This window comes from Eublepharis macularius, chromosome 7 (genome assembly GCF_028583425.1).
Source record: "Eublepharis macularius isolate TG4126 chromosome 7, MPM_Emac_v1.0, whole genome shotgun sequence".
NCBI lineage: Eukaryota > Metazoa > Chordata > Lepidosauria > Squamata > Eublepharidae > Eublepharis > Eublepharis macularius.
In genome coordinates, this window is record NC_072796.1 from 117,352,029 (window position 1) to 117,640,386 (window position 288,358).

A 288,358-nucleotide genomic window follows, 5' to 3' on the forward strand; every position below is an offset into this window, starting at 1 on the left:
TTGAATGACTATAAGATCTGCCTCTTCCCCTTTTCTTTTGCTTTTCTTTTTCTGGATGCTGCTCCTCGTCTTGAGCTGAGGAATGCTCTGAAGGAGCATTTTCTGGTTCTGAACAGCTTTCTGTTGGTGCCACATACTTTTCATTTTCAAATCCAGTGTGGTCACTTTCAGAGTCGCTTCTCAAGACCATTCTGAGAGATTCATTGAGACTCAAAGGTGCATGTTTATTGGCATCTCCACCTTGCGATGCAAATATATAATACAGCTATGGACTGGGATATCGTATGTTACTCAATCACCACTCGAACCAGTGCCACCATCTCAAAACAATTCCCTATTTTGAAAGTATGCCATCCAGCACAAAAACTGTGCACATACATACAATGCAAACACAAAAGCAAAATGTATGTGTGGAAGAAGGGGTTTCCATGGAAAAAACTGGCTGGGCAACCTCCCAAAAGTACCTTGTAGATTTCTAAAAGCAGCCAAACAGCAGGGAGAATATTTAGCAATCAGAAATAAAAACATACACAAACATATGCTTTCTTGATGAAGCCATCACTGTCTTCACTTGCAAGAGTTCTGTGTTTCCAGGAGAACTCAAACAGTTAAATGCAAGACTGGAAACCAAACACACTATGCACTTGGCCTCTCCCTAACAAATTTTCATTTAAATAGACCTTATTTGTGGTAATCTGCAGGAACATTAGTTTTCAAGGCACCATAAAATGCTTTCCTGGACTTTAGCTCTGAAATTATCAGGTCAGGCAATCAAGAATCAAGATAAACCTTAGCTCTCCAAAGACACCTTAAAATGACTTTCCCGGAACAGTGTGTTAGGATAAAACTCATGGGGTGTTTTCTTTTTAAAAAAAAAAACATTGGTTGGGGTGAAAAAGCTAACCCAATGGCAAATTGCATAGATTTCTGGGGTTGTTCTCCCCTCCCCAGGTAACTAGCTGGGCTTTGGAGACCTTGTTTACTACAGTACAGGTGACAATGCCCTAAAATGAAAAGATTCAAGAGCCACTTTTCTCTGCATTCTGCCAAAAAATGGACAACTGGAGTGTGAAAATACCCCAAAACATAAACAATGCAACGGAACAGGATTACATAGTTAGAGGACACAATATAATACATCCAATAAATGGGATTATACAATTAAAGAACAATGAAGCAGGGCTTTTTTCTGGGAAAAGAGGTGGTGGAACTCAGTGGGTTGCCCTCGGAGAAAATGGTCACATGGCTGGTGGCCCCACCCCCTGCTCTCCAGACAGAGGGGAGTTTAGATTGCCCTCCGCGCCACTCCAGCGGCGCAGAGGGCAATCTCAACTCCCCTCTGTCTGGAGATCAGGGGGTGGGGCCACCAGCCATGTGACCATTTTCAAGAGGTTCCTGAACTCCATTCCCCGTGTTCCCCCTGCAATGAAGGATGTGTGTGTGTGTGTGTGTGTGTGTGTGAGAGAAAGAGAGAGAGAGAGAGAGAGAGGATTTCATTTCTGGCTGTTTCCCTACATGTTCATACTACCTGGTGCCAGCTATTCATTGCCTTTCCAGCAATATATATATATCCCCCATGAAGAATGCTGTATGAAGGAGGAAAACTTCAGTCGTGTTATCAATATAGAAATTTTTTCTTTTGCAAAATTCAATTTTTACCACGTTGCAATTCCCTTTGTAGGAATTATCCTCCCTGAGCTTCTTTTGAAGCAAGTTAAATACACTGAGAGATCCAATGTCAGTTACATCTCAGAGCTATTTTTAAATGCTTAATAAAAACTCAGAAGCTATTGAAGTTGATTAGAAAAAGGGGAAATGAAAGAATTCATCAGCTTTTTTTCTGCCTTAATCAACAGCATGACACAGAAAATAAAGCCAGCATATAGAGGTTTCTCTTCAATAAATTGCCAAGCAACAGGCTGTTGTCCCATGTCTTCAGGAAGAGATTTTGTGAATGAGTTACAGGATTTCATTTCTGGCTGTTTCCCTACATGCTCATACTACCTGGTGCCAGCTATTCATTGGCCTTTCCAGCAATTTCCATTTCTCTCTTTGTTTGAAAACAACTTTTTATTTAACCAACTCTCTATAAGAAAGGAAAGAAAAAGGAATTGATAGAGTGTATGTGAATTCATATACATGTTAATGTGCTGGAAAAGCAATATTTATTATTTAGTCATATATTATTAGGCCTGTCTGCCAGAAAAAAGAACAAAGAAGAAAAACAAAAAAAGATATAACTTGAAAGGAGTGTGAATAATGAACTTCTGGATGAATCAAGGGGAAGTCACAGAAGGCACATCCTTCTCCTGTCAGATACTGTATAGAGATAACACATTTACTTACTTACTTTTAAACCATCACACCCCACCTCTTCTCTTAGAAAACCTCAAACTGTCTTACAAACATTAAATACGAATAGAATTTAGTTATATCTCATTCTTCTCCCCAATAGGGTAGGTTCAAAGGTAGTTTGCAACATGGTCTCACCCCCTTCATTTTATTCTCACAACAACAACCCTGTGAGGTAGGTTAGGCTGAGAGGGCATGTGAGTGGGAAGTGGCCAGAGATCAGCCAGCAAGTTACCTGGCAAACTGAGGATTCGGACTTGGACCTCCCAGATTCCAGTCTAATCACTACACAATGCTGGTTCCCAATAAATAAGAGCTAAATGACTATACAATTTTAGGAGCAGCAGAACATCATAAAAAGTTAATTGTTATTCAAAATTCAGATAAAAAAGGATGAATTTAGCCTAGAGAGGAACTTCTGTGGCCAGATGGACCAGTGCCTGGAAGAGACTTGGCCATTGTTTCTGGAATGTCTAGAGCCCACGGGGACGGTAGCTTGGCAAGACATGAGGGTTTTAAAGGTGGCCAGAGATGAGGAGTACGTGACAAGAGACAGGCAGGCTACGGGGGCTTTGTTTATGCTTACAAAACTGCTTTCTGGGTCAGGGGCTCTTGCGCAGCTGAGAAATACAGCAGTTGCAGTGTTACGTACAAAATTTTGCAGTGTTACGTACAAAATATATCCATCAGCAGTCAGATCCTTTTAACTTTGCTGTGCTCTAATTCCATCTTTTCTGTTGACAAAGCTAGTTCAGAGTCATCGGAACAGGAAGGAAAGGTTAGAAATTTCACTGTCATGAAGGCCTCACATTTATCCATCCAGGGTGGAAAATTACCTACCCACAGCCCAATTTCCAGTCTCTGAGGAATTGAGAAGGAGAACAAATGGCCTCTACCTACTAACCCTCTTGGAATTTCTGTAGTCTCTTAAGCCATAAAGACTAGTGGAAGTAGCCTAGAGCTTCACCCAGAAGTGACATCACATCCTCCCCAAATTCGACTCTCCCCAAAATCTACCAACATTTGCCAAGGCAGTGTTGGGAACTCTTCAGTCAAGAAGGAAGGCTAGTATGTGATTATCAGTTGCTGGGAAGAAGGTGGACACATCTCCTTTGACTGCAGCAGGGATTGCATGAAAGAAAATTTCAAGATCTCGAGGGACATTTTAAGATACAAACCTCCCTCCGTGAAGATTCTGACAAAGGTACAAGATGGGAAACTAATATAACTACCTCAGTATAGCTGTGATGTGCTGGTCCTTGGTCTCTATGCCCCTGAAGAATCTTGAGGAACCACTGAGGAATTCTAGGCTGAGTTACATGTCCATTGAAATCAAATGGCTTAGAAGGGAGTAACTCTGCTTAGGAATTCAAGTTGACCATCACCCTCACTGTATATCTGTGCATGACAATAATTTGTCTTTGTTAAACCCCTTTACTTTGGTTCATGCTAGCAACAAACCAAGAAATTGTAAATCTACTTTGAGAAAAAATCCTTGCAGTTGTAGCTACTCACTCATTCTGTGAAAACAGTGGCATCCAGAGTAGGGTTGCAGAAGAAGTTGTTAACTTCCAAACAGGGGCAAATCCACACTCACTCATCTTCCGCTTATCTTGCACTGTCATGGCAATCGCCTTTATTCCGCTACCAGGCTGTGCATCCTCACATCCACCCTTCCGGTGCGTCTTCATGGCACAATCAGTTCTCCACACACCACTGAGTAAAGCATTACCGTGGGCGGTTCCATCCTCTGCTCTCAGAATTGACAGCGCACATCACTTCCCTTTTTTTTAAAAAAAGGGGTCAATTATCTGGTATACCAATATCTTGAATTTTGAGAAGTGGCATTGTACCCTCCCCCTTATCTTTGATTGGCTCTGGTGACCGTTCTTTTCCCGCGCAAACTGCTGCTCACTACGGTTGGTTTACTGGTATACCGACCATTATACACTTTAAAAAAAAGGGAAGAAAACGGATTTCCATGAATATCACATGGTTTGGAGGGAAGGCGCAACAGTGGTGCGGTGATGGCGGGGAACACGCGGAATGGGAAAGCGTGTGCGTATCTGCATGAATAGCGCGCCAATTGCGAAAAAGCCACGGAAACAAATAGGTAGTGTGGATTCGGCCCAGGTTTTAAAGAAAAAGACAGTCTTGTGGGCATTCTGGTCCCAGACTGCCAAGGTGTTTATGGTTCAAAACCAGCACCTTGTATTGCACGCAGAAACAAGCTAGAAGCTAATGCTGTTCATTCAGTCTTAGGACAATTCAATCACTGTTGTCATCCCTGATCAAAAACCTGGCCACTATAATTGAACCAGTGGACCTTTTCAAAGACTTTGCAGGATTGTGTGGCTGGGTCCCCTTTGGAAGGGAGTGGTTTTGCACTTACGGGTAAGATTTTCCTTGTGCATGCATTTTGAGCACAAGCGCTCCTGTCAGCAAAGTGATGACATCACTTCCAGGAGTGACATCATTGTGCTGGCCTAAGCAAAATGCAGGAGCATTTCTGTGGCCAACATGATGAGGTCACGCCTGGAAGTGACATCATCACACCCTGCCAGAAGCATGCCTGCTGTGGGTTTACCCTGGAGGTATTTTGCCTCCCGGGCCCATTCCCCGTACCAGCCCCCCGCCAGCCAGGTGAGCAGTGGCAGGGGGCGGAGGCAGGGAGTAAGGGATCCGTTGCCCTCACCGGAGGACTGGCAGCCCTCCTGCAAGGGCACCCCTCCCAAATAATATATTGCTAACAATCAAACCTGGATTTTACCAAAGCATGGATAATTAAGGCCAGCTTATCTTTCCTTAGAAAGAAACTTGGGCCAGACAAATGAGTGTACTACACAGGCTGTAAGAATAAGAGTCCTTGTGCCTCATCATAAGGCATGGACCATGCACATTAAGAACAAGCACATCTTCTCCACTCAAGGATATCCATCATCAGGACTGGAAACTTGAGCCCGCAGTCCTGCCAGTCTCTGTTTCCTTGACCTATCCTATCTCACAGGGTTGCTGTGAGAACAAAATGAAGGAAGGAAGGACTATGGGTTGAATCCAACCAGCTGTTCTGCCGGTGAAAAAAGGAAGGAAGGGGTTCCCTCTGTCCACCCAAACAGGCTGTGCTGGGGATCAAGGGATGAACATGGACAAAAAGGGATGACATCTAAATGAGATGGTGGGAAAGCTGGTTAGATCCATCCCATATGTACACTGCCTTGATCTCCCTGGAGGAATGGTGAGATAAATGTGTGATAGATGGATAATGTGTTAGGGCATGAGGCACCCCTTTCTGGATGAAAACAGATTGCAGCATACCAGTCTTTCTGTACAAATGAAAAGCGATGATTTCCTCCATAAGTTCTGCTTCTCGTCTCTCTTCAGCACCTCCATCTTCAAAGTATTCATACTCTGTATAGGAGCAACTTGAGCTGGGGGGAGGGGGGTCAGCTTCTTACCAGACAACTGGATGGTTCCTTTGTCGGAGGCGGGGGGATGTGTCCTGCTGGGAAATGATACATCATTATCAAATTATTTTCCAAGTCCTAGGGCGATCCTATTAAGAAATGCAGAATTCGAGCTTTGGCTGCTGCTGGTGAATAGAAATGGTATTTGCTCCTGTTTTTCCATCTGTTTCTCAGTCAATATAATTACAAAATTTTTCTTGCTTTCTACTTCCCAGGTTTCTTCAGGGATTACAAAATGTGCTCAGAAGCAAGTGCAAAAATAGATGAGCAGGGAGGGTTTTCTTGGAAATTTCTCACAGTGCTGCTCCTTAAGTGAGCTGCCGGTTGGATTGGCATGTTTTTCCCACTTGCTCCCCAGGCCAACTAAACTCCTCTAAGTGCTCTTAAGAGTCATAGCCCATGTAGAGATGATGGCATCAAGAGACTAGTCTCTACTGGCTCAAAAAAAATCAAAACATAAATATAAATGAGGAGATAATCTGAAGCTCTTTCTGAAATCATCTATAGTTTCATGAGCCATATTATAAGAGTGCTTTTAGCATAATTTGGTTATTTATGTTCATTAATTTATGAATCACAGCTGGTGGTAATGTATCAAGTAAGAGCATGACTGGAAATATAAACATTTTCTTCTTCAAACCTCAAGAGCCAGGATAAACCTAGGTGGCCTTTATTGCTGCCGTCTGTAATAGGGGGATGAGAACATTCATCTACCAGTTGCTTGGCTTCAACAGTGTTACGTCATTCATTTATTCAGACCATTTGCCATTTCTGTTTGGAGGGGGGGGGGGCTCCATATGAATCACCCTGAATGCTTATGATAATCACTGCCAATATTATAAAAGATGGAATACATACATTTATTTACTTCATTTATAACCCACTTCTCTCCCTGGTGGGTATCCAAAGCGGCTGCCTTCTCTCCTCTCCTCCGTCTTCTCTTCAGTGTAGATATCTAGGTATACGTAACCTAAGCTAAGCAACTGGTAGATCAATGCCTGCTTGGTCACTGAACATCTTTAAAGGATGTATTGTTGAAGGCTTTCATGGCTGGAGAACAATGGTTGTTGTGGATTTTTCGGGCTGTATCCTCAGGATATAGTGAAGCCTCCCTCCATTAGCATTCCACACCCTAGGAAACTCTTACAGGATGACTCAGCCCAACCCCACCTTCCTGAGTAGATATAAATTACCTGCCAACATCTTTTCCACACTGTGACACTGAGAGATCTCTGTCTTTTGGTGCTACACCTCTGAAGATGCCAGTCACAGCTGCTGGTGAAACATCAGGAACTACAATGCCAAGACCACGGCTATACAGCCTGAAAAATCCACAACAACCATCTTTAAAAGATCTTCAAACTGCAGTTTTAGACACCCTCCGGGGGAAGTGAGTTCGAGAGCCTGGGAGCAATAGCCAAAAATCCTTCTTCAAAGGTGCAGCGAAGACTACTGGTCTATCCAAGTTAGACTTGTCTGCTTGGGTTGGCAGCAGACCTCCAGGGTCTCAAGCAAAGACGTTTATTCCGATCCTTTTAAATAGAGGTGCTGGAGATTGAACCTTGGACCTTCTGCATGCAAAGCTGATATTCTGCCACTGAGGGCCAAGTTAGAAGTGATGCAAAGCATATGTTCTTTAACGTAACGGGTGATGTAATTTTACATGGGAACTGTAGTTTTAAAAAACAGAGCTGCCTGGGATCACTGGGGAGAAGAACGATTCTCTCACTGCCTCTACTGGCTACTCAACCCCATCCCCTGCTGTTCTCTGGCTGTTATCACTGAGACAATGAAGAAAATTTGCAATTATTTTCTTTACCCATCTCTATGGGGAGAGGAACGGCCAGCTCTCTCCTCCCTTCCCCCATCTGGGTGGAATCTACCAGGTCTTAAAATAAAAGTTTTCAAAGACAGAGCTGTACTGGATCGCTGGGAGAGAGAGAGAAACTTTGCAATTGTTTGCTTTAACAATCTCAACTGAAAGAGGACCGACCATCTCCTCCTGGCCTCTGCCTCCCCACGCCAAGGACAGTGCTGAAAATTTGCTTGGAGCTCAAACAGGACAATAATGCAGGGGATCTGAGAGATCTTCATTTTAAAAAACTGATTTGATTGCAGAGGTGGTGCTAGAGATGCTTTAAACCTTTCCTGTGCTTGAAAACTTTTTAAGACCTGAGAGATTGTACCATTGTACCCACGCTTTGTCCCCCACCCCCCAAACTCCAGGAATTTCCCTACTTGGAGCTGGAAACCCCAGCAGGGAACACCTGTACATTTAAGCAAAATTATACCCTTCCAAGTCCTCTGAAGGGTGTAACTCTGCTTAGGATAGCACTAAAAATCTACCAAAGGCCTGCAAAGTAGACATTCAAGAAGAGCAGGAAAAGTTCCAGTCAAATTTGATGTAGTTATATCACAAAGTAATGCAGTTGCTTCACAGCCTAAATAATTTTAAGGCTTATGATAACATGTCTGTCTGACAGCCTTCTCAGCAGGCTGCCTGCCTCTGATGCAAATGATAAAGATACAATTCCAGCACACCCATTTATATCAGAGATCAATTTATTTAATGAGGGCAATATTAAGCGGAAAGAAATTAATATATCATGAAGAAGAAAGCAAGCTTATTTAATTGGGTTGCATATTTTTAAAGAGCAAAATAGGTTATCTTTCATACAGTGCTTTACCCTGAGTGTTTTTAAATGAAGACAGAGAGAACTGTGGAGGACCAATCTGTAAAAATGTATTGGTTGTCTCCTTATTCTTCCAAAACGGTTAACGAGCTGTCATTTTTGAAAGTCTGTTAACCACCTATTGTTTCAAACTGGGTTTGAAACTGCTTCAGAAGCAGAACTTTTGAAAAATGAGGTTTTTCTTTCCTTTTTGATAAAATCCAAGCAATTTTGATATGGACTTCTCACAATCCAAAACCCATTAAATTGATTTATACCCATTGGAAGTATTATCAGTAAATGTGCTGACATCAAAATACTGTGGCTCAAGTCATTTGTAAATCAATATGGTTCTATTTCCTGAACTAAAGTGGCGTCACACATTACATTTTCACGGGGAAAAATGCTCTGACATCTCTTCCAGATATTTCGATATCGGGGTGTACATGTGTAAGACACACACCTCCCAGTTTCCAAAATCCACACACAGTTGGGGGGGGGAATTACATGTTCACACATATTTTCATGCACATCTAGACAGTGAGAGATAACCCAGGAGATACAGAGAATAGGCTCCAACCATCTTTTTTTTGAAGGTGAAAAAGGGTTTTCCAGAGGTGGATGATGAGTTGAGAGAGGCTTGATAGGTCCACCTGAGGTAGACTATAGGTATAAATCATGCTTGATTAACCAGATGGGAAAAGCTACCAGTTTGGGTGAATAACTTAATTAGGGTGAACGGGTGAGGGGAAGTAAGGCCAGGCATTGATGAAATTAGTCAAGAGTTTCTTGGGAGGCCCATTGTCCTACATTATGCATCTCTCTGGGGCATGGAGGAGGCCATTAGTCAGTCAGCCACTCGGACTCTCCTTCTAAAATATTTTCCCAGGCTATTACCTGGCTGGCATCCATTTTGTTTCATCTTAGGCCAGGCAGAGCCTTACACTTAAACTGCCCCTCAGCAAGCGGAGGGGTCTGACTGCTATCACTGCAGCCTCATAATGTGCATGGTTATTAATTCATGTGGGTCCCACAACCCTGGGAATAAACCTTCCTGGGGTCAGAAAAGACTGCTGGAGTGACAAGAGCGCCAGGAAGGTTAGTGACCATCAGCACTTTTCACTGATAGATTGCAGGATCCAACCCAGGGCTCCAGTCCAGAGCACTCAGATGTTTACATGTGGCTCCTGAGCTCATAGATTTTATCAGGGCTTTTTTTCTGGGAAAAGAGGTGGTGGAACTCAGTGGGTTGCCCTCAGAGAAAATGGTCACATGGCTGGTGGCACGGCCCCTTGATCTCCAGACGGAGGGGAGTTTAGATTGCCCTCCGTGCCACTCAGCGGTGCGGAGGGCAATCTAAACTCCCCTCTGTCTGGAGATCAGGGGGTGGGGCCACCGGCCATGTGACCATTTTCAAGAGGTTCCGGAACTCCGTTCCCCCACATTCCCCCTGAAAAAAAGCCCTGGATTTTATCATTTGCATGAGTTACTTAAATGAAAAAGGCAGCTCTCCTGCTTGGCTGTTGAACTCCCTCCTTCTCCCACCACCCAAATTGAGCAGCCTTCACTTTGGGGGTGAATTTGGTTATTATAACAGATTCTTGAATCAAAATATTATTTGTTTATACCCCACTTTCCCTCTTGGCTCAAGACAACTAAAAGAAATAGGTTCTTTTTAGGCTTGAAAAGAGGAAAGGGTAAAATGAGGTCACAGACATGTCACCTGATTGGTCAAAGGGGTGGGGGGAAAGGGCAGTGCAGGTACTAGCAGGTAAAATGTAGCTCGGCAGGGAGGAGCTGTGTAGAGGTAGTCTCAGTTACTTCACTCATCTGAAGTTTAGACAGGAGATTCAACAGTCCAAATTAAATCAGTCTGAACTGAGAACATTTTGGTGGGAAATAAAAAACTTTGGTAGACATAGTTTTTTTCTATATCAGAGAGTAGCATGACAGAATTCATTTGTGGTTGTGTTTGGTGTGATTAATTGCTGAGAGACCTTGATCAACAATTTGATGGCTACGTATTGGGAGGAATCTGATGTCTCTCTGGAACTGCTATTATTCTCAGGAAATAGGGTTACCAGCTACAGGGGAGGGGATGTCCTTCCCATTTTACAGAGGTGTAATGGGATCTTATTTACCTCAGTGCCATGAAAAGCTTCAGCTGCCCATTTCCACACATTAAGCCACTATTAAACAGACAGGACCAATTTCTCCAGGTTGTTGGCAACCCTGTCAGTAAATGTAATGAGATTTAGGTGTGGTCCTAATCCTTCTGTTAGTTTCTGATCTTTTAAAGTGCTAATAGCCAGAAACTGTCTGTTGGCCTCATGTGATTAGCAAACAGAAGCTAATCAAGAGGCAAAAGGTGACAAATTGGGAAAACTATCCCCACCTCACACTCACAGTCCCTCACACCAACAGAAGCCCTGCAGCTGTAAAAAGGAGGTGGGGGGCATTTTCACCCAATTCCCCCTCCTCGCTCAGTCCCCAGCCCCAGATAGCTTTTTGCTTGTGTGGTTTCTTGACATTGGCATCACCTTTTAGAATCTAAGGGAGGAAGTCTAAGCGGGTTTCTTTAGAAGCAGATGCCCTCGGCCATCTGCTGTGCCCGTATACGGACTCCCAATATTTGTTTAAATAGCCTGCTCCTGGACTATTTTAATTACTTTTAAAAAATTATTATTGATTTTATGGTTTTGTGACTTTTAATGTATTTTTTTAATGTTGTTAGCCGCCCTGAGCCCATCTGTGGGGAGGGTGGGGTATAAATCAAATAAATAAATAAATATTTTATTCAATGGGCTTACTCCCAGGAAAGCCATTTTAGGATTGTAAACAAAAGGAGCTGCTTCAATGAATACATAGGATCCAACCTCTTTAAAAAATACTTGTAGGACCCTAAAGAAATACTATTTGTTAATAAGACCTTAAGCCCCCAAGAAAAACAATTATAATTCTATTTGTCATGCTTACTAACATTTATTTCAAAGCAAATGAGCTTCTTCTAATATTCCTTTATCTAATATTCCAGAAGTCGTTAAACCATTTTCATTTTTCTTCTAATGTGTTGAAGCTTTTCAAACTTCACTCTTTAACCCATATATATCAAGATGTTTTATTTATTTTGCTAAATTGCATGTTTTGTTGTTATTTTCTTTTTATTAGCATATGAATATCGTTTTATGGCTTGTGAGTTGCCTTGAAGAGCAGGTTAAATTGTATAAGAAATAAATATAAAACCACTGGTGAAATGCACTAATTGGTATCATTTAGTCCCTAATAGTATCTATCCACTATTGAAGTCACATGGACATTACACACACGCCCTGAGCCTTTGCAGTTATATAGACAGCATTAACTGTTTCTCTGTTATTTGAATACTGAAATGTACAATGCTATTATCTACATTTAAGGAATTTGAAGAGAGCTAAGACTACAATAGCTCCAAGATTGTACATCTCATTAATCCCAGCAGATGGTAACTTTGATGTACGCTGGCAACATATTATGTTTCAAGCCAATATTGTTAACTGTTCAGCTAATTATGTTGTTTAGGAGGGGAAAACTCTCTGTTCTGTATTATTTCCTTTGACAGCTAGTTGACCCACTGATTCCCCAATCTAGCAAGAGTGATTGCAAATATAGGCATTCCTCCACACTGCATTGTGAAACTGATAGCAGGTGGCAGATACACTCCAGGCATCCCCTTCCTTTTAAGAGGTAGTCAACTATTACATCCAGGGCTTTTTTTCAGCTGGAACACGGTGGAACAGAGTTCCGGAACCTCTTGAAAATGATCACATGGCTGGTGGCCCTGCCCCCTGATTTCCAGACAGAGGGGAGTTTAGATTGCCCTGCACGCCGCTCGGCGGCATGGAGGGCAATCTAAACTCTCCTCTGTCTGGAGATCAAGGGACAGGGCCACCAGCCATGTGAATGTTTTCTCCGAAGGCAACCCACTGAGTTCCACCACCTCTTTTCCCAGAAAAAAAGCCCTGATTACATCTGACAGTGCTGCTTCAGCTAGGAAATTCCTAATAAGCTCATCCCTTTGCTGTTGTCAACTGGCTGGATCCTATGGAAGAACCTCTTGTGGAAGGCATTTTGCACCGGAGGAAAGTGCTACCATTAGTGGAACGAATTCATAAGATCCAACTCAAAGATCTCGTGACTGGGACCAATATAAATAAATGCCAGAGAGAAAACCAACATCTATGCTAGGCATGGATGCTAGGCACTCTTCAAATGACTCCTGAGAGTCTTCAGACAGAGGCTTCAGGCTTCTGAGACTTCACATTGCCTGCACAGTTTCAAGCTTATGTCATACCCAATACCAAATTCTGTATGCATGACTTGATCATGAAGCTGAAGCACATACACAACCTTCTTATGCTGTTTTGGGTACCAAGTGGAAGGATAGCTGTTCTTCTGCAAGATCATTATCTAGCCCAGTGATAGAGATCTTTCTAAAAATGATCTATGTGTTTAGACTTGTCTCTGGCATCTCTCTAACCTAGGGCTAGCAAGGAAAAAGTGACTATTCTTTTAGCTCGATAAAATATGTTAAGATAACTAACTCATGCTCTTTTAGAATGTAAACAATAAATAGCTCACAAAGGTCTTTGGTGAATGATGATCTACAGTTGTTGAAATCTGCCTTCCTTCTCGCCAAACAAGTCAGCATGCCAAAAAAAAAAAAGCAGCTCCACATAAGGGCAGACCTTTGATTAAAGTATACAATACTGCAAAGGTCAGAGAGGAGTCTTGAAAGGGGGTTCTTTTTGAAAGAATGACTAAAAAGATTCAAAACCTAATCTCAATAACAAGGCAGATAAGAAGCAAAAATGTCACATGAATCATTCCTTGTGACAGTAACTGAAATGGTACAAACCTTAGAGTTGAAACAGAAGTGACGAGATACCTAGGTTCAACTCGTGTTCTCTTACCTCAAGGTTTGTCGGGAAGTGTAGGCATCCTTGCAGCTTACAGTTTATGCAGCTCTGAGCCATGTGGCTTCAGGTGGTGGCCGGGCAAGCAAGGGGGAAGATGCAGCAATGCCCTCGCCCAGCCCCCGCAGAGCAACACCAGGCTGCACGGGGAGAGCAGGAGGAAAGGCACCCAGAGCATTGCTGCATCTCCCACCCCCTGCTTGCCTGGGCCCCACCTGAAGCTGCGTGGTTTGGAGCTGCATAGCTCACCGTCACTCTGCAGGGGCTGGGCAAGGGGTGGGTGGAGTGACGGTCCGTGTGATCGGGGAAGGGAAAATGCCGCGATGCACCTCAAGAGTGGGAGGAAAGGCACCCCACGCCTGCACTTCCCTCCCTGCTGCTCTGTAAATGCTAAACTTTAAGCTGCATGGATACCTACACTTCCCGACAAACCTTGAGGTCAGAGAACACGAGTTGAACCTAGGTATCTCCTCACGTCTGTTTCGGCTCTTATTCTTCAATGTCACAAAACATGAATTATAGTTTTGCAAAGCCTAATTTTTAAGGATAAGCAAGAACCCTCTTGCTTAACTGACCTAGAACATCTGTAAGTGTTCCATGATGGAGGCAGGGGGAGTCACTGCTTATATACTGGCTTTCTTCACTGCAGAAGTAATGCTGACTTAGAGTTTTCAGACACAGGTAAAGAGATGTGCACATCATCCTAGACAAAACACCAATGTGAACACAGTAATCATTGATTGCCATGTAAGTAGTATTGATGTCCACATAAGCGGAGGAAACGAGCTTCTTGTTTTCAATTATTGGTATGTCCAGTTAATGTTATGAAAGACTTGAACTGGACATTCTTTCGAACAGTAGCAAAAAATACCATTTAGAAAGTAAAGCAGGATGTGGGGTAGGGGATCTTTGGCTCTTTCAAGACCAATTAGTAACAAGGTAAAAAATGGAGAGGGGGGAATACTTAGGTTCATTGATTTGATTTTAAACATTCCCCCCCCCCAAAGGGGTTATTTTTCAGGTGTAGGACGGATCCTCAACCATCAAACATCTTTGATTCTCAAAGTCTGAGAAAACAAAGGTCTGTTTTTTTCTCTTGGATTTCCCCCCTACCATCTGAGGGTTTTTTTAAAAAAACCCTTCACTGCCTTTTCTTTCTTTTGTGATCCGTGTGGTAGTTCCCTGCTTGTTATTGTGGTGGTAATGGCCAACATTTTTTGCCTTCCCTGAAGGCTGAGAGTCAACTAAATACCCGGGAAATCTAGTTGGTCTTTAAGGTGCTACTGAACCCAACTCTTGCTCTTCTGCTACAGACCAGCATGTCTACCCACCTGAAACTTAGACATTAATTTAATGTTTTTATTAAGGCTTACAGTGACACCTAAGCAAGTAATTTCAAAAGGAAATTACTTGCTTGAGTAGAATGTATTGCTTGAGTAGAATGAAGGCTCCTGAGGCCTACAAGGCTATTGGTGTTTAGGTGCCAGCACAGCCAATCGGAACTGTTGCTTTGTAGTCCAATTGCTGTGCTCAAAAGTAGACACTTGTATATAGTTCATGCAAACGAAGGATTCTAGCTGCTTACATTTAGGGTTGCCAGCCTCCAGGTAGTGGCTGGAGATCCCCCGGAATTACAACTGGTCTCCAAGCCACAAAGATGTTCACCTGGAGAAAATGGCTGCTTTGGGGAGTGGACTTTATGGAATTATGCCATGCCAAGGTCCTTTCCCTCCCCTAACCCCACTTTCTCCAGGTTTCTCCAGGTTTCACCCCCCAGATCTCCAGGAATTTCCCGAGTTGGAGCTGGCAACCCTACTTACATTGTATTAGTTGTTGTAAAAGTGGGTGTGGTTGCTACAAGTATAAATTGGTTACTGTTGAGCCTGAGTCTTCAGTCTGTCTGCTTCCAGTCTCCAATAAAGATGTTTATTATAATAAAGAGTTGTTAATCTCAATACACAATAGAGACTTAATAGTTTCTCGTCAACACAATACTTTAATGATAATGATGACCAATGTCATTTATTTACCTAAGCATCATTGTAATGCTTCCTCTTTTGAACGGCAGAGCCATGCTTTGATCGTAGAGCTTCATTCTACAGTGTACATTTGTTGGTGAAAGAGGTATACTGCATCCGGACAATTAATCACACTCTCTAAATAGTGATGCAAATCCAAAAGCAGCTGCAAACTAAACTAGATTTATTTCTGAAAAGAAATAGATTGATTTCTTTAGGAAGGAAGAAAGGGAGGTGTTAAACCTCTACTGGGATACCGGTGAGTCCCACCCTAGGAGGAATAGAGGGGTGCCATACGTTCTAGATGGAGACTGACACCAGATGCCCCAAATAAACTACTGTGTACACATGCAGGACTGCAAGGTGCAATATTTAAGCCTAGACTTTCCTCTTACATGGTAATATTTTTAGGTGAACACAGGATTTAATATGGGGAACTATTCAATTCTTTGATTCCCCCCACCCCAAATGGTACAGTACAGCCATCAGAATAATCCCTTAGAGCTTCCATTCCTCTTGTTCCAGCTCTCAGCTCCACTGAGAGGCTATGCAGGAACCTGTTACATAGCAACGGTATTTGGATACACACTTCTTATGAATTTTTGACTGAATTTCTTCAGCGAGTCTATGGCTCGGATTCAATCTCTCTTCCACTAAATAAGAGAAAAAATAAGATTCCTTACTCAGGCGAGGCAGGCTACTGGATTCAACCCTATGGGATTTAATGCTGTTTTTACTGTACATGTTGTTGTGTAAGGGTCTTGGACTCTCTGAAATGGGTCTGTCTTATAGGTGTGGTCTCAAGTAGCACGCCTTGGGGAAATCAGAGCCCATGTCAAAAGAATGGAAATGTTTCATAACACTGAGCCTGACTTGCTTTGATAAGGCAGCCTATTAGGGCTTGAGGGAGGTGACCCTCCTCTTGGCTGAAGCGAAGGGGTCGGTACTTGTATATTTGAAAAGGAAGTGCAGGTTTAGATTGGAGAAGAGACACAGAAAGGCTTAGAGAACAATTCCCGGGTTGACTGAAGCACCCTGAGCATGCTGCGTCTCTCCCCTCACAGGATCAGGAGTGCCTTTGTTCCTTCACAAAATCTGAAGGAGTGCCTTTGTTCCTCCACAAAGTCTCTACTTATATATTGGTAAACAAAGCTACAAAAATGGTGCAAGTCTGGATAAGCGCTAGGCCTTAGAACTTCTTACTTCTTGGTATATTGTATAATGGTATATTGGATTTGGTATTGTTCTTAAAGTTTGTAAGATGTTTTGAGGGAAAACAAGGCAGAAAGTTTCTGTGTAAGTAAACAGATGAATAAACAGTGCTTTGGACATTTTCTTGCATAGGGAGAATATTCAAACAGGCGGGGGAAAATGGAATTGAAATAATGGCCATGGTGTGAAGTCACAGAATGCCTTGTGAATATGTGAACTTTGCAGATTTATGTCTTCCGCCAACTTCTGTGGTTCTGATTTTCCTTCAGCAAATGAACAAAATGGAAGCTTTCCAAAATTACAACTAATGCAAGTCTCCTTGCTTGCTATCTTTCCCTCACCTCAGAAGAGCCAGTGCTCACCATTGTTATATTAAAACATGTTTTCTTTACTCACCAGAAAACAATACTGTCTTTTCATTAAAGCTCGGAACTTGGTTTCCTGACTGGATGAATAATCAAATTGAACAAACCCTTCTGCCTTGGTAGCTAATCAACACAGCCGACTGTCTGATTGCTCGGAGCCAAGCACGCTTTCATCTTGGGTGTAATAATTAGAATTGAATGTTTTCCTTGTGAAACACGAGCTATTCAGGGCCTAATTTACAAAACATTTAAACACTGGAGGCTCAAAGGCTCCATCGAGCACAAAAGGAAGCAGAACTAAAGCGCCCCATCAGTATTGCATCTATGAACATATTTTTTCCTCCTGTAACTGAAGTTTAACCTTTTAAATTAATCAAAGTTGGGGAGAAGAAGCGAGGGATGTCTCTCAAACATTTGCTGCGCTCCGCAGAGAGCCCATCTGTTAAAGCCAGGCAAGATTAAAAACAAATCCAGGAGATCAGGTGCACCTGCTTATATCATCATAGATTGCTGAAGAACGGAAAGCTTTGGGTACTCCACAAAAGCAGGTCTGATCATTAATACACACAGCACTTTTTAAATCTTGCAATGCACTTGTCAAGTATCAACTAATTGGCCTCATGCCACCTGGGTGAGGTGGGTGCGATCACCATCAGTCTTCAAAATGATTCGCCTTTATCATGTTTCTAACCCCACAGTTTCACTTCTAATGGTTGAGCCTGTATGAGTGTGTGCAGATGGATTTATTTATTTATTTACTAGGCACAGTTCTCTCTCTTCGTTCTGGCCTCAAGAGCACTCCAAGAGGAATGCAATCCAATGAAAACCCTTACAACGTAAACATCAGGCAAGTAATAAGAACAACAAGGACACGCACACACCCAACCCTCAAAGCAGATGGCAATGCTCTAGCAATTTCCCCTAGTCTCTATGGTCTCTACCATAGAAATTAGAGAAAATATCTAGAGAGAGTCACCTGGAAGTAATGTTAGTTCCTTCTGAAACTTCACCATCCCCAGGCATTCCTCCCATCACAAGTCTCTCAACATTTGTCGACACAGGGCTGAAAACACTAACCAAGCCTAGAAATTGGCTTAAATCCTTGGGTTACATAATACAATAATAAATGCGAAATGTGAAAGTACTTCTGAACATGTGCAGAGTACCTCTGCTTCAGCAGTAAACAAACCAGAGGCAGTCCAGCTGGAATTAGGGACAGAACCTTCAAATCTCAGTGCATGGAAGGCTTAAGACCTTTCTTAGGGAGGGGATGGGGGGGGGTAGAGTTCAAGCTGAAAGAAAGCAGAGGAAGCCTCCAAGCGCTGACCGGCCCAAGCATTGCAGGGTGGAACATATAAAGGCTGCAAGAGCCTATTTAAACCCTTTCAGCCTCAGGCCAAAGAAAAGGTGGTTGGGGCTGCTTCTGTCAGGCCAGAAGGGACAAACAAGAAGCACACCAACAGGAAGAGAAGGACCTGGGTGAGCACAACACCCTCCACATCCGAGGCCTGAAGGACCTGGAGGCCCAGACCCCATCTCCAGCTGGGAACCAGGAAGAGGCTCCAGCCACCAGGCTTGCTCACCCTTTCAATGTGCCAGTACTCAGTTTGGCTGTTCCAAGCCACATTTCTACAGCTGTCCTTCCTTGCAGCAGTATAGCGCGGCCTGAGCTTCTCAAATAATGATTATAGTTAAATGGAACCTTCATGTTTAGAGGCAATATACCTTCATATACTGGGTGCTAGGGATCAGCATCTGCGGAGGGCCCCTCTTGTACTGCTTGTGGGCTTCTAGGGGAGGTGTGGCCCGAGCATTCATGCCGATCAATGCTGAAATGGCTTGGGGTCCCATCATTCTGCACTGCATGACCTTGAGCCCATTTGGTGTCTGCTGATGTGTTGAGATGTGTCTGTTTGGAGCCTCATTTTGTGGGGGCTGAAGGGGATGTCATTTCTAAAAAATTTTTTGCATGCGTTATAATGTTGCAGTGTTGGAACTCATCCCCCTCTCCCTGTATTTACTCTTTGGGCTGTCCTGTGTTCACTGGAGAGGCAATTAGTGGTGGCGTTCTGGAGGGAAATATGTACTTTTCCTGCTTGTTCCATTCTTATTTATTTTCAAAGTCAAGCCAGGAAAGAGTTAAAATGTTGTTGCATCATTCCCTCAGCTTCCCTGCTGCTTTGTTTTGCAAATGGCATTAGGAGAAGATGTCATGAGGGAGGGGAAAGAAACCGTTTAACTCTTTCCTGGCTTTTAAAACCAGCAGGAATAAGCGGTAATGTTACAAATGTTTCCTAGCTTTGAAAAAAAATTAGAGTGTGTGCATACCGGAGAGGAAGGAAGCCAACAGAGAAGCAGCCTTATGACCCTTATTTCGCTTTACTGACAAAAATGGCAGAAAAGGAGTTCAGAGAGCTGACGAGGGTGGGAGTGGTTGTTGGCGGACAGACCAATCAGCTCCTGGGGAAAAGGAGAGGGGGGAGAAGAGAAACAGAAGGGGAGTATAGATTTCACACTGACATTAATCGTGCTAGTTGCCACTTGACAGCAGCTTAAAGATAAAATCACAGTATGTTCACAGGGGGAAAAATCAGAGATACCGTGGACAAAAATGGGTTCAGCATCCTATCACTACCTTGCACGTGTGGAAATCCTGCAAACATGGGAAGCAGAACAGATACTGAAACGCTTTAAAGTGACAGTGCGGAAAGCACCAGAATGGTGGACTAGGCAGATCTTTGGTCCAATTGAGTAGAGTTCTTCATAGGATCTATGTTGTGATGTTAATAAGCATTAAACTCCATTAGTCACATAATTACACCAAGATCCTAAGCATATTCACTGAATATATCAGTAATTCTATGTAAAGTTATTCCAGTTTAAGTGTATTCATTTCAGCCCTGTGATGAAGAGTGGTAAGCAGCAGTACTGCTGTAAGTGGTCGGCCTGGCCTCCGCTAGTTTAATAAGCAGTTCTGGATATGGTTGCTTGTGATATTAAAGATGTTCAGGCCTCTGGAGTTAAAATGGCTGCGGTATTGCCACTAGAGACCCTCTAACAGTTGCTGAGTCCTGCCCGGGAGAACCTGGCATGCATAGAATGCCACACAGGAATGCGGAGTGATTAAGAAGTGATTGGATTTACTATCCTTCCAGCCCCAAAGGTGCCCATTGCAACAAAGTTCTTGCAGAGTCATCCCCTTTAGGACATTCCCTTCTTCCGTGATGAGATCTCCTGTCCATGACTGAGGAGCTAATCAAATGACATTCATAAGTATATGCAGTTGTTCCTGGGAAAGTACAGTCCCCACCTAAAAACCATCAACTCAGCTCCGGTGGAATTCACTAACAAACTATCCCTTTTGTACAGCGCTAGAACATTTTTTGCATTTGCTTTCACACACCCCGGCAGCTACCAATCAAGGTACTCAACCCTTTTGTCAAACCTAGGAACTGACCATTGGAGTCTTCGTTCTAACGGCTAGGTGGGCTCTTCCACCTCAGGGCCCATTTTACCTATAAAGGTAGAGCCCTGGCCTCATTCAAATTGTACACGCTTCTGGATCCACAAGCACTGTTCCCTTGAGGTTTGCCCAAGCCTCTTGCTCTCCTAGCCAAGGATGCTGGTGTTCGAAGCTACTCTCTTCTCCCGTGGACTGGACCCCTCTTCAGGATAGCTAGATATAATTGGTGTAATATTTGAGAGCCAGTTTGGTGTAGTGCGGGACTCTAATCTGGAGAGCCAGGTTTGATTCCCCATTCCACTTGAAACCAGCTGGGTGACCTTGGGCTAGTCACAGTTCTCTGGAACTCTCTCAGCCCCACCCACCTCACAGGGTGTTTTGTTGTGGGGATGATAGTAACATACTTTGTAAACCACTCTGAGTGGGCATTAAGTTATCCTGAAGGACGGTATATAAATTGAATGTTGTTGTTGTTGTTGTTGTTGTTGTTATTTGCTCCCTCTTCCTCTAGTCCCAATTTCTGACTAAGCTTCCTAGGACTCTGTGTGTGTGTGTGAGAGAGTATTTTTACCCCATAATCGTGCGTGTATGTGCATGTCATTTTGTTCTTAATAAAAGTTATTGTTGGACCTTAAGAACCATTCTCATTTGCTATCTTGGGAAGGGACCTGGTAGAAACTGGTGACAGATCCCTGCGGTTACCATCTTCTTGCATAGTCATTCTCCTTGCTGGCTAATTCCCCCACAAATCATTTTATTGCAAGGAGACCAGTTCCGGTAACACTGCAGCCCAAGCTCTGCTCACGACCTGAGTTCGATCCTGGCGGAAGCTGGGTCCAGATAGCCAGCTCAAGGTTGACTCAGCCTTCCATCCTTCCGAGGTCGGTAAAATGAGTACCCAGTTTCCTGGGAGTAAAGTGTAGATGACTGGGGAAGGCAATGGCAAACCACCCCATAAAAAGTCTGCCAAAAAACGTTGTGATGCAATGCCCCCCATGGGTCAGTAATGACTTGGTGCTTGCCCAGGGGACTACCTTTACCTTACCTAGTCTAGGGGTAATGCTGCATGGGATTACCCTGTGAACACATAAGAAATTATAGCAAGTGTAGTTAGACTGATCTAGTGATCTTTTGGTGCTGTATCTGTAAGCATGTCTCTATGTGTGTAACTCTGTACAGTGGCCAGCGAATACAATGTATGAGGCTTATGTTTGAGATACCAGCCAAGGATTTGTTTTATTTCTGTGTTCATGAAAATAGACTGGAAGTCTCCATGTGGCATTTGTTTCAGCAGAAGTGAGATCAGCAGTGGGCGCAACCTCTTTCAATTAAATATTTGGGCATATCCCCACTTGGAAACTGAATAGGAAGAAAACTGAGGGTTGGATGAGCATGCATGTCCATCACTTTGTGATTGTACCACCAAAGAGTGGTGACTTGCATGTATGAATGGGCCATTTCAGACAGAGCAACTCATACAGAGCTTTGAGTTCATCTCATAGCACTTCAGTGTTTTTCAAGAGTCAGCTCAATGGCAAACTATCAAGTACACAATAACCAAAGAAGGAAGTTTGAAATGATCTACTACCCTATGTGAAATAGGTCAGTATGTTCTCGTCTGCAGCCATTTGCTACTCATGATGCATGCTTCAATTTGAAACAAAAGTCCTTCACTGAAGCATTAGGGAATGAAGGAATGAACAGGACTTCAGGAATACATTTCAATGCAAACTTTTTTAATGCAGCACTTTAGAATGTACTGTATTAACAATTTTTCATTTACTTCACTGATTGTTTAATTCCTATCTTTGTTCAGTAAGCCCTGCCATCTAATGCAAATCCACTTGCTCTGTTGCTGGCACACAGTCCTTCACATACTGTCTCCTAATGAAGTGCTAAACAATATAAGAGATTCCAATCAGATATGGGCAATACCAGAATGTTCCACTTACTGTCAGGCAGCAGGACTCCAACTGAACTTACCATGTGGAAGGCGGAACTTGGTGCCAGTCATGCAAGCTCCCCCTTGCTCCTCCATGATGTTGACACAGCCACACACCCATCCCGCACTGCCAGTTAGTCAGTGCTCCATAAAGATAGCACAGGGGGCTGGCATGGCAACGCTGCCCGTCCCCCAGCCATAGCATAGCCAGGTCAGGACTGCAGGGGATGGGGCAACTGGAGAGCTGCAAGCTGGCTCCTGAAAAAAACAAGCAACCTGGGTATCTGGTGGGGTCTCTGAAGTAAGACCCAGCCCTGCAGGCAAGCCACCCCTTCGGGGAATGGCATCTGGCCTAACAGCAGATGGATGGAGGCGGGAGGAACCAGCCCAGGCCAATAAGAGCAGTCCTCCAAACTTTGGTGTGGCGTCCCATTGAGGGCCGAGAAGCAGGCCAGAGATGTAGCTGATCCTAATCAGAGCACTGGGGAGCAAAGACCAGTGGAGAGGAGGAGGAAGATCCTGTGTGGCAACCCCCTTGCCTCTGCTTCTGCAGCCTAGAGGGTCCTCTAGTGGTTGGAGCAGTTGTGATGGAGAGGCAAGCCATGGGACAGAGAGAGGAGGAGCTCCCGCTTTCCCTATCTTTGGTGTGCTCAGGGCCGCTAGAAGGCTCCCAGATGCAGGCTCCTTCCAGCCACTCTCCAAGGTGCTGAAGATTTTACCCCTTCCATATTCAGTAGCAATGATGAGAGCTTTGCAGCTCTCCCAGCAGCACCAAAGGTCAAGCTAAGTTACTCTTAACCAAGGTAAACTACAATCCTGTAAAGAATCCTGCTTCACCATGAAGAATGGCTTCTATATTGGAATATAAGTTTTCATGAGATGTGGCTCATGTTGTCAGGTATAGGCAAAGATCTTTTAAATTGGTAGGTATACGTACACACAGGCACAGAGGGAAAATAAGCTTTACAAAGTGGTGTCACGAGGTTAGAAAAACACAAGTGATAATATTAGGTGCCCAGCATTTCTATGAAGAGCACAAATTAATACGCGATCTGATCAGAGTGAGCGTGACCTGCTGCTGCCTCTCTACACATGATAATTATCAGCAAACCGAGAATGAAGGGCAATTACATTCTGTGCTGAAAGAGCACTCCCCAGTGTTTGTTAAGCCCAAGTTTTAGAGGAGGAAATTAGTTGTCGGATTCTTGTTCAATAATAGCAAAAATAATATACAATAGTTTTTGCAGCAAGGAGAAAACAGGAGCAAAGTGCACTTGCGTCAAGAGGTTTGCAAAAAGATCACTCCAGACATATCGAGTTGCTTGCTACAGGAAAATAGGTGGGAAATTGGATCATTTCCCCATCTAATGTGTATATATGTGTGTGTCTATATTCCATCCTAAAGGACTACAGGTCTGCACAAGCAGCAAGGTTTTTTAACTGGTCCCCCCTTACAAAGATGCTAAAAGGAAATGCACGTGAGTGGCATTAAGAACATAAGCTCTGTTGGATCAGACCATGGTCCATCTAACCCAACAGTCTTTTTCACACAGCAGCCAAAGAGTTCCCATAGAGGGCCAACAAACAGGGCCAGGCTCCAATGCTACCTCCTAGCACCGGTATTCAGAGATTCACAGCCTCTGAAAGTGGAGGACTCTTTCGTCACCGTGGCTAGCAGCTTCATTCTTTTATAAAGCCATCTGTGTGGATGGCCATCTCTATATCCATTACTGTGTCCATTGCTTTTCCAGCATAGTTTTTAGAAGGCTAGCTAAAGAGTTATTATAAAGCTTCTGTACCTGTGCAAATATTTTACAATCCAGATAATGCATGGACAAATAGTATACCTTGCCTATTACTTCCCCTGAGAACATACCAGTCTTAAATTATGTGCATCTATCTATTCAAATATGAATGCCAGCTTGCCTAAGAGTAAATTCTGCCACCCCAAAATTTAATCACTTTGATTCCAAGCCCCATATACTGTGATGACCTCTGAGAGCTCTTCTACAGTCCCGCTTCCCCATTCACTTTCATAGATAAATCTCCATCCTTCCATTCCTTTGTCTGAATGGAACTGGCTCCTCCACAGATGTGAACAGAAAAGGCCTTGTGGGAATGTGTGTGCATCATAATATGGGGAGGGGGGTTGTTGTTATTATGTAATAATAGCATTTGGAGAGAGAGGAAAGTATATGGAACTAAACAAGAAAGGAGAAACCAACTCCTGTAACATGTTTTAAATCTACTATTACAGTTTGGTCTTTGTGCAGAGATAAAGTGAAAGTTATAAATTTTTTGCATCATTTCCCTTGCGAAGGTAATTGTAAAGCACCACCCCGAATACAATGGGCTCTGTCAGGCATCCAGGTAATATCCAGCTCATTTCTCCCACTCCTTGATTCCCGTGTGATTACATCTTACTTGACTGATCATTCCCTACTCGAGGATGTTCATTGAAATGCCTGGTGCCGTTTGAGGCACTGAGCAAAAAGGTACATCTGTTTATCTGCTACGTGAACAGATGTAGAGCAGATAAAAGCTACTGTGAAGTGCACCTTGGGGATTTTAATTCAAGGCATGAAGCTGCATTGTAGGGACAGGGACTCAGATAGCCTGCCAGTTTGCTGAGGCAGGACAATACAGTATCTGAACATAATTTTTGGAACGGCCCTGAAAATCAGCCCGGAGTTTACACAATCCTGTACATTTGCAATGGGAAGCCAATCTGCAAATAATTTAGAAAGTTTTTTTCCTCACCTGTTGTTGTTAAACTGTTGCTGGAAAGAATGTGTACAGAGAGAACAGCATTTAAGCCCCCATAAAACATTTGCAACAGACTGAGGGATGGACTCAACCTTTGTGGCGTATGAAACAGTCGGGTTTATAAGAAAATAGCTGCTATAGCTTTAAGAGGCCAATGTAGAGTTATATAAAGTGCCAACTTCAGAGGGGAAGCAGCATTTGTCCATTGCACTCCAAATAACAAATTCTTTGGACACCTTAAAAACAAACTATCATAAGTCATATACTGCTGTGGACAAGGGTCCAATGAACCATGTGTTATCTTCAGTTGATAGAAATATGGGTACCATCTGAAGGAGTTTGGGGGAGGAGGTGGGACAGGATATTTATATAGTGAGACCCAGCACTTCCACTGCTTCTGTTGGTACCCATGTACACTATTACCAGCTTGCTTGGAAGCAAGCAAAAGCGAGACTAAAGTGAGATTTATTTATTTTTTAGTAGACCTGCTTTAACTCCCTTTGAGTCGCAGCAGCTCTCTTCTTAGAACTGATATACAGGTTATAGCAGCCAGTTAAATCTCTCCTGCCCCTGTTGCCAGAAGTCTGGGAGTTAAGTTTGTTGGATTAATGTCTATACCTATTATTTCTCCAGAGATCTCTCTTACGATCACTGACTCAGACCAACCAAAACTGACATTATTGCAGCTTCTGCCAACAGGGCTGTGCCTCTTCTTGATATTATCGATGCTCCCACTTCTGAATGAATGTGAGCTGGTTGTCTTTGCCACCAACGCAGTGCTGCCTAATGAAAAGTAGCCCTGAGAGTAACACTTGAGAAAGAAAAAACCCTCTTTCTTCTTGCATGGAAACCTAGACTCCACCCCCTTCCCCATCCCAGTAGTGAGAAGTTCTGTGGATGATACTTCAGGCTTTGGCTTCCTTTGGATGAAAAAGCTCTGGAGTCTTAAAATGGCTTTGTAACTGCTTTATTTACAAATACAGAAAGAGCACAGGGAGAAAGATCCTGTTGAGGCATTTGGAGGCAGTAGTCATCAGGAGTTGTGCCTTGGAATGCTTTAAATCATTCCGCATGGAAAAGACTCAAAGCGTTGTTGTGGGTGACCAAGTTTCTTCAGTGTGGGAATTATCTTCCAGGGTTACACAAGGCGCAATTTTATCTCCCATGCTATTTAACTTCTACGTAAAGCCATTAGGAGAAATCATTCATAGCTACAGAATTAGATGCCATCAATATGCAGATGAGACCTAGCTCTGTTTCTCAATATTCACATCCCCTCTGATGCAGTAGAGGTCATCATGAGTATGCTGCCTGACAGCTGTGGTCGAGCGGCTGAAAGTGAACAAATTGAAACTGAACCCAGACAAGCCAAAAGTAATGTTGGTCAGGAAAGTGGAGATTTTGATGGACATTGCACTTCTCACTTTCGATGGGGTTCAGCTGGCCCTTGCAGACTCTGAGCCAAGCTAGAAGTGATGAATTGCACTCACCTGGCAAGTGAACAGACTCACGTGTATTCCTCCCTGTTCACTTGCCATTCACTTGTGCTCCACTTGATCAAGTGTAATTTGTCACTTGTAGCTTGGCTCTCTGTTAAGAGCCTAGGGGTTATACTGGATTCAGCACTGCTGCTAGAGAAGCAAGTAAATGCAGCTGGAAAAAAAGCCTTTTCCCCAGCTCAGATTCGCCTGGAAGATGACCTCCTACTTTGACACAGCTAATCTGGCCACCTGGATTCACACTACAGTAACATTGAGAGTAGGCCACTGTAATGCTCTCTACATAGGTCTCCTTTTAAAGTTAATTTGGAGACTCTAGTTGATGCAGAACACTGCAGCTTGATTATTATCAAGAGCTAGGCGGAGCATGCATATATATCACTTCCGTTCTGCAGTGTCTCAGTTGGCTGCCCATCAGTTACCGGGCTCAGTTCAAGGTTTTGACTATCACACACAAAGCCCTTCATGGCCTTGGCCCCTCATATCTGCATGAGTGCTTCTCTCCCTATGTTCTGCCAAAACAGCTCCGTTCATCTGAAAAGGGCCTTCTGCAGATCCCACTGCGCAAATGGGCAACATCAACAGCTGCCCACACATTTGCGTTCTCTATAGTGGTTCCCACCTTATGGAATGGCCCACTCCCTCTTCTAGATTTCTACAAACTGTGCAAAACTGAATTATTCAGGACGGCTTTTTAATTTGGACAATAGAGCTATGCTGTAAAGATATAGTTCAGAGAGGCGCTTGGTAAAGGACAGGGACTAAACCTATAGTACAGGGAAGCATCTGTGGATATAGAAATGATCTTACTGAGTAGTTTCTGCATTGTTTAATAGGTCACATCAAGTTGCTTATGTTTTGTTTCAACAATGTTTCATCTCAGCATTCCTGTATTTGAATTGAATTCTTCTTTTCAAATTTCTATTGCATGGTTTATTGAATGTCCCAACTATTGATCAAATGGACTTACACTGTGTAATCCACCTTGGGTCTCAGTGAGAAAGGTCGACTATAAATAAATAGAAATAAATATATCTCATCTATTTGAGCCCATTGGTGAATGATGCACACTATTCCTATTGTCTTTGTGCAATAGCAAGATATACAGGAGAAACTGAAATAATAAAGTATTCGTGCAAATGCAGTTGACACTGGAAAATTATCACCCCACATGCTTACCTGAACCCCAGAAGCATAATAATTTATTTTCTTATTTATTTATTTAAAACATTTGAATGCTGCCTTTCCATCCAGAATGGAGTCCCCAAGACACTAAACATTAAAACAATTTAAAACAAATGTTTTAAAACAATTTAAATCTTTAAAAAGGATTTAAAATAGTATTTTAAAAAAAACAACTCACAACAAATACACAACACAAAGAACGAGGAGGAGGGCTGGTAACAGTTATTCAGGGCACGCCACATGAAACAAAAAAGTCTTTACCTGCTGGTGGAAGACAGCAATAGAAGGGGACAGACGAATCTCCCTGGGGAGGGAGTCCCAAAGTTTTGGTGCCACCACTGAGAAGACACATTCTTGGGTTGCAACCCGTCTAGCCTCAGACAGTAGGAGCACCCAAAGCAAGGCCTCCGAAGATGACTGGAGTACATGGGTAGTTTTATATGGGAGGAGGTAATCTGTAAGATATGCTGTTCCCATGCCGTATAGGGTTTTAATAGTCAAGAGCAGCACCTTGAATTGGGCCTGGAAACAAATTGGGAGCCAGTGCAGATGGAACAAGACTGGAATGATACGGTTCCTATGACTCACTCCAGTAAGCATTCTTGTTGTAGCATTCTGAACCAACTGAAGCTTTCAGACAGTCTTCAAGGGCAGCCCACTGTAGAGCTCGTTGCATATTGTAAAAATAATTTATTGCTAAAAAGAGTTCACGTATCACAAAATAAACAAGCGTTACAAATCTGGATTTTCTGCAAGTTTGCCCCTCTGTGGTAAAAGCTTCCAATATAATTCACACATGCATTTTCATGTCTGGCAGTGCAATCCTAAGCAGAGTTGTATCCTTCGAAAACTATTGATTTATAAGGGTGTCACTCAGCTTGAAGAGCCCAGCTTAGCTTGAGCTCACCAGAACGTGGAAGCTGAGCTGAGTTGGCTACTCAGATGGAAGACCATCAAGGAAAACAGTGGTTGCTCCAGGGAGGACATCAATGGCAAATCACCATCTCTTGCCTGGAATGCCCCATGGATGGGGTCACCATGAGTCAGTTGTGACTCAAAGGCAGGTTTTTCTTCTTCTTCTCTCTGCTCAGGAAGTCAGGATGGAACTGTTAATGACAATGAGAAAGAATTTGATCCATTTTTATAAATAATAGAGAAGGTTTGTTGGTGCCTGAAAACATGAATTGATATTCTCACTACAGAGCTACTTGCCTTTAAAGCAGGGAGGAGTGGGGAGGGCTCGTATTTTGAATGAATAGGGCTGTTCCGCATGTTGCATGGGAACAAGCCAACCTGGGTTTGTAAGAGTGGTAAGCGGCAGTACTGCAGTTGAAGTTCTGCTCACAACCTGAGTTCGATCCCGGCAGAAGCTGGGTTTAGGTATCCAGCTCAAGGTTGACTCAGGCTTCCATCCTTCCGAGGTCAGTAAAATGAGTACCCAGTTTCCTGGGGGTAAAACGTAGATGACTGGGGAAGGCAATGCCAAACCACCCCATTAAAAGTCTGTCAAGAAAACGTTGTGATGCGACATTCCCCCATGGGTCAGTAATGACTCGGTGCTTGCACAGGCGCTTTACCTTTAACTAAGAAAGAAGTACAGTCAGTCCTGAATTTTTGAGAAATGTACCTGTACTTTCAACCCTATTTCCAAACATTGAATATTTTGGTTCACACTGGAAAAATCATATATGAGTGTAATGAGGGAATCATCCTTAACAGAATCATTCTATAGCAGCACCCAAATCTAGTCTTCTTTTTTCTTGCTGCTCAGACACTTTTTCTCATTGATTACAGTTTACATGGTTGGTACTTTTTTCCGACCCTTGAAACTCACTAAGTATCGTTCTATTTACACTTCAAGGGCCTTTCATGTATTTCATCTGCATTTTCCTTCAGTCATAACCCATCTTTATCCACATTAGTTTAGGTAAACGTACTGATGATTATTTTAAAAACAATAATAACAATAAAATGTATTTCATAAGCTTTGAGAGAAAAACAAAAGCTAATCGATTTTAGCATGTGGGAATCAAAGATGTCTGTATTGAATGGATAGAAGCCTGACTTGTATAGCTTCTATCTCCACAAGCACAATATATAAATCAATTGTCTCCATGTCTCCAAGGCAGCAAAGGCAACTACAGTTTCCTTTTAACAAAAGGAAAACCAAGCTAAAAAACTTTCACTAGAAACATAAAAGTGTTTCCAGCAGTTGTTTTTGTCTCTATAAAGCTTCTCCCTTCTTGGACACAAAAAAATTGGCTGTCGCAAAGCTTTGCATTAGCACTGAACACCAGGGGGGCATGCTTCACAATTATTTTATCTCTTGCAAAACATGCCCCCCCTCTGAGCAGTTTTTGCAACCTTTTGCAAAAGGCGTGAAATGATTCACAGTTTGGGTGGCAGAAGGAACATGTTCCTGCTGTTGAAGCAGCAGGGCTGATATTCCTGCACCCAGATCCATTTAGTTGGGGCAGAATGTGGATGAGGAATGCACATTCAGACATGCGTTCTACTGCTCATCCCATTGAAATTAACATAGCACTGGCAGGGAACATCCACATCTAGATGCATAACCCAATGCAGAGCTTGTCCATCTAGATTTACACTGATGTCACTGGTATGTCTATTTAGATGTGCATCCATATATACACAGCCACACTGAGTCTCGCAACTAGTTGGGTGTATTTGAATGTCAAAGTTGGAGTGAGTCTTATTAAAGCAATGAAACCACCAGTGCAGCAACACATGATCTGGAGCATCAGTTCAGTACTAGCCTGCACAACAGTAAGGATAATGAACTGACTACTTGACCCTATGATAAAACCTGTGATCCCTGATTGGCAGGGAGCTCATAGTGCAAAAGGTTACAGAAATGGCACTAAAGCAGCAACTGGTTGGGAAAGATACATGTAAAAACTGCAAAATAGAGTGAAAGTGTTCCCCACCCCGAGCACTGCCACCTCACCCCCCCTTCCTGAAAACAATAATCGTACTTCGGAAATATTTGGCACAGCATTACTTTTTAATATTGCTGGTATTTTCAGTGTTTACAGGACAATAACTTTCAATTCCTCCCTGATCAAGATCACCCTTAAAATACACTCCTTTCACCTCCTACCTTGAATCTCCCTCGCTTTGCCTCTGTTATGTTTTCTTCCTTTCCACACCTTTAGGGTTGTCAAACTCCAGGTGCGGCCACCTGGAGATCTCCAAGAATTACAACTGATCTTCAAATTACAAAGAACAGTTCCATTGGAGAAAATGGCTGCTTTGGTGGATGGCCCTATGGCATTAAAGCCTGTTGAGGTCCCTCTCCAATCCCCACCATCTCCCGACTTCAGCCCCAAATCTCCAGGAGTTTCCCAAATTGGGAGTTCGCAACCCTACCAGCCTTTCTTGACTGAGCCTGGCTTCCCCCATCCCAACTTTGTCAACTCCTCCTTTGAGCCCTGCTCAGCAGAACCTCAAATCCCCAAAACACGTCTCTTTCCTTCACCTTCAGTATCCTTTCATTTCTTCCACTTTTCTCTCTCCTTCCTACCCAGCTTTGTTCTTGGGGATACAGTACACATGCTCTTGGCAACTGGGCTGTGCCTGGACTAGCCCTAGCTGAATAAATCTATCTTAAGTGGGATGGCTTTTATTGTTTCCTCATGTATAACCTCTGGGCATAACAATAAACCACATTTATGAATACTTAAAACATTAGGCCATAGAAGTTTCTGTCCTAGCCATCTACATGAGGTACTAGTTTCCCAGGTAATTTTTAGTACAGGGAAAGTTTGGAAAATGTAACCTTGCACCTGCACTCTGAAATGGTACAATCCATTCTTCCATCTCAACAGTCTGCCATATCATTAACACTTCATTCTGCTCCATATCTAGACCAGACCTAATACTAGCTTGGGGGAGAGATTCCTCTCAGAGCAATGCCATGGAAGAGAAGGAGCAGAATCCTTTTCTCCCAACACCAGGGCCCCCAACAAAACTGGAACACCTATATACATACATCTTTTTACATTTTAAATAAAATATTTTCTTTCACCTCCAGAAGTCAGAGCCAAAATACATATAGCATGGGAAAGTCTTTGGATGGAACTCTCAGAGTAGCAGTTAGACCATTCCATATATTCACTGCTCAAGCCCCTGTGTCATAAACTATACACATATTCCCTAAGGGTTAGTGATCATGAACTGTCAACCAAATGAACGTGTTGATCTTGCATACGTGTGTAAAGAAGAAGCACTTAACTGCACCAGTAGCCTGGGTTGAAATGATCTGCTAAGCCCTGGCAACCCTAAGCTTTATGTCAGTGAGGCCACAGGAGCAATCATAGTCTGATTTTTTTTAACTACTAAAAGCTTTTAACCACTACCTGGAATAACCTACTAGTGTAGAATGCAGATCACCACTTTGGAGTCAAGAAGGAATTTTCCTCCAGGATCCACCCCCCCTTCCTCTTGGTATAGAGCGGGGGTGTCACAGGGGGGGAGGTGAGGAGGGAAGATAGCTGTGAATTTCCTGCATTGTACAGGGGGTTGGACTAGATGACCCTTTAGTCCCCTTCCAGATCTATGTTTCTCTATGCCAAAAGAATAATTTGCTTGTCCAAAATGGGGATAATTCTAAAAATGTCCCTCAGTTAGTTTCCTTTGTAAGTTTCGTGATTTCTTTTTACCTAACAACAAGAAATTCAGGTCAATGCAACCTTGGAAATAAAGATAACCATCCGTGTATGTATGTTTTATAGCTTCTACAACAATAGAGATTTTCATCCACTTCCACCTATTATATCTCTTTATTCTTCCACCATTGTTATATATCCTCACGGAACATAATTTGTTCTTCTAGGTTATTTCCCCCCATTTCAGTTTTATCTTAAAGGCTTAAAAGCACTCCAATGAGAAGTGACAAAGATTTTTGTGATATTAATAATTATATTTCAATACCTAGGGTTGCTCTTGGAGAATCAATCTGATAATAAAGAAACTAATTCCATTTCTCAGTTGAGAAATATATGGAACAAGTGGGGGCCTGCAAGGATTTGCAGGGGGAGGGTTAATCCCATCCCCCCTCCTCTTTCCTTTTCCTGCCCCCCCCATAGACTCGCCTCCTTGTCTTGCTTCCTTCTCTCCTTCCTACCCACCTTTGTCTGCCCCACCCTTTTCCATTCTCTTCCTCAGCAGCCTCTCCCCTAGGGCCCAGTTGTGTAGTGGTGGCTGAACTGGGCCCAGTTGCATGGTGGGGAACCTGCAAGGACTTCACTTTTCCCTGTACCCCCTGCCCCACACTATTTTCTCTTTTCTCCTTCTGGCAGTTTCCATATGCTCACCTTTCCCTATGTCCTTCTCTCCTTCAAACCCACTAAACAACTTACCTTTTATCTGCCCCCCTATTTTCATCTATATTTATTAATTTACTTAGTTTACATATTGCCTTTCTCTCCTTGCCTCTATTTTATCCTCACAGCAGCCCTGAGGGTAGGTTATGCTGTAGAGTTTCCAAGCCCCTATACCCTCAGGATGTGACATCGTTGCGCAGTGCTGGGAGCAAGTGCACACAAGAAGATTGAAACAGGTAAGTCCCGAGTTCCTCCCCACCCCCGCTGTGGGGGAACAGATTGACATGCAATCCTTCACCCCCTTTATTCTCGTCAGCATATTCAACCCCTGGAACATGCCCAGGATGATATTTGCTGAAACAATCTCCTGTAAATAAAGAAATATTACTGTAGAAGAAGCTGGGGGGGTCTTCTTCCCTCCCCCTTTGGTTTACTTAGCAAAACTGACTTCATTGCACAATGAACTGTTCTTCACCGTGCAGAACAGCATAGGAGTCTGAGATGAGTTAACACCCTGCTCCGAGTTTTACAACTTTATTAGATGATTGCATTCAAAACAGAAAAGCAAAATGTGTGAAAGTAGCTGTAAGATACATATTGGGGATACAGAACAAAAGTGATGGAAAATTGCATGAGCAATCAAGGCAAAAACAACTGGAGGCCGGCCCCAAAGTGAGTGCAAAGTGATGGGTTGCACTGTGCAGAAGCAGAGAAGGGAGGGGTGGCTTGGCTTGCACAGTTGCAGCTGTGCCGTGGCAGCTGGGGGAATGAAATACAAACTGTGGATACATTCTCAGCAAACATTTAAAAAGTGATGAGGTTTGACCAGAAGTAAAATGCTGGACGAATAGTTGAAAGGAAGCTAGACAAGGAAAACAACATGAATTCCCCAACACAAGTAACTGCAAATATTTCCTCAACATATTTACATCCAGGGCTTTTTTTCTGGGAAAAGAGGTGGTGGAACTCAGAGCGGAACTACAAGTGACAAAAGGCACAGATTGGACACTTGTCAGCTTCCCTCAAGTTTTGATGGGAAATGTAGGCAGCTTGGCGGAATGTTGGACAAGTGACAGTCGAAAAGCCCATTGGACAGCAGTCGGAGAGCGAAGCTGCAAGACTAGGATGCCTACATTTCCCATCAAAACTTGAGGGAAGCTGACTAGTGTCCAATCTGTGCCTTTTGTCACTTGTAGTTCCGCTCTCAGTGGGTTGCCAGCACAGGGGGCAACTCTTGGCGGGAGGTGGTGCCCCTGGTACCATATGTGTGCGCGCAAAGTGCACGCATGCTCCCAGGGCCAATGACATCACTTTGGGTCAGCTGGAACAAGGGGGTAGTTTTTAAAAGTTTAAATCATCCTCGGCGAAAATGGTCACATGGTTGGTGGCCCTGCCCCTTGATCTCCAGCTGGAGCGACGCAGAGGGCAATCTAAACTCCCCTCTGTCTGGAGATCAGGGGGCGGGGCCACCAACCATGTGACCATTTTCAAGAGGTTCCGGAACTCCATTCCTCCACGTTCCAGCTGAAAAAAAGCCCTGCTTACATCCTCCCTAATCCATCCCTCAAATGCAGTGGGCGTGGCTCAGAAAACCCTGTACAAGGACACATACCCTGTCATCAGAAGTTATTTACCACTGCCCAAATGAGATGCTGTATCAGGCCTGTCATGTGAAGAGCGTCCCCTACATGAGAAAAACCAGAATACAAGTTCCGGGGCAAAAAGGCATCTTTTTGGGTTGTTGCATACCTGGCTCTGAGTCTAGCACAATATTTCTCCCTGGGAAGAAAAGATGAAAGGGGACAAATACATAACCAGAAGAACAACTTCATTGACCTAACCAGGATACAGAATAAAAAGAGGGACAGCAAGACAGTAGTATAAGAGAGCGACATTGAACTATTTAATGGCAAGAATACAGCAGGAATTTACATGTGGCAGTCCAATAAAAACCATTCACTTGGCATAGATCCAGAGGAGTTAGCCGTGTTAGTCTGTAGTTGCAAAATAGTAAAAAGTCCAATAGCACCTTTAAGACTAACCAGCTTTATTGAGGCACAAGCTTTCAAGAACCACAACTCTCTTCATCTGACGAAGCTCAGCTCAACCACAGCTCTCTTCAGTCACACTGAAGAAATGTATTGGTCTTCCTTTTAAAATTGCCAATACATGTGTGTTTTGAGCTATGCACTTCTTTGGGGAAACAAACATCTTCTCGGGGAATCAATTATATTTATGCTTTTGAATATAAATGGATGTTTAAGAAGCTATTTTTGGTTGATGGAAAACAAGTTTTTTTCCTTCTGGTTTCAAGTGACAGGCTGCTAAATTGATGATGTAAAAAAGAGAATAATATGAGTCTTTTATAAGTGTTTGAATGTTTCCTCAAAGAAGCAATTTGTATACAACTACGATGTCTAAAATAGTGTGGTAATCAAATACATTAGAGTTTCAAAAACTTGGAAGTGATAAGATATAGCCAATTGTTATTATGCATAGTTGTGTTTTTTTAAAGGCTCAACTAACCATTTGCCTTTTTTGAAATAACAGGTTATGATGATACATGTGCACTCAGGACTTTTTAAAAATGCATTTAATTCATATTTGTTGTCCTGCCTTAATAGATCTTTCATCCTTGTACTTGTGGGATACTACCATTTCTCCCACCTCCTTTCTTATCAACAATAATGGTGTGATGTTGTTCAGAAGAACTCAGCTGAAATCATCTTAAAGCTGTTGTTTAGTTGTGTTACCTGGACATCTGGCTACGCAGAGATTTGTGTTCCGTGCTGCTACTATATTCAGTGAAACTTTGTCCCTTGAAATTAATAGGTGGCAAGAAAAGAGCTTTCAGGTAGCCTAAGAAAAAACAGCAGTGAATGTTGCTTCCTTTGGTGACCATTAGCTGAAACTGTTGGTTATCATTTCAGTTCATTTCCTTCATCAAAGCTATTCCCTTAATGACCCACTTTTCAGTCTTCTTTTCAGAGTACACTTAACAATAAGCTTGAAACCAATGCCATGCTATCCAGCTGCAGCATAAGACACAGCCTTCCAAGGAGTTTAACTTTATGCTAATCATCTTCCTTGCCTTACACTTCTTCCTTGCTAATTTCTGGACTGCGTAATGGCTTCCTTGTAACTCCATTATACTGCAATTGGCAATGGGGAGGTAGCTAATGGCACAGCAGTATCAACCCACACTTGGGCTCTGAGTCAACATTCGGACAGGCTGGTGATGTCAAAGAAATGAAGAGATTAGCCCACTTGCAGTGGATAAAAGATCAAGACATTTTGCAAAAATGGCACACTGTTGGTTTCTAGCGCAAAAACCCAACGATATCCTGTAACATGATAGGGTTTAATCCTAGGGAGGCCAGATGGCCTGGTTATCTCTGTTTTATTCAAATTCTAAGTGTATTACATTGTTCTTTTCTCGGTCATTAACTGGCTCAGATTCCTGGCTTGAGTCCCCAAGGAGTGGGCTTTCTCACTTTCCCCTTCCCACTGCAGCCCAAAATAGCCACTGAAATGCTGTTCCTGGGAGACAAGGAACAGCGTTTTATGGGGAATTTTGATCTGCAGCACAAGGGATGAGGGGAGGGAATTGTGCTCCACTTACACAAATCCTTCCATCAGCAGAAACACTCCATGGGATCCAACCAATTCTGTCCAAGACTTTAAATGAGAAGCAAGTGTGCCCCTACCATCAATTGTTCTAGCCCATGACGGAAGTCACAGCTATGACTGACATATTTGCTGCACCTCTGGCAGGCCTTACTGTTGTCTGAGAAGAAAGCATGAATGAATGCTCAGGGGTAGAGATGATTCTTTTGAGCCTTGGCCTACTTTTTACAGCAGGTATCAGGAGTCCAGAGGAGTTAGCCATGTTAGTCTGTAGTAGCAAAATAGAAAAGAGTCCAGTAGCACCTTTAAGACTAACCAACTTTACTGTAGCATAAGCTTTCGAGAATCACAGTTCTCTTCATCCATGCATCTGACGAAGAGAACTGTGATTCTCGAAAGCTTATGCTACAGTAAAGTTGGTTAGTCTTAAAGGTGCTACTGGACTCTTTTCTATTTTGGTATCAGGAATGATACCCAAAGCAAAAAGTAGACAATGCTTCAATGAATTTGCTTGATTTGTATAATTAACCATTTGCATATTATGTAAATTAAGGACTTGAGGAAATGGCTTCTAGCAACCTTAACTGGTCCTTTCAAAACCATCAAAAAACCAAAAAGAGGAGAATAGTCTCCAATATACGACAATTACCTAAGGGACTTAGTAGAAGGAGACTATACGGCCAAATCACTCATAATCAATAATAACATTTATCAAATATCAGGGTTGCAAGTGTAGTCATACATACATAGAATGCCTTTATGATTGAAGTAATAAACCACCGAACTGTTCGGTGTGACGAATGCTTCACAATATGGGTGCGCTAGCATTTAAAACATCCTGTTTCGCACTGCTTCTTCACCAGCCTCTTTTATATGTAAAACAATAAATATCAATCAATTTCAATGCATTGGTAACAATTCCATACAGTGCAAAACGGGATGTTTTAAATGCTAGCGCACCCATTGCCAACCCTCCAGGAACACCACTTCCCGTCGGCTGGGAATACTTTGTCCACAACGGCTTGTTGCCTGTAAAGAACAGAGAAGGATAAAAATAATTGGTGGACTATAATGGACTATTATATGTAAAACTTACCTTGTATTGTGAAGCATTTGTCACACTTAAAAGTTTGGTGGTTTGTTACTTCAATTATAAAGGCATTACTATGTATGTATGACTACATTTGCAACCCTGATATTTGATAAATGTTATTATTGATTATGAGTGATTTAGCCATATAGTCTCCTTGGACTAAGTCGCCTAGGTAATTGTCGCCTTTCAAAACCGTATCAGGTTGTTAGTAGACAGGGGCACGAACGGAAAAAAAACACCCCAAACACCCTGTTCGTCGTTCAGTGCCATCCACAAACAATGGACATGAACTGTTCCCAGACATGTTTGTTGTTCATTGTTCATGGGGGCCAGAACCACCCCCACCCGACTACCCCCACTTAGCCCCCCCTCCCCTCAAACCCACTTACCCGGCCCTTTAAAGATCCCTTTAAACTATCAGCTGGCCGGCGGCAGGGGGGGACTCCCTCGTGCCGCCAGCCAGCTGGTAGTTTAAAGGGCCCTGTCCTGGCAAAAACAGCAGTGTCTGCTGGCAGCTAGTTTGAGGGGTTACAAAAGTGACCTTTCCAATGTCCAATACCCACCAAATTTGCAGGAGACATAATCCTCACTGTCCTCTGAAGACCCCCCAAGTTTCAGAGAGATTGCACCCTGGGAAAGGCATGATCCATGGGTCTTCCCCTTTGCTGCCATTTTCTCTTCACAGTGGCAAAAACGGGACTCTCTGCTGGAAGTACTTTGAAGGGTTAAAGCCAGAAGGAAAGCCAGAAGGAGTTCAGACAGAGTTCAGTCCCTCCCAGCCTCCGGTTGCCAAGGGGATTGATTGCAGCAGGTACCAGACTGTCTGGCTTGACGAAGGGCTGCTGAAGGCAACGAATGAGGCTTGCAATGACTACCTGTTCGTTTAGGATAGGGCCTCACAAACAGCTTGTTCGAGAACAGCAGATTAGGCTGTTCGTTGGTTTTTTTCTGTTTGTAATGCTGTTCGTGCCCATGTCTAGTTATTAGTACAGTTAACTGGGAATCTGCATCCTTTACTTTGCTCTTCATCAGAGAATGTCAATCTCTCATTTTAGCATATGCATTACTCATAACATCCAAGTGGTGACCCTGATGAACTCCTGCTTTTTACACTGACTGCTTCTCACAGAAGAAAAGTTCCTTTTCGCTTTTGATCATTATTACTCTTTAGGCACTTTGTACTGTTCAAGGTTTTAGAAAAGACAGGAAGGCACTGAAAAAGAGCCCCCCCCCCAGACATAGACCTTAGGATTGCGAGAAAGAGGGAGGGAGAAATGCCTACTCAGCCATCCACACACTATGTGCATCTTGGCATCTCTTTCACCATGCAGAACTTGGCCCAGGCGCCTCCTTCCCTGCACCATGTAGGGCTCAGCCAGTCCACATGCCACCTGCCATGTGGATCTAGGTCACACTGTGTGGCTCCTTCTCTGGCCTGCGTGGGGCTCTGCCAGTCCCTGTATCTACTTCCTTCCTGCTCTTCAAGGGACTTGATGGGGCTGCTCATCTCCTTCTCCATCCCAAGAGTGGCGGTTATGCCTGCCCTGCATGGGACAAGGGCTGACCCTCACATGGGACTGGGGTGGTCCTGGCAGGAGGCAGTTCTGGCAGCAAGAGGCCTTGATTGTTAATTTACCCTGTTTGTGATTTAGTGTCTGCCTACAAAGTAAAAACAAATAGGTGCCTTCTATATGTCAATGCTTCTCCATGGAATGCTTACAGTTGCTGTTACATTTTGTAATTGATCTATCGCTATGGCTTCAAATGGGTTACTGTCATATAGCTGTAGTCTAATGCATAGCAACAGGTCAATTACTGATTTTCTTTTTTAATAAAGAATTATGGGGGCTGGATTGGGTGGGGGATTGGTGGCTGCAAAAGGCTGGGGGGGGGGAAGTGCCAGTGAGGGTGGAACCTGCCAAAGTGTGCAGCTTCCTGTATATAACATGTGCAAAAACATTGTAACGGTGGAAAAACAGTTTAACTGTTATCTTTCCCAAAATATCATATCAAACCAGGTATGAGAAAGAATGGAGCAAAGCAGGGGAAGTCCTAGATAGCGGACTACTAGGGAGCAATATAACATGGATGCTCAAAAATACTTGCTCCAACAAAATCCCCATGCGTAATCAACCACGGACAATTTTTTTAAAAATCACCTGAAATAAAAGAAAAAAACTTGATCTCAACTCTTCCATTCTCTCCCATTGAGTTTAAAAACTATATAGTCCAACAGTGATTATTCTCAGTTCCTAAATCATTTTTTTTCAACCTGTCTAAATAAAATACAAAACCATGGGGGAGTTCTGCTTTTATGAAAATGCGTCACTACTAATAAATAGAAATTTAGGTACTTGCAGAAAAGTGTATAGATTGGGGAAGAAGGTGAGTGACAGAAGAGATTATCAAAATACTGGTACATTTTTTCTCTAACTCAACATGACCCTTTCAGAATGTTTTTTCCTCCAAGCTGGAGATTCTCTGGTTTCCATGCAGGGCCAATGGATGTACCTCGTTGTCCTTTATATTCAGCAAGAGGCCCAAGGCACCAACCAATGAGCCTGAAAGGAGCTTAAGAGTGACTCCACAGTGGGGATCTCATAAAGTCTTCTCACTGCTTGCAATGATGTGCTTTTGTTCCCCCTTCTCCTTGTCAAGTAACAAGCATCCTCCATCTCACTCTGTTTGCAATAAATTGACGGGCTATAAAACTTTCTCCAAAGCTCAGCGACACATTTTGTGAAAAACTTAAAATGTGCTGGGGCTCAAGACCTGCCACCTGACCCAGCTGTGACCCAATGTCTGCACTTTGGGTGGCTCACATCCAGCTATGGATTCTTGCCACCCCATTGCTATTTGTTACATCGTTCCTATATCTGATGCTTCAGAAGTCAAACCATACGCTGCATTCAGACTAAACTTTCCAGTGTTAGAATGGAACTTTCCTGCTTCTCCCCTCTTGCTGCAGCCCACTGATCTCTACCAATTGCTGCTCCTAGGGGACCCCGAGAAATGACATGAGGGAGGTCTGCAGCGGGGAATGGAGGAAATTGTCAGTTTAGTCTGGATTCAGCTCATTGTGTGAATTAGCTCAGGGGGAGAGTTTGAGTTGTCACAGTGCTTTGCAGCCTTGGGGAGTCATTCTAGGGAGCCAGTTTGGTGTAGTGGTTAAGAGCACGGGACCCTAATCTGGAGAGCAGGGTTTGATTCCCCACTCCTCTACTTGAAGCCAGCTGGGTGACCTTGGGTGAGTCACAGTTCTCTGGAGCTCTCTCAGCCCCACCCACCTCACAGGGTGTTTTGTTGTGAGGATAATGATAAAATACTTTGTAAACCACTCTGAGTGGGCATTAAATTGTCCTGAAGGGCAGTATATAAATCAAATGTTGTTGTTGTTGTTATTAAGCTATGAGGAGAACAGGGAAAGCCCATTTTGACACCCCCAACAAGATTACTTATATATTCTTTTTGTATGATGACCTTAGCTAAGGTACAGACAAAAGGTTCACTGCCCCACCTGGAATATTGAGCTTCTAAACAATTCTGAGAAACAGGCTTTTAGATCTGTGATATGACAGCTTCTGTTTAAAGAGGGAACCCTTTTTTAAAGAATAGAGCATACTGGTAAAAAAATAATAATCAGTGGTAACTACAAACCCTACTTATTGAACCCATTCAGCTTTGTCAATCCAAGATTCCCTTGGTGGTATGCGAGAAAGGAAATAGCCTTTGTAAGACTGGTTCTGTTGAAGACTGCTGGGCCATTGGATTGTTAAATAAAAAGAAAAGATCCCCCTGGGGGATTTGGTGACTAAAAGCAACCTCCAAATTCAGAGTCAATGAAGTTCTGAATACCGGTGGGCAAGAGGCAACATCAGGGGAAGGCCTCAGCCTCTGTGCCATGTTGCCGGCCCTCCTGAATAACTGGTTGGCCACTGTGTGAGACAGGACGCAGAAGTAGAAGGGCCATGGCAGGGCTCTTCAGCCATTTTTATGTTTTTTTCCCCATTATCCTCATCAACCAATTCACTGAGGAGAAAATCTCTTCTAAACATTACAGGTCATTACAAATCCTACCAACACCGCTTTGGGGAGCTGTTCAACAAACACAAAGAAACCCCCTAAGAGAAGTCAACCAAAAAAATGGGCTTCCAAGTACGTGCGGTTGAGAATAACCTTCAGAACATTTTTTTAAAAAAAAATACTTTATATATTCAAGGGTCTTTTGGGGTCAGTTCTGAATCAATATATATTGTAATAAGATAAGAACCTACAGGCCAAAATCATTATTTCTAGCCTGTTCAACATTCTCACTCTTTTGCCATTTATCTTTAAGCAATACTCTTTAAAACCTGCTGACATTGAGATCCCCACAGATTTCGCTGTTGCAAAGCATTCTTTTTTTATATGTTATAAATGCGTGTTCATAATACTCATCACTAATCCTTACCTAACAAATTCCAGTAAATTTGTGTGTTCCGCTTTTTGCAAGACTGAGAGCTGCACTGGATTCTTCTATACACTTGGAACAGCAACATCTGTTGTAAACTTTAATCCCAGAGGGACTCTTGTTATAGTGAAGCAACAGTTACATCATGAAGTCTCCATTAAGGCCAGTTTAGGGAATTCTTAAGAATCTACCTGCAGCAACTTTATTTGGGGGGATTGTCAGTATACATTGTGGTATGTACATTCCCACCTGTATTAACCTCAGGATGTTTCATTCATAGATAAAGAATAGAGGTCCTGAGCGGGTGATCAGGACAGGGAGACGAGGAGGAAGATTAAAGACAGGGATCCAGACAGTGGCTGTTTCCACACATCCTTAAAGGGACAGCTCACTCACTGAATGCTGCTGGCTTTCCCCCTTTACTCCACACCTCTCCGATTTCAAAATGGTAGCAAGCTGTTTGGTTTCCATTTTTTCAGCACCTTTTCTGAGAATGCACTTTCCCGCAGTCCCAAAAAGGCACCGACAAAACAGAAGCCAAACAGTCTGCTACCGTATTGAAAATGGAGAAGTGTGGCATGAAAGAGAAGAGCCGGCAGCATTCAGTGAGTGGGCCATCCCTTTAAGGACGTGTGGAAATGGCCAATATGTCCTTCGGAAATACTGATTTCTGGGTATCATTATAGGATCTGGTATTCCATCTGCTTCCTCATTACTGATAGCCATCATGTTGCATGATGTGGCTCAGATAGGATCCTTCCTCTGATTTCATTTCTACAAACAGCCTCCTCCCAAATCTCCATTCATTTTATTGCCTTTTTGTGGCCAGAATGCATTCACCTCTCTGTGTTATTTAACAAGATGGAGTGGGCATCAGAGTGCACACTGGCTTCGTTGATTTGACAAGTCTGTAGAGAATAAAAAATTAGTCCATTAGAACAGCTGTCTTGCTTTCAGTTTTAAGTTGAATTAAAACAAAGTTACAAAATAAATGTGTGCCTGCTAGCCAATAACATAAATAACATGCATACAGTTAGTGTGTCTAAATATATTTCCTACAGCAAGTTCTTATTCCCTGCCTTGTACTTTCTTCTGCTTTCCAACATGAACCTGTGTTGACACATGGATAGCATCAGACAAAAGATATGGGTGTTAAATCTCTCCTGATCAAACTTGAAGCTCTCTAGGTGACTTTGGGCTTCCTCTCAGCCTCTCTCACAAGATGACCAGGAGAATAAAAGTATGTAAGCCCACAGATGCTGCCCTAGGCTCCTCGAGGAAGGGGTGAGGGAAAGGATAGAAATGTAACAAATAAATAGCCAGCAACTTGAGAGTTTTAGATCCTGAAATAGCTTCTTCCAGTTTTAGGGTATAATTCTAAGATGCTCTTTTGCTGGTATAATGGCATTTCCCCTAGCTGAATGACATTTCCATTGGCAGAGGAGGAGGGGAATTCTGAAAACGTAGCCCTCCAACAGCAAATCCCTACGTGCGCCCCCCCCCATTTGTGAAGGTCCTCTGGCCCCCAGGAGCAGAAATTCAAGGCTCTTGGTGGCGCTGCAGCTGGATGGGGGAAGGAGAAAAGCCTCACTCCACAAGCTTTGCTCTGCTCACGTTATTTTGGATCCAGCCCTCTTACTTGAAGTTGTATATGTGGATCTAATCATTAATGCTCTTCGACTAATGGATACTGTTAAGGGGGAAGGAAGAAAGAATTCTTGTACTGGTTTACAGATGAAACAATAAACAAATATCTGTCCGTTCTGACCCCCTCAAGCATGGAGGTCAGTTTTACCATGGGATGTGTGTAAAAGCAGAAGGAAGCTAAGAGGTGATTTGCCGAAGTCCATACAGTACCTCTTCATGTTTATGCTGTGTCTTCTACAATGTATGATACACAATCCTTGCAATAAAATATGGAATAGAGAACAGGCTGCCACAGCCACGTGGAATGAATTCCTTGAAGGTTGCATGCTCATGCACAGTGTCCCCAAAGAGCCTGTGGAAAGTTAGGGAGCAAGCCACAGAGACAACCAAAACTACCGCAGGGGTGACAGAGTTCATCTCGGGTAGCTTGGAGATCTGCAAGATCCTGCCAAATTTTGCAGAAATCAGGTGCCGACATGCGGCAGCATTTTGTCTGTATGGTTTCAGTCTTCTGAAAGATAGCCAGGTAGCCAGCATGGCTGTTTATATTATCTCTTAAAGACTGTAGCAGGTCTACAGAGAGGTGGCATAGAAATTCTCCCAATAAATAAAATAATAAGGGGGGAGAGAGAGCGAGAGATGTAAAGACTGTCCAACTTCCAAAGCTTATAGTCTAAGACCAAAGCATTAAAAACAACAATCAAACAGGAATTAACACTGAAAGAAAAACTGATTTCTATTTTATTCTGATTTATCAGTTTTCCCTTAGTAACAATCCAAGTTTTCTAGCAGGTACCATAACAACTTTCTCTTTTGGCTTTTTAAACTACATCGTCTGGTGGTGACCCTTTGCTATTTATAGGAGCTGTAAAGAACTGCAGAATCTCAATAGGAAGCTGTTAACAAATGAGTCCCTTGACCTTGATGGTCCAGGTATCCTGATCTCATCAGATCTCAGAAGGTAAGCAGGGTCAGCTCTGGTCAGTATTTGGAAGGGGGGCCACCAAGAAAGGCCTGGGTTGCTGTGCGGAAGCAGGCAATGACAAACCATCTCTGAAAATCTCTTGCCTTGAAAAAATAACCTATCAGTTCACCATAAGTCGGCTGCAACTTAATGGCACTTTACACACACACACACACACACACACACACAGACAGACACATACACCAACAAATGAGTCAGATATCATCCCTGAAAAAGTTACATTGCGATGGCCAAAGGCCTTAATTTCTAAGCCCCCTGCCGCCTCTGCATCGTGACTCATGACTAACATTGCAATGCATTTCTTCGAGGGTCACTGCAGGTACACGTAGCCGACTGCAAACAGAGTTGCAGGTTTTATAACATACCCAATGCCTGAAACAATAAGGAATCTGATGAAATGTTTGGAACAAAGCCAATACAAAGAAAATTCAAGGAAACAGGTTCTTGTACTATATGGAATTGTGCACCTTTCTGAGGTTTGGGTTTATGTTATTGTACAGATGAGAGAGCCTTTAGTCAAAACAGGTCAGATCTACTGCTATCCAATAGTTTAATAGCTTCAGGGGGAAAAATGAGCTTCAAAGTCTGTTGAGAAATGTTCAGTTTCTGAGAAAGATCCTTTGCCTTGCTATCAGCAAAGTTAAACGAATATATTTATGTATAAATCTACTATGACACCCTTCACAATTAATAAAAAGCCTAACCAACTTCAGGGTAAGATTTCTGTCTTCACCAAACCTGTATAGTGCCTGCATGCATGACTCCTAAATATTTTGCCAAGTGAAGATACAGCCAGAATGCATGTAAAACTAGCCGCTGGAATCGCTGGTGGCACTGGCAACTTGCCGCCTAGTGCTCGGTGAAAGCAGAGTGTTTCTCCTGCTCCCTGAGCACTTGCAGGCCTTTCAGGCCTTCAGAGCCGTTTGCAGCAACAGCTGAGAGGCGGCAAGCATAGGAGTGGCGTGGCGTGGACAGAGCAAGCCTCTGAGTGTTTGTGTTGCGCTTGGAGACCAGCTGGACGTTGGGAAGGTTGAGCGGTGCGGAGCAAAGTGGTGAAAGGCTTCTGTGACTCGACGAGAAGTGGCTGCTTTCTCAGCGTCAAATTCGTGCTAAGCTTTGCATTCTTGTATCACATTCCCTTCAGAGCTGTACCTCAGCGGGGTTATTGAGGGAGGAGTTTTGGTGGGGCCTGCTTAGCAGGCGTGCCTGGTTTGGGGCAGCTCTCCCTCCTCCCACTAGGTAGCATATATTGGGAGCCAGTTATTTGGCTTTCTTTTCTGAGGCCTACATACTGTTGATTGAACGTAGTATAGTTTGCCCTGTAGGGGCTGTAGGTTTGACTGCAAAAGGGGCCTGGAAGAAAGGGGCAGACATTTCTAGCTCTGTTGCCTCATTATAAGCATAAGGGGTGGCCATTTTAGTGGGACTCTGTGTCCAGGCATAGGTTGGCAGCCATTTTAAATTCATTTAGGAAGCTTTGTGAGCGGTTTTACGGCTACCTTGACAGTTTGTCAAGTTATATTCTTCTAAGTCCATTGAAGTTAATGGATTGAGAGCCAGTTTGGTATAGTGGTTCAGAGTGGCAGGACTCTAATCTGGAGAACTGGATTTAATTCCCTACACCTCCACTTAAAGCCAGCTGGATGACTGTGGGTCAGTCACAGTTTCTTGGAGCTTTTTTAGTTCCACCCACTTCCCAGGGTGCTTGTTGCAAGGATAATAACACACTTTGTAAATCACGCTGAGTGGGCGTTAAGTTTTCTTGAAGGGCAGTTTATAAATCAAATGTTATTATCATCATTTAGAAGAATGTAACTCTGCTTATGGTGGTGCTGTAAATCATTCAAAATTATAGATCACTGTTTATATCCTACGTGCTCCTAATACCACTTATTTATAGTTTAAAGTTATTTGTTGGCTGCTTCTCCATATATTATGTTTGAAATGGCTTACGTACATACTATGTGTTATCAAGTTACAACCAATTTACAGCAATCCCAGCAAGGCAAGTTAGAAGCCGAGGTGGTTTGCCACTGCCTTCCTCTGCAAAACCTTCCTTGGTGATCACCCATCTAAATAACTGTCCTGCTTAGCTTTCGAAAGCTGATGAGATAGGGCTATACCATGCTGTCTTGCCTCTTTGAAATGTTTTACGATCAATATATCTAATTCTCAGTGTGGCCCCATGTGCGAGTACTTAAATCCAGAGATTGGAGACGCGAAGATACAAGACATATCTTCCTACAAACCTGAAAAATGCCCCAGGTTTGCAGAAAAAAATTTATTAAGGAATTACCCACCTGCCGCCACCCATAATAGAAGCAGAATCTATAGCTTTAAGAAACAAATGCCCTCGTTGGTCATTGGTAGGCAACCACAACACTATCCCCAATCTTTTTTCAGTAAAGGCAAGGGGAGGAGCAGAGCCCTTTCTAGGACTTTTTTGGCCTAACTTCAATTACCCACTCAGGACTGACTGCTTGCTACTGTTTTACAGCAGCCATTTCACAAAAGCCTGTGTAGCGAGACTTTCAGATTGGGATCTAGGAGACCCAGATTTGAATCATCACTCTGCCATGGAAGCTAACTGGGAGACCTTGGGCCAGTTACACATTTTCAGCCTAATGGGTATGTCATAAAATCTACAACTCTGCTTGAAGTTGACTGTATGTACCTGTGGTGACCCTGGAGGAAATACATTGGTTTACCGCTTTTCTGAACAGATTAGAGCCAACTTAGAGTGGGAGACAGAGAGCGGGACCACAAGTGACGCCTGACACAGGTTGGACACTAGTCAGCTTCCCTCAAGTTTTGATGGGAAATGTAGGCATCCTGGTCTTGCAGCTTGACTCTCTGACTGCTGTCTAATGGACTTTTCAACTGTCACTTGTCCAACATTCCACCAAGCTGCCTACATTTCCCATCAAAACTTGAGGGAAGCTGGCAAGTGTCCAACCTGTGTCAGGCGTCACTTGTGGTCCCGCTCAAAGTCAGTGTTATTATCCCTAAAAAGCAGCTAGGGCTAAGAGGAGTGACTTATACAAGGCCACCTGGTGAGTTTGTGGTAGTAGTGAGATTCAAACCAGGAAAGTACTGTATTGCAGTCCAGCTACTTAACCCCTATGCTACACCAGCTCCCTGGAGTAACATAAAATGGAGAAGAAAAGAATGATGTCAGCTGCTTTGGGTCTAGACTTGCTAACCTCCAGATGGGATCTGGAAATCTCCCAGAATTGCAACTTATCTCCAGACTACAGAAATCATTTCCCCTGTTGAAAATGGCTGCTTTGGAGGCTTGGCTATATGTCATGATAACCCTCACAAGGCTCCACCCCCAAATCTCCAGGAATTTCCCAATCCAGAGTTGGCACCCTATTTGGGTCCCCATTGTGGAAAAAGGTAGAGTACAAATAAACTAAATAAATAACAATATAGCTGAGAGGGTGCGGTGCGGATGAAAGGCAGATTGAGTGAACTGGGGAGAGAAGAAAAAAAACAGAAGGGAGGATGCGGAGGCTGCCAAGAATGAAAAATAGCATGGGGAAGATGTTGTGCCTCCTGTTAAGTCCTTGAAATTGCTCAACGCAACTGAGCCTGGCCCTGTTGTCACTACAGTGCAACTGGGCCATAGTTTTCCCATGGAGAGGATGCCAAAGGGGAAGGGAATGAAAAAAAAATCTGAAGATAATGGGGCTAATACAGGCAGGCTGGCTAGGATGGAGAGAAGGAATTTCAAAAAGGGGAAAGGAAATGGGGGTTCAGGGAAGGGGGAGAGGAAATAATAGGGGAGGGAAAATGAGATGCCCCCTGCAAGTCTTTGCCGGTTCCCAACTTGTAAAATCCAGTGCTAGAACTTGGGGTGTGTGTGTGTGTGTGTCAGCTAATAAAGATAATGAGCAGTACATTAAAAATAGACAAAATAAAGGATCTCTTCAAGCAATGTAAGGGTACCTTACAGAACTCACTGCAACAGTTCAGACACATCACAAAGGAATGAGAAAAATTAGAAATGAGTGAAATTTTACAATTTCAAATTAATAAGAACCCAGAACTCCTGCTACTGAACTTGGGAATGGAGGGAATTCCAGCCCAACACAGGACGTTGATATTTTATATGACAGCAGCAGCTAGACTTTTGTATGCGCAAAAATGGAAAGTACAAGAAGTACCAACTATTGAAGATTGGACTTACAAATTGCTGTATATGGCTGAAATGGACAAGATGACAAGAAAATTGAGAGATCTGGACTCAGGGCAGTTCAACACAGACTGGGAGAAGCTGAAACAATACCTGGAGAAGAAATGGGAGGTGGGAGGAAAACTGTGGCAGTTTGAGAACTACTGAAGTATTGAAGTAGAGGGGGGAGACTTTACCGGGGGGAGAAGAGATAAATGTGAATTAATAAGCAGTCAGATTAATAGATTGACATATATACAGATATATATAGGTTAACAAACAGAACATAGAGAAAATAATTAATTATAAGGACTAAATATAAGGAGCGATTAACTAACAATATTTTCTTTTTTTTCTGACAAGTTTTGTACCAAACTGAATGTCTGAAGATATAGATGGGTCAAATTGATTGACTACGTGAGGAGAGATATATAGAACTATTATAAAAAGATAGAATGAGTAATATATATAGAGAATAAGTCAAATTGTTTGATATAAACGAATGTATGATCTATATGGTTTATGATATATAGAAATACCTGAAATTGAAAAATTGGGATAAATTGTTTATCTAAGATGGAAACAAAGGCTTACAGTTTGGGCATATAATGTTAAAAATAGTTAAGGATGTACTGCTTAGAATAATGGAGAATATATATTTGTTTTAGATAGAGGAAGCTAATAAAAGTAAGGGAAAGGGGACAAAGGGTTGGAAAGCTGTTGGAAGTCAACAAAAAGGGGGGGGAAAGGGAGGGGGTTAGAGATGAAAAAATTGGGGAAAATTGAATGTAAATGTGGAAATAATGGAGTCTAACCCAATAAAAATTTTTCAAAAAAAAAAAAAAACAAAGGAATGAGAAAAATTAATGGAGGATCCTCTAGCAATGTTTGCTAGCCATGATGGTTAAACATGATTCCCACATTCAGGAGCAATATTTCTCTGAATGCCAGTTGTTGCAGGCAACAATAAGGGCAGGCTTTGGTCTCAATTACCACTTCTGGTAGACTAGGGCCAGGGGATCCACTGCTGCCAGCCTCTGTCCCTTGCTGCCACTCACCTGGCCAGCAGAGGAAAAAGGTGCCAGGGAACAGGCTGGTAAGCAAGAAATCTACCAGGCAAGCATGTAGCGGTCACACCCCCACTGGGTGCAATGACATCACTTCTGGAAGGACGTCATAAAGGAGCATCAACTCAGAGGGGAAAACTACTTGGGCCACATACAATTTATGAAACAAGGATATTTTTCAGAAAAAAATTTCAACCCAGCGGAGAAGGCACTTTCCCTTTAAAAATATTCATCTTGATGCTTTATCAATAATGAAAAGATTTGTGAGGAAGGCTGAAGAAAAACTATACTGTTTGTCCCCAAACACCATCCCTAGCTCTCCAACATTTGCCAGCTCCTGTGGGTTCCCTTCATCTCAAGGGTTTGGATGAAGGAACCAGCCAACAATAAAATCAACTGATTTGCATTTAATATGAAAGCATTTGGGACATTCATGGGGTGGGGGTGGGGATAGCATTTTAAAAATACCTTTTATGTCAGTTTCTTTAGGTGCCTCTTTAGTTGCTTCAATAATAACTTGCGTGATCAGGCCTTTTTTGGCATTATCGTAACTTGCAGACTTAACTTCAGAACTGTAACGTTTGGAAAATATCAGACTTTGTTTGGGCAGGCAAAAAGCCTCGAGTGAAAATGAAAGTGTTACAAGATGCAAAAGAAAGAGGCGGAATGCAACTGCCCAACCTAAGACTTTATTATGACGCAATTTGTTTAGTGTGGTTGAAAGATTGGATGATGCTGAAAAACCGGAAATTACTGGCCTTAGAAGGATATAAAAAAATATTCGGATGGCATGCATACTTATGGTATGATAAAGTAAAAGCGGACTCTATGTTCTTACATCATTATATTCGGAGAAGCCTATTCACAACTTGGAAGAAGTACAGAAATTACCTACAAGATGGAATCCCCTCATGGGTGGTTCCATATGAAGTAATAGATCCGAGAACTGTCGATAATGAACAACAGTGTTTAACATACAAGGAGATAACCCGAATGGAATTTTCTAAACCCAAAATAAAGACGCAGGACGAGTTGTCTCCAAGTTACGATTGGTTTCAGTACAGACAGATCAGAGATCTTTATAATTCGGACTGTGTGAAGGGAGGGATAAGAATGGAGAATTCGGAATTAGAACAGGCACTTTTACAAGAGGATAAAAAGGAAATCTCTAAGGTATACAAAGTGCTGCTGAAATGGTATACTGAAGATGAAACAGTTAAAGTGCAAATGGTGAAGTGGGCTATAAACTTTAATAAGGAAATAACAATGGAGGCGTGGGAATACTTGTGGAAAAATACTTTGAAGATTACGACATGCACTAACATTAAAGAGAATGTCTATAAAATGATCTATCGTTGGTACCTGACACCAAAGAAAATTGCGCTAGGGAATGTGAACACGTCTAATAAATGCTGGAAATGTAAAAAGCATGAAGGATCTTTGTACCATATGCGGTGGACTTGTGAGGTAGCTAGGCAGTACTGGGGGGAAATAATAAGAGTAATAAGCGAGATTTTACAATTTCAAATCAATAAGAACCCAGAACTCCTGCTACTGAACTTGGGAATGGAGGATATTCCAGCACAATATAGGACATTGCTATTTTACATGACAGCAGCGGCTAGACTTTTGTACGCGCAAAAGTGGAAAGTGCAAGAAGTGCCAACTATTGAGGACTGGATTTATAAATTGCTGTACATGGCGGAAATGGACAAAATGACAAGGAAACTGAGAGACCTTGATCCAGGACAGTTTAACACGGATTGGGAGAAGCTGAAACAATATCTAGTGAAGAAATGGGAGGTGGGAGGAGAACTGTGGCAGTTTGAAAATTACTGAAATACAATAAAAGTAGAGGGAGGTGACTTTACCGGGGGGCGGAGAGTTAAATGAGAATTTCTAAGCAACTATTTTATTAGACTATTATATATAGCATTAAGTATTATAGGTGTTATTACAAGAATTATAATGATAGAAATTAACTAACTATAAGGATAGAAACTAATTAATTTCATTTCTGGCAATAATCGTATAATGGAGATAATTTTATAATTGCAATGAAGAAATTTAAGCAAGGTGGGAAAATATATATTAATGTATAGATCATGTATTAAATTGATTGACTTAGTTTGGAGGTATATATGGGTCAAATTGGTTGACTATTTTTGGTGGATAGTTGCATAATGGAAGAATTATATAATTATATAATTAAAACAGTACGAAGATAAGATATGTAGAAAAAGTAATATATAGAGTATAAGTTAAATTGGTTGACTCATATTGAATGTACTGTTTATAGAAGTATCTAAAATTATGCTAAATGAGGGATAAATTGTTTGTCCCATATTGAAGATGAGATTATAAAATAGAGTATAGGGTACCAAAATTAGCTAAATGATTATTATTAAAGAAAATATGCCAAGAATGTATTATTTAGTTATGCATTATTTAGTTGTTAAAGTAAGTTGGAAGACAGAAGGAGCACTGTGTTATATAGATAAGCTTAGAAGAAAGTGAAAGTTTACGTTTGATAGATAGAATAAATCTGAAATGAGTAAGGGAAAAGGGACAAGGGGTTGGAAAACTGTTGGAAGTCAACAAAAGGGGGGGAAAGGGAGGGGGTTAGAATTGGAAAAATTAAAGGAAACTGATTGTAATGTACAATTTAATGACATCTAATCCAATAAAATTTTTTATAAAAAAAAAAAAAGAATTGTAACGTTTGAATGGAGGGATTTTCACCTCAGGTTTTTGCTCAGAGTTGCTGCTCTACAGCGTTACCATTATACCTATAATATCTTCAGTTGGGTATATGAAGAAGGGAGCTTTGACTCTTAAAAGCTTATACCCTGAAAATCTTTTTGGTCTCTAAGGTGCTGCTGGACTCAAATCCTGCTGTTCTTCTGTTGAGAATCATTGAGAATTTTTCTGAGTGGTTATATACCCAAGAGGAGGCATTTTTACCCCAGATGTTTGCCTCATCGTTCCCTGCGCAATGTTCCAAAGTGACCATCGAGGTCTGAAAGGCTTGGTTCAGACATATTGTGGAACCAGAGTTTATTTTAACTATTGTTATTTTGTGAAAAAAGGATTCATCTCACTATAGCTCAAGTCCTGGTTTCATTTCCTTCTCTCTGTAGCCTTGGAGGGCATAGTCTGCATTCTGACATCACCTGACACCACAGTTAAAACTAGCTATGGTTAATAAATCAGAACTTGGTTTGATAAACCCTAACCAATCATAGTGAAGGGGCTTGGCTTGAGTTCAGACAAGCATTCTATCGATAGCTAAATTAAACAACGGTTTGCATGGTCTGTACAGAGCTATTTTGTTAAATAATCCCCCATAGTTATGGATAAAAGAGTCTTCTGAGGCAGATTATTGGCTACATCTTTAATTATAAAATACAACTTGTCAAAGCCAATGATTTTAACAATTATAATTAAATGAAAAGCTATGGCCTAGTGGGATAGAAGGAAAAGGAGGTTTATGAAATTATGCGTGGGATGAGAATGTTTTCTTTTTTTTTTCTTTTTCATAAACTCAGTCAGGATCAACTAAATTAGAACAGACAAAAGAAAGTATTTCTTCATACAATGTGTATAATTAACTTCTGGAATTAGTTGCCACAGGCAATAAACACTGTGTTAGATCAATTTCAAGTCATATTAGGCAAATTGATGGATGAGAGGCCTATCAAAACCCATTAGCCGTGACAGCTGAAGAGAGCTTCCATTCAGAGGCAGTATGCCAGCTGGCAGGGAAGTGATGGCAAGGGAGAGCGAGTGCCTTCATGCTTCTTCTTGTATGTTTCTTAGATACACATAGCTGGCCACTGCAGGAAACAAAAGGTTGAACTAGATGGTTTGACACACTTGGACTGTTTTTAGTGAAGTATTCCTCAAACAGTTCTTCCAAGAGACAATGTGATGACTTTTATTCTCTGCTAGTGACACATTATCACAGTGTGGGCATGATGGTAAATCTAGAGATATTTGCAGACTTGTGATTAACTGAAAACACCATTCTGTTCTCAATAGTGTGCAGAAGTCTCAAGAAGAGCAAAGCCTTTTTCTGGTTAGATTTGCTGCGTCCATAACCTCTTTTTCAAGTCAAGGTACGTTTGCTGCTCATCTATTCCCTTTATTGTCTATTATAATAAGAACTCGGGAAAAAATGACAAGGGTGCTATTTCAATTGCTTAATCTGTCAACAGAATGAAAATTAGTTTTCAGTAGTTCTGGGCTTCATAAGTATGGTTCTGTGCGGAATAGATGAACCATTGCATAATAGATGAATTGCTCTTTTATCTTGGGGCTTTTTATCAGATGGTAAAATTTTGTTTCACAGCTGGGCTTACTGACACAGGTAGGTGTTAGGTTTTTCCTGTAGGAGTTGATCGCTTATTTGTTATGTCTGCAAACTCGTTAAGCTTTTAGTAGACCTGAACTCAGATATAATTACCCACATAGTTGTGCTTAGTTTTATGCATGCCAAAAGATACTCTCTTGGGTGTTTGGTGTCCCGGGTGCTAAAGACCTGAATTGTTTCTGATCTTTTGTTAACAGAAATTTGTAGCAGAAGTGATAATGTGTAAGAATATGCTGAAAAGAATACGCTATATGGACTACATAGATTGTGAGTTCATTGTTTAAACAAGAGTAAGCAACCTTTTACAATTAAAGAGACAAGCAATGGGTCAAATCCAGCTGTTAAACCCAATCCTTCCCAATTTTCTTCCTTACCACAGTTGCCATCCCACCTGACTTTTGTCCAGGTCATAGAATTGGGTGGTCAAAGGGGACCCCTCACTTTTTTTCAGCGGCAAAAAAGCTGGGCAAGAGATCAACAAAGAGCCAGTACAGAGAAGTCCATGTGCCTGATTGAAAATAGACAATTTAATATTACTGATAACTTGACAATATTGATAATCCATATTTTTCTGTAGCCCAAACATTGGTTGCTGTAAGTTCTTTAAGAGTCCACATTTGGCTCTAGTGCCACAGGTTACAGGACTGATATAATAGCAATTTTTGAAACTAAGTATTTTATTAAATAAAATTCACATCCCTAATTGGGGCATGAAAAAATGGAATAAAGTTTCTGTATCAGCTTGGATCATGTATTGCACCTTCCACTGCTGAAGAGCAGACATCCTTTGGCCTCTGCAATCCTGCTGAATATCCACCTCCCATACTATTAGTAAAAGCACATACTACTCCATTCTCTTATTCCTTTAGCTGATGTACAACTTGCAAGTTCAAATCCAGACATATTCACACTTGAGCTACAGCCTCTCCCCCAGGAAGATTCATCCATCCTCTCCTTCCTCCTGCCCTGTGGTTTAACAATTGCTTTCTGTGTTCTTTTATATATATATATAAAACAGCTAGCCATCTTGGTGGCATTGACTAGAAAGAAAGGCAGCATGGAAATCTTGTAAACAAACAAAACTCACGAACCTGCCTTTTAATGAGCCAGACCATTTGTCTACTGAGGTCAGTGTCATCTACGCTGATTGGCAGCAGCTTTCCAGCGCTGAAGTCTCAGGTTGCAACTGGCTACAGGAGCCATTTAACCAGAGATGCCTGGAAGTGAACCGGGGATAATCTGCATGCAAAGCAGATGCTCACTACTGAGCCACAACCACCCCCTGCCCACCCCCTGGTCAGTGGAAAAAACAAAGACTTTAAAAAAAACCTTATTTTATTTCTAAAATGCCTGTAGATCTTCATCTGAAACTTGTATACAATCCAATCTGATCGCCACATTTATACATAATTAGATTGGCTTAGCTTCAATTAAAAAGATGTCTGAGAAAAGCTGATGTTCATACTCCCCATCATTTGTCCAATGAACCATTTAAGAAGAAATGGAACATAAAATAAAAAAGTAGTTCTGCAAGCTGCAAGTTATAATTTAATCAGTTGGGTCATTTTCTAGGTTTTTTTTAAAAAACTGGGATTGATTTTACTTAGTAGGATAGAGTTTGGAGCGGAAAGACTGACTACTTCTAGCCTGCTATTATTAAAGAGTTTTAGTGTGTATATATCGGAAAAAATAGCAAATGAACCATTCTGTACATGAAGATTCTGCCTGTTGGAAAAGGTTGAGATATAAAAGAAGAAGAAACATTTCTCGCAACACCATTAGAAGGCTTCCCACAAATATAGCACATATCGAAAATTAAAGCAGAAAACTTTTATCCTTCTTAAGTACAGGCAAATTCAAACATACAATTGGTCATGCTTTTAAAAAAGGAACATGCAGTATGTTGCTTTTGCACCAATATGTCATTGTACTTTCTTACTCCTTTATACAGTCATTATTTTGAGCTGATGTTGATTGCAGAGAGATCAACAGGATAGATTTGGCATTTAAGTCTCAGTGTTTACTTTTATTATAAACAGGATTTTTGTTGTGAGAACAAACAATCTCTCATTTGTTGCTTGAAACCCCAAAACTGGATCATGGGCTTCCAGAGTTGCTACCAACTGCTTAGCAACCTGCCCTACTTGTCTTCCTTCCTTTCTGTTGTAGAGGACAGTGGAAAGAGGAGTCGGTTGCCGATAGATAAACACTCGCCTCAGGCACTCACAGAGGGCAGAATAGGAATGGTTTGGGGCACAGGCCATGAATTTCTTGTCTTGCTTGGATGCTTGCACATAACCTACAAAAGCACGGAGGCAATAATAATAGGTATAGTTATCTTAAACATGCTGTAAGCTTGAAATTGGGAAATAAAACGACTGCTATAACGAGTGGCTGCAGAAGTCTATCTTTTCAGTTCAGGTTTTGCATGCCTCTTCCATGCCTTTGCATCCTCAGGACTAAACTATGGTAATGCAATCCACTTGGGATCGCTCTTTGAGACTGTTCATAAACTGCAGGGAGATAACAGTATGTGATAGCCACATTTCTGACTAGGGAGATAATTGGGAGAATATTACACCAGTGCTCCAAGGTATCCATTGGCTCTCTGTAGTGCTTTCTTATTTACCATGGCTGTAATCAAAGGCAAGAGAGGAACAACATGCTTACAACTACAGTAAAAAAAAAAGAGAGACCAAGCAGCTAAGTCAAAGAAATATACAGTAAAGTGATACACAAACATAACACTATTGACTAAACGTATCTAGAAAATACAAGCTGTTGAATTATAGCTAAAGAATAGACCAAACTTTCTGTAATTATCTGAGCACACTCAAATGCTGAGTTCTATCTTCCCAACTCTCTCTGTAAGTGGTACTTTGGGGACTGCCTTGTTCTTCAAGTTCCTACATGAGCTTTGAGATCAATCAAGAACACATTTTTGTGATCTCTTCATTTGAGCTGTTCAGAGATCAAATCAACACATCACTCTACATTATTGATTGCTAATTATGGCACACTTCAAAATAGTCCATGAAATTATTAAAAACAAAGCTATTTTATCTGTCACTTAAAAATCAAGAAGGATCAGCCAACTAACTGCCAGCAACTTTTCAATTAGATGATGCATGGTAGTTTGACCTGCCTAATATTTTGACAACAATGAAACTTGCACAGTATATAATGTGCTGGAAGAGTTTATGAATTACTTCTGATTTAATTTGGAGCTCATGCTCAACAGTGGTCTAAAATACTTTGCACTGAGGGTATAACTGAGTAGAATAATTTATTCAGTGTTCTCCTAAAGCATTCCTGCATAAAACTAATCTCTGGTTGATCTGGAAGAAAACTGGGCTTGATGAAAGAATGAAATAGCTAATATACTGATCTTCTCTATTGTCACATAAAGTTATTTATTATTCCCCCAAATTAAATTCATTTTCATTCAGAACTGCTGTAATAGTCAATCAAGTTTCAATCAGGATATACTGATATGAATGAACGATCTGAAATGAGAAAGATTTAAAGAGAAATGTTGCAAAGCCCTGCTCCCGTACCTATGGCATGGAACGTAGAAATGTGCTCCCACATGTCCTGCCGATCTGGGTATGGCTGCCAGAGAAGAGCGTCAACATCATGGCGCAAGCAGAAACAAGGCATTTCCTTAGGATCTACCACTGCTGAGAAGAGATACTGGTTGCTCCCAAGATTTACCTATACAACAAACATCATTAAAAAAGAACATTTAAAATGTTTTACTATCAATTCTGATTGCTGCTACAGATTTAAACGTACAAGTGGCAACCGAGAGATAATGCAAATACAAATATCTAATCTCTTAAGGATAATGCCTCATTCTATGCTGAAGTGACCAAATTTCAGGTCTAAATATCCATGAGCGTTAGAGAACCTATCAGTAATTTGATTTTTTGCAATGGTACATTCAAGACTGTATCTTCATAGGTATGATGATATTCAAATGCTCTATGTATGAATTTAAGATCAATGCACCTTCCTGATATGCCTTCCCAAGACTAGAACTCCATATATTAAATGATTGGTGGGTTTTCTCTATTTTCCTCATACATATAAATGCCGTTAGCACCTTACAAAGGCCTACTGCATAATGCTAATATGTGCAATAATAACAGAAAGTAAATGTACCAAAATATTAGTATTACTGGCTTGCATCCTACTGATCTGCTCAATACAGCAAAGTCTGAACGTTTCCTCCAGCCTAATATCTGCTTGGTTCACACCAAATGACCCAATTGCCTATCAAAGCAGACTGGGACCCAACAGAAGCACATAGGAAAATAGTCACAAAACAAAAGACTGATAGTCTCCTGTGTGCTACAATAAGTCACTTAGTATTCAAATGATCCACGTTTTATAAACCTTAAAGTGCCATGTGCTCCAACAGTAAACACTATATTCAGTAATACCATTTCAATGTAATATCCAAACCTCTCTTGTAAGCATCACACACCACACCACATCCAAATCCTAAAATCTATATAAATACCTCCAGTACATGGTTAACTATATATAGACAATTAATAAATATCACAGTAATCAATACATGTTCATCATTCATGAAATGATTATGCTAGAATAAATATGCAAGTATATCCAATAGCCAATCTATGGGGGAGTCCAATGATGGAATTCCTATGTCAAATAAATGTTGTTCCTCACGTAGACTCCAAATGCTCTGGATCGGTCGTATAGGTGACTCCCATGCATCTACTCGTAAGTAAAAGTACTTCAGTCCTGGCTGGTTATTCAAGTGTGAATAAATGCTTGTAATGCCTTTGCCAATGTATTCTCCTTTCACAGGGATACGTTAAAGCGCTGGAAGAATCACCATCCTCTGGGCAGCACTCCACCATCTACACCCCCCCTCCACAGGTGGAATGAAATCGGAGTACCGTCCCCCCGACAGGTTGCTAGCTTGACTCCTGTTTCATCAATCTACTTCATCATGGAAGTCGCATATTGTGATCATTCAGCACAGTATTGTGATCATTCACGTAACATTCTAATGACCTATTGCCACAATTTCTTTTTTTAAAAAATGTCCCCTGCTCTTCTATTAGCAATACAAAGGGCTAGAGTCTTGCTGTTTTTAAAAATGGAGGTTGGGGGAATTCAGAGATTGCAGCACTAGATTACTAGAACAGGTGCAATAGGAATTACCAATTTTTCTGAGGATGGCTCTCCAGTAGTGCATGAGGGAAATGACAGCCACAGCTACATGGAAAGCTGATTGCACTGTACTGCACTGTTCGGAAGGAATACACCGAAACAACCTGCCAACAGCAGTGAATACATTGACCAAACAGACAACAAGTTCAGCAACAGGCAGCTTCCTGTTCACCAGTCACATAGAGGACATGAGCCAAACCAGCAGGTATCTGTGCATTGCTGTTGGGGACCAATGTTACAGCGGGCAATAAAAGTCAAAAAATTATGCAAGGCAATCTCAGTTTCTTGATCCTGGCCTTTCAAGAGATTTCAAGAATACTAGTATCGTTTAAAAAGATTAACTGCTTTAGAACACTTTCTGGTTTTATATTTTAGATTTATGCGTCCCGTTCTTAGTATACTCCTATTACTTAGCTTTAGCTTACTGTTTTTGGCATGAAAGCAGTCAGTGTGAGATTATAAAAGTTTCAGTGGAACAGCCAATAAAACTAAAGGCTGTCTTTTCCAAAGAAATGATTCATTAGGGAAACTTCAGTTTCTATCATATCACTGAACAGCACACTGGATTTACTGACTATATTTCATGCACTATCTGCAATAATTATGTTGCTGCCAGCTTATTAAATCATATTCTGACTTTTAAATCAATAATGCCTGAATCAATACGCCCCCCTTAATTTATAATCTAACAGTGTTACAGGAATCCCAGGATTGTAGGCGAAAGTAAAGTTTCTGTGATCACCAAAACCATTTGATGCAGATTCTATGTTCTCTTCCATCTATCACCGAAGCCCAGACACATGGAAACTATACACTTCCTACAGAAGAGTTAAAAACCAAGGAAGGGTATTTATTAGTGGTGTTCCTGTGACAGAACGGGCTTTTAAATGAAAGGTTTACTACGTGCAGCACCCAGAGAGTGGAAGGGAAAGGGTTAAATCACTGCCTGAAGGGAGAATGATTGACAGGCTGCTCCCCTCTCAGAAGAATAATTCCTGCCCAGTGTCTAAAAAGGAGGTTTTGTAGTTGTCTAGCATTCAGTAGTGAATGCTAGACAACTACAACAGTATCACCAAACTTCAAGCCTTACTTTTTGCCAAGAAAAGGCAGGAGTAGGGGAGGGGACAGGCCACTTTGCAGGGCTGTTTCGGCCTTTGAAGGAGGATTCATCGGGCCAGGCCCAGCAGCATCCACTAGGCAACTTGAAACCATCAATCTGCATGACTAACCCAGCTGCTGGCTATTGTTCAACAGCAGCCACCTGACAAAAGCTACTGTGGTATAGTGGTTACAGTTTCAGACCAGGATCTAGGAGACCCAAGTTTGAATCCCTGTGCTGCCATGGAAGCTCACTGGGTAACTTTGGGCCAGTTACACATTTGCAGCCTAACCTACCTCATAGGGTTGTTGTGAGGACAAAGTGGAGAATGATGTAAGCTGCTTGTGGAGAAAGGTGGGGTATCAATGAATTAAGTGAATAATAACTATAGCTGTAGATGACAGGACAGGTACAGGGTTGGTTAGTTGGTGGGCAGGAAGGAGAAAATGAAGCAGGGAAAGATGAGGATATGGGGGTTGCCAGGAGAAAGAAAAAAGGAAATAGTGTGGGAGTGGGTTACAGGACCAAGTGAAGTCTCCCCAGTTCTCGAAGGTTCTCCACCAAGCAACTTGGCCTGGAAGCCAGCACCACACAGAGTTTTCCCAGGAAAAGGGAAGGAGGGGAAGTTGAAGGTAGGGGCTAGATAAACATAGATTGGCTGCTGGGTGGGAAGGAGATAAGGAAGCAGGAAAAGAAAAGAGGTTATGAGGACTTTCAGAAGAGAAAGAGGAAATAGTGGGAGAGGGGAAAATGAGATACCCCCAAGTCTTTGTGGGGCCACTACTTGTAATTATAATATTTGTATTTGCCTCGTTATAAACATTAGAAACTTGCACTGTGTTCTGGTTTCTTATTCCCTCTGGTGCATTTTTTTACCTTTGTTCTTTCCAACTGGAAGAAAGTGCCTCTTAATGTGATTATCAGGGATGTCGCTACAATTTATCTTGTGGAAAATCTGGCAATGAGCATGTATACGACTTTAAGAGATTATTAGAACTTTCATTCAAACTTGCACTTTGGAAACACAAATGCCCTGCAACTATGATTTTTTTATTTTAAAAATGAAAATGTCTGAAGTCAGATATAAAACAAAAACAAGAGCTAGTCTGGTGCACAAGGCGCTTGAATCTTCCATCAAATGACGAGTGTATCAGGACAACAGCTATCATTCCAGAATGCCGACTGAGTGGAGGGGTCACTTGCTGCTGATCATTTTTAGAATTCCCCACTATTCTTTGGGCGGAGGCAAGACATCAAGCTCCCCCTCTGTGAGAAAGCCTTTAAACACTGTGTTCTTCTAAGTATTTATTTGACTTAAGATTCATTTCTCAGTCTCCACATGGCTTCACTGAACCCTCCAGGCAGCTCAAAACTGTGTGTGAAAAACCGATACATTAAAGACATTAAAATCTGAAACCTTAATCAGAATAGAACACCACAAATAACCAGCAGTAGACACTGCAAAATAAAACTGTGCATTCTTCCCAAATAATATTTGAATAGGAAAATTCTTTTGTTGGGGTGAGGGGAGTGGGGGGGAGACTGCTCTGCCAAGGAAATGCGGCAGGGGCAAACCCCAACACCCAGTCGCTGTTGTTTCCAAGCATCTTAAACGACTAGCTAATTTTTTTTTTTGTCATGCCAGTAGTAGCTTATTTATTTTACTTATTTTATTCAACGTATACCCCGTCCTTCCTGCAAGCAGGCTCAGGGCGGCTTCCAACAAAATATACTACTAAAATACAATAAAAACATTATTAACACATGAATCCAGCTAGCGTAAAATTCAGGTGCCACCAGACAAATCAGGCTACTACAGGATCACCATTAACCATGGGCACCACCATGATGTTCATCATAAGGATTATTTATACCATACTTATATCCCCAATGTAGATTCGAAGTGGCTTCCACCAATCCCCCTTCTCCATTTTATCTTCACAACAACCCTGCTGATGCAGGTTAGACTGAGAGGGCACGACTGGCCAGCAAGCCTCCATGGCAGAGTGAGGATTCAGACCTGCGTCTCCCAGATCCCAGCATTAGAATTCTTTTGACTAGTTTTAATCAAATGCTGTAAACTCCACGAAGTATATATTTATGTAGGATTGCCAGGCAGTGCCTGGCAACTGGTGGGAGGGCTGAGGGAGGGGATACAGGGGGGCTGCAATGCCACCACCTGCAGCATCATGTCACTTCTGGTTAAAAAAAATAATCATTGGACACTCTATAGTTTCAACATAGTTTAACACTGACAGTCCTATGCTGTCTTTCTAAACTTTGTTTTTACTCATTTTATTATTGTTATCTGATTTATATTATAAGCCACCTTGAGTTCGTGCAAGGTAGAAAGACAGCTAATAAATGTTATAAATAAATACTTTCCAGAAATTGCTAGAGATCCACATGTCACGTCCAGTCTTTTACCGGAAGTAATGCTGCATGCAACACTGTTTTTTTTAAAAAAAAAACAAAAACAAAATCTCCCGCCTCCTCTCTGAGTGGCAGCAGGTAAGAGCAGGGAATCCCCCGCCCCTATTGGGGGAATAGGACCTGTTTTTAATTGTAAATTAGAAACAAGACAGGAAGCTACAGTAGACAAACAGCACTTTCCGACCAGATGCTGGCTAGCCATTGCTAAACAGCAGAACCTGGACTAGGAATTAGGTAATGGTACATGCTGATGATAGTTTTCTACGGCCTGATTCAACAATACAATACAGGTAAGCAAGAACACCACAGCCAATGCAACGCTGTACCTGTCTAGTGTCTCCTGAAAATACATGAGGGTTGTATTTCTTACTTCACTTGCACTTTCTTTTTTTGGGGGGGGGGATAGAATGCAGGGGGAAGTGGCTCTCGAAGGGTTCCTCTTACGGCGCTGTCACCAGTACAGTAGTCAACAATATTGCCAAAGTACAGCCAGTTACCAATAGAGTTTGCTTTCTGTAATCAAAAAGAAGCACCCAGGATAAAAAAACCCAAAGCTCAGACATCTTTACATTTGACCAAACCCATTTAACATATTGGGATCAAAGAATACCCTCAGGAGTTCAGTGAGAGAACTCTGATGCAGGGGACCAGTCTGGAGAGATGCATGAAGACCCCCTGCTGACAACCTGGAGAACCACATGGAAGTTTTACCATGGGTTATAAAAAAAATAGCCCAAACATCGAAACGTTGGAAATTATTAACTTCAGATTTGTTTTTTGACACTTGGTGGCAGTTTGCTAGTTGTCTAATAAATAAATACATTTTGCTTCTGCCATAAAAAACAGAAGCAGTAGTCTTGCTTCTCATGGTGATTTTCAATGTTCCCTACCCAGAACACGCAAACCAGGCCCTTCCAAGACTGCACAGGTAGTTTCTTTCCCAAGAAACAGAGGAAAAGAGGAGAAATGGCTCAGGAAAGGCCACTGCATAATGAGACACTGTCACGGAGCACTCAGCAGACAAGAAGCTATAGACTGGCAAGGAAGGCGGAAAATGGGAGGGAGACGTCTATCCTTCCTACAACTTCAGTGGCTCTTCCTCTAACAGAACTGCCTCCAAGTCTAAAGTTGGATACATGCCAGTAGGAATAGGAAAGGGTTTTCGCCCCAGTTTACTGGGCCTGTGCATGTTTGCATTAGAATTTACCAACCCAAACACTGGCTGCATACTTCTGGTAACCAATTAATTTTAACGCACATAAAAGTCCCTTGAGATAGAATTCATGAGCTTTGCATTTATAGTCTGAAAAAAAGGCGAAACAATTACATTTTTCCCTGGTTGGAGTGCTTTGAAAAACAAAAAGAATATGAAAGCTGGATTACTAATGCATCTATCATTATTATTCAAACGACAGAGAATGAAATATAAAAGACTACTAATTAAAGCTATTTTCCTTACTCACCAACTAAACTGACATACAGCATGGACATTTTCTGAACTATTCAAGAAATATTCCCTTTACACTGGCTGGCTGTTTCAAAACGATACATCGGTATATGGTACAAGTTAAATACAGAAAGACACAACAGTACAAACTGGGACAAGAATCAACCCACAAACGGAACAGATTCACTCATGTAGGCTCCATAACAGAAAATAATGTGCACTTCCATGTAAAGGACCATTACTCAATCAACAGGCACGGGCCATCTTTAATCTCTACCTGGTGTCAACAGGAGCAGATCATGTGTTGTAACAATTTGCTATCTGCACAGCAGTATATACAGAATTCCAGCATGAAGGACTTGTGCTGGGGTTACATGTTAATTTCAAAGTAAAAAGCAGGTTGTTTTGAGTAGGGGCTGCCTATTTGTAACACCTCTCTCTAGTGCCTTGCATTAGGCTGCTTTTGAACATAAGGAGAGATCAAAGCACAAGGGAGGAACTCTAAAAAGATCTAAACTTCAGTAACTCTTGAGATGGCAACGGTTCAGCCGTAAAGCCCATCCCCATTGAAGTGCTGTATCAGTTTGTCTTCATCTGATCTTCATTCTTCACTGGCAAAGGGCATGCGATTAAGCACTGGGGGACATACTAAGGCAAGTGGCGCAAGCTTTAAAGAGATGAAGTCTACTTGGGAGTAGAGGTGGGCACGAACTGGGAAAAAAACGAACCATGTGATTCATGGTTTGTCTGGTTTCACGAACCACAAACTTTCACGAATTTGCCTCAGTTCACGAACTGGTTTGTGGTTCGTGGGGTTTAAATGCCCCTTTCCGTATTGTTGCAAAGTGGCACAGAAAGGGGCATTTCACCCCTCTGGCTTGGATTAGCTGCTTATCGGGGAGATCCCCGACAAGCAGCTGATCAAGTGTTGAAATGCCCCTTTCCTTGCTGCTTTACAGCAGCACAGAAAGGGGCATTTTACCCCGGCAGGCATGGATGAGCTGCTTGTCGGAGATCCCTGACAAGCAGCTGATTCAGGTTTTAAATGCCCCTTTCCCTGCTGCTGCTGCTGCTGCTGCGTGCTGGCTGTTCTGTTTCCCATGTTTGCAGGAGTTTGCTTATTCCCTGCTGGTTTTAAAAGCCAAGAAAGGGCTAAATGACTGGCTTTCCCTTCCTCCTTTGGGGCATGCACAAACTCTCTTTTTCTTTTTTCAAAGGCAAGAAAATGTTGCAATGTTGTAACATGGCAACATTGCAACATTATAACATTACTGCACTTTCCTCCTGGCTTTAAAAGCCAGGAAAGGATTAAATAGCTGATTTTCCCTCGCTCCCAGGCATATTTCAGGCTTTGCCAAAGGGAATAAAAACCAAGTGTTTTGCACAGCCCTTTGGAAACACAGTGGCAGGGAACTACTGCTAGCTTCCCTGCCACTTTGTTTCCAAAGGGCTGTACAAAATGCTTGGTCTTTATTCCCTTTGGAAAAGCCTGAAATATGCTTGGGAGGGAGGGAAAAGCAGCTATTTAATTCTTTCTTGGCTTTTAAAACCAGGAGAAAAGTGCAGTAATGTTACAATGTTGCAACATTGCAACACTTCCTTGCCTTAAAAAAAAAGGAGTGTGTGCATACCCCAAAAGAGGAAGGGAAAAAACAGCCATTTAGCCCTTTCCTGGCTTTTAAAGCCAGCCGGGAATAAGCAAATTCCTGCAAACATGGGAAGCAGAACAGCCGGCATGCAGCAGCAGGGAAAGGGGCATTTAAACCCCAAATCAGCTGCTTGTCGGGGACCTCCTGGACAAGCAGCTGATCCAAGCCCATCTCCGGTTGCCTAGGAAACCGATTTATTGGTGCCAGGCTGTCTGCAGTGACGAGCCAAAAACAGGTTCATCAGAAATGGGCTCTGACGAACTGCTGGTTTGCGAACCACGAACCAGCCCAGTTCATGACAAACTTTGGTTCGTATTTCAGTTCATGCCCATCTCTACTTGGGAGCCCACTGCTAATGCTTTAAACAAAACAAAAAGGTTGCAGAGTTGCCTTCAAACTGAGAGTGCACACTAGGATCCACCAAGCTGAATCCTGCCACATGTGCCTTCAATGGCCCTGACAAAACCAAAAACTCTGATGTGGCTGTGATTGGCTAGGTTATAAGTAGGCTAGTTTTAAACTAACATCTGGAGGAAGGTCATACATGCATGCTGAAGTGTACTTGATGTGGGAAAAGTTGGTTCTTTGGGGGGGGGGGTCACAGACCAAATAGCTTACATTCTCCAAGTGGAGATAGAAGTGACATTCAGAGTGAGCACACAGCAGCTAACTAGAGCAAATAAAAATACTAAGACACAACAGGAAAACATTACGTGACAAAAAGATATTTAGAATGAGATCATCTATAATACTGATAAACTAAGATGGATGTACTAGAGCACCTGTTTCTGAATACAAATATGGTAGATATAGCAGAAATCTGAAAGAACATAAAGAGGATACTGTTATCCCTGCTATGAAAAATAAATTGTAACGGAAGCTATTGCAGTATGTCAAAATGAGAGATGACAAAAACACAGAAATCTTCAAGGAAATCACCATGGTGTATCCAATCACTCTGGTCCTCTGATGATGGAGCTTTCCATTTGGAACAGGCTTCTTATGCTGGTGGAAAGTTCCACTGTGTTAAGACTACGAGAGTTGTTGAAGGCAACCCTACGTTTATATGGGATACAAACCCTGCATATTGAGACTTGGAACAAACTTTTATGTTATCTTGCATTGCTATTAGTTGGAAGTTGTATATATACAGTGGCTTGTTTTTAATTATAGAATTATAGAGTTGGAAGGGTCATCTGTTTAACTGATGTACTGAGATTTAAGATTTATATTGTAGATTTCTTGTCTTGTGTACTTAAGTAGAAAGGTAGAGTATTAATGTCCTACATAAGTGAATGATAGGAAGCAAAGAGATTGTCTGGAAGGAATAATGAGGTAGATATGTGTTGGCATGCCCACACATGCACACCCTGCCCCAAGTCTTAAGGAACGTTGAACCTGTGTATTTACTGGCTAGCTTTCACATACCCCTTTCCCCAGTGCAGATGGAAAGAAAGACAACACTAATAAGCACTTTTAATAATAAAGTAGTGCGTGAAGAGACAAAGCAGTAAAGTAGAGGCGTATGTAAGTACATGTCAGTCAATAAATGCCGTCGGTGACAACTGCAATCCTAGTGAAAGCATTCCCTTGATTTAGTCATAGTATGCCATCCTCTTTGAGCTCTGTTGGGGGCCCAACTAAGGGATGAGAGTGTGTTCAAAGTTCTGATGGAGACGGAATGGAAAGCAAGGGCCAGAAGAGATGAGGAGAGTGGAAGCGAACAGAAAAAAGAGCCCATGACAACTCCAGGGACTAGTGCTACAGGCTAAGCTTACGGAGATTACAGGAGGAATATAGGACAGAGAGAATGCCTATCTTCCTGGGAGCCAGAGTTGGTACATGGAAGTCTGGCTACAGAGCACTGAGAGGTTACAAGTGCAAGAGAGAAAGAGCGTCTAAGCGGCTTGCACTTTTTGGACAGGGCTAGAGCAGAGCAAGGGGAAGAGGGCTAGTGTTTTATGTAGGGCAGAGTGGGGGGCACATGGAGGACCTGAAAAGAACCTCCAAGGAGGCCAGGTTGGGCAAAGGCAAGATGTTTAAGGCAGGGAAATAGTTTAGTGAGTATTCTGCCTGATCCTGAAAGCCATGCATTGGTGGCAAAAGAGAGGTCTGAATTTTACTCCATTTTTTTGGGCTTTTTTTTGGAAGGGGGGGGGGTCCCATTATGATTTTGGGAGTCTAGCTTTACCTTATCTAAGGGATGTGCTGGTACTCAGCTAGTTAGGGCAGAAAATGTGTCTGCTTTTATGATTAAATCATACCATTCTATCAGATGTCCAAGGAACTGGGTTGTAAAATCCTTAAGAGTTTGCTAATGTTTGCACTCTTTGTCAGTATAGAAGTACTGGCTGTTCTTCTGTAGCTGATTTTCTAAATAATCTTGATTAGTGAGGAATTCTGCGCCCAAGTTAAAGCTTTTAGCAAGGGGACCCTAGTTGTCTTACTTTGAGGAAACCAGGTTTTAATTGACATTTTAGATCTTTGTCATACTTTGAGTTTCATTAAAGACGGATTCTCCCTCCCCTGGGTTTGGCTCTAAAGGATCTGTGGTCGAAGAGGAGGGTGTCCTTGCATTGCTCTTCCCCAAATAAGGCACCAGAGTCTCCTGAGTTTTTAGGGTAACAAAGGTATACAGCCTAACCCCAACTCCTAACTATACAGAAGGTAGAATTCCAGGCAGCCCAAAGTGTATGAAAAGTTATTAGGGGAAAACCCCCAAGAACCTTTGGTCATCCATTGAAAGTGAATGTCAGAAGTTCAAGAGAACATACTGCTAAACAGCATGAAATTTATTAGCTCCATGATGTCATGAAAGCAATAGGTAGTTTTTTAAAAAAAGAACAGACAAATTTGAAAAAGGTTGACATGTCAAGATGACTCATAAAGGATACTTAGAGGCAGATTACTTATGCCACTAAATGTTGAAAATAAGTGATAGGAGTCACCTGACAAGTAGGGCAAGCAGAAAGATAAAAGGAGCAATCCCAAGTAGGTCTACCTGGAAGTAATTCCTATTTTATTCAATGGAACTTACTCCCAGCAAAGTAGTTTTAGGATTGCAGCCAAAATGTCTAGCTGGCCAAATCGAGAGGGAGATGAGATGAATTTCTGGACGGATCTAGGAAGGCAGTTCATGTGCTCTCTTTTCACAAATACGTATTTTATTACTCCAGTGCAGTAATGGATATGCCTGAAGCAAACCATGCCACAATCTTACAGGGCACTGGAACATGTTTGATAATATTTTATGTATCTCATTTATTTATACTCTGTTCTTCTCTCAGTGGAGGCCTAAGTGTACTTCCCTCCTCTATTTTATCCTCAGAACCACCACCCAGTGAGGTAGGTTAGTCTGAGAGTGTGTGACTGGCCCAAGGTCACCCAGCAAAATTCCATGTCAGAGTGGGGATTCAAACCTGGATCTCTCAGCTCCTAGGCCAACACTCTAAACTGTCTATCATGCAGGGAAAACTCTCATAATGGTGATTTCTAATTTTTGTCACGTTATTTGAAAGAACATTTTTCATGGATCACCTTGAAGAATCCAAAAAAACCAAAATCAGTTCTTAGGGCTAACAGAGAAATATGGTCTTTTGATTCCCAGGGATGTTTCAAAGTAAACAAGAGAAGTATCCTAATTATTGTACCAGCGTCTTGCCCATCGTGTTTTCGAGAAGCCAAAGGTAACAGAAATCGTAAGTCATTTTAGAATCCTACTTAGAAGAGTCCTATTTATGCTCTTCTAAAAATGTGACAAACAGGTATTAAAGAACAAAAGCCACTGGCATTGAGCTCATCTAACTGGCAATTATCTGATCCCAGTGTATAAAAAGGAGCCTGCACCTCTCATGAACTGCCTGTTATGTATCCAGTGCCTTTCTGTTCCTGTCACTGGTAATTATCTTTCCAAATAATGTTTCTGGATGATGAATGGCAGGAACCTTTTGATTTAGATGCAAACAAGATGAGTTGTTATTCTCACAACTACTTAATAAAAAAGGAGGTGATTTTTATAAAAAAAGAAGAGTGTGTATTTGCCATACAGTCTTCATAGAACTGGGGATTATCCGGACAACAGTGCTACTTTTATTCAGAAAGCTGTCAATCTTATATGACATAAAGAGATTTCAATACATTGCTAAAAAGCATCATGTCTCAAAAGTATAAAGGTGCGGTGCTTGCCCAGGCAAAGATGAGCATCTATGAAGACAAGAAAGCCTGACCCAAGTGCATCTTAAGCAAATCAATGGCATGATGCTTGGATGACTGTGACCATGTCTTGAGTCTGGCAGCAGGCAGATTAAACTTTAATAGGAAGTGTAAGGCTATGTTGCATGCAGAACCAATGTCAAAAAACCCACAGTCAATAAAATAAAGATTTCCCTCACTGGCTCCAAGACCAGTCAGGCAATACATGGTGGTGACAGCAATGATTGCAAGATACAGAAGACAGAACTGAATGTTTACCAATGAGCTCAAAAATGTTTTTTACTGTACTTTTGACTGAGGTCGGACTGTGTTCTCTTCCAGATGCAAAGGTATGTGGGAGGTCTGAGGAACGCAGATGTCCTATTATTTACAAATAAATTCGATTGTTTGGTATTTTCATTAACTGGAAATGGCATCACTTTGTAACTTAAAATGCCGGTTCTTGCCAACAATTGGCAATTAGCCATTCCAAGCTTGTTAAGCATGGCTGACACGTGAGAGTGTGGTATGTTTTGTGGCAGGGGGAGAATGTGGGGCTTTTGCAGCATCTGCACAAACACCTGCAATTCTTTCTCCCCCTTGCCTGTATCTTTACTTTGGTCTGCCACCAAACTGAAAAAAGGTTTCCTTTCATCAGGAGTTTGGAAACTGACGAAACCCTGATCACGGTTCTAGCAATGGATGAGTGGATAGGTGTGTGGGTGAGGAACAGATTGACACAAGTGGCTCTTAATGGAAGAAAGATCTTTACTCTACCAAAACCAGGATATATATTTGCAGATCACAAAGAATGCAAGGGAGATTATATAATGACCAAGAAGGTTACACAGCTAGGTATGAAAAGGAAAAGACTACACCCTAAGGTCTAACTATGTTATTTGAGTCATAAGGTTACCTCTGCATCCTGGATCACTCCTTCGGATGAGTGTGCATCTTTTGGAAGCTAGGAAGTACCACAAGACACTCTCCTGTCCCCCTTCTCCAGTTCCCAGATGTACAGCACATCCACTCTACACAAACGACTGCAGATTCTTTAAACCCTTCATGGGAGAGGAATGGATTTCCCCTGCTTCTCCTGGGTTAGGACCAGCCTCCTGTCAGGCTCCCCAGCATCCCCAAACCTTTGTCATGTCACCCATGGAGCCCAGACTTTTATGATGCCATCAAAAGGCTAAAAAAAAAAAAAATCCCCCCCATGACAGGATGACAGTTAGATGTTGATGCACAGCCCTCTTTTATTGCCCCCTTCTTCCTCGGAAGAGATCCGTTTTCTCAGGACTTGAGTCAGTAGGTGAATTAAAGGCGAGCATGGTATCTCTGGGCATAACGGAAGGGTGAGTAGCATTTTCTTCTATACCCTTAGGCTGCAGCACAGCTGTATGCCACCTTATGCAAGTAAAATGCCTGATTTCATTTGGCTAGAGGCAGTTCTCCCAATCACGGGGGAAGGGGCAATAGGGCTGCCTGCCTATATGCCAATGTATGGATGTTTGTAACTTTTGCTCCTGTGCTTGTGGGTGCAGCCCTGGAGAGAATGAAACTGCAAGAAAGCTGGATCCACTGCTGCTTGTTGAGATCCAACTCAAATCTCCCTGCAAATGAATCAGACAAACGTGCAATTGGTGTAAATGCCACTCTGCAAAGGCAGATCAGCACTACCTTCTCTGGGGGCAAGATCTATCAGTATACTCTGCTGCCAAACATCCCAGCAATTACATAACTGCTGAGTTACTGACTCTTACTCTAAACCAGACAGCAAGTAGCCGGAATAATGGTCTGATGTAAAATGCTTCTGAATATTACCAGCTGTCACTGATTTTTCATTTTGGATTAGTTATAATGATATTAAATAACAGAGTTGCAACGATTTATTTTCTGACTACTATATTTGGTAAGGACTAATACATATTAACAAAATAAATGAAGCAGCAGTTAGAAAATTATGTCCTTTGTAAAGTCAGAAAACAAATTCTCCACATTCTCCATTTATCAAGCTCAAGGAAGATGCTGGTGTAGTTTGGTCATACTGTCAACCCTGCTCCTTCCAGACTCTGAACGCTCTCAGGGCTAGAGCAAGCAAAGCTGTTGGATCTCTTTGAGGGAGAGTATTTTCCTTATGATGACTTGGACATCTCAAACATTTTGCAAGCAAAAGTACTCTCAAGAGCTTGTAAAAGCATCACTGCCAAACTTGGTCCAGATGGCTGTAAAAACCACAGAAAACCAATTCCTGGATTACCTGTTTCTATTTTAAACCTGTTTCTCACTATAAGGGTTTTTTTTTGGGGGGGGGGAGGGAGGAGACTAATGTCTTATAGCCATTTTCAAAGCACAGCTATTTATTTTACCTTAAGAGTAGACAGAAGAATATAAGCAGAGGCAGAACAGACGGTACTGCTGCAGGAGACTTCTGAACTTGCTGATGACTAAGTAGTTTTATAATCTAGCTCACTTATTACAGAATTCGTTTTTGTCATTTTCCGCTATTCTTTTTTCTATATGCTCAGCCCCGGCCAAAAGCGAAGGCCGCTGTTGGGCGTAAAAGCAGAGATGTCTCAGCTACCTACTCAGAGCAACTCATCTGTTTCTCTGCTTGCTGCTTGAATTCCCTCTGCTCCCAGCACACTCTCGCTTCAAAAAAAAATTGAACAGGAAAATAGCTTTCTTTTTTCTAGCCCAAGCAGAAGCAAGTGCCTCATAGTATTCTTGAAAACAATTTCCCAACACTTACAAATTTCCTTTAAAAATACTAAACTCAGCTCGTAACTGTTACTGCACAGCTGTCCATCTGAGGTTGCTGGTGCTAATGGCCTTATCAACTCTTCCACTTTATCTTGCATGAGTTTGCAACTCTGCTATGACATTGCTCACTGGTGTATTGCTGGAACAGACTGTATGGATTCTGTCCATTATCTCCTATTTTTCTCTTTACTGTTCTCTCATATTCTACCTCTCTAAGCAGACATTCATTCAGTCACTAAACGATTTGCTCGGGTTTTATCAATTATTGGTTGAAAGGGGAAAACTTAAAGAATCAGAACAGACATTATGTTATGAAGTCCCACAAAAGGCTCTCTTGCATTTGCAGGGGTGGTAGAGGGAGGCAAATAGCTGCAGAGGTGTGAACTGGGGCTACAGTACAGGCGGAGTTGCTCATCCCCCTGATCACAGTCAGCCTCTGTGACTGTGCAATTTACAAATTAAAACTGCAAACTGCAATTCCAGATGCTGATTTGTTCAGGGTGGAGGCCAAAGGTAAAGAAAATAGCACAGGAGAAAAATGTTAAAGGTTATCATCTAAAACATTTAAGTATTACTTCAAACTTACCACATGGGTGATTTTCATGGTGTTGCCATCAAATCTGCACAAACTGGTGCTGTCTTCAAGGAAAATATCACATTCTTCCAGCTCCTGAGCATTGCATGGAGGGTTTTCTTTGGTGGGGTCTGGATTCTGAAATCATAAGAAGAAAATTTTGATTACAACAGCACAAGTAGGAACACTAGTGAAAATGTTATTGAAGAGTGATGAGCGAAAATTCAAATGTAAGCAGTAAACCAATACAATACCAATCCAATTTGACTACTTAAACAGAAGAGTAGCTATGCTTGGGCAGATCAATGATCCATCTAGTCCAGCATTCTGTTTTACACCATTGCTAACCAGATGCCTCTGAAAGGCCTGGAAGCAGGGAATGGAGGTCAAAGCCCCCCCCCCATTGTTTTCCTCAAACATTGGCAGGCAGAAGATTATTGCCTCTGAACATGGATGTTCCACTTAATCAGCGTGGCCATATACTCCATGAAGTACCTTCCAATGGCCAATGAACTCAGTCTAAGCATGGAGCTACAGAGCTGTTCAGCTGCTATTGTTGGAATATCGATCAAAAGCTATTTGACTACTAAGAAACCATAGTTATGGGGGGTGGGTGGGAATTAAAGCAGAAAGAGGATTAGGGTAATACTTAGTTAAATTACGGAGCACACATTATACTAATACTAGTTGGTCCAGATAGACTGACAAAGTTGTTTCTACTGATGGTAGTATATTAACACTGGAGAGAGGGCCATGGCTCTAGTGCCTGTTCAGCACGCAGAAGGTCTTAAATTATATCCAGGGCTTTTTTCCTGGGAAAAGAGGTGGTGGAACTCAGTGGGTTGCCCTCAGAGAAAATGGTCACATGGCTGGTGGCCCCGCCCCCTGATTTCCTGACAGAGGGGAGTTGAGATTGCAAGCGGCGCGGAGGGCAATCTAAACCTCCCCTCTGTCTGGAGATCAGGGGGTGGGGCCACCAGCCATGTGACCATTTTCAAGCGGTTCTGGAACTCCGTTCCACCGCGTTCCAGTTGAAAAAAAGCCCTGGTTATGTCCCTACCATGTCCAGATAAAGGATCCGAGGCAGCAGATACTGGGAAGACTTTTCTCTGCCTGAGACACTGGAGAGCCACTTGCCAGTCAGAGAAGACAGTACTGAGCTTATACCATCAGAGCACCTGTGTATAAGTCACCTTTATATGTTCATATATGTTCTAAAGTTGAGAGGATCTCCACATTATATATTTAAACCTGTTCAAGCAGTTATTCTGTATCCTCAGGAAACTGCAACTCAGAAAAACAGCAGCTATGGGTCTCTAGTGATAAATTCTCAGCATCTCACCAAATTATAATTCCCAGGATTGTTTGGGGACCGGGACAGCAATGGAAGGGTATAAAACCAATATATGACTGCAGCATAGATAAAGCATGAAAGAGCAAGGAAGTGTGACAACTGTTTCATATAAAAGCTTACTTGATAATGAACATAAGCATGTGACTTGGCCTCCCACCTTACGATTTTAATTTAGATAATTTTATCCCATCTTTCTATTCAAACAGCACCCAAGGCATCTTGCAATAAAAATTGGTAACGGAATATAACAAACAAAAAGAATAGAAGCAGATATGCAATGAAAGCGGAAAAAGCAGGAAAAAAAACGCAGTGCAAAGTAAAACACCACTACAGCAATCTAAAAGATATTTTAGCAGTTGTCCGAATCCCTCCTAAAATATCTCCATGCAATATAACATTAATTGTATAGCCTGTTAATCACAGGTTGGTAAGTTTGTGAGCACCAACTAGTTTTAATTTTAGCTGAATTCCAAACCTTGACCAGCCATGAAATCCTTTTCAGGGTCTTTGGCTGCCAATCTGAATGTAGGAAGAAGAGTAGCCTGCTCATAGGCTTGATGCCAAGATTCATAATGGCCCGATACCACCAACCTGGCCACATGGATCCATGGTATGGGAACATCAAGACTCGACTACCTAAAGCACTCTACAGAGATCTCCCCTTCAATATCAACTCTGAGACTTCAGATGATGCAGAACACCACAACTCCATTATTATCAGGAGTTGGAGCATGCATATCACTCCCATTCTGCAGTCTCTCAATTGGCTACCCATCAGTTACTGGGCTTAATTCAAGGTTGTGGCCATCACATACAAAGCCGTGCATGGCCTTGGTCCCTCATATCTACATAACTGCCTCTTTCTCTGTACTCTACTACGGCAGCTTCACTTATCTGAACAGGACTTTTTGCAGGTCCCACCCTACAAGCAGGCAAAATCAACAGCTGCCGGTACACATGCGTTGTATATGGTGGCCCCCACCTTGTGGAACAGCCTGCCTGAAGAAGTCAAGAAAGCTCCCACTCTCCTGGCTTTCTGCAAACTGTGCGAAACTGAACTATTCAGGAGAGCTTTTTTACACAGGTGATAGGGCTGTGCTGTAAGACAATGGTTCAGAGAGATATTTTGATAAAAGGGCTAGGGACTGTAGACTATACTACTGCGTACTGTCTGTTCTTACTGAGTAGTTTCCACATTGTTTAGTAAGTCACGTTAAACTGCTTATGTTTTGTTTCAGCTCGGCATTAGATTTCTAGATTTTCAAATTTCTGCAGTCTATACTCTACTGAATTGTTTATTTGAATGTCCCAGTCACTGATTATCTTAATTTACACTGTGTAGTCTGCCTTGAGTCTCAGTGAGAAAGGCGTAATAATAATGAGGAGGAGGTGGAGGAAGAGAGGATTCAGTGATGTGTATGAAATTCAATTATTGGGCTACATAAACAAATAATGTATTTACAACACCTGTAGGAAAATAGGTCAGTCAACCGTTAAAAGAATGGTTATGCTTCTTAACACTATTATACATGTAGAATGCTTACATAAATTTGTTTAGTACGGAGTGGGAATGACATTTTTATGCACCAGCAAGACATTTTCACTAGGAGCATGAGAGAAAGGCACGTTTTGCTTTTGCTCTTGCTCATGAACAGACAGCTAAATAACCATTTTTGCCTCAGGGGTTCTTGACAATTTCAGTTGCCAGGCTTCCCTCAAAGGCCACGTGAACAGGGCAGGGTTTACTTTAGTTTTCAACACAGGAGTGCTGGGGAAAAAAAGAGAACACTAACTAAGCCCCTATATAGATTCCTCAGCAATTATTTCTTGCTCACAAATAAAAACCCAGTTCTTCGACAGACACTTGGCCTTAGACGATTATCCTCGATAAGGAGGCAAAGCAAAGTTAACAGTAGAATTTGGACCGACCTCTAAAGGAAAAGCACTCAGGAAAAAGGGAGCAATATACTACTTTTTCTTATTGCTTTAATAAACCAGACAAGGCACTGGAACGCGTCTGTCAAGATATTTATACAAGCAGGCTGACCAGGAATGCAAGAAACAATCTTGCCCTAAATTTATTGCTTTTAACCTACAACAGCAAACATTTCCCATATTTAATTTTCTATGGTTTACCCAAGGAAGATTTGGGTCAAAGATGCTGAGAAGCCGACGTTAGTTTTAAAAATGATACAAGTCTGAGTAAGCCAGGAAAAGATTCCAGGAGACTTTGTTTCCTGGGCAACAGTTCTAAAGGAAACAATGAAATATCAATTAGTTTGATTTGTTAAGAAGCAATACTTAACAAAGAATATTTAAACACATTCATAACACAGGAGGTTCTTTCATCAACAATGAGGCTCCTTGACAGATTTCATGATTGTGCGTTCCTTCCATTTGTAGAGCCAAATGGAAGCCAATGGAGTTGTCAAAGGAAGCAGCTCATAAACTGTTTTACGTGTAACCGTAGGAGTAAGTCTCATGTGGTAACTGGCCCTTGGTTCACCCTAAATTTAAGCAAATCATGGAGAAGGCTGTTGTCCAAAGCAGTTAAACCCTGTTAAATCCACTGATTTAGGCTTGCACTGCTAGGATTACCTCTCCAACCTGCCTACATGCAAACAAACAGTAGGTCTCACAGGTACTGCTATGCACACGCTATGCTGTGTAGCATTTAGCACAGCAAGCAAAATGTCAAGGTGGTGGTGGTGAGACAACACCATATCCCCCCCTCCTTCTCAGCCTCCCACAGAGTCAAGTCTGGCAGTCACCAGGCCCAGCGGATTGACTGAGGCACCTTATAAAGAGCTGCACACCAGCTCTTTAAAGAGTCAAGCATTCATTGACAGCTGAACCTTTGACAGGTCGCTGTCTGACAACCAGCTGTTAGGAAGCTCCATCCAGGGGCAGGGAAGAGGAATCACGAGACAGGAAGCGCTAGTAGTCCCTCCCAGGCCGGGCCACACCCATGTAAAACTTCTGGGTACAGGGAGGCCCCTGGGCATGTCCCAGGCCTGGCGGAGGCTTGAGGAGGCGGCCACGGGGTCAGACCCGGTCTGGAGAGGGTGTGTGGATAAGGTGGCTTGCTTGAGTTAGCACTGCTTACACACTAGGCCTGAAAATGCATGGTTCTCTGAAAGCTGTGCCTGTTTTCTCAGTGGACTGGTATCTTTTTGTACACTTGCTTTGATGCCGTGAATCAACACACTTCATAGCACAGGTTAACCATCGTAAGGATCGTTCAGAAGTAGGATGAGATAATTCTTTTTTAACAAACAGGTTTATAGTCTGCCTTTCTCACTGAGATTCAAAGCAGGTGACCAAATAAAAAACAATGCAACAAAAACAGTGTAATACATACAATAAACAGCACAATAACATTTTTCACAGATAAGAACTACATCTCTATTCCCGTTATAAAAACGTCCTGCTGAACAAATCCATTTTACACCTTCTGTGGATGTGATAATAGTGTGGAAATATGGAATATCTCTCTTCCTAGAACTATGCCTCATTTTCAGTTCTTTTTATCTAACAATTCTGGCTTACTTAATTTTTCTACATGTGACACAGACTGAAATAATGGTGGAACTAACTTTTAAAGGGCCTTCGGTAGGTGGACCTAAAAACGGCCTTTTGGTGACATTTTAATACCACTCACTGATTCAATTTTAATGTTAATCTGGTACTAAAAACGCCTGACTTCTACAGCTGTGAAATGCAATTCCCATTAACATGCTACCACATTATGTGTCCTTGAGAAATCTGCAATGTTTCTCTCAGGTTATTTAACATTCACAATTTACTTTTAATGCTTTGCTGAACCTGCTAGTCAGTGTTTAAAGTGACTACTGTCCAAAAGGAAGTTTTTTTTGAGTACAGGAAGAACCTATCATTCTGCAAACTGGACGCAAAGCCCAAATATAGCTTTCGAATCCTAAATTACACTTATGGATATAATACCCCACAGGTTGCAATAAATAATCCAGACTGATGAGCGACCATAGACTCCAGGAATTGTTTTCCGTTGATAGTATTCATTAATCTTATCAATAAAAGAACAAGAAAAATTGAGAAGCACTTTATCCCAGCACCTGGTAAACAAAGTCAACTACTTGATAATATCAATTTTTTTAAAAAAGGGAAGGTCTTCCAAATAACCAATATATCCTTAGTGCCATGTTTTATCACCTGAAATAGAAATTTGTCAATATAAGGTCACGCATGGTTTGTATTCAGTCATGAAAGAGCTTTGAGTGCCTTTCAATAATCTGAAGATGATGGTGGTCAAGTAACATTAAAGAAACTATTAATTGTGATCCACTGTGAGAATTTGGCTTTAGGAACCACTTTTAAAGATTCAGATATCCCACTCTTCCAAAGTAAAACCTAACCTGATTGTCCGAAGTCAGTCTCTCTTGCCACATTTAACTACACACAGCAAGTGGGTAATTAGAATCATCTTGCAAGGCTAGAACAGAATGAAATACGATGGAACTCTTAACATGTATGCATGGAGGGTAGGTCTATCAGTGGTTAGAGCCATTGGGACTAAAGGGGAACCTCTGAATACCTGTGCCAGGAAACAACATTAAGGGAAGCCCTCGGCATGTATGCCCTATTGTTCGCCCTTCTGAGCAACAGGTTGGTCACTGAATGAGGCAGGATGTTGGACTAAATGGACCACTGGTCTGATTTAGCAGAGCTCTTCTTATGTAGTTCAGTTCACTAGGAGTACACGGAATTTGTGTCATTTGAAAACCATCCAGCAGAAAGAAGGAGGTGATGGAATACATCATTCCCCCTCCACTTTCCTTCCAGTTGCTTGAGAGTTGGGGGGTCCAATTTGTGAACAAAATGTACCACAGTACAGAAGAGGAAATCTAGCCAAGTAACCTCCTCCTTACTATTCCGTGGCAAAGATTGCCATTTTATCCAATACCACCTCTTCACTGCAGCCCCATGTAGTGTGGTTCATGAGGGCCCACCAGCACTCAGAGTATTTTTGAGAAAAGCACTAGGCTGCTGGGTGTGTGTGTGTGTGTGTGGAAAAATCTGCCCTGTAAGCTCATACTGTGAGCTTTTCTAGTGGATACAAAGCAAACACATGGCATATCCAAAATCTGGGAGCAAACAATTTGGTGTAGTATTTGGTGTAGTGAGCCAGTTTGGAGCAATGGTTAAGAGCAGCAGGACTCTAATCTGGAGAACCGGGTTTGATTCCCCACTCCTCTACTTGAAACCAGCTGGGGGCCCTTGGGCCAGTCACAGCTCTCCCAGAGCTCTCTTAGCCCCACCCATCTCAAAGGGTGAATGTCATGAGAATAATAACAACACACTTTGTAAACCACTCTGAGTGGGTGTTAAGTTGTCCTGAAGGGTGGTATATAAATCGAATGTTGTTATTATTAATAATTATTACTATTATTAATAATAAAATAATCACAAGCAACATTTTATATTCCTGATCATTTTAAGTAGTGGGAGCAGGGCTTTCATGGCAGTGAGACTTCCTCTATGAAACCTCTCCCTCATGAGGCTGATGGAGGCAGCCCTCCAATGGCATTCATATTCTGACATGCTTTAGAAAAGTAAAGTATGTTTTTTCCACTATTCTCCTTCTAATAAACTAAATTCCAGAATCCAAGATCCAGAATAATGTTTTTTGTATGCAGCCAAAGGCCATCACAATTAAGGAAATAAAACATAGAAGTAAAACCTGAGCAACAAACAATAAAGCTGTGTTAATCTGTAGTAGCAAAATAGTAGAGTCCAGTAGCACCTTTAAGACTAACCAACTTTATTGTGGCATAAACATTCGAGAACCAGTTCTCTTCGTCAGATGCACGGAGGGTATGAAGAAACTGGCCAAAGATATATAGGTGGTGAGGGGAGGGGGAGTAGATGCAAATCAGTTTGCTTCTGATAATGAGACCAGTTTGCTTCTGATAATGAAATCAGTCACTTCTGATAATGAGATAACTATTCATAGTCTCTATTCAATCCAAGTCTGACTGAGTCAAATTTACATATGAATTCCAATTCAGCAGCTTCCCTTGGATTCTGTTTTTGAAAGGTTTCTGTTGAACTATGGTGACCTTTAAGTCCTTGACGGAATGTCCTGGTAGACTGAAGTGTTCTCCCACTGGTTTCAGGATGTTGCCATTTTTAATGGCAGATTTGTGTCCATGTATTCTTTTGCGCAGAGGTTGGCTCGTTTGGCTAATGTACAGAGCAGATGGACACTGTTGGCACATGAGGGCATATAGTCTTAAAGGTGCTACTGGACTCTTTGTGATTTGGGGAAAATAAACTAAATCTTGCTAGATGAGATACTAGAGGAATTTTTACTGCAGCACCAGACCGAATCTGCAGCTTGCTGTGCAAACGTCTCAGGCAAGGAAATTGTGCTTCAAACTCTTCTTGTGTGATTAATAAGTGTTAATAATACTGCGATATTTTGAACTCCTAGAACACATTTCCCTTAATGGTTTCACAATTTATTCCTTTTCTTCTCCATGATTAAATAACGAGGTTTTGTACTGTGCCTACTTGATTTGTGAATGAAGAAACTGTTCCATAGCTTTTTCCAGCCAAAGTCACTGTGACCTGCTGATGCAAAAGGTTCCTTGGTAAGAAGTCTCACTGTGTACTGATGGCACACGCCATCCAAAGTCAAGAAGAACACAGCAGAACGGGTTGGACCCGAAAGTTCCCTTTCCCCATGGAGGGTCTCCTGTTGGAGTAAGGGTTCTCACTTGTGGAAGGAAGTAACTGGATCAATCCACCGTGTGCAGGGCACGATAAAAATATATTATATAGAAGCAACTTTTGTCAGGGCAATACTTTGAGGACTTTGCATTACATGGAACATGAACATTTGTCAATTAGACCCGGTTGTATATACCTGTAACTATTGTTCATCGAGTTCTTCTGTGCGTGCACAGGCCTACCGATGGAGAATTCTTCAATGATTCTTTCGAGCCCATTAGGGGCTATTGCTCTCGAGCCACATAGCAACCATTTCTTGCCCAAATGGTCACATGACCTAACGGAGCGCAGTTCTCCTATGCCACTGCGACTCATAACTGGACTTAACCAGAGAGTTCACAGCGGGGTAGGAGAGAAGGTATGTGTGCCTGCACAGAAGAACTCGATGAACAATAGTAACAGGAATGTACAACCCCGTCTTCTTCATCGTTCTTCTGTGCAGTCCCACATGGGAGAGTACCAAGCTACACGCAATCAAAGTTACCTTTTATTAAGGTAACAAGAAGGGTAATGTGCATGCCCCAACTATCTTTTAAAAATAACTGAACTGCAGCATTCTGCACCAAGTAGGGTCTCCAGGTTCACTTCAAGGACAAGTCCCACACGGATGACAACTGGTCTCCAACAGTAACTCTTTGCAGAAGCCACATCTCTCCTCCTTCCCAATGGGAGTGAGAAGGGGTAGCCTGGGCCGCAAATCTGTGTGTGAACAGAGGTTTTAAAACTATACATTAGGCAGAAGTAACTTTCTTTTACCAACTTCTGGTGGGCAGAGCTAAATGTAGCGAGAAATGCATGGATGCTTCTGAAAACACCAAGCTCCCTTGCACATAATACACAGTTTTGGAAAACATGAGGTGGCATCACCACATCCTCTGTTTCTCCAAGTCCACATTACTAAAAGCAAAAGGTGATGATGATGGTGGGGACAGGGAGGGGAAGAGATGGTGACATTAAACCAGCTTTTCCCACTCTCTGGATTGGATGCTATTCACGGCAAATGGGACACAGCTCACATAAAGGGATTGCCCCCAACTCCCCTTTCCCGCTGCAGCCTGCTCTGTTCTCTGAAATGCAACTCCTGAGCATCACTGGACCCTTGGGCATGACATGCAAAGCTCTACAGGGGTCTGCAGTGGAAGGAGGGGGGACTTGCAGAAATGTGTGGAAGTGCTAGTTGGGCAAGTGGAGCGAGACAGGATCTAACCCATAAGGAACAGAAGAGAGGAAAAAACAGCGCTGGAATTTTTGGCACCAGCACTGAATTTGTACCTGTCCTGCTTTGTTCTGCTTCACGTGTAAGTCTATTATTTTTAAATGTATTGCCTTTGTCTGTCAGGCATCACAAGGCAAAATAGCTTTCCATGATAATTATTTATGGGATTTGGGGCGGGGGTGGAAGAAGAGAAGAGACATTATTTTCCATATCCAGTAGTTTCTCATGTTTTACCCTCGAGTATTGCTTCTTACACTGGAGAAAGCTAATTCATGTTTTACTGACATTCAAGGACAGCATAATACCAGGCTCTGATGTGATACAGAAAATTGTATCTTGAAGTCAAAGGTTCTACTCCATTATCACTTTACCATTTCATCCGAGGTAAGACGCATCAGACGAGCAGCCACTGCTTCACTCTGGGAAGGGTCCATGATTAATTCCCCCTGTGAATCACCAACGATCAGCTCCGGCCACAGACGTCCTTCTTCTTTCTTAATTAAGGAAATCTCCAAACTGAAAGAGAGAAATATTGATAGCTGAAAGAGATATGGCACGTTTGCAAAATATCCCGCCCCCTACGTTTACATAGATAGTATGGTTATCGTATGCAGATTCTGGAAAACAAAAGTAGTATTGCTCAAGCAGAAGCTTGGCGATTGCTGAGGCTGTTTGTATTCTGAACACGAAGGTGAACCCAGCACACGATTTATCATGACATGTGGTATTTGGCATCCTGATCATTTCAGCGTTCAGATATCTTTTTAAAGCAATTGTTTTGTGGCTATAATCTTGCACAAAAAAAAAGATTAGTGAAATTTTAAGATTCGTTTAAGGTTCAGGTTCTGTAAGACGGCCTCCAGGAGTGCACAAGAGATAGCAGGACCCAAGCTCCAGTAACAATGGCACCGAGACCTTTAGGAGGTGGCCATGGGTACCGCAGTTTGCACAGGAGCAGCTTACAAGCGGCACAGAACGCATGTCCAACGTCCAACTCCCCCCTCCATGGGGGCCCTGGTTCGTAGAATTTGTACTTGCATGCAATTCAGACTGGATCATAAAGCCCCTTGGCTACCATAAACAACTGCACGACAGCTACCATTAAAAGCCAGTAAGCAGCAAACCAGAACTTCCAGTGGACAAAGTACAGGTCTGGCAGAACAAAATTATACAAAAATCATACCCAGAGATTACCTAAATAGCAATGGGCCAGATCCTATGACTCTGTTGTGGCAATGACAGACCCTTCCTCCAATGCAAGGAACCTGGCTCTGGCAGAAGATGTGTTTTCCACCAGAGTAAGGCTCTGCGGTTAGCTGAACAGGATCCATACCAATAACTTGCTCAGAACTGATCTTTCCAAGGCACAGAATTGTATCATTTGGAAGCAGAATTTGTGTGAGCACAATTGTTACCCAAATAGGAGGTCCCCTTAATTAGTTGGGAGAATTAGCTTTAAGGAGGCAGTGAGGGAGGTAACTGGGATTCTCCACCTATGTATACTGAGATTATTTTTTAAAAAAACTTTATTTAACTTTGGTTGCATTAGACATATAACAAAAAATAAACATGAACAATAGCCCAACAGCAACAATCTTTTTGATTAAACAAGTATAAACAGTTACACAAAAATGGTAGAGGACAAAAACATGCTAGGCAAAAGTGCAAGTTATACATGGACTAATAAAAATAGAGAAGGGCTGAAATTTTTATAGATAGAACAAAGCATCATAATATTCCTGAGATGAAGTACACCTGTAAGCTAAATCTTTTTTTGTCAGAGATCCAGAGGAGTTAGCCGTGTTAGTCTGTAGCAGCAAAATAGTAAAGAGTCCAGCAGCACCTTTAAGACTAACCAACTTTATTGTAGCATCAGCTTTCGAGAGCCACAGCTCCCTTCGTCAGATGCATAGAGGGTATGAAGAAACTGGCCAGAGATATATAGGTGGTGAGGGGAGGGGGGAAGAGGGTGCAGGGAGTAAGGGTCATGTAAATGTAAATAAGTTACAAGAAGTCATGAAAGAGGTGGAATGCACAATCCATGCTGGATGTGACCCCTCCCCTCCATGGCAGTATCTGAATAGAATGCCAGAAGGCAGTTTGGAACATTTCAAAAACAAAATCCAAGGGGAAGCTGCTGAATTTGAATTCATATGTAAATTTGACTCAGTCAGACTTGGATTGAATAGAGACTATGAATGGTTATCGCATTACCAAATGTAACTGCCTTCAGTAACCCTTACTTTCTAGCCTTCCACAGGATTTTGTTACAAGTTTATTATGCATTTTTCCCTAGGTTATTATCTCCTGTAGAAAAACTGCTCTTATTCTTCCATTCCCCTAAATGATCACTGAAGTCCAAAGATAAAATCTCCCAGGAAAGACATGTTGTGAATGGAGCCAGAACTTTTTTGTTTTCAAGAAACACTGGAAAGTTCTCTCTCAGCAGAATTCAACGAAGCCTATGAGTAGCTAAAATGTTTAATTTTTCACTTAAGGAGTACGCCTCTCTCATTATACTCAGACTCTTAAGGACAAATTCTAACGCAACTCATAGCAAAATAACTTGTCTGTTGTAGGAGGGTGTGTCATTTTGGCACTTTATTACAACCTAATCATTACTGTGCCACTTTGCTTTATAGGTGAATTCATCCATTAGAGAAGCCCCTCATTCTTTGTTTCCCTAAACTGTCATTAAAGTTACCTGATTTTCACGGGGGGTGGGGGGTGGGGGAGGAGGGAGGGGGACACTAGAGGAAAAGGAGAAAAATTGCCTTTATAAATACTGCAACAAGATTTGCAATGGAGAAAGCAGTATGAAAATAATGAAAACACTTCCTCATTTTCCTGTGGAAGCAATATTGAGGGAAATGGTTATGAATGGGGAAGCATCTTAAATATTCTGGAGCAATTCCCAATCATTTTTAACAAGCTGAGGCCGTCTTAAGCCACATCCACAGATATCCAGTAAGTTTAAAAGGATCTGACGATATGCTGTCACAAAAGAAAACCCACCTTCCCACTTTCTCATTCCTCTTTGGCCCTGGATGCTTGCTGTCACCAACTCTCAAACTTTGCTCTTCTTTCTGGTTCTCCGCTGTCAAAGACACTGTTTCCAATCTCTTGAGTCTAACATAGGCCCAATCTCTAACCATATCTTCATTTCATGGCTCAGTCCCTTCTGAGTTGCTTGCTGCTGTTCTCTGGATGACTGACTCAACATGAGAACGGAAGTGCAACCCAGCTGCAGCAGCCAGATACCTTCATGCTCCTACATCTGAGCTTCCTGGAGGCAACAGGCCTTCCTCTGAACTTAGATATTCCATTTAGCTATTGCGGAAGACTTTCATCAAGTCAGGCACTGAAGAAACACTTTTAGGCAAAGTACCACTGTTAGCCTATTCATTCACTTAACCAGCTCATTTTCCAGTGAACATAGTGACCCAAACTCCCTCTCAGACACAAGGTAACACGCGCCCTTGACCTTGCACTCATCCAGGAATGGGTTCAATCTGTTCGAATTTCCTCTTCTTTTGAGAGAAATCGTGTGCACATATTAGATCTACTTGACGACAAAAGTGAACATCTGTGTGTGCATCATATTTTTCAATAAGATAATATAAATGACTATGATATCCAGAAGCTCATAATGCCTATAATCTAATCGTCCAGTCACTGCCAGAATGTATTGTTTAAATGATACATCCTACAAAGCAGTTATTGTTTCTTTATAGAAGATTTTCCATGTATGTGTGTGTGTCGCTTAAATCCAGAAAACAAATGTATATGCCAAAGGGGAGGCACACACACACACATAAAGTTAACACACACACAAAGCTGCTTCAAACAGCATTCTAAATGGAGGTTAAAGCACACCTACAATTACGCACTACAGATCGGTGCATGGCATTATATGTGACTGCAAGGCAATCTATTTGAATGAACAACCTCTGGCAGTAGTTGGCAGATTCTTGTTCGGTGGTGAGAGCCTTTTATTCCTTCAAAGCCAGGGACACCCCTCTCCCTTGGGTGCCCCTGGATAACTTACTGTTTCTCATCCTGTACATTGTAGCTAGTCAGCGTTGGAAACAGAATGATGGACTAGATGTTGGGCTCTAGTCCGACAAAACAGGGATCCTCTCATATTCTTCACATTAACAGAACAGCAATGCAGCTTGCATGTAACCAAAAGAGGGTAAGACTCTCATGGCTTGCTCCAGTTCCATGAAGGCAGACTCTTTGGATGAGGAGGTGTCCCTCTCAGGCCTGGAAATCTCCAAGGTGCAGGCCTTTCCATAGGCGGACCCCACAATCCTTTCCTAGCAATCGGTCTGGGGTGCGTCCCCAGAGAGATAACAGACTACACCCCATCAGCACCTCCCAACAACCTCGTGTCACTGCCGGAGCTGTGCCATGGCCCTGCACCCACAAAGTCTCTCCCAGGTTATCGGGATCAGACAAGGAGGACCAAGGCAGAGGCAGGGACTGAATGAAAAAACCACAACTTTAAGGCTGGCTGTTGTTGCCTTGGCTCTTGCCTGCTTGCCTGCAATATCTGCCTCCCCCCGACCTCCAGCTTGCTGTAGCCTGTCGGCTTGCCTTGACTCCTGCTGCCTGGCTGGCAGTTGTAAAGCAGGACAAAGACTACCAAAGGAAAAAAATAATTAAGCCTTCTCCAAGCCACACATTCAAAACTGTTAAGAATGGTGTCTTTCTTGGGAGAGATACGGGATCCAGCTAACTTTTTTTGCTCAATCTCGCCCAGTTCCCCTTCTTATGAACCCCCCCTGGTCCAATTAGCCTTTTAGTCATGTGGGTTTCACAACCCCCAGCATAGCCTCTTTTTTTTTTTTTGCTTGCCAAAGAGAACTGCTTCTTACCTTTTTTCAGCAATGGAAAATCTGCCCTGCCCTGATGTTTTCTCCCCATTATCTGGATTAGGTCTGAAGATTTCCTCTGAATCAACAGTATAATCCTCTAAATTATCACAGAAATGACATAAATCCTTTTACTTTTCTGTCTGCTTCCAATTGTAAACTGCTGCCTTGTCAAAACAGAAACCAAACACTGCCGCAGCCTAATGAAAAACATTGTTCTGCACTCATCCCCATTAAATAGTTAAACACACAACATTAGCATCCGCTCATCTCACATACGCACCTGCATGGATTTGCACCCCAGCATGCAATGCAATGGCAGCTGCTCTCACACTGAGTGGCCAAGACAACCTGTTGTGCTCATGCTGGGCTTGCAGCAGAAGCGGGGACATGTGCTTGCAGAATACCCACTGATATCCCAAGGAGGGTATCTGAAATAAAAGTACTGGGCTGGATCGAGACTAAATTTTCCACTGATGGAAGGCATTTCCATCCTCAGAACAGAACTTTCCTGCCTCCACACTTCCACTGCAGCCCGTTGATCTCTCCAAAATGTTGCTTCTGAGGAGCAGGGACCCAATTTAGGGGTTTGCAGCAGGACGATTTTGCAGAAATTACAACTCCACTTCCGTTAACAGCAAATTTAGTCCAGACCCTACCCATTCAACAGAATACAAAACAGCCTGAGAAATAATTTGTGTGAAGCAAATGTCTGCATTCTACTATGGGTCACTCTGTTTTCCAGACAGTAACTCAGGGTACAAAACAAGACCTCCTCAGAAATGGCTGAAATGTGTAAGATCAGCAGCAAGACCCTTAAAGTTCCAGTATCATATCCACATAGTTCGACTAGTTTACTCACAAAACACGTGTAGGCGAAAGAAAAAAAAAGTTCACACACACTATTAAGTATTTATGTTAAAGCTTCTCTTCGATAATGCCTCCAGAATACCTAAAGCTGCGCCCCTCAGTCTCTTTAAATAGCTGTCACTAGTTTCTGTAGGCTCATTGCCAATTTTCTCCATTGCCGCTAGAGAAAGCCGTCCCCATCAATCTTCCTTAAATACTGTATCACCATCATTTCCACAACCCTCTCCCTCATTGCTTTGTCTATAGCATGTATGTTATTCGTTCTCCCTTCAGGAAGACGGTATTTTATAGAATGCCAAACTGTTGGCACTCTTTGACTGGCAGTAGGAATAGTGTTACAAGGGGGCAGGGGGGAAACCAGAAAAACCACCTTCTACCACCCACTAAGATCGTAACCACAAGCTTTACTAATAGTGCCCCCCAGGCACAGAAACATGGTGAGCAGTGATTAAGGACAGGGCTTTCTCATTTGTGGTTCTCCTGTTATGGAGAGCCCTATTCCTTGTAGCTTGCCTGGCACCTACCTCATTGTCCTTTTAGGTGCCAGGTAAAAACATGTCTCTCCCCCCTTCCCAGGTTTTTAGATAATTTTTGTACCTGCTGCGTTAGGTACTTTAATTCCCTCTCTCTAGCCTGTCCTTACTCTGTGAAATTCTAAAATGCCGATTACTGATTAAGAATTTTAGGAAAAGGTAGGTAAAAGGTAAAGGTAGTTCCCTGTGCAAGCACCGAGTCATTACTGACCCACAGGGGGATGTCGCATCACGTTTTCTTGGGAGACTTTTTATGGGGTGGTTTGCCATTGCCTTCCCCAGTCATCTGCACTTTTAGGTAAAGGAGAATTTTACAGCTGGAATATTGTTTGTTTTAAATCAATTGTATTACGTTTGTGTTATTTTTGTGGTTAACTGCCTCAGGTGAGGTTCTTTGGAGAGGCAGAGCACAAACACTCCACATAAATAAATATAGAATCATAAGAGTTGGAAGAGACTTCCAGGGTCATCTAGTCCAACCCCCTACACAATGCAGGAACTTCACAACTACCCCACCCCCACCCCCCGTGATCCCTGCTCCATGCCCAGAAGATGGCAAAAAACCTCCAGGATTCCTGGCCAAACTGGCCTGCAGAAAATTGCTTCTTGATCCTAGAGTGGCGACCAGCATTACCTTGGGCTTGTAAAAAGGGGCCACGAAAATTAAGCTCTTCCTATGTAACTCTTCCTATGTAACATGTTTTTTAAAAATATTATTTTATTAAACAGAAAACAGCATTGGACTGTAGAAAAAATATCAAAAGCAGCCTATATAACAGAAGTAACACTAGACAGTAAACATAATCGCAAAACAAAATATGTAACAAAGTATTAAAACTGCATAAAAATTTAACAAAAAGTAACATTAAAGAATAAACATAATATAAATAAAATGTATAGCAGATCACTAAAACTACGTAACATTTCTTTTCTCCATTCCTCCACTTATGTATGTTAAAATACACCTTCCCATGTAATATGGTTTAATACTGACGTAGCACCAGTTAATTAAAGCAGAAAGCTGCGCAAGAAATGTTGCTTCTCATCATATGTATCATATCTCAGTTTATTCAGCTTCTGCAGGAAAGCAAACTACATTGGGAATTCTGCATTGGGAAGCAATAGCTCTACGTCTTACGACTGCTGCTTTCTTTAAGAGTACATAGTTCTCTCTTTGTTGCTTTCATTCACATTTTTTTCTACAATTGTACACCGCAGAGGAGACAAGTTGTTTGCTAGCAGGTAACATAAGGAAACCCAACACCAAAGGTCGGCTTGGAAAAGAGACTGCTGGCAGGAGAGAGGCAAAACTCTGAGTTTCGAGTCATCAGAACAGCAGGCCACAACAATGAATAGTTTGGTAACAGACATCCTGAGTGGCTACACTGTGAAGCTTTATCAAGGTAGCTGCGCATATTGCAGTCCTCCTGTGCAGCTGCACACATTTGCATAAAGGCTGGAAAAAAGATAATAACCCCAGGCACAGAACAGAGCTGACTCTCAATTAGGTAAAGAAGGAGGGGACTGATTTGTGACTGATCCCCCAATAAGGAACTAACACAGTGGGAACATTGGCTGGATTCACATTTTATTTCAGCTCAATGCAAGTCTCGCTCTCTGGGTAAAAAGTCAACATTAACTTTGAGTAAATGTCACTATATTTCCAAAAACTGCTCTGGGAAGGCAATGGGCTATTTTGCAGAGAAAGCACGGAACACAATCCCACACAGCGAGAACCCACTCTGCCATACATTAATCAAAAGGAGCGATTGTTTTGTTAATAGCTGAGAGGAGGCGTTTCTCCAGTAGCAAAATATTTGCAGCATGCTTTTTTAAAGTAAGCACTGTGTTCTTAAACAGAGAATGCCAGATACTCGTTCCATTTACACAGAGAATGGATATAGATGAGGACCACTTATCTCAGTGGGGCTGCATAAAAGGTTTTCCCTTTGGCAACTGGAAGTACGGTTGGGCGCGGGGTGGGGGGGGCGGAGGAGGGACTGATGGCTGCCACAGGTTTCAACTACGAAGTTACTAAGTGAATCGAGTATTGCCCAACTCCTTCTGTAACTCAGCTCAGGAAATCAGGAGGATGATATTGCAGACAACGGGGCTCTCTGTGTAGTAAAAAATGTCACACAAGGTGTTTTAAAACCACAACTACAATGTGGCAGGTGCCTATCTGGACTAGAGATGGGCACGAACCTAAATAACCCATGAACCAGCCCGGTTCAGGGTTCATGAACCAAGGTTCGTGGAAGCTGGTTTCCACGAACTGGACTACTGGTTCGTTTGGTTCGTATTAAAGGGCCAGTTTAAATGGTCATTTCCCCGGGGGGGGGGGGATGGCCATTTAAACTTTTCCTGCCACTTGCAAGCGGCAGGTCCCTTTAAACTATCAGCTGGCAGGCAGCAGGGGGGGAATCCCCTGCAAAAAGACTTTGAATTTGTGGTTCTGCTGGTGGACTGTGTAGTTCCATTCCTTATATGCAATTGTGTTGTTATAATGTTGTAATGTATTAGCACCCAGCACTTTATTACCAGTAAAGGTGTTGATAATTATCCTTAAAGGTTCAGCTTTTGGTTGCTACATGGTGCACTTTAAACAACTATAGGCTTTGTATTAACCACTGTAGGTTTTCCTTTTCTGTTGTAAGTTTACTACGCGATGTTACCCTTTGTCTTTTCTTATTGTTCCCTTTAAACTATCAGCTGGCAGTCGGCGAGGGGGGGATCCTCCCCTGCCGCCTGCCAGCTGATAGTTTAAAGGATCCTGCCACTTGCAAGGGCCCTTTAAATGATTAAATGCCCCTGCAGGAAAGAGGCATTTAACCCTACGAACCATGAACTGGTTCGTAACTGGGCCAGTTCCGTGCCAGTTCATGGAAACCCCATGAACCACGAACCCCATGGTTCGGTTTTTTCCTGGTCCGTGCCCATGTTTAATCTGGACCCACTCAGAGGAATAAAAAACAGCGGTGGAATTTGAAGGCAAGGGCACAATCCTAGACTTATACAATTCAGATAGCTAAGTGAGATCCAAATGAGGGAGAAATGCTTCTCCCCACCCCAACTCTCCTATTCTTCAGAGGCAGCTTGGTTTGACATGATGCAAAGGGCTGTCATTTACGCAAAAGAACAGACCGGGCAGGAAAGGAAAGCAGAAGCCTTTTTGCAGTACATGGCATGGTCTTAGGGCCTACTCAACTGCAGGCATAGCCATGAAGATGACGTGACAGGAATGTGCCATCTTCTACGACCAATTGTACAAAATGCAGCATCATATGGGCAATTTCCTGGTCAGCAGAATGGGTCGGCCATCCATTTGCTGCAAGGGCATAGAAGCTACCAAAAACTCTGGAATTAAACTTGGGTTACTTGTTTGTTCGGCTACAAAGGCATAACATTAATCAAACCATGTAGTACTGCAGTAAATACCTGTTATTTTCTTTAATTATCCATGTTGAGCTTTCATGGTCAATCAATGAAAAAAGGTTTCCTTCCAACACAGGAAGGAGTGGGTCTTTCAATGCTATGCTGATTCTATCCGGAGAAAAGCAAACTTGTATGTCCTTCTTCGTGAATTCTTCCGGTAGGTGAAAAGTGACTGTCAAATCATCTTCACTTTGTTGCCAGTAGTAGAGGGGCTCTACAAAGAGAAACATGTAAGAGAATACACAATTGGCTGCAGCCCTGAGACTATTTGGATTAGGAAGATTGGCTGGAAGGAGTTCAGAAAGCCAACTTAGTTTTCACAGTGAAGCATGCCAACTAGAAAGTATTTCTACATAAGTGTTCAGGCAAATGGCAGCTGCAAGTCTTCTTTGGACCCTTCTCCTCCACAAATGTTGAGACCCACTTGAGTCATTTGATGTATGTATATCTTGCTGTTCAGTCAGACTGTCTCCTAAAGCTAGTCACAATTAACATCTATAATACATTTTTTAAAAAATAAAAGGTGACAAGATAGTTAATTTAATTGGGATTTCTATTCTTTCATAAATTAAATACATGACATGCTGCAGAATCTGTTCATCTGACAGAAAACTGAGACAGACCGTTGATAGCGGAGATGGTGAGGGAAGTATCCTCGATACCAGCTCTCCACTCTTGTGACCCTCCTGCATCTGTTTTAGTAGCTGGAATAAGTGATATCCGTGTCCAGTAAGGGCTTCCCTCTTGCAATCTCATCCCAACCAAAATAATCTGGGCAGCACAGGTTGCTTCCCTCAGAAGCGACCCAGCCGCTGGGACTACATACCTGTGTCCCAACATCACCAAATGTTTTCCCAAGCCAGCTTCACGTCACTGGCAGAGCCAGGGAAGTACATGTTGTGATGTCAGGACATGGGTAAGTTGCATCAAATGTTATAAAAGGGAGGGGGGTTAGAATGGTGCCTCAAGCCTTGAAGTACTGCACTGAAGGACTCTTCTGACATTCGGGCTTCGCATGCAGTAGCTCTTGCACTGGGAGGAAACAAACACACCCTCTCCATCGTACGCACCACTGAAGTTTCATCTTTATGTCCCATTCACACAGCCCCCCACACACTTTGAGAAATGGTTTGCATCTCTGTTGTACGTGATGGTATGTCAAAATGGTATCCAATGGGAGCAGAAGTAACGTGCGGATGCTCCCTCACCAGGGGTGTCATCATGAATCCTGAGCATTAAGCACCAAGTGACTATGAAGCATACATGGCCACAATCAAGTCTGTAGAAGCACTGGGTGGGGGACAGGGGAACAGTATTTTTCTCTGCAACCATACTCTAATAATTGAAAACTATATTGAGCTTTCTACAGAATACATGAATAAAAGAAAGAGGTTCATTTGACTGAACTAAAAACAAAAAGACAAGAAAAGATGCCTCACACCTCCTCTACAAACGATGCATTAACTTGGAGAAGATGGTGCCAAGTGATGTACTAACACTATGTTAGTGCACAGCCTGGTCATATCCTGAGAAAACCCTTGCGAAGAACGACTCTGTCACATAAAAATACCTCTTATACAGAGTCAGACCACTTGTCAGTCTAGTTTATTATTAACTTGTGGCCAGCAGCAACTCTTGGGCAGAGAAACGTCTTTTTCAGCGTCTGCTGCTCATGGGGTTTTTTTTAACCAGAGATGGAAATCTTTGGGCCTGGAAGCTCTGCCTGCCATTGTGCTACAGCCCTATCTCAACGGAATTAGCACCAATAAAGAAACTGCTCTACAATTAGTCATTTTACACACTGTGTTATATAAGCAGTTAACAACAAGATGTCTGGTGGAATGCAGACAAGCTGGTATTGTCAGTATAACATTAGTCTTCAGAATCCAAAACACTACTTATGTGCTATTTTGATCTCCTTATAGTCCCCCCCCTTTTTTTGTTTGTTTTACACACACCAGGTTTTACAGTGACTGGACAAACTGCAGTGTGGATGCCACAAATGGAACAAGCAGCAGGCAACTGCGGTGCTCCAGGACAACAACAGGGAGCTCCATGGCACAAAGCCAGGCACACACACACTCTCGGCTAGCTCTTCACTACTGCGCTGCTGCCAGCTGAGCAGGCGAGAAATAACGAACTCCAAGGAATCCGAGACTGTAAATACACTGCGGTTCACACTACTTCGTGCTTGAGAGTTTAACACTGGAGCATTTGTTAAGAATGTTAATTACCACTGAGGTATCCACGCAGTTATCTGTTCATTATAAATCCAGGGGGGAAAAGGCCTGCGTTCTCCCATTCCATTCAATCAAGTCTGAAGCCTCTCTCTAGCCTAAGGAGCTTCCCACCAACTAAAGTGGCTCGTCCTCTCGTGAAAGTGGCTTTTAAGTTAAGTTTAAGAATGGAGTGGTAGGATTCATGGACAACACGTATAAGGAAAAGCTTTAAACACAAATACCGGATTTATCACGATGGATTAGCCTTTAGTATCATCAAGCCCAGCATCTTGAACGCTCCCCCTGGCTTCAGAACTCAACACTACTTCATATAATCGATTCTGTGAAATGCTACACATGTGGAGAGTGACGGCGGATTTGCTAACCTCTGCAGGCTGTCAGTTTATGTCTTGAGGCACACCTGTACTAGGTTGCCATAGCCTCAGGTAATGGCCATCCAGCTATTCAGCCTTTCAAATAAACCTCACACTGACAATTCTCTGAGCTGGTATCTTGACATCCTGCATGTAGACCATTAGGAGGGGAAAAGCAGACTGTTAACATCTAACTTACTGAGTGCACAAGATGTGACGTTAGATAACATCAGGTCTATGGATTTGACATTTGAGGCTGACTCTATCACAATAGTCCCCTTTTGAGGTTATGCTTCTGTACCATACAGAAAGAATCATTCATGGAGATTTGATCTCTGAGACAATTACCTAGTGAAGTCACTCACAAGGTTGGAAGAGTAACTAATTACTTTGTATTTTACCCTTTACAAGCTACATGGCATTCAAAGTGAAGATGTACTTTCTTTTCACGTACCCTAGCAAGAGCTAAGGCTGAATTAAAAGGCAGTTACTTTTGTCTAATAGCTTCTGAATCAAAGCCACTTCACAAATGTGAACTTAGTGCTATTTTTATATGCAATTCCACCTCCACTCTCCCAATATGAAAACACCTGAATGAAAGCACCTGAACAGTGCGATCCTATCCAGAATGACTCCATCTTAAGTCCCTTGATTTTAATGAGATTAGACTATAGGAACTCTGCAAACAGTTGTGCATGAAAGAACAGTTTGTGAGCAGGCAGTGAACTTGGAGATCTGTGGACATTTTATATTTAGTCCTCAGCAGTAATCTCTGTTTTATTTCACAGATCAAAAGACACTGCTGAATGAATGAGTAAATACACTTATATTGGTACAATTAAAAGGAGCTATGGTTGCATTACTTAGGTTTAAAATAAGTTCTTTTGGATTCATCTCGGTTCCTTAGAAGGTTACGGTTCCAACAGTAGTCAAGGATGTCTTCTACCAACTCCACCTAATAAGAACGTGGAGGTCTTTTCTCCAACACTGACCTTGAAGTTATTATTCATGAATTTGTAACATGAAACTTACCTGTTCTTAATGCAGCGTGTGGAATTGTCTCTCAATGATGGTTCATAAATTTTACCCAGCGCAGAATGATGTGACTCATTTTCTGAAGAGCATCTGCCGTTCTCTCTCACACACAATGGAAACTTATTGCATTTGTGTTCCAGTACCCACAGTGGCAACATACTACTGGCTGATGCAAACAGCTGGGCCCAACATATTTGAGACAGCATGAATCCTTACGTTCCATTACGATTTCTTTAAACAGCCCCTCTTGCATCAAGTTGGGGTTGCTAGAGCACAAAGAATGAGCTGCCCTCCCACAGCAGAAAATCCTACCCTCAGAAATACCCCAATGCCAGAATCTGAACAAGACACATTTTGTTGGCTTGTCAGTTCAGTTCAAGGGCAATGTTTTAATGAACCTTTATGTCAAGATGGACTACAAGTCAAATGAATATATATGACCAAGCACGCAGGGCTACCTTTCTTTTTTTCTTCTGCTTTCCCCTTTTCACTTTCCTCATGTTTGTTCTCGCAGTTCTGCTTTACGTATGCGTAGGGTTTGTACGAGATAATCATCAGACCATCACCGCTGGGCTCTATAGCTGCATAATGAGGAACTGACTTTCCTTGAAGAACTTGACGTTTAGAAATCTCATACTCTTGGACACCTAATGAAAAGAAGAACGCCATTTAATTCAATCAAGTTCATCTTTAAAGCAAACAAACAAACAAAAAGAATATCCATCTAAGAATAATGATCACGTTTATGTAGCGCTCTCCCATCTTGTTTACCAGCTCGAAGGTCTTGGCTGTAACAACAAAAGCCAAAAGCCAAACTGAGAGCCAGTTTGGTGTAGTGGTTAAGCACACAGGACTCTAATCTGGAGAACTGGGTTTGATTCCCCACTCTTCCACTTGAAGCCAGCTGGGTCAGTCACAATTTCTAGGAGCTCTCTCAGCCCCCCCCCCCCCCCACCTCACGGGGTGTTTGTTGTTGTGGGGATAATAACAGTATACTTTGTAAACCGCTCCGAGTGGGTGTTAAGTCATTCTTAAGTTGTATATAAATTGAATGTTGCAGTTATTGTTGTTATAAAGCACACTAAGCTCTGAGTAAATGTCTTTAAACTGTTCCATCTAGAGGGATTTTAGTTATCTCCTTTGCCAGGATGTAAGAGAATCCACCCACTCAGTGAAAAGGAAACTAGTATTATCCCAGCTATGGTCACAGGGCTCAAGAGTGACATTGTACATTCCTGCTGGCAAGGACCTAGACTCGTATTTGCATTCACAACTTTAAAAGTTCTTCAATCACAATGGCCCTATACAGGCTTGTTGGAATTTCCTGAAAATTCCAGCTTGATGAGAGAACTGCCATGATGAACACAACCCTTTCTGCTCCCCTGCCTCCCCTCCTTTCCTTATTTAGACACCTTCCCAAGACTTACAAACTCCCTCTGTCTCCTCCTCGGCCAATTAGGGAGCATGCCTGTTGGACGGCCTGTATTTGCCTCCTCTTTCTTACAGCCTGGGAAAGAAAAGGAATCTTCTTTTCATTCAAGCTTCTAACCCTATAACTGAAGCCAGAATCTGTTTCCAAACCATGCTGGGTTTGAGAGTTGCTCTTTGCTACACACCTTGAGAGCGGTTCCTTACCGTGCCCTGAAAGCTTCTGTGTGCTCCACTGTATCTTGTGTGGATATACATGTAGGAGTACCAGCAAGTTCCTTCTATCTGACTCCAAGCCACCCAGACTTGTGTTGCCACAAACATCCTGTCCTTACACAAATAAGCTCCTCTTATGTTTCCCCTTTTGGATTTATCTTATGATAAATCTGGGATCCCTGCCTGAGGCTTGAATCTATAAGCTCCTGCTTCACTCTCCTGTTCTGCATCTTGCTTCCCGCTTCTTGAAAGTTTCCAAACTGGAGAACTTTAACGGAAAAAGTAATTTTTAATGAAACAGGAAGAACCAAAGCTTTAGCGATGAAGCAGGATTACAAGAATGATTCCCCCCCAAGACAATAAATCCACACACAGCCATTTTTACTTATTTTTCCTAGGCTGAAGCAGCTGCACATTAAATATCCTGCTAGATAACATTATAAATTCCTTTTGCTGCCTCTAAATAGAAAATTTTAATTTAGGCTTCTAGTTACTTATCAGTTTTTCCCCTTCTACATTTTTCTCTTTGTATTTTATAATTAAAACAAGCCTCATAACATTTTTTAAAAGTAAAAGGCACCAGCAATGCTGTGTTTCAAAGACCTAAGGAAATGTATATAATTAGGTGCCAGCAACAGCCACCAAAGCTCAGGGCTGCTGAACAGAGAAATATAAATAAAGGAAATGGTGATTTTTACTGCAAGACTCTTTGCAAGTAAACTAGGATAAAATATAATGACCCTCAGATAACATGGAGGTTCTGTTCCCAAACAGGGCCGATTCCAGACGGCCCTCTGCAATCCAAAACGTTGCGCGTCATCGCGCGAAATATCGCGTTTTCTCGCGCGAGTTCACGCAAAACTCGCGCGAGAAAACGCGATATTTCGCGTTTTCCGCGCGACGACGCGTGACAACGCGCAACGTTTCGGATTGCAGAGGGCCGTCTGGAATCGGCCCAGGTATTATTCCAGGACGCTGGCTGTTTTGTCCTGATGGATGGACTGCATGGAAGTTTAACATTGCCTTGGTCCTAATTTGGTTAACCTTCACTTGGGATAGACAGGAACTCCTGCTGTGCATGGAGGAGATGCTGGGATGAAAAATGTTATTGAGGAGAAGGTTGTCTTCATCAGAGAGCAGCAATCCTATAACAAGTTTATTTTTGAATAGTAGTCTGATTCTTATGAATTAAGGGTAAAGAGATCCACCGTGGTGACTACAGAGAACCTCTATGCAGAGGCAGTGAGCTTCTGAAAACCACAGCTAGGAAGCAACATCACGGGAAGGCCGTAGCCTCTATGCTCTGTCTGTCGATCCTCCCGGGCAAATGGTTGGCCCGTATGTGAAACAGGATGTTGGACTTGATGGCCCACTGGTCTGATCCAGCAGGGCTCTTTTTATGGGTGAAGATGCGCAGGCTTCAGCTGTATCTGAAGAAGGGAGCTCCGACTCTTGGAAGCTCATACCCTGAAAATCTTGTTGGTCTCTGAGACGCCACCGGACCCAAATCCTGATGTTCTACTGCAGATCAATATGGCTACCCATCTAAAACCAGCTTCAGCAGTGAACATGAAACAAATTCACTGCTGTTTAGAGATAGATAGATAGATAGATAGATAGATAGATAGATAGATAGATAGATAGATAGATAGATAGATAGATAGATAGATAGATAGATAGATAGATAGATAGATAGATAGATAGATTTCCTCTCCAATGTGGGCTTGGGGAGAAGAGGACCAGTTCTTCCAGTCTGCGTTAGAAACTGGATTGGCATAGCACTAACTGGCCAGCGCTTGCATCACTTACGAAGCTAACTTCCTTCCCTCTGTGAATATACGTTAAGACTAGAAAGTTGAGTATATAACATTAAGATATACAAATATTGTCCTTCCATTTCTGCAAGGCATTGCAAGTGCTTTAATTCTGAAAACATTTCCATGAAAAACAAAGCAAACTTCCTTCTCTCTCTGAATAGTCATGATAGACTAGAAAGTTGGGTAAATAACATTGAGATATATAAATATTGTCCTTCCATTCCCGTAAAGCATGGGAAATGCTTTAATTCTGAAAACATTTACATGAAAACAGAAGAAAAGGGAGTAGCACTAACAATCATATTCCATCCTCAGAAAAGTATTATGCAAGCAGAGTTATTACATCCCAATTCTATGCATGTTTACTCCCCAATAAGTGCGCACAGGATTGTGGCCGGAAGGTATAAAAATTTAAAGCAAATCATAAAAAGAAAAAAAAAGAATTTTAAAAAAGTGAATAGTGTCCATCATACAAAGATACCACACAGAGACACAAAGCTTGTACAGAGGCAGATTATTGATTTGCCCTGAAGACAGAAAAGTCAAAACACAATTTCTTTAAATCCCCATGCTCCCAGGTGTCAGATTCTGTATTCCGCAAATTTACAAGCCCAGGCACTGGAAGAAGATACACTGATTACGGTAAGAAACCCAAAAATCAATTTTACTTATGTGCACCTTTTGTCTATCATCTCAGACACCCCAACATGATTCAAGTTATTTCCCAAGCCTTCCAACACGATGTTCTCTTTTTTTAAAAATGAAGTTATTCTACTCTCCATCCTTTTTTTACTGCTAAACCACGTAAGATATTACAAGCTTATTTCAGTTTAAGGTGCATGAACATTTTTAGTATTTGCCTTGAGCCAAGATGAAAGACAATTAAATAAATAAAAATTATCCCAGTAGAGCAGTTTACTTAATGAAGTAAACAGGGAAGTGCGGGCACCATCCTCCATCTCTTTTTTTCCCTCTTTATAAAAAAATTACCCACTACTCAATGTTAACAAAAAAGAGCATCCAAGATACAGCCAATGACACAACCCAAAATGACCACATCAATACTGGTATAAGTAATAATTCTAAAAATATATCGTATCTCGGTAAATTGAATCTTTCGGGAGAAGACCAGCTTCTGTCATGTAGCTTATTAAAGGGTGCCATATATCTACAAAAGTAGATTTATGGTCGCTACACACCGCACACTGCATTTTCTCTGACAGTTGCCCTAAAATGAAATAATCGCACAATCTAGTTTGCCAAAGTTCAACTGTGGGAGGCAGTTTACTTTTCCAACGAAGAGCAAGAAGAGATTTTGCTATTGATAGTAAAAAAGAAACTAACCGTAATACATTTTGGTTGGGAGTTCCTACTAACCCAAAGTTTAATAAAACCACCTCAGGAAAAAAAGTACTTTATAACCTGTTATCTTGTAGATCTGTTGTATTATTTTCTCCCAATAATTCTGAATAAAGCTGCAAGACCACCAACAATGTATAAAATCACCACGATGGCCACAACCCTTCCAGCATTTAACCACAGAGGAACCAGCTATCCATTTGATCCTAACTGGAGGTAAATACCAACGAGTTACAATTTTTATCGACTGAAAATGGACATTAATAATATTAGAGTTAAATGCTGGAGAAGTCCAAATAGAGTCACAGTCATCTACACTGACTCTATTTTCACAGTCTTTTTTCCACTGAACTTGATATTTTGTCAAATGAATACAGTCAATACTAAGTAAAATCTTATAAATATTAGATACCAGTCCAGTGAGCTTTGATAAGTGATTCAAAATCTGTCAAAGGCCTACAAAGAGATTCTTTTAAGCTTGGAGAATTAAACAAATGCCTAAGCTGTGCATAATATAACCAAGGTATTGAATAGCCTAACTTTTGTTCCAAAGTTAATTTATCCAACAATTTCCCAGCTTTAACAATATCCAATACTCTATACCAGGGCTTTTTTTCTGGGAAAAGAGGTGGTGGAACTCAGTGGGTTGCCCTCGGAGAAAATGGTCACATGGCAGGTGGCCCCGCCCCCTGATCTCCAGACAGAGGGGAGTTGGAGGGCAATCTAAGCTCCCCTCTGTCTGGAGATCAGGGGGCGGGGCCACCTGCCATGTGACCATTTTCAAGAGGTTCCGGAACTCCGTTCCCCTGCGTTCCCCCTGAAAAAAAGCCCTGCTCTATACAGACCCATTTCACGCCAGGATAAAAAAAAATTGTATTCAGAAGCGGGCAAAAACCACACTTGGTTTAAAAAAAACGAACACGTGGAGATTTCTGGTACTAATTTTAATCTTTGTCTATCCCAAATTTCAATAAAAGAATCTGCAAAAGGATTATAATTAATATGTTGAGGTCTAAATTTAGATCTTCGCCAAAGCATGTCAATCAAGGGATAAGAAAAAATACTATTATTCTCTATTTTCATCTAAGCCACTTGTGGATTACCAGAGAGCAACCTTACCATGTTTGCTAATGACGTGGCTTCATGGTATAATTTAAGATTGGGAACTCTTGGACTTCCTTTACTATTAGGTCTATATAAAACTATTGATGAAAATCTTGGGCGCTTATAGGCCCAAATAAAATCATTTAGTATTCACCATCCTCCATCTCTTACCGTGATGCTGAGATGGTTCTGCAAGTGGCATCTCATCAAATAAAATGGTGGTGAAACCCTCAAAGCATGACAACTCATATAATGTATTGTGGGAAAGGAGCAGAAGGCTACACAGGGTTGCTGTTTTGGTGGCAGCCGTGTCCACGTTTCACAGTTCATTTTAGCAGAGTATAGTGCACATGCATGTTGCACCACTGGTGTGGCTATTCTTGAGAAATTCTGATGAGGCGCGCGCACACGCACACGCGCGCGCACACACACACACACACACACACACAGAGCAATCACAGTTCCCAGGCACTTGGTCTCTTCCTAACAATGTGTGCTCAGAAATCAGTTCCACTTCCTGTAGGACTTCTAAATTAATTATGCTCAGAATTCCCACCGCTCCTCAAGGTTCTAGCAAGCTTGAAGGTGACTTAGGTTTCAGAATATCAATTCACATCTTTCGTTTCTCTACTCCAGGATTCTGGACACTTAACAGTTTGGAACGGCAATTTCAGAACAACATCAGCAGAACAATTATAACAGCATCGCTTTCACCTAAGTAGAAAGCCCGTTTGGTGCAGTGGTTAAGAGCGGCGGGACTCTAATCTGAAGAACTGGGTTTGATTCCACTTGAAGCCAGCTGGGTGACCTTGGGTCAGTCACAGCTCTTTGGCGCTCTCTCAGCCCCATCCACCTCACAGGGTGATTGTCGTGAGGATAATAACATACTTTGTAAACCATTCTGAATGGGCATTAAGTTGTCCTGAAGGGCGGTATATAAATTGATTGTTGTTGTTGTTAGAACAAAAATCAGTAGATTACTCACCCTCTTTTGCTGCTTTCATAATTGTAACCCACTCCAGGGAAACATGGAAGCCACTGCCATGCACATCCAATTCATCCTTCTCCACTCGCAAGAGTAGTACACCTATGGAATGTGTATCACACTTCACAAAGGAGACACTGTGGACTAGAACAAAAGGACTCCCAAATTCTTCATTGAATAATATCTGAAAGAGAGATGCATCTAAGTCAGTTATGGCAATGCTTTCTGAATGCACAAGTTGCACTCTTGAATAAACAGAACCCTCAGGGTCAGACACAAAATTCCTGGAGGAGGTACCTCATTAACTCAATAAAGAATGATGGGCACCCAAGAGATTTCTCTCCTCCACCCCCTCCCGAGTCTTGAACCTTAAAAACAACTGGATTCCAGTGCCTGTGAATTTCATATATTTTCTTGAGCAGCATCTTCTCATTTTCATGCACCAGAAGCAAGAAGACGGGCAAGGCTTTGCAACAGGGCATAACATGGCGAGGCTTTGCAATTGCAACAGGGCATCACCATTTTTAGTGAAGAACAGGCTACAGTTTGGGCTGTGTGCCCAGAAAGCATGTGTGGTGTTGTTTAGGACCATGGGGGGGGGGCAAGTGGTGAGAACCAAGCCTTCTTTTTCAACTCGAAGAGGCAACAACCTAGAAGACATTATCCCAGTTTCATCAAGCAACATTTGGCAGTCCACAGAGGTAGGTTCGAGCTTAATGAGATGGGGAGCCTGGTTGTGCCTAAGTAACAAGTTAGGTAGATTGACAAGCCACAGGCCACACGTAATCACCAGGTGGGTCCCTACTGGTTCTCTGCTGAGCTGGTAGCTGCGGTGGCAGTGAATTGGGCATTTGCAGAGATCATACTGGGATACAGCAGACAGCAAGACAAAGCAGTCCTAGTGGGCATGCGTACAACTCAAGATCCCCGATGTCTTAAAGTTGCCCGTACAGATACGTTTATGAAATTGTAACACACTACTGTTTTAGGAAAGTAAGGACTTAGTTTTCCCAACATGCCAGTATTTTATCATGTTTAGAGGCTAAAGTTTTCAATAAAGCTACATTGAAGCATCCTTGTGAAAAGTACCACACTCAACACCGCACAGTTTTACATATGTACCCACAACTCTTAAAGTATTCTCCGCTAGATCGCGCAGATACAGGATACTGCTTTCCTGGGGATGAGAAGCCTCTGAATGTCCACAAGGAGAAGACAAGAGCTGTCTCTCCCATCCCACCCTCCATCTGCCTTCAGCAGATTCAGAAATAATTTTTTTTTGCTGTCGTCACAGTGAACTTATGATGACCCCATAAGTTTTTCAAGGCAAGAGACACTGGGAGGTGGTTTATCATTGCCTGCCTCCACACAGCAACCTTGGACTTCTCTAGAATTCAGAAGTAAATTTGTTCTATCAATGATAATTCTGTATTGTTTGGGGGAGTCTGGCTGATTCCTGACCTCCATCTTGCCTATTTTATTTATTATAAGGCAAAGGACAGGGTATAAGTATTGTGTGCAAAGAGGCACTACCAATGACCTGACGTATTAGAAAATTTATGTGCTCCCTCTCCAGGGAACCTGCTCGAAGTGGCATACAAAATAAAATATGGTAATATTAAACAGCATAAAATTGTTTTTAAAACTATTTCAGCATTGAGAATATGATAAACTACTGAGTGACTGATGATAAATGAATGGGTAATACAACATATAAATGTTTGAAAACAAAAAATAAAATAGGCTTCAAAATAGTTTCCAGGCTAGTAGAAGACAGTAAAAAAACAATTTATAACTCGATAATGCCAATTTATAAAGACCAAACCTGTAATGAAAAGCCTGAGTAAAAAGAAATGTTTTGGCAAGGCCCCTTAAAAAGAGTAGGGAGAATGCCAGGTGAACCTGAAAGGCAAGAGCATTCTCACAGGCGAGGTGCCACTGCTAGAATTGTGCTGTCTCTGGATGCCACTTGACTTAACTCGGCAGGCAGGGGCATAGAGAGCTGGGCTTGCGAGGAAGATGTTAACAGGCGGTCTGGATACTACAGGAGGAGGCAGTTCCTCAAGCATCCTGGGCCCAAGACATTTAGGGCCTTACCAGCACCCTTAGCAAGAGGTGGGCAGCCAAGTATTCTTGGAAGGCCTTCACTCTGTTCTCATAGCACACATATTTCTATCAAACAAGTGAAGTTACTCAGACTATGAGCCATGAAACGCCTAGTTCACGGTTTGCCTCATCCATGAACTCACAATGTAGGCTTAGGTAAAGCACGATTTAAGACTGAGCACTCTGATCTACAGAACAGGGATAATATTGACTTGCCTTATAGGGTCGCTACAAGGACTACTGAGTTATTGCCTGTGAAATGCTTTGAAAACTCTAAAGGACTATAGAAATGTATTTGTACTACTAGTACGTTTTTTGCCATGCCATGAATAATTAAAAAAAAGAGTTGTATTTCTATGCTGCCCAAGAATGACTAATTTGTCATTTGGGATTTCTTTAAAGTTTTGCTTAGGAACCTTAGGCTGCTTGGAAATCAGGCAAGGGAAATGGGATTCCATAACGCTGCATAAAACTGCTGTTGGTAGAATGCTATTATTAGCATCCATCTAAAGCCAATTAATGTTCGAGCGTTTGCAAATTTCCTTCCGCCGTTTATATTAAATATTTAACTCTACTTACAAATTCAGCAGATCTAGTGACTTGTGAACAAAATCAAATTCCACATTTCAAAAACCAGTTAAATTAAGAGAACTGCACAGAAAGGCACACTTCAAAGAACAGTTCTAACTTCAGGAAATGGGAGATTCGTTTGGAGTATTCTTTTACCACTGGGGTTATTAGTAAGTATTAACATTAAAAAGGCAACAGTTTCTATGACAATCACTCCAAAACTAAGAGTGGAGAGAGGAGGAGATTTTATTTCAGTACGTTAAAGCCACAGCTTCCATCATTCGTTTTACAAATTAAACTTTCAGGCCATCGTGTGACTCTACTTCTTCTTGGAAGTGTGGTTCAAACTCCAAGCAGAACCTCAACCTGCTTACATGCAGGCATGGTTTAGATGTAGGGCCAAGCCGCAGACTAAGTTTTCCATCAGTAGAATGAAACTTTCCTGCCTCCTCCCTCCTACTGCAGCCCCCCTGAGCTTTATCAGATGCTGCTCCTTGGGGGGACAGGAGTCCCACAGGAACAGCAGGTGGGGGTGGTTCTGTAATGAGAAGAGGGACACTGCCAGTTTAGCCCAGGAAACTGCCAATGTAGCCTGGTTCCAACCCCATGATCTGGCATGACATGAATGAGTCTGTAGGTCCACATGCTAATTAGTTATTTCTTAGTTCCATCTAAACCAGGTAACTCTAGTTTGTGAACCAGGACTGCAAGCCATGGTCTGCAGCTGCTTTGCAACCCCGAGAGAGGTGGAGGGGGGATGAGCACAGCCCACAGTTTGCCAGTTCAAATACAACAGAGAGCAAATTATGGTTTAGCAAAAACCAGGAAATAATTAAATAGGTTATTGCACATGATGGGGAAGGAAAGGCCCCAACCACTCCTGCCGGACCATAACTGTAATGTGCTTTCTCATGGTTCGTGAAAGACTTTTTAAAATTTTATTCCTGAAATGACCTAAAGAGATCATATTATGGAAATGGGCTAGCAGCTCAGATGGGACCAGCCTGGACCCACAAGCTCCAGTTAAGTGTTCCCGTTCTCCCTACCACCACCACCATCACCTGGGCTCTGCGGAAGAGATGAAGTGAACATATGAACAAACTGGAGGCTCATTTCAGGTTCATTCACATAATCGGAACCATCCCCCCATCCCTCTGGCTACATGGCCTTATCACGAGTCAGGCTATGGGCTCAACTGCTTCAGTACTGTCTATCCTGACAGCGAGCATCTCTTCAGAGTCTCGAGCAGGAAATTTTTTCCCCACCATCTGCTACGTACAATCCTTTAACTGGTCATGTTTGAAATGGAATACTGGACAAGAAAGTCCTCTGGGCTGATCCAGTAATTTATTTATTTATTTATTTATTCAATTTATATACCGCCCATCCCCAGGGGCTCTGGGCGATGAACAGTTAAAATCGATAAAAACAAAAACTAAAATCAATATACAAATAATAAAACAAATTAACAAGGTGCAGTGGTGGGGATGATGTTTCTATGTCCTTAAATTATGCATACATATACACACAATGTAGTATTTTTATTAATAATAACACCATAATAAGTTTTGGGTTTGGGCCTTGACAAATTTTCTTCTGCTTTAGGATCCACTCCAAAAATTTAGGAGCCAGACTTGGTTTTCAGCCTTCAGAGTTCTATGTTTTAATGACCATATCTTCTCACTACTGCTACCACAAAACCTATCCCAAAACTTCAGATTTTCTTGTCATTTTTGTAAAGCACAGTATTTAACTAAATATCTAGTTGTCGTTATGACAAAAAGTTAACATCCTTCGGCTAAATAAGCTTTGTACTTCTTCTGAGAATCACCAAGAGGCACTTACAAGAATGGTTGATGAAAATACTAGGTGCCACAATGATATTTCTAGGTGCCATGACGCCTGGGATTTGTCGAGCCTTGCAATAAATTACGATTATTATTTTATTTACTTACTTAATTTATACCTCACCTTGCTCCCCAATGGGGATCCAACGTCGCTTACATTGTTCTCCTCCCCTCCATTTTATCCTCTCAATAACCCTGTGAGGTAGGCTGAGAGTACAAGATGGACCCAAGGGCACCCGGCAAGCTTCCATGACAGAGTGAAGATTCAAACTTAGGTCTCCCAGATCCTAGTTCAACATTCTAGTTTTTTCACTGTAAAACTACAGCATTAAAAATCAATAGCAACTGTGAAACGGATGCATTTTTGCAGACTCAAAAAGAGTCCAGTAGCACCTTTAAGACTAACCAATTTTATTGTAGCATAAGCTTTCGAGAATCAAGTTCTCTTCGTCAGATGCATGGTACAGAAACTGGTCAAATATAGAAGAGGAGGGAGGAGGAGGGGAGGAGAGAGAAGAGGCAATTAGGGCGTGAGAGGGAGGGTGCAACCAAAACATTCCTTTGCTAGTAAATGTAAACATCTCCTTTTGGTGTCCTTTTGGGGTCAGTTGGCTTGAGTGAGGCTTCAAGGGAGTTTGCCCTGTTAGTTTGCAGCAGTAAAATAGCTAGACCATCCAATTCCTATGTAGTATAAGCCTTCGATAACCACAGCTCTCCCCGTCAGATGCATCTGACAAAGAGAACTGCGGTCCCCGAAAACCCACGCCAGGCACCACTGGGCTCCCCCAGACCCCGCCTCTGTAAAGGAAATCTGTTACCTGTGATAATGTGATAACCATTCATAGTCCCTATTCAGTCCCAGCTTGACAGTCAAATTTTCATATGAATTCCAATTCAGTAGCCTCCCGTTGGATTTTGTTTTTGAAAGGTTTCTGTTGAACTACAGCGACCTTTAAGTCTTTGATGGTAGATGGTAGATAGTCCTGGTAGATTGAAGTGTTCTCCCACTGGTTTTTGGACGTTTCCATTTCTAATGTCAGATTTGTGTCCATTTATTCTTTTGCGTAGAGGTTGGCTGGTTTGTCCAATGTACAGAGCAGAAGGACATTGTTGGCACATGAGGGCATATATCAGATTGGAGGATGAGCAGCTGTAAGAGCCAGAGACAGTGTAGTTGATGCCATTGGGTCCTGTAATTGTATTCCCTGGGTAGATATAGGGGCAGAGCTGGCATCTGGGTCTGTTGCAGGGCCTGGTACCTGTGCTGGTGACTCTGCTGGCCGATTCATGATTGTGGGTGAGAAGTCGTTTAAGGTTGGGGGGCTGTCTGTAGGCAAGGAAAGGTCTTCCACCCAGGGCTTCTGAAAGAGAGGTATCATTTTCCAGGATGGGTTGTAGCTCACTGATGATACGTTGGATGGGTCTGAGCTGGGAGCTATAGGTGACAACCAGTGGTGTTCTGTTGTTAGTTCCTTTAGGTTTGTCCTGGAGCAGACTGTTTCTGGGTACTAGTCTGGCCCTGTTGATTTGTTTCTTCACTTCATTTGGTGGGTACTGTAGTCTCAAAAATGCTTCTTGTAAATCTCTTAAGTGTGAGTCTCGGTCGAGAGCGTTGGAGCAGATACAGTTGTAACGTAAGGCTTGGCTGTAGACAATAGACCGAGTGGTATGTTTAGGGTGGTAGCTGGAGGCATGTAGATATGAGTATCGGTCTGTTGGTTTCCGGTATAAGGTGGTATTTATTCGTCCATTATGTAGTTGTACAGTGGTGTCCAGGAAGTGTACCTGTTGTGTAGAGTGGTCCAGGCTTAGGTTGATAGTAGGGTGAAAGTTATTGAAGTCCTGATGAAATCTCTCAAGGGCTTCCTTCCCATGGGTCCAAATGATGAAGATGTCATCCAGGAATCTTAAGTATAGTAGTGGTTCCAGTGGCTGGGAGCTGAGGAAGCGTTGCTCCAAGTCCGCCATGAATATGTTAGCATATTGTGGTGCCATGCGTGTGCCCATGGCTGTGCCATTAACCTGTAGATATAAGTTGTCACCAAATTTGAAGTAATTGTGAGTGAGTACGAAGTGACAAAGTTCAGTGGCGAGGTGTGCTGTGGTTTTGTCCGGGATAATATTCCGTATGGCTTGCAGTCCATCTGCATGTGGGATATTGGTGTACAGGGCCTCCACATCCATGGTTGCTAGGATGGTGTCATCTGGTAGGTTGTCAATGGACTGTATTTTCCTGAGGAAGTCAGTGGTGTCCCGTAAATAGCTGGGTGTGCTGGTGGCATAGGGCCTGAGGATAGAGTCCATGTATCCCGAGACTCCTACTGTGATGGTGCATTTTCCTGAAACAATGGGGCATCCTGGGTTACCTGGTTTATGGATTTTGGGTGGTAGGTAGAAGCTGTGGTTATCAAAGGCTTATACTACATAGGAATTGGATGGTCTAGCTATTTTACTGCTGCAAACTAACAGGGCAAACTCCCTTGAAGCCTCACTCAAGCCAACTGACCCCAAAAGGACACCAAAAGGAGATGTTTACATTTACTAGCAAAGGAATGTTTTGGTTGCACCCTCCCTCTCCCCCCCTAACTGCATCTTCTCTCTCCTCCCTTCCTCTTCTATATTTGACCAGTTTCTGTACCATGCATCTGATGAAGAGAACTTGATTCTCGAAAGCTTATGCTACAATAAAATTGGTTAGTCTTAAAGGTGCTACTGGACTCTTTTTGATTTTGCTACCACAGACTAACACGGCTAACTCCTCTGGATTTTTGCAGACTGTATTCAAGTAGACTCAGAAAAAATAAAGTTGTGTAACCAAAGTTGGAGAAGCAATTCAAGGCCGCTAAGAACATGGAAGGCATTAAGGAGCAGTGAGGCAGTAATTTCCATTTTATCCTAAGCACCTTCAAGCGGTGCGGAATACTTGCAGAACACCTTCAAACGTACATCTTAAACTTCTACACCAAAGGAAAACAATTACGTTTTCAAGACTTACTTCCCATTTTTCACAGGAGTCTTCGCCACGCTTGCCTGTTCGGATCAGATACAGCCTCCCTGTTCCATCCGAAAGAGTCACCCAGGTGGAAGACGGAAAATGCATCGACGCACAAAGTCGATTATCACAAGCTGTCAGGTCTGCAGGAAGCCTAAATACTTCTCTTGGTTTTTTCAAGGCAGTGTCCTGTAAACGAGAGGCCGGAAAACTGCTGAAACCATTATGAGACGACAGTAAATAAATGCATCTTGATAAACAGTGAAAAAGAAAGAGGGTTTCGTGGCACTTGATGGATTTCCATTTGAGTCTAAACTTCTGTGCACTACTGGCAGATGCGACATTAACAACAGTTTCTGGCTGAAGCTTTTGGGAGTGAGGGAGAGCTGAACATGTCTTAAGCTGGTGACCATATCGATATTGTTAAGCACACAGGAACAAAAAAATCCACTATACCCCATCTTCAAATATCAGCATAATACCTTTTCATTGTCCTCACCTGGACAGCTCAAGCTAGCTGAAAGGGGATTTATTTTAGAATACTCTGCATATCAATTCACGCCCCCCTTCAGACAATAACCTCACACAGAATTAAGTCATGAAAAGCAGTGATCTTTAAAGAAATATGGGTTTATTGTTTATCGAATAAGCCCATGACACATATCACCTCTCTTTAGGCTCATATGTGTAAAGACTAGTCACATCAGAGAATCTTATATACCCTTAATGCTAACTGTTTACAGGATAATCGCTAATTGTTTACAGAATGAAAGATCAAAAGGTTATTACAAACATCCCATCAAAATTACATTTCCCAGGTTACATGGCACCCAACAAGCCTGATTGACAGGACAATCAGATCTCACTGTAATATAAACACCTCAGTGCTGAAGTCATACTTTTGTCATGGGTTCAAAATTCTTCTGAGAACTAATACGTTCAAGGTTTAAATCTTAGTTGTGAAGTGAAAACGAGAAAATGTTTATAGTTAAAAGGAACTTTCTCGCCTTGCTGCAAGACTGAGCTGACCTGTAGTTCAATCACAGAAGTCAGAGAGAAAGAATCTGCTACTAAGGCAAATTTGCCTCTTGTGTGTGTGTCTTTTGCTTGAATGTGCTCACACAAAGCTTCTAGGGCTCCTAACAACCCCTTATCACTAGCTCAGTCTCACCAGATCTTGGAAGCCAAGCAAAGCTGGCCCTGATTAATACTTGGATGGAGACCACCAAGAAAATCTAGGTTGCTACACAGAGGTAGGCAATGGCAAACCACTTCTGAATGTCTCTTGCCTTGGTCATAGATCCAGAGGAGTTAGTCGTGTTAGTCTGTAGTTGCAAAATAGTAGAGAGTCCACTAGCACCTTTAAGACTAACCAACAACTTATTTGTAGCATAAGCTTTCGAGAACCACAGCTCTTTTTGTCAGATGCATCTGATGAAGAGAACTGTGATTCTTGAAAGCTTATGCTACAAATAAGTTGTTGGTTAGTCTTAAAGGTGCTACTGGACTCTCTACTCTCTTGCCTTGAAAATTATATGGGGTTTCCGTAATTTGGCTGCAACTTGACAATAACCCCCCCCCTTTTATTAGGATCACCCAAACTAACACAAAACATAGAACAAGCTTTGATTTCCCCAGGATTTGGCACCAGGCTGGACCTTCAGTACAATAATGCAGAGGAGAGAGAGAGAGAAATAGACTCTTTTAACAATGAAGGAAAAGCCCAAAGTCTATTATACTTCCATCCTACAATCTTAACAGAAACTCAAAGCAGTGCACATGCTTCGCCCCTCCATTTTATCTTCTTAAACTCATGTGAGGGAGGTTAAGCTGAGCAAGCGGTCCATCATCACCCGGAAAGGTTCACGGCTGGAGATTCTGAACTTGGGTCTCTCTAGTCCCACACAACATACAGGCTTCAGGTAATAGATAATGGAGACCAGGAAGTGCTGCGGACTTAGTAAGTTGGTACTGCAAGCAGAGTTACCAGAACTGGTGTCCTTGTGAGTAGGAGGGAATTGGTGGCAAGGAGAAGGCTATGCGAGAGGGGTAACGGGATCCTCCACCAATTTTTACTGGATCCCCTCCCCAAAGAAATTGATGAGATGGGTGTTCTTTGAAATAAAGAGCAGTTTTTATTTAAAGGTGAAAACTCACACACACAAGAGAAAAATAAACGGTTCATAGAAGCACATCAGAGTCCTAGGAAATTAGCCAGAGGCTGGAATAAAGTGATTCGGGATATAGTTGCCATCCCAGGAGTAGTGTAGTCCATGGAGGAAGAGGGATTCGAACACCCTGCATCTTTGGCCAGAGAGGAAGTCTCAGAGAGAGAGACTCTGAGGGAGCAGCGCTAAGATTCAAAATAGGTGCCCACAACACTGCTCAATTTGATTGGGGCAGGCCTAGGGTTCTTAAAGGGCTGAATGTGTCCTAAGGCTGGAAAGTGACTCCAGCCATTAGGACAAAGACCTTAATGGTTGTCTCCTGAGATGGACAAAAGGTTTGAGTATCCTGATTGGTGCTGCCGGGGCATGACAAAGGAATTAGATTGGTTTCTCCTGGTGCCTTACAAAGAAATGGCAGTTAATTAAATGTTCCCGGAGCTGACCAATGAACTTAGAGCTTTGATTAGGTGTTTCACCAGGAAGGAATTACAAACTTTACCTATGGATACTCTTTTCTTTTCCATTCATCAAAGAGAATGGTTACCTTCCTGCTCTCGTGTATGCTGTCCAAAACATCTGGCTGACTACTGCTGGAAACAGAATGCTACACTATGTGAACCCAACAGTGTTCTTATGAAAAAGAAGGTATAGTTGCATTTTGTGGATGTGTTTAATTCCAAGTGGACCTTAACTAAAATACTCAATTTTTAACATGCACTTGTGGTTACAGATGGGGTGATAGTAGTTGCTTTCAGTTCCAGACCACTTCTTTGCTAACCCTAAATATTAACTCTGTCCTAAAATCCGTGCTTATTTTTCAGGGACCAAAGAATCTTTCAACATCAGTTTCCAAGGTAACAGCTTAACATTTAGCATTTCCTATGAACTGTTCATTTCCCCCTCACACACATACAACGACTTCCTGATCCAGTTGTTGAAACAATTTGGATAACTCGGAAGCCATACATCACTTGTACCTGTAATTCCTATGTTGGTGGCAGAAATGTGAAAAGTTAAAGCTCATTATATCCAAAGCCAGCGCTACAAGGTAAAAATGAAAGAAAAAAATATCTTTCAGGGGTATGCGTATGGTGGATTCTTTTTTTTTTTAAAGCAGGTTACAAAGACGTTCACAGAAACAGTAAGTTTAATACTTCCGCTCCATTCATTTTACTAACCAAACAAGCTCTGTGGGAAGAAATGCTGTATTTTGGTCTCGCTATATGCCTCGATTATATATTGATGGATGTGTGAGTCTCTTCAACTACTCATTCCTGCCCACGAGAGCCATAGAACCAGAATACTCACCTCTCACTATGCTTAAAGAAAAAAAAATCCTCCTCAGTTCTTTGCCACACCAGCCTGACAGTATCTTGGGTTGGACAGTTTCTAGTGAGACTCAGGACTTGTATCCAAATCAAAGACGAGTGGGTTCAACTCAAATGTGAAATTTGGCCACCCTTACTCCATGGCCTCTTCAGTCTTCTAATTCTACAGCCTCTCAAATGTGCTGGCCCATCTATTCCCTGCAGGGCTTTCAAGAGCCACCACAGGTCACCAGAGATTCCCTTTGACACCCCCACACCACAGATAACCCTGCTACCCACACATTCAGAATGCTAGATGCTTAATTAGAACACATGCGCTGCTAATGTTTCCCAACAGCATCTTGCCCGGCTCCTTGGGATCCACCAGGCAACTCATCCTCTGCCCCTAATTTTATACTGTAGCCCCTTTCCACTAGCCTGTGAACGCTGTAGCCCATTCTCCTGCTTATTCTCCCCTTGTTTCTTTCAGCTTTGCCTTCTCTAGCCATCTGTTTTTCTGGTCTCTGCTGACTACCCTGTGCCTGGATCCACTTCCTACCTGCCTTCCTAATCCTCAAGTTCTTGTTTGTCCAACAATCCTGTCTCTAACTAACTTCCAGCCAAGATCTCATACCCCTGCTGCCTCTACAACTCCCCAATAGTTCCTGTAAAATAAAGGGTGCAATGTCACAACACAGAGGTCCAATGAGAAAGCTATGAGTGGCAGCAAAAATCTTTTGAGGGAGTAAGAGAGGCAACAATATACAGGTCACACAAATGCAAAGGAGAAGGTGTTCTTGAGGTAGCAGCTTGGGGTAAAGAAGAGAACACCTAAGCTCTGTGTGAGTAGAAATATAAGTGGTGTTTGTTAGGACCAGGGCCTTCCTGAGGTATAAGTTTAAGGTAAAGTAGGGGGGAGCTGAATTTAAGGTCCAAAGCCAAAGGAACGAGGATTAACAAAAGGACCAAAGGAGTAAAAAGTTTTAAAAACAAGAAAATCATTACAGGGTGGATAAAATAAAAACAAAAATAGTACAGGGCAGAACCAAAATATAAGCAAAAATGTTACAAGGGGTGTTTTATTTTTGTAGGGCCGGGAAACTGTCTTCTAAGCTGCGCTGCTCACTTTTAAAGATTAAAGTTATGAAAGGAACTACCTGCCACCTTTTTCATAAAATCTGATTGGTTATTATAAAATTTGCATATTTTCAGAAGACTCAGAGTACTTAACTGAGAAGTGCATATATAAATTCTGTACAAGCTCAGGAAAGTATAGTAACGAGGCTTTCAGAAGCAAAATGGATTTTTTTAAAGCAGAAACAAAGATACAGAGAGTGGCGAACGGATGATAACACACACCGTCCTTTTTTATTCTGAGACTATTTGAATGGAGAACAGCGATGACAAGAGTGTTACAATCTCAGCAGTCTGAACGCCTGCAGCCTGAGCTCCAACTTCAAATGAGGAAGAAACCCAACAAACTAACACTGCGCCATGCAGTTTAATTTCATTTGATTGTCCATTAGCTTTGTAAGCGCTATTACAAGCAGTACAACATTTGATTAGTAAAAAGGTGCAACCTATAACAGGCAGTGCAATCATTATTATGGAGTAATGCAAACTCTGTTATGCACCATAATAAATATAATCCAACAACGTCCAACCCTGTTCGTGTAATTGGGGGAATCTGAAAAGTTCAAAAGAAAGAGGCAATATATATTGAGCCGGACTATCAATGATACAGAATAGTGTCATTTACACTGTTCAATAAATATCAACTATTAGAAAAATTATTTTGTAGTTTTAATCAAGGAATGTACAATATTGAAACTGGATCTCCTGGGGATTGTGCAATAAACGTAATTAAGAAAAATAGAGATGAAAAAGGAAGCAATTTTTCTTAATTAGAAAAATCAAAGGACATTCTTCCAGGAGAACTTACCACTTTTGAAGAAAAGCTGAGGTTATTGAATGAATTTTTTTATAAAGAAGTTAGAGAAGAAAAAGAATAGGATAGCAAAAAAAAACCCCTGGATACCTTGAAAGGACTAACAAATCTAAAGACAAAGCGCAGATAATAGGTATCTTTTAAAGCATATAGATCGCTAAGCCAGTTTGGTGTAGTGGTTAAGAGTGCAGGACTCTACTCTGGAGAACCGGGTTTGATTCCCCACTCCTCCACTTGAAGCCAGCTGGGTGACCTTGGGCCAGTCACAGCTTCTAGCTCTCAGCCCCACCCACCTCACAGGGTATTTTGTTGTGGGGATAATAATGGCATAGTTTGTAAACCACTCTGAGTGTGTCTTAAGTCATCCTGAAGGGCGGAATATAAAGCAAATGTTGTTGTTGTTATTATTATTAAAGGAAAAACTGACAATGACTAAAAAAATAATAATCGGGTCTACAGTGGGATACAATGAAGTTACCAATGCACACAATAAAAACAAGCCTAGCTATAAAGGGGTTTTTTTTGCCCTACCAACATCCCCTTGGAGCTTAATCTACGAGGAAAGAGCACTGTATTTCACTTTCAGCTAAGCTGTACCAGATGCATATACCTTGCCCACAGTGCTGTGTCTTGCAGTAACGTCACAGGGAAACGGGGAGCAAAGGTCGATCAGCATATTTCGACTTTCAACAGTGCAATGTTTAATGGTTGCAGCAAGCGTTACATTTGCAGGGGCTAGGCAGGTATAGGCTGGAACTGAGAAAACTGTATCCTAACCACACAGCTGTATGAACTAAACTTACTATCTAATGTGTGTAGGGTTTCTGGTAGATATCGGCAAAGCTACATTAGGGCTGATTTAAACCTTCGCTACATACTTCACACAAACGCAAGTGGGCAAAGACAAGTTTCCAAGGATAAAATTATGGGGAAATAGCTGAACAACCCAGAACAAATGATGGCCTTCTCTCAGTCTCTTCTACTGCTTTTTGTTAGGGGAGGTGGGGGGGGGGGAAGAACCTCTTAACAATGGACAGTTACTACTTAAAAGAATGGTGTGGAAAAACAGCAACCAATGCTTTCACTCTTCATTCCCTCGTCCCCAACTTATGCTAGTTTTCATTTTCAGTTATTCATACATACATGACTTTCAATTCTCCTCAAACATCAAGCCCAAGAGCATGATCTACTTTGCTGGTCTCCAATGATAGCCACCGTGCCTCTACATAATCTCACAACGAATGAATAAAAATGATACCCTCAGAAGTGCAAAGGCTTCCCTCCCCAATGTATGTCATATCAGCAACCTAGCTGAATGTCTAAAGGACATGGGATTGGTGGCAAATACCAGCATGGTACAGTGTTTAGAGTGTCAGACAAGGATCCGGGAGACCCATGTTTGCATCTCCACTCAGCCATGGAAGCTTCCTGGATGAACTTGGGCCAGTCACTTATTTTTACCTTAACCTACCTCACATGGTTGTTGTAAAGATAAAATGAAGGGGAGAATTAATATTGCAAGCTATGAGAAAGAAAAGCAAGGAGAAATATCTAAATAAATAAATGCTGACAGAATTCACATTTTTGGTGCAAAGAAATAGATTCCTAAGTCTGGATGGAAGAGCTGAAAAGGTGTTATCCAACATGCTTGCGGCGCTAACAAAACCAAACTCTTAGCCTAATGTTGGGATCAAAATCAACTTCTCTCTATTCACATTTAATAGAAGAAAAAACATAGATATAAATACAAGATTGGATGCATGACAAGCAGGTAACTGCTTCTTTGTTACTGTAACCTTACCAGCGTAACAGATAAATTCATGACTCTTCCAAGTTGATCAACATAGTAAACATTATCTTGGTGCCAGGAATCTAGTTGTAGATAATTATACATGCCAAAGGCACGCATGTGCTCTAAGGTGTACTGCTCATCTCGAAGTCTAACTTCTGCTACCGCTGAAAAACAAAGCCAGGGAGGGAGGAGATAAGAGTATTTTAATGTGTGTGAGATCATGTAACCATTTCAGTGTTATATAAAGGCATCCTTATTACGGAATTTTATAGAGAATGGCTGTTCGGAACTTGGGTTTAATGTAAAACTGAAAAGTGTGATCTTTCTAAGCACGGCGGCATCTGATTTTTCTCCCCCACTGAAGCTTCGCTGGCAAAAAAAAAAGACAGCATTGCTGGAGTGCCATCTGCTGCTTCCTACTTACTTTGTATTTATAGAGGAAACTGGAAAAGATTACGCTCTCCTTCCTGTTGTCTAAAGCTTACATTGTCAAGGTAGCCCAGAAATGTGAAGAAAAAGGTTTTCTTAAAGGAACAAAGCGACCCTGGATCTTCAGACCATATGCCTTTGAATTACATTTTTCCAGCTTCCCCAAACTCACAGATTTCCTTTGCAAGTCATAAATGTGTGCACATTTGTGTGTGTGTAGGAAGTTGACTGCAACTCAGGAGCCCAAGCGCCTATACACTTTCCTAAGCATATCGTCTTTTGGTACAGCAGCTGAAATAGAGGAAAACTCAACTGACTGCTACTTGACAGTAAAACAATGAGCTGGTAACTGTTCCTGCCTGTTTCTGAAAAGCTACCAGTTTCAAAGAAGCTATATTTTGCATCGGTGAACATGATGAAGAAAAATACCATCAATATATCAAATTCTCAATGTGGCTAAATCTGTGGATATTTAAATCCAGAGTCTGAAGCCATGAACATACAAGACAGAGCTTTCCACAAACCTGAAAAATGCCCTCATTTGCAGAAATCTCTGAAATCTTAATAAAAATACATTGGGACTTAACCTCCTCCCAGAATAACAGAAACAGCTTTAAGAAATAAATGCCCTCAGTGGCTGTTGATAGGCAACCATGTAGTATTGCCAGCCTTCAAGCCATGGTTTCTGTCAGCAAAAGGCAGGGGGAGGATGCAGGGCTTATTTGGGGGTTATTTTGGCCTCTGATAAAGGAATCATCAGGGCTGGCAGTAACCACTGAGCAACTTCCTATCACCTGGCCTGAATGACATACCTAGGCCTGGCTGCTTGCTACAGTTCAACCAGCAACATTAAAGGGAGAGGACCCTCCTCCGAAGGAAAAAAGTAAATCTAGATTCTTAAATAATACATTAATAAATATTTTTATATTTTTAAAATTTATATCTAGTTTATAAAGTACAAAGTGCTAAAGTGTACAATATATGTGTATTCTTTCTCTTTACAGGTACAATCACCATATGGCAACTGGATGCTTCTATCGGAATGATATTCCTACTCCAGAATATAATAACCCTATTGTAGGGTGGAGCCCTACCTACCTACCTACCTAATCATCTCTGAGGACAACTTCTTCACCAATTGGACCTGGGAACTAGGTATTTCATTGTATTGTAAACTCTTTGTATTAGAGATTGTATGTGATGATAAGAAGGATTGTTTCATAGTCTCTTTATATAAGGATATATTGCCAAATTAATTTATTTTTGTAATAACCAGTTGATTATATTGTACACTTTAGCACTTTATAAACTAGATATAAACTAAAAAAATATAAAAATATTTATTAATGTATTATTTAAGGATCTAGATTTACTTTTTCCTTCGGAGGAGGGTCCTTTCCCTTTAATGCTGCTGGTCTAGACCCGAAGGCGCCCTTATTTTGGTAACCTTGCTACAGTTCAACATCAGCCACCCCATATAAAAAACATGAACTGTTTCTGAGACTGGAAGATCTGTTCTGTTACAGGATAGCAAATATTTTAGCTCCCATCCTCTGCCCATCAACTTTCTGGCCTGCCGTGAAGCAGGTGAAAAACTATTTGTGCTACATCCACGTGCCACCCCACACCCTTCCATGCTGAGGCTTTGCTATACAGATTAGTAAAAAGCAGCTGTGAGAGCACTGGTGCACCAATAAAACCACTAGACCAGTTGCTGCATATTGGGATGTGTCACTGTACAGACAGCCTCCTCTATCGTTCTTAAGCATATCAAAGCAGTGACCTAAAACTATTCATTGCTTTGCATTGCCACCCTGTGGCTAGAACCTGCTATAGCTGACATACACGTTCCTTTGAGCTTTGACAGTATCATAAAAAGAATTGACACCTTCCTTCATCACCAAAAATATTAAATTGCTTAACTAGGTTCAAGTTTTTATCACAACTAATAAAAAATATTGCCCTCACCTAGAAAGCCCAGGCTAGCCCAGTCTCATCAGATCTCAGAAACTAAGCAGAGTTGGACCTGGTTAGTATTTGGATGGAGACCACCAAGGAAGTCCAGGGTTGTTAAGCAGAGGCAGGCAATCACAAAGTGCCGCCGAATGTTTCTTGCCTTGAAAACCCTAAGGAATCACCGTAAGTCAGCTGCAACTTAATGACAATTTCTACTGCTGCCACCACAATCCCAGGCCCTTTAAAGAACCTACATTGCTATCAGTTTAATTCCTTCCCTCAACTTAATTCCAGTTGCTCCAGATTTATTTCAGCCAAGTATTTACCACTACAGGCTGGCTGCTATTTGTCAGCAAAAAAATTAAAATTAAAAGTATTGTCTGGATTTTGATTCTTGTTCTAGATTTTGGAGTGGGCCGATATGGTTGCGTACAACTGTTTTCAACTTTATATCACCCCTTACATCCAGTGTGAGTATTCACCGTGCTTTTTCTGCATATTTTTGAATTTTGCATAGGAATCTATATTGCTGCTGACTGAGAATTCATTTCATGCTTCTGACAAAGTGGGTGCTTCAGATGTTTATGCTTCAATAAATGTCTTTAAGATATCCCAAGGCTCATTATATGCCAGCCAGCATGGTGCGGGAGTGTCACATTAAGATCTGAGAGACCCAGGTTCAAAGCTCCACTCTGCCATGAAGCTTTCTCGGTGACTTTGGGCCCCTCTCTCTCTGTCTAACCTACCTCGCAGGATTGTTGTGATGATGAAGTAGAAGAAGGTACAGTATTGTTGTAAGCCCATTGGGGAGAAAAACAAGGCATAAATAATTTTTTTTTAAGTTCATACATGCAGTGATACAAAAGCCCCTGTTAGTTTGCGCTATGCTCTTTGGCTTTTTAGAACACTGAACGTGGATGTTTTTAAATGCAGATGATGTGTTGTTCAAAACATGTTGGACTTAAGTATGTACCAATTTCTAATAGGTCTTATATTATATTCAAATATTACATTTGAAAAAAGTTTATGTTAACTGTGGTCAGATTATAGTTTGTATACAATAGTTCTTGACTAAGAAACTTTTGAGTTTGGCAATCAATATGTTATTTCCTTATATTTTCTTGTTGTTTTTATAGCTCCCCCACCCCACTTCAATTTCTGTTTCTTAACAGATACTTAAAGCACTGTGGAGGGTCTGTCTAACAGAGGTAAGCTCACTTCAGCGTTGAATGGTCATTTTTCTCTTTCTTTCTTTCTTTCTTTCTTTCTTTCTTTCTTTCTTTCTTTCTTTCTTTCTTTCTTTCTTTCTTTCTTTCTTTCTTTCTTTCTTTCTTTCTTTCTTTCTCTTTCTTTCTTTCACTAAACATACACCATTCAGCTCATCTACACAGTACCTACCCCTTGCCCTGACCTATATGGCCCAGGCTACCTCAATTTCATCAGATCTCAGAAGTTAAGCAGGGTCAGCCCTGGTTAGTACTTGGATGGAAGACCACCAAGGAAGTCCAGGGTTGCTATGCAGAGGCAGGCAATGGCAAAACACCTCTGAATGTCTCTTGCCTTGAGGATTACTTTCTGAAGATTTACTATTAGAAATAAAGGCTTGAATCTAGAATAGCCTTTCTACAGGCACATGAATTTCCACCCATGGATCATAGTTTTCTTGCCTATCCTCTCCCATGGCAGCCCAACATGCCACCTGAAATCCTGTTCCTGGGATTTTCTTGTCCTTCAGGAACAGGATTTTGAGCACAAGTGTTCTTGGGGAAATAGTTGCTTGGATCCAAGCAACTTGCATGCATAGTAGAAGAAAGCACGTTTTAAAGGGGGGGAAAAGTGTACTTTGGGCATTAAGAATGCCAAGGTGCAGTCAATCATGGCAGCTCATTACAGTATTCAACAGCTTGGGGGAAATTTTGGTCTGGATCCCTTTATGTCTGGTTGAGATCTTACACTTTATTTCATTTACATTCTGCTTTTCCTCCAACAAGTTCAGGGTAGGGACGTGTGGGAAGAGCAGAAAGCTCTCTTTTCCTCTCCTTTTGAAACTCAATGATTCTGTAGGAGTGTGTATGAATATAATTCTTACACCAGGACATACCAGCAGGAGGGCCCTCTTAACGGCATTATCACTCAAACAGCAGAATGGGATCTCTCTCTCTCTCTCTCTCTCTCTCTCTCTCTCTCTCTCTCTCCCCTAGATTTGAAGCCCAGTGGCAGAGAGCAACGGGGCTTAAATCCTGCTTTTCTACTACAGAGCAACACGGCTACCTACCTAAAACTAACTCTCTACTAGTATTTCACTGGAAAAGCAGAGATGTTATAATCTGTGAAAATGTTTTCTGGATGACTTCTGTGCTTTGTTGCACTTGGTGGGCTTCATTCATCTGAAGATATACAGAGATTAATTTTATTTGGCTGTTTATTTTTAAACATTTCCAATGAAAACTATGCAGGGGGACTTTAAAAGATATATTAAAAATTAGGCACAAAAATGATAAAAAAACGACCCAACTTGAGAAGAGGAATATTACAATGCTTATTGACTAAAAGGTTCTTAAACACACATGCATGACAAAAGATTCTGTCTGGCATTACACCAAGAGGGTGTCAGTTACAGGAAATCAAGACAGACATGATTTCCCATACTAGACACTTCAGATTTGCATACTATATAGTGGTTAAGAGTCTGAACTACGAACCAGGGCATCCCCAATTTGAAGTCTTATTTGTGCCATGAACTCACTAGCTGGGCTTAGGTTGACTTGGCTCTCCTATTCTCCACCCTTTGCAATACAGAAGTGCATACTGAGCACATTACATGGTTGCATAAAACGGAGAAGAAAAATAATGTTATCAGCCACTTTAGGTCCCTGTTCGGGAGAAAAGTGAGGTATAAATATGTATGTACATACTAAAGGGCCCTTACCTGCCTAGCCCAGGTGATCCTGATTTCATCATATTTCAGAAGCTAAGTAGGGTTGGCCTTGGTTAGGAGACTTCCAACAAAGACCAGGGTTGCAGAGGCAGGTAATGGCAAACCACCTCCGTTAGTCTTATGCCTTGAAAACCCCATCAGGGATCACCATAAGTGACCTGAGGGCACTCTCCACCACCACATATTAAGGATGTCAAAAGAAACTGTGCAAAAGTACTTGGGACATTCCAAAGCAATGCAGACATGCTGGTGCCACACTCAGTGGTAGAGCACAGGCTTTCCATACAAGTACATGGTTAGGGGTAGAAAACGCGACTTTCTCTTGAGGGTAGAGCAGGTGCCAGTCTAGGCTACACAGACTAGCAGCCTGAGTCAGTTAAAAGCACCTTCCTGCTTGTTATATTTTGAGCCTGCTTTTCAGCCAAGCCTGGTTCACAAATGAACTTTAAAAAACAAATTATATTCTATTAACATTTCATACAAATGCATCTCAGATGGATTTCAACTTGACAAGGGCTGTCAGATGAAGCTGATTTGAATGCCAGGTTGGCCTTCCTCTAATGGCCTCACGCAAGAGAAAAGGAAAACCAGACGGATCTGAGCACAGTAGAAAAGTGCATGGATGGTCCAGGCCTTGCCTGGAATAGCCCATTAATGGCAACGGGAAGGTTGAGGGAGGGCATTCTCATCTGGAGCTGGATCTAGCCAGGGTGGCTGCTTCTCTTCCTATGATGTCATAGATACCTCTTTATGACACCAGCAGAGATCAGGCCTCTTTGTCTCCAGGAGCTCAGGGCAGCAGCACACATGGCTCTTTCTTCCTCCTTCAACCTGTGAGGTATCTGAGACTGGGGAAGAGCATGACTAGTCCAAACTCACCTCTCCTCCACTTTATACTCACAACAGTTGAGTTAGGCTAGGCGGAGAGTGACTAGCCTAGAGAAACCTTCATAACCGCCCTCCAAGGTAGGTCTGCCCATAACCGCCTGATGCTGAATAATCCCTTCTCCCCTATTTACTTAACTGCATTAGACAGGCTAATATTCTAAGCCAATGTAAGTTTAGTTTATTCGGTGTTTAACCTGTCCTCCCCACAAGTGGGCTCAGGACGGGGTACAACAGTCATAAAATACAATTACATAGCAGATTCTACAATAAAATTCAGCAATTAAAATTATATATATATACAAAAACCTGATAGTTGGCTACACAATCCTGCCCCCAGCATACAAAGAGGAGGTAGACAGACACACGAGCTGTACTCGAAGACCGGAGACCGGTGGGAGGCTCAATGATGGTCCTGACGCTGGCCTCAACCGTAAGCCTGGTGGAAGATCTCCGTCTTGCAGGCCTGCCAAAATGATACAAGATCCTGGCGGGCCCAAGTGTCCTCAGACAGAGAGTTCCACCAGGTTGGGGCCAGGACTGAAAAGACCCTGGCCCTGGTCGAGGCCAAACGAGCCTCCCTAGGGCGAGGGATCACCAGTAAGTTCTTACCCGCTGAACGAAGCGCTCTCCAGGAAACATATGGGGAGAGATGGTCCCTCAGGTATGCTGGTCCAAATCCGCTTAGGGCTTTAAAGGTTAAAACCAACACCTTGAAACGGATCCGGAATTCCACGGGGAGCCAGTGAAGCTGCTGTAGCATTGGTGTAATGTGCGTCCTGTATGGAACACCCATCAGGACACGAGCAGCAGCGTTCTGGACCCGTTGTAGTTTCCGGATCAGACCCAAGGGAAGCCCTGCGTAGAGTGAGTTACAGTAGTCCAGCCTGGAGGTGATCGTTGCATGGATCACTGACGTTAGGTCCCGGGCTGAGAGAGGGGGCAAGTTGCCTGGCTTGCCGCAGGTGGAAAAAAGTAGTCTGGGCAACAGATGTGACCTGGGTCTCCATAGACAAGGAGGAATCCAGCCAGAATCATACTTCCTATGGACCACCTGTGCTTCATTGGAGGATTTTTTTAAACTTCATTATTACCTCGCCTTTCCCCCCAATGGGGATCTAAAGTGCCTTATACCATTTCCCCTTCTTCAGTTTATCCTCACAACAACCCTGTGAGGTAGGATAGGCTGAGAGTGTGTGGCTGGCCCAAAGTCACGCAGTGAGCTTCCATGGCAGAGCAGGGATTCCAAGTTGGGTCTCCGAGATCCTAGTCCGACACTATAATAGCTAGCTTTCCTTACAACAACCCTGTGAAGATAGTCGGGGGGGGGGGAGAGCAACTGGCCCGGGACAACCCTTACTCCTTTTTTATTCTTCCAACATCCCTGCGAGGTAGGCTAGACTTAGAGTGGGCACTAGTCCCAAGGTGGCAGAGCGGGGAATCGAACCCGCTCCTCCCAAGCGCTCCCGCCCCAGGATCTCTCCAGGCCCCGCGGGAAGTTGGCAACCCTAGCCCGGATGCTCTAACCACTCTGCCCCGCTCTCCCGGCACTCACGCGAGTCGAGAGGCGCTTGGTAACAGGCCAGCGGCTCCAGGGAGAGCTTGTAGCCTTCGAACTTGGGGTCCAGGAGCGGCCGCTGGACGCGCAGGGAGCAATGGGCCGCCGCCGCCTCCATACCTCCCGCGTAGAAGTCAAAGTTTCCGAAGCGGCGCGATTAGCCGAGAGGAGCCCCTCAGGCCGGACTCGCCGCTAGCGCTGCTGGGTAATGGAGGAGAGCGAGGCATGCCGGGAAAGGTAGTTTCCGAACTCGCCTGGAAAGCTTCGAGGCCCGCGTTGGCTCCGTCTCTGAGAAAGAAAACCGCCGTTTGCTGTATCAGATAAACTCAAAGAAGAACGGAAAGGCATGCTGGGGTGCGTAGTTTTGCCTTGAGGAAAGCGAGCGGAGGGGGCGGCTGAGTTGCGGTTCAGTTGAGGCAAGCGGGATAGGCGGCCAAGGACTACGTTTCCCGAAGTTCATCTGGGATGCGTAGTTTTGCCTTGAGGAATGCGAGCGGAGGAGGCGACGGAACATGCTGGGAGTTGTGGTTCTGCGGAGGCAAGCGGAATGAAAGATAGGCCCACACGGACTACATTTCCCAAGTAGTTCTGCGCAACTTTCTGCAGTAGGGTTGGGTCGCGGGCACCCGGGCGACGGCGTTGCGAGTTCGGGTCTCGGTGGCTCCGGCGAAGAGGGCGGTGAAGGGAAGTGACTGGCCGCGGGTAAGACGCCTGGCTGTCGGCGGTGGGCTTAAACCGAGGGTGGCTCTCTCAAAGCGGGCGTCCGGCTCGCAGAGCTGGAGGCGCCTCCCTTCCTTGGCTGCCCCATTGGAGGGAGGAGCTCATGTCCTGGGAATTTCTTTGGTCCTTTAGGGACTCGAATCTTGTTCTTTTAGAAGTATAGCTGTTGCTGGTTCCAGGTTGGGAGGGAAGCGTTTTAATTGCGATTCCTAAATGGGATAACAGGGGAAACCTGCTTTTGCAGGATTAACAATGTGGCCTGGAACTTGTACTGTGCAGAAGATAGCTGGAGAAGGAAAAATTGACTCTTCTGACTCACACTGTGTAATCCGTCTTGAGTCCCAGTGAGAAAGACGGACTATAAATAACATACATAAATAAAATAAATAAAAATACAGGAAAAGTGGGAGGCAAGGAGGTCTGGAGACTTATGAAATGAGGCATGGTGTAAAGGAGGTAGAGAGAGAATGCTGTGTATGGGGTGGGGGGGAGGTAGTTGTGAATCTGTAGTTGTGAATTTCGTGCATTGTGCAGGGGGTTGGACTAGAGGTCCCTTTCAACCCTATGATTCTCCCTTGGTAGTCGAACTCATGGGTATGTAGGTTCAGGAGAGGCAAAAGAAAAAACTTTTTCAATGGTACAATTAATTTATGGAACTCCCTGCCACAATAACTACAAGCTTGGGCCTTTTCAGACATGTTGAATAATGCACTTTAGCTCTCATTTGCAAGGGGTTTTTCTCACTTCACCGTGCTGTCTTTGGGCCTTTTTAAGTGGAGAAGCTGCATGGGAAAATCTCAACTTTAATGCAAAAGCTGCATGGGAAAATCTCAGATAAGTAACAATAGCAGTCTTAGGCATACATCGTACTTGCTGGGAGCAGGGAGACATACTTGATACCACACATATTTGTATGATAGATAAATGTATCTATTGTGTGTTAGCGTTTTGGCATAGTCTCCTGAGTTTTATTAGGGTATGTTGGCCATTGCAGACAAAGTTTTGAATGGAAAACAAGTTTTTAAAAACTATCTCAGAGATCATTGTCTTAGAAATATTGAAGCACTGTGCTATAGTGGTTTGGGCAACTGGTTTTCAAGCCTTAACTCTGCCCTATAGCTGACAGTGCAATCCTAAACCCTTCTCACTGGTTCCAGTGGGATTAGAACTGTACTGTGCATTAACGTTGGATCTGTTTGTCTCATTTGCCCTAATTTACCTTACATTATTGTGATGATAAAATGAGTGGAAGGGACCGCTCATTTTATCCCTAGAGATCCTTGATGGAAAGGTGGGATAAAAATCAATCTATTACATGTATTCCCCCCCCCCCATTCTTGCAGAAGTAGTCGTGAGATTATTGCCCCTTGCTACCGTTGGAAATCTTTTTGGAAGCACTATTCTGTGGGTTTCTTCTTTAAAACGTAAGTTTGAATATGACTTTTGCTGTCTGTTTTCCTTTATTGCAAATTTAATTTTTTTTGTTTTAGAGAAAAAACCACAGTGTAATATTAAAATATACTTAAAATATATTAAACTCAGTAAAATACATTAAACACTGTAGATACCATAAGCATGCATAGGTAATGCTATATTCAAATATAGTTCATAGACATACCATCCATCACTTTTTCTATATAACACGACAGTAGTTGCCAGCTAGTCTTCCAGTGTTTAACCTGTTTACTACATTTCATTTTACCAATCTAATTATGTTCCAAACCCTCCTCAAGCAATCTATTTTACTAAGAGTGTATTTTGTCTTCTAATGTCTTGCTAAAATTAGTCTTGCCACTCTAAGCCAGTTTAGTATCATCTCTTGCTTAAATATATGACTAGCTTTTACACAATTTGATAAGAAAGTTTTTGGCACTTGAAATGTAAACTAACTCCTAAAGCTTCAGATCCCACAGCTGTTCGTTTGAATATATGGATTCTTTTGCTTTGAACCAAGATGCTGAATTCCTGATCAAAGAAAATGGACTTGAAGTCCAGTGTTGGTTCATCCAGTGTTGGCTGTTGACCACAGCTGAGACTCTAGAAAATGTTGCAGTCATGTCAAGTAAAAGAATGTATGAGTCCTTGAGTTTCCTTCAGGTTTTTCTGTACACATTTTCCTTAGTGAGGAAAATGGGGCAGGAACTTGAGAGCTGCTAAGGTTGTAGCCCTGTGTACGTTTTCTTGAGAATAATAGCTCAATCCTGAACAAAGATTCAGGGGTATTAGTCTGCAGTTGAAGAACAAGACTTGAGTCTACTAGCACCTTAAAGACCAAGAAAGGTTCCAGGGTATAATCTTTCGAGAGTCAAAGCTCCCTTCGTAACATATCTTGTTGGTCTTTGCAATCCTAAACAAAATCACACCCTTCCAAGCAAATTTACTTCAATGGACTTATAATGGACTTATAAGGATGCAACTCTGTTTAGGGTCGCCTTGTAAGTCTTATCACACTAAATGCACATTTCCTCAAACTTTATTCCATTTTGTTTAATGAGCATTTCTCCCAGATTAAGTATGATTAGGACTGCAGGCTTGGTTCTGAGGAAAGATGTCTAAGGATTGGTACCAAATAAAAATGTATAGCACAAAGGTTCTTCTGCATAAACTGAAAAGTAGTAATCAGCGCTGGTAACTGTACAGCATAATCCTCAACACAGTTACAACCTTCTAAGCCCATTGGGTTCAGTGGATTTAGAAGGGTATAGTTCTTCTTAGGATTGTACTGGTACTCATTGATGCAGAGGAGTTAGCCGTGTTAGTCTGTCCTTCTCCTCCCTCCTCTTCTATATTTGACCAGTCTCTGTACCATGCATCTGACGAAGAGAACTTGATTCTTGAAAGTTTATGCTACAATAAAATTGGTTAGTCTTAAAGGTGCTACTGGACTCTTTTTGATTTTACTGGTAGTCATTGTTTGCAATGCAACTGTTCTCATCTACAAATCACTGCTTATGCTTCATAAAAAAATAACAGATGCTGTTGTCTCACATTTGCAAGAGGATTGGTGGCAAGCATTATTTGATTTTTGTATCTGGTTATGAAAAGCAAACCAGAGCAAGTACACACTAGAGAATCTCAGAACAGGCTTGTGCAGCTTATGGTTGTACCAAATTGAACGCAGCCACCAGTCATGTAGGAAAGATTACCACTGTCTTGGTAGCCTGCTTTTGCATTCCCCGACAGGCAGCAAGGGTAGTAGATTTGCCATACCCCTGGCAAGCCACAAAAGATTGTTAGCAGGATGCTTTCTGTACTGAATGGTTTAGAAAGTTACTTGGGTAAATATTAGGGACTATGATTCCCATTGGGAAGTTAAAACAGTATATAGCTGTACAATATATAGCTCATACTGCTTGTTGCTGTAAGTAGGATCCTACTATGTAATTTCTGCTTTGTTTAATGCATCATGTTAAAACTTATGCTTTGCTTCAGTTCTGTGTTCAGATTTTTGATTGATGCCAGATTACTACAATGCAAATTGTTTATTGGATGTCCCATCCTGTTGATTGTATGAACTTACTCTGTGTAGTCTGCCTTGAGTCCTAGTGAGAAATATGAGCTATAAATAATGTAAATAAATATAATTCGGCATACAGGCTCACAAATGTGTACCTCCCTAGCTTGGAGTGGAAGTTCATGTATAATTTCAATCTTGTAACTTTGTTTTATTAGATCTGCTTCATATATACAGACCTGAAGAAAATGAATAAAGATGCGCAAATGAGAGCAACTATTAACCAAAAACTAATTGAAACGGGCGAGCGAGAACGGTATACGAGCTTTATTTCTCATTCCAGCTATATGAACATATTGCTCTGTTTAGGTTCTCACAGTTGGATAAAAGTAACTATGATTAGATCAGAAGCCCATCCGAAACAGTGTGGAAAAAATCCACAAATTTCACTGATTATTTATAATGAGAATGCAAATTTTGATCTGATATATCTGTAGATCAAGACTTTCCTTTAGCTGATGTGAATTAACGTCACATCCCACTTAGAAAACTTGAAGAAGCTCATGATATGCAAAACTCATGCATTTGTTGACCTACCGCTGTAATTTTTAAATGTCTAGCCTGGCTTTTCACCCAAATCCATTCTTTCAGACAATGTACATCAAATTCTGCCGTGTTTTGTTTTAACTGTGTCTTCTGGCCAGTTGGCAGGACCAGTTTTAACTTCCCAATGGGAACAGTGTGAATTCCAACAGTCAAGTATTCTTTTTAATATCCGTAACTTTTATTTTTAAATTAAATGCAATTCTGCAGACTTCTAGTTATTTTCTCCTCCCCACCCTCGCCCTGCCCCCTCCCCACCTGATCAAGGGGAAATCAAGATCAGCAAAACTGTTGCTTTCCTGCATAAACTGACCTTTTAAAAAAGATAAAGTGTACTTTTGCTTAGCAAGTCTCTAACTTAGTGGTTTATTTCCCCAGCCTTAAAGAATTACTGAGAGCCAAATTAATTGAATGTGGCTGGAAAGACCAGTTAAAGGCACACTGTAAAGGTAATGTTCAGTTGATTTCAATAACCTCGCACTTGTTGACAGAGCCAAGTCATGAATGCATGTGGCAATAAGCAATTGCGAGCTTCATTTTTAATGCTGACAGATGAAAACTTAGTCATCTGTTTTACAAAGCTCATCCTTGCAGGCTCCAGTGCTGCATTTCAAATCTGACCCCTTGTGGAAGCAGGCTGTTGGTTTTCCTGGTTGAAAACACATAGATGAACAATTTCTCTGACCAATAACAATGAACTAATGGGATAGCCTAAGAAAGCATCTTCAGCCATGGCTTCAGAGCTTCAGCTTCAAAGTACTCGGTGTTTGACATGCAAAATTAATCGTATGGGGTTGGCTTCTAGGCTGCACCAGCAGAAAGTGACAGCAGGTTGCTTTCCTCTTCCCTCAGTCACATCCTGTGACTACCTGTGCATGCAACCCCAGAGAGCTGCTGCCAGTTGGAAGAGAGAATACTGTCCTTGATACAGCAATAGTCCATCTCAGTATGCAGCAGTTTCGGGTATTCATGTGGTGCCTCTCCTGCCTCGGGCACCAACAGAACCTCTATTGCCTGCAAATGGCTGCAACACATGAAGCTGCCTTATACAGCTTTATACCAAATCAGACACTGGTCCATCCAGGTCAGTATTGTCTACTCAGACTGGCAGCGGCTCTCCGGGATCTCAGGCTGAAGTCTTTCCCTTCACTGACTGTCTGGTCCTTTTAACTGGAGATGCCAGGAACTGGACATGAAGCCTTCTGCATGCTAAGCGATGCTCTGCCACTGAGCCATGGTGCTTGCAGATAGGAGGGATAGGATCTGCCCCTTCGACTATAGCATTCTACGCTATATGGGTAGAAAGGAGGCGTACAAATGTTTTAAATAAATATTGTCTTGCTTGAGGTTCCTCCTGTAGGATTTAACTCTGTGAAAGAGTAAGTGGAGAGCAAATGTCTTACTGTTATCATCTCCAACAATGTTTCTTGTAACTGATTCTGCTGTGTTTGCCCTTTGTTGACCCCTCTATCTCTTAGCTTCTCTGAGCCTATAAGCCTCTGTTAACAATGTTTAAGACATTAGAAGCATCTTGTAGGATTGCTTGCTTCCATTCTCTTCCCTCTTCCGATCAAATTCTGTTTTTCCATTTAATAACCACAGCGTAGCATTATGTATGTACCTAGGGTAATGTTCGCTATGGTTAATGCTGAAGAGGGACATGCAAGAAGAAGGGAATTAAAGTGGCAGAAGGAGATCCAAGCAGGCACTCTTGATTTCAGGGGCAGTGAGGGGCTGCTGTTCATAAGATGCAAGTCCAAAATCCCTTTGGATGCATGCGGCTAAGTGAGGGGTGTTTGTTTCTGAGTTCTAAAACAGGAAATTTGTTCTCTCTCCCTTGTTTTAGATGTCATCAAAGAGAAAGGACTAGAACATGTTACTGTTGATGATCTGGTGGCGGAAATCACTCCAAAAGGCAGAAGTAAGAGAATTCTCAGAGCCCTGTTCAGTCTACACCGTTGTATAGAACGTGCATTTGTATTTTGCCATGTCAAAATATTTCTGTTCAGCCAGGCTTTTAATTAAGGGGTTGATTTTTTAAAACAGTATTTTAGTCTGGAAAGTTGGTTTAAACTGTTTCTGTGCTGGGGTAGAGTTTTTGATGCTGGATTTTAATGTCTTGGAGCAAGTTCTTGGAACGGTGGCAATAACATATTCTAAATACACGAATAAATAAATGCACAGTGAGTGGACCACTATAAATGATGGTGGACTTTGTACACTTCGGTGAGTCTCAAGTTGTGCTGACCTGATTTGGGGGAAAACTGCTTTTACTCTTTGAAAAATTCAGACTAGTCTCTCTAGTTTGTTTGAAGCAAGAGGTGTTGTATTGAGCCTCTATAAGCAACATGGCACAAGTTCCACTTTATTTCTTATTATATTTATAGTCTCACTGAAACTCAAAGCAGATTACACAGTGTAAGCCAATGCAGTCAATATGAGCAATGTACTAGGACAAGGCCTACAGAATCTGAATAAGCATAGCATATTAGCTATGATACAGAGCACAGATAAGATGAAGAAAAATGGGATTTTATCGTTAGGGAAGAATGCAGAGACGACAGGATAATAATGTCTTATCTTCCCCACCCCTTCCATTTTGTGTTTCAGCTTTGGTTCCCGACAGTGTCAAGAAAGAACTTTTACAAAGAATAAGAACATTCCTTGCTCAGCATGCCAGCCTTTGATTCATCCGTTGAGTTGTTGCCATGTTGTGTTAAGTGAATCATGCTGGAAACTGGAAAACATTTTTTTTCTTTTATGCTTTAGGGTGAAAGTTAACTTTGTTTTTTTTTACATTTAGTTACTGGAAGTGTACTTTGCTACACTGAAATTAGTCTTGATATTTTAATAAAAAAAACCCAAACACCTTATGGCATATGTTGGAAAGAAGCTCCATTTCTTGTCATTAAAAGTATGTTGTGTGGCTTACTGTGAATGGCATGCATCAGCTTGTTTCCTCTTGCACCGTGGCTGCGGTTGACCCTGGAGGCTATAAGCATCTCTCAAAATGCACTAGCAGAGCAGCTAACAACAGAACCTGTGCTGCATCAAGCGTTCTATCTTAATTTCACAATAGCAAGATGAAATGATGCTGCTCAGAATGAAATTTGGCAAACAGCCCTCACTCTACAGAGAAGCCTCCACAGACTCAGTCTTCACCTTTAAGCACTCAGTCCTTTCAACTTTCAAGCTTACATTTTTGGGATGCCCTTGTAAATGAAACAGCCAGATTCAGGGGAATCTGAGGAGACTGAAAGGTAAACATGGAAGGGCAAGGCAGGTTCTAAAATCTGAAGTGCTGTTTTGGTTGTACCACAGAGTTCAAGTCCAGTAGTATCTTGGTGGTGGAGAGTGCCCTCAAGCGACCCCCCCCCGATGTAGTTTTCATGGCAAGACACTAACAGAGATGGTTTGCCATTGCCTGCCTCTGCAGCCCTAGTCTTCGTTGGAGGTCTCTCATCCAATTACTAACCAAGGCTGACCCTGCTTTGCTTCTCGGATCTGACAAAATCAGGCTCACCTAGGCTATCCAGGTCAGGGCCCAGTAGTAACTTAAAGACCAACAAAATTGTCCAAGGTATAAGGTTTCGTGATCCACAACTTATTTTGTCAGACTCACAAAAGCTTATAATCTTGACAATCCTGTTGGTCTTTAAGATGCCACTGGACACAAATTTAGTTTTTCTACTACATACAAAGCTAACTACCTTTGGTTGTATTGTAAGCTACTAGTATTGCATGCAAGACTTTGTTAGAGGAAAATATTTTTAAGTCCACATCTTTCCTATTTCGTGATCTCTGTATTGTATCCTTTGGCTGTTCTGATACATCCTCCTTCAAGCAAGAGACTTCTTCCAATAGAGAGTGAATTTTTCTGATGGAGAAAAGTCTTTCTTTGTTGAAAGAAGCCTTTCTGTGTTGGAGGAAGACTTGGAGGGAGGTATAGGATCCAACCTTGAATCGTGGGTTAAACATCCAGGGAAAAGACTAGGTGCCAATAGGTATGTTGGGATTGTATGTAAAGCATCTGACTCATAACTAGAATTCTGTTTATAGAAGGTTAACTCGGATTGGTCGATGAGTAAACACGGATCAGGCCTTACACTAAGGCACTCCGCAAATTGCAGTTAAATAAATTTGAAAAGCAAATTAATTTGCATTTGTATCGTGTTATATATGCATGTGTGTTTGGAAGCAAGTTCAGTGGGGTTTGTTCACAAGAAAAGAGAGGATTAATGTGATGAGCTCGGTATTCAAGCAAGGGCGAGAAGGCCACATCAGCTGATTTGTATGTTAGCTTAATTTGACAATTCCAAGTATAATAAGGATTTCTGCGTGTGGCTGAACATCTTAACAATGAAAGAATTAGAAACAATAATTATTATAGAGTGTGTTCATTGTGTTGATGCTTCCATGTATTCCTTACAGTAACTGCGTAAGGCAGGTCAATATCCCGCTATTATAGTTCAGAGGGGAGCTGGTTTCTGATAAAGGCAAGACCTACAGCTAAGGCCTCAGCTAGTTCTCTCTGAGTCTCTCTGTACAAGACGTCTTACACAGGACACTCAAGTTGAAGGATCTTAACACTTGTTCTCCCATTGTGGACACACATGCACTGCTAGGGAGACAGAGCACACTTGAATATTAGACCCCACAGAAAGGAAGTCACTTGAGCGTCCCCGTGTAAGATGTCTTGTGTAGAGAGAGACTTTGTCACTCTGCTACCTCCGGTACAGCGGGTCATTTTGGGGTTTTTTTGTTATTAGTGATATACAAAAGATAGCTTTGGTACTTTTTTGGACATTACAATTAGTGTTGGTACTTTGGTAAGGCTTTTTTTTAAAAAAATGGTGGTGTAAATTTTGGATTAAAGCCTGTTTTGTCAGATGTGTGATTTCCTCAATTGGTAGGTGTCTATTCCCATAAAGGGGAGAGAAGAAAAAGGCTGCAAGCAGGAGGACTGAATTCAGGCCGTGCAAATGCTGCAGCCTTTCTTATGCCTATTGGAATAAAACAAAAGTCCAGTTGGCACCTCAAAGAGACTAACAACATTTATTCCCCCATAAACTTTCCTGAGTCAGAGTTCATTCCAACTGTCTTTGGAGTGCCACTGGACTTCTGTTTAATTCTACTCAAACAGGCCAGCCTTCTGGACTTGAGAATATAACAGCTGTATAGGCCCTGGGCGCTATATTGGTAGACGACAGACAGGTCTTAAGAAAATACAGTTCCACAGAGAGAAATACACCAAGGCTTCCTCCAGTGCTGTGGTTGCCAGTTCCGGGTCAAGAAACTCCAGGCAATTTGGGAGTGGAGCCTGATGAGGGCCGGGTTTGGGGAGGGACCTCAGTGGGGTTCCTCCTGGACAGCTAGGACCAACCCCACTCTCCTAGCTTTCTGGAAATGATACAAAACTGAATTATTCAAAAAGGCTTTTGTATTATAGGAAGGGGTTCTCAGATGCTTCACTAATGAGTTAAGGACCATAGACTTCCCCACTATGTTGCCTTATGTACTACCTTTTGGTTTTTGTTTTAAATACATACTCCTATGAGCCACTTGTGCTTCTAATGTCAGCCCTAGAAATGCTAATGTTCTGTTTCAGCATTTCTCCAACTGTGTACTGGATTCTTACTAATACTGTCTTTGTAAAATTGTGTTTATTTACCTTATGGCCTTGTTTATGGAAATGTCCTTGAAACTGACTACTAATCTCACGCTAATCCGCCTTGAGTCTCAGTGAGAAAGGCGGACTATAAATGACATAAATAAATAATGCCACCTTCCAAAGCAGCCATTCTCTCTAGGGGAACTGCTCTTTTCGGCCTGGAGATCAGCTCCAATTCCGGGATCTCCAGACACCACCTGGAAGTTGGCAGCCAAGCAGTCCAATAGCCATCGGCGCATCCCCGAGACGGCAGCGCCGCCGAGTCACGTGCCCCTAATCCCCGCCTCCCCGCCTAGCGCTTTTCTCCCTGCCCCTTCCCTCCGGCTAACCGAAGCCACCCGCGGTGTTCCGTCCACTTCCTTGTCGAGGCCGGAAGTGAGGGGGCGTGACCGGAAAAGGCGGGTCGAGGCGAGTGGGTCTCCCTGGCGACGACTAGGCCTAGCTGTCTGCGGCGGCCCGTGAGGGAGGCGATGGCGCCCGCGACCCCGACAGCAGTTAGCGGCGTCGCTGCCCTTGAATGAAGGGAGCTCGCGGTCGCCGAGGGAAGCGGCTCCCCCTCGGCCCGGGCCGCGCCGCCTTCTCTCCGCCCGGCACAAGGTGAGAGAAGCGGAGGGGGAGGAGGCGCCTAACGGGACAGGGAAGCGGTAGGGCGGGCGCCTGAGCAGGCAGCCGCCGGCTGGGCAGCCCTGCCTCTTCCTCCCTTTCAGTGCGGGTGCCCGGGGGGCCTCGTCGGCGTCCGCCTGAAGCGCCCAGCGGGGCTCGTGAGGGCGGGGTGGGAGTTTTTCGAACCAGCCTATCTCGCGGGGACTCTCTACCGTTTCTTTTAAATGCTGGTTGTTTTCTGCCGTCTTATTTTTAATCATCACGTAGCTAAAGCCCAGGTCTTTTGTCAGGAAGCACATGTCGGGAAGCAAATCTGACTACTCCGACAGTTATTTTTCTTCTCTTAACCGTGTTTTTTTTTTAAAGTTTAGCAGCTTGTTTATATATACCAATTGTCTTACATCGAATCAGATCATTGGTTTATTTGCAGTGCGGTCTTATGCAGAGTTACTTCAGACAGGATTGCACTGTTAGGTAGGTATAATTTGCTCTGACTGGCAGAGAATCTCAAGGGTCACATTCAGGTAGAAAGCTCGTATCAACTACTGCCTGGTCCTTTTTAACACTGGAGGTTATAGGAATTGGACTTGAGACTTTATACATCCAAATGAGATGCTGTCCTACTACTGAGCCCAAGTTCAAGCAGTCTTATATCTAGAGGCATATGGAAGAACTACTACTTTACCCAATTTGTGTTCTCTTGTTCATCTGTAAAATGACCACAGTTGCTCGCTTGACTCAGATAGAGGGTATTGTTTGTTTAAATCAGGCTGATTTCGGCAATACCTTGTTGTTGTTTTTTTAAAGTTTGTTTAAAGAAAAGTCTTTTTCCTGTGAGCTATTTTGTGTTCCCTCTACTCAGACATATAGAGACATCTGTCATTTTTGCCACCAAATCATCGGTACACAGATTCTCAGACCCATCTCAAATTAAAACCTTGATTATGAGGAAAATCTGAGGAGAAATTCCCTATCATTAAATAAGCACCAGCAGTTTATATGCTATCCAGAATCTCTCTTATGATCTTTTTATTGGTCACATTGTTCAAAGATTTAGCCATGTTCTTGGCTTGACAGTGATGTGTAACTTGGCCTGCTATTCATTCCTGGAGCTTTTCTGGCATATGGTGCATTATTGTCTTTGATTGTGAGGGCTTAGATTGTGTAGAAGAGCCTGTCATGTTAGGTCTAGATATGCACTGAAAAATTATATAATACTGCTTTCCTTTGATTGTTTTGGCTGGGAACTGCAGTTAGCAATCCCTGACAGGTGTGTTGATAACAGGCACCAGATTATTTTGCTCAGCACCCAGGGTGAGATTCCCATCAAGCAGTCAAGGCACTTGAAGCAGTGCTGGAGAAGGGAAGAGGTATGGCTTATGCCTATTGTCACTTCCCAATCTTGCACAGTCACCAGCTGAGCTCAACACAAATCCTTAAAATTTTGGCTGCTCTGTTAAAGCTTGGCTAGCTGTATGTGTGTTTCCAAGTACTCCCCCCCCTTCTCCCCCAAATATCTTCACAGGCAATTTTTTGAGCACTTGAGCCAAAATAATTTGCCTGTCCTTTGTTCAGAATCTAGGTGAGGGGCAACATTTTTTAAAGTTGCTGTACGGAAAAAATGGCAACCACCTTCCCGGCATGTAGAAAACCAGCACCGTGAACAAGGATTTGCTTTCTTACTGAGATGCTGTTTTTTTAAATATATGTAGAAAGTTATTTTAAGTGGGGAGAATATTCAGACACTGTGTCCCTTACCTGTATTCTGAACTGAGACAGTACCAGCATGATTATATCATGTGATTCTGCTTAATCTGAGATCCAGAGGAGTTAGCCGTGTTAGTCTGTAGTAGCAAAATCAAAAAGAGTCCAGTAGCACCTTTAAGACTAACCAATTTTATTGTAGCATAAGCTTTCGAGAATCAAGTTCTCTTCTTCAGATGCATGATCCGAACAAGCTTGTATGTAAGATTACATACAAGTTTTTTCCTTCCTTTTTTCCTTCCTTTTGTGGTTTAAATTCAGTTTTTAGAAATTTCCAGGAAGTGAGGCGCCCATGCATACTATCCAAGAGTTATAGTTACAGGATTTTCTCTTGTATGTTTTACTGAATGTCTGCAGAGCTTACAACTTAGTAAGTGTTGACTTGAGAGCCAGTTTGGTGTAGCGGTTAAGAGCACAGGGCTCTAATCTGGAGAACTGGGTTTGATTCCCCACTCCTCTGCTTGAAGCCAGCTGGGTGACCCTGGGTCAGTCACAGCTTCTGGGAGCTCTCTCAACCCCACCCACCTCACAGGGTGTTTAGTTGTGGGGATAATAATGACATATTTTGTTACTGGAACTGCTCTGTTAATAGGATGGGGAGTTAGCTTAGCAGTCCAGAACTAAAACAGCGCGGATCTAGCCAGCTATACCAGGGTCCATTTTCGGAGCTCCCCGTAACAAAGAGGCAGACTACAGGTATTGAATCAATAACGTGTATTTTCTAATAGTGTGGTGTATGCCTGAAATTACACACACATCCAAGATTACATACAAGATCATGCATTATGTGTGTTTACATTACAAGTTACATACAAGATTACGTACAAGTTCGGATCATGCATCTGAAGAAGAGAACTTGATTCTCGAAAGCTTATGCTACAATAAAATTGGTTAGTCTTAAAGGTGCTACTGGACTCTTTTGATTTTGCTTAATCTGAAGTACCTTTGAGAAACTGGCGTGAGACTCGATGTTGAGCATTCATTCAGCTTGTTCTCAGTCTTCTGAAATTGGTAGGACTTGTTTGTCACAGTAAGCTTATTTGCCTGATTTGGTCTTTCCCCAAGCTGTGTGACACTCATAGTCATAAGGTATTTCAGCGTATGAAAGGGTTATTTCTAAATGGCAGTTGGATAAGGGAAGGGCTGTATAAATTATTCAATAATAATATTATAATAATAACATTCAATTTATATACTGCAGTTTATATGTCATTATTATCCCCACAACTAAACACCCTGTGAGGTGGGTGGGGTTGAGAGAGCTCCCAGAAGCTGTGACTGACCCAGGGTCACCCAGCTGGCTTCAAGCAGAGGAGTGGGGAATCAAACCCAGTTCTCCAGATTAGAGCCCTGTGCTCTTAACCACTACACCAAACTGGCTCTCAAGTCAACACTTACTAAGTTGTAAGCTCTGCAGACATTCAGTAAAACATACAAGAGAAAATCCTGTAACTATAACTCTTGGATAGTATGCATGGGCGCCTCACTTCCTGGAAATTTCTAAAAACTGAATTTAAACCACAAAAGGAAGGAAAAAAGCATACTCCCAACTTCTAGGCAACACAAAGCTAAACTTTGGCACATGGATAATCAATGGCCCTCTGATCACTAAAAACTCTGAGGAAAGCCTGTTTTTACATCTAATGATCAAATCTTGAGACTTTTATATTTACCTCATAGGTGCCAGTATTTCAGCACCAAGCAAGCTGATAAGAGCCGTGGCAGGTTGTTCCGACCTGTCGCTGGCCAGAGTCTGAACAACCTCCGAGAGGTGATTTGAAACAAGCAGTGGGCTTGGAAAGATCAGCTCTACCAACCTTTTCCACAAGCTTTTGTGTTGGATCCAGCCCAGTCAGTCTTTGGATAGGAACCATACTGGTTGAAAAGAAGGGCCTACACAGAACTTCTCTGTGCTAAATATGCACAGAGAATTTGCTTTTCAGCTGGTAGCAAGAAGTCATAGTTACTTGGTGCAAACTTAACGCAGATTTTTCTAGCCTGTAGTGCTTATGTGTATTTTGAGACAAACATGCCACCAAAAAGGACACAGAAATAAAAAAGGCAGCTAGAAGTAACAGAGAACATATAAAAAGTCAGTTGCTAATGAGAAGCTTTCCAGAGGTTAGTTAGAGAAGCTCAGGGACTGCACAGCTTCCCTAGGCATTTCCTGTAGTTCTGTGGGCCTTCAGTCCTCCCTTTGGGTAGTTTGCTTAGCAATGTGTGAGCTGTGACTAGAGGGGGAAAAAAGAACAGATTTTTCCTGACAGCATATTCTGTTTATGGGCAGATTCTTATGCTTCAACTTGAGACGCTCAGAGTTTATATTTTTTTTATATATATTTTATATTTTTGAGCATTCATTGATATCACTTATAATTTGGCAACTCAGATATGATTCCATGGTTTTCTTATTGCTAGTTTTAACTAGATCGGTCTTTTTGTGAAAACCAAAGTAACTTTTTTCTCCAGATAAATATTTCTGATTATATGAGGAAAAATACATTTCTGATTCTCTGCATCGTGCAGATTTTTAGCAGAAACAAGGTGTGAAGGCTAGAGCTCTGCTGTGCCCCAGGGCATCCCTATATCTCCACCTCCATGCCCTTGTTAGATGCTACCTCATTTGAAGGGTAAGGTTGTATTGTGCCCATGCAGCCCTCCTTTCTTTAGCTACCCCCTGCCTGCTATTGTTGTGAATAGAGTTAAAGACCTAACAGTGTTGGCACGTCCTTCCTTCCTAAAGGGGTAGCAACAGACACACTTGGCCTGCCCACCTTTCACCCATCTGCCCACCTTCCAGTTTGCCTCATTGTATTTATGTAAGATATGGGAAAGCGATTCATGGCATCACCCTATATTAAACCTATCCATATTTATGAACATGTGTTTTTACACTGTTTTAGCTATATCAGGATTGTATGAGGCAGGAAAGGGGGGACAAGGTCATACCATGTTACAGTATTTCAAATAAATAAATAACATAGAGCTCCTTGGGGTGGGGGAGAGAACAGTGATTTCTAGGTAGCAGAATGAATCCTTAGTTATAGATCTGAATTTTTGGGGGGTCAGAATTATTATTGTATTGTTAGAGCCCAAATGGTGCTAGATCTTTCCCCCTTATAACTACAGATTCTTTTACCTATGTCCAAAGTCATGTAGTACTTCATGGGGTTTTTTTTTTAGCAAAAACAAATTTTAAGAGAATTGGCTGCAGAATGAAAGTAACAGTGCTTTGAACTGTAATAAACTCCGATTAAAGCCAAAAAGATAAGCATTATGGCTTGAATGTTTGCAGAGTGGGTGGGTAGGAGAACGTTCATGTTCCCTGGGTGTAAGTCAGTATGCAAATGTGACATGCCAGGAGCCAAAATGCTGTTTCTTTGCATGAAAAGAATGCTCATGTAGGCAGGCAAAGAAGTTAAGTTTTGTTCTAAATTGGTACTGACTGCTTTAAAACTGAAAGCATGATTATTGTGCAGTACAAGTGAAAGAGTGGCTTTACACCAGGCAAGCAAATAGCCACTCATCAAGTAACTTGTGGCAAGGAAGGATTGCTTCCAAACAGGCAAAGTTCTGTCAACTGGTAGAGAAAAAACTCTTGAAAGCTTTTGCTGGGATAAAAGTTGTTAGTCTTGAAGGTGCTTCTGGATGGGCTGGTTTTCACTGCTGGTTACTTGCGTGTGACAAATGGCGAAGACTGGTATGAATGGGCAGGCTAGCTAGCAGTTTTATTATACTGCAATTTAAAAAAATACATTATTGGTTCTGATATTGCAGTTACTAGCATAGAAGAAAGGTTCACACTGTATTTTTTATTTTAATGGCTCACTAGACCTTACTTGATGTTCTCAGGTAATATAGAAAGCTTTTATTTAGTATCTAAGGCAATATTTTAAAAATCAAAAATATTGTAGGGGGGACCTGAAGGCTGGACTATGATATCTGAACTAGGCCACTGAGTCTGTTGATCCATCTATATCGTAGTACTGTTCACCATGGTCAGCAGTAGTTTAGTTTCAAGCAAATGTCTTCCCAGCCCCCTCTATATGGGATTTTAACTGTAGATGCTAGGGACTGAATCTGGGAGCCTAGGCATACAAAGCGTGAACTGAGCTGTGGTCCCTTTCAGAGAAACCTCTTGAGAAATTTCTCTGACATGAAAGTTTTGAGCAGGTGCTTGGAAAAGATAATGGCAATAATGAGGCCCAATAGACTGAAGCCCAATCCAGACAAGACTGAGACGGTGTTGGTCAATGACAAAAGTGTTTTGAGGATTCAGGAGTCAGCCTGTCCTGGAAGGGGCTGCACTCCCCCTGAAGGAGCAGGTTGTTCGCTTGGTGTTGCTGCTGGATCCTGGCCTACATTTGGAGGCTCAGGTGTCTTCTGTGGTATGTAGTGCCTTTGGCTAGCTTTGGCTCATATGCCAGCTATGGCCTTTCCTCATAAAGCATGATCTTGCCATGGTAGTCCATGCTCTGATCATATCCAGATTAAATTAATATAATCCATATATATAAAGACAAGTGTCCTGACTGACTCATCAACGCCCAGCCCAACCCTCTGGACCTAGAAATGTGAAACTTGGGGAGAACATTCCTTTTGTGATGTAGAGACTCACTGAGAAGGGATTTTAAGAAATTCACCCTTAATGGGGTAAAAAGGGGTAAAATGTTTTGTCCTTGATCCGGGCCCCAAAGGGCCCAAACTAGCCACTTTGGGGGATTTGGGGCCCATTTCGGCCGGGATCAGGACCAAAGTGGCCAGGATCAGGTTAGTGTTGGGCGGGAGAACCCTCCCCTGCCCGGCACCGATGCAATCCGGGCCCAAGCGGGCTCAGAATGGCCATTTTCTGCCGTTTTGGGCCCGTTTCGGCCTGGATTTTGGCTGAAACAGACCGTATTAGGTCAGTGCTGGGAGGGGGAATCCTCCCCCGCCAGGCACTGACTCAGTCCTGGCGGTTTAGGCCCTAATCCGGGTCCAAACAGCCATTTTTGGCCATTTGGGGCCCGTTTTGGCCAGGATCAGGGCCAAAACTGTCAGGATTGGGTCAGTGCCTGGTGGGGGGAAGCCTCCTTTGCCTTGCACCACCTCGATCCTGGCTGTTTTGGCCCCGATCGGTGTCAAAACAGGCCCAAAATGTCCATTTTGGGCCTATTTCCTCCAGGATCAGGGCCAAACCCTCCTTGATTGGGTCAGTGTCGGGCAGGGGACCCCTGCTGGGCACCGACCCAATCTGGGCCGTTTTGGGCCCAATCCAGGCCAAAACATGCCCAAAATGGCCATTTTGAGCCATTTTGGGCCCATGTTGGCCTGGATTGGGTGGTTTCATCTCGAATTGGGTCCACAATGGCCCTGATCCGGCCACTGCCAGGTGGTAGAACACTCTCCCATCTGGCAGCAGCCGAAGTCCCAGCCATTATGGGCCCAATCCTGGCCATTTTGGGTCCCTTTCAGCCATTTTGGGCCCAATTTGGGCCTAAAATGGCTAGGATCAGGCCCCAAACAGCCAGGATTGGTCCTGAAACAGCCAGTATCGGGCCTTTGACAGGTGGTGGATCACTCTCCTGCTCAGCAGCGGCCCAATCCTGACCATTTTGGGCCCCTTTTCGGCCATTTTCAGCCCCTTTTTGCCATTTTGGGCCCAATTTCAGTGCTGAGTGGCCACGATTGGGTCGAAAACAACCAGGATAGGTGATGTCAGGGGGTGCGGCATATGCAAATCAGTCATGCTCATAACACACTTCTGGTAATGGCAAGGGGTGTGGCTTATGCTAATGAGTTCCTGTAGCTCTTTTTCTTCGAAATGACCCCTGACTTTGTCCTTTTTCTTTTTAGGCGAAGACTTTCACCATGGCCATTACACAGTTCCGTCTTTTTAAAATTTGTACATGCCTGGCAGCAGTGCTCTCTTTTTTAAAGAGATTAATTTGCAGGTAAACAGCAGATCTTGTGTGTGTCTTTGGTTCCTTTGGACCTGTTTCTGACCTGTTAATCTTCCTTTTGAAAGTTTTTTTTAAAATAATAAATGGAAAATCCAAGAGAATACTTAAAGTTTCAGTTTAAGATTGCTGGGGTGTGTGCTTGCTGATTCTTTTAACAGCTATTTCTATCAAGACTGCAGCTTTCTAAAACTTTGAGATATGTTTTTGATTGACAATAATTCATCTTTGTTCTGCAGTAACATTGTTTTAGTCTTTTAAAAAAGTCTACTGTATTCCTCTTAAGTGCTGCCAATCTAAATCTGTGTGAAACTTCTAGTTTAGCTGGTAGAGTTAGAAATTTTGCTCTGTTTGTATTGTTAGATATTCTAAAATATTGTAAAGAATTTTGGAAAAGAGAAACCCTGTGCTACGAAAGCAGAATCTTCTGACACTTTGAAAGACAGCAGCGATTATTGTAGCATATACGATCGTAGGCCGAAGCCTACTCTATCAGATGCATGAAGTGGACACTTGGGTAAACGTAGACACACTTTGTTTACAGAGAGGAAAAAATGCGTTTTGCGGGGTGGGTAAAGTATTTATTTATTTATTTATTTTTATTGCAGATTTCTGTTCTGCCCTCCCCGCAAGCGGGCTCAGGGCGAATAACAATACGTTAAAAATACAATTTTTAAAGTAGAGCCAAAAGGTCAAGTAACTCAAAAGATGGGGTAGGTGTGCCATAGTACTATGCAGATCTCACAATACTAGATCCCAGTCAGCATGATTATGCTCCAGTTTAGATTGGTGGCTGTTGTTGATAGGCTTGCCATTTCTCCACTGGGGGTGGGGGGATGATTCAGCCCTTGAGCGAACACGGGAGCGTTCCTGGGCCGCCCTTTGACCCACGGGATGATGTCACTTCCAGGATGTGACGTCAGCCAGGAGCGCGCGTGCCCTGCAAACTTGCACAAGGGAGAAAATAGGTAGGAGCCAGCATCCCAATCTCCCTCTGGGAGAATGAAGGGACCTGGTAACCCTAATTATTGATGAAAAAGCATAGTATGTTCAGTAGAGTAAATACTAAAGAGGAGCAATTGCTTGCAGAAAATGATGCCACAATAAGCTTATTATTCTCTAAGGGGCCATGGGACAGTTCATCTTTTGCAGCACAAACAGCTGAAAGTTTCCTTGGGAACAGGTTTTTGTGCTGCAAGGCGCATACAACCTCACTCAGTAATGAGTATCCCTGTTATTTCAGTCCATTTATTTTCCAGTTCATTTTGGATTGGGATTTTCTTTTTTTTCAATTCTGCAAATATCTAGTTTCTTTCCCCAAAAAGGCTTGTAGGATTGCGGTAGCCACAGACAGAACCATAGCGACCAGTCCGAATGATCTTTCACTTCTACTGTCTCCTCCTGCTTTATAAATCAGTTCTACCATTTCTCTACTGTTTTCCAGCATCTATTTATTTGTGAGAGAGACACTGTCTTTCAAAAAATGTGTGGCACTGGTTGGAGCAGAGTTTGAGGATTTTCGTGTAGTTTCATCAAATTTCACAATGTCTTTTTATAGAACAGCATTTTAGCACCACTTACTCTTGTGGTCTGGTTCAAAAACCCAAGTACAAATTAGACATAACAGTTTCTAAGTGGCATTCTTGTTTTTGAGTGTCTGATTTCACCATGCAGGCAGTAACTAGGAAAGGATTGAGCTTTTGATTTCTACATATTTTACCAGGAAAACCACCCACTTCCCTTGTAGCTGGCCTGCTGCTTGTTTATTTTGTGCTAAAATATCTATCCCACTATGTAAAAAAAAAATGTGAATTGTTTCTAATTCACTTTCCTGTTAGAAGGTTGTGATGGGTATCCCACTGTCCATTGTATGAATAAAAATCATTGGGTTTCAAATAATTTCACAACATAGTATTAAAATATGGAAATAAAAGCAAAGGGGACTCTCAAACGTCTTATCCATGTTCAGTTAGCCCATGTATTACTTGCTTCAAGATACAAGAATAATTCTAATTTCTCAGCATTTTCTCCTTGATAATGAGTATATTCGAGATGGAGAGAACCGGGAAACAGTTAAAGGTTCCTTAATCTACAGTACTGAAACCTGGTAGATTCTCTCTTATTACAAGAAACTTGGTCTTTCATGGAAATTTAATCTTCTGCAATGTTTCACACATTGCTAATTCTATGGAACAAAATCCACAGAAATGTCTTTATGCTGGAGTAGGGGTGTGTGGAGGAGGGGAAGAATTAGAAAAATTGTTCCTTGTAATATGTTGTGTAGTATATTGGCATATATTAATATTCCAATAAAAATAGTTAGGAAAAGTCTTGTCAAAATGAATGATCTGAAGTATCAGACATCTGAGTCTTTGGGGACAGAATGGGTTTAAAGCTGAATCACACACTCTCCCCTTTTGGGGGAATAAAGTAGTAAATGGCAATGATTTGATTATTGACCTGGACCCAGAGAACTACATATCTGGTTCTGGATACCCAGAGAGAAGTTAGGCTTGAGTTGCTCAAACAGTAGTTGTCCATGCCATGTGGTGCCCTGCTTTCTGAAACAGAGGGGAGCTTTCAAAAGCAATGGGTGATAGGAAATGAGGCTTTGCTATTAAAAGAAGAAATGGAAAATCCTATAGGCACTGTCCAGTGTTTGAAAAGTATTTGAGGGGGGGCGGGGTTCAGCTGTTATTTCGAAGGTTTTGAGTACTATTAGCTGTTATCACCATGCTAGTATTTTTCTAGCAATACCAAGAAGTTTTCAGTTACACTTTTTAATGTACAAAATCCTGCCCTGGTAGAACAAATACATACTGTTCATAACTTTAATTTCCTGCCTGTTTGTTTTAACATTCGTTGGTCTGCCATGTCCAGTAAGAACAAAGCAGAATTGTTCGGGGTAGGGGGGTGTAATTGTGTTTATTGTGTTAGTCTGTTGTAGCAAAAAACCAAACAGGAGTCTTGTGGCACCTTAACAAACAAGTTTTTATTCAGGCATGAGTTTTGTGGACAACAGCTAAATATTTAGTCTTAACAATTTGTGCCACGCTTTTCTCCTGTATTTGGATAGCTTGTTAAACTTGGATTCTGTTAGTTCAGAGCAGACGTTATAGCACTGGTTGACAGAGAAAACAGTTGTTGAAACTAAGCCTATTTCTTAAAAGATTCTTGTCCCGTTTTTCATGCCAGACGTGAAGAAATAAATAATTACAGCATTCACAATTTCATTATACCAATAGGGGACATTGTAAATTGTTTGTCAATAATCAAACCTTTAATTGGATGACGAGTTTTGTAAATAACCATGTTACATTTTTTTTTAGTTTTTTAAGTCTGTCACTTTGTTAGCTCTTACTAACAGTTCTGTGTAGTACTCATATTTTCAAAGCTAGAAATAATCCTTAATTTCTTTTTCAGGACTGGAAGAGGACGGAAACTAAGTGGTGATCAAATAACGTTGCCAACTACCGTGGATTACTCATCAGTTCCTAAGCAGGTAATACCTTTAATTGTGGGAGTATTAGCATTTGTACCAAACTGCGCAGTGAAATGTAAATGATTGATGTCAGTTTCCAAATAGAATCCTGAAGTCTTGTTTGCCTCTTCAGCCAGAAGTAGAAGACTGGTCTTCATGGGATGAAGATGCTCCTACAAGTGTAAAGATTGAAGGTGGTAATGGCACTGTGGCCAGTCAACAAAACGGTTTGGAAGAAATGGAGCCTGACTACTTTAAGGACATGACTCCAACAATAAGGAAAACACAGAAGGTATGTTTGCAGCATTTTGAAGTGAAATTATATTCTGTGTCAACCTGTAGGGCAGCCATTAAGGTTCAGCAGTAGCAGGTGGTGCCCATAAACCAGTTTGCACATGGAGGACAACTGGACTGGGTATGCAGTAGGCTGCTGTGATGTAGAGCCAAGGCTGCATCCAGCAGGTGGGATAATGTGTGCAGAGTTACATGTCTTTCCTCATCTCAGTCTCTGTTGTCTGCAAGCTTGCAGTATGTACAGTTCTTTAGTAGAGGCTAGTGTCAAATTTTGGAAGAGACTTTGCTGTTTGGGGTTGTTTAGCTTGGCACCTCAATATTTGGCAACCACCTTGCGTATTTAGGTGATCTCCCAGTCAGTTATTGAGTTTCAGTTTTGTCATACAGCACAATCAAAGGGAAGTTACGTCTTTATGACTAAGACGTTTTGTGACTTATACTCTCCAGTGATAACTTGTGCTGTATTTCCCGACCCCCACTACATAAGGAAGGAACTACACCTCAGATTGCCATTCATCACAACATGAGCATTGCTTTATTTTCTACTAAGAGGGGAGCAGATAGCATCTGTAGGACAACTCGGTGTCATACTGTGGGTTTGATGGGACTGTGAAAGACTGCACAACTTATACATGCAAAAGAAATAAGTGGGTAACATTCTAAAATTCCCATCATCTTTTCTGGGGGGAAAATTGATACTAAGAGAGCATGGTGCAGTTATAACAGTGTGTTGGAAATGAGAACATGCATGCATCAGGCTTCTTTACATCTATAGTGTGTGACAGTTGGTCTCAAACAAGATGGTCTCAGTCCACAATTATGTGAGCTGATAGTCAGATCTAGGAGCATGCGCTTCGGGTGTCGGACCCAATCCGTAAAGATTCGGGGCCAGCATGCTGGCCTCAATTTTGAAACACCGAATCAAAGTTTCCCAAAGTGATTCGGGAAGCTTCCGGGCCTTTTTAAAGGGGCTCCGTCCCTCCCACCACCTCATTTAAACTGGGCCTTCCTGACGGAGGCAGTGGCACAGGCAGTGGCTCTGGCCTTGCCCGGCTGGCCACTGTGGCGGCAGCAGTGTGGGCAGAGGAGGCACCGGTTCTAGGCCTTCCCCGCCACCTCGCTGGTCGATGCGGTGGCAAAGGCAGCAGAAGCACACCCTTATGCAGCCCAGCTAGTCACGGCAGTGACGGTGCGGGCGCTGGTTCTGGGTCCTCTCCACTGCCTCGCTGGCCACCGTCGCAGCAAAGGCGGTGGGAGTGCACCCTCATGCTGGCCGCAGAGGCAGCAGCTCCAGGCCTTCCTGCCTCCTAGCTGGCCGGTGTGGCGGCGGAAGCTGCAGCAGTGCGCCCTCCCGCCGCCCAGCTGGGCATCCCTCCCATCCCAGTGGGGTGAGGTGGGGGGTTGGGGCAAAGCTTCCTCCCTCACTTCAGTATGCTCCGAATCTTTACGGAGCATACCAGAGCGATTTAAAAATCCAGACCCTGAAGTGGCTTGCCAATTTGGGTTATTCCAGATCAGTTTCCTGCTTCAGGTAAATCCGAAGCGGGAAACCCGAATTTTTCCCCGGTGCACACCCCTAGTCAGATCTAGCACTGTCAAGAAGCATCAATTATTGCAGATCACAATATCTCAGTATCTTCAAATTTAGTAGAAGCAATGTTCCTGATCTCTTTCCTTTTCAATGTTGCCTTTCAGATTATTGTTAAAAAACGTGAACCCTTAAATTTTGGGAACCAGGATGGCAGTGCAGGGTTTTCTAGTAGATTAGCAGCTACACAAGATGCACCTTTTATTCACCAATCTGTAAGTATGTTTTCCATATGGTTCACTTCTAGGTACCAGATATTTTTTTTTCTATTGGAAAAGAAAACATTGTTATGGGCCAGACTACATTATGTCGGAGATCCGTGATTGGATTCCCCTATGGCGTAATTTAGCCATTAAAAGCAACTGCTGATGGTGAGGGATTTGGATCAGGGCCATGGTGAGGGATTAACCCCTACTCTGTTTCTCAGTTGTTCCCCCATTCCCAGTGTGGAGAGCTCAGTGAGCCAGGTACAGTGGTGAAGACAGCACAGGAGGATAGTCAACCTATTCCTCCTTAGCATTATGGCCTTGATACAATTTGTACCTGCAAATTCATTTTTAATACTAAACTGCACATTGGGTGGGGTATTGAGTTTAGGTCTTCAGTGTATTGTGGCTGTTAAGAAGGGGAACATATCATTATAATAACAGCAATTAAACATGCTTGAATATTAGCTGATTTGGGCCAACTGCTGTTTTTGAATGTAAAGAACTGACCTGACAACTTAGGGAAGCAAAATGATAATATTGCCTCTAAGACCTTTTGTCACTGCCTGCCTCCACAAGCAGCAAGGCAGAGTGTCGATTGTATCGCCATTGTACTTGTGCATACATAATGCAAGAGAATTGTTAAATATGCAGGAAAAAAACCCCAATGTTGAGCTGGCAAATTAGCTTTCCAGGCCTTTCGAGAGCAGCTTTGATCGTTGGCTTGACTGCACTTCTTCCTTTCCTGCTTACTTGGCGTCCATGGGGCCCACAGTGTCATCTCACCCATTCTTCTTAATTGCCCCACGCCAATTCTCCTCACACATGTCCAGGAAACCTTTGCTCTTATCAAAATTAAAAAGCAATGCATCAGTTTGTTTGCTGGCCTGGTTTTAGCTGGCAGTAGAAACTAAGCAGCTAACTTGAAATGTGCTTGTGTATTTCTTTATTAATTATTTACAAAATTTATACCCTGCCTTTCAACTCTCAGCGGGGTCACTAGGGTGGCTAACAGGTTAAAAACATACATAATAAAAACTCTCCTAAAACTCAATAAAACCAAAGAAACCCGTATCATTAAAACAAAACCAAAGCTAAAATGCATGCTCAAAAGCAAGTATAAATAGTGCCAGGAGGAGGGATCACTGAGGGAACAATAGATGAAACAAAAGCCTTCACCCACTGGCAGGAGATGGCAACAGAAGGGGACCGTCAAGGCTCCCTTGGGAGAGAGTTTCAGAGTTCCAGAAACAGTCTTGGTGCCAGTGTAGATGAGCCAAGACTGCGCTGGTAACGGTAATTACAGCCCATTCCAGTCAACGTCCTGGCTATAGCATTCTGCACTAATTGAAGTTTCCAAATACTTTTCAAGGGCAGCCCCACACAGAATGCGTTGTAGTAATCTGATCTAACTGTAATCTGGGCATGCACTGCACTGGCCGGATCTTTTCTGCCCAGGAAAGGTCACAGCTGGCTAACCAGTCAAAGCTGGTGAAAGGCTCTTATGGCCATAGCTTCTGCCTGCTTATCCAGCAGTAGGCCTAAGTCCAAGAACATCCCGAGATTATGGACCTGTTTCTTCAAGGGGAGTGCAGCTCTCCAGAATGGGTAACACTGTAAGTCCTGTGTCAGATCTTCTGCACACCAGTAGCACTTCTGTCTTGTTGGGATTAAGTTTCAGTTTATTAGCCTACGTCCACTCCAAAACAGCCTCCAGGCACTGGGTCGGGTTTTCTACAGCCTCCCTATAGATGTTGAAAAGCACAAGGAGCAAGATGGAGCCTTGCCAAGACTCCAGATGCCAAGGGACTGAGCAGCAATCCCCCAGCACCACATTCTGAAACATACCCTCCGTGTAGGACTGGAACCACCACAAAATGGTGCCTCCCATTCCCAGCCATGGAGGGTGGTCCAGAAGGATGAAGGGAGCTTTGACTCTCAAAAGCTTGGAAATCTAGTTGGTCTTTAAGGTGCCGTTGGTCCTGGATCTTACTCTTTGACTTCAGGCCAACACAGTTACCCATCTGAAACTATCCGGAAGGATACGTTGATCAGTGTTATTGAAAACTGCTAGACAGTCACTGCAAGCTACCAGCTAGTCTACCTCTTCCTCCAGGCCAGATCTCTGTGAGAGGGTGCGTGTGAGTGATCGTGTCAACCTTGGAGTCTTTTCCTCATTCCAGGACATCCATAGGAGAACAAGCCATATCAACAGGAAAATCCCCTAAAGCTCTCAGAAAGCCATTTGGATTCATCAGGCTTTGAGGAAGGATCATTTTAATAGACGCCCCATCCCTGTAAATCTAAACTTGAGAAAAGAATGATCTGTCCTTGACAAAGGAACTATCATAAATTCCTCCAACTTCAGATCACATTTGTCCTGCGGAGATCAAAATACCTGTTCAAAAGTGTGACCTGCACAGTATGTAGGACCAGTTAATACCTGAGACAAGTCCATGGTTTCATGGAGGTGATGAAATCTTGAGCCGCTCCTGACGAGACAGTCTCAGTTTGAATGTTGAAGTCCCCCAGGGCAACCAGCCTAGGGGTCTTCAGTACTGCCCCTGAGACCACCTCCGTCAGATCAGGCAGGGGGACTGTTGGGCAGCAGGGTAGGCCGTACACTAACAGAATCCCAATTCTATCTCTCAATCCTACATTAGATACCCAGCCTCAAAACTGGAAGTGTCCTGGATAGGGCACTGTGCTGGGGGGGCGGGGTCATAGATTACAGCAATACCACCTTCCCTTTTAGTAAGCCTGCTCATTATTTGAAATATCCAGTTAACAACCAGTTTGGAGTAGTGGTTAAGAGCGCGGGACTCTAATCTGGAGAACCGGGTTTGATTCCCTGCTCCTCCACTTGAGGCCAGCTGGGTGACCTTGGGCCAGTCACAGCTTCTAGGAGCTCTCTCAGCCCCACCCACCTCACAGGGTATTTGCTGTTGTGGGGATAATAATGACATACTTTGTAAACCACTCTGAGTGGGTGTTAAGTAGCCCTGAAGGGCAGTATATAAATTGAAAGTTGTTGTTATTGTTATTAATTATTATAACACTACTTGAGACAAGGAGTTGTCTTGCAAAATGGCACTTTTATAGATCCCACTTCCCGCTGCAGCTCCTGTGGCTGGGGGCTTGGTTGGGTTGGTGGGAATAACACAGAGTACAGTATCGCTGCAAGGTCTGCTGTGAAAGAAGGTAACCGGCAGAAATCTTACGTAAGTGGAAGTGCCCTTTGAGCAAAAACAGACTTGGGATCCAATCCAAGGAGATCATAAGGTTATAAATAAGATGCTGTGTGCTTGCTGTGCTGTAATAATTTTCTGAAGTTTGGCAAATATTTACATTGGGAAATGTGTGTATATGGATTAAATCCTTTCACTTTTTCAGCCGGAATTGGGAGACTTGGAGACATGGCAGGAAAACACAAATGCCTGGGAAGAAGAGGAAGATGCAGCCTGGCAAGCAGAGGAAGTTCTAAGGTAATGTTGCACAGTCCCGGAATAACCTAGTAAGAACGGAAACAGTATAAGCTTTCATGTCTTGTAGTTATGGCTTAAAAGGAGGTTATACTCTCTAGAATGGATGGATGAGAGACAGTTGTTCAAAGAATGGCAAATAAAGATAGTATTACTGCCAAGATTCGTAACAATAGCTTTTTCATCCTTCCTTCCATAATAATCAGTGTAAGAATTGAAATAGAATGTACAAGGTGGTCACTAGTATATTGAGAAATTGGGGAATGGAATGCAGAAGGGAAAGACAGGTGTTCTTTTATAAACGGAGGCTGCTGCTGCTGCTATCGTAATTCTTCTCCAGGAAACAATATTATGTGTTGGAGAGAGGATAAAAAAAAATAGTCCCAGGTTTTCAGCCTCATTCACCTTTTTTAGGGAGCACAGTTAACCAAGCAGCTGGTTCCACCAGCCATCAATTCCCTCTGAAGTTGATACTGAAAGCTGGCCACGCCACTGCTTTTCAGTTCGTCCCCCAAGTTACTCTCCCTCAGTGACAGTCTAAAGATGGTATAATGACTGATGAGGATCTTGAGTGCCCTGCTGTAGTTCCTTGCTGTCACCCCCCAGACTGTTCCAGCTTTGTCAGCGCTCACCCACACTACTCTTTCTGTGTGCCCCTGCATCACTGTTCTTCTGAAGCATCGGCCCGTGCACGGGGACATAAGCTGCCTTAGAGAAACACTGCCCATCAGGCAGGCTTGTCTCTTGATCAGTGGTGATGGTCAGGTACAGCTGGGCACAAAGAACTGTTGCATTTAAGAGGGTTTTTTTTCTATTGCATGAGAGATTGAATTTTCCGCTAATCTGGATGTGTGAGATCTTGGCAGGGAACAAGTCGAGTAAATTGGTGGGATATATTTAGATTTTCCAAAAATGATGTCCTGAGTAGCCAGCAGAGGGCTCACTACTCAACAAAGGTGGCTTCTCTGAGATGAGAGGTTGAAGAAAATTAAATTTTACAAACATCTCTGTGATTTACTGTTCCTGTTTAATGTGAAATGCCTTGTGCAATGTTGTTTTCTGTGACAGTCAAAAATTTGAGGACTGAAATTATAACTTCTTTTAGCAGGGGTGGATTTTAGTACTACTTTAGCAGTAGCCAAGTTTCTCTCCCAATTGGTTAAGGAAAAAACTTATTAAATTTTTAAATTTTAATACTAAACAGATTACATATTAAAAACGTTGCCTTTCTAATTCTAGTGTGGCACTGCTCAGAGCCGAATAGGCTGCATGAGCAGTATCATTAAAGTACTTGGTTTAAACAATCCAATCAACCCACTTTTAGGCCAGGTTGACTTCCAAAAAATCGTGTATGTGTGTTCCAGTTGTTTACATTTCCATGGTAACGTCTCTGCAATCACTGCTAATTATTCTGCTGCTTAGGTATTCTTAGTATTAGAAAATAATTCCTGATATTATACATAAATGATTTACTTTTCATAGCAATCTGAGTTACCTTTCGGTCCTTCCCCAGTGATTCCTCCCCCCAATTTTTCTCACACAGTGGCCCACAAATTGCTCTAAAGGACCAAGGACATAGATAGAGGCCAGGGCCTTTCCTCAGTGTTGCCTCCTCAGAGGTTTATTGCATCTGGATGTGGAGATTCCTGTAGTTGTCCTAGCTGGTAGCCATTGATAGACCTCTCCTCCCTAAATCTCTCTAGGCCTCTTTTAAAATAATCTTTTCTGATGGCCATCACTACATCCACTGGTAGTAGATTCCACAATTTAATAACTCATTAAGTAAAGAAGTACTTCGTTCTGACTAATTGTGATGGCTTGTGCACACGTGCAAAATGGGCACTTGCTAGAGTAGAGGAAAGCTGTTTGTCTTTGGTCAGCCATGTCGGCATGTGTTGTTCTGATGAATATGTTTTTGAGTGAGTTCATCAGGATGCTTAGTGGGCCACTACTATTACTGTAGTGCTTAACCAGAAGTAGGGAAGCATCAATAAAGAAGGAACTTGAATAGCCATTTTGCTTAAGAGTATGTAATTTTCCTGGGGCTTATTGCCCCTTTGTGTTAAGTCCTACTGAAGGGAACCTGTGTCTGACATCTTGTAGAAAGACCTCTGTAGGAACAGGCTGTGGGGATTTGTTGGTTGAGATGCTTGTTGAATGTGGCTCTGGTTAACTGGCACGTTGTCTCTCTTGGGCTTTAGGGAAAATGAAGCTCTTTTCCTAATTGGTAAGAGCATAGAGTGTGAAGGATTGCTTGCTGGTAGACATCTGAAAAGTGACAGGAAGTGCAGTGTGGAAGCATGTCCTACTCATCTGTGTAAGAATGGCAAAAGATTATTTGGATAGATGGCAGGCGGGTCATCACCTTTCCCTTGCATTGTTTGAGGGAAGAGAGAACCATTAGGCAGGCTTAAAATCCTTTTCCGTAAAGGAAAAGGTCCCCAAAGACAAAACAAAAGCCAAGACCTAAGAAGTATGAAAGGCAGAATAATACCATATCTGGAATACGTGGTTCAGGGTAATGCAACACCTTGGAATAAGGATACACAGGAGTAAAATTACCAAAGTGTATTTGCAAATGCAAGGTAAACTATTTTAGAAATATGCACAGCCGATCAAGTCTTCAGTGGCCAGTCAGAATCCATGCTTGGCAAAAACACACCTGGCCCCATCCAATTTCTAAAAACATTTGGGCCCCAGGGAAGGTGTCAGTGAACGCAGTGATGCCCGTGGACACCACTTTGGGGGCCCCTGCTCTAGTTCCTAGGACTCTTGCCAAGAATGCTAGGCTAGATTGAACCTTGAACTGATTCAGCAAAACACTTCAATTTTTAAGGGGAAATGCATGCTTGTGATAACATAGAGCTAGTTAAGCCTTAATTATTGATCTCAAATGTTAACTCTTGCTTGGTAAATTAAAACACCTCAGTAGATCAGTGTAAGCTAGTTCAGAGCCAGTGTGCTGTAGTTTAGAGTGTTGGACTAGGCTCTGGAAGGTCCAAGTTCAAATCCCTACCCTGCTCTGAAAGCTGTTAGGTGTCCTTGGGTCAGTCTATCTCACAGTGTAATTGTGAGAATTAAATGGGGAAGGCGTAAACCAGGTTGTGCTCCTTGGAGGGAGGGTGGAATAAAAATCTATTAGCTTATAATCTTTTGAGTTTTTAAAAAACAAAACAAAGCATCAGGGCCAATGTACCATCCCTTCTGCAGTCATTTGTAGATACTTTTTTGCCTGTTGCGTAGCGGACAGATTTGTAGCATTCTAGTCCCGTGGTGAATGTTAACATGAGTATTAGTTCACAGCCAAGTTGGCTACATGCAGGAAATGGCTACTGTGTTGTTGCCAAAAAAGTTCTTGCAAAGTCAAGCTAATAAAACCTGGCTCTTCTCAACCTGTGTCTCTTGTGAAATTGCAGGCAACAGAAAATAGTAGAAAGGGAAAAACGAGCGGCCGAGCAACAAAGGAAGAAAATGGAGAAAGAAGCGCAACGGCTAATGAAGAAGGAGCAAAATAAAATTGGAGTGAAGCTGTCCTAACATCACTCACTTTTTTTTTTAATATCTCATGGTACCAGCGAAAGGGGAGAATCCAAACACATTATTTTGTATTGATCTCAGTATTTTTAGAACTCCACTCGCTTTACTTTCAAAGCCATCTTGGGAGATGTAGTTCTTCCATAAAGGATCCTCAGCTGGACAGTTCAAGCCACAAAAGCGTCATCCAACTAAATCCTACCAGAATGGGACATTATTTCCTGCAAAGAGCCCTATCCCAGCACTCTCCTACTACAAGAAGAGAGACTGTTGCATAAAACTCTTCAAATGCTTGTTTGAAGCTTAAGGGAATAAAGGGGTGTAAATAATTGAATGATGGCGATCTATTCTATTGTCTTATTATGCTTATTACTGGAAAGGTGTGTAATTAAATAATTTTAAAGAAAACGTTGCTGCTTGTGCTTTCACAATCCTTGGCTTTACTGTACTCACTAAGTGGCTCGCTGTATATTTTCGGGAGGCCAGCTATGCTGACAGCAGCATGCATAGAAGAGAGAGAAAGAGAATAATGTACTCAATGGCAGCTCTAGTGGCGTCGACTTTTTTAAACATCATTGTAAACAAGCTTTCTGAAGCAGAAAATGGTGGACACCATTTTCATCTGACACCATTTTGAGCATTTGTATTCCAGAACTGCAATTCATCGTAACGGCTGCAAGCAAAAGCAACACGGCTCAACTATTCTAGTTTTTTCCCTCATTCTGTCATAGCCTACATGTCAGCATCTTGAAGTACCTGAGGCCAGGTATCTGAAAATTCAGATCCTGAGATAGTACAAGTAACATACATTTTCTGTGCATGAGTAACAAACATCTGCATTCCTATTTTCATGGAAAGACTTCGGTGTTGACCCAAATCACCTGCTTTCAAACCAGTGGTGTGATTTAATGCAAGGAAGTTATCTTGTGAACTTAAATCCCATTTACTACATGGTTGCCTAGCCCCCATGTGACATCTGAGTAGGTCATTCGATGGCAGCCAGAGGTGACTGACTCCTGTGCTCAAGGCAGGAGTGTGATGTCAGCGCTGAGGTGAGACAGCCGCTTTCAGTTCCTCATGACTACAGTTCAATGTGTTAAGTCAGGTTTGTTTTGTAGCTCTGGTGTTGACTTTCCCTGTTACTAAGGAGTTGCTGCATCTCCGTTCCAAGCATCCCAAACTCTGAAGTGTGCCTCATGGAAATACTGAGGTCTCCTAAGGGGAGGGGGAAATAGACAGTTACTGGAGCAGAGATGAATTACTGCAGCCCAGTACCCATCTCTTAATTTAGCATGCTGACCAAATTGTTCCGCTGTTTGTCAAAGCAAAAGGCAGCTGGAGAAACTTTTCTCTGGATTCTTGTTTTTTCCAGCATCTTTTGCATGACCTGGAACCGTTTTTCAATTTGATCTGTCAGTCCTGCCCTATAAACAAGGATTTTAAGAGTTGCCACTTGATCTGCTTCTCTTAGTGCCAGTTTTATGTTTAGAGTGTACAAGAAGCTGGAATTATCATTCAGGAGACAGATTCTTCATGCTAAGGCTCTAATGCAGTGGTCCTCAACAGTTCTAGAGGTGGGACCCACTGTAAAACTTTAGGCAGCAGTGTGGGACCTACTGATCTTCCAACAACATGGCAGGAAATTGCATGACATAAATGGCCAGCCATACAACAGGAAGAGGAGGACCTAGAGTTATGGCTCCACTGGTATCGAGGAGCCATAACACAGAAACACGTAACTTCCAAAACACAGAAATGGGCTAATTATGATGTAAATTGTGATGTGTCCCCTCATTTCACTCCTAGGGGAAATTCTGTAACAGCAGTAAGAATATACTAAAACTTCAGTGGATTTTAGTAAGAATTCAGAGTGGACTACATAGAAAATTGAAGTCTGCCTATGACTAACTGCTACAGGAAGTTAACTATATAGTAGAAATAAATACGAGGTTATTTACAGTGGCAGACCTGCCCTCCAGGAAGAATCTAAAATACTTTTTGTAGAAGGCCCAGAAACACTTGGGTAATTGTGGATTAGATCCTACCAAGTTTCTACTGGAAGAAGTATTTCTGTCACTGGAGCGTGACTCTGTTGCCTCCTCTGGTCCTACTGCCTCACTGAAATGTTGCTCCTGGGGGACAGGCAACCTCCCACCAACGGACTCTGTGGGATCCAACCCAACATAACTGTCTGATCTTACTATATTTAGCCAGTTGAAATAAATTAGAGGTAGGCTTTATTGCCATCTGCAAATTTTTGCAAAATCAGGGACTTGTATACCCCTCTGTTAGTTGAAACCAATACAAGGAGTTCCATAAGCCCGGTAAAATGTGTGTGTATAAGAGAGATGGTATTCTGGGTGTGGCAGGTGCCAGGAGAGTAGACTACATTTCCTTAGTTGTAACCAAGGTGTGTAAATTCTTCATTCTCGTCCTTCATTCTCTTCATCTCTGCTGCTGCTGCTTGTAATTGCTTTCATATATTGGGTACTTCAGTTTCTCCACCACATTTCCCTTCTGCTGATGGTAGAATTGTTGTGATGAAGTAGTTTAAAGTAAACACACTTTCCTAATGAACACAAATGAAATCAAGTTGTGAGCTGAGGAGCGCATTCCCCTTTAAACTATTTATCCAGGTATTGCAGAAGGCAGTTGGACCCTGGCTCCTCACCCACCCCGCAACTGTTCCATCACCACCACGGCGCCTTCTCCATCTTCCCATCAACTCAAAGGCAGCTGGAGAAGTGGGATGGGGTAGGGGTGCAGGATGGGGAGACCCAAGAGGGGCAGAAAAAGAGGAAGGAATGAGAAAGCTAACAAAGAAGAAAAGGAGGAAGTGTGAACAGAACAAAGGAAGATAAAGATACAACCCTGAGAAGGAAGGGATAAAGAAAGAATGTGGAAGGGGGTCAGGAAGGGGGTACCACAGCAGGAATTGCTGCCTTAAAGCTTTGTTTTTATGTGTAACTTGGGCTCTTTAATCATTTAAACCAAAATCTAGTAGGAGTTTCTCGGTTTTGTGAGGTGGGGGAGAGCAAACCACAATCCCTCCTGTTTCAGAAACACAAGTGAACATTCAAATAAGTTACACTGATCCTGGGTTGGCAAAAAAAACAAAGACGCCAAGTCAGTTTCAACATGCTTTACTTACAGTTATAAATGTTTTTTTTTCCCTTGAAAGATTATTTAACAAGAAAATAAATTATTACACCATACACTTAAATTATCCTTCACACAACTTGAGTGACATCAGCACATTCCAAGTAAGACTTCATTTAAGACTTAAAACATACTTCATAAAATATATTCACAGCCATATTTATAAAAAAACATAACGAGATTAAAGACTCCCATCTACAATAATGCTTTTTTAAACTTTTTGGTTACGGTCCCCTCATACACGGGATCGGAGCAGTGGAATGCAGGGGCGATTACATAATTTAAGCGCACCAAGAAGCATGGACAGACAATACATGCCAAGACTATGTAAGCTGCCTTTGCAAGAATGAACCTTCCCCCCACCCTCACATCGGAAAACATTTGGTATAACAATCCATACACCTGACGACAGAATGAGAAGTGCTGAGCATGCTTTCTAAAATGCATTTGTGTTTACACTTCGTGGAAACGAGTCTTCATGCCACCAACAGTTTTTCCTCTTCAGTTTCAAACAATGAACATGTTTTCAACTAAATATAGTGCAAATCAAACTTTTCGACCAGACCCACTATTACAGACACAAGCTTTCTCATGACCTTGCTACACCCATCAGAGCTTGGCCTCTCAGACCACCATATAAAGAAGTTACACCTAGAGATGGATGTTGCTGGGTACACGGCGAAGGGAATGCAAGGCTACCACACAGCAGCCACGAAGCAAAGCTCCGATGCTGTAGACAGGATGAATCCCTCCTTTCTGAGTACTCAGCATCCATATTACCGTCGGCACAATGGGGGCAGCAACAGCCATAAGATCAACAAGGAAGCTGCTGCTCCAGTATCTCTTCATGACTTTTCCCTCAGACATTTTCTTGACATTCTCAAACATTTCGGTTGGATAGTCTGTGAAGTCCAGTTCCTTCATGACCCGGTTTTCATAATACCTAGAATCTACGGCACCGTGCACCGACTCCATGGGAGACAAAAGGATTGCAGAATTTGGGTCACATGGAGTCAAGTCCACAAGCGAGTTTGTGAAGCTTTCGGGACAAGATCCATCTGATTCTCTTAAACTTGGAGATGGGCTGATGGGACGACCATCTTGTGGTTTGAACAGGTTCTGAATCAGCTGTTCTAAGCCCGAGCTATACAACAAAACATCAGCCTGAACTGCCTGTTCCATTGCCACACCACAGTTGCCATTCTCATCCTCTTCTGCTGAGTTTGTTAGATTTGGCATGGAGTCCAGAGGATTTAAAGCGGAAGATGGAAAGAGAGCTGGAAGCCCAAGTTCAGGTGTGGTAGCAATCACTGTCTCTTCAAATAAGTCATTCCCATTAGCCACATCATCGCTAAGCAGCACGCCACTATCTGCCAGATCCTCCGTAGATTGGTCTTCCCCAAGTATATTGTCTGCCATTTTGGAATACACTGCACTCGTCCCCAAGGACTTATCAGGTGACCCACACTCATACTCGAGACCCCGTTCCTCACTAAAGGAACCGTTCTGTGCCATTTCCATACTTTGGAGTAAGGATTCCAGTTTCTTATTCTGGATGTTGATATCCACAAAATACTTCTGAATCCCTTTGTCTTTTTCAGCCAAGCTGTTCTTCATGGTTTCAATGACCTGCTTGAGTTGTTTGATTTCCTTCCTTGCTTCTTTCAAGGCGAGCTGCGCTTCCACACGGTGACACTCCTCTTCAATCCAGTCTTCTCTCATGCGGGCCAGCTGAGATTTCAGTTCCTTGATTTCTGTTTCTCTAAAGAATAAAAACATCAGGTCCTGTGAACAAATTCTGCTCTTACTGGTTGACAAAAGTGTGATGACAAAGTGACAGTGAACAAAATGCACAGAGGTGAAGTCTGAGTTTGAAAGTAATTTATCTATAGGTAGGAGGACTATCCAAAGGATAAGGAAACTGGCTTGCACAAGAAGAAAAGGACAAGATTCTCCTAGGCTTCCAGCTGCCCTCACCTTTCAGCCATAATTACTTTAGAAGTATAACAACTCTATCAAGTCTTTTCTTGTACTGGGTTGGATCTTAAGGATCTGTTCCACTAATGGTAGTGTTTCCTTTGGCTGAACAAACCTTCCACTGATGCAAGAGTCTCTTCCACTGGTAGAAGAGCCTCCTTTATCTGTGGTAGGGTCTTTGTTTCAGATGACTGTTCCGCCATTAACGGAACGGTTCCGATCCATTATTCTTTTTCTAGAGGGATCCTTCCAACTTTCCCACTGGTGTGAGAGGGCCTACTCTTGGCTCCCACAAAGGCTACCTAAGGAATCACAGGACCTGCACGCAGGATAAGTATGCAGGGGAGAAGGGAATCAAGGAAGATCACGTCTCTTCCCCTTTGTGCCACTGGAAAAACTGTCAGGACTCAATTGGTATGTATGTAAGAAACTGAAATTGCAGCTGTGGGTAACATATCTCCAATGGCCACTTCTTCACAAAAAAGCAGAACTGGGAGGAGTTGACTTGAGTGGAGAAGCTGCAACAGGGGAAGAAGGGTTTCCCTGTGCACCACTTTCACCCTGCAACTCTACACTTCCCATTGTGGTATTCTACAGAGAAGCAGCAGCCATCAGGGTTACATATCAGCACTGGCAAAGTCACATGTAGCACAGCTCAGAATCTTAGTGTAGGCTCTAAATCTTCTTTTAACAGATGAAACAAAGCCCCATCTAATGCACGTTTCCAGCTGCATCTCCTCTACAGAACGGCCTTTGGAATAATGGATCTAAGCAGCAACGCAGCAATTGTTCCTCTTAAATGACAAAACACTGCAGTTTTGGCAAACAAAGCGTTTCTGAGACTCAGACAGTACTGTACATTCTCACATTTTTTTCCTGCTCCATGCTCCCCTCCCCCAGCCACAGAACCAGAAGTCTTTCTAGTACCAGGAAACAGAATGTAAGTGGCAAGATGTACCTCCTCAAAAATTGGAATCAAAACTTTTAGACCTTCATCATCTTGTCTTTTGTGTGGCAAGATCCCACCTTGTAATTCATGGATACTCAAGCCTCCGATAAAGAGATGCAGATTTTGATGCCCAACAGGTCATGTAGGTATCATTACTGTACAGATCAGTTTTAAGACCAGCTAAGAATGTCTCCTTATAACCCAGGCTTCTCTCCCAGAGGCCACCGGGTTTTTCTATTCATGTGAGCAACATATCATCTGCACAAGCAACGCGATCTGTGAGGCAGCGCTTCAGTCATATCAACGTGAAGCTATTTCCGCGTCCCCCCAAAGTGCTAAAACTTTCAGACCGATGAAAGCTGACCGAGAAATGGAGGCAGTAAACCCAAAGCAGCAAAAAGCATTCCAAAGGTCATGTAAGAATTGACCCCCAGAAGAGGCTGCTAATTCCTCAGTGCTGAGTCCAGTCCCTGCTCCGTCAGCTCCCTCCACTTGGAGAGAGAGAGAGAGAGAGAGAGAGAGAGAGAGAGAGAGCTCGAAAAGGCAGCTCTTTACAACATTGGGGCATATTAGATTTCAAAAGAGGCACTTCATACAGATTTAATGGGCAAATATTACAAACCCATATTGCTTGTCTACTAAAACAATAATATTAAAAGTGCATACCCATCTTTCAGTAACTTGGTGTACACTAATGGCTTTCAGCCAGTGGGTTGGGGTGTGCACATCAGACAACACTGATTTTTAAAGAAGCGAAAAGCGAAGACGGTGGGGAAGAAGAAGAGCCAGGATGTGACTGTACTATAAAATTCATATTGCTTCTATACTAGTTTAAACATCACAGCCCCCTCCCCCTCCAAAGTTTTGGATGTAGGTGCTACAAATCTCGGCTAGAAATCTTTATCCTCTCTGTGGAACTACAATTCCTAGGACAGTCTTGGGAAAAGGAATGGCTGTTAAGCTAGTGCTTCTATAGTCAAGTTATGCCCTAGCAAAGGCTGAAATAGGAAGGAGAAAAAGAGGGATCTGCATGTTGCCCGTTTTGAAGGTACTACACTGGCTACGTTTGGATGGGCCTGTGACTCTCAGGGGAGTGTCTGCTTTGCATGCAGAAAGTGGCCTTGCCTTCAGAAGGTCCCTGGAATTTCCAGCTTAAAGGATCAGGTAGCAGGTGAACTGAAACACCTTCTCCACTTGAGACCTCATGGAGCTGCTGCCAGTCAGAGTAGACAATGCGGGCCTTGAGAGACCAATGGTCGGATTCAGTATATGGCAGCTTCGTGTGCTCATTTGTTTCCAAGTCCAGTTCAAGGATCTTGCTTATGAAAGCCCATCATGACCTGGGACTATCATCCCTGAGGAATGGTCTCCCTTAGTATCCCCCCACGTCATGTGCGATTCTTGGGTCAGTTTCTCCTTGCTATCCTCCCTGCAGAGAACTGCTCATGGGTCATCCATCAAAGACTATTCCTGTTGAGATGTGCCTTCCACCCTATGGAACAGGCACCTTGGGTTCTGGTTGGAGAAAATGTTGTCCGGCAGGATTGTTTGCCAAGGCTTCTTATGGGGCATAAACAATTTTGCAGGCATTCATTTATATTTGTTGTTGTGGATCTTTTCCTAAAGTTTTTCTTCCTCTTTTAATCAAATGTCTGGAAGCTGTTTTAAATCTGTGTTGGGAATGGCAAGGTATAAACATTATAAATAAATATTTCTTTCAACAAAATTATGTCATTGATTGGGGTAAAAAGAGAGTTCTTGGTGTGAAAAAGTTTTAAGATGACTAATGTATAAGACATTATGTTGCAGCTGACTTCAGGTTTTCAGAATGTTTCAGTAGTGTACACGAGAGTAAAAAAATTCTACAGTTAGAGGAGATACAGTTTAAGCTGTTGTCACATGTAAAATGCCCAAAAGAGCCTTCAAAAGAAAGACCGCCTTTATGTATTAAATCCCTTTCCAGTACGAAAGGTTACCTTTCTTGAAGTCTGCTCTCAGACTCCTTCAGTTTTGTTTTCAGATGCCTCACCGTCACTTCCTTTTGCTGCAGGGGAGTCAAATACTGTTCCGGACTCGGTGGTTTAATACCATGGTTCTCGCCACAAGAGGTGTATCGTGCAGACCGCCTGGAAAAGACAGACATTGTTGCCCATGCAACTTTTTATGCTTTTATCTAGGTAGAACTGAACATTCTGCTCACAGTAAGAACCCGTGATTTGATTGGGTACATGACAGTGTGAATCAACCGCCTTGCTTATGGCTGGATGTAGGCTGCTAGTGAAGTACATCTTTTCCCGATCCCCTGTCACCTCATCTGAAACTGCAGTAATTAGGCATCAAGATTACTGCGTGCAAATGATGCTGATACATTGGAGAGAACCAGAGCCTGTGGGGTTGTTAGGAACTCAGGAGGACGCAAGGTGGCACACGACAGCCTGATCTTCTAGTTATAAACAACAGTTTGAACTGTTTGCAGTGGCATAAAGTACAGAAGCAGGATGGTCTTCTCTCCTTACTAACCTCCACCCACAAATACTTTCGGGAAAACTAGGAGTTTGATTTTGCTGGCGCTTTTTTTGGCAACCATACTTTTGGCAACCATACTTGTGCCATGTACCAGATGGTCCAGCCCTCTTCCCATCAGTGCTCTGCAATAATGGTGTCTGTGCTTCCCTTTAGTTCCGCAACTGTGAGCATGTGCACCAATTTCGGCTGTGTGCCTCCTGGGTAGAGTGTACGTGGTCAGACAGTTCCCCATGCCCCGCCCCCTGCAAGCCAGGTGAGCGGTGGCTGGCAGCACCTGTGGGTGAGGGACTGGTAACTCTGGGCCAGTCCCTTTAATATCAGTGCACTCTGCAGCAATCAGCACGCTTCAGTTATAGATTTCTGCACATTAAACCTCTGTTAAAGGGACAGGATTGGCCACCTTATTTGTGCACCATTAACCTGGCTGGAGAGATGGCTTCATTTTGATCTTCAGGATTGCCTCATCCTTGGGCCTGGGAATCAAACCAATACTAACTATGGCTGCAATCCTCAAATTGTGTATTCTGGAGCCCATTAAATTACTCCAAGGAGATGGAACCTGGAAGGCAAATATTCCTTGACTTGAGTGGACAGGTGACACCTGTCAGTAGAGGCACCAAAGCCCACCCCCGTTTGTTTTTGCAGCAGTTGCAGGTCAAGGCAATGGCAAGCAGTGTGAAATGATACACTGGCCTACCAGAGACTGTTTTAGAAGTGAAATTAACACAAACCTTAACCTAGGAAGACACACACGGCCTTTTAAAAGCCTGCAAGAATGTGTGCTGACGACAATCTTCTGCTGCCATTCAAGATTCGGATGACAGCTGGAGATGGAAGAGACTTAGAAACAAAGGGCTGGAGAAGCTCACTTGCCTCGTAATGGGGCTATCGCTTCCCTTGAATGAACCTGAATTGCTGCTGCTGGCCGAAGAAGCTCCATAATTCTGATGGATGCTAATGGGACTCAACTGGTTTTTGCACAGCATTGACAGGATGTCCTTCTCGCGGGATGTTGGAGGACTAGACCCAGTCTTGTAGGACAAAGATCCGCTATTCCGTCCATGAGGCCCCCGACTAGAATAGAAACCAAAAACAATGCATTACAGAGTATTAAATGCTCATACGCGAAGTGCACTAGATGCCCTTGAAAAAGTTACTGATTAGTTAAAATGTCCTTCCGATCATGACTCTCTGAGCAAACCATGGTTTAGAACTTCCTTGTCTGATCTGGGTTTCCATCTGCTCAGCATTTCAATGTCTGTGGTGAAAGGCATCCAGAGGGCCATTAATGCCTGCAAGGATAGTTGTCAATTCAGAAATAACACCGAGCCAGAGTTAGCAAGAACTATCCTTTGTAAATCTGCTTCAAACCTACTTGTTATTATCTTGCTGATCGTAAACCGTGGCTTGTCAGTACTCCAAACTAAATTTATGTTTTCTTAGCCATGGCTTGTGTCCTGCCTGACCTTATGTTTGGCAAGAATTCTCTTGAAAAATAACAGGAATAAAAATGGAACGGCTCCATACATGCTGCCTTTAATTTGTTGGTTGAAAGACAGGATACAAAACAATCTAATGCACTAAAAAATAAAGATGTTGGCCTGGATCCTAAAGCTACTTGTTAGTAGTGGAGCCTTTCTCTAGCACTATGAACTTCCTCTCGAAGACGTGTTTTCTTCTTCTGCTGGAAAAAGGCTTCTTGCTTTGGAGAAATGCTCTACCATTTGTTAAATGCAATAAAAAGACTCAGACAAATTTACTGTCCAGGCAACAATTGAACCATTTAGAATTGATTTTCCAGTGGAACAATAGAAGCATCTTGCTCGATTATTCACAGGTAATACAAGCTTTCTTACTTTCAAAATAAAAATGTCACCCCTGCCTCTCAGGCTTAGCATGGCAAAATAGTATGGCTCTTAAAAGAAAGGAGAACTCTTACAACATTGTAACAAAGCACATTTTTCCTTATCCCATGGTAGGGGAAACTGATAATCCTTCTGCTCCAAAACATCTTAATATGCCATCCCCTGAGATTATTAGTTTGTACTACTTTCTTCCATCAGGCCTGGCATCAGGGGTGTTGGCACATTCAGGGAGCTGTTGAAGACCACAGACCCACTAGGGGCCTGCCACTGACTGCAGAATCGCCATCTTTGCTTAGTTTTTCCAGCTTTGGAGCTATCATGTACTTGGGGAAGTGAAGAGAGGGCTCTCCCAGGCCTGGAATGTAAAACTCACTTGGGGCCAGCAAGTTTTTAGTTCTGATTTTAGTGTGAAGCTGATGAAGCAAAAGACCTTCCCGGATGAAATTCACATAACCCGGAGAGCCAGTGTGGTGTCGTGGCTAGTGTTGGACTAGGATCTGGGCAAGCCAAGTTCGATTCCCCTCTCTGCCCTTGAAGCTTGCTGGGACAGTCATAGACTCTCAGCTTAACCTGTATCACAGGGGCTGATTCCACATGGCTTACCTGAAGCCAGGATGTTGCGGAACATTGCAGATCATGCCGGAAAAAACACTGAAGATCGCGTTTTCTTGCGCGGGTTTTGCGCGACATCGCGCAAGAAAACACGAACTTCTGCGTTTTTTCCGGCATGATCTGCAATGTCCCGGCTTCAGGTAAGCCGTGTGGAATCGGCCAGGGTTTGTTCTGAGGAACAAATGGAGGAGATGTGAATGATGTAAGCCACTTTGGGTCTCCACAAGGAAGAAAGGTGAGGTGCGAATGACGTAAAAATATAAATAATTTTTAAAAGCTCAAGTCTAGTTTAAACTGTATTGTAATCCACATTAGTACTGAGACACGCTTGATTTGCACACTAGACCAGGATCCATGAGCAACACAAGATCTGTAGCTTGCAAACAAAGGATATGCAGCAGCTGTAGAACGGCTGCCGTGCAATTCAGACTTAGTTATCACCAACGCTGGAGCCTGCCAATGTGTTTCTTGGCACCCACTGCTTTCTTCCCCAAAGCGAAGACCAAGTCCTGGCTTTCCTCCACCTCAATGGAGCAGGGTGTGCTTCAGAAAAGCCCAGGAGGCATCCCCTTTGTGCTTGTGCTTCAGAAAGAGCCGTGTCCATCCTAGATGGACGCTTGGCTTCAAACTTCCCAATGTTTTATGAATTACCTCAGCACCCATGGAAGCCATTTTGGGGTGGTACCCACCAACTGTTCTCAAAATGCCCGAAGTGCCCACAGGTTCAACAAGGTTGGGAGCCCTTGGTTAAAATGATATTCCAAGTCACAAAAGGCAACACAGAGCCTCTGCCAGCGTCACAGAGAGGTCTGACCTTAGACAGCTGGGTAAATGTACGACTGGGGAAGGGAGTGGGAGGGCTGCAATTTGGTGCTGTGGAAGCTAACCTAAAAGTGAGGAGGAGGAGCTGCTGCAACTGCCTTCATCACTGCAACTGTGCTGCTGCTTGAACTGAGCTTCTCCCAACCCCCACTTCATGGAAGGGATTCTGCTACGGTTGCCAGTGTCCAGGTGGGGCCTGGAGTCCTCCTGAAATGACAACTGATCTTCAGACTACAGAGATCCATCCCCCTGAAGAAAATGGTTACTTCGGAGGGGAGACTTGATGACATTATTAGCCCTCCAAGGTCCCTCCCCAAACCTCGTCCTCCTCAGGAATTTCCCAACCTAGAGTTGGCAGGCCTAGATTCAATAGAAGAGGGGGTGTGGAGGGGAGAAATTTTGCCTCTGAATTGTTTAAAGGTCTGGTACTGTTGACTTCAAATGCTGGTTTCTTCTTTTTCAACTTTAGGTAGGCTCTCTGTCAATGAGGTTGCCTTACAGAAAGCTCCTCACCCCACAAATCCAGCACAGTTTCCTCCAGTTTCCTTTGGGGTCCCTGGGCAGAGAGTGCCCAGCCCCCTCATGCCCATTACTAGGCTCCTCCTTCTTTCCCACCCACATGTGCCCACCTGCCTGTGGGTCCTTACTCTGCTCGCTCACCAGTTCTCCTACCACTGGCAGTCACAGCTGCCCACAGCGTTGGCACACCCTTTCCTCAATGAGGTATCTAGGAGTGCCTCTGTCATGGCCACTTGGAATGTTGATGCTTTGTGCCACAGGGCTTTTTTTCAGCTGGAACGCGGTGGAACGGAGTTCCGGAACCGCTTGAAAATGGTCACATGGCTGGTGGCCCCACCCCCTGATCTCCAGACAGAGGGGAGTTTAGATTGCCCTCCATGCTGCTGAGTGACGCAGAGGGCAATCTAAACTCCCCTCTGTCTGGAGATCAGGGGGTGGGGCCACCAGCCATGTGACCATTTTCTCCAAGGGCAACCCACTGAGTTCCACCACCTCTTTTCCCAGAAAAAAAGCCCTGTTGTGCACCATCCACATGCCTTTCTGCAGTAATGCAAGGCAGCATATGCAGCTGGGAGCACAGGTGCTAAAGCAGCCAGTGGAAGGCTGTAAGTGCAGGCATCAGGAGAGATGCATTAGCAGGGAGTCAGCAGCAGTGGCCCCTACTGGGCCCAGGCAGCTGCCCCACCTCCATAGTATGCTGACACCAGCCCTGGTAGTAAATGTAAGCCTGGGTGGATTGGGTTGGATTCTGCAGATCCATTCTATTAGCAAAATAGTAGAAAGTCCAGTAGCACCTTTAAGACTAACCAACTTTATTGAAAGCATAAGCTTTTGAGAACCACAGCTCTCTTCGTCAGATGCATACATCTGGCAAAGAGAGCCATGGTTCTCAAAAGCTTATGCCTCAATGAAGTTGGTTAGTCTTAAAGGTGCTACTGGACTTTTTACTATTTTGCAACTACAGACTAACACGGGCAACTCCTCTGGATCTATTCCATTAGCAGAGGTTCCTTCATCACTCACATCAGAGTGGGGCTCCTGTTGCCGGAGGAAATTCACCCCTCCATACTGGAATGCATCTGCAAGATCCAACCTCTGGATTTGTACCCTGTTTTGTTCGCTGGTGGCAATGTACACAGATCATCCTTTCCCATCCAAAGCGCTGATTGGACCAACAACTAAGTTCTCAGTAATCTTAGGCAGCTGAACCATCTTTTTTCGGGGGGGGGGGAGGGCCAGCAGTGCCAATAATCTTTACCCCTCCAGCTGGTGACATTGCATTGGCTTTCTGCAAAAAGGCTAACTGTATAAATATAACAGGCAAAGGGGCATGGCAAATATCTCCTACAGGTAGTGCAAAACAAGCTGTTCATCCCTGGGCTGAGATACTCCAAATTGTTTATAAAGCAAAAAATGGAGATGACAGAACGCATATATGATTGTCCCGAGCAAGCAATCAAGTGGCAAATGGCCCTTGATGTGGCCTTTGCTGGAACTTCCCTTGCACATGGAACACTTCATGCAGACCAGGTGGCAGAATGAGTGTGCTGGAAGCCAGCCTCCTGTAGTTGTGGTTTGGGCGGCTCGTTCGCGTTTGTTTATAAGAACTCAACAGAGAACTGTTTCAGACCTATCTGGATATTACTTGTGCACTGAGTGGTTCTGTCAGACCTGCACCTGGCTCCTCCTCCACAGAGGAAATCATAAAGGCAGAGAAACTATTTGCTTTTTGTACACATGGCACAGCAGATATATTTTTGGCAGGCGTAATTTGCCTCACTGGCTTGAGAACAGTATTTGAAAGGATATTATACAGGACTTCAAGGGAAATTTCAAAGTTTGGCCCTGTGGTTTCCTTTGCTTGTTAAATTGTCTTCTTTTTTTTAGCACTATAAATGACTTTAACTCAAACGTCTTAAAGTGCAACTAACTTCATTTTAGGGAGGAAATGATAGAACAATTGCTATCATGTTACTCATGCAGCTCGGACTTATTTAATTCCCAATTCCAGCAGACTGGATTTCTTACAATGGCTGATTCCGCACACGTTGGATAATGCACTTCCAATCCTCTTTAGAGATCATTTGGAACTGAATTTTTCGAGTGTGAAACAAAAAATCCACTTCCAAACGATAGCTAAAGTGCATTGAAAGTGCATTATCCAACGTGTGCGGAATCAGCCATAGTTGAGTTTCCCTCAGTATAGGAAATTTTATGAAATTTTCTTTAAAAACTGGCATTTCTATTTCATAATGATGGCACAATCGGACTTGGCTTTTCTATTACATTTATCCTTTCTCTTCCTGCAAGGAACTCAGCAAGATTCCAGATTCATGTGCATAGGGGTTAAGAGTGTGGGAGTACAACCCGGGACATCCAGGTGGTTTAAGTCCCACTTTCAGCAAAATGCTAAGCTTCTTGTCACTGTTTGTCATGGAAGTTTGCTGGGGTCCCTTGGGCCAGTTACACATTCTCGGCCTAACTTACCTCACAGTGTGGTTGTGAGGATAAAATGGAGAAGAGAAAGATGCGAGCCACTTCGGGCCTCCACTGGGAAAAAGGCAGAGTATAAATGAACTTTTTCAAGGTAATCAGGCACCTGAATCATGACTGGGAATGTGTGTATGTAACTCTGAGGAGAAAAAATACCTAGTAGAGAAAGAGTTAAACTCCTTTCTATCCAACTCTCTTCAGCTCAAAAAATGTTTTCCTCAAAGGCACACACACACACACACACACACACACACACACACACTCACACAGATGTTCTAAGTCAGGGGTGGGCAATTGTTTTGGCTCGGGGGCCACTTTGTGGGAGCGGACGTTAGAGGAGGGCCGCACCTTTTAAAATGATTGCATTCATTAGTTAACTTTGCATTTCAGAAAAGATATAAATTGTATCATAAAAATCAATAAATATAAATTAAATAAAATAGTGGTAGTTTTATTCAATTTATTTATTGTGCTAATTTCATATCATCTATATCTCAGTTCAAGGCGGATTTTTCTGACTGTCTTGGCGGGCCACAAAAAACTCTGTAGCGGGCCGCATGTGGCCCGCGGGCCGCCATTTGCCCACCCCTGTTCTAAGTGATTTCTCTCTGATTGAGAAACCCATTTATCAGTGAGATCAGATTTTTTTGTGCCTGTGTTTCATTTTTAGTACAGGCAACTTTAATGGGCAAGTAAATTCTTATGCTTATGGGGGAAAGTTTGATGAAGAAATTGTATGAACACTGATTTGCTAGAAGAGGTGCTTGTGTATACTGGAATATGGAGATTATGTTTCTGGGTTATGAGGGAAAGGAAGGAAGGAGGGATTTGGGAGCTATTTTCTTTTGGGGTTAAATGTTAATGTTTTTAATCTATTATTGTCAGCCAACGTGATCCATGAGGAAAGGTGAAGTAAAAACAGTATAATAAATAAAGCAGATGCTCTATTGCTTAATTAGGTATAATTTATTAACGTCTTCCATAGAGAGAGATCAAGATGGGTAGCCGTGTTTGTCTGTAGTAGTGGCAAAGAGCAAGAGTCCAGTAGCACCTATAAGACTAACAAAATTAGTGGTAGACTATGAGCTTTCATGAGCCACGTATTTGAAGAAGTGAGCTGTAGCTCACAAAAGCTCATACTCTACCACTAATTTTATTAGTCTTATAGGTGCTACTGGACTCTTGCTCTTTTCCTCCATTATTAACTTGTAGAACTCTCTGGAATGATCCAGGGCAAAACCTCACACTTGTGCAAACAAATATTGACACTTATCTTCATTTTACAGCACAGCAAGTTTGTACTTGGGTATCCTGTTCCAATTTCTATGAGATTGTGTCCAGCAATGAAATCCAGTCTAAAAGCAAGTCTGCTTATGTGTTCCTATGTGTTTATTTAATATTATATAAAAAGTTGGGGTTGGATTCAGACTACATTTTTCAACAATGGAGTGAGACTCCCCTTCCCCTGAAAACCTCTGATCTCTAAAAAATGCTGATCTTGGAGGACAGGGGACCCTTAGGAACACCACGAGAGGGTTCTGCAAAAGGAAAAGGAATTGGTGGAACTTGCCATTTTAGTCTGGATCCAACCTTAGGTTAGGATTGCCAGGAGCCCATCTAAGGCAGGTGAACTCCCCTTTCTACTTCAATTATCCATGCTCAATCAAGCGAGCAGTGGGAGAAAAACTGGGGGTGGGAATGATGACATTCCCCCTGCTCTAGGAATTCCCTCATTTTCTATGGTCTTTATCATAGAGATAGAAGGAATTCCTAGAGCACTGGGGAGGGGCAGGCTGTGAAAGACTTCTGAGTGATCATCCAGTACTGACTTCCACATGGGGACACGAATTTGTGGTTTCCCTACTGCAGATGAAGCGCAGCAGCCATAGGGCTTCCATATGGCAGGTTTCCGTGCAGTTTCCTTGCCCCAGTCCCCCAGAAGTGGCTACCCCCTCCCCTGGGCCACTAAGGCTTTTGCATTTTTTAAATCATCACTAGAACACTGTATCAACATAATGTTGTGACAATAGGTGTAGTAGGTTCTCTGATTTCCCAGCTTTCATTTTTTTAAAGTAAGTATTTAATTTACCTTGCGAAGATATGCCTTTTTCCTTGTATCTCCACAAAGGGAGGGGCTAGAGACTTACTTTTTTAAAATGAAAGCTGAGAATTCAGAATCGATATCACGTTCTAGTGTCTTTTTCTTTTTTTAAAAAGCCCCCTGTGCTGGGAGGAGGAAATGGCTGCAACACAAATAGGGTCAGGGAACATGGGTGCCATGTCAGTGGGAAAATCCAAATTTTCCCACCCATGTGACAGCCATCCAGGCCTTACTGTGATCTTTCCCAAACCTTCAGAGCAAATACCAAAAAATACCCAAAAAAAGTCAGTTGGGAAAACACACAGGGGAGGAGGGCTTAAGCCCCCTTTTTCCAAGGTCCCAATCTGAAAAGGGTTTGTGTGTGCCTGGAAATTAAGTTCCCACTACAGAACTCCAAGATCACATCTTTGTACACATGGACTTTTTAACTAACAGGTAAATCAGGCTTTCCTTCCAACTGTCCCCTCTTGCCCTTCATTACCCTGACTTCTAGCCCGCCCCTTTCATTGGCCTGCATCTTCCTCCCCTATGGTCTTTCTTCTTCTGTACAATCCTGGGCCTTTTAGCCCGCCCATCCCAGCTCAGTCAGGCATCAAAGAGTTCATTACTGCTCCCAACACATCTCTTTGTCCCAACTTTTCAATGAACAACAAGAAGCATGTCAAGCTGCCAAAGTTTACAGCCAAAAAACAAAACTAAAAAAAAATGTGCTGACTTGCTGACGAAGGTTAATTGTTTAGCAGGAGTTACAAGAGAACACATCCAGCTGCTTCCCTCTTTTTTGCAATCTCACTGTTTTTATCCCATTTGCTGGACTGCAAAACTATGTGCTGAATGTAGCCGTGGCCCATTTGGGCAGAAAGGTGGTATAAAAATCTTGTTGTTAAGTAAATAAATAAACAAATAAATGGCTGTTCTTTAGCACGCTTATAATATTTAGAAAACTCTCACCTAGATCTCAGGTTTGTGTTTGTGCTACATATCGTGTCTACATAATACAATTAGGGGCGGGGGGGAGGAATGAAGATCAAACTGTCTTCCCCAGATCTGCCAAAGAAAACCCATTTCTCCAAATAAGCACTATTCAAAGTATGGGAGACAGGCTAAGACACTGTGGCTTACTTCCGAGAAAATGATCTTTTACTCCCAGCCATCGACATATGAACTTCAGGTGCTGAAATGCTGCCCGTGCTACTCGAAGAGCTAAAATCAGCTTCGCTTCCTAGAAGGGAAAAGGGAACAATAAAAATATGATGGAATGACTTAAGTCAAGGACTAACATGCAGCTCTCACACTCCGTGGTGAATCAGTGCTGCCATCCATCTTTTTTCTCTCCCACTAGAATTTGGAAACCAAGCCTGCTGTTCACAGAATGTGAAGGATGGGTTCCTTTCATCAGAGCAAATGAAGATGCTGTATTGTCAGAAACTTGGACCATCTAGCTCAGCGGCGTCTACTTTAACTGGCACCAGCTCTGCAGCGTCTCAGGCAGAGGAAGTGTCTCCTAACACTACTTGAGTTCCTTTAACTGGAGACACCACGGACCGAACGTGGCACTTTCTGCACACAAAGCACACCGATGGGGCTGAATATAGCTACTGATGAAGGATCAGAACAGCAAAATTGCTACGGCTCTTCAGATCTGAAATATGTAGCAACGCGCCTGTCACATAGGGAGGCAATTTAACTCCGAAGTGGTTTTTGCCTAAAAGCATGAAGAGGAGTTTTCCTTGAAAAAGGAATTCTTGACCTACTGCCTGTGCACTGATCACTTAAGAGTTATTCCCGAAATATAATGCATGGAGGTTACTACAAGTTTCAGGCACATTCCTCCAAGAACTTTTACTGCCCAAGATCCAGCATTAGCAAGGATGGAAGGTGTGATTTTGTTGTGGCTATTTATTTCTCCAGGGCTTCCACGGAAGATGTTCTTGACAGCTTGAGTCTATAGTGTTTATTTTAAAAAGTACACATAAAGCAACACAAAATGCTCTAATTGTAACATGATCTAGATTGTACAGTATCCTCCACTCAAATATGATTATTGGCTTTATTTTTCCTTGTCTGTTCATTGCTACACAGTCACACATACATTAGAGAATCTCTTTAAAAGCCTTAAAAGATAAACAAATTCATTGTCGTATGTTAGCTTCCCTGGGCCAGAGTCCACCTAGTCAAATGCATTAGTCAAATGTATTCGTGCTTGTTGGATCCATAAAGTGTTACTCTCGGTAGGCAGATATACATGTACATACAAACATAAAAACACAGGTACAAATCAAGGAAGGGTGAGGATGTTATTACAAAAGTGAACTCAGACAGCCCAGCAATCCAAAAATGTATGATTAAAAATGAGAGCTGGTCAAAGGAGCAGAGGATACAATTATGATGGGTGTGACCCAATCCCAACCTATCATGAACTTAGATGAATAGTATACTTAAAGTTCTAAAGAGAGATTTATTTTCTGCCATGAGCTAGCCACTCCCAGTCTCTATTGAGAACAAACCTGTTAAGAATCAAATGTACATATGAACTTCAACTCATCTTCATTTTACAGTCTCTCATTGATATCCTTTGCTAAAGCACGGCAATTTTAAGGTGTTTTTTTAATCGACTGTCAAAGAAACTTAAATTTCAGGGTACTGTATATAAATATAATGCCTTATTCTATCCATTTCTTCACTTGCACAGACGTCAACATAAATAGCAGAAAGGCATTGCAGTCATGCGGCAGAATAAACAAAAGGAAAGTCCTGTAGCACCTTAAAGGGTAACACCTTGTTCTGCAGGGCCTCTAAAACGGAGATGTTCCACCAGGCCTTTGGCTGAGTGCCAGCGGGTGTCCCCCTTCTTCCATCTAAGGCCACCACTTTTTCTGGGGCTGCCCTCGGCCATCTACTATGCCCATATACAGACTCCCAAATATTTATTTAAATAGCCTGTGCCTGGACTATTTTAATGACTTTTTAAAGATTATTATTGATTTTATGGTTTTGTGATTAATTCACTGTATTTCATGAATGTTGTTAGCCACCCTGAGCCCATTTGTGGGGAAGGCAGGGTATAAATTAATTAAATAAATAAACGTATTAAGCTTTTGTGGCTCTGAACTGCCTTTATCAGATGGAGCTAAATGAATCCTCACAACTTGTGTTTCAGTGCAATGTTTTTGGAAAGATCACAGGCAAGGCACCTTTAACACCATGCGGATGGCTAGCTGTGCCTTCTTTTTTTCCAGGTCCACCCCACAAAAGCACCATTTTTCCTACTTCCGTCCCCATAGCGGCCATTTCTCCCACACCCCTGCAGGGCTTGGAAGGGGGCTTTTAAAAAAACCAATAATAGCTATATCCCTGTAGCATTATAATGTTCTTTCTAAAGCAATGATGTACTAGCTCCCAGCTTTCATTTCTCTGTATAACTCTGCAATATAAAAGACACTTTTTAAAATGAATTAAAGCTCGGAACTGTTCCATTATTACAAGAGACTGTAGTACTATTATAGTGATATAACTATTACCAATTTTTAGAAACTGGAAAAAGCTATCATAGCAGTGGGAGGGGGCGCAGAGGCAGGCAGCCACGGAGGGGTGAGACAAAGAAAATGCTGAGAAAATGTCTATGTGGACATAGACATTTCATTGCCACGTGCAGCAATAATGTCAGCTACATGACAAATTTCCTTCATGTAGAAGCAGCCCTCCTTTACTCAGACCTTTTTTGTGAAAGAATTCAGTCCCATCTGCATTAGCACAACATCTGGAAGAAATGGGTGCATGCTTTCCTGCTCTGCAAAAGTCTTGCCCATAACCAGCATCATTTTCCTGCTTTCAACCCCTTGCAGATGCTGCTTCCCCTGTATTTTTTTCAGCCATGCAACTGGAGGTCTTTCTGAACCCTTTAAAAACTGACAGCTGGCTGCTACAGTGCTATAACAATGAATTGCCACCTATTTCCATTTCAACTGTTAATAAAGCTGTTATTGTGGATATGCACACAATGATCTAACAGCGCACACGGGGGGTGGGATACACTGCTCAACCAACCTTTTGAAACTCTAATAGTCTCCACATACCAGATGAAAGAAACAATAGGGGGGGGGTTGCTTCAGGTGGAAGGATGCTGTTTGTTGTATAATGCACTACAGCACACAAAAATAAAATAACAACTAGAAAAGGGGGCACTGAGTCACCATGGCAACTGTGATGATCACACCCCTAAAGGCCACTGCAGGGGGTGGGGGGCAGAGCTGGTACCCAGGCTTGTTGCAAAATCTGCTTCCTCTTTGGGGATGCAAAGTCGCTAGTGAATAGGCATTTGAGATAAAGGGGTCTTTGGGCAAGTAAAAGCCTGCAAGCATGATAGCATCAATCACAGCAGAAGATGCACAAGAGAACGTGTGTTGTTTTTTTAAAATAACTGTTTCTTGTTTCATTGTCAATGTTAGAAGAGACTGTAAGTCTGTTGCTGGGCAGACTACACTCCTCAATACTGAAAGAAGGGAGAAGAACCATACGTCTTACCTGCCTACGGAGCATCGCACAAAAGACCCAGAAGACACCGTCTTCTCGTGAGAAATCGCGCCAGGAAGACGCTGTTATCCAGGAGCTTTGCGCGATTTGGCACAAAACTCCCAGATAACAGCAACTTCCTGGCGTGATTTCGCGCAAGAAGACGGTGTCTTCTGGGTCTTTTGTGCGATGTTCCGCAGGCAGGTAAGACATGTAGAAATGGCCATGGAGGGGAAAGTAGAGCGGGGTTGTATAAATGACAAAAGGATAAAACCTCAAGTAAAGAATCCTGTCTTGTCTCCTTCCCTGTTTGAAAAGAGTCCAGTAGCACCTTTAAGACTAACCAACTTTACTGTAGCATAAGCTTTCGAGAACCACAGCTCTCTTTGTCAGATGCATCTTTTGCTACTGCAGACTAACAGGGCTAACTCCTCCGGATCTACAACGATCTGCCACTCTCTTACCTCAATTTGAATCTCCAATATGAAAGCTGAAACGATTAAGAACTACTACAGTGGCACTTAGAAGCCACCCAATTCATTGGGATGGTATTTTGAAGGATATAAAAAGACTAAAAGGGATCTACGCAGATTACTGAAAAACTTTAACCTTGAGGATAATCTTATAGAACATGGAGGAAATAATCCTATAAAATATGGAGAAAATAGAGATGCACCAAAGGGACTACAAATCACTATTTTTTAAAAAAAGTCCCACCTAAAACAACTACAGAGTGAGCTATTAGTAGCAACAATGGACAGATCTGCCACAACATGTAGGTATTCAAGTACTATCAAAACCCAGTTACAGATACCTGCATCTTATCTCGCCTGGATCTAGGAATAACCAGTTGGTAACCCTAAAGGAGGCAGAGGGGAGGAGAAATCAGTCTGCTCAAGCCCCTAAGAGTTTACAGAATTGTGGAGGGAAAGATTACGGGGTTCTTTCCCCCCAAATTTAAACCGTCACCCTCCTGTGATTCTGTGAAGACCCCACCCCCAGCTTATACTATCCTATTTTCAGTTTCACAGATTGCACTAAAAGGGCTACGGAGAGACTTGTGGGACCACACAACATAAGGCTCTGCTAAATATAGCTTATTCTAGGATACGGTTCAGCAGAGCTTTTTTTGCAACCGAAAGGTTCTCTTGATATGCTGAACTGTTTCAGTGGGACTTCTTTTGACTTTGTTACTGTTGTGACAAAGATACAGTTGTGCTGCTTATGCTTTAATTGTTGTTACTATGTATGCACCTAAGGCCCATATTGTAAAGAGAGAAAATTAATTATGATACTAATAAATATAATGAAACAAAAATAGTGGAAGGTCTGAGTTTTCATTAACTGGTACTCTGGAAAGGGAATCAGCAGTAGATACCCCACTCTTGCAGAAACACAGTAAGAGTTGGAACAACTCTTCTACCTTTCTCTCTGCTCCAAAATAACTATCCATGGTTGCAAGGAAGGAAAGCCGCATGCAAGTATCAGGCTGGGTCCACGGAAGATGAAGGGACTGCATTGGCAGAGTGGGCAGGAAGCAGACTGCTTCTAGCGCAACCAACACAAGGAAGCCAGCAGGCAGCATGAAGGATCGTGGGCCAGTCCATCTGCAGCAGGATTATTTTAGAAAAAAGGACCTTTCTGACAAGGAAGAGAATCTTAGGCTTGCCAAAAAGGTGCTTGGCAGCCCGTTGGATTTGCAAGGGCACATCCCAGGATTGCGTCCCTGGAGCCCTAATATTCCATCCTGCAAAATGGCAAAGGGTGACCTTTGAGGATGTGTGCCAGTGGAACTCGGAGGTGATGCATCCATAGAATTACAGCAACATGTTCAACGTTGGGCTGCTCTTGAAGACAGCCCAGAAACTACAACTGGTAGGGCACATGGCAGCAGCAGTAACTTCTGTCAAGGGAGGGCTGGGCAGGAACACCACTCTCCAATTTTAACTGCCAGTTTGTTTCAAAGTTTATTCAAGGTGCCATTTTAAAGCTTTCCTTGCCTAGGACATGCATATTTGAAGGGCCACCTCTCCCCATATGTCCCCGTGGGCCAAATGAGGTCTTCTGCTCACCATTTTTTAGTTTCCCCCGTCCCACTTAATGTGGCTCACTTGTTATCCATTAGAGCCCATTCCTTCTCTTCAATGGCTCTTACTTTGCGGAACAGGCTTCCTCAGAATGGGGAAGGCACCATTTTCTGAAGTTGTAGGTGGCACTAGATAGCCTTTTTTTTTTGTCAGAGCTTTTAATGGAGTTTAAATTGCAGGCATTTGAGGGTGAGAGGGCTTTCCTCTATTTTTGGATGTTTTTAATCTTGGCATTGTAAGCTGCCTTGAGCCACAAGGAAAAGGCAGGGTATCAATAAATACATAAAGCACTCAAGTCAAATGACATAGGACCCCCATTCAGGCATCAGTGAGACTCACAGATCAGCACAGTTCCAGCGCTTTCCAACTAGACCTCTGACAATTCATCAGGGAGAAAAGTGGCTTCAAAATGATCACTATGCATATCATAATGAAAAATTATAATGAAATATGGGTATCTCATGAAAATTTCAGGGGGTGCCTCTTGTGTAACAAACAAGGAATTTCCCCCCATCCTTGCTGGTACAGATTCCATTCGCTGCACTGGGCAGGGCACCAACAACCTGCCTTGCAGGACTGATTCCAAAACTAGGTTGTTTAAAACATTCTCTCTGTAACACGGATTGTACTTCAGCCAACATCCAACCCAGACTTCCATAAATCCCAGTGGCTTCAGTAGGGGTTTAAGATACATGGTAATGTACCAGAAAGCTCTCATAATTTTCAAAGGTAACAAAACCCCTCCAATACATCATTATTATAGACCTTCACACGTTCACAAGGCCTGCTTTATGGATGCCAGGCTATAAAGGAAAGATGTCCCAGCATCCCTGTTCTTTGCCCACTGGTATCTCAGGAACTGGTGGGGAAAAATGAGGTGGGGGTGCACACTGACGTCTCAGTGGTGCACTGACATCACTTCCTGGAAAAACCAAAAGTCATACAGCGGTCACTCTAGTATTTACCAAAACTCTATGGTATGGCAAAATCATACTTTTTGTATATGCTAGAATATCTAAAGATGTTACTCTCAGTTTCTACTGGATATGATGTTAGCTTGCTAGTGTGATGCCAGAACACCAGTCCCAACCCCAAAATTTCTTCTATGGGTTGCCTGGCAACCCTCGTCTGCTTCCATACAGGGATTTTACTCTGCATGGAGAGCAGAAAGCGTCCGGATCAACGGGCATTAGTCACATGACACTGTGCCCATTCTGAATACAACTTGCGGCATTCTCAGTGCTTTACTATTTGAGTCGGTGCGTGTGTATGTGTTTGTGTTCAAAACCTGGCTTTTCTCCAATTCAAAGGGGGAATCTTTGGATTGAGTGCAATGGAGTGAGCATGTGGACCCTCCCTCCATTGCTACTACAAGGATGGAACAGAGCTAAGCTCCACTTTCAAAATGGGGCAGGTCTGCACCACTACCCCCTTCTAGCCCCTCCCCCTCAGCCCTTTAAAGGCTGTTTTCACTTCCTCTGCTGATTTGCACTGTCTTGTAACAATGTAGTTCATCAGGGAAAGCAAGCGGAAAGACAGAGTTCTGGGCCACAGGGAAGGGGGTGATTGCCACTGCAGCTGTGCTTTTATGCATGGGTGATGGGAAAAGGGGGAAGAGGGGGGTGGCAGCAGCAGTAAGCAGAACGGGCATGGGTAAGGGTAGATGCAGCTCCTGTCTGCTCGCATGCCACCTGCTGCTATTGCCATGGCAGGGGGTGTGTTTCTACACCCTGTTATGGAAGCAGTGTGCGTTTCTTCCATAATGGTTCGGAGGGGGGTAAATGTGAAACCACTACTGAGAATGAAGGTCTAGTAACATAGATGAAACAAAGCGCCGTAAACAAACTGCAAGCCTGCTCAAGGTTGATCTTCTGCAATTTAAAAAACATCTATGACAGATTGTGTGAAGTACTTCAGCATTCGTTTCATATGCTTGTTGGCTCCGAGGACAGTGAAGGGGAAAGGATGTTGCTATGCCCTGAAACAGTATTTTTCTCCCGTGAAATGCACTGTATTCCTGTCTTAATTCAAAAGAAAGGTAATGGAGGTAAATGCGTACTTAGCATTCTCAGGGAAATAAGCCACCTGGTAAATTACATCTTCTCCATAATTATCGCTTGGAGGAATTAAACAGCCAGCGATCTTACTGAAGAAGGGCATATTCAACCTACTTGCTTCTGTGACCTTATTTGTCAACGAGGAGCTCATCAGCAAACATACGAGGCCATTTTAATGGCAACATAAAGTGCTTTTAGGAGTGATTCCAAGCAATTTCCAGCCAAGCATTTTTGCATCTGGGCTGTTTGCCCACCAGTTAATAAATAATCTGATCCCATTATTTCCTTTTCCTTGTTTAAACTTCTGAGCGCTTACAACTCCCTGAGTTGCAGTCAAACACAAAAGAAGCGCAGTCAGAGGGCCGTGAACCAGCAAAAGCTAAGCACTAAATGGGACAATTGAAGCACACACTTCTTTCTCTATCCCACTGAATCAACGTACATTTAAAAAGTATTCCATTTTGGCTAAGTTGGACTCCAAACTTCCAGCAACAGGGACCCCTTGGTCAACCGATCTGCATAGCCCCACCTTTCATTTGCATAGTGTCATTTCTCTGTCTTAGTTCTATGTTCTAACAGCACCACCATGAAGAGTTCTCTCTGTCTCACGCACATGTACAAAACAGCTCACAAACCCCGCAACTTTCAGCTTTAGCATCATCAGACTAATCTCAGGGCATTTAGATTTTCTAAAATGGCTGCTCCGATGCAGGGAGCTGACCAGAGATGGTATCTTTTACAGCGTCGATCTCACTGCTTACATTTGGGATGTTTATTTTAATGTATTTACTTAAGCTTTTGGAACAGGGATAGAATATCCCTGTACAAAAACAAAATCACTTTTATCCTTTTGCAGAAGCGATGTGTATATTTTATGCTTTCTGCAGAGTATGGTTTCATACTGGTGTATCCATGGAGACAGATCCTTTAATAACTCCTCGAGTTAGCAGGCCAAGTAAGCAAAGCTACACAGGCACCATAGCAACAGACAGAAGACTAAAGGGAACCTATCAGGAAGTGAGTAGCATCTCTCTCTCTCTCTCTCTCACGGGAATGCGCACAGCACATTATCATGATGCACAGACTTGCTTATCATTTTGAGAAGAAGCAAAACCAAACAAAGAAGCAAGTGAGCAGATCACAGCATCAAAAGTTGTTGGGAGACAGCATGCCTTAATTTTTGTGCAACTGGTGTTAGAGGCAGCATTAAAGGCCATCAGGTGTTGAGTCACAAAGTCACTAATAGCCAGGGCTTTTTTTCTGGGAAAAGAGGTGGTGGAACTCAGTGGGTTGCCAGCACAGGGGGCAACTTTTGGCAGGAGGCGGTACCCCTGGTACCACATGTGCGCGCACAAAGTGCGTGCATGCTTCCAGGACCAATGATGTCACTTTGAATCAGCTGGAACAAGGGGGGAGTTTTAAAAAGTTTAAATCACCCTTGGTGAAAATGGTCACATGGCTGGTGGCCCCACCCCCTGATCTCCAGATAGAGGGGAGTTTAGATTACCCTCCACGCCGCTCCAGCAACATGGAGGGCAATCTAAACTCCCCTCTGTCTGGAGATCAGGGGGCGGGGCCACCAGCCATGTGTCCATTTTCAAGAGGTTCCAGAACTCTGTTCCACTGCATTCCAGCTGAAAAAAAGCCCTGCTAATAGCAGAGGACAACAGGAAGCCTCTATACGTCTTTACCTCTTGGTTCAAGGCCCTTTGTTTTGGGAGGTGGAGGTATTCCATTGATTTCAGATTCAGGCTGCTTCCATATGAGTTCTTTCTCATATGGACTGCAACATGCTCTCATATTTTTGGAAAGTTTCCTTTAATCCAATTCAATGACAGCGCAGCGAGGAGGCTGAAGGACATGCGGCCATTCCACCCACAGCCAAGATGGGAAGAGAACAATGCTAAGCTCTTCATTCCTCGCACTCTTTGGCCTTTTTCTGTTCCCAGCTGAAGCATGGAGTACTTTAAATTGCGACTCAGCTGGGAGGAGGGGAAGGGAGTCTTGAGCTGGAAGTCCCAATGTGAGAAAGGGGCTGTATGGATGGGGACGTGGGGGCGGGGCATGTAGATGCCATATGTACTTGCTGCTTTTTCACAACAGGTAGCAATAAACAACAATCGTGAAATCCTGACGAAATAAAGACTTAGAAAAATTACAGAAGTATTCTTGCTGTTATTTCCCAATTCCAATTGCCATTCAATGCATCATCAATACACACAGTCTTCATATATAGACCTATACATAAAGTGCTAGTGCAAAGTCATGATGGTATCACCTATGAACAATGATTATTTCTGAAGTCTATCAGTATTCTTGGAATTTTCTCAAGAAGTTCATAGGGTCAGAATTCAAGTATAGGTCCAGACACGTGCAGGATGGATAAGACCATCTAACGGGCCGACCGGTTCATTTGGGGGGGGGGGTGTCCCCATTTCCGAGTCTTTTTCAAAGATGGTTATCACACCGATGTAATTCTCAGTATTCAGAAGCTCCCATTTAAACTCCACTCAAAAAAGTGTCGGGTGCTGCTCCTAGGGAAGGCTGTTTATTGCTACCTTTTCTCATTTTCACAACAAGGGCTTATGTTCACACACCCCATGTGAAAGCAGCCCCAGGGTCAACTGGCAGGCTTCAACCAAAACGCATTCTACCATTCAAGTATGTGTGTATCAACAGGTTCATAGATGACTCTGAAGGGCAAAATTAAGACCCTGGATCCAAAGTTCCCAGTCCACTAACAGGAGTCTTCCTCCAATGCAAGGAATATTCCACCACTGAAAGTAGCCTTCCTTGATGGATGAAGCCCACCGACGGAAGTCACCTTGTACAAGAAGAAGGCTCCGTGGGTCAGATGAAGGCTCCACCAGTAGCAGAACAGAATGTCTGGATCCAACATCCCAGGACTTTATTTCAGATGTGGGAGAAGAATGAATGGGAAGCCAGCAGTAAACCTATGTGCCACCAACAGAAGTTGGTCTAGTTAAGAGATCCTCAGTCAGCAACTTCGGAAGTCACCTGGAAATGAATCCCTGGTTGATACTTCTGATCAATAATTTTTAATGATTTCCTAAATGTTGCCTCTGGCATCGTGCTTTGTCCCTCAAATGCTACCAAAATGTAGGTTTTGAGCTTTCTGGGTGAGAGCAATTGAGAGCCTGACAGTGAGCTTATGAACAAATGAGTTCATAATGAGTTATTCGGTACCTCTTTGATTTTAGTGAAACCTCCTGCAAAGATTTCACCTACAGAGGTCAGAGAAGTTTGCTGTAAAATGAATGGCAACAGCAGGGACTGGTAAAGTATCAGCCACTTGTTCACTGAAAATGAAAACAGGGTCAACAATTGGAGCCAAATGCAGGAGGGGATGTAAAAATAAGTACCAAGCATCAGTCTCCAATATCAACTTTATAGAGAAGTGCCTTCTTTAAAATCTAACTACCATTAAGAGTGGACTAAGCAACATTTTGAAAGTGCTTTTTAGCACAATGGGCCGACGCAAAGGCTATTTTCTAAAAACCATCCCCGACAAAGCCACTATTCAGTTTTGTACGTTCTGTATCCTGGATCTGAACACCAAACACACGATTTCTCTGCTCACTTTGCTGATCTCTGCAACAAACTGAGAACAAACAGCAGCAAGCCCAGCACAACGTTACAAAGGATGTTTTATTTTTTTAAACAAACTCTTGCAAAGTGTGCTTCTCCTGAGAACTGAAGTTTATGATGCAGAATCAACATGAAGTGCATTGTTTGGCAGATCACCTCCCCGCCTCGCCTCTCCGTGGCTCTTAAACATAAAGGGGCATGAGGATCAAGCAGGTTGTAGACGGCGTAGATTTCTTCCTCATTCAGAAGCCACCTGGAATCTTTTGGTCTGGTCATGTCATGCACAGATGAATCAAACCACCTTCAGCTGCATTATCCAATCACATCTCAATAAAACATACTGGCATCAGAATTTTAAGGGAGGATAAAATTATAAAGAAGGATGGGTTTGGTACTCGTTGTACCAAAGAGAATTTCTCTTCTCTCCGTCATTGAACTTGCTCCGGACAAGGGCTTGAATCCACCAACATGCAAGCAGCAACAAAAACTAACTTAGTGCAGTTCTGCTTCTGCACGTTTTTGTGCAACACACAGCACTTTTCTCCCTATATATGATAGGGTCCAGAAATGAGTTGCATTAACAGCTTGCACAAATGGAAATGCAAATAGGGAAACTATACGTTAGACTTAACTCAAGTGGCTACTGCCAACTGTTACTTGTGTTTTCCACATGCCCAAGAGCTCTAGAGCAAGTGGAAATTTTGTGCAGGATCAAACCCATTATGAAGTCCAGGATCACCCTATCAGCCATTAAAGTGGATTTCAATAACAGCAACCTAAAAAATCATTCTGTGTGCGCGTGGGCGGGGGGCAGCCCCAATCATAAAACAGACCACGAATTTACTTGCCAAGAAGAGGCAGGGTCCTGATTTTGTTCTTCCATTTTCTCTCCTGCCACCTGACAAGGGCTAGCTGTTTGTAATGCAAAAGCAACAGGACAAAAGGCACCATTTCCAACAGCGGAATGCCAAGTGGCAGGAGAACAGACCTGAAGAGTGTTAGGGTCACATACCCCTTAGAAACGGCTTCCTGGGCTGTCATTCATGTCTTCTTCACCCAGTGACTGTCCTAAATCGGTCTGGGCAGGAGAATGCATCAATACCTGAGTGTGAAACATCTCCAATGGCTGGAAGCTGTCATTCACTAGCATGAGCAGAAGGGGAGAATGGTGTGTTTGCGGTGTGTGTGTCAGCAGTCACTGAGCAAAGTAGTGTAGTAGTTAAAAGTGTTGGATCAGGACTGCAGAAACTAGATTCCAATCTCCATTCAGCCATGATGCTCATGGGACAATCGGGAGCAGTCAACAAGACGCAAAGGCTCCGTCTAACTACCGCACAAGGTTATCATCCAGATAAAACACAGTCAAGTGTGATATATGCCTTACTCCTTAGAGGATGGGTGGGATAATTATGCTGAAACATCCCAAGCAACATTCAAGTCCTTATCTCTGATGTCAGGAAGCAAAACCCATCCGATCGTTGGCATTCCTCTTTGCACTGCAGACGATTCCTTCTCTAGAGGCCTTTCTCTGTCAGCAGAGAAGGGTTTTTTTTAAAATTCTGTCCTCTGTGCTTTTGTATGGATTTTATATTGTCAGCCACATTGAGTATTTATTGTTAAACAGAAAGGCAGGAAATAAAAACTCAAATAAAATAAATAAACCATCTTCTCTATTGGAGGGCAACAGCCATTTATAAGATTTCTTCAGGTTAATCCCCCTTATTGGAGGGGTTTCCCTTTATTTGCTTACCACCACAGACACAGATACAAACATAACAGAGATGATAGAAAAGACTGTAAAATTAGCTTTGTAACGTAACCAGAATGCTTATTTTAACATACATATTCATTAGAGTCCAGCACAGCCTTAAAGACCAACCAGATTTCCAGGTATCTGACAAAGGGAGTTTGACTCTCATAAGCTTATATCTGGGAAACTTTGTTAGTCTTTTAAGGTGTGACTTGACTTGAATCTTGCTGTTCTGCTGCAGGCCAACATGGCCACCCACCTGAAATAACAAACATATTCACTGCAATCCTAAGTAGAGTTACTCCAGTCCAAGCCCATTGATATCAGTGGGCTTAGACTGACAGCAGTAGGCTTAACTCTGCTTAGGATGGTACCGATTGTCATTCACAGGCCACTACCACATGCAGTAAGATTCAGGGGTAGCAATGACCTAGGTTGGCTCCCTTTGAAGGGGGAGAGAACAATGGAGATTTACAGTATTTTTGCTATACTTCCAAATGCTCAGGGAGGAGCACAGGTGGAGATAAAGAGGTATAGGGAAGCAGATTTACTATCTCACATCATATCTCCAGAGAGAGAGAGAGAGAGAGAGATTCTGTAGCCCAAGGCGTTTAGTCAACTCCCATTTCTGTCTACTTCTTTCTGTCTTTCCCAGAATCTAAAATTGTACTTTCGTTTCACACAGACATGTGTCTGCCCCCTCCCTTCAGCTAAAAGGGAAGACAATCTTTTTCAAGACCTGATGAGTTTCTTGACAGAGTCTTTTCCTGACAATTAAGGCCCACTTGGTAGATATCTACAATCATCAACAAACACCACTGTTCTTTTGTCACAGGCTCTGGTTTTCACCAAGACATGCCCCTTTAGGGCAGCCCATAGGATGAAACCATTCACTGCAAATCCATAGCAATATGCACGTTAGTCATTAGCATTTTCTGTTGCTATTGGTGTCTTGAAATCAGACCAAGAATTAATATTATAACAGGACAGGAAATAACAGAATTACTTTATCCACTTGATCAACGTTTGGGAAAATGCCGTATTATTTTTAGAACTCATCACTGTGTTGCATAGGTAGTTTTGACACTGTCTTCATACCAAGGGTGGATTTGCACAAGTTCATCGAATGGAGTGCAGTAGAAAGCGTGAGCTATGGTCCCGTTTGAATCTGAGCTCAATCAGTAATTTAACGGAAGGACTTAGACCAGCTATGATCTCTTAGCTTCCTATCTGCAGTCGGGGGGTGGAGATAACAACATAACCTCCCCCCCCCATTACAGGACTATTGTAAAAATATAATACACACTGAGCACTTAAAAACATGCTCTGCACCTTATTATTATGACCACTGCTTTCACATCACAGGCTTCTTATGGCCACATGTGAAACTCCCATGTATTGAATTAGAACACAAATCCATCTAACTTAGTATTGCCTTCTCTAGCTGGCAGCAGCTTTCCAGAGCCTCAGGTGGGCAGAGGTTTCCCCCAGTACCTCCTACCTGAGTTCCTTGGACTGGAGATGCCAGGAATTGATCCTGGAACCTTATGCATTCAAATCATGTGCTGTGTTGGAGAGTCGTCTGCCATCCAGACCTATGAACAGCTTCAGCATGCATTAAGTTAAGCTTCCTTTGTCAAAAAACCCCGCTGAGCTCCCTGGGGTTTGTTATAGCCAACAGCACAGCAGTTGACAACAGGTGTCTATCTACCTCCTCTACAGATTACTTAGGAAAATCAGGGCAAAGAAACTGGTGATGCGACTCCTTTTTTAATTAATGACCAAAAGTAAAACATAACATGCTTCTTAGCCAAAATCACATTTAAAAGGCCTCTCCCCTCTTCCACGTTTCATACAGCATCAGTAAAGAACCACAGCTGTTTCTTCACCTGATTAAGTATTCATTTTAAATTGCATTCCTGTTTTCACAGTGAACAACAGTGAAAGAAGCCAGTCAAAACCAAAAAAAGAAAAGAAAAGATTATGGACAAAACATATATATATATTGTAATTAAACAGATGGGAAGAGCTAATTTAAACATAGATTTAATAGTAGCCATTGCACATTTCAAACTGCAAGGAAAGGAACCTTTTATTCCAGCAGAAAATCATCACCAAAGGATGAGACATGATTGAACACCACCCCAAAAAATAAAATGCAGTTTCTCGGAGGCTTCAAATAAATTTGCAGTTCATTGCAAGTGTTACATTTCCCCCCTCCAGCTTCAAGTGATCACAGCATCACCATTTTAGTATTTGACTTTTGTGCTTAAGGAAAAGAACACTGCCGTGATCCGTATAATTTTATCCTTTGTAGCTTGGGCCCATACAATGCTTGCAAGATCAAAGGAAACAAACCAGCCAATCTTTTTTACATTCTTGCAAAACAATGACAGCAACAAAAAACGCAAAATCTAAAGCGCTCTTACCCGGCTTTACCAGGCTCGTCTTTGTTTCCTTCTTATATCGAGCTGACTGTTGCATTCCGTCCCCCATTGTTCCCGAATTAAATTTCTTTCTCGTGTGGTCTCCATCGCTGCCAGCACAAAAACTGACTGGACTGAGTCCAGTATCAGGAGGAGTCTTAACCGGAGATACTGACTGGCTGCTGGGGCAACCTGTGTCATCTGAAAACAGGAGACAAAACAAACAAAGTGCCACAAAAACGTTATCGAATTAAGTAAAATACAGGTGGTAGAGAAATAATTTTATTACATTTTTATTTCATCACGCAGTTGCTAGTTTCCAAGAAGTGCGTATTCTCTCTGCTGACACATAAGGTTTTTTAAGCTGTGGGCCATTTAAAAATGGTGATCACATTTGTTGAGATGCAACTGGCTGTCCAAAGACTGTTTAAAAAGCCACTCGGAACAGCAGCGGAAAGGTTTAAAATTAAAGGAGACATATCCTGAAAAAGAGCTTTGGGGTACTTAGTCCAGTGCCAGTATACAGTTTATTAAAACAAACACTCTTCCTCTGACATTAAAAAAAGGTTAAAATGACAACTAATTCCATGCAAATAATTTATATTGGAGTGTATTCTCCCCTCATTTCCAAAAGGATCTTTTGCAGTGGATAATTTGGTTCATGAGGCTGTGGCCTTGTAGCACGTATCTTCCAAGGCTGTTCTCCCCCTCACAATCTGTTCAGCAGTGAAAAGGCAGTTTCCTTCACCACAGAAAAGAACTTGGGGGAGAGGGAAAGCCGAGTCTGAAGGGTGTGTGCTATGGCTTGGATCCACAGACGACTCTGTACAAGCAGAACAGGAACCTGTGCTTGAGTGAGGAGGGGTTTCCCTTTTTTCCAATCTCCCTTTCCAATCCCAGTCTCTTTCTCCAAATCCCATTCCACCCCAGTAATGTTAGGAATGAAGTGGAAGCAGGGGCCTGCACTAATGAGAAGAGCAATAAAGTCTTCGAATGTTAGCCCGTTATGAGGTTGGATCCTACTAGCCTGTTATGAGGCTCATGAGGTAGAATCCGACTAATCCATTCTGCTAGTGGTGGCAATTCCTTCTACACGAACACATGAAGCTGACATCTTGAATCGGACCACTGGTTGGCCAATCGAAGTCAGTACTGCCTACTCAGACTGGCAGTCTGGCTCTCCAGGGTCAGAGGCAAAAGTCTTTGGAAGTTCCAGAGGTGTACTTGGACCTTCTGTCTGCAAAGCAGATGCTCTACCTCCTTTTGCAAAAGGGAAGCACTCAGATCTCAGAATCCAATCAACAGCATTTAGGATCCAAGACAGTAATTTCCCAATCCCCTTTGGTCCAAGATGAAACGGAATCAGGTAACAGGGTCCTTTCAGCCTCTCGAATTCCCATTCTAACCAGCTGAGAGTTTATTCCCACTGTGTGAGGTTTTCTTGCTTCACATCAGAACTCAAATAATGCATCCTCTATGAATGGCTTCGGCTTAGTCTCTGATCCGAATACTTTTGAAAGAGGATGAGAACAATCCTGCGCCTTGGTGGACTTGAGAAGGGGGACAACGCACCGTAAAGTGTTGCGAGCAACAACCGACTGTACTCAGAGAGATTATCTGTTGTATTTCCTGTTCACTGCTATATTTATATGTTTTGTCACATGGTTCGGTATGGTAGAAAGGTTGCGATAAAGACTTTTAAAATTTTACATCAGTATGTCTTGCAAGTTCTGTTCCTCAATCAGCCCCACAGAACCCATACAGAAAGAGGTTATATGCATACTGAGCAATTTACAGTACAATCCTATGGTAAGTTACTCCAGTCTAAGCCCATTGAAGTCAATGGACTTAGAGCGGAGTAACTCTCCATAGGACTGCACTGCTAAGTACATATTATGTTGTAAATTGCACTGATCCATGCTGCAGTGTATAATTGACATAATTCACTTCCTTTTGAGTATATTTCTGATTATATTGTTGGGACCCAGCCAGTGTTTTACTGTCCTATAAATATTCATATTAAATGTACTCCAATGTGCCCAAGCCTAAAATTTAATTCAGTAACTTGTTGCAATGAAATGCTATCTTCTTTTTACTGAAATCTATTGCACATGCATAGAATCATCTAAGCATCTCTCATTTAGAAAAAAACGGACAAAAGGTATTCTAGCAGACATTATGCTACTGTTTTAACAAATATATTTCAAAAGGTGATGACTAACAGCCAGTCTACACACTCGGTTTGGACATGGAGCTGCCAGGTGATTAGGGGGAAAAAAGTTGCCCAGACAGTTTAATTACTTTGAGAGCATTTGCTAGAAAACAATTAGACACGCCAATTTCTTCCCCCTAAACTACTTTTGTAAAAGCTGCACTACTGGAAAGGTCGCCTTGCCAAGGTCATCCACCTTCAGGTGGGACCTGTAGATCTCCAGAAAACAGAAATCAGTTCCCCTGGAGGACCCCGCTGCTTTGGAGGGTGGACTCTACGGCATTATAACCCGCTGAGATCTCTTCTCAAGCCCTGCCCTCCCCAAGCTCCACCCTCAAATCTCCAGGCATTTCCCAAACCAGAGTTGGCAATCCTGCCCCTTGCCTTATCCGAGCCAACCAGGCTCCACCGCTAAGCCTAATAAATCTGAAAGATTCCACCCTTATCCTACTCTGAGCTCTGCTCCTAAAGCCAAGGCCTCTGCTGCCAGGCCAAACCCATCTATCATTTTTCAAAAAAATGTATTTCAAGTGTTGGCAAGCCTACACATATACTCCACATGTTCTGCAATGCAGAAGGAACACTTGGGCTGCTGTGCTGGTGTATGATATGTTTAAAGTGAACAGAGGCCCATGTTCATACATTCACATAACCTGTAAATCCCACTCATGCAATCCCTTCCAGTTCGAAAAAGATAAAAATTGGCAAATCATAAAAGAGGGACTTTCAGTGCAATCCTAATCCTTTCTCAATGCACTGAAGTCAGGGGCTTAGAAGAGCGTAACTCTGTTGAGGACTTCACTGTTGACAAAGGCCTTCGTTCACGCTAAATATACCCTGTGCAATATGTACAGCAAGCATTATTCACACATTACCAAGTACAAAAATCAGGTGTGGCCTTCCCGTCCTGTGGTAAACATTACATAAATCACGAGTTCTCCTTCCATACGCAATGCCTAAGGTTGCCAATTCTGCAATGGGAAATTCCTGGAGATTTGGGAGCAGTGTTTGGGGAGGGTTTTGGGAAGGAAGCAAGCTCCGCAGGGATATGATGCCATACAGTCCACACTCTGAACCTGCAATCTTCTCCTACAGTCTGTAGGTCAGCTGTAATTCTTAGAGTATGCCAGGCCCCTCCTGGAGGTTGGCAACCCTAGAAGCATCCCAGTAGGATAAGGACCATAGGGTTGCCAGGTGTTCTGCTATCTCCTGGCAACCCTTGGAGCAGTGGCAGGAGAAAAATTTAAAAAATCACAGGGCAACATCATGATGCCACTTCTGGGAAAAACCAAGAAGTGACACCAGTACTCTCTAAGAAAGGCCAGAAACTTCATAATTTTTACCATATAGTTTCTTGTGATTCCTAGATAAGTGTGATGTCACCATCAGGTTGTCTCTGGAACTGATGTCATGCCATCACTGGCAGCGCCCCCTCCATATCTCCACTTCCCTGGATCCCACTGGCAGGGAGGAACAGGCTCTCCCCCCGTGGTATTTTCCTTGCCTGAAACCATCCAGTAGGGGCACTATCAGTGCCTTGGGAAAACCCAAATAGTGCTACCCCAGCAGTGAAAATGGCAGAGGAGAAGGCTGTTTTCCTTTCCAATGTACACCAGGGTCCTGATTGGGCACTGTACCCTAAAGAACTAAGGAGAACCCACATGTGATTGTGTTACACTTGACCTCTCATTTAGGCGGTTGTGTTGCCTTACATGTTAGACACTTAAGCCCCAATGAAATCAATTTGTCTTAGACTGGAATACCTCTGTCCAGCATTGCACAATTCAGTCCATACTTGATTTCTTATTGCATCATCCTAAAATGTTTCCTCAGAAGCAAGTGTCACTTACTTCAATGGCCTTACTTTCCCGAATAAATATACATAGCACACAGCAAAGCTTTCCAAAGGCAAAAAAAGCAGATTATCTCCCCAATTCCCCAGAGCAGGCTAGGAAATTACACTGGGCCAGATCTGTGATTCCCTTTTGCTAAGAAAGGAGCCTTGCTCCAGCTATTATCAATCCAGTGCAGTCCATTTAGTCAGAATTCTGTTCTTCCAGCCAGGATACTAATAACTTACACTTGCAACAGACTAACACAGTTATTGCACTGATATGTGTAGTCTTTAGAAATGCCAGGACCTGGTGGAGCTCTTGTTCATTTATCAGGCAGAAAGTTGACCCTTCTCAGATCATTGAAGTTCCCTGTCGAGAAAAGCCAAATTTCTCCTTGTGAGACATCTGTTCGAGCCACAAGAGCCCTGCCAATAAAATATGTTGCCTTGGCCTGCTTAGCATTTGACTGCTTGAACATGAGTGCTGGGCGATTTGATCTAGCTGCTTCCCAAGACTGTATCACAGACTCTTTTCTAGTTCTGTACAAGGTCTAGTTCTCAAGGGAGTAACGCTTGCTTGGAGCTCAAGACAGGATGCCATTGACTCATCACAGGAAGAGACACCCTATATCCTCAGCACTCTCTGGTTATCACAAGGACACTATTGCTTTCTTGACCCGGGGTGACGTTCCTCACCTTCCCTACACCACTGCGGTGTAGTGGTCAGGATCGGGGACAGTCTGATTTCAATCTCCACTCTGCCAGCTCGCTGAGGAGTGTTGGGTCAGTCACTGTTTCCCAGCTTAACCCACCTCAAAGGTTGTTATGAGGATGAAAGATGTTGTAAGCTGCTTTGGGTCCCCATTGGAAGGGGTGAATGGATGGAGAGCCAGTTTGGTGTAGTGGTTAAGAGCAGTGGGACTCTAATCTGGAGAGCCGGGTTTGATTCCCCACTCCTCCACTTGAAGCCAGCTGGGTGACCTTGGGTCAGTCCCAGCTTCTCAGAGCTCTCTCAGCCCCACCCACCTCACAGGATGTTTTGTTGTGGGGACAATAATGGCATACTTTGTGAACCACTCGGAGTGGGTGTGAAGTCATCCTGAAGGGCAGTATATAAATTGAACGAATCCACACTGAAATTAAAATTTTGTATCAAGTAAAATTTACACAGAAAGAACTTGTTATGTTTTAACTGCAGCTCTCCTGGTTTCAAGAAGACGCCAGGCTGCTTATTGCAGGAACAAAATGAACTTGGCACTGATAACCATTCCTCCTCTGAGCGCATATCATTAACAACCCTTAGACATGCCAACCACTAAGCCAGGCTTTCAAATTCAGCGGTAAACAATGACATGTTCATCTGTACACTCTCCTCTTTCCTATGACCTGATCGTTATTTTTAAACAAGCCCTGCACCTAAAACCGGTGTAAACCTCCCTTCCAAACAGTTGCATGGAAAACTGGACATCTGTACAGTTGCAATGGCCAGCTCATGCTTCCAGAGACATTTTTTCCATCCATATAAGTATCAGATGAACCTTTGAACTCCACGTCTCTCTTGCAGGATCAACATTTTCGCCATCACACAGAATAGCAGCTGCACATAGAACTGGACTGTCCATCATCGGAGGTGACATATCTCTTGACTTACAGCAGAGGTGATACTTCTTTTGGCATGGAAATGACATTCGAAGAAAACAGTGGAGCACTTTCAACAAGACCGTTTTCACCTCTAGAGCTGAAGTTATTTTAACATTCATGCACACATAGGCCATGAATGCAAAGATCCATCTAGCAAGTTCTCTGATCCAAAAAAGGGTTTTTTAGATTTCTTTTTGTCAAACCGCAATTCCTCAATCTACATTACAAACTGCTTTTGAAACTGGGGGGAAATTTCAAAACTAGTTTGTGATTGGGGGGGGGGGGGCAGGTGTTACGTTGTCGAAAAAGGTCCAATATTCCTACTGGGCTAGAGCAAACCTCTTGCCAACGTCAACACTCTCGGAATCCCAGCCAGAATTCATAAAATTTACGCTTCTTGGATCAGAGAAATCTAAAGTCAAGACTTTGCTAGGTTATGAATTTGCAGTATGACCTTGTAAAAGTCACTCTCGCACACATCCTGATCCTTGGCTTGCTTACTCATAAATAAACCCTACATAGTGTAAGGGATTCAGACCCAGTCTCAAAAATGGAAATTGTAGTGACCTACTTCACCGGGTTGTTTTGGAGAATAAATAAGACAAAAATCGTGAGGCATTCTGCGCTAGAATCAATTAATACATCATAATAGCAATAGTCATACACTAGAAAACATTTTTTAAAATCTTCAGCAGAATTTTGTACTTCTCTTTGTACTTCTACACGGAAAGAAAAATTTGACTAAACAAATACATTCAGGTTTCCCTGCTTCTAAATACAGCGAGATCAGGTGAATGTTACCGAGTTTAATCTCATTTAAGTCCACTGGCTGCATCCTCTCCTGCTGTTCAGCAAAATCAGTTAATAGTTGGTTTTATACAGCAATCAGAATTCGTGTGGTACATTCGGTATTCAAAGAGTTTCACAAGCACGTTAGCTCCATAACCAGCAGCCCCGTAAAGGAGGCCAAATCACTATCCCCGTTCTGCCAGCGAAGAAGTTGAAGCACAGCAGCTTGCTGAAGGCCTCCTACTGAATTCACATGCATGGTGAGATGTAAACTTCGGATACTACGTTTACCAGCTCAGAGACCAGTCCTGAGCCAGTTTGTTCAAAAGTAAGTTTCATTTCATTCAGTGGGGCTCAGGAGAGTGTTCATAGGATCACACAGCCCTGGTCTCTCAACAGCTATGCTGTGTTGGTTACTGTAAAAACTTAACAGGAATCCCTATCCATTGATTCACAAAAAGGAGATGATGATGATGATGATGATGATAAAAACATTCGATTTATACACCGCCCTTCAGGACAACTTAATGCCTACTCAGAGCGGTCTACAAAGTATGTTATAATTATCCCCACAACAAAACACCCCGTGAGGTGGGTGGGGCTGAGAGAGCTCCAGAGAGCTGTGACTAGCCCAAGGTCACCCAGCTTCAAGTGGAGGAGCGGGGAATCAAACCCGGCAGAATGTAACAGAATGAGATTCTTCTTGCCCCAACTGTACGGATGCCATCGCTTCTCAAAATCTCCTTGAAAGAGCTACCCACAGCCGGCACGCGCCTTCCTGCCTTCCTCTGCCGCCTTCTCATAACTGGTCTGTCACTTCGAAATGGACTGCTTTATCAATCATGAAGAAAAGTTGGCTCAGAGGCTTACACTGAGGAGATTCCTGTAGGCGTCATCCTTGCCTGCCCTGTTAACTTAAGCAATCCTGCAGCAAGATCTAGTCTCTTGCCAAGATTCCTTAGCAAAACCTGATGCTCAAAAGGGACAAAGACATATGGGATAGGAGGCTCTCCCGGCAGACTTAAGAAGGAATTACCTGATTGTGAAGCTGCTGCATCGGTTATGATTGGGACCGAGAGGAAGTTCCCATGTCTTCCTTTGGGAACCAGAGATAACATTTCCCTTCCAGAGGAAATAAAAAAAACCCTCAAACCCGTCCAAGGCTACAAATGTGGTATAGAAGGAAGGAGAGGAAAAGGAAGGAAAAGCGCAGCGGCAAGTCATCGGCTCAGCATCATCTGTTCTTACTCCCCTCCTCTTCGCTTGATAGCGGCAAATAATTGAAAAAGATTCATCCTGTCAACTTTCTGCTTTCATGACTTGGCACGACTGCTCTTCCAAGGGCACAAAATGTTATGCTCCACCCGTCTGTTACAACACCGCTCCTGATAGACGTCAGCCCTAACTTGGCAGACATCTGTGGCAGGACGCATTCGAGTTAACCCCTTCAAAAGCCTCAAGGGCCTGGAAATTAAGGATGTCTTGTAGTCCCTCCAAACACAATATAAAAGAATGCTAAATTGATACTGACGCCAGGATATCAAGACGACAAGGAAGATGGCCCAATGCCTGGAAGGGGGAACTAAAAAAAGAAGTCCTGGCTTCGCTCTGAACTCACCCGATCACCCTGAAGAGCAGTGACACTTGAAATTTACATGCATGAGCACAGTAATCCTTGCAACAACCTTGTGAGGTAGGCCAGCGCTGGCATTCCCATATTGAAAACTAAGGGTGAGGATAGCCTGTCCTAAGGCTGCCTAGTGAGGTTTCTGGCTGTGGTAACCTTTGAACCTGGACCCTTACAGGTTATAACTTGTGTTCTTAGCCACAATGCCACAGTAATTTGTTGCTCCTTTTATTCACTCAATCTCTTTGGCTTTTTTTTTTTAAAAAAACCTACCTTTTCTTCAAGGTACTTATCGTGCCATGTATGGTTCTCCCTCTCTTGATTTTGTGCTCAAAGCAACTTGAGGATTGCTTTTTTTAATTGCCCTAAGGTCACCCTGCAAGCTTCATGGCTAAACAGGGATTTGAACCCAAGTCTCCATGACTTCAGTCTGACACTCCATGCCAAGTTGTAAGGTGGCCATACCACAAAACGTACACGCCACGCCTTGGCCATTTAACTTCCCTGTCCATCCCTGCAACTCAGGTAAGAGATGGGAGGAAGGGGGTTTCTGCTGCTCCCCTTTTCCACTGCAGCCCCTCCCCTAGGCCACATCCCAAGAGTTCTCCAACTCACAGGAACAGTTTTTGGGGAGGTGCTGCAGCCCAAGTCTCTGCCATGAAGTCATTCCAACCCAGTGCTGAAGGCAACTGACGGAAGGAAAAACACAGACTCTGCTCAGGAATAGCAGCTATGTATCTAGTAAAGCAGAAAGCTTACATTGTAATATAGAGGTATCCTTCCAGACATGGGTTGCCAGCTCCAGGTTGGGAAATACTTAAGAGATTTGGGGGACAGAGCCTGGGGAGGGTGGAGATTGGGGAGGGGCTGGAGCTCAGCAGGTTACGTCACCATGTAGTCCACCCTCCAAAGCAGCCATTTTGTCCAGGGGCAGCCTGTAATCTGGAAATCAGTTGTAATTCTGGGAGATTTTCAGGCCCCACCTGGAGGGTTGGCAACCCAATCCAGACACTACAAAACTCTTTTTGGGTTTTGCTGCAGTACAGTCTAAAACAGTTACCCCTCTGAAAAAAGACTCATCATTTTTGAGCTGGACCTTGTTGACTGGCACAGAGTCCTATGCATGCATTCTGCTGAAAAGGAATGAACTGAAAGGAGATGGGCAGGAGAGGCAAAGTGCTGACGGAGAGAGGCAGTTCTTTTATAGCTCTCTTTGTTGTCTGATATACAAAGCCAGTGAAGAGAGAAGCAAAGGTCAGCTGGCTAGGCTTCCCAAACAGGTGCACCGAACACGGACAGAACAATAATTGATGTATTGTCGAAGGCTTTCATGGCCAGAGAACGATGGTTGTTGTGGATTTTCCGGGCTGTATAGCCGTGGTCTTGGCATTGTCGTTCCTGATGTTTCGCCAGCAGCTGTGACTGGCATCTTCAGAGGTGTAGCACCGAAAGACAGAGATCTCTCAGTGTCACAGTGCCAAGACCATGGCTATACAGCCCGGAAAATCCACAACAACCATAGAACAATAATTGTTTAGTAAAAGAGCCAGTGGGGTGTAATAGTAAAGAGACTACTGGAAAAGGATCTGAGAGACCCAAGTTCAAACCCCCATTCTTCCATGGAGCTTGCTGGATGGCCTTCGCCCAGTCACACACTCTTAGCCTACAGTTGCCAACTCCAGATTGGGAAAGTTCTGAAAATTTTGAGGCCAAACCTGGGGAGGGTGAGGTTTAGAGAGACCTCAGCAGGGTATATTGCTACAATTTTTAATGTTGAAACCTCAAAGAAATTTCACTGAAATTTGTGAAGGCTAACTCTAACCTCACAGGCCACGTTGGAGCAGGGTGGTAAGCTGCAATACTGCAGCCCAAGCTCTGCTCACAACCTGAATTCGATCCTGGTGGAAGCCCGGTTCAAGTAGCCAGCTGAAGGTTAACTCTCAGAGCCAAGCTACAAGTGATGCCTGACACAGGTTGGACACTTGTCAGCTTCCCTCAAGTTTTGATGGGAAATGTAGGCATCCTGGTCTTGCAGCTGTAATGGAGAGCCAAGCTGTAAAACCAGGACACCTACATTTCCCATCAAAACTTGAGGGAAGCTGACAAGTGTCCAACCTGTGTAAGGCGTCACTTGTAGCTTGGCTCAAAGCCTTTCATCCTTCCAAGGTCAGTAAAATGAGCACCCAGTTTCCTGGGAGTAAAGTGTAGACGACAGAGGAAGGAAATGGCAAACCACCCCATATCAAAAGTCTGCCGAGAAAACGTTGCTATGCGACGTCTCCCCATGGGTCAGTAATGACTTGGTGCCTGCACAGGGGGCTACCTTTACCTTTACCTAAGTCTAACCTCGGCTATTATCAATATTAGATAAATGGAGCCTCCATGTTCAGGCACAGTATCCTGGATGCTGAGGACATACAAGGGGAGAGGGCTGTTGCCTTTTCGTCCCGCTTGTGAGCTTCCACGAGGTATTTAGCTGGTCTCTGAAGAAAACAAAACGGTAGATTCGATAAGCATGTGGTCCAATCCAACAGGACCTTTTTTGTACTAATACTTCAAAAGCTTTTAGTCGTTTGTTTGGGCAAAATTGATCACAAAGATTGGGGATACATGAACAGCAAATAACAAAATCATTCCTGTTCAACCAGAAAACACAAAGCTATTAGGACTTTTGAAAAATGATGGTTCAAGAATATGTACTTCTACTTGAATTTTTTAATACTGGCCTTTTTTCTCCCTGGCTGGCTGATTTATTAACATACAATCTGAATCCCAGCGAGAGGAATTATTTACTGGACCATGACAGGATGTGCAGCATGTTCTCCGTCTTCTTTAATTCAAGATCCCAGTCCAGTGAACCCTGCAGAGCCTGTCGGCTGCATTGATTTGTAGGCAGTAGCAACTCAGCATATTTTGATCACTTAAATTTTAATCGAGCATGGGAGAAGCTCTGCCTGATAAAGTGCACCCCCCTGCACTCATTCTCAAAACAAACCTGCCATATCAACCGAGCAATTTCACTTACTGATAAAAAGACTTTCAAGGGAGAACTGCTCTGCCAAGTAAGTAAAGACAGGAGGTTATGTCGCAACAGGAAAGAGCTTGCTGCCAGGTTCTAGGGATTCAGCATCTTTGCAGAACTGAGAAGAGCAGTAACTGAGGTCCCTGCACCAAAGCACAAAGCTGGTCAACTGCGGTGTCAGTGGGATGAGACTTTGAGAGTTCAAACTCACTTTGCAATGAATAGTCGTTGCTGCCAGACTGTGTGTTTATCTTCCTATAATCCCCTGCTTTGTCTCCCCAAAGAGGCTGGCCTACTCCTTTTTATCGCCTGGGTCTGAATCAGGCCAGGGTCACATTGGTCTCTTCCCACACAAACCTCAGGCAAAATGTGCTTGTGTGCCATCAAAGGGCTGTTTCCTACACAGTGTTTGTGTGTGACAAAAAAGTACATCCCCAGCCGCATGCACACCATCGCCTGGGACAAATATGCATGTGTATATTTTAACTGTAGGTTCCTAGCATTGCCCACCTCTGGGAGCGGGGCGGGGGGGACTGGAGTTCTCTAGGAATCACAACTGATCTCAGGACTACAGAGATCAGTTCTCCTGGAGAAAGCGGCAGCTTCAGAAGGTGGCCTCTATGAAATTACATCCCTCCTGAGCTCTCTTATCTCCCCAAACTCCACTCCCTCTAGGCACCACCCCAAATCTCCAGGAATTTCTCAAGCTGGAGTTGGCAAACCTTGGTTCCTGCCGTGTAGGTAGCTGCAATGAAGTAAGCGCGTTTATTCATCTAACATGATGAACTGCATATTAATTACAAACAATTTTCTGCATTGAACTGTATCCAGATAGGAAATGTTAATTTGTGAAGCTGTTCAGAGCGAGCCTCTCACTTCCTGAATGAATCTACATTGTACAGCAAACTAGGAGCTTGTTGCTGGGATGGAGAGTGGCTGAGAGTCTGGAAACGCCCCCGATGCAAATATTATCTCATCCATGCATTGACTAGATGGCCTTTGGCAAACCACTGTCTTTCAGCCTCACCCCTCCCCCATCTTCAACAGACTAATACTGGCCTACCTTAGAGGGCTGTTGTACATGAAGTGCTTTGAATGCTGAAAATGCTTTGTCAATATTTAGGATGACAAACTATAGGCTAAAACATAAGAACCTACAGAGAATAAAGACATGGCAACAGAAGACTTTGATAAGCAGACATTTTAGGGCAGAATTCAATTCAAAGATGCAGTGTTAAAGCATACTCGGGTGAAAGTAAGTTCTATTAAGATACAGAGGACCTACTTCTATATAAATGTGTCAGGGATCAAGTTGTTACTTAATTTTAAAATAAGGAGACAGACAGCATGCTGATGAAAGCCAATAAACATATCTAACCATTGGGGTCTTGGGAGGGGGTTCTCTTTTTTTTAATTTGAAAATTAATACTTTTCTGCATACCTAGGAAATTTGCCAGGTTTGTATTATTTCCTACCCTGCCCTAATCTTGCCTAATACTCCTCTGCTATAAAAGCTTTTCTGTGATATAAATGCTATCTAGATACAAAAGCTGATAGACCCCATCATAGCACAGAGTTTATTTAGCTCTAGACAATGCTGCATTATTAATCCTCCAGATAAAAGTACAATCCAAAGGGCGCAGCAGAGCTCTTCAGAAGAAGAACACACCCTTCCCATGAACTCTGAGCGATCAACCACACCTTACAGATTTCATTTGAGGTCCCCCAACTTTTTTTTCTTTTGCAAATTTAGTAGCCAGCATTGCTTTATCAAACAAGCGTATGGGGAGGACAGAGAAGCTGTTAACCCTTCCCCCTACAGTATCCTATCTGGGGGGGGGGAAGCTCTCTCTGAGCTGCTTTTACTCCTGCTGGGGAAAATGTACAGGTATTCATCGCCAGAGGGGATAAAAGCAGATGAAGGGTGGCTTTTCCTAGCAAGAAAATTGCAAGGGAGGACAAGGTCACCCCCTCCTTCCATGTCGTTTTCTTTTTTGCTAGAGTTGAGCCCTGAGGAGAAGCAACAACTGGGCTGTACAGCCTCTCCCTGGCATGTACAGATCCCCGGGTTCAGTTCCCGCAATCTCAAGGGCAGAGCTGGGAACTACTGCTCAGCATCCAGTTGAACTCAGCTCACTGAGCATTACGGTTCCTCTCTGGCTGTGGACCCACATGATGTTGGGAATGGCACTATTTGAAGATCCTGGGGGGTGAGTGATTAAGATGTGTGGATCCAGCTAAAGACCCAGCTAATGACCCAGGGGTCATTTCGTAGAAAAAGAGCTGGAGGAACTCATTTGCATAACTCATTAGCATATGCCACGCCTCTTGCCATCACCAGAAGTGTGTCATTAGTATAACTGATTTGCATATGCCACACCCCCTGACATCACCTATCCTGGCTGTTTTGGACCCAATCCTGGCCATTCAGGGCCAAAATTCGGCCCAAAATGGCAAAAAGGGGCTGAAAAGGGCCGAAAAGGGGCCCAAAATGGTCAGGATCGGGCCACTGCTGAGCAGGAGAGTGATCCACCATCCGTCAGAGGCCCGATCTGGGCCGTTTCGGCCCCAATCCAGGCTGAAACAAGCCCCAAATGGCCGAGAGTCAGGTGGGTGGGGCCACCTGACATGTGACCTCTTTGGGGAACTGCCGGAACTGCGTTCCTGTGCGTTCCCCCTCGAAATGAGCCCTGGCTTCACCCAAAGGTGTCAGGTTAGCCTGCGCAATAGAGTCAGTGTGGCTATGCTACAGAGGCGAGAGGAAGCGAAGTTTTATGGCGCAACGCCTACTGGGTCCATCGAGATAAGAACTGGCTACTCTGACTTGCACTAGCAGCAGCCCTCCAGAACCACAGGCAGAGAAAGTCTCTCTCAACGCCTGATCATTTGACCGGGAATGAACCCAGCATTTCCAGCATGCAAAGGATCTGCTTCGTCACTAAGAAGCAAACCTTCCTTTAGCGTTGAAAAAGAGCTGTTTGCTTGAGACCACTTCCTGACTACCTGGCAAAGGTGAGATGGTTTTTATCCCACCTGCCCTCCAAGGAGTAGAGATGAGCACCCACGGTTCTCCCCTCCATCCTCAAAACAACTCTGTGAGGTAGGCACAGAACGAGTGGTCCAACATCACCCAGCGATTTCCTGTAATTGGAGTGGGGTTTTAAGCCCGTACCTTCCCACTTCTAGTCTGACCTGCTACTATTTTTTATTTATTTATTATTTATATCATATTTGTATTCCCCCCTCCCCACAAGTGGGCTCAGGGCAGATAACAACCTTAAAATCATTTTAAAACGTTCCATGTTAAAACATTATAATAGCATATAAAAATAGCAGCACTCTTTTGCCTGGCGGGAACAAAACAACTAATAACCAACAATACAGCAATACAACGATACAGCAGCACAGCAACAGCAGCTGAAAAACAAACAGTGGGGGGCAACTTTCACAGGGAGGGGGGTAGATGTTGCATCCTCCGGCCACTGAAGGCCCAACCTCAGCCATGGGCCTGGTGGAACAACTCTGTCCTACAGGCCCGGCGGAAAGATAGTAAATCCTGCCGGGCCCTGGTCTCAGTAGACAGCGCATTCCACCAGGTAGGAACCAGGATTGAGAAAGCCCTGGCTCTAGGCGAGGCGAGGCGGCCCTCCTTGGGGCCAGGGACTGATAACAGTTGTTTTTCTCCCGCTCGGAGGGTCCTCCTGGGAATATACGGGGAGAGATGATCCCTCAAGTATGCTGGCCCCAGTCCGCACAAGGCCGTATAGGTCAATACCATACCGTATCAGCACTCCTAGCTGACTTGCTATTGCAATGACAAACTAAAAGGGCCCTGATGCGCACAGAAAGGGACACCAGTTGCAGATATCTGTCATCAAACTTCACTTTCATGGCAGAATAGACCGCCCCCTCTTCATGTCAAAGAGTTTCTCACTTTGGATGAAGTACATTTCCCCTGGTGCCTCGTTACCTTACAGATGCCATGGCTTAACTCCCACCCTCCCACTCTCTTCAGGAAAGCGCCTTCTCTTTTTTTCAATTGGAACAGCTGCAGTAATGAACTGTTAAAAAAAGGGGGGGCTGCCTGGCCCTCTGGAAAGCGTTTGCTCCTCTCCTGATTGACAAGGTAAATATGGTGCATGCAGAACTGAGCCGTTCCAAAGCAGCAGTGAAACCTATGAGGAAAACAGGCATGTCTGAAGCAACTGAGCCAGCTGATGTTGCTGGCAGGCTGTTTTTCTTAGCCTGACATCTGAATCCTGCAGCTGAAATCCAAACCAAAGGGGGTGGGGGAGGGAGGCAGTGTGAGATAGAGCCAGTTTCAACGTCAGATGGCACACCAAAACATTTACTTTATTGATTGCTAAAGTCCAACTTGAAGCTTTATGCTGAAGCCTGTTAATGAGTTCTACGTACATTTGCCAGAAATATATATATATATATATCTAACTTTGAACAGCTTTGTTTTCAGACCATCCTTAGTTTTCATGGAAGAAATACGGTTCTTGCAACTTTTTTCATACAGCCCTGCGAGGATGTTGAACGGGGTTTAACCCTGAGAGTACCTACACATCATCTTAGAAATGTTATGGGCTGCCTGCACTGGGTTGGGAAATTCCTGGGGATTTAGAGGAGGAGCCTGGGGCAGGTGGAGTTTGGGGAGGGGAGGTAACTCAGCAGGATATAATGCTATAGAATCCACAGTACAGAGGAGCCATTTTTTCCTGGGCAACTGACTGTAGTTTTGAGATCAGCTGTAATTCCGGGAGATCTCCTGGCACCACCTGGGGGTTGGCAAGCCTAATCAATGCCAGAGTACCTGTACATCTCTTGCAATCCAATCCTGCAAGCCTGAGATTTGGCATTCAAAAAAATTCTGGCTCTGAACTGTAGTTCAAATTTATGCCTTGAGGCTTAGCGAGCCTCATCCATTCACCGTTCACCTTCCCTCTGTTGCAGAGCGGTTTCTCTTTCCTCTCTGTTTCCAGGTAGACATCGACATTAACATTCCCCAAGGCTTCCTATCAGTTTTGTTTCTCTACTTGAAACCACCAGAGACAGCACCTTGTCTCTGGTCAGCTGAACAGAGAAAAGAGCTCAAGGCTTTCTGGCGGACATCAAGAAATAGCACTGGGAAGAAAATGAAATTGATGGACTCTGACACAGACATGAGATTCATAGGAATATGTGCTGCTACCAGTGAGGCAATTGCACATTTGATGTTAAAACTTTTAAATCACATCACAACATGTCAATAAAGAGTATTTTTTAAAAAGGGCTGGTGCAGGGTATTTTGGCATCCTGAGCAGTGCCTCCTCCCGTGCCGCTGCTGGCAGTGCCTGAGCAGAGCCCCGTGGAGTCCCTGCAGCGGCACCTGACTGATGGCAAAATGGGTGGAGGACATCATGCCTGTTGACACCTACATTGCCGATGGCCTGAAGAAAGCAAAGACTCTCTGGTATGCCAGGCAAATGTTTGGGTGGCTTTGTCAAAGGAACAGTTTCCTCTGCCAGAAGACCTGAGGAGGGCAAATGTCATCTCAAACCTCAAGAAAGGGGAAAAGGATGATCTTGGGAATGACAGACCAGTCAACCTGATCTCTGTCCCAGAGAAGATGTTCAAGGCATTAATCTGAAAGCATCTGATGGATAACATGTTGATACAGGGAAGTCAGCATCAATTTGTCCCCAACAGGTCCTGCCACACCAGCCTCATCTCCTTCTATGATTGACTGAAAGGTTTACTGGATCACAGGAATGCTGTTGATGTAGTTTATCTGGATTTTAGTAAAGATTTTGACAAGGTCCCTCATGATATTCTGATGTGTAAATTGGTGGACTGTGGGCTGGACTCTAGGATGGTTAGATGGATAGGGAACTGGCTGGATAACCAGACCCAATGAATAAATTGTCAATGGCTGGCTGTGCCAGGAAGGCCTAGCAAGGCCTCAGAAGCCTGTTAGCAGTGAGAGTAGGCCTGCCTACGATTCCCAGGAGCCCCTGGGCCGTTTTGGCACCCTTTTTGGCCAATCAGAACACAGGGGGCTAGTGCTATATAAGACTGGGAGGGGGAAAAGCCTGTGTTCTTTCTCCCCCGGAGCAGGCCAGAGGTGGTTTCTGCTAGGGGGAGAGGCCCTCATCCAGGTGGGGTGAGAAGGCAGGCCTGGCAGACAGAGGGACAGTGAGTTCAGTCGCACTAGGGCCTTTTGTTTATTTTGCTTTCACCCATCTATTTTTGCTAAGGCACCTTGTTTGCTTGCTTGATATTAACTGACCTCCTTGTAAATATTTTGTTTGTTGTTACTCTGCTGGATCCTCACACCTGTTTTTTGGCCAAGCTATGGAGGTCAGAAGGGTTGGGAGGGTACTCTGGGCCTTCCCAAGGGACCCTGAATCCCAGAGTGGTGGCAGCGTAAGGTGGCTCACCCCACCTGAGGCAGGACAGCATCACATCTAATTGGAGGGAGGTATCACAGGACTCGGTTCTGGGCCAGTGCTTTTCAGTATTTTTATGAATGATCTGGATGAGGTTGTGAATGGATTACTCATTAAATTTAGTAAAGAGTCCAGTAGCACTTTTAAGACTAACCAACTTTATTGTAGCATAAGCTTTTGAAAATCACAGCTCTCTTCATGAATAAACCTGCAGATGACAGGGACAGAATTCAACAAGATCTCAACACACTAGGAAAGTGTGCAAAATTTCAATAAGATGCAATTTAACATGGCTTAGTGCCAGATTCTCTATCTGGGTAATAAAAATGCAAAGCATGCATACTGGATGAGGGATACACTTCTGGATAACAGTGTGTGTGAACAAGATCTTGGGATATGGGAGACGGGAAGCTAAATATGAGCACTCTGTGATGCAGCAGCGAAAAAGGCAAACACAACCTTGGGGTGTATCAACAAAGGCATAACATCTAAATCACAGGATGTCATTGTCCCACTATATACTGTGTTGGTCAGGCCTCACCTGGAGTACTGTGTGCAGTTCTGGAGGCCTCACTTGAAAAAAGATGTAGACAAATTGAAACATATGCAGAGGAGAGCAACCAGGATGATCAGAGGCCTGGAGACCAAACCCTATGAGGAAAGACTGAGGGACCTGGGAATGTCCAGTTTGGAGAAGAGATTGAGGGGAGACGATTGCTCTCTTAAGTATTTAAAAGGCTGTCACTTAGAGAAGGGAAGGGAGCTATTCCTATTGGCAACAAGATAGGACTCAAAACAATGAGTTTAAACTACAGAAGGGAAGGTACCAGCCGGACAAGAGTAATTCAGCAGTGGAATTGGATGCCTAGGGATGTGGTAGCTTGTTCCCCCTTACTGGCAGTCTTCAAAGAGTGGCTGGACAAATATTGGTTGGGGATACTTTTGGCTGTTCCTGCATTGGGCAGCAGGTTGGACTAGATGGTCTGACGGGACCCTTCCAACTCTTATGGTTCTAGGTGATGAGATCTAAATATGACAAGAATCTTATCTTTTCCTTGAAGGAAAGGTCAGGCGAGGAATGATTAATTAAACCCACTGCTTTATAAAAATCTACATTATGTTTAAAATAAACGCAATTAATTGGTACAAAAGCAACCCCAGAAGAGAAGATCACGCCAAATCTCTCTTTCAAGCTCTTCTTTTATTTTAAAGTTTTTTTCAGAACCAAACTAGGGAATTATCTAGAGAGGAAAACTTTCTTCTCAACCCCTCCCCCATTTCATATAATTATTTATCACCTACATGTGCCAGGAAGAAGCATTACACATTGAGTAACTACTGTTATGTCCCAGATGAATATGCAAAAAGTACAAAACATTTGCTTGAAAAGGATGGAAGGCTGACCTTTGTGATTCATGTTCTGAAAATTATTCCAAGGGATAAAAATCTGCCACAAACATCTTAAAATGCACATTAAAAAAAAGTTTAATTCTGAACGTATACAAGAGCAATCCCTATTGTCCTTTTTTAATGAATCTGGCCTTCTGCAACTGAAATATGAAACTGCCTTAGGCCAAGCCACTGGCCCATCTTGCTCACTATTCTCTATTCTGACTCTCCAGGTACAGAACGTGGATCTCCCACACCTTTCTCAGATCCCAAAAAGGGAGATGCCAGGGATGGAAACCAGGCCCTTCTGTGTGCAAAGCATTGTGTTCTACCAATGAGACTAGGAGTTGGCCAGGTCCCCTTGCCCTGCTTGCAGGAGGGAAGAGATTTGGCACTCACTCTGTTGTCTTCATGTGCAAAGCGTACGCTTCCGGGGCGGCACGGTGACATCACTTCTGGGAAATGACATCATTGCGCAGGGTCTGGGAATGCTCCTGCACTTCACAGCGGACCAATTTGGGAATGGAGGCATTTTCAGGACAAAAAGTACTTGAAATACTACTGGAAAAGGACAGAGATCAGCTCTGGCTCTGCACACTGTGATACATGCTGCAAGATTGATTTATTTATTTCTCCAAGGGAACTGATTTCTACCTGGAGGTTGGCACTACAGACCACTGAGACCCTGGGGGAGGTCAAGGGACCATCTGGAACACTGTGGAGATAGTGAAAATCTGCAGTGGGAGGGGAACCTCCTGCCCATCAGCTGCCAATGGTGTTGCCTATCCACCGGTCTCACATTGGTAGAAGGGCCTCTTAGGATCTAACTTAAGTACTTCAGCAAAACAACAGTCACAGAAGATCCCAGTATGGAACACTGGGGAAGGTTCTGAATCGGTGCTGTTCCCAGGTGCTGCAGGGAACCTAGCTTTGTTTCTGTGAAGAAAATGCTTTGTTCTTATACGTAAGCATACTTACGTATACTTATACAAGAAACCTTGTTTAAGAGGCCTCATGTCAAACAAGCCTCTTGCTAGGAAAATTCCTGTGTTCACACACACACACCGCCCCCTTTTGCTAGAAGCCTGAAAGGAACTGAGAAAGGAACTGTCTCTAGAGTCCCAGCTCCTGGCAGCCTTGAGATAACGTGTTCCACTCGTTAATGAGTGAGCCTCCATAGCACAGTTCTCTTTGAACCAATTAACAGATTATTTGCACGTGTAGGACTGATGAGTGGTGCCAAGAACTGCAGACTTGGTCTCACCCTTCCTCACGTATGCACCTACCTTTCATGACATCCGCATTTGGATACCTGATTGGCTAACAGGCCTGAACACTTGGGTTTCCAAATGACATAAAAGTAGCTAACCAACGTGGAGCTTTCAAACTTTCGGTGAGTTTCAATGCTGGACTGTAACTCGCCCATCGCTCCACTCCTGGCTCAGAACTTTGTGATGGACTCTCATGCAACCATCTTTTCGCTTTGCTGTGATGCCTGATTTGCCTCTTGACCAGAGACTTTGACTCCTGTACCTTTGACAACATCTGATTTTTCCTTCTGTTGGATTACTGTATGTATAGCAAGTGCGAACATGCTTTAGGATTTATTTGTTTTATCCCCACATTCTGTCTTGTGAATTTAGAATAATCTTGCACCTTAAAATAAATAATTATATTTTGCTTTTGTGTGGGTTTTTGGCTTTGAAGCCTCAAAGCTATAAATCATTCTGTTGAACTCACTTCGTGAAACTCGTGAACTACCTACCATAATAACACTCTGTTTTGTGAACTCTACTTGCAAGCCAGCCTTGCAAGGTAGACATCTATTCTGTTTAATTCCCTTACAGGCTTGGAGCTTTGTCCCTTTATTCCTGTGCCTTGAGATAGTCAAAGGGAATGGTGGCAGCCTACTAAGGCAACTGAGTTGACTTTTCCTTCACTGCCAGTTTTGTAACTTGTGTGAACCAGCCCATAGGGCACAGTGCGGCTCTTCCCTCATCTGAATCGAGGCGGCGGTGCCCCGTAGCCATGACATTTTCAAGCTCTTGAAAGAGATGTTCTGCCTGTATCAACAGCTAACTATTGGTTTGGATCAAACCAGCTTTTTAGCTGATGAAAAGAAATGGGTGTTCCCCTTTGACCACTAAAAAAAAAAGTTATGCTGGGGACTATGGGATCATCAAGGACAAGAATGATGTGGGATGGGGGCTGTGGTAAGGAGAAGAATTGGGCAGGACTGAGTGAAAAAGCTGGGTAGATGCAATTCTTTTATCATGTGCACAGGCCATCATGGTATACATGTAGGAAAGGGGTCTCCAACATGGTGCCCATGGGCACCACTGTGCCTTCTGAAACTTTTCCTGGTGCTCACCGAGTGTTTTTAGAAAGTGGGGGGAGGGGCAGGTGAGGATGGAGGAGGGGAAAACATGTATGCTGGTTCTGAAGGAAGGGTATAATATAAAGGAGCGAGGCTTTTGCCTTTGTGTCTTGCTTGCAAGTTTCCAGGACTTCTAATGACTCTTCTTGTGTACAATGGCAATAAGTGCTACACAACACAAACACTTGAAGAAATAATTGAGAAGCAATTTTTAAAAATGGGAGTGGGGGGTGGGGTAAATTACTGGTGGGAAATTGTGACCAGAAAAATCGGTACAGATGCATGTAGCCAGCAGCGTCAAGACTTGATCTGTGCAATCGTGGAAACGAGCAAGTTAACAACAGAGCCACAGTACCTTTACGAAATCTTTGAAGTATGGTATGACAAAGAAGAATGTGTTGCAATCGAGGCAACTCATAATTAGGACACAATTACATCTGGCACTAGAAATACAGCTACAGTGGCTGCCAAGAGAAATATTGTTCAGAGAAAGTGTTCATGCTTAGCCTTACGTTAACAATTGCAGTGGAAGGATCACCTCGTACATCACTGTATTTGAGATACCACAGGCCGTAAAACAAAATAAATAAAAAGAACGATGAAGCCGTACAAGCATAAATTGACCTTCCTCTATTTTTTGCAGCTGTACTTTGTTCACAGTGAATTTGCTGATATAATTATGCAGCAGGCACATCATGATGCATTGCTCGGAAGCCAGCTTCTCGCATTCTGCTTGAAATGCTGAACAGTGGTGCATGCTCTACCTAAATCCACCTTCAATATCAAAGTAAAAACCAAAGGCATTTTTGCGCACACTTTGAACGTTACCACCACCACCAAGCAAGATCATTCAGTTACTCGTTCACACACAATGGATTCTTCTTCCCTGTACTTACCTAGTACATGAAGTGCCCCACTGTATTGTAATCAAGATGGGTGGAACAATGATGTGTTTCAGCTACAGCACAACCTGTTCAGAGGCAGAACTGAATTCTGACTGCCCAGGAAAAAAAAGAACTGACCAACTCTGCTCAAGTGCCTTTTAGAGCATCCCGAAGATGCAGAAATCAACCAGTGGAGGGTTTTTTTTGTCATGTGCAGGTAAAAATTATCACTTTAATTACAGCAGATCAAATGGTTCCTAATGGCCCATCCTACAGGGCCAATGCAGAAGAGGACAACCCTACCGATACCACAAGCACAAAATGTTTAAAAGTAATTGTGCTTTTGGGCACAACACATAACATTAAAATTGAAATCCTTAAACATTAAAAATGCATTCAGAAAAAGGCCACAAAGTGATGTGTACAGGTAACATAAGGCAGGCTCAATGTGCTTTGACTTTTGTAGTGGCATGTACGAAGGCACCCCAAGATGCAGAGGCACCTGCCCTGCAGTCCTCTACGAAGATTTGTCTCTTGTTGCAAAATATCCACAGTAATTAAATATTTAAAACACCCATTTTCAATTTGAACCATATTGTTTGTGCCTTTCTGAGCTAATCATAGAGAACAACATTCATTGGAGAGGGCTGGACAGATTTATGGAAGGCTTATCATTGGCCACAAATCATTAATCCCAAATACCTATGATTGTCAGCTGTGGGGTGCAGTCAAGTAGAGAAGGATTGTTGTTTGCTGGCTCTACTTAGAATCATAGAGTTGGAAGAGACCTCCAGGGTCATCTAGTCCAACCCCCTTCACAATTCACAACTACCTGTAGGCTTTCCCCTAGCATCTGCCTTGCCACTGTTGAAACAGGATGCTGAACTAGATGAACCACTGGTCTGCTCAATCATAGCTATTCTTACATTAAGTTATCAAAAATTTGACCAGAAGATATACTGGAAAGGAAGTTTAACTTCAGATTTGCCCATACATTACAGACAAGCTTAATCCTAACAAGACAGAAGCGCTACTGATGACCACTGCTGTCATCTTCGGAGGCCCTGCTTCAGGTGCCCCTACATTCTGAAATTAGGCAGGCGGCAACCCGGGAGAGGGCCTTCTCAGTTATGGCACCAAAACTCTCAACTTCTTTCCCCAGGGAGATTCATCTGTCCCCTCCTGCAGTCATCTTCTGCCAGCAGGTGAAGGCTTTTCTGTTTTGCTGGTTATTCCCTCAGTGATCCTTTCTGACTGCCCAATGTCTTAATTGTTGTGTCTATGTCTTTCTATATATTTTTGCCCTGGTTTTAACTGCTTTAATGATGTGGGATTTGCAGGTTGGTTTTAATGGTTTTAAAATGAGACTTTACTATGTACGCTGTAATTTGTTACTTGCCTTAGTGACCCTTGTAAAATTAAAAAGGGTAATTCAGTAAAAACGAACTCAATCCGTAGTTAAGAGATTTATGTATTTCAGAGGGCCACACTAAACAGAGTTTAACCATTCTAAGTGTCAACTGACTTCAATGGGCTTGGAAGGATGTTTAGGAGGAGCCTGCTAAAGATCTCTAAAATCAAATAACTCTGATGAATTGACCATCCTACTGGATGCCGCTAAAAATAGATCTTTGCAGCATTGGGGGTAATGAGGTCAAAACCCAAACCTACGGCTGAGTCAACTGTTAAGACAGATGTAGAATCCAATGAGGCTCTGAGCAGGAAAAAAATCCTTAGGTTACTCAGAGGCTACTAGATTTATAGAACTAGCCCAAGACGTCCAGAATATTAAGGGCCAGTTCTCTCTACAGACATGTTCATTACTCATTGACCATAACATCAAGTGCTTTCTTGCGTGTGTGAACTGGCCATCAGAGATGCATCACAACAGACAGAACTTTCATGCCACCCAATGCCAGTACGAACATTCTTGTTTTCAGGTGAGACAGTGCACAAATTCAGAGGAGAGGGTGCCTGAATGAATCAGCCTCACATTCAGCCATAATGGGAACTTAGCTTTAAGGACTGGGTCAACAGTACAAAAGAATAAAACCCAAGGATGAGCATCAGTCAGGGAAGGGGGAAAGGATGAGTAGGATTCACTTATGGTGGAAGACCCCTGGCAGATGGATGTATTAGCATGCAAGTACCCTTTAGAGTTATCATCCATTCTGTGTTGCCCTTCAGCGAGATCCTCTAACAGTGTCACCCTAAGTAGCAATACCATTCTAAACCCATTGACCAACGGACTTAGAAGGGGACAGCTCTAATTAGGATGGTACTGTGAATCAGGATGGGACCAGTGTGTTTATACAGTGGGCCAGTGTGGTGCAGAGGCCAGAGTGTATGGCCATGATCTGGGAGACCCAGGTTCAAACTCCCACTCTGCTAGGGAAACTTGCTGGGTTAACTTGGGCCAATCACTCTCAGTCCAACCTACCTCACAAGGTTGTTGTGAGGATAAAATGGAGGAGGGGATAATGGCGTAAGCTGCTTTGGGCCTCCATTGGGGAGAAAGGTGGGATATAAGTGAAGTTAATTAATTAAATTTAATCTACTGTTTAAGTGAATTTCCATTGTCAGAAAATTGCCTTAATTTAATATCTTCTCTGCAGAGAAGATGGACTTTCATGAAAATGTTAGAATTTCTTAAATAAACACTGCTCAGATGATGATGATGATCATCATCATCATCATCATCATTATCTGTATTTTCCACAGTCCACCAGATGTTTAGGCTGGAATTTTTAGTAGTTCGCCAATTCAGATTTTATCCAAGAATCGAGGAGTCAGTGAGGCTTAGTATGTGGTATGTTTCAAGTAGTGCAGTTGTTTGCAACTGGCCAGCTGTTATCCTGTCTATGCAGATCTTGCCTAGGTGGTTAGTCCTTTTAGAATCACGCCTGGCAGTCCTATTACTACTGAAATAATATGCTTCTTTCAGAGAAGCTGAACTTCAAATCTTAGATCTTTTGTTCTTTTCAATCTTTTTCCTCAATTTGACTGTCATCTGGGCTTGCCACATCAATCAGTGACTTTCTTATTTTCAACCACAGTAATATCCAGAGTATTATGGCCTAGCTTTTTATCCATTTGGATTTTTAAATCACAAATGATCTTAAAAGATGTTGTTGTTAATATTATTATTATTATTCCATAAAGGAGATATTGTGAATCAACAGGAAATCTATGTAGAAAATCAACATAATTATATGACACATATGGTGGATCAGTCCTTACACATGAAATAAAGGATATAACAGACTTTGGGCAATTAAAAAAATCAGAAATCATACGTCTGTAATACTTGAAACCAAATAGCCTTCACATTGTACATCCATACAATGTTTATAGTTCTCTGGAAGATTTTCCTTCTAAATGTTTCCTGAACAAATTAAGCCCTTTAAGAATTCCAGAATATGTAGGGTTTCAACTCTGTTAAACAAAGAGGCCAATTTTTCATGCAGTGTTCAAGGAAAATGCATCATAATCCAAACATTTGCCTTCATTTAGTGACATTCATTTAAAACACTCAGTACTGAATGTCACCAACATCTTTCTTTTTCTAAGCAGCTCTATGCGTATCAAAGCCATCAAAGTAGGGAAAAAATTACAGAAATACGTACACTGCCAGCTGGAAGACATGCTTCTTATAGAAACAGTCATTCAGCAGACAGACTGATTGTCCATGACAGTATTTTGGATACAGTTGACATCTTGGGGAAGTGCAGAGGAAGACGACCCTGGCCAAAGGATCAATATCTTCACAGACACACCCTTTCAGTACCTGAGCAAAAGCTGTTGCTGCTGATAGTCCGTGCTGACCCTCCAGAAGAACTCAGAGGATTGAATTCTCTGCTTTCCTCCTCTGAGAAGGGTGACTCGGATGCCGGGGACACTTTCTGGTGGTGAGGATGCTGCTGGGGGAGATGAGGCCGGAGGACAAGGCGGGGAATACGGCTGCGGCAGATCTCCTTGTCTTGCATCTTGTGCTCCTTGCAACGAGAGCAACAATGGAAACGTCACTCCTTGTCACTCCTCCGGCCCAAACACACCAAGTGTAGTATTAGAGCAATCACCATGCAAAAATACTTCTGTGTGGGCGGGGCTTCAGTGGTATGCATCACTTGATGTAAAAAGGTAACCGTATCATTTGGTGCAATGAAGTGGAATGCCTTCATGCCAACTGCAGTGGCACATGGGGGAGTTCAGAACTGCTGTGGGGGGTCTGCAAACATGACACTAACCATAGGATGGGGGCTGGTTCAGTGGTACAGCACATTCTTCACATGCTGTAGTTCCCAGGTTCAGCCTAGGGCATCTCAAATTAAAATGACCAGCTAGCAAGTAATGGGAAAGACAGTGTGAAATTGGGACTGCCGCTGCCAGTCAGAGCAGACAATACTGAACTTGTATGTAAAGCAATTTGCTCAGCAGACGGCATCGTGTCTGTTCATGTGCATGGAGAATTACCCACACAGTTTCCAGTGGCTATATGTCACCCTTTTCGCTTTTGAAAAATGGGACTCAGACCGACTTCACACCCCAAAATGTAAAGCATGAATGTGAGAAGTACAGCATTGTAAGCGCGCTCATCACAGAAATGCAATTACACAGTTTTGATTAGCTGCTGCTCCCACTGAGAGAGACATGGGAAATGGCCCGTTTGTGGACCCAGATGATCCATGAATGTGAGTGGCCCAACTGCATTTTGAACTATGTAGTGGTTAAGTGTAGTGGTTAGATTGACAGACTAGTATCTGGGAGAACCCAGTTCAAATCCCCACTCTGCCATGGAAACTTGCTAGGTGACTTTGGGCAAGTCACACATTCTCAGCCTAACCTACCTCACAGGGTAGTTGTGAGAATAAAATAGCGGAGAGAATGATGTAAGCCACCTTGTGTCCCTACTGGGGAGAAAGGTGGGGAATACATAAAGTAAGTGGTCCCACAAGCCACAAAAGGAGCCCAATGCCAAATCCACACTGCAGTGGATTAAAGATCATGTAGTGATGCAGATTAGTGTAGGGAAAGAGGAAGTGTGCAGCCTTTAAAAAAAAAGGCAAAAGGTTCACCCAATGGGTCAATATCTGGGCCCTGTGCTGCATACGATAACAACAGCACATTTAGTGTGTTCAAAACGGCTCAGCTGGAAAAGTCCCTTAAGGCAATTACCACAGTTATCACCATCTGCATCACCACTGCAACCCCCTTGAGAGACCCGAGTCCCATATACATGGGTGGGGGGGAGAGGAATATCCAGTGGAACTGCAGCTCCTATTAAGCCTTCCTGGACTGGGCTGCCGTCATTTTGAGCTTGATCTCCCCCACTCACCCACACCCACACGCTACTCCAGAGGAGGACCTGCAGCAGGCAGCAATGATGTCAGACTCTATCGAGGATGGAGGAGGGATGTTCTTCTACTGCTGCCAGCGCAGTGGTGATCAGGAGGGTGAGAGGAAGGAGGGGAACGGCCCCCTCGATATGCCCCTTGCTGGGGGGGGGGCGGTAAGAGGTACCGCAGGGGCAGCCTCCCCCCCCCCTCGCGTCCCACCTGCCACTGCAGGCATATAAACCCACCCAGTTCTCTTTACTGGACCCCAATTCTGGCTTGAGAGAGACACACACACCCTGAAACCCAGATACTACGCGATGATCATCAGGATTGGAGTCCAGGGGCACCTTAGAGACCCACGGGTAGGAGCTTTCCGGAGCCAAAGCTCCCTTCTTCAGACACGCTACACGATGATGTCAGACTCCATCAGGGCTGGAGCCAGCGGCTTCTGTTGCTGCTCCCTTGGGCAGGACGGGGAAGTGCCCATTCGCCTGTTTTTGTGGATGGCGCGCCAAAATATCTTGGGCTACCCAGATATCCAAACCCGGGTCTCCCCCTCCACACATACACACACACAAACACACAAGCCAGCCGACCCGCTCCCAGCCCCGCGGAGGCGCCCCTTCCCTGCCTCACCTTGGCGCTTTCCTTGAGGGGCCCCATCCCTCGGCGTCCCGGCCGAGGCAGCTGGCGGGGCTGCTGCGCGGAGGGGCGAAGGGCGGCGATCTTGGCCGGGAAGGGGCGCTGCCGACGCCGCTGCTCCCGCCGCCTGGCTCGCCTCGCCCGCGCTCGCTGCGTGCGCTCCTCAGCCCCAGCCCAGCCCCTCCGCTTCCCCCCGCCCTGACACGTGGAGCCGCGGCGGCGGCTGCCTGCCTGTGCTGCAGCCGCGCTGACGCTTCAGGTTGGCCGGGCTCTCGGGAGCAGGGAGGGCAGCAGGCGCCGGGGGGGGATTGGCTGGCTGGCCGGCCGCGCGTCCTGTCCGCCTCCTGCACAAAAACCGGACGGGGGAAGGCTTGGCGGAGCGGCCGCGCTTTGGCAAAGGAGGGCAGCGGGACTGGAGTCCTGGGGGACCCACAAGATTCCCAGGGTAGGAGGAGCTTTCGAGAGTCAGCGCTCCTTGGCATAGAAAGGCTCCCGGGTCGCCGCTCCTCCCTGTATCTGAAGAAGGGCGCTCTGACTCTTGAAAGCTTAAACCCTGCAAAACAGGCGGGCTCCCTGTGAAGCCAGCACTGGCCAAACTCTCACAAGATGAACGAGCGTCGTGAGGCCCAGGCGCCAACTGCCGACGCTGCCCTCAAGTTATGAAATGGTCACCTCGTCAGGAGGCGAGTCACCTGAAATGCTTCTGTGGTGAAATGCCGGCCAAGTTCATCCCCGGTTGGGAGCGGGCCGCTCCTTGAATCCTGTTTGTGTTTTGTATTCTGCAGGGGTAATGTGGCGTAACTCTCTCTTCCTGGTTGTTGAAAAAAAAACACCCACCCGCCCATCCACTCACTCCTATACACACACCTCCCCTCTGACGAGATGAAAACAAACCAGCGGCACTGTGAAGACTAACCAAATTATTCCAGGGCAAGCTTTCATGAGTCATATGCAGCTGACTGAGCTCTGACTCACCAAAGTTTATGCTCTTGTTTTACTCCGCTGCTACAGACTAACACGGCGTACCCATCTAGAATTATTATGGAAAGCACTCATGTATATATATCTATCCACAGAGACAGGGCAGAACCATGTGCTCTGTCCTGAGCTCCTTCGAGCAAGGGCGGGATAAAATCTAAATTTGACAGAAAGCATTCATCAGCTGCCAGCAGGAGAAACAAAGAATCTCGTGGGATTCAGTTCTGGTCTCCACCAATGGAGAGCCATTGTTATTTTCCATAGTGTGGAAAAGGGGCAGCCAAAATTGGGTTGGTCCATCTTTCTTAGAAAATGGCTCACGAGTCAACTTGTGAGAGCAGTAAAAAGAGGTGAACTCCATATTGGTGAAGTGGTTAAGTGGCTCGGCTGCAAATCAGCACTCTACTGGTTCAAATCCCACTACTGTCATGAGCTCAGTAGGTGGCCTTGGGTAAGCCACTCCTCTCAGCCCAGCTCCCCAGCTGTATTGTGGGGATGATAATAACACTAAATTGTTTACTGCTCTGGGTGGGGCACTAATCTGTCTTGAAGAGCGATATATAAATGCAGTTATTGTTGTTAAATATTTTACTTCATTTATAACCAGCCTTTCTCCTCAATGGGTACCTAAGTGGCTCATATCCTTCTCCATTTTATCCTCACAATGACCCTGTGAGGTAGGTGAGGCTGAGTGTGAATGACTGGCCCAAGGTCATCTAGTGAGCTTTCACTTAGCAGAGAGAAGAATGGAACCTGGGTCTCCCCGGATCCTAATCCATCACTCTAGCTGCAACGCCACAGTGGCTCTCCACTGAAAATATCCAGTACTGTAATACCCCTGTATAGAGCTATGGTCTGGCCTTATTGGAATACTGTGTACCAGGGCTCATTTCGAGGGGGAACATGCAGGAACACAGTTCCTGCAGTTCCCCAAAGAGGCCACATGTCAGGTGGGCCCAAACACCTGACTCTTGGCCATTTTGGGCCCATTTCAGCCTGGATTGGGGCCGAAACGGCCCAGATCGGGCCTCTGATGGGTGGTGGATCACTCTCCCACTCAGCAGCGTCCCGATCCTGACCATTTTGGGCCCCTTTTCAATCATTTTCAGCACCTTTTTGCCATTTTGGGCCCAATTTTGGCTCTGAATGGCCAAGATTGGGTCCAAAACAGCCAGGATAGGTGTGGCATAAGCAAATTAGTTATGCTAATGACACACTTCTGGTGATGGCAAGGGGTGTGACATATGCTAATGAGTTATGCTAATGAGTTTCTCCAGCTCTTTTTCTACGAAATGACTTCTGCTGTGTACAGTTCTGGTCACCATACTTCAAAAAATGCAGAAAAAGATAACACATGATTAAGGGGTTGGAGGACCCTTGTCATGAGGAAAAGTCTCAGGGTCTTCAAGTTAAGAGTTTCTTTAACTCACCTTAGGTCTCAATGAGAGAGAAAGAGAAAGAGGAAGGAAGGCAGGAAGAAAGAAAGGGGATAGAATTAGAACCATATTAGTAAAATTCAGGGGCACACAATGAAGTCGCAAGCCACACTAGATAAAAGACAGCCAAAGGAAAATATTTCCTCACATGATGTATTCATTCAGGATTAGAAAATTTATGGAAGACGAGGTCCATCTCTAGGTATGATGAGTATGAGCGGAACTACAAGTGACAAAAGGCACAGATTGGACACTTGTCAGCTTCCCTCAAGTTTTGCTGGGAAATGTAGGCAGCTTGGTGGAATGTTGGACAAGTGACAGTTGAAAAGTCCATTGGACAGCAGTCGGAGAGCCGAGCTGCAAGACTAGGATGCCTACATTTCCCATCAAAACTTGAGGGAAGCTGACAAGTGTCCAATCTGTGCCTTTTGTCACTTGTAGTTCCACTCTAAATCAAACCTAAGTGCTTCGAGGCAATACACACCACAAAATGCCACAAGCAGAGAGCAGAAGCCACAAGGATGCATAATAAGAACTCTTTTGTTAGTTTTTTTTTAAAAAGAATTTTATTGGGTTAGAATCCATTATTTTTACATTTACATTCAATTTTCCCCAGTTTTTTCATCTCTAACCCCCTCCCTTTCCCCCCCTTTTGTTGACTTCCAACAGCTTTCCGACCCTTTGTCCCCTTTCCCTTACTTCTATTAGATTCCTCTATCTAAAACAAATATATATTCTCCATTAATCTAAGCAGTACATCCTTAACTATTTTTAACATTGTATGCCCAAACTGTAAGTCTTTGTTTCCATCTTAGATAAACAATTTATCCCATTTTTCAATTTCAAATGTTTCTATATATCATAAACCATGTAAATCATACATTCATTTAGATCAAACCATTTGACTTATTCTCTATATATTACTCATTCTATCTTTTTGTAATAATACTATATATCTCTCATCACGTAGTCAATCAATTTGACTCATCTGTATCTTCAGACATTCAGTTTGGTACATTTTACAAAACTTACCAAAAAAAGAAAATATTGTTAGTTAATCAATCCTTATATTTAATCCTTATAGTTAATTATTTTCTATCTATATTCTGTTTATTAACCTATATATATCTATATATATGTCAATCTATTAGTCTAACTGCTTATTAATTCACATTTATCTCTTCTCCCCCCGGTAAAGTCTCCCCCCTCTACTTCAGTACTTCAGTAGTTCTCAAACTGCCACAGTTTTCCTCCCACCTCCCATTTCTTCTCCAGGTATTGTTTCAGCTTCTCCCAGTCTGTGTTGAACTGCCCTGAGTCCAGATCTCTCAGTTTTCTTGTCATCTTATCCATTTCAGCCATATACAGCAATTTATAGATCCAATCTTCAATAGTTGGCACTTCTTGTACTTTCCATTTTTGCGCATACAAAAGTCTAGCTGCTGCTGTCATATAAAATATCAACGTCCTGTGTTGGGCTGGAATTCCCTCCATTCCCAAGTTCAGTAGCAGGAGTTCTGGGTTCTTATTAATTTGAAATTGTAAAATTTCACTCATTTCTCTTATTATTTCCCCCCAGTACTGCCTGGCTACCTCACACGACCACCACATATGATAGAGGGAGCCCTCATGCTTCTTACATTTCCAGCATTTATTAGAAGTATTCAAATTCCCTAGCGCAATCTTCTTTGGTGTCATGTACCAACGATAAATCATTTTGTAAATGTTCTCTTTGATATTAGTACATGTCGTTGTCTTCATTGTAGTTTTCCACAAGTATTCCCATGCCTCCATTGTTATTTCTTTATTGAAATTTATAGCCCATTTCACCATTTGTGTTTTAACTGTCTCATCCTCGGTATACCATTTCAACAGTACTTGGTATACCTTGGATATTCTTTTCTTATCTTCTTTAAGAAGGGTCTGCTCTAGTTCCGAATTCTCTATTCGTATACCTCCCTTTACAGAGTCCGAATTGTATAAATCTCTGATCTGTCTATACTGGAACCAGTCGTAGTTAGGTGATAGTTCCTCTTGCGTCTTTATTCTAAGTTTGGATGCTTCAGTTTTAGTTATTTCTTTATACGTTAAACATTGTTGTTCATTATCAACAGCTCTCGGGTCTATCACCTCATACGGAACCACCCACAAGGGAGTTCCTTCTTGTAGATAAATTTTGTACTTCTTCCAGATTATATATAGACTTCTCCGTACAAAATGATGCAGGAACATCGAGTTGACCTTTACTTTGTCATACCATAGATATGCGTGCCATCCAAATATTTTTTTGTATCCCTCTAGGGCTAATAATTTCTTGTTCTTTAATGTCATCCATTCTTTCAACCAAACTAGGCAGATTGCATCATGATAAAGTCTCAGATTGGGCAGTTGCATTCCGCCTCAGAACTCTTTTGTTAGTGACTGAAATACAGTGAACAACCAGGATTTAGAGCAAGATTCAGGTCCAGTAGCCCTTAAAGACCAATGAGATTTCTGGGGATGAGCTCCTGAGAGTCAAATCTCCCTCCATTACATGGAAGATCTGGTGAAAGGAGATTGTAAACCAGCATGTAACACCATGTGGCAGGAAAGCAATCCAGGAATTGTAAAAATCACAACCAATCAATAGAAATAATATTTTTTTTTTGTATGCTGTCATAAAGAAATAAACAGGGTGCATGGTCAATTCTGTGACTTTTGAACATTGACAGATCTGTTTAAGTTATGTTTGTCTGCCTTGGTTCATTGACCTTTTAGAACTACAGTACTTGTGAGCAAAGGAGCAACAACTATTGGTTTTCCAGAAATGAAAGTATTTGCAGGCTTGGAATAATGAACTCTTTTTTAGTGAGCATGGCTGGCCTTGTACTTGTACCTTTTTTTATTCCCTAGTGACACACTCCTATCCTAAGACTCAGTTCTCACAATATAAGGCATTTGATTTTGGATGTTTGTTAGCTAAGAAAGAAACGGTCTGGAAATATATCTATGTAGTCTGTTGTTTCTGGTCAGTGCTTTGTAAGTAAAGCAAAGTCATTTCCCTCTTTCATTTTTTGAAAGCACCTAAACATGTGTCTTAAGATCATTGCAGAGTCCTTTGCATAATATTCTCATAGCTAACTATATTGTCAGCAAGAGGTAGCTATGCAGGGAGGTATTTTATGCTTCCACCTCTTTTCAAATTAAAAAAAAAACTTCATAACATTTTAATATTGTAAATAAGGCATCTTAGCCTTACAAATAGTTGCCACTAACTCAGCACTGCCATCCTCCAGTGTGGCATGGAGATCTCCCAGAATTATAACTGATCTTCCATCGACAGAGGTTAGTTCCCCTGGAGGAAAAAATGGATGCTTTGGAGGATATATTCTATGGAATCAATCGCATGCCTGCTGAGTTCTCTTCCCTCCCCAAACTCTTTCCTCCCCAAACTCTGCCCCCAAACCTCACAGAATTTCCTGAGCTGGATTTGGAAAGTTTATCTCTGGTCAGTGCTGTTGATCCTGGGAAGATTATGCTGACCCTTGATGCCAGTCCTGTTACAACCCACTACAACCGTGGTTTTCAGCCTATGGTCCATGAAATCTTGGGGTTCCTGTGGACATTAGTAGTGGTAGACAAGCTTCCCTGAAAGACAGATTGCTCACCTATCATTCAACTATAAGGAAGTATAGGGTGTTTTCCAAGGAGACCTAAAAGGCCTGGCTAGTACATTACATAATGCACCTTTCAATACTTCAAAACATCCTCTGCAAGACACTGGACTTCTGCATCGGGCACGTACAGACACATTAGAAAGCAAAATGATGCAGCAAGATTTCCTTGAAGGTAGAATGTTTGAAAATCAATGAGAAAACAAGATTGTTAGCAATACGTTTCTGTACTAGCTGACCTGCGAATTCACGGCAGATACACTTGGGAGAGCTCAGACTCGTACAAGCTTTCCTGCAGCCGCAGCAATGATAAGATGAAAAAGGGAGTACCGCTATCACTATGGCAACTGGGTGGAAGACAATTATAGATATGTGGCTTCTGTCTTTTGACTACTATTTGCGAAAAGTGGATAGAAAATGTACTCACTGAGCATCCCGATAAAGTGAATTGGTTTAAACGGTCAGAATTGAAACAGTGGGTTGAATCCCAACAGCCTCAGCAGGGGCAATCTAGGCGTGACCTTTCTGCCTCAGTCAGACAGCAGCAGTTGGAAACTAATTTCCCAAGAGGTTCAGAGCTCCAGTTCAGAACATGGTGCAGGGGGAGAAGGGGCTTCATCCTTCCTCCAGCCTGTTTTTCTGACCTGATATGGTCTTGGGCATGCTCTTTGCCCTGTGTTGGGGCTGCAAAATGGTATGGCCAGGAAAATGGTACAGAGGGACGCTGAAGCTCCTTCTCTCCCTGCACCTCAGTCCTTATCTGAATTGGGCCCCTGTGGTACTTGAGAAATTGGTTCCCAGCAGCTGCTCTCGGATTGATGTGAATGAGAGTTGAGTTGGGGGAACCTAGACCCATGTGGGGGGGGGTGTCACATGTGTTTTGGACCTTTACACCATAGTACTCAATTCATTCAGTCTGGCATCACTTGCATCACTGCTGTAGCACAGTGGTTAAGTAGTTCAGCTGCAAATCAGCACTCTACTGGTTTGAATCCCATTACTGCCATGAGCTCAGTAGGTGGCCTTGGATAAGCCACTCCTCTCTGCCCAGCTCCCCAGCTGTATTGTGGGGATAATAATAACACTAACTTGTTCACTGCTCTGGGTGGGGCACTAATATGTCTACAAGAGTGGTATATAAATGCAGTTGTTGCTATTATTATTACTACCACTACCACCACCTTTATGGCTCTTATGGGTCAAAATGGGCCCTAAAAAGAGTATCTCCTATACAGGCCTTATATAGTTGTGCCACAACGAGAGTAAAAGACCCATTCCCACAAAGAGACAGCTATCACCTTCCCCTGTGTTGGATGGGCAGGTCCTTCTGTCACAAAAATTCAATCCCCTGTATTGCACCCCTACACCAAATCACCAATATATAACTGAGTTCCATCTCTTCTTCAAGATTTTTATCTACTCACAGTACTAAGCCAGCTCTTGAAAGGCCACAACATTATGGGTTACTGGGTGCCTCCCTCAGATGGAAAGAGTTCTATCTGCCTACTATTGTCCTCTTTCTCCCTTGGTTCCATTCCCTTCTGGTGCAGTAGCTGGAGCTGGTGGACTCTCCCTTTTCTAGGGCCTTGCCAGGTCCAGCCAAGGATCCATGACCTCCCCCTTTCTGCCTGGAATCTAACGAGAATGGCAACATGTCTCTTAGGAGCTGTCACTGGCTCCTCAGCTGGGCTCTGTTCTTCCCTGACCCACGTATGGAACTGCCTTGTATCTGATCAGCAGGCTGTAAGCTGCTAAAGGACAAGCCACCACTACTCAACCTCTCACCCAATCTGGAGTCATGGAGTTCATCATATCTTTGGCTTCCCTACACACAGCATCTCACATAGGCATCCAGGATTTCTACCATAAGGGTGTGCCATTATATCTTCATATTGAACAGCAACTTAATATGGTATCTCATGCAGAGCCAAGGTAGTATATTGGTTCAGATTCCTGCTCCGGCATAACTGACAGTGCAATCCCATGCAAAGTTATTCCAGTCTAAGCCCATTGAAATCAATAGGGTTTGACTGGAGTAACTCTGCATACAATTACATTGGAAGTTGTCATCCTTCAGTCTAACTTGTGTTTGGAAGATAAGACGGAATAACTATCCATTCACTGTGCCCTGGACTACTTGGAGGAGAGGCAAAACACAAGCATGACAGTATTATGACATAGCTTAATATCTTTCGGACAGGCGCTGTATTGTCCATGGGTAAGGGCCAGTGGCTCGGTGATAGAGCATGTGCTTGGAAGGCCCCAGGTTCAATCCCCTCCATTCCAGTCGAAAGGTAGTAAGTAGGCAGGTGATGTGAAAGACCTCTGTTGGAGTCTTGGAGAGCCACTGGCAATCTGAGTAGACAATAGTGACCTTCATGGACCAATGGTCTAATTCAGTAGAAGGCAGCTTCATGTGTCTATAAAGTCCTGTAACATTATTTCAAAAACCCCTTGCAATGTAACAGGAGAAACCTGTTGTCACATATATGAGGGTTTTATCATTATGCTTGGCATGATTTCTTCCACAAATTGACAGAGTTGTCCAACCAGCAGACTGCATATTCTCTAGTACCCTCTTCTGGTTGTCTAAAAACGTGTCATGGCCATCTACTAGGAGAATATATAGGCTCTTTCGATAACTGGAAGGATCACAGGCTATGTCATAATAAAATGCTAGTTTCTGAGGGGCCACATAAAAGTGTGGGGCCGGCTGTGAAAATCGCCGTGTATATTATAAGCTCTCTGATACAGAAAAGCTAGAACCTGCACCTGTGAATTAAAGAGATGGTTTTGTTCCACAGGAAAAGTAATTGGAGTGGGGGCTTTCTGGGTCTTGAAACTGCAGACAGAGATGGGAGGGGAGGAAGGACTGACAACCATGCACTGCATAAGTAAATCTTGTCCCTGGCATTAATAATTTAGGCATACACAAGAGAGAGGAGTATTTAGGTCCTTTCTTATGTAGGTCAAAGCTGACAAAATTAGAACACCAACTTCAGGATCTGTATCACATGGTAATTCCAGAATGACTCAAACTTAATGCTGCAATAATGTATCTGCTTACCTACCTACTTACCTAAAAGCCAGTCCCTCAACATTTTTTGCCTCTAGCATGACAAAGAAATAAGACCAAGGCAATGCATATAGGAAAGCATGCTTGTTTCTTAAGGGCAGGAATCACAGGAGACAGGAAGTAAATTTAATGCCTCATTGCATCATCTGGTTTTATCCCTTTTAATAGCTGGTTATCAGTCATTCTTACAGGGGTAAATCACACCCCTTGTCCAGCAATCACTTATCACTGCCAGGTTTCTCCTGTGGAGGGTGGATGGGGGAGCAGATTTGCATCTCCCAGGGTTCTTTGCAATAAACCAGCCCTCTGTACAAATCTCATTTTACAGGACTGGCATCGTACAAGTCACTTTAAACAAATCTGAGACTCATAAACATAAATAGAACTTTAACACAAAGCTATTTTCTTCTCCCTGTAATACTTTTTCCTTTGTCTTAAAGCATGCATACCACGACACACAATGCCCAAGGACAACATAACTAGAAAACTGAGTTATTGTTTGATAGCCAGGTATTGTTAGGGTAAAGTGTACATTCAGAGCCAGCAGCACAAGTCTGCAACAGATGTACATTGCTTGGGAGCTTATTTCTCATAGAACCAGGTGACTGTTCCGCCCATTAGCAAAAAGGAACATAATGAAACCCTCAGTCGATGGATTTAGACTATAGAAACTCTGTTTACTCAAGTTTGCACTGCATGTTGATTAATTTATTTTTATTTGCATTAATCAACTGAGAATGTCAAATTCTAACATTTCCTTAATAAGCAAAATAAAAAAAAATCTGTAACTGAATAGTAAGCAATCAACTTCTGCCAGTTAGTTTCCTGCTAGGCAGAATCCGAATACATTTCAATGAAATTATAAATAAGCACTAAACTTATTATAGATTTGCTGGGTGGTTGGTCAGTTGTAGTATTGTAAGCCCAGTATCAATAACGTATCAGACTTGATACGCCTGGGGTTTTTTTCTCTCAGTTGTTCAGGCACAATAACATGAAGACATGCGATTTTTTTTAAAAAAATTGTATTAGGAGTTTTTCAGCTAAGATAGAGTCAAAAATAAACAAATAAAAACTGAAACTCAAAAATGGAATGATTAAAACAAAAGACTCTTATGACAAAAATTATGCATATAAATCATTTTTTAAAAAAAAATTAAAGTGTTGTTAAGTAAGGCTGCTTGCACATGCTGACTTTTTTTTCCTGCATGGATGACAGGAAGCCCTAGATTTCAGGGGAATTCTTGGGTCTTTCCCTTTCGATCCAGTGAGAAGCATATATTTTTCTCTGGTTAAAAGGGGGAACTCTGTATATGCTGCGACTGTAGCTACCATGGGTGGGGGGTGGAGCTAAGCGAAACACTTTAAAAACGGCACAGGGCAGCTTGCGATACCAGAATTTTCATTAACACTTTCATTAACATCAAACAAGAACACTGATAATTTCTGAATGAATTTTTCAGACTGTGAGTAACCTTTCATGTTTTGCAAACAAAAGTTGACTTCTTCATTAGTGTTTCATCACACACTGTCTTGTACCAATAGAAAGCTATCTGATTTTTCGGTATATAAAGGAAACCTCACTAGAATTTTGGAAATTAGGATTTCTCTTTTTAACGTTTAGCCAAACCTCCCCCCCCCCAACCATTCTCTAACGCTGCTCGGTTCAGGCCTTTGGTTATATGAATTGAAATCAATTACTGACCTGGATACATAATTTGCTTGGGAAATGGGACGTGTGTTTTGAAAATGTAAATGAATAACTGATAAGAGTGCAATCCTTCACACTGAACTTGAAAGCCCATCCATTCATTCGAAATGTTAACCGAGGGTTCCTGGTTGCAGCTTTCTCTGTTGCTGGACATTTGGTTTTAGATCTACTTATTCATTATCAGTTGGATCCCATAGAAAAGATCCCTGTTTGCAAAGGGGGAGGCGATTTTCACCAATTCTCCCCCTTCAACTCACCTCTCACCCTTTCCCCCCAGAAGCAGCATTCCAGGGGGCTTTTAATGCTGCAACAGGAACAGAGAGGTGGGGAAGAGACACTTTCATGCATGGAATTTAGACAGGATCCAAACTTACACTTTTAATTCTTCTTTGCTTCTACACATTAAAATGACACTGAAGGCACTACCCAGATGTGTTTCATTTCAAATCTGGCACTGTTCCTGTTTTAACAAGAAGCAGACGGAAAGTTTACCAGAGTTTAAAGGGTGAGATCTGTAGTGTTCCTCATTTAGTTCATAAGCCATTAAACTAGATGCTGACTTCAAAAATGGGGAGAAATTCCTAAAATCAGCAGCAGCTTTTAGAAGACCTGCCAGAATCCACAAAAATGGGGGAAGTGGTGTCATGTATCTGGCAAGCCACAGTACATTACTGTTAGGCTGCTTTTGGGTTGGTGGGTCATGAGTAGAGATGGGCACGAACCGGGAAAAAAACGAATCGTGCAGTTCATGGTTCATCGCATTTCATGAACCACGAACTTTCATGAACTTGCCCTGGTTCACAAACCGGTTCGTTTGGTTTGTGAAAATGTCACATCCAGGTCCGCAAATCATCACTTCTGGGTCAGCAGAAGGTCACTTTTGGGCCAGCAGAAGGTCTTCAGGAAGTTCATCCCCACTGCCTAGGAAACTGATTGATCAGCACCACGCTGTCTGCAGTGACGAACCAAAAAATGAACCCAACAAACCAGCCTAAAGTTCGTGGCAGTTCATCAGAAATGGGCACTGATGAACTGCTGGTTCGTGAACCATGAACCAGCCCGGTTTGTCATGAACTTTGGTTCATATTTCAGTTCGTGACCATCTCTAGTCATGAGCATTCTGATTGGTAACTTTGGTTCTTGTTTATGATGTCTCTGTATCTTTAGTTTTATCCAGCTAGTGTTTTTTCATTTGGTACTTCCTCCAAGGAGTTAAGGGAGTAGTACCTTCTTTCCCTACTTTATCATCACAAGAATACTGTGGGGTAGTTAAGCTGAATGTTGACTAGCTCAAGCTCACCTAGTGAGTTTCACAGCAGAATGGGGATTTGAACCTGAGTCTCCCAGATCATAATTCAACACTCTAACCACTAGGACAGCACTGTGAATGAATATGCGTGGGTGTGGGTATATTCTGCGTGGTAATCTTGATAACTTTACTGCATCCAATTCAGAATCTGATTCAAAGTGTTTTTCTTATAATCCAAACATATCTAGAAAGACAGTACCAATAAAGAACAGAAAACAAATGTCTCTGAAGCCTGAAAAGAAATAATATTTTCGCGGTGTATGGTATATTGCAATTATGATTTCTCAGAAAAGATTTTGCTTGCTTCATTGGAAAGCCAAGGAATCTAATTTTTTGTCAATCTGAACCCAGAAGAGACATAATTTAAGACATTCTATGTGTGCAAGCATTGATTAGGATGTACAGAGCAATTTTAGGTATACCCAGGAGTTTGGGCATGAAGAATGTGTGCTGTTTTGCTTGGAATGGCAGATACCTGCATCCCATGCCGACAATGCAAATGTTTCTTGAAATTCTCTGTTTCAAAAGAGTTTTGCCATCTGGCATAGGGAGTACATGTGTTGCTGCTTGAGAAATCAAAATGCCCCCTTCGATGTATAAAATTAATTTCATAATTCTTTGACTCTGTGTCATTGTGATTATCTTCTGAAACATAGAGACACAGAGAGTCAGGAAACATACCAAGCCCTTCACTGCTGAATTGTTCATTCTCTTAGGCAGAATGTTAATGTTGACACCCCAGTTCTTTTCCTCCTGCTGCTCCACTGAGCACTGATTTGATCTGACAAATGGTTTCTAGCCAAATGCTAGATTAAAAAAAAAGTTACTCTCTCTCTCTCTCTCTCTCTCTCTCTCTCTCTCTCACTCTGTCTCATAAAGAATATATGTGCCAAAGGCATGATTTCCACAAGCAAAATTGTGGCTGCCTGTTGTCATGCTAAAAATGAGATATTTTTAATTTCTGTTTAATTACATTGACTGCATGCAAGAACAGGCAAAGCAATTACAAATCCATTTAAATTGCTTTGGTTGGATTCATATACACGTATAGAAAATTCCAAAACACATGTCTTCATGTCTGGCAGCCATAAATACATCAATTACTAAGGGAAATGAGCCCACCCCTTTATTTGCATATACCAAATATGCAGGACACTTGCATGATGGCTTATTTCTTTCAGAATCCTTTAAAACCCACAATTTCCATGAAACCTTCAGCACACCTCCTTGGTCCTCATGAAACTAAGCCTAAGCACATGTAACTGAGTTGAATGCATATTCTTCTCTCGTTTAAATGTCATTTCTGTCTTTCTTTCCTCTCCCTGTCGCTTCCCACATGCCCAATTTTAGATTATAAGCTCCTCAGAACAGAGACTTGCATTCTCTCTGTGTGTGTTTTTAAGGTAATTTATAGAGTAACACTGACAATGCAGTGCTATGACCCTTCATCATTTATGAAACTCACCTTCATATTTCAGTACCAAGGACAGAGTGGAACAGCCACTTACTTTATTGACTGAAAAATGTGATGGGAATGTTTGCCCAGTTACTCTACTACAAAGGAAAGTCTAGTTCAATGTTGTGAATTAAATCAGCTAAAGTGTATGTCTAGACAAATAACTAGGCAAATTAACTATTATTATTGTCATTATGCCACTGCTGGGCATAGATTAACTTACTTATTTCCAAAACGGGACCTACTTCTGTTTGTGAGGTACTCTTCTCATATCACTAGTCTGAATGGGTTGCTCATTATTTGGGAAATATTCGTATTTCCAGTAATATCTATAGATCATCTTCAGAAACAGAAGAAAGGGAGCAAGTATTAGAGTGACAGGCATTGTGATGTAGGAAGTATATGTTCATGTTACACTGCTGACTCATGTTCAGTACACTAAACATGAGTCAGCAGTGTGATATGGTAGCTAAAAAAGCAAATGTGATTTTGGGCTGTATCAACAGAAGCATAGTGTCCACATCACGCGAAGTGATGGTATCGCTCTACTCTGCTTTGGTTAGACCTCACCTAGAGTATTGTGTTCAGACAAGAGCACTGTATGTAGTTGGCCCCAGCATCTGCCATATTTAATAATTGTTTGATAGCTGCCTGTGATATAAAAATCACAGGGCCCCTGGATTAATGCAGCCTGATCTGCAGCAGGGGGAATTCCAGCCAGAGTTGCTGAGTCCCATCCAGGAGATCAAGCATGAATAGACATTCATGCAAATGCAGAGTGACCACAGTGATTATATTCACTGCCTTCCCAGCTGCAGGCATGAGCTGTGATAAGGCAAGGTCTTGCTGAGTCACTCCCCCCTTAGCACATTCCAATATCCTCCTTCCATGATGAAATCCCCGCCCCAAGATCGAGGAGCAATCAATTAGCACTGATAAGTTTATAATTTGTTCCTGGGAAGATACCGTCCCTATTCAATTCATCAACTCAGCTCTGGGGAGATTCATTAGCAAACTGCCCCTTTATGAGGCAGCAGGAGAGACTTTGCATTTCCTTTCACACACCCCGGCAGCAAGTAATCAAACCTTTGTAATTCCCAGGAACTGACCTTTAGGGTCTTTGTTCCAATGGCTGAGAGGGTTCTGTAGCCTCAGGACATGTTTTGCACTATAAGAAACAGGGCTCTGGCCCCATTCAAATCGTACATGCTTTCTGGATCCAAGTGCTGCTCCCTTAGGGTCTCTCTCCCTAAGACTCTCTCTCCTGGCCAAGAATGCAGGATGCTTGAAGTTCTTCCTCCATGGACTATCCTATTCTCTGGATAGGTAATTATCACTCTGAAATCCCTCAAATCTATTCCGCTTTCACCCTGCTTTTCCTAGGCATCTTGTGTGTTTGTGAACAATCTCTTGTGTGTGAGAGAGTTTTCTCCTTTTAATAAAAATACTCCTTTTATTCAAGACCATCGTTTGCCTCCTTAGGGAAGGGACCCTCGTAAATACTGGTGGAGATATCCCATTGTTACTCTTCTCACATAGCCTTGCTCCTTGTCACTAATTCCCCCCACTTACTCACAAAGAGCCCTATTCCAGGTAACAGCATGACATTAGATATCCTGTTCCTTTTTTCTTATATTAATTGTGCATAACTTCTACAGACACCTTAGACCACATAATGCAAAAAGTTTGCCCAAAGCCACCTAGAGAGTTAAACAGTGAGGTGAGATTTGAATGAGGGTTCATGTGGTGACGTAGTCATGTATCTTCCCCATTAACATATAACATATGTGAATGAAAAGTAGTATGAAGGCGAGGAGACACATGACTGGCTGCTCTATCTATGTTGGCCCTTAGAGTCTTTCATGGTTGAAAAATGTAAGACATGCCTATAGGGAGAATTCCTACATAAGTACAATCTCATGTTGCTTCACTGGGAAGATCAGCAGCAACAATGCTTATCACCATGGTAACAGAGCAAAGGAAGGGGATAATTTAGTATGGAGTCCAGCTTGGATTTTTAAAAAATATTATTATATCCGTCCACTTAGTGCTTCCACATTCTGCCTAACTTCATGCTAGTCTATGGCTGTTGTGGGTTTTCCGGGCTGTATTGCCGTGGTCTTGGCATTGTAGCTCCTGACGTTTCGCCAGCAGCTGTGGCTGGCATCTTCAGAGGTGTAGCACCAAAAGACAGAGATCTCTCAGTGTCACAGTGTGGAAAAGATGTAGGTCATTTGTATCTACTCAGGAGGGGTGGGGTTGAGCTGAGTCATCCTGTAAGAGTTTCCCAGGGTGTGGAATGCTAATGGCGGGAGGCTTCACTGTATCCTGAGGAGGTTCTTTTGCATATGGATTGGTACTTGATGTGCTAATCTTCTCTGCAGTTCTTGCTTGTTAGTTCCTGACTCCAGAGAATCAGGATGCAGTTGGCCAGACTCTCTGTGAGGCCGACTGGATCCCTGGATGATTTCATCGCCGCAAGAAGGAGGTGTGGGATGTTATGGACTGGAGCCATGGTTCTAGGAAAGGGTTTTGAAAACAATCCCCCCCCCGCCACTGCATATTGTCCTAATTGCAAATTCCCACCTTTACTGCTTTAAGCCACAACAGTGATCAGGTTGCTGTATGTGATTTGTATTTTTCCGAAGTGAAATCCTGCCCCTCAAGTCACAGTTGACTTATGGCAATCCCTAGTGGGGCTTTCATGGCAAGGGACTAACAGAGGTGTTTTGCCCTTGCCTGCCTCTGCAGCCCCGGTCTTTGCTGGAGGTCCTCCATCCAATTACTAATCAAGGCCAACCCTGCTTAGCTTCTGAGATCTGATGAGATCAGGCTCTCCTGGGCTATTCGGGGCTTACTGAAACTGGTTGGGGGGGATTTGTCGTAAGGAAACAGTGCAGGAGGAAATTAGACATTCCCAGCAGCATGGTTCAGCTCCATGTTTCCCCCTCTGCTTCTGCTTCCTGATTTTCCAGCAGAAAAAGACATAAGAGATGTCATCAGAGACCCACCCCGCTGCCCCAGCATCTAATTTGGCACTGACTTGCCACAATGCATATCCTTCCAAGACTTCAATAGTTCAACCGAGAAGTTCAAGAACTTACAGTAAAATCAAGGTCCAGAAGCACCATATACTGAGCACTGATATGGCACAATTCAAATGTCCTCAACTCTTCACATGCATCATCTCACTAACACCCCCATAAGGTAGTCCAGTAATTTTGTCCCTGGACTGAAGATAGAGAGGAAAGCTGCAAAGCTGAGGCAAAATCTGTTTTGGTTATGTAAATATTGGTACCCTGCCTTTCCCTATGGCGCAAGGTGGTTTACAAATCCACATTTAAGACATAACAAGATACAATAAAGCCACAAAGAACCCTCCAAAATGCTTGCAGCCTACACCCTATAAAAAGCCCAAGCAAATAAAATGGCCTTACAGTGCCTCCTAAAAATAAAGGATTTACCTCCCTTCAGGGAGTCCATTCCACAAGGTGGGAGCTATGATGGAAAACCCCAGGCTCTGGTCAATGCCAAGAAGGGAACCTTAATCTGGGGAACAGCTGGTTGGGGGCCACCTGAGGACTTTAGTTGCCTAGGGAACAGGAACATAGGAATTAGGATCAATCTGCAAAACCGTGAAGAGTTAAGTTCATCGACCTTTTCCAATATCCTACTCTCCTGCCTTCTAAATCCTGTGTCCTTTTCTGAAATGTTTCAATTTAAAGGCCCATGCAGTCCCAACATTTTATCACACCCAATGTGCCAGCTTTTTCTCCTCTTCTAGTTCCATCTGCCTTTCTTTGACAACTTTGACAGCCAAGTGTATTCTGAACATTAGGGTGAACACAGTGGCCGCTAGGTGAATGGAAATGAATAGATAGTAGGTGTTTTCCTTTCTCTCCTTCTGTAATTATAGCCTTTTCTTCCCATTGTGGTTCCCCCTCCTCCCCTTCTTTTAGAATGAATAATTTAGCCTGAATCACAGCTGAGAGAACAGCCAAAAGAACTCAAATGCTGCTTCTCAATTATCCACCTTGAAAAATGGTTTCCTCATTGAGTGATGAATTGCTTTTGTTCTATGGGCAGAACTAATGGTTTGTATCTTTCATTACTTCTAAAATGTGGATCCTTTCTCCTACAATTTTCCTGTAATTTAGGAATGAAGATTCCAGGGTCATGGAGTTCAATACTTAGCCATCTTATATACTAATAGCCAAGTAGCCTTGATTTGCAGATACTTAAATCTGGAGACTGGAGCTGTGCAGAGACAAAACAGATCTTCCTGTACACCTGAAAAATGCCCCAGGTTTACAGAAAAATCTATCTATCTATCTATCTATCTATCTATCTATCTATCTATCTATCTATCTATCTATCTATCTATCTATCTATCTATCTATCTATCTATCTATCTATCTATCTATCTATCTATCTATCTATCTATCTATCTAGAGCCTAAAGCTTTAACCAGATGCCCTCAGTGGCTGTTGCTAGGTAACGATAACAGTTTGGCAAGTATTCCAAAACTCAAGGACATGAAACCCTCCCATGGTAGAAGTTAAAAACCAATCAACAAAGTCTGATGTTTAACTTTTAAAGTTCCTATAACACTGCAATGAATTAAAGTGCTCAATGTAATAAATATTCATTCACAACTGGATATACCCTTCCTTAAACAAATAGCATAACGATCATTAATCAATATTGAGATATCAGTCCAACATAATGAATTAAATTGGTGGCTCTAGAGTCCAATATTGATGGCAACCATTTTCTCCTCTTCAACAGGTAGAGAACATCGTGTAACCTCCATGAACCTCCTGGATTCAAGGTAAGTTAGATACATCTGTTATTATATTAGGTCCATAATTGATGCTCTCCCCTTATATTTCGTCCAGGTACATGAGTACCTGAAAATCCACTGAGTTTTGCCTAAGAAGCTGTTCGGCAAACCAAAACTAAACAAAACCAAGAAAGGAACTCTACACTCACAGAGAACCCTTCAGGAAACTTGCAAGTAGCCCATCAGAACAGATGAAGTCTACTGATGAAACTGACCAAATGTATTTATAACATTTACATCTCTACAGATTTGCTCTTCCATAAGAAGGGAATCTGCTGCTGTGTTGGCAATCCTGGAACCTAAACAGCAATAACAACATAATAATAATATTTGATTTATATAACACCCACTCTGAGCAGTTTACAAAGTATGTTATTATTATCCCCACAACAACAAACACCCTGTGAGGTGGGTGGGGCTGAGAGAGCTCCTAGAAGCTGTGACTGACTCAAGGTCACCCAGCTGGCTTCAAGCAGAGGAGTGGGGAATCAAACCCAGTTCTCCAAAGTAGAGTCCTACACTCTTAACCATTACACCAAACTGGCTCTCAAGAGAGTGGTTCTTTGATGTAAGGAACACGATGACTTGGATCCAACCAGTTTTTCCACTGGACAAAAAAGAAGGAAGGAGTCCACTTTGACTACCAAGAAAGCTATTCTGGATATCAGGGGCTCTGCATGAATAAAAGTTCCAAACGCTCTGCAAGGGAAGGGCTGTAGCAAGGAGGGGAATTAGGTGAGGCTGAATGAAAAAGCCAACCCAGTGAGCCAAATCCAAATATCTATCTTGTTCAGCTTATATACCTCTCTTCTAGACAGATTACTGCCTCACCCAGAGCGATGAACTAGTGTTATTATTATTTAGGATAGCTATTAATGATTTTGACTATTCTGAGTGGTTTGTACTACTTTTTATTGGATAGTTAACTTCTTTCAGGCTGTGTGCTCAAGTTTCTCTGACGTCTCTTAAAAGGCTGAACTACATGTTACAAAGTCCTCACATCCTACCCAGGTGAACCACAGGGACTTTCAATCAGCTGTGTGCATGGGGAGTTTGGAACCCAATTCCCCAGGCACATGGGAGCCAGTTCAGAGCATGTAAGTATACCCAGCAGGGCAAAGAGCAGCTGCTCAAGGCCGCTTCAAGCCAGAAATCTCAAGCAGCCCCCACATGCCTAGGAATTAAACTCTGAGCACTGTGCGTGTTTAATTGTAAGTTCTTTGAATACAGAATGAGAGCCAGAGGACTTTGAAACTTGCAGTTAGGTCCTTAGCTGTGTATCTACTTCAAATTGTTTCTACTTTTTGGTGTCTCACTTGATTTTTAAATTGCTTTTATGGGAGTTACCTTGAAACCTGAAAAAGTGGGATAGCCATTTCAGAAATAAATACATCAATGCCCCTTTGTGATGAAAAGAAAGGCCACCTCCAACACCTAAAGGCCATCATTGACAAAAATGCAAATGAAACAGGACCCGGAAACAACCAGCCAATGAGGGGAAAGAGGGCAATCGGTTAGGAAAACTCCCTGCTTGCAGGCCATCCTGTCATTCGCCCTCCATTCTCCCAAGACAGCAAGCCATCTCAGCTGGATCCAAGTTCCCATGCATAAAATCAGAGCCAGTGAAGTGTTCATTGCTACTAGCAAAATCTCATGTGACACAGAACAGCATGCCCTGAGTAGGTGAGCGGAAGGAGGTGAGAGGCTGTTTTGTTGGCAAGTGTGTTGCGCTGCCTTAGAGCATACTGACCCCATTATGCCATTCTCCTCTCGGGGTGCATTTGCTATAGCAAAGGGCAGGCTGTTTGTATAAAAAACAACAATGTGCAACAAATGCAATGCTTAGAGAAGCATGTGAAGGACAGTTTGCTGGGAAGTTCTCCTGTATAAGCCTCACTGAAGCAAGTTCTATGAAAATGTCTAAAAGAGTAGGAATGAAAATCAATCTTCAGTTTTCATAATATAAACATTGCGTTGTATCCCACCACCCCATTCAGCCGCTGGTGGCAGGTTTCTCCAGGCAGCTCCAATACAAGGATCCTCCACTGGTGGAGGAGACCCTTGTGCTGGAGGAATAAGCTGCTATTAGTTGTGCAGAACAGCAGGGTACAACCCACGGTCTGTTTTAAAGTGTGTGGCCCCTCTATCAGGAACAATGCCAAGGATAAAAAGAGAAAGAAAAATTAGACACAGGGCTTTCCCTCTCTGGGTGTTTGCTCTAGCTTGGCTTCTTAACTGCATCGTTCCCCCCACCCACCCCACAGGTCACATTTATGGATATTTAAATCCCCTGTCTGACAGCAGTTTTCAACTGTGTTCCAGAGACTGCTAAATTTCCATAGGAGACTACCAGGGATTTTTCAGTGAATGGATCTGACATACAAACTTTCCTGAAATATTTTCATTGCCAATTACATGCATTTAATTTGCATCGTGCCTTATTACTCACCACATCCCAAAAGCTGAAGCTAGGTAACTATACTTTAAGCAAACACGTATGCAACAAACAGATTCATTTACTTAACACCAGATTAAACAATGACTACCAAATTCTGGCCTTAAAACATTCAAAAAATATTCCGTCTTGAACCTGGTTACTTTCTATAAGACTAAAAGTCCATAACATAGGTGAGAGAAAATATTAGAGTGTTGGTAGGTTTAGGACTGCAGAAATCCCCAATAAGTCATGAGGTTCATTGGTTAACCCTGGGCCAATCGCTCAATCTAACCTATCTCACAGTTCAGGAACACAGTGCCTGAGTTCCTTGGATAAAACAATGACAGGGGTTCTTGAATAGTACTGTAAAAATGGCATGTTGGTGAAGACAAGCCTATCATTAGGAGAGTTCTAGAAAAATTCTGTTCACAGTGTGCAACAATGGTGGAATACAAAAGCCAGGATCCAAAGTTCTACCACCATATATTCCCTGCACCTAAGAGGGCTTTGGACTTACATCTCTAAAAGCCAGAAGGCAAACAGATTTTGAAACTGCAGGGAATTTCAAAAGCAGACTGAAGCCCACCTTGGGTGGCTCTCAAGGGCCTGGCCAAATTCTTCCTGTTCTGGCCACAGGTTACCAAGCCCACTGGTCTCCTCAAAAGTAAGGATTTACCCTGCCAACTACAGCTTGGGGAGCAGGCACGGTCTGGAGGACAAAGTTAGCAGCCTTTACCAGTTAATCCAGCAAAGCTCTTCCTCGCCCTCAGCTTGAATAGGCTTGGTAAAAAGCAGCCCCTGCTGTTCTGAAGGCAGCTTGTGGAATTCAGCCAGTTAGGTCCTAAGGGGGCCAGAATCCTACAGCAGATTAAGTCAGCTAAAGCAGCAGTCTGACTCACTGGCTGGAGCATGAGCTGCTAGCCTGGCACTGTGTCTCCTCTTGGCTGCATCTGGGCGAGCCCACGGCCTCCTTTGCTCCTGCCAGGTGGGGGAGAATCCTGGAGGGCTAGTGGTCTGAGCCCTGATTCGGCATGGCAGACATTTAGCTGTCTCAGGGTAATGGACCCTCAAAAGCAGTGTCAAGGTCTGAGGGGGCTGCCACAGTGTGTGGGTCTTCCCTGCTCCCCCTCAGGCAACATTCCCAATTCCTTGTGCTCCTGATCTGAAGATTCCGAGTTTGGGTCCATGGACCACCCAGCAGGGGTCATGGTGTTTCCTTAATAATCCAGCTGTTTATTTGAGCTTAACAGTATTCACACTTCTCTGAAATCTACAGCATAGTTCCTCAGCGAGAGGGAAGACGGAGTTTTGAGTGAATACTAAGCAGCGAGTTCTGAATTTTTTATTATACGGGGAACACATCAAGGATCTTGCAGAAGCAGAAAGAATTATTTAAAAGCTTGAACGAACAGTGTGTTGATTTAGAAAATCAGCATACTTCATTATTTCTGTGTAACTTTTTTTGCATCCCACTGGCTCAGATATCTACATTACAGACTGTGAACTAAAGAAGAGGCTGGAGGCAATCTAAAGGCCAAATTACATGTTACATCTACTGTGTGATTGCAAGAGGGACTTGCAGCATGATGACAAATGCGAGTTCCCTGTGAGAACTTAATTCAGAAGCACTGCAGGGCTCAATTCGGATCAGAACTGCAGCATGGGGGGAGAAGGAGCTTCCATCTCCACATGTGCCATGTTTCCAACCCAACACAGCCCGGGGCAGGGGGAGTTGCACTGAGGAGGCTGCATGTGCAAGCATTAAGCACATGTGCAGCTCTCCCCAAGTGAGCAAATAAAGCCCCCACAAGGTCATTTCAGGTCATGAATGTTGCATGAAGGCAGGAGTACCTTCTCACCCCATGCTATGCTCTTGATGCTAATCAGACCCATGTGATGCTTCTGAATTGAGTCGCCATGTCTCGTTGCTGCAAGTCCTGTAGGAATCATACGGTAAATGTAACACACAGTTTGGATTTAAAAACATTTATCGTGGCTGCGAAGCTCCTAAAGCCAAAGGCTGCTTCTTCACGCAGTAATTCCATCCCCCTCCAACCTCCTTAATAAAAGAAGACACCAGTGGGAGACACTAAACATGTGCTTTATTGCACAGTTCGGTCATAACAACAGAGTCCTCGGTTCAAATATTCACTTTACAACTTGGAGGTCCGGTTATTCCTTACTGCCTCCACCTTGCTCTCAGGGCTCAGGTCCTGATCCAAGGATTCCATAATTGCTGCCTCTAGTCACTGCACTATTCCCACAGGGTTAGGCCTCAGGAAAGGTATGTCCCAAGATACTGCTTTCTTGGCCAGGAACACTGCCTCCCTGATCTTTGAGGGGACCAGTGCCTGGGCCTGGTCTCTTCTAGCCTCCAAGGCCTCAGGCCTTGCCATATATCTGGCCTCCTGCCTTTGTTGGCCAAGTGTCTGGCCTCCCATTCTCCTGCTCTGGCCATTTATTCTCCTTCCTCCAGGCATGTCAATTCCTTGACTTCTTAGCCTACACTTCAGTAGGCCTTGTCTCCTGAGGAGATCTTTATTCTCGAGGCAGCCTTTACTCCTGAGGAGGCTTATACTGGCCCTGCCTGCTTTTTCGGCACTCTCCAATCCTGCCTTTCCCTTCTCCTGTTGGCTACAGTGCAGCTTTTTGGGGGGTGTATTTTCAGGTTCTCCCACTGTTCATCCTGGCCTGAGATACCATGGGGTGTGACAATGGCATATGCTTTTGTGGGCTTGAGCCCATTTTGTTCAGTAAAATGATCTTCTGTCAGTAGGAGCTTTATACACAATGAGAGGAAAGTAAAAGTTGTGAACAATGGACTGTGAATTAGTACGACACCCATGCAGGTGGATGGCTGTTTGGATCTAAAACTCTTTTTTGTGGTAGCATTCCACTCTCTTAGAACTCTGAGCAAAAACTTCAGGTGTGGGGTTAGATTTCTTTTCTGCTAAATTTTGAGACATCCATTTCAGATAACCAAATGTTATGCTTATATTCAGTTGGAGAAACTATCCACTTCTTATTTCATACCGAGTTCCACTTGATCTGCTAGAGAACACCTTTCCTTAGAAGATCCAACAGAAAATCACTGAATTTCTAATCTTCGTAAAGTATGGCTGACATGGTGACTAAATACAATGAATAAAACAATAGGGAACGAGCTCAGCCGTGGAAAAACAAATCTTATGTCATGCTTAACAGAACTCCATGATCTCAGAAGATACCTTTAGGCAGAGTAACACATTCATTAAACCATATTTTTATTAATGTGTTCTATTTTACTATTTCAGTATTTTATAGAAGTATCCTATTGAACAACTAATTTCCTTTTATTTTGGTTATCTGAATCATTCCTCAGAGCATGTGAAATATCAAAGTACATATGCTGTTAATACAGTATAACTGGAAATAAACTTTTATTTTTATTTATTTATTATTTCGATTTATAAACCGCCCATCCTCAGGAGCTATGGGTGGTGAACAACAGTTAAAATCAATAATAATAATAAAAAAATTCTAAAATCAACATACAATAAACAATAATAAAATAAATTAACCAAATACATTAGGGTGCAATGGTGGGGAGAACCCTCCACCCCAAAGGTGGGAGGCCGACATGGCACCGCCCCCTTCAACCACTGAACGCCTGGCGGAACAGCTCTGTCTTTTCACTCTGTTCCTCATGCAGTTTCATTATTTAACATCCCCCCCACCAAGACGGGATCCCAGGTCCACAAGTGGGGTCAGGTTATCCCCTGTTCCCACCCTCCACCATTCAGCTGGCCAGTGGGGAGGGGGAAGGGGGGAATAGGCCTCCCCCGGGCACCACCCTAAAAACACTCCTGTGCTTTGCAGCAGGCCAATTTGGGCCCCAAATGGGCTGAATCAGGGCTCAAATCAGCCTTCAGCAAAGTGTGGGAGCGCTTCCAGCCCCTGCGCAATGACGTCACATCCTGGAAGGCACCCAAAATGGTGAATGCTGGGTCCTCCCCTCCCACCAAGAGGGTAAGGGGACCTAGCAACCCTAACACAGAGACTGTTACTAACCTTCAAAGCCAGCCCAAAGACACCAGCCTTTTTTCCTTTGAGGTCTAATGACAGTTTGTCAGGAACCTGGGTGCAGTTCAAGGCATAAGGCCAGAGAAACGGGACTGAGATGAGGCACCCAGTCAAACAGCCGTATGTTTTAAGTGCCAGAGGCAGGAAGCAGGGTCAAGTACTAAAAAGGTTGGTTTAGGCAAGGGAGTGTGAGAGCTAAGCTGAGTCTAGGATGGGCCCCCCTTATATGGAGTCAGACCATTCATCTCAGGCACAGGGGTACTTTTGATATTAATGAAGTCAGCAGCAAAGACATAACTCTACAGCAAATGCTATATGCGCTGTTCCCAGGAGTGACAGAAACCATTCTGGAGACAGTTTCAGGTGGATCGCTGTGTTGATCTTCAGTCAAAGGGCAAGATCTGGGACCAAGAGCAGTTTAATGACCAACTAGATTTCTAACTGACAAGCTTTCAAGAGTCAAAGCTCCCCAGACCCTTAGCAACAGGCATTCCAACTAACTCTTCCCTTTGGGTACTGTTTTAGAGTTACTTGATACATGAGTTTCTGCATAAGAGTGCCCTGTCAGGGCTTGCCGCGGCTGCCGCTGGGCGTGGCACTGGGCGGTCTGCTCCTGACGTCACAGGGGGGCCAGGGACTCTGCAGGACCCTGCTCTGTGGAAGGAGGGGCGGTATACCTCACCCAGACTCCCTCTCAGTCCACTCGCTGGCCTGCTCAACCTGGCCTGCTTACCCTCTGCGTCCTCCTTCATCTCCTCCTTCCAGAACTCTCCTCCAAGCCTCCACCCTTGCATTCTACTGCTCTCACTCCACATCATCACTCCTCACTCACACCCACCACCCCAGAGCTCTTCCCAGCCACCCTTTATAGGGTTTCCTCTCTCTGCCCCGCCCTCCTTCTAGGCTTGTTCCTTCTCCTGACCGGGCCCAGCTGTGCGTCCCTCCAGGTGTTTCCCTCCAACCACTAATCCCTCCTGGGCTCCTTTGCTTTGCTGGTAGGGTGGGGTTGAGTGCAAGCCATCCCCAGCTGAGGGCTCCTTGGCCTTGCTCACGAGGAGCTGCCCCAGCCAGCCTCTGTGCTATTGAGCTTGCCTGGCCTTGCTCACGAGGAGCTGCCCCAGCCAGCCTCCGTGCTATTGGGCTTGCCTGGCCTTGCTCATGAGGTGCTGCCTTAGCCAGCTTCTGCGCTGCCAGCTCAGCAATGCTGGGCGGGGCTACCCAACTCCTCCCCCAGAATGCCTGTGGCAGCCCCCCCTGGAGAGGCTTGGCTTCTAGCAACTCCTGAGCCAGGCTGCTGTCTTCTAGCCATGGTGTGGCTCTGGGCTGTAGAGGCTGCTTCCTCTCCCTGCCAGGTAAGGGCTCTGCTTGGGTTGCTGCTGCTGCTGCTGGTCCCACATTCCCCCTGCTGTGGCCCTTTCCCTCTGGCCTGCTTAGCCCCCTTTCTTCCCCCTGGAAGGTGGGACTGGCTGGTCTCTCCTTGCCCCCTCCACCCCTCTGAGGTTCTGGCCTTTTACCCCTTCCCCCTGGAGTAGGTAGGTTCTGGCCCTGGTTGCCGGCTTGGGGGGTGGGGTTGCTGCCACCCTTTTGTCCCCTGCTGTTCCCTCTTGTCAAGTCTGGGGGCTGGGGCTCAGACCCCGGACACATCCCCCCTCTTAGCCTGGACGTTGGCTCGGAGGGGCCCGGCTCGAAGAGGCGGGACATGAAATCCGCATCAAGGTGGTTGGCCCCCCGGCGGTACACTACGGAGAATTGGAATGGCAGAAGGGAAAGGTACCACCGCAGGATGCGGGGGTTGTGCTCCTTCATCCTGTGCATCCACTGGAGTGGCGCGTGATCCGTCATTAGCGTGAACGGGTTGTTGGCTAGGTAATACCGTAGTGCTCCTATGGCCCATTTGATGGCGAGGGCTTCCCGTTCTACGGTGGCATACTTCTGCTCCGCGGGCTGGAGCTTGCGGCTTATGAACAGGATGGGTACCTTTATTCCTTCTTGCTCCTGCATTAGGACTGCCCCAAGGCCTGAGGCCGACGCATCGGTTGCCAATATGAAAGGCCGCTCAAAGTCCGGGTTCCACAGCTTTGTTGTGTCGGACAGGGCGGTGCGCAGGTCAGTGAAGGCAGCCACCTGTTCCGGGGTCCAGCTGAGACGATTGGGGCTGCCCTTCTTCAGACAGTCAGTCAGGGGGGCTGAGCGGGCCGCAAAATGTGGGATGAAGCGCCCATAATACCCCATGAGCCCCAGAAACCGCCTGAGCTGCCGCTTGGTTTGTGGTTGGGGCACGTCTGCGATGGAGGCCACCTTTTCAGGTGGTGGCCGGACCTGCCCTCCCCCTATCACAAAGCCCAGGTACCTGAGTTCCTGGAACCCCAAGTGGCTTTTCTTGGGATTGGCCTTCAGACCCGCTTTCTGTAGTGCCTTGAGGACCCTTTCCAGGTGCCGTAGGTGGGTGGGCCAGTCAGGGCTGAAGATGACGATGTCATCGATATAGGCCATCGCGAAGTCCCGACAGTCCCCCAGGACTTGGTCCACCAACCGCTGGAAGGTAGCTGCCGCCCCGTGGAGGCCGAAGGGCATGCGGCGGAACTGGAAGAGGCCCCGGGGGGTGGCAAAGGCGGTTTTCTCCCTATCCTCAGGGCGCACTGGTACCTGCCAATACCCCTTCGTCAGGTCGAGGGCCGACAGGTACCGGGCTGGCCCCAGCTGCCCGACCAGGACGTCCGCCCTGGGCATGGGGTAGGCATCGAACTTGGCCACTTTGTTCAGTTCCCGGTAGTCGATGCAGAAGCGGGTCGTCCCATCCGGCTTCGGCACCAACACTATAGGGCTGCGCCACTCACTCTGGGAGGGTTCAATGACCCCCATGCGCAGCATCTCCTCCGTCTCCTGGTTCACTGCCTCCCACTGCTTCCGGGGAATGGGGCGCCAGGTCGACCGGGCAGACTGCCCCGGCTGGGTTGGGATGGCATGGTGCACTAATTTTGTAACCCCGGGGCGTCTTGAAAAGACCCCGGGCACTCGCTTCCACAGGTCCTGCAGCTGGGCCTTTTGGGCAGGGTCGAGCTGAGGGTCCACCTGTGGTTCCTCGAACTCTGGGGCCTCGGCAGTCCATGGCAGCTCACTGTCAGGAAGCTCCAGGGGGTCCTCAGCCAGCCGGCACTCCTGGCTGTCCCGCTCATACCACCTCTTCAGCAGGTTCACGTGGAGCGTCTTCCTCTGACGTCGACGAGGCCCACACTGGACCTCATAGGTTGTGGGCCCTAATACTTTTGTCACCACATAGGGGCCTCGCCAGGGGTCCCCCTCCTCCCTGGGGAAAACTGTGCGGTGGACGAGGACCTTCTCCCCTAGCTGGAAGGTTCTCTGTCGTGTACCCCGGTCGTACGCAGCCTTCTGTTGTGTCTGGGCGTGGGCCAGCTGTCGGCCTGCTTCCGCTTGAAACTGCTGCACCCGCTCGCGGAGTTGGCTCACATACTCCTGGACTGGGGGAGCTGGGGGGCTGGCTTGGGGACCCCATTGCTCCACCAGGCGGGAGAGCATTCCCCGTGGCTTCCGCCCATACAGTAGTTCAAATGGGCTAAAGCCAGTGGAGGCCTGGGGGGTCTCTCGGAGGGCAAACATCAGGGGATCGATATACAGGTCCCACTGGTGAGGTTTGTCATGCGTCATCTTTTTCAGGGCCTCCTTAACCGTCTGATTCAGGCGCTCTGCCAATCCATCTGTTTGGGGGTGGTAGGCAGAGGTGAACACCTGCCGGATCCCCAAGTTCTGACAGAGCTGACGCATGGCCTTTGCTCGGAAGGGCCCTCCCCGGTCCGTCAAGATTTCGCTGGGCAGCCCCACCATCGCGAACAGCTTGGACAGCGCCCGGACCACCCCCGGGGTCTGCATAGTTTTTAAAGGAATGACCTCTGGGAAACGTGTGGCATAGTCCACGATCACCAGGGCAAAACGGTATCCCCGGGGTGTGCGCGGCAGTGGGCCGATGAAGTCCATCGCTATCCGCTGGAAGGGCACCCCCATCACTGGCAGCGGGGAAAGAGGGGCCTTTGGCGGGCGTCTCGCTGCCACCCTCTGGCAGGTGGGGCAGGAGCGGCAGTGTGCCTTCACGTCTGCGTTCACTGAGGGCCAGAAGAAACGCTCGAGGATCTTCCTCAGGGTCTTGTGGTGCCCCAGATGCCCGGCCCATGCATGCTCATGGGCCGTGCGGAGGACTTCGGCCCGGTAGGCTGCTGGCACCAATAGCTGGCGGACCTCCCCCTGGCCATTTGGGGCGCGAGCTATGCGAACCCAAACCCCTCCTTGCTTCTCGATGCGAGGGAGCCGTTGGGCCCTCCGCTCATCCCGCACCTGCTCCTCCTCCCGAGCTGCTGTCTCTCGTAAGTGCTGCAAGGACTCATCTGCCCCTTGGGCATCGCGGAATGGGCGGTCTGCCGGGGGTCCAGCTGGGTCTTCAGCCCGTGGTTCTGCCCCTGGTCTGACAGAGGGACCCTCGTCTGGGTCGGCGGCCTCCTCCACTTGTAGAACTGGGGCGACTCGTGGGCCTGCCAACCCCCCTGCTGCCTCTCTGAGCAGCCTGTAGAACTCCGGGGCATCTCTTCCCAGCAGCATTGGGTGGGGTAAGTGGGCTACCTTGACGACCTCTATGCGACGGATCGCCCCCAGGTATTCCACCATCACCCAGACCGCAGGATACGGCAGGGTGCGGCCCATCACATCCGTCACCGGGATCCAGCGGTGCACTGGGGTGGCAGCTGGGACGAGTTGGGTGTGGATCGCCGAGACTGCACTCCCTGAGTCCAACAGGGCCTGCAGGCTCTGCCGGCCTATCCTCACGGTGGCGCACAGACTCTGTACCCTCTTGCCAGCTGGCGGGTTAATTTCCCAAGCCAACGCACATACCACGGGCGAGGAGGCTGTGGGGGCGCAGGCTTGCATCCGCTGCTCTACGGCTTGCATTAGCTCTGCCTGAGCTGTTTGGAAGGCCGCCTCCAGCTTCCCCCGTATCCTGTCCAAGCGTTCCTCCAGCCACAGTCTGAGGTCTGCTGGGGCTGCGGCGTCGGGATACATCCCTTCGACTGGCGCCTGCGTCGGAACGACTTTCCCCGTACGGGCCACCAACTTGTCAGGGCTTGCCGCGGCTGCCGCTGGGCGTGGCACTGGGCGGTCTGCTCCTGACGTCACAGGGGGGCCAGGGACTCTGCAGGACCCTGCTCTGTGGAAGGAGGGGCGGTATACCTCACCCAGACTCCCTCTCAGTCCACTCGCTGGCCTGCTCAACCTGGCCTGCTTACCCTCTGCGTCCTCCTTCATCTCCTCCTTCCAGAACTCTCCTCCAAGCCTCCACCCTTGCATTCTACTGCTCTCACTCCACATCATCACTCCTCACTCACACCCACCACCCCAGAGCTCTTCCCAGCCACCCTTTATAGGGTTTCCTCTCTCTGCCCCGCCCTCCTTCTAGGCTTGTTCCTTCTCCTGACCGGGCCCAGCTGTGCGTCCCTCCAGGTGTTTCCCTCCAACCACTAATCCCTCCTGGGCTCCTTTGCTTTGCTGGTAGGGTGGGGTTGAGTGCAAGCCATCCCCAGCTGAGGGCTCCTTGGCCTTGCTCACGAGGAGCTGCCCCAGCCAGCCTCTGTGCTATTGAGCTTGCCTGGCCTTGCTCACGAGGAGCTGCCCCAGCCAGCCTCCGTGCTATTGGGCTTGCCTGGCCTTGCTCATGAGGTGCTGCCTTAGCCAGCTTCTGCGCTGCCAGCTCAGCAATGCTGGGCGGGGCTACCCAACTCCTCCCCCAGAATGCCTGTGGCAGCCCCCCCTGGAGAGGCTTGGCTTCTAGCAACTCCTGAGCCAGGCTGCTGTCTTCTAGCCATGGTGTGGCTCTGGGCTGTAGAGGCTGCTTCCTCTCCCTGCCAGGTAAGGGCTCTGCTTGGGTTGCTGCTGCTGCTGCTGCTGCTGGTCCCACATTCCCCCTGCTGTGGCCCTTTCCCTCTGGCCTGCTTAGCCCCCTTTCTTCCCCCTGGAAGGTGGGACTGGCTGGTCTCTCCTTGCCCCCTCCACCCCTCTGAGGTTCTGGCCTTTTACCCCTTCCCCCTGGAGTAGGTAGGTTCTGGCCCTGGTTGCCGGCTTGGGGGGTGGGGTTGCTGCCACCCTTTTGTCCCCTGCTGTTCCCTCTTGTCAAGTCTGGGGGCTGGGGCTCAGACCCCGGACACACCCCCCCTCTTAGCCTGGACGTTGGCTCGGAGGGGCCCGGCTCGAAGAGGCGGGACATGAAATCCGCATCAAGGTGGTTGGCCCCCCGGCGGTACACTACGGAGAATTGGAATGGCAGAAGGGAAAGGTACCACCGCAGGATGCGGGGGTTGTGCTCCTTCATCCTGTGCATCCACTGGAGTGGCGCGTGATCCGTCATTAGCGTGAACGGGTTGTTGGCTAGGTAATACCGTAGTGCTCCTATGGCCCATTTGATGGCGAGGGCTTCCCGTTCTACGGTGGCATACTTCTGCTCCGCGGGCTGGAGCTTGCGGCTTATGAACAGGATGGGTACCTTTATTCCTTCTTGCTCCTGCATTAGGACTGCCCCAAGGCCTGAGGCCGACGCATCGGTTGCCAATATGAAAGGCCGCTCAAAGTCCGGGTTCCACAGCTTTGTTGTGTCGGACAGGGCGGTGCGCAGGTCAGTGAAGGCAGCCACCTGTTCTGGGGTCCAGCTGAGACGATTGGGGCTGCCCTTCTTCAGACAGTCAGTCAGGGGGGCTGAGCGGGCCGCAAAATGTGGGATGAAGCGCCCATAATACCCCATGAGCCCCAGAAACCGCCTGAGCTGCCGCTTGGTTTGTGGTTGGGGCACGTCTGCGATGGAGGCCACCTTTTCAGGTGGTGGCCGGACCTGCCCTCCCCCTATCACAAAGCCCAGGTACCTGAGTTCCTGGAACCCCAAGTGGCTTTTCTTGGGATTGGCCTTCAGACCCGCTTTCTGTAGTGCCTTGAGGACCCTTTCCAGGTGCCGTAGGTGGGTGGGCCAGTCAGGGCTGAAGATGACGATGTCATCGATATAGGCCATCGCGAAGTCCCGACAGTCCCCCAGGACTTGGTCCACCAACCGCTGGAAGGTAGCTGCCGCCCCGTGGAGGCCGAAGGGCATGCGGCGGAACTGGAAGAGGCCCCGGGGGGTGGCAAAGGCGGTTTTCTCCCTATCCTCAGGGCGCACTGGTACCTGCCAATACCCCTTCGTCAGGTCGAGGGCCGACAGGTACCGGGCTGGCCCCAGCTGCCCGACCAGGACGTCCGCCCTGGGCATGGGGTAGGCATCGAACTTGGCCACTTTGTTCAGTTCCCGGTAGTCGATGCAGAAGCGGGTCGTCCCATCCGGCTTCGGCACCAACACTATAGGGCTGCGCCACTCACTCTGGGAGGGTTCAATGACCCCCATGCGCAGCATCTCCTCCGTCTCCTGGTTCACTGCCTCCCACTGCTTCCGGGGAATGGGGCGCCAGGTCGACCGGGCAGACTGCCCCGGCTGGGTTGGGATGGCATGGTGCACTAATTTTGTAACCCCGGGGCGTCTTGAAAAGACCCCGGGCACTCGCTTCCACAGGTCCTGCAGCTGGGCCTTTTGGGCAGGGTCGAGCTGAGGGTCCACCTGTGGTTCCTCGAACTCTGGGGCCTCGGCAGTCCATGGCAGCTCACTGTCAGGAAGCTCCAGGGGGTCCTCAGCCAGCCGGCACTCCTGGCTGTCCCGCTCATACCACCTCTTCAGCAGGTTCACGTGGAGCGTCTTCCTCTGACGTCGACGAGGCCCACACTGGACCTCATAGGTTGTGGGCCCTAATACTTTTGTCACCACATAGGGGCCTCGCCAGGGGTCCCCCTCCTCCCTGGGGAAAACTGTGCGGTGGACGAGGACCTTCTCCCCTAGCTGGAAGGTTCTCTGTCGTGTACCCCGGTCGTACGCAGCCTTCTGTTGTGTCTGGGCGTGGGCCAGCTGTCGGCCTGCTTCCGCTTGAAACTGCTGCACCCGCTCGCGGAGTTGGCTCACATACTCCTGGACTGGGGGAGCTGGGGGGCTGGCTTGGGGACCCCATTGCTCCACCAGGCGGGAGAGCATTCCCCGTGGCTTCCGCCCATACAGTAGTTCAAATGGGCTAAAGCCAGTGGAGGCCTGGGGGGTCTCTCGGAGGGCAAACATCAGGGGATCGATATACAGGTCCCACTGGTGAGGTTTGTCATGCGTCATCTTTTTCAGGGCCTCCTTAACCGTCTGATTCAGGCGCTCTGCCAATCCATCTGTTTGGGGGTGGTAGGCAGAGGTGAACACCTGCCGGATCCCCAAGTTCTGACAGAGCTGACGCATGGCCTTTGCTCGGAAGGGCCCTCCCCGGTCCGTCAAGATTTCGCTGGGCAGCCCCACCATCGCGAACAGCTTGGACAGCGCCCGGACCACCCCCGGGGTCTGCATAGTTTTTAAAGGAATGACCTCTGGGAAACGTGTGGCATAGTCCACGATCACCAGGGCAAAACGGTATCCCCGGGGTGTGCGCGGCAGTGGGCCGATGAAGTCCATCGCTATCCGCTGGAAGGGCACCCCCATCACTGGCAGCGGGGAAAGAGGGGCCTTTGGCGGGCGTCTCGCTGCCACCCTCTGGCAGGTGGGGCAGGAGCGGCAGTGTGCCTTCACGTCTGCGTTCACTGAGGGCCAGAAGAAACGCTCGAGGATCTTCCTCAGGGTCTTGTGGTGCCCCAGATGCCCGGCCCATGCATGCTCATGGGCCGTGCGGAGGACTTCGGCCCGGTAGGCTGCTGGCACCAATAGCTGGCGGACCTCCCCCTGGCCATTTGGGGCGCGAGCTATGCGAACCCAAACCCCTCCTTGCTTCTCGATGCGAGGGAGCCGTTGGGCCCTCCGCTCATCCCGCACCTGCTCCTCCTCCCGAGCTGCTGTCTCTCGTAAGTGCTGCAAGGACTCATCTGCCCCTTGGGCATCGCGGAATGGGCGGTCTGCCGGGGGTCCAGCTGGGTCTTCAGCCCGTGGTTCTGCCCCTGGTCTGACAGAGGGACCCTCGTCTGGGTCGGCGGCCTCCTCCACTTGTAGAACTGGGGCGACTCGTGGGCCTGCCAACCCCCCTGCTGCCTCTCTGAGCAGCCTGTAGAACTCCGGGGCATCTCTTCCCAGCAGCATTGGGTGGGGTAAGTGGGCTACCTTGACGACCTCTATGCGACGGATCGCCCCCAGGTATTCCACCATCACCCAGACCGCAGGATACGGCAGGGTGCGGCCCATCACATCCGTCACCGGGATCCAGCGGTGCACTGGGGTGGCAGCTGGGACGAGTTGGGTGTGGATCGCCGAGACTGCACTCCCTGAGTCCAACAGGGCCTGCAGGCTCTGCCGGCCTATCCTCACGGTGGCGCACAGACTCTGTACCCTCTTGCCAGCTGGCGGGTTAATTTCCCAAGCCAACGCACATACCACGGGCGAGGAGGCTGTGGGGGCGCAGGCTTGCATCCGCTGCTCTACGGCTTGCATTAGCTCTGCCTGAGCTGTTTGGAAGGCCGCCTCCAGCTTCCCCCGTATCCTGTCCAAGCGTTCCTCCAGCCACAGTCTGAGGTCTGCTGGGGCTGCGGCGTCGGGATACATCCCTTCGACTGGCGCCTGCGTCGGAACGACTTTCCCCATACGGGCCACCAACTTGTCAGGGCTTGCCGCGGCTGCCGCTGGGCGTGGCACTGGGCGGTCTGCTCCTGACGTCACAGGGGGGCCAGGGACTCTGCAGGACCCTGCTCTGTGGAAGGAGGGGCGGTATACCTCACCCAGACTCCCTCTCAGTCCACTCGCTGGCCTGCTCAACCTGGCCTGCTTACCCTCTGCGTCCTCCTTCATCTCCTCCTTCCAGAACTCTCCTCCAAGCCTCCACCCTTGCATTCTACTGCTCTCACTCCACATCATCACTCCTCACTCACACTCACCACCCCAGAGCTCTTCCCAGCCACCCTTTATAGGGTTTCCTCTCTCTGCCCCGCCCTCCTTCTAGGCTTGTTCCTTCTCCTGACCGGGCCCAGCTGTGCGTCCCTCCAGGTGTTTCCCTCCAACCACTAATCCCTCCTGGGCTCCTTTGCTTTGCTGGTAGGGTGGGGTTGAGTGCAAGCCATCCCCAGCTGAGGGCTCCTTGGCCTTGCTCACGAGGAGCTGCCCCAACCAGCCTCTGTGCTATTGAGCTTGCCTGGCCTTGCTCACGAGGAGCTGCCCCAGCCAGCCTCCGTGCTATTGGGCTTGCCTGGCCTTGCTCATGAGGTGCTGCCTTAGCCAGCTTCTGCGCTGCCAGCTCAGCAATGCTGGGCGGGGCTACCCAACTCCTCCCCCAGAATGCCTGTGGCAGCCCCCCCTGGAGAGGCTTGGCTTCTAGCAACTCCTGAGCCAGGCTGCTGTCTTCTAGCCATGGTGTGGCTCTGGGCTGTAGAGGCTGCTTCCTCTCCCTGCCAGGTAAGGGCTCTGCTTGGGTTGCTGCTGCTGCTGCTGCTGCTGGTCCCACATTCCCCCTGCTGTGGCCCTTTCCCTCTGGCCTGCTTAGCCCCCTTTCTTCCCCCTGGAAGGTGGGACTGGCTGGTCTCTCCTTGCCCCCTCCACCCCTCTGAGGTTCTGGCCTTTTACCCCTTCCCCCTGGAGTAGGTAGGTTCTGGCCCTGGTTGCCGGCTTGGGGGGTGGGGTTGCTGCCACCCTTTTGTCCCCTGCTGTTCCCTCTTGTCAAGTCTGGGGGCTGGGGCTCAGACCCCGGACATGCCCACCATGTGAAACTTCTCGTGTCAAATTGCATATATCGAATATATTCTCTGTGTAAGAAGAAATAATACATGAAACAGCTGGAGATGAAGGTATTTCAAATAAAGGAAAGAGAGGAAATGGTGACACCTAGAGGTGAAATAACAGGCTTTGTATTAGTTTGCCATTTAAAATCAGCATCTGATATGAAGATAACACTTATTTATAGACATATATGCATTTATATTCTATACAATCCACGAGGCCAGACAGAAGCCTATGGAAGTCCGATGTTCAGCCTCTGAGTTGGTACCACACGTGTGTGTATCAATTAACTTCTTGTTCCGTTATACAATTCTTGAGAGACAAATGTATGAACTGTCTCCTGCCACAACACGTTTCACCATATAGCTGCACTCATGTTGAGATAAAATGTTACTTATTCTTTGGCAGAATAATAAGTTCTAATTAATAATAATAAAACACTAGCACAGAAGCTTCCCAACACAGCTAGATTTGTGAGAAGTTGATTCAACTGCATCGGAGGTGCTATGATACCCTCACACATATACTTCCTCCAACCTGGAAGGATTAAAAAAGCTGCCAAGAGTATCAGCAGGTGACAGTGAGGTGAGAGATGCTTAATCAATAGAGTAGCCTGCTAGCTTGGCAGCAACAATCCATCTGGGTAACAGAAGAATAGGTAAAAGGTAAAGGTGAAGGTGAAGGTAGTTCCCTGTGCAAGCACTGAGTCATTACTGACCCATGGGGGGGGGGGTCGCATCATGACATTTTCTTGGCAGACTTTTTGTTGTGGGGTGGTTTTACCATTGCCTTCCCCAGTCATCTACACTTTACCTCCAGGAAACTGGGTACTCATTTTACCAACCTCAGAAGGATGGAAGGCTGAGTCAACCTTGAGGTGCCCACCTGAACCTGGCTTCCGCCAGGATCAAACTCAGGTCGTGAGCAGAGCTTGGGCTGCAGTACTGCCGCTTACCACTCTGTGCCACGGGACTCTGCCAAGAGTATCAGCAGATGACAGTGAGGTGAGAGATGCTTAATCAATAGAGTAGCCTGCTAGCTCGACAGCAGCAATCCATCCGGGCGACAGAAGAACAGGTAAAAGGTAAAGGTAGTCCCCTGTGTAAGCACTGAGTCATTACTGACCCGTGGGGGGAAGTTGCATCACGATGTTTTCTTGGCAAACTTTTTACACGGTAGTTTGTCGTTGCCTTCCCCAGTCATCTACACTTTACCCCCAGGAAACTGGGTACTCATTTTATGGACTTTTGAAGGACGGAAGGCTGAGACAACCTTGAGCTGGCTACCTGATCCTGGCCTCTGCCAGGATCGAACTCAGGTCATGAGCAGAGCTTGGGCTGCAGTACTGCCACTTACCACTCTGCACCACGGAGCTCTGCCAAGAGTATCAGCAGGTGACAGTGAGGTGAGAGATACTTAATCAATAGAGTAGCCTGCTAGCTAGGCAGTAACAATCCATCTGGGTGATAGAAGAGCAGGAGGCAGCTAAAAAAGACCCACGAGAGGGAACTGAGAGGCATCAACCACTTCTCCTTGCCCAGTGAAAAGAAGGACCTCAGAAGAATGCTCTGGGCTTGGCAAGGGGGACCCCCAGAGTGAAAACATCATTCATGGTCCTCCTAGCAAGGATGCGCATGGTTTTGTGCCTAGAAAAAGAACAGAAAGGGTTGGAACTCCCCTTTCAAGACCCAGGACTCAGTAGCCAATGATGCAGTTCTAATAGGGGAATTCCTGGGAACTAGGGGGTGGTGCCTGTGGAGGAGAGATCTGGGGAAGTATTTCACTGAGAATCTATGGTTTACCATAGAATTTGCCCTCTGATGCTGCCATTTTCTGCAGGGGAACTGATCTTTGTAGTCTGGAGATCAGTTCAGTAGCACCTTAAAGACCAACTAGATTTCCAGCATATGAGATTTTTAGTCTTCTACTACAAACCAACACGGCACTACCCACCAGGAGGTCAGTTGTAATTCTGAAAGAATGCCAGACCCTAACTAAAGGCTGGCAACTCAATGTGGTAGGGCTCTTTTTCTCCATCTGGGCTTAATAGGGGTGGGGATGTACCCTTTGAGGCCACTTCTTAGATGGGATAGTGACAGATATTAATATGACTATGCTGTCACATAACTTGGTTCAAATCCACAGAGTGGGTCACATTGACAGCTAAAAACAGTAATACCACAAAAATATATAACTAAGCCATAAAGAAAACAAAAGCATATCTAAAACTAACATGCATTTCAGCACAAAAGTTGCAGGACAATCAATTCCCAGATAAGCAAGTACAACAGTTTAATTAGGTCAGATGAGCATGCCACTTTGGATGTCTGTGCTCTTTTGAGTTTACGGGAAGTGATGAGGCAGTATTAGATGTGATGATTAAACTGTCATGATCCTTTCATACTAACAAGATAAAATTTGATGCCCCAGCTATGTAGTGATGAACATGTGTATGAGTGACTGTTGGTCTGAGGAAACTCTGTGTCAGAGTCGGACCCGTTTGTTGCTCTGCAGATTTCAGACAAATGCACTGCTAACACCCACCCCTACCCCTCCACCTCCACCCCTAGTCTATCAGGGAATAGGGGACTTAAAACAATGTAATGTAAAGGCAGAATGTAAAGGTAGGGAGGAAATTGCCTTCAGGAGCATTTTACCTTGGGGTTTGCATGCTCCTTTTACACGGCTCTTGTAAGAGTTACTGAGACTATTTTTTTATTTAAAACATTTATTCATTTAAAACCTTTATATGCCACGTTTCTACCCAGCACAAGATCCCGAAGGAACTGAGTATATGAAGGATTTGGAACACTGAAAGTGTCTTATATATGCACTCTCAATATTATTCAGTTTTGCACTGGAAAAGTTTTCCTTTCTAGAATATAAATCAGAACAGGGCCTAATGTTTTGGGATCCAGAGAAGCAAGACTCAGGTTCTGCTCCTGGTATGTGCTTTCCAAGCCTTCCTCCTTCTCACTGCAGGACACCGAATATAAACACACACCCAACCCGCAAAGCATTCCTGATGTTCAAGACTATCAAGAACAGCGAAGGATGCAGCAACAGAGCTGCAGCTGTAGGACAGACCCCACTAGGGGTCTCAGACATTAGCTGGCAACCACAGGAAAGGGAGGAGGCCGGGAAGGGGAGGATTACGTCACATCACCAGTGTGATGTTGACATGACAGTCTAGGATTCAGACAAAAGTTTAAGGTAAAACAGGCATTATGCCACGTCTGGATTTTTACTGGAAGTTAGGTCACACCATTGGCACAATGGCACTTTAATTTAAAAAAATCTTCCCCTGCTGGTCCTCAGCTGCCCAGCAGACTGCAGAAACATAGACCAGGAGGTCTTCCTAGAATCCATAGAAGTTGAAAAATCTCCCCTTTGTATAAGTGCATGCACTCTTGCGCAAGCAGGGCTGCTTTTTGTTTGTTTGTTTTAATCCATCTACTTTAAAAATGGATTGCACAAGCTACTAGTGTATTTACTGATCAGTCAAAGCATAGCAGCAACATAATGCTTCTACTTTGCAGGAAGACACGCATCCTGGCCACAAGATGGCAGGGGTGAATAAAATCAAGATGTAGAGGGTATCCTTTTCCCCAGGCGTTTTGCTGATTGTTTGTGTGTGTACATTTTCTGATTCTTGTCATGCGACCTGATTTAGTTGACTATTCTGTGCTATTAGATCTGCTTTTAGGATTTTATTTTAAACATCTGTATCAGTCAAAATCATTTAAATTTTTATGATTTGTTTGTTATCTTGGTATTTATTTATTTTTACTTCATATATACCCCACTTTTCTCTCCAGTGGGGACCCAAAGTGGCTTACATCATTCTCCTCTCCTCCATTTTATCCTCACAACAAGCCTCTGAGGTAGGTTAGCCCGAGAGTGTCTGACTGGCCCAAGGTCACCCAATGAGAGCCAGGCTGGTGTAGTGCTTAGGATGTCGAACTAAGATCTTGGAGACCCAGGTTCTAATCCCCACTCTGCCATGGAAGCTCAGAGCAGAACTACAAGTGACAAAAGGCACAGATTGGACACTTGTCAGCTTCCCTCAAGTTTTGGTGGGAAATGTAGGCATCCTGGTCTTGTAGCTTGGCTCTCTGACTGCTGTCCAATGGACTTTTCAACTGTCACTTGTCCAACATTCCGCCAAGCTGCCTACATTTCCCATCAAAACTTGAGGGAAGCTGACAAGTGTCCAATCTGTGCCTTTTGTCACTTGTGGTTCTGCTCTCAGTGGGTGACCCTGGGCCAGTCACACCATCTCAGCCTAATCTACTTCACAAGGTTGTTGTGAAGATAAAACAGATGAGAGGGGGATGATGTAAGCTGCTTTGGGTCCCCATTGGGAAGCAGGGTGGGGTATAAATACAGTAAGTAAGTGAATGAACGAATGAGCTTCCATAGCAGAGTAGGAATTCAAACCTGGATCTCCCAGATCCTAGTTCAACATTCTTAACTACTATACCACACTATCTATCTATCTATCTGTCTATCTGTCTATCTGTCTGTCTGTCTGTCTGTCTGTCTGTCTGTCTGTCTGTCCGTCCGTCCGTCCGTCCGTCCGTCCGTCCGTCCGTCCGTCCGTCCGTCCGTCCGCCCGCCCGCCCGCCCGCCCGCCCGCCCGCCCGCCCGCCCGTCTATTTTCTACTGTTTACTTACTGTATTGTTACTTTTTTTAAAAAAGTCGTAAACCTCCTCAGGAAGCAAATTTGGCTGAGAGCGCAGGAATGTCTAATATAAATAAATAACAGTGTAATCCTATCAATGGGCATAGATTGGAGTATCTCTGCACAGAATGCCAAGTGCACAGAATATGCTACATGAATAGAATGCTGACCTGCTGCCGTCTAACTACCTACTAAATGACAAGTGGTCCCCAATACAGAGGAAGCAAGTCATGGTTAAATATCACTGAAATCTGTAAGTCATTTTAGTCACAACTAACTTATATGCGCCTTAAACTCTTGGACTGGGGCTCCAATGTTTATTTAGAAGAGATCAGTGCTCTTGTCTCAATCAAATATTTATTTAGAAAGGATTATTCCTCTTGTCTCTATCAAATATTTAGAAGGGATTATTTCACCTAACTCAATGGCTCATTGTGCTAACCAAGAAACAAATCTAATTTCTGATAAATCCACTGAAAGCTTTGCAGCTCAGAGTCACTGGATGCTTTAATGTCATTCTTTTAAAAAGAAACATGATTTTTAGGTTGATGCCTATTTAAAGTATCAGCTAGTGCTTCACATTTATCATCCCCGTCATACTTCCAACTGTTACGTAAAGCTGCCAGAATTATCATCACCAGATTTCGCCTGACGCTGACAGAGAATAGTGGCCAAAAGCCACAAAGTAAGTAAGGAGAGGTGGGTTTCTATGCTCACAGCTCACGTGCTTCACCACATCACACCAGCTCCCATAGATCTCCAGACTTTTAATTCTTCATCTTCTTTTGCCATGGAAATAAGTAGGAGTTAGGATGTAAGTTGCCCAAAATAGAATCAAAACTCTTGAATAATAAATGGTAACATTTTGAATCTTATTTAGGAAATTTACAACACGTACACACACATCATTTTAGTGTTCAGACTGTTGCAGAAGAAATTCTTTTGTTAAGATGTACAATCTTTTTTTTCCTTTTAAGATGGTTCAGGGGAAAACAGTTCTGGGAATTTACTAGAAGTTGACTGTGCATAGCATTGACTGGCTAGTAACCGAATATCACAAACCCTCCATCCCTCAAAGTCACATTTCAATGTTTTAGAAATATATTCTGCTTTTTTTAAAAAAAAGTAACAGGGCAAATGTACATCTAACTGAATAAATATGTGCAGGGCTTCCAAAATAGAAAAGGTCAACAGCTTACCTTAAATTTGGAGAAGGATCACTTTACTTAGCATTCAGTTCATTGGCCAGTTTTGTCTGCCCAATTAGTTGGGAAGATCAGGAAAGCTGGCCATGGCTGAAGAAGAAATAAATCACAGTGAGTCCTGGTTTGTACTGTCATAAACATTTGAATGTATTCTTATACACGTTAAGCCTGCTTCCATGCGTGGGAGAGAATCTTCCTTCCCTAACCTACATTTGAGTATTCCCTCCACAAAAGGCATGACTCTTGCCCCCTTGTAATTTCTCGCGATAACAAAAGGGTTATCGTTCCTGTAAAATCTAATACAGGTTCTATTTATATTTACTGTTATGGTGCACTACAGATTAATGATGGTGCTTCACGGAATGGCTGCTCCAAAACTGCCGAATTGCTGCCAGTAGGAACTCACGATGACAACACTGTCTGGAATAAGGACTAGTCCATCACAGAAACTTAATAATATCAATAGATCTGACTTTTTCTGAAAGTTTTGTCCTTTGTGGCCTACCTATTTTGAAAGTCTTGTTGTCGGCTGGGCCTACCTGAGGCCTTGTTTCCATGTGGGAGCCCCCTGAATATTCTTGTAGAGTCTGTGTTGAACTGAACTTTCCAGAAGTCTACTCATGGGATACTACGAGTCTTTTTGCAAGAGTTGAGGCTCCAGAGCAAGTGAAGAATGAACCCAGCTCTACCTGAAATAGGAACAAAGCCCACAGAATCCTGGGAATTGTAGTATCATGACAAAACAGAGACCTGTTCTGTGCTGCAGGTTGTGGCGGTTATAATTGGGAGAAAGTGATAGATGGGTTGGCTACAGAAGGCAGGAGCCTGCAAACAAAACTGGAAGGAGAGTTGGAGATCTGCCTTGCTTTGCCAAGCTGCCTGCTGTAAAAAGAGACTCGCGGCCCTCAGCAGAAGTCACTTCAGTCACTTTGCTCCTGGAACAAAATTGTGTCATGCTCAGTTTACAGTGAGAAGAGGTACCAGGGCACAGTTATGTAATCTTCTGTGTTTGTTATGTACTAGTACTAGGGCTGCCAGTTCTAGATTGGGAAATGCATGGAAATTTGGGGGTGAAGTTTGAGGGGCAAAGTTTGGAGAGGACGGACCTCAAGTGGATTATAATGCCAAAGCAGCCATTTTCTCCACAGGAACTGATCTCTGTCATCTGGAAACCAATTATAATTTTGGGAGATCTTCAGGCCTCACCTGGAGGTTGGCAACCAAATGTACTATGGCTGTATACCTATATACAGTCTCTTAAGTTGTACCCTACCACTAAACAAAATTTTAAGGCATCTTCCTGCAATGACTGGGTCTTCCTCTAGCGGAAGTGACTTTTAAATCATGTGTCAAAAATGCCTTTCACTAATCAAATAATCAGTGCCATAATAGGTAAGGCTACTAAGGCTAAAAGAAAACAGTATCCATTTTCTCTTTCTCTTTTTTCTTATCTGTTTCTTTTCAAGACATCCCATATGCACAAAAACTCATTTCCCAGAGCACATATTTTTGACACAGTACAAATTGCTTAGTTGCATGTTGAAATAAAACATGCTCCCATTGCAGTCTGCCTTTTGCACAGAATAGCCATGATTGTACATTTGTGCAAGGGTCAGTATGCATTCCTTTTCTATATGTGCCAATTAATCATTTCATTGCCTTTGAAGGCCCCACCTGTACAGCACTGCTAATGGAACTAAGGGGAAATTTAAGGATCCATAAATTAATTCAGTAGGTACTGAATTCGTAAAGTCCAGAGCTCAGTCCCCCACCTATTGACTTTTTAAAGGATCTCAGGACTGTAAATAGTCAGTGACTTAGCAAATGCTTTCCTTGCAGAACTTCCCATATTTCATCCACTGTATCTCTTTAGTTAGCAGATTTCAAGTAGCAGTAGTAGCTTTTCCCCAAGAGCTATCACCAGTTAGACTGGACAAATGATCTGACCCAAGGCAGCAGAGGACTAGATTTAGGATTAAGATCGGCAAACTGACTTGATAGAACAAGAACCTATCTGGAAGCAATATGCAGGCCCTTGGCAAGGCAAACAGGACTCCCCAATGGGCAGGGCCTATGGCTGGGGATAGACTGAGTAGCCTGGGAGCAACCATTCTGAATGGTCACAGGGATCACTGAGTTCAAGCCTGGCCAACAGCATCATACCTGGGTGTGAGCTCACCACACCTGTTGTTTCCTGCAGGAAGCAGCAGGTGACCTGACGTTTATCTTTGGTGCTGCAGGCTCAATTAAAGAGTGGGTCTGGCAGAGATATATGTTGGAAGAGGAGGATTTAACGCTGTCCCTTTCCTCAGGTTTCAGAGAGGGACAAACCAAAGATTTTGAAAGATAGATAGATTAGGGCAGGCTGTTTACTGTTTACTGCTCTGACTGTCCTTTGATATGTAGATTGCTGCTCTCAGGATTTCCTCCTCCTGACTTCCTCCCTCTCACCTCTTCTCGGCATTGTTCCAGGCAACACCCCTCTCTTTCTCCTCCCTCCATCTTGGCAGCATGGATTCAGGCCTTGCCCTGCCATCCATGCCCATCCTTAGACTAGAGAGGTAGTTAGGATCTCTCTCTCCTCCTTTCCTTAGTGATTCCGCACACGTTGGATAATGCACTTCCAATCCTCTTTATAGATCATTTGGAACGGATTTTTTCCTGTGCAGAACAAAAAATCCACCTCAAATGATTGATAAAGTGCATTGAAAGTGCATTATCCAACGCGTGCAGAATCACTCCCTATCAGAGTATGGAGTTCCTACAATAAAAACTCTCATCTCTTTTCCAAATGTAAAGCAAATGTATGATTTATTATTTTCATTCCTGCATACATACCAGCCAGCTGAACGAGTTCACAACCACCATGCTTCCTACACCAAATGATAGACTCTGCTAATGGCCCAAACATGGAATCTTTTAATTAGGTTTCTGGGGCCTATATAATGATTTATTTATCAATACAGGGGCTTAGCTCTGCTTGCTCTTGGTTGCCAATGTCCCTTCAAAGCAGTGGCCCACCAAGAACTTTCCCTGGAAATGAAATGGCCAATCCACTTCTGGCTGTGGCTGCACGGTCAGCAGCTGGTTTGCACGCAGGCAGCCCACATTCAGTCCCCAAGCATCTCCAGTTAGAAGAACTGCATAGTAAGTAATGTGAAAGGCCTGTTTCTGAGACACTGGAGAGATGCTGACCTTGCTGGACCAATGATCTGAGTCAGTCTGATTCATATTCATTTGTGTTCTACAGGACTTAGAAAAAAAATCCCACTTGTTATTCTTTTTTCCTCTAAGATTTGCTACTCAGGCCTTGTTTCGAGTTCCAAACAAAGGAAACCAGTGGAAGTGTGAGAGAGAGAGAGAGAGAGAAAGAGAGAGAAAGAGAGAGCACCTACACTTTAAAACTCTTTGCAAAGAGACACTGTCTTTGCCTGCTACCAGATCACCTTGTATCATAAAGCTGCTCCTGTTTTTAATGTGACTGTATGGACTTTTGCTTGCTGTTCTTTTTATGCTTTGCTGACTTTTTAAGGTTGGCTTTACGGCAACTAAAGTTTGTTAATGGTTTTAATGATTGGGGTTGGTGATTTTGTTGTTTTTGTGACCATTTTGTTTGTCAATTACATAGGGTACAGTATGCAGCAATTATATATGAACAAAAGTACTTACAGGGGAAAATTAAGTCCAGATGCCAGAGCACTGACGATCCTAACTGTTGGTTTCCTATTTGATAATGGCAGGATCTGCTGCCTGCCACGCTGCAAGCCACTGACCTGCCTTCTCATGTCAATTGGTCTTCCCTGAGAAATCAAGAGGTGTAAGGGCTCATGCAGTGCCAAGAGAAGCGTGCATGAAGAGCAAATCTTTAGAACTGATTTGCAAGTCAATTTTCCAGTCATCTCGTCTGGCAACGTGACTTAGAAATGTTTCTCTTAATTGCTTATTAGATGCCAGGGTGCAGCCTGGTGTAAGTGTCAACGAGCAATGTGTGTGTGATACACTCAGAGAAGAAATTAAACAAGACATGGTACTGGATGCTATTTGCCACTGTGTCACTTGCAAATTCAGTCCAATTTCTCTATGAGAATACAGACAGTATTTGCAATTAGACTGGTTTTTTTTCCACCAAAGCTTGCGTTCAACAGTTCTGAGTTCCAGCACCTGTGTTGAAAATAAGGACTCAGGTTTGCTTGCAACCTGTGAAATAACTAGGTACAAAAAAATGCCTTGAGACATGTTCGAAGTGTTTTTTTCCTCATCGCTGAATAATAACACCCTTTCTCTATTATTATTATTATTATTAGGGATAAGGGAGTGGTTTCAATGTCGCATTTCCAAGAGCACAAAGACTTTTATCCATGCATCTCCCCCACCCCCACCCAGCCAGCTGAAATATCCCCTCCCCACCCCGAAAAATGGCTCTTGGGGGACAGGGAAACTCCAGGAGCCAATTTTCAGTGGTTATTTCAGACAGCGGTGGGAGAGGGAAACCCCAAAACTTGCACTCTACAGGTGTAAGTGGTCAGCCCAGCCTCCACCATTTTAATAGCCATCTTAATATGGCTGCTTGTGATATTAAAAGTCACCAGGCCTCTGGATTTAAAATGGCAGCTGTATTGCCGCCAGAGGACCTCCAACAGTTGCTGAGTCCCACCCGGAAGATCCAGGCATGAATGGAATGCTGCACAGGAATGCGGAGTGATTAAGAGGTGATTGGATTTGCAGTCCCTCCAGCCCCAAAGGAATCCAGTGCAACAAAGGTCTTGCAGAGTCATCCCCACTTAACACATTCCTTTCCCTTCTTCCGTGATGAGATCTGTCCATGAGTGAGGAGCTAATCAAATGACATTCATAAGTACATACAGTTGTTCCTGGGAAAGTACAGTCCGCACCTAAATCCATCAACTTAGCTCTGGTGGAATTCACTAACAAACAATCCCTGTTGTACAGCGCTAGAACATGTTTTGCATTTGCTTTCACACACCCTGGCAGCTACCGATCAAGGCGATCAAACCTTTTGTCAATCCCAGGAACTGACCGTTGGAGCCTTTGTTCTAACAGCTAGGTGGGCTCTCCCACCTCACGGCACATTTTACTTATAAAGGTAGAGCCCTGGCTTCATTCAAATCGTGCATGCTTACTGGATCCAAAGCGCTGTTCCCTTGAGGTTTACCCTATTCCTCTTGCTCCCTTGGCCGAGAATGCTGGGCGTTTGAAGCTCTTCCTCTGCGGACTTCCCTGCTCATCGGATAGGTAGATACATATATTTGCTCCCTCTCTCTGTTCCCAACTTCTGGCTAAGCTTCCTAGGACTCGGTGTGTATGTGTCATTATTTTACCCCCATAATTTTGAGTGTATGTGCATGCAGTTTTGTTCTTTAATAAAAGTTGCTGTTTGATGTTAAGCACCAGCCTAGTTTATTCTAAAGGAAGGGGCCCCTTAGAAATTGGTGATAGATCCCTGCAGTTACCAGCCTCTCGTATAGCTGTCTTCCTTGCTTGCTAATTTCCCCGACAAATTCTCTTACTCGCAAAGAGACCAATTCTGGTAACACAGGAGGAAACACAGCATTGGATCTACTCAGAGTACGTCAGTTCATTGGATTTTCAAAGTGATGTGGTATTGCTCAGTCTTGACTGGAAATCACACAGTCTGTCCTGAGGCTCTTCCCAGGCCCAGCAGTAGACGTTTATATTTCTTCTATACCTTTCTCTAACACCAGGGCCAGATCATGGGAGGGTAGGGGGGTAGCCTGCCCCCAGCGCTGCCAAGGAGGGGGTGCTGGGCGCAACTGCCAGCCGCTGGAAGCACGCAGGCAGCCTTCCAGTCCCCCGCGCTGCCTTTCGCCTGCCCCACAGGACAGGGGGCGGCGGGCTTGCTGCATGCCCCCTGTCCTGTGGGACAGGCAAAAGGCAGCGCAAGGGGCTGGGAGGTTGCCTGTGCCATTTGCCTGCCCCGCAGGACAGGGGGCGGCTGGCCACCCCCTGTCCTGCGGGGCCTGTGAATGGCGCAGGTGGCTTCTGAGCCCAGCCCCGCGCTGCCTCCACCAACTCGCAGTGCGCCAGGGCACCCAGCTTGCCACGTGGGGTGGCATGCTCCGCCCTGTGTGATGATTATCAGGCTATGGCATTCCAGACACGATAGTCTGCCTCACTCCCTTCTACAAGAAGACAAGGTCTCTTGATTTCAAAAGGTTTTATTTTGAAAGACAGCATTCAGGCCTAGACGTCCATATTCCAGGATATGAGACCCTGGCTGAACAAGGCATTGTTAGGAATGAGATACAGATTAGAAGTTGTTACTTTCACACTCTCAGAGCCCAGCCTCCCCCCAGAGTTCACATAGCAGGAGAGTTCTCTGTGGGAAAACTAGTCAAGGTCGACTTGGCTTGTAGAAAAGGTAAGACAGTGTCTTCTCCCATGGAAACGGCTCCTTGCAGGTGGGGCCTAGAGGGAAAAGAAGACTAAACAACTAAAGAATTAAACATGGCATTAGTCCTGTCAGGCAACATACAAACAGACCCTGACATTGATGCCATGGAAGTGATGTCATCATGCAGCGTCGGGAGCGTGCACAAGGGGCCAGAAAACACAAGAAACTTGCCACAAAATGTTTGCCTTCAGTGGCATCCTGTCATTCTTCCAAATAACCCTCGATACAGGATTCTTCTCTCTTCCACATTACCCTCACTAATGCAATATACTGTAACTGGCTTTCAGGATTAAAATTTTTCCTGATATAATTCTTCCATTAAGAACGTCTTTAGACAGTTAAAATAGAGTGCACTGTACACATCGACTCATTTCCCTAAAATTCTGAAATTTGTTTGCTTTTAGTCTTATTTTTAACAAAAAAATAAGGCAACATATAGATACAGCATAGAGTATTTTTGACGTACGCTTTGACATTTTATGAAGAGTCAAATATTAAAATTGTGCAGCTTTACGTTCATTCTGATGCTTCATCAAACATTGCCTTTTCCAAAAGCTGTAGGAAGTGACTCATGTCTTCCAAGTTTTTGTCCCAATATGGTTGTCAGTCTTGTGAAGGATATTATTTGTGAGGTTAAGTGATGCATCTCCTACCTGCACGTATTTGGGATATTCCCCAAAGCTTGCAATGTGCCTAATTAGATTTAGATGAAAGCTAAAATCAACTTCTCTGCTAGAATTTTAAATCACTGACATGAAGATGAACCATCTCCAGGGCTGACACTCTAAGTGTTAAAAAAACTCAGGTACACATACCCAAGGACAAAATATATGTGCCTCTTATCAGTAGGGAAAGACACCTGGACATTTATGTAACAGTTCTTATCTGCTAAAATATAAGGTAGGTTGGATTCAACCAACTTTTCTGCTGGTGAAACGGTGAGGAGAATATCCCCTTTGACTACCCAAAAGGCTGTGCTGCGGATCATGAGGCCTACATGGATAAAAAACCCTCTGTGGACCAGAACTATAGTAAAGAGGGGAAATTAAATGTGATGGAATGGAAAAGCCAGATATATTCAATCTATTGATTGCAAAAATATATTCCTAACTTTTGAAGTATTACTTGAAATGGTTTTGGAGGGCTAGGGTTGCCAACCTCAGGTTGGGAAATTCCTGGAGATTTGGGGAGTGGAGCCTAGGGAGGGCAGGGTTTGGGGGGGTGGAGGAACCTCAATGTGGTATTATGTCATAAAGTTCATCCTCCTAAGCAGCCATTTTCTCCAGGGGAGCTGATCTCCCCTGGAGATCAGTGGTAATTCTGGGAGATCTCCAGCCACCACCTGGAGGTTGGCAACCATATTTTGGACCCTGTATTTGATGCCAGCCTTATGGAATCTGCTGCTGTATAGCCCTTTGCTGCTCCACAGTGATAATGAGAGATGCTCAAGTGCAATCTAGACCATCAAGTAAAAGACTTATAGGTGGCAAACACCCAAACATTAGATGACAGTATCTCTTGCCTGTCTTTTTGTTTCTGTGATTGTTTAGAGTGGCATGGGTTCTCCAGTTTCTGGTTTTATTTTTATTTTTTTCCATTACAGACGAACTCTGCTTCATTATCTGAATGCCCCTATTCATTAACCAACCAGCAGCGGATATAATTATCTCTGAATTGTTCAACATTTGTTCAGCTTTTCCCTGGTCCAAAACATTATCCCATTCTCTCTCATTTCTGAATTTTTGGGGGGTGGGGTGGTGGTGTTCCCAGACAGACACCTGGATCCAGAGATTTCCAAGTTAAGTGGCACTCACTAATCTTCCTTCATTGATCAAAAATATTTTTCATTTCTTTATTTTCTGAATTATCACAATTTAGCCAATAATTAGTAGGCTATTTTTAAATAATCATGCATTGTGTCTAATATATAATTGCTAAGATAGCTATTGTGTTAATGATAATCCTAATAGATGGGTGTGTGTTTGTGTGTGTGTGTGTGATCTTTGCAAAAGAACATCCAATGAAGAATGAAAGGGATGGCTACGGCAACACACCACAGATGTGGAGACCAAAAAAAAGAAGAAGCATATTTTAAACGAGTTGGCTTCCTTTCATCACTTAGCATAAAGGAAGCAATTTTTTAAATGGAATATATGTTTTTAAAAAACGATTAAGCTACTGTGACTCCTTGGTTTTTCAATTAGAAATTCCTAATAAGTTGAATGAGAATGACTGCTGAGTGTTAAGTATGTTTACATAGAAGCACATCTCATTAAATTAAACAGGATTTACTCTGAAAGTAGCATTTGTAGGATTGCAGCATGAACACTGTAATTATGTGTCACAGCCCTTCATGTTTTTAAAATTCCTCGATGCTCCGTGTTATGTTGTCTGGCCATTCTCCACTTGCCAATCATTTTCTGACAAAACTCAAACTCTGTTTCCAAAGTGTGAATGCTGCCTTTAAGCCAACGTGGCACCCATTTCATTCTCTCCATTGTTCCCCCACTCCACCCATTCTCCATCCCTTTCTGTAAAAGACCCAAGCACAGTCCAGGCAAGGCATCAGAAGTAATATTCTCATTGAAGCTACAAAGCAAACGAATTAGTGCTTCAGTAGGTACAATGGGGATGCAGGCAATGTTATGTGGGTTTGGGTTCAAATGCCAACAGTTTAGCATCTATTCAGCCTTCAGGTTGATCTGATTAGGAGAAGTATGCCATGGGACCAGCTGCTTTCTGATTTGTTCCGCCATGTCCAGCACTTGCTTGAGCAAAGAAAGGCAGTCTGAGAATATTGTAATTTAGAAGGTGAGCAAGTTCTTTCAGTCTTGCAAAATGGGAATAATTTAGGTCTACAGGCAGGGAAGTCCCACCCTGAGTGTGTAGGCACAACCAAACTTGCAACTTGCTAAGGTCACGTTACCTAGGATTGCTACCTGAGCGGCCAGGCATGGTACTGAAAAGGGTTTGGGGCACCTTCTCAATTGCAGCATGGGAACTAAAGGATCCGACCTGAATGGTTGCATCAGAATGGGGGGGTGGTGTCGATGGTTCTTCCTGTACTTCAACATCCAGCAGTCCTTGCCGAACCTGTGCCAGAACATGGACGTGAATCTCTCTGGTAAGGGATATAACAATACTCTAGAGGATCTACGTTGGGAGAAAAATTAAACTCTAATGGGTCCCCTTTTAAAGGAAGTCAAAATGGAGTTGCCCTTAGCAAGCACAGTTCATCAGGTTGGAGGAGGAAGGAGGCTTTCTTAGACCAGCTTCTCAAGGATACAGAGCTGAGCAAGAACTGGGACAGGCACTGGCATGGACATGGGCAATGTTACCTATCTTGAATTAAGGAGCAGAGGGAAGGGGGTGATGTGGACACTACTGTTGACTTGGAGCTGTGAAAAGCCAGGAGCAGTTCTTAAATATGGCTGCTGGGCTCAGAGTAGGGGGGCTGGTCTGTGCCTGGAGCCTGGGCAGGAATATAACCTTTTGGCTGGGCAAACACACATGGACTGTAACTATACTATGGGGGTAGTTGATAGGATTTCCTACAACAGGTTCTGTAAGCTGGTGTTCTAATCGTGTTTGCAGTTGTAATTTTGTTCTATCAGTTTCATGCTTTAAATTTCTTAGACACTTTGAACGCTGGGGAAAAGGTACAGATTTCAAAATACATTACTAAGCATGTGTGCAAACATTGGACCTTAGGGGACATGATGCTAGAAGGAGGGAGGGTAGAGTTAGGGATTCAGCGCCCCAGCAATTTCCTGCAAGATGTTTTCACACATAATTGCAAATTCTTTCAGAGCATTTTTTTAAAAACCTATTTCTGCATAATAGCAACACCTTCGAAGCGTAAAACTCCAGTGTTGATGATATCCCGCGCCCCCCACCCCCTGGAACTCTGAATGGTTGAAATGTTTCAGTGGCATTTCATGATGTTTTAATGATAAGGCAAAGAAGAGGAAAACTAGAAGAACATGAAACACAGAACATGGTCATCAGCTTTCCAAAACCTGGTGTAGGGGTTAGAGTATGCATCTAGAACAGCAAAGTTCAAATCCCCACTCTGCCAGAAAAGCCAGTCACTGTCTCTCTCAGCCTAACCCAGGGCTTTTTTTCTGGGAAAAGAGGTGGTAGAACTCAGTGGGTTGCCCTCGGAGAAAATGGTCACATGGCTGGTGGCCTCACCCCCTGATCTCCAGACAGAGGGGAGTTTAGATTGCCCTCCGTGCTGCTCGGCGGCACGGAAGGCAATCTAAACTCCCCTCTGTCTGGAGATCAGGGGGCAGGGCCACCAGCCATGTGACTATTTTCAAGAGGTTCCGGAACTCCGTTCCACTGGGTTCCAGCTGAAAAAAAGCCCTGGCCTAACCTATCTCACAGTTATTGTTGTGAGGATAAAATATGTGTGTGAGCCACTTTGGATTCCTGTTGTGGAGAAATGTCGGGTATACATATCTAAATAAATACATTCATACTCTGCCTCTGAGCCTCCAGTACTGGATCTGGCTGCTTTCACCACTGCCTGAATCACAGGGGCTATGTTTGTCCACACATACACAGAACCTGTGAGGCACCTTAGAGGGTTCCGGAGATCAAATGGTAAACAAGACGCTTCTTTGTATGTTCTGAAAGAAGTAAGTAATTTGAGCAGGTAATGACTAAGGCTTCGTTTAATCAACTAGGCTCCAAAAGAGAAAATAAGAAATGAGAACGCCTTTTCATTAAAGACATAAACAGTGTTGACGCTGTTGTTTCCATCAACAGACAGCCCAAGCAAAGATAAATTAATTTCTTTGTTGCTCTGCTGATGGCATATGCAAAAGTTGCCTGCCTGGCTTGATGATTAATGTATCGCATTCATGTTCTTTAGCCTCTGTTCCGCTGTACTGTTATCTAATCTGTATCTAGACATTCAATAGGACAAAGACTGTTCTTTCAAGACAAAAAGAGATGCTACAAGATAAAGTAATAGGAATTAGTTAAAGACCTATAACCCTTGATAATTACTCTTGAGAAACACCGTGGCCTCTTCTGTATCATTAGTCACAGCATAAACCAACCACATTCTACCTTTTGCACAATATTCCCCCAAAGTCCCATTTCAATTAAAACAACATTGTATCTCATCCACATATAATAGAAGGAGAAATGGCTTTACTTGAGGGGCATAAGAGTGCTATTTAGCCCCAATCTTTTAAACAAAATATATCAGGTTTATACAGTGTGATGCACTTAGCTAAGCACAGTCCAGTTATATATGATGGCCCACTAAAGAATCTGTGAACATATCGCACTGCCTACATAAGATTGCAAACAAGATGCAGCATCTGACAACTATATCGAGTAGCAATTCATGGCCGGAAGGCTGAACTTGCCTCAGTTTCTTTGACTTGCACAACTCTGGAATGTTCTAGTGTATCTCCCTGCTAAGATATACAAGGATAAAGCCAAGATTTCTGGCCTGCCAGGAAGACCATTCAGTTCAAAAATATAATACCAGTTAGTAGTCAACCATGCATGCGCCCAAGAGAAATGTTCCTTCACAAAGAAGGGTATCACATTGTCACAGACATCCCTTTTGGGGAGGCCTGGCTACTCATGAATTAGGGTTACTATGTTGTATGGCCGCCCAGGTACCTAAGAGAGCCTGTCTTTTGCCCACCAGAAAACGGGATGAATTCTCAATGAGAATTATGGAAGTTTCCACATGTCTTCCCATCGTGCGAGACTCATGGAACAAGGGTGTCTTCATGGCACGATTTCTGATCCTGTTTTCATAGCGCAACGACTTCAGAAATCGCGCCATGGAGACGCCCTCGTTCTGTGAGTCTTGCGCGACAGTAAGATGTGTGGAAACACCCTATGTCTCTATACATAAATTAAGAGGGATCGAAGCAATGCATTCTTTTTACAATATTTATTATAAAAATAAAATAAAATAAAATAGGAGGATATGGAACAGCATATAAAAGTATGGTTAAGTCAGAGCAGTCTCTTTGGCATCATCTTTAGGCTCTCTGCCTCCTACCATCCTCATTCCTCCTTTTGTAATGAAAAATCAGTAAATGGTTTTTGGTTTACATCTTGCAACAGAACACCAAGACATAGCAGAGCACGGTTGTCTCTCACCAACAGACATGTTGACCTCATAGGGTTGCCAGTTCCCCTTATCCTCCTAGAAAGAGGGGGGCACCTGGTACTCACCTTAGTGCCGCTCTGGGAATCGTTCTCATGTGAGTGCTTTGCATGTGCCCCCACATCTATGCAATGATGTCACTTCTGGGAAGTGACATCATTGCACAGGCATGGGGATGTGCACACTTAGCAGTGAGCCTATTTGGGGCCCAAATTGGCCCACTGCAAAGTGCGGGAGCGCTCTTGGGGCAGCGCAATGATGCCACTCCCTGTGCCTTTCCCTACCCCTGCCAGCCAGGTGAGTGGTGGTGGAGGATGGCGGGTGGAAGCAGGGGATCCCCTGCCCATACTGGGGTGCCTGGGATCCCTAGGATCTCAAAAGCTACACAGATATCTGCTCTTCAGAAATGCAGGCAACGTTCACTAGGCTGAAGTAAGTCTTGTCAAAAGTCAAAGGTCAATCTGGAAATCTCCCAAAGCCTAGAAAGGCTAAGGAATCATGGCTGTAACAACAATCTGAAGAGGCAGCAACCAGGCACTGTATACACGTGGCAAGATGTGAAAGGGAAGAGAAGCGTTGTGAAGAGTGGTTTTCATTCAGCATATATTTTGGAGCTTGAAACTGGAAAAAACTTGGCTGCAGTGTTATTTGCTTTTTCCTTGTCTGGACAATATTCTTCTTCCCTGAATTTATGAATTTCCCCCCTTTTTACGTATGTAAAAAGCCCAGTCTATCCCAAAGCCTTGACACACTCAATATTGTAGACGCTATGGATAGACCACCTGAAGCTCTTGTTGGTTGAGTTGAATTCTGCTACCCACTAGATTTCATCACAAGAAACTTTACTCCCTTAGCTCTCCTCCCTCCCCTGATAACAAGGCCATTCTTTGGGTAGAATCAACTGGGGAAACTGCCCTGTCAGGGAGCCACCAGGAGGACGCAGGGGAAGAAGAAACATTCCTGCTAGGCAGAGCCACACAAAAGAAAGTTACTCCACCACAAGTTTGACTTTGCAGCCTGCCTGTGAAAAATAGCAGAGTGGGAGTCTCCAGATGATGTTTGGAGGTTTGCCTTCCTCTCTTCTCTCACACCGCTCTCCCTTCCATCTCTGATAAACTGTCTCCTTAAACAGGAGGGGCATACAGGCTGATTTGTCCTACGACTCACACGTTTGTAGGGCTCTGCCCTACAACAAGCTTAGGTTCCCTCACAAGTGAATTAAGGAAGTCATTTGAATACATTCTGTCTTGAATGTCTCTTAAAATGGTGGCCATTTCCAATATTGGCAGGTCCACTACAAAACACAGCAGCAAATGCATTTATTTACAAATGTGTCTGGACATTATTGCTTATGTTCCTCATATTTCTCCTTCTGCTATAACTTTTCAAAGAGAGCAAGTGTGAAAGATTGAATGGATGGGCGTGGAGAGAGCCCCGAAAGTGACAGAGACAATTCTTTTCAGCTTTTTTGAGCGGTTCCAGTCATTTGCAGCTCTGGAAGAGTTAAGGGCGTGGAGAGGGAGGGGAAGCAATATGATAACAGGGACAGAATTATTTCTCTGCCAAGATGTGTTTCTATCTTGCCCTTTAAAATTAGCAGTGAATACAGTGAGATAATCTATGCTGTCATTCTTCAGATACAGTTCCTTGGTTTCTTCTGAAGTTGTATTATATAATTCAATATGTAAATAATTTGGGTTGGGGAGTAGGAAGAGAAAGGTCAAACAACAAATAGTCTCTAGATGTAGAAAAACGAATTGTTGGACATTTGAGTATATTCCATACTGACAAATTCAATGCATAGTATTTCAGCCCAATTCCCTTGAGTACTCAATCTCACCTAATTCTCCTTCTTGCTACAGCCCTCTGCCCACATGACTTTGGTCCGCACAGTTCTTTGATCCCCAGCATAACCATTTTGGTGGTCAAAAGAGATTCCCTCATCCCATTTTTACTTAGGGATAAGCTGGTTGGATAACGATGCCAACCTCCAGGTAGGGTCTAAAGATCTCCCAGAATACCCAGTCTACACAGATGAGTTCATCTGGGGAAAATGGCTGCTTTGGAATGAGGACTCTATGGCATCACATCCTCAATGAACCCCCTCCTTTCCTCAGACTCCATCCTCCCCATGTACAGCCTCCAAATCTCCAAGAATTTCCTGAGCCAGAGTAGGCAACCCTAGGTTGGATCCAACCTGTTGCCTGGCAGCAGCTCCCCAAGGTCTCAGAAGAACTTCCTTAGCCCCCACCACTCTCTAACCATACATTCCACAGACTGAACTTGTGAACTTCAGCATGCGCGGTGTTCTGTTCTACCACTCATTCACAACTCCTCCGATCTATGACTATATTCAGATGTCACCATTAACTATGGATGATTTAAACTACATCATGTTGTACAAACTCTGGTTAGTCTACTAGTTATATATAAAAGACCAGCATGCTGTAAGGTTAGAGGGTCTAGTTAGGACTGGAGATTTAGGTTCAAATCTCCACTCAGCCACTGTCTCTCCCAGCACAAGCTATCTGCCTAGATTGTTGTGAGGATAAAATGGAAGAAAGGAGACTCGGGTATCTTGAGCTTGTTGGATGCAGGGCGGGATAAAAATATAAGTGGGAAGATGACTTGTTAGTCTGCTGCTTGCTTACTTCCTTGCCTCCAAGCAGAATCCTCCCATACAAATGAATCAGAGACAGAGATGTCAAAATATCCCATCAGAGGATAGACATCTTAGTGACAGCAGTGAGGGAATGTGATTTTTCTTAATGTTTTATTTTCCTTGCCTTATTTATTCAATAAGTTGATTTTTTTAATGGCAAATGGTGACAAAACATGTGACACATCGCCTCAATCCTGTTTCCAAATGCAAAAGCAACTTAATAAATTGTGGTTGCATTCACAAAGAACTCTTGCTCTGTTTCCCCTCTCCTCAAAATTGCTGCAGAGTTTATTTTGACTTCCACATGTCATGCTTTCTTTGACCTTCCCCAGCTTCACAGTAGGTTTCCCCAAACCTGCTTTAGTACAGTCTTTCTTGAAGACCATACTGACAGCAGGTTAAAAGAAAGGCTGGACAAGAAGGGGTGGACTTCCACACCTGGCACCATTCTCCGTTGGGACAGACTGGCTGTGGATGCACATCAAACGTCTTCACCTGTGTTGCAAGAACATGTATTCAGATGTGAGATGTCTGTATGTGGCTGCAAAGTTCCCATTCATGTTATATGTAGTAAGGGGACTGACCTTACTTTCTATAGTAAGTAGATGGAAATGCACATATATCGAGTTAATGTCACTGCCTATGTGTGTACTGTTCCACGAGACCATTCTTGGGTTTGGAGCTATAGGTATAATGGTACATTCTTGATGTGTGTGTGTGTATGTGTTAAACTGCCATCAAATCACAGCCAATTTATGACAAGTCCGTAGGGTTTCCAAGGCAAGAGAGGTCCACAGATGGCTTGCCATTGCCTATCTCAGTGCAGCTACCCTGGATTTCCTTGGAAGTCTCTCATCCAAGTACTAACCAGAGTTGACTCTGCTTATCTTCTGAGACTGGACAAGATTGCCCTGACATGGACCATCTAGATCAGGGCACATTTTTGGTACAATCCTCTAATGCATTTAATTGGTTTAATGGAGCAAGAAAAGAAAGAAAATGGGGAATGAACAAAATAAGTAAATGATGTAATGCAAACTTAGGAAATCATCTGTTGAAAGATGGTAAGCACAATACCTTTCCAGTCCGGAAGAACAGGAAGGTATTCATTTTAAAATGTAAGTTGTAGAATGATTTTATTATTTGCTAATCGTTTGACAATCTAAATGTGTAATTTTTTTCTCATCCTAAATCCTCTCTAATTGAAAAAAATATATAACTTATAGAATATATTACTCTGAATAATTGTACAGATTTGTACATTTTTCTTATCCTAAGAGATGTTCTGTTAATTTTACTCCACGTGGCAAATTTATCATTAAGAATAAAACAATGGAAATCCGATGAAGCCTCCATTTATTCTTGGCATAAGGACAGCGCTGCCCATTGACAGAAGCGGCTTTCTAAGCAGGATCACCTCTCAAGGGAGCGTCCTTAATTGAGAAAGGATTAGACACACATAGTTTTTAAAGAAATTTGTAGTGACAGTGGAGAAGGTTTTATATTAACAAAATTGGGTTTGGGCAACTACAGTTTCTAAGAACATAGTTTCTAAAAAACTTGATTTATTGCCCTTATTTATTGGACCTCATACAAGATTTATTCGAAAGGAAGATGACTCTGAGTATCAGATGACCTCCTCCCCGCTTAAAAAAGCAGATGGCCCTGAATTTAAGGCACCCCCCCCCAAAGAAAGGTTAGCAAACCAGCATGAGGTGCCCTCATCCCACCAGTCTCTACCTTCCCTTTTCAGCACCCTTACTACCCTAAACACCCTGATAGGACGTTTTGGAGGTCTTTCATTCATAGGGTCACCATAGGTCGAAGGTGACGTGGTGGCACATAACATTACCCTCAAGCCCCATCTACGACTACTTCCTCCTTTCACCGCTTGCAATGCACAGCACAGCCCAGAGAAAAGCAAAACTTGTCAACTGCTGCAATTCTTCTATCAGGTAATCAGTTGGATAGGTGCCTCCTCAACTCACTGTCGCACAAAGGCTACCTTGATAGCCTTTTTGAGGGCTCAATGTTTCTTGGTGCTTTTGATGCTCATGGGGTTTGCTGGGTAGGCAGGAGGTGGAATTGTTTTAGTCTTCTCCTTATCCTGACCTGGATAGCCCAGGAGAGCCTGATCTCATTATATCTCAGAAGCTAAGCAGTGTCGGCCTTCGTTAGTAATTAGATGGGAGACCTCCAACGAAGATCAGAGTTGCAGTTGCAGTTGCAGTTGCAGAGGCAGGCAAACCACCTCTGTTAGTCTGTTAGTCTCTTGCCTTGAACCCCCCATCCGGGGCCTCCAAAAGTCAGCAATGACATGATGACACTCTCCACCACAACCATCTCCCCCTCCCTGTGTACCTAAAGCCCCCACAGCTTTCCCTTACCTAAGCTGTCTTCCACACAGAACAGTTAAGTATTTTCCTTTTTTTTCCATTCCAGGGAAGGCCTTTCCACATGTTGGACAGTTGGGTTACACAGTCTCTTTATCAGATGAAAGAGAGGCTGGGGTGTCTTCTATGCTTTCTTACATGGCCACAAAGATTGGAGGGAAAAAGTGAAGCGATGCATTTCTTAACTAATAAACAATGTATTCATTAAAACTTTTATTTAAAAATAATCTGCTCACTCTAGATCTGATTAAACAAAACAGTAACAGATACACAGAACACTGGTATAGCCCATAGAAATAAAATCTATATAAGCATACCTGATGTTCTTATTTCACTGAAGCTGACTTTAAGAAAAAAGTTTAAATTTCCAGTATTCTTACCCAGAGCTTTGTCAAAAAGGGGGGGAAACAGATTTCAATGAAATCCAGTTCTGAGAGATTCAGAAGTTATAGCATACAGTCATCTTATATACAATCTTTTACGTAGGCCATCATATGACTTTATTAAACCTTCTGATTCATGCTCAAGAATAATTGTTGAAACTCTGTTCCATTTGTTCTTGGATTTATTCTGGGCATAAAGCCATTTATTCTTAAATTATCCTTCACAGTTGAACACTGTAAAGTAGCTAGTGGAGAAAATGCATGTTTGCAGATTTACACAAGAACCTAAAAGCAAACTCTCGGTCCTAATAAGTTAAAATGCACAACCCCTGTTAAAGTCAGGAACTGACAAGAAGGTCTCAAAAGGTCACAGTTTGTTATATACAGGATATGGAAAGAATGGGCGCTTTGAATGCAAAATATGGAAGATTGCTGAAAGGGAGAGCAATGTTTGTGAAAGAATAAAACAAAACATTATTCCAGTTGACTGTGCATCGAGAGATGACCTGCATGTGTGAATTGTTCATCATAGATCACGTGTTATCGTGTTTGTACTAGTCCCTTTCCATTTGGTCTGTTTCCAAGAGCAGGGTGGTAAAAGACTCGTCCTGTCCCTTGTGACCTCGGAAGAGTTAATTGTCCTTTTGCATATCAGTGCATAGGCAATGTGCAAAACTGTGATCTGTCTGAATCAATGTGGAATTATTTTAGAAGAGTTGCATGGAGACGTTCAGGGCTTTTTTTCTGGGAAAAGAGATGGTGGAACTCAGTGGGTTGCCCTCGGAGAAAATGGTCACATGGCCAGTGGCCCCGCCCCCTGATCTCCAGACAGAGGGGAGTTTAGATTGCCCTGCGCGCTGCTTGGTGGCACGTAGGGCAATCTCAACTCCCCTCTGTCTGGAGATCAGGGGGCGGGGCCACCAGCCATGTGACCCTTTCCAAGAGGTTCCGGAACTCCGTTCCACCGCGTTCCTGCTGAAAAAAAGCCCTGGAGATGTTGAAGCCTTACAAAATTTAAGACATCTGACTAAGTCTAACAGGTTGATCTTCCGTTGCCCTTGCATAGGAAAGGCTGCTGTTGATGCTGAAAAAGGGGACGGGGCTCAGTAAGTGTGCAACAGTATTTTCAGCGAAGTCTTCTTCCCTCTGTGTATGTGAGGTAGGGGGTGCTGGTTGATTCCCCTACTCTCTACTGCATTCCTCCATGGATATTATGAGTACAATTTTCAGGGGACATGGCTTCCTTTACTGAGTCAATCCATCTCCTTTTGGGTCTTCCTCTTTTCCTACTGTCTTCTCCTTTCCCTTGCATTATCGTCTTTTCCATTGAGTCAACTCTTCATGATGTGACCAAAGTACAATGATCTCAGTTTTGTGATTTTAACTGCAAGGGAGAATTCAGGCTTGATTTAATCAAGAAGTCGCTCATTTGTCTTTTTGGCTGCCCATGGTATCCATAAAACTCTCCTCCAGCGCCACGTTTCAAAGGAATCAATTTTCTTCCTGTCAGCTTTCTTTACAGTCCAACTTTCACATCCATAAATAGTAATGGGGAATACCATAGTGCGGATTATCTTGATCTTGGACCCCAGTAACACATCCTTATCCTTAAGGATCTTTCCTAGTTCCTTCATGGCCGACCTTCCAAGTCTTAGTCTCCTGATTTCTTGGCTGCAGTCTCCCTTTTGGTTGTTGATTGAGCCAAGAAATAGAAAATCTTTAACAATTTCTTCATTGTCAACCTGAAAATTGCGTAATTCCTCAGTAGTTATTAATTTTGTCTTGATGTTCAGCTGCAATCCTGCTTTGAAGCTTTCTTCTTTAACCTCATCAGTAGTCGTTTCAAGTCTTCACTATTTTCTGCCAGTTATGTGGTGTCATCTGCATGTCTCAAATGGTTGGTGTTCCTTTCACCAATTTTCACTCCAGCTTCTACTAAATCTAATCCAGCTTTCCTTATGATAAATTCTGCATATAGGATGAACAGATAGGCAGACAATATACATCTTTGTCTGACAGCTTTACCAATTGGAAACCATTCTGTTTCCCCATATTCTGTCCTAACAGAGTATAGGGTCTGTCCAGAGTACAGGTTGCACAGCAAAACAATCAGACGATACAGCACACCCCTTTCTTTTAACACCATCCATAACTTTTCATTATTCATATAGTCAAAAGCTTTGCTGTAATCTATAAAACAGATTTATTTCCTTCTGAAATTCACGGGTATGCCCAATTAGTTGTTTTAAATTTGCAATGTGATCTCCAGTGCCTCTCCCTTTTCTGAATCCAGGTTGAACATCTGGCATTTCTTGTTCCGTATATGGTAAAAGTCTTTCTTGTAGAATTTTGAGCATCACTTTGCTTCCATGGGAAACTAATGCAGTGGTCTGATAGTTGCTGCAATATTTGACATCTCCTTTTCTTTGGAACTGGAATGTAGATCGAGCATTTCCAGTCTGTGGTCCATTGTTTTGTTTTCCATATTACGTCTCTACATCACTGGTGACACTTTGAGAGTAGGGAAATAACTTCAGATCTCTATAACAACCATCTTGTAGTAGCCGCAAACCTGCTCCCCCATTCAAATATGGGGCTGGGTCCAAATTATATTGGTAATTTCCACTGTTTCTCCCTTCTTGCTACAGACCTCTGTTACACCGTTCCTCAGGGTCCCCTGAGGAAGCATTCTTTCATGGAGCATTGTTTTATGAAGATAAGTAATAGCCAAGCTACAAGTGATGCCTGACACAGGTTGGACATTTGTCAGCTTCCCTCAAGTTTTGATGGGAAATGTAGGCATCCTGGTTTTACAGCTTGGCTCTCCATTACAGCTGCAAGACCAGGATGCCTACATTTCCCATCAAAACTTGAGGGAAGCTGACAAGTGTCCAACCTGTGTCAGGCGTCACTTGTAGCTTGGCTCTGAGTCACAATAGTGGAACATTGCATCATGGAGAGTAGTAAGTTACAATAGGGCAGTAGTGGGGGAGCCAGGACAGTTCCAGTCCACTAATGGAAAATTTAGTTTGGATCCAACCCCTGGTCTAAAATGCTGACCTAAAGCTTTTATCATTATCTTATGTAGAACCTATGAGTTTCTTGCATTTCTTTGCCATCTCATTACACTCCCACCTATGGTGTGAGAAAGATAATTATCTTCCTTGCACTTCCCCAGTTTACTAGATGACAACAAGCATCAGTCATTGCCGATGCTGGTGCCCAGGCAGTTCAGCCAAATCAGAGGGTACGGTAAGAAACACATTAAATAGCACTGCCAGGCATGAGATGAGCTCATATGGATTCTGCCATCTGTGATAAATGGATGGATGCTAGAAAAGAGAGGCAAAGGAAACATTTGTCTCTTTGGTGGGAAGAGTTAAAATTCCAGATTTGCTACCTCTGACAAATGGGGAAAAAATGTTATTGGTGTGTGGAAGCTTTTTGGCGACAAGTTAGTAAAAAAAAAAAAGTAGACTCGAATCCCATTTGGATGACAGGTAAAGTGGAAATTGGAAGCAGAGCAGATTGCAAGTTCAAGCATGAAAAAGGAAATACAAAACAGAAGGTGAAAGAGAGTTACAGCGAGCGAGTGAGAGAGATGAGCTGATTCCAAGGACATCCATTATTTAGACTCCCACTCTTAAATCTGTTGTAGTCTGTTACTTTTGCTCTCCAGAATTAACAGGGAAATTGTTTTAACAACGTGCTGAGGGATTGGTGGTGGTGGTGGTGGTGGTGATTGTAGACCTTTTGTTAGCAGGTGGCCAGGAAGGGCTGCCCCAGGCTGTTCTGCTTTGCTTCTAATGAGGGGGCAGACTAGGAAAGCAGCAAAGGATGAGGCAGACCTTTGACCCTTTTCCGTCTGGCTTCAACACGGGCTTATGGGATAGAGACTGCTTTAGTTGCCTTGATGGGTGATCTCCCTTTACTGCAAATAAAGGCAGCACATCACTGCTAATTCTCTTGGATCTGTCTGCAGACTCTGACATGGTCTACCATGAAATTCTTTTACAACAGATGTAGAGATTGATGAGAATGAAAGGAATGGCCCAGCCTTTTCTAAGTGATCTCAGAGAATCATTACTAGAGAGCCAAAATCTTCTGTATTTTGTTAAGGTTTATATCCTACCTTTCTGCAAAAGGACTCAAAGCAGCAGTATAGGATAAGAAATGTCATAGGGCTGTGTTTTGTTTCCAGTGCTCTTTAATATGGATGTTTGGCGACTCAATTATATCGTCTGAAGCTGAGGAGTTGGGTGTTACAAATATACTGATTATATCCACCTATACATTTCTTTGCCTAAGTTTCCAGGAGTTGCAGACTTTCTCCAAAGCCAGTGCCTGGGTACCATGGTCATGTGGCTGAGGTGAATCCAGAGACGAGTCAGAAGTGATGCAGACAGGGAATCGCAAATGCACTGAGGAGGGCTGATTGGTCTGTTTCGACTTGACATTGTAAAGTTATCCTAAGCAGACTATATCAAGAGTCTAGAGGCCTTTTTACACCTTGTTTTAAAAAAAAAGCATCCAAGGATAGCTGAAACCACTCATCTACACCAGATCCATTCTCAACTCTGCTGGACAAAAGCTGACCTTACTGGGTTGACCCATGCTTCTGTAACCCGTTGCTGTTGTTCTGTAATACATTCTATGGGAAGTGCCCTTGAAGGTGTTGAAGTAAAGGCAATTCAGAATGTCTGGTCACTGTGGGGTGCTAAATTTTCGCTTAGCATTAAAACCTGATTGTTCATGTGCTATCTTCTCCCCAAACAAGTTGCCGCTCATTGTCTAAGCTGAGAGTTCCTCTGACTCCTCCTCTTCCTGTTCCTTTGTCTTCTTCTGTTCTCCTTATGGTCCTACAACTGCCAAGACATCTCTGTAAATCTCTCCTGTGAGAAGCCGTGCTTGCATTTACCTGCTTCTGCTTCTTCTTCTTCTTTCTTCTTCTTCTTCTTCTTCTATTACTACTACTACTACCACTACAATGAATGTGAACTGCTTCAATAAAAGTTTTTTCTTTTACCAATATATTTGTCACATGCGTGCTTGCTGTGCATGCTCCCATCTTTTTCCTAACTGTGCAACTTTGCAATATAACTAATAAATATTCCTAATAGAAGAGAAACCAGAAGAGAAGAAGAGATAAAGTATGATTTAGTGGTCAAAGTGTAAGGTCTAGAATCCAGGGTGGCCTTGGTCCATTCACTCTCTCTCAGCCCAACCTACCTCAAGCAGTTATTGTTGTGAAAAGAAAATAGAGGAAAACAATGTTGGTAGCTGCTTTAGGTCTCTGTTGGGAAGAAAAGCAAGAATGAATATATCAATTAACAGAAGTGTTGGTCTAAAATGCAGTCAGTTCTTAACAGAAATAAGCCACTTCTATCACATTTCTCCACTGTTAAAGCAACTCCATGTTTTAGGTGATTAAAGTCAATCATGTGCCTTTTGCACAGTGGCTCCATTGTTGTGAGACAAGCACACACTAGAGAAACATAGGATCCCACTGTTGGTCTTCCAAAGGGCAACTAGTACATTAGTCTTTCAGGGGGCATTTGTTGTGATTTTTTTTCTGTATATGTATCTAAGGATGTTTTTAATGTGTGCTTGGTTTTCCTGTAAGTTGTTTTTAATGTTATATTGTCTTCCACATTGGGATCTTCAAAGAAAAGGCAGGATAAACATGCTTTAAAATAAAATAAACCCAGGATTTTTGTGATGGCTTGCCTTCTTACTAGAGGTGGGCACGATCCAAAAAAAAAATACCGATCAAGCTGTTCGTGGATCCAGGCCGCCGCCGAACCCAGGTCACCGATTCTAATCGATCAAGTCCCGTTTCCGATCCGGAATCGGGAATCGGGGAGGCCAAAGCGGGAGGGCGCCCTGCTGTTTCCAGCGATATAGGAATGGTGGTTGGTGGCAGCAGCCGCCAGGCCTGACGGGCAGGGGGAGGCAGCGATGAGCCGCCTCCCCTCAGGGAGGGAGGGGACGTACACACACACACACACACACTTAGAGCAGAGGGGGAGAGTTTTTAACCCGGCAACGAGCCGCCTCCCCTCAGGGAGGGGACATTCACACCAGGGCCAGATCTACGGTTGCCAGCACCCAGGGCAACCGTAGTCAGGCTCTTGTGCACACGCGCTAATGGGTCACCCCCCCGCTCACGCAGCAAGCCGGCTGTGCGGTGCGCTGCGGAGCTGGCGGCAGCGTGAGTGGCTCGGAGGCTGACCGCACCGTTCACTTGCCCCGCAAGACAAGAGGCGGCTGGCTTGCCCGTGCGCCCCTTGTCCTGGGGAAAGGCGAACGGCGCAGGCGGCCTCCCAGCCTCCCGTGCTGCCTTTTGCTTTTCCCCAGGACAAGGGGCGGCCGGCTTGCCCGCATGCACCTTGTCTTGGGGAAAGGCGAATGGCGCGGGCAGCCTCCCAGCCTCCTGCGCTGCCTTTTGCCTTTCCCGCAGGACAAGGGGCGGCCGGCTTGCAGGAAAAACAAAAGGCAGCGCAGGTGGCTGGGAGGCCGCCTGCGCCGTTCGTCTTTCCCCAGGACAAGGGGCGCGCGGACAAGCTGGCCACCCCTTGTCTTGCGGGGCAGGTGAACGGCGTGAGCAGCCTCCGAGCCACTCGCGCTGCCACCAGCTCCACAGCGCACCGGCACAGCCGGCTTGCTGCGTGGGCAGGGTGGGGCGCAACCCAGGAACTCACGCACGCAAGAGCCTGACTACGGTTGCCCTGGGCACTGGCAACCGTAGATCTGGCCCTGGTCCTGGGGAAAGACGAACGGCGCGGGCAGCCTCCCAGCCACCCGCGCTGCCTTTTTCCTTTCCCCAGGACAAGGAGTCGCTGGCTTGCCCGCGCACCCCTTGTCCTGGGGAAAGACGAACGGCGCGGGCGGCTTCCCAGCCACCTGCGCTGCCTTTTGCAGAGAGTGACAGAAAAACACCCATTCCTCCTACAAAGCCCCGTTTTTTAAAAAAGCAAAAAACTTTTGTGCCCAAGGCTTCAGAACACCCCCTTCCCCCTCCCTCCCCTGGGTTGCTGCTCCGTGGTTGGAAGGAAGCCTGCTAATCAAGGAAAGCTGGGCTTCCATTTGGTTTTCCAGAGTGACAGAAAGAGGGCAAACACAGCTCAGGCATTCCCCTGGCTCCGTTGCTAGGGGAATAGATTATTGGCGCCTGAGTGTCTGGCTCTCCGATTAGATCACGATGGCCCCCCCGATCAAGCCCCCCCTCCCCGAATGCTGGATCGGTTGCCGTGGATGGAACCGATTAGCTGAGTCCCGATGGCACAAACGTCATTATCGGGGGGTTTTTCACATCGTGATTCCGATTGTGCCCATCTCTACTTCTTACATGCCCAGGGTAATGCCAGTTGCCACCTTGAGGATTAGGTAGCAATTTTCCACAGGTCAGTTTGGCTAGGGATCCTGGAGGTGTTTTGCCATCTTCTGGGCATGGAGCGGGGGTTCACTGGAGCAGTCGGGGGGGTTGTTGTTATGAATTTCCTGCATGCTGGGGGACTAGATGACTCTAGAGGTCCCTTCCAACCCTATGATTCTATGATTCAAGGCCAGACTCCTTGGAGCATCATTCCTAGCAGCATTCTTTGGAATACTCTATTTTTTTTTTTTGAAAAATTTTTTATTGGGTTAGAACATTATTTTTGCATTTACATTCAATTTTCCCCAATTTTTTCATCTCTAACCCCCTCCCTTTCCCCCCCCCTTTTGTTGACTTCCAACAGCTTTCCCACCCTTTGTCCCCTTTCCCTTATTTTTATTAGCTTCCTCTATCTAAAACAAATATATATTCTCCATTATTCTAAGCAGTACATCCTTAACTATTTTTAACATTGTATGCCCAAACTGTAAGTCTTTGTTACATTCTTTGGAATACTCTAAATGCGACTGCTGTGCTCCATGAGATGGCAGTGGTATGGATATACTTTAGAGATATACAGAAGGGGTCCCAAAGAGTATTAGGCTTAGAATATCAAAACCTGATATTCTAATGCAAGGATTAGAATATGCCAATACCTGTCCTTGCATTAGACAAGCAGTGATGTGCTGTGCCCAATTAGGGCTATTAACAACTTGTTGCACAGGCATTGGGGGGGCGGGGGGCACCAGACAAATTTCTTTTCAAACACCAAAATGACTTCTGTATCATCCCAAATCAGTTATAGGGGGCTAGTCTAAAGCTGCAAACCATCACCTGTTCAAATGCATTACTCTCAAGAGAAATATTTGCAACTGGTCTATAATTATTTATACAGTTTGAACCCTTCTTGAGGAGAAGCTTTACAACCATATCCTTGAAGATGTAAAGATTATGGCATACACTTCTGGTTGTAATCTTCAAGAGACCCAGAAAGGACTGGTTTTATAAGCACTACATTAGGACATAAATAAGACACTTACTTCTCAGGAATGGTTGCGTTAATGTCTTTCTGTCTAGGTGTGAGCAAGAGGTGTGAGCAACAGCATTGCTGTCTAGGTGTGAGCAACAGCATTGCTGTTGTGCAGCAATGATTGGCATGCCAGATTAGGACTTGGAAGATGCAGGTTTAAATCCCTATGCACGCATGAAGCTCATTGGAGAACCCTGAGTCAGTCATTCTCTTGTAGCCTAACCTACCCCACAGGGTTGTTGTTTGGATAAAATGGAGGATGCCACTATCCTTGGCATAGTGAAGGTTATGAAGGTTGGCTATGACAAACATGGCAGAGCCATACCTGGTGAGGTTTGAACCGTGCTTGGGTTCCCCAGATAGTAGCAGCCTAGCAGGTCAGTGGCAAGAACATGGTAGGGTAGCCTGCACTTCACACAGTTTCTTCAAAAAGGTGTCTGAAGTGTAAATAAGATGGGAGGGGGGTTTGCTTCAGATCATCCACAATCCATTCGCCTGGGTCTTATATCTTCACTGCAGGGCATGAGGATAAACCCACTTGTTCAAGGCCAAGGAGAACTGAGGCAATGATTCACACACAGCCTAGCTGAAAATTTACACAGCTTCACAATAATGGGGAAACCAAATTTTATTTTAAAAGATAACACCCACCACACCCCTACAAATAACAATCCTGCTCTTTAGTAGACCCTGGTGTTCCTGCCACATGGCACAAAATGACAAGTAGTGGATAGAAGCAGGAAAATAGGAACAGATGCTCTCACTTCTCTTCCAGTTTCAGATATAAAAGATTCTCGCTCTAGCGATTTATAATTACACTAACAGTTTCATGATAATCAGCAGTGATGCTGCCATTTGGCAAAATAAAAACATTCAGAAGTATTATTTTCCACCTGTAATTTTGAAAGCAAACAACAAAGAAAGGGATTGTGTATATAGGGTGAGAGCCTATAAGCTCTGAATGCAAAGCACTCAAGGAGGCAGGTTCTCCACCCCCACCCCCCCAAATTCTCCTTCCTTCAGCAGGCCTCGTTCTTTCATGGAAATCCAGGATAATATGATTCAGTGACAATAAAGTAAAAATAATTCTCATGTGTGTACTCGAGGCCCAAACAAATCATCGGCAAGGAAGTGTTTGTATTAATCTCCCAATTCCTTAAAAAGGGTGGTTTGTTTTTTTTAAAAAAAAGGTTAT

The 288,358-nt window shown here is 43.7% G+C and overlaps 4 protein-coding genes across 9 annotated transcripts; 2 read left to right on the forward strand and 2 right to left on the reverse strand.

The window, feature by feature from the left end:
- Positions 1–56,304: 56,304 nt before the first annotated feature.
- NUDCD1 (NudC domain containing 1) lies at positions 56,305–126,292 on the reverse strand. The gene is made up of 10 exons (XM_054985770.1): positions 126,104–126,292; positions 118,350–118,504; positions 111,129–111,314; positions 103,611–103,794; positions 97,160–97,348; positions 93,077–93,287; positions 83,730–83,874; positions 74,030–74,155; positions 58,211–58,367; positions 56,305–56,952 (listed from the first exon to the last, which is right to left on the reverse strand). The coding sequence occupies exons 1-10, from the start codon at positions 126,222–126,224 to the stop codon at positions 56,660–56,662; spliced, it is 1,767 nt and encodes a 588-aa protein (XP_054841745.1). The 5' UTR covers positions 126,225–126,292; the 3' UTR covers positions 56,305–56,659.
- Positions 126,293–126,712: 420 nt separating this feature from the next.
- ENY2 (ENY2 transcription and export complex 2 subunit) lies at positions 126,713–133,821 on the forward strand. Of its 2 annotated transcripts, XM_054985165.1 has the most exons (6): positions 126,713–126,808; positions 128,170–128,250; positions 130,499–130,596; positions 131,262–131,332; positions 132,730–132,804; positions 133,494–133,821. In XM_054985165.1, exons 3-6 carry the CDS (start codon positions 130,529–130,531, stop codon positions 133,568–133,570), a joined length of 291 nt encoding a protein of 96 aa, XP_054841140.1. In that variant the 5' UTR covers positions 126,713–126,808; positions 128,170–128,250; positions 130,499–130,528; the 3' UTR covers positions 133,571–133,821. The 2 variants fall into 2 exon arrangements, with proteins under 2 accessions (XP_054841140.1, XP_054841141.1); XM_054985166.1 differs by lacking the exon at positions 128,170–128,250 and having other exon boundaries at positions 126,717–126,808.
- Positions 133,822–136,939: 3,118 nt separating this feature from the next.
- On the forward strand, positions 136,940–157,847 carry EBAG9 (estrogen receptor binding site associated antigen 9). 2 transcript variants are annotated; one of them, XM_054985791.1, is made up of 7 exons: positions 137,068–137,151; positions 144,757–144,854; positions 148,284–148,362; positions 148,475–148,633; positions 150,331–150,438; positions 153,823–153,914; positions 157,328–157,847. In XM_054985791.1, exons 2-7 carry the CDS (start codon positions 144,772–144,774, stop codon positions 157,446–157,448), a joined length of 642 nt encoding a protein of 213 aa, XP_054841766.1. In that variant the 5' UTR covers positions 137,068–137,151; positions 144,757–144,771; the 3' UTR covers positions 157,449–157,847. The 2 variants fall into 2 exon arrangements, with proteins under 2 accessions (XP_054841767.1, XP_054841766.1); XM_054985792.1 differs by lacking the exon at positions 144,757–144,854 and having other exon boundaries at positions 136,940–137,151.
- Positions 157,848–160,572: 2,725 nt separating this feature from the next.
- On the reverse strand, positions 160,573–219,860 carry SYBU (syntabulin). 4 transcript variants are annotated; one of them, XM_054985515.1, is made up of 7 exons: positions 219,789–219,860; positions 216,906–217,113; positions 190,913–191,110; positions 175,591–175,690; positions 166,930–167,130; positions 165,507–165,656; positions 160,573–162,366 (listed from the first exon to the last, which is right to left on the reverse strand). In XM_054985515.1, exons 2-7 carry the CDS (start codon positions 217,102–217,104, stop codon positions 161,256–161,258), a joined length of 1,959 nt encoding a protein of 652 aa, XP_054841490.1. In that variant the 5' UTR covers positions 217,105–217,113; positions 219,789–219,860; the 3' UTR covers positions 160,573–161,255. The 4 variants fall into 4 exon arrangements, with proteins under 4 accessions (XP_054841490.1, XP_054841492.1, XP_054841489.1 ...); XM_054985517.1 differs by lacking the exon at positions 219,789–219,860 and adding an exon at positions 219,091–219,277 and having other exon boundaries at positions 167,026–167,130; XM_054985514.1 differs by lacking the exon at positions 219,789–219,860 and adding an exon at positions 219,091–219,277.
- Between the last annotated feature and the right edge of the window lie 68,498 nt (positions 219,861–288,358).

What these genes read in the sequence shown, in the direction of transcription:
- EBAG9 (XM_054985791.1), top strand. Translation starts at nt 144,772, where the DNA reads ATGGCCATTACACAGTTCCGTCTTTTTAAAATTTGTACATGCCTGGCA. An exon ending in CACCTTTTATTCACCAATCT is followed by an intron (nt 150,439 to 153,822) that starts GTAAGTATGTTT and finishes TCACTTTTTCAG; the next exon opens with CCGGAATTGGGAGACTTGGA. An exon ending in CAAGCAGAGGAAGTTCTAAG is followed by an intron (nt 153,915 to 157,327) that starts GTAATGTTGCAC and finishes GTGAAATTGCAG; the next exon opens with GCAACAGAAAATAGTAGAAA.
- NUDCD1 (XM_054985770.1), bottom strand. Translation starts at nt 126,224, where the DNA reads ATGGAGGCGGCGGCGGCCCATTGCTCCCTGCGCGTCCAGCGGCCGCTC. An exon ending in TGAATTTATCTGTTACGCTG is followed by an intron (nt 111,315 to 118,349) that starts GTAAGGTTACAG and finishes TCTCGTTTACAG; the next exon opens with GACACTGCCTTGAAAAAACC. An exon ending in ATAATTAAAGAAAATAACAG is followed by an intron (nt 83,875 to 93,076) that starts GTATTTACTGCA and finishes TCTCTCTTTCAG; the next exon opens with TTTGGAGATTTCCTTAATTA.
- SYBU (XM_054985514.1), bottom strand. Translation starts at nt 219,117, where the DNA reads ATGGGGCCCCTCAAGGAAAGCGCCAAG. An exon ending in CAGCAACAGCTTTTGCTCAG is followed by an intron (nt 191,111 to 216,905) that starts GTACTGAAAGGG and finishes TCCTGTTTTCAG; the next exon opens with ATGACACAGGTTGCCCCAGC. An exon ending in AAAAGATCATTTTCTCGGAA is followed by an intron (nt 167,131 to 175,590) that starts GTAAGCCACAGT and finishes TTTCTATTCTAG; the next exon opens with TCGGGGGCCTCATGGACGGA.
- ENY2 (XM_054985165.1), top strand. Translation starts at nt 130,529, where the DNA reads ATGAATAAAGATGCGCAAATGAGAGCAACTATTAACCAAAAACTAATT. An exon ending in GAAACGGGCGAGCGAGAACG is followed by an intron (nt 130,597 to 131,261) that starts GTATACGAGCTT and finishes TTATTTCCCCAG; the next exon opens with CCTTAAAGAATTACTGAGAG. An exon ending in AATCACTCCAAAAGGCAGAA is followed by an intron (nt 132,805 to 133,493) that starts GTAAGAGAATTC and finishes TTTGTGTTTCAG; the next exon opens with CTTTGGTTCCCGACAGTGTC.